Source organism: Hesperophylax consimilis, chromosome 1 (genome assembly GCF_061612785.1).
Source record: "Hesperophylax consimilis isolate HC1 chromosome 1, BYU_Hcon_1.0, whole genome shotgun sequence".
Lineage (NCBI taxonomy): Eukaryota > Metazoa > Arthropoda > Insecta > Trichoptera > Limnephilidae > Hesperophylax > Hesperophylax consimilis.
The window spans coordinates 2,742,100-2,989,501 of record NC_142836.1 but is presented as its reverse complement, the minus strand read 5'-3'; the positions used below and the strand labels follow the sequence as shown (position 1 = coordinate 2,989,501).

The 247,402-nt window shown below is 34.6% G+C and overlaps 10 protein-coding genes and 3 non-coding genes across 15 annotated transcripts in view; 7 read left to right on the top strand and 6 right to left on the bottom strand.

Annotated features, from left to right (window-relative positions):
- Positions 1-40,308: 40,308 nt before the first annotated feature.
- Positions 40,309-49,153, top strand: LOC149426135 (trypsin-1-like). The gene is made up of 6 exons (XM_089635297.1): positions 40,309-40,315; positions 41,166-41,347; positions 43,678-43,829; positions 44,244-44,452; positions 47,484-47,647; positions 48,977-49,153. Exons 1-6 carry the CDS (start codon positions 40,309-40,311, stop codon positions 49,151-49,153), a joined length of 891 nt encoding a protein of 296 aa, XP_089491423.1.
- A 3,673-nt stretch (positions 49,154-52,826) lies between these two features.
- On the top strand, positions 52,827-58,443 carry LOC149426134 (uncharacterized). The gene is made up of 2 exons (XM_089638612.1): positions 52,827-56,773; positions 57,440-58,443. Exons 1-2 carry the CDS (start codon positions 52,929-52,931, stop codon positions 57,492-57,494), a joined length of 3,900 nt encoding a protein of 1,299 aa, XP_089494738.1. The 5' UTR covers positions 52,827-52,928; the 3' UTR covers positions 57,495-58,443.
- A 6,781-nt stretch (positions 58,444-65,224) lies between these two features.
- On the bottom strand, positions 65,225-137,879 carry LOC149426132 (uncharacterized). 2 transcript variants are annotated; one of them, XM_089638408.1, is made up of 6 exons: positions 137,276-137,879; positions 70,113-70,698; positions 68,632-69,144; positions 66,961-67,190; positions 66,156-66,446; positions 65,225-65,877 (listed from the first exon to the last, which is right to left on the bottom strand). In XM_089638408.1, the coding sequence occupies exons 1-6, from the start codon at positions 137,777-137,779 to the stop codon at positions 65,710-65,712; spliced, it is 2,292 nt and encodes a 763-aa protein (XP_089494534.1). In that variant the 5' UTR covers positions 137,780-137,879; the 3' UTR covers positions 65,225-65,709. The 2 variants fall into 2 exon arrangements, with proteins under 2 accessions (XP_089494534.1, XP_089494545.1); XM_089638419.1 differs by lacking the exon at positions 137,276-137,879 and adding an exon at positions 88,216-88,278.
- On the top strand, positions 101,575-135,305 carry LOC149426133 (carboxypeptidase B-like). Its single transcript, XM_089638507.1, has 9 exons — positions 101,575-101,734; positions 113,157-114,194; positions 115,007-115,198; positions 116,456-116,589; positions 119,098-119,258; positions 125,891-126,013; positions 128,583-128,679; positions 133,864-134,010; positions 134,960-135,305. Exons 3-9 carry the CDS (start codon positions 115,069-115,071, stop codon positions 135,200-135,202), a joined length of 1,035 nt encoding a protein of 344 aa, XP_089494633.1. The 5' UTR covers positions 101,575-101,734; positions 113,157-114,194; positions 115,007-115,068; the 3' UTR covers positions 135,203-135,305.
- Positions 137,880-138,217: 338 nt separating the features above from the next.
- LOC149426131 (uncharacterized) lies at positions 138,218-164,104 on the top strand. 2 transcript variants are annotated; one of them, XM_089638203.1, is made up of 16 exons: positions 138,218-138,356; positions 138,517-138,790; positions 140,999-141,233; positions 142,226-143,188; positions 144,276-144,368; positions 144,993-145,526; positions 146,766-147,232; positions 152,415-152,508; positions 153,900-154,112; positions 154,781-154,902; positions 156,703-156,899; positions 156,999-157,174; positions 157,778-157,965; positions 158,480-158,644; positions 160,071-160,206; positions 161,640-164,104. In XM_089638203.1, the coding sequence occupies exons 2-16, from the start codon at positions 138,542-138,544 to the stop codon at positions 161,924-161,926; spliced, it is 4,119 nt and encodes a 1,372-aa protein (XP_089494329.1). In that variant the 5' UTR covers positions 138,218-138,356; positions 138,517-138,541; the 3' UTR covers positions 161,927-164,104. The 2 variants fall into 2 exon arrangements, with proteins under 2 accessions (XP_089494329.1, XP_089494413.1); XM_089638287.1 differs by lacking the exon at positions 144,993-145,526.
- A 5,361-nt stretch (positions 164,105-169,465) lies between these two features.
- On the bottom strand, positions 169,466-172,121 carry mtsh (mitoshell). The gene is made up of 3 exons (XM_089635286.1): positions 171,134-172,121; positions 170,260-170,419; positions 169,466-169,487 (listed from the first exon to the last, which is right to left on the bottom strand). The coding sequence occupies exons 1-3, from the start codon at positions 172,119-172,121 to the stop codon at positions 169,466-169,468; spliced, it is 1,170 nt and encodes a 389-aa protein (XP_089491412.1).
- A 5,025-nt stretch (positions 172,122-177,146) lies between these two features.
- On the bottom strand, positions 177,147-196,775 carry LOC149426129 (uncharacterized). Its single transcript, XM_089639074.1, has 3 exons — positions 196,533-196,775; positions 189,373-189,593; positions 177,147-178,419 (listed from the first exon to the last, which is right to left on the bottom strand). The coding sequence occupies exons 1-3, from the start codon at positions 196,594-196,596 to the stop codon at positions 178,264-178,266; spliced, it is 441 nt and encodes a 146-aa protein (XP_089495200.1). The 5' UTR covers positions 196,597-196,775; the 3' UTR covers positions 177,147-178,263.
- Positions 196,776-220,886: 24,111 nt separating this feature from the next.
- LOC149426128 (uncharacterized) lies at positions 220,887-225,048 on the top strand. The gene is made up of 4 exons (XM_089639156.1): positions 220,887-221,027; positions 222,182-222,298; positions 223,551-223,700; positions 224,831-225,048. The coding sequence occupies exons 2-4, from the start codon at positions 222,229-222,231 to the stop codon at positions 225,046-225,048; spliced, it is 438 nt and encodes a 145-aa protein (XP_089495282.1). The 5' UTR covers positions 220,887-221,027; positions 222,182-222,228.
- Positions 225,049-225,478: 430 nt separating this feature from the next.
- Positions 225,479-225,597, bottom strand: LOC149426127 (5S ribosomal RNA). Its single transcript, XR_016303265.1, has one exon. It is a non-coding gene; the product is annotated as a 5S ribosomal RNA (ribosomal RNA).
- Positions 225,598-225,920: 323 nt separating this feature from the next.
- On the bottom strand, positions 225,921-226,039 carry LOC149426126 (5S ribosomal RNA). Its single transcript, XR_016303263.1, has one exon. It is a non-coding gene; the product is annotated as a 5S ribosomal RNA (ribosomal RNA).
- Positions 226,040-226,362: 323 nt separating this feature from the next.
- LOC149426125 (5S ribosomal RNA) lies at positions 226,363-226,481 on the bottom strand. Its single transcript, XR_016303262.1, has one exon. It is a non-coding gene; the product is annotated as a 5S ribosomal RNA (ribosomal RNA).
- A 12,109-nt stretch (positions 226,482-238,590) lies between these two features.
- On the top strand, positions 238,591-244,897 carry LOC149426124 (uncharacterized). The gene is made up of 3 exons (XM_089638078.1): positions 238,591-238,889; positions 239,834-239,980; positions 244,344-244,897. The coding sequence occupies exons 1-3, from the start codon at positions 238,820-238,822 to the stop codon at positions 244,547-244,549; spliced, it is 423 nt and encodes a 140-aa protein (XP_089494204.1). The 5' UTR covers positions 238,591-238,819; the 3' UTR covers positions 244,550-244,897.
- Positions 244,898-245,290: 393 nt separating this feature from the next.
- LOC149426123 (glutathione S-transferase-like) overlaps positions 245,291-247,402 on the top strand; it is a 10,016-nt gene continuing 7,904 nt past the window's right edge. Inside the window, exon 1 of the mRNA XM_089637959.1 lies at positions 245,291-245,436. The gene's annotated coding sequence lies outside the window, so the exon portion shown is untranslated. The remainder of the gene's footprint in view (positions 245,437-247,402) is intronic.

The window sequence follows — 247,402 nt, the reverse complement described above, 5'->3', positions numbered from 1 at the left end:
TAAACGTATTCCGTTTGGGTAGTTTAGGTTAGATTAGGCAGAAGAACATGGAAAAAAGCTATTAGAATTAAATCACAAACCAGTCTATACAAACCTAGCGCAGCCCACAAACTATTTGAAAACTGGGATATAACTCTAAATGGGACGCGAGTGGGCGTTATTAAATGGGCAATTTTTGTTTTAGAAAATCACAGTTAGATTAGGTTAGGTTATGTTTATAATTTTATTTAGTATTAAGGAGATTTTATTGAATTAGTTCGTAGGTAGGTACTGTACCTACACCCGCCCTCTGGCTAGGAAATTAACTAGTGGGTACGTTTGTTTTTATTTTGATAAGAATTTATTTTGTGTGGTTGGTATTTCCAGCAAATGTCATATTACTTTGTAGTTGCTTTGAAATCTCGCGAACAAATGGAATATGGCGTTATGATTTTGGTTGACGACCGGAGTATTATCGTATATGTGAAATAATTTAAACGAAATAAAAATTTGAAGTGTATATTTTTTTAGGTTTTCCCCAACATTAAGAGTCACTTTTAGTAATAATATAACTAAATTCAAGTATCAATTCAAATAAACATTCCATATTTACCGCGAAGCGGAATTCGTAACGTTTACCAAAGTGTGTTATGTTTTGTTATGAATTAAATTATTAATAAAAATATATTTTAATTATCGTTGAATGTGCCAACCCTTATCATAAAGCAACATTTTTTATGGTTTCGTTACTCGAAGCGCATCAACATCAACACGTGCAATGTTTAGGGATAATAAAACCGTGCTGCTGGTTTTCGTGGCGTGAAGCGTTTGTTCACTTAAAAATCGTTGATTACCCGGTTTCAGGGCAAATATCAATTCATTTCAGAATTGTGTTATTAATTATTAACTTATTAACTGCCAACTTTATTTTCGATTTTAATAGAAGTATTGTCATGTTTTTTTTCTTTTCAATGTAACTATGTACAAAAAGTTTTTTGAAAAGTGTAATCAATTTATTGATAAAATTGATGAGTTCAGATTCTTTTTCGAATAAAAATGGTCCAATTTACAAAAAGTCCATATTGGTTTTATTAATCCATAAGGAATTGTGGTTTGAAAAGCTCGAATTGAAAGCAGATATACGAAGCGTTGTCAATAAACCATGCAATTCGCCCTTTGTTAATTTTACACAGACTCTAGAAGCGGCCGTCAAACGCGTAGCGTAGTCCCGAACAGCACTAGCCCTACCCCTCCCTTTACCCCGCGGGCTCCCTCGTCATCCAAAAATCACGCGAAATGAGCGTGCGTTCGAAATTAATTTAAAAAATAGGTTGCTGTTCAAAATTTTGTTGGATCTTTGCAGAAATCGTTTTTACATAGCTACCCCATCAACTTGGCGTAAAAAAATTGGACGGAGAATTTTTCCGGAGCGATATTTTTGACTGATATCAAAAAAGCATGTTCCAAAAGAAACAAATGTTGGATCTCTTGATTATATAAAGCAAACACCAATATAAAGACACTCCGTGATCAAAAATTGGAGGGAGGAATTTTCCCGGCAACAATAGAATTAAAAAACAAATCTCTTTTAAAAAAAACACTTTCCCTACAAATAAATTGCTGGATTTCTATTTAATCAGGTGGATATTAATTAATACTAACAATATGTGAAGAGTTCTCGAAAGAAATACTTTTCCAGCGAGAGTTATAATTTTCTTTCAGTTTTTGCTAAAAATAACTAACTTCCCGTTAAATATTTTGTTGGATCTCTTGTCATTCGTCATCCCTTAATGATACTCCACGTGACTGCTAAAATTTCATCGACGGGGGAATTATTGCATACCTCAAACTCTTTATTGATTGGCCTATATTGATCAGAAGAGATGGGAAGAGCTAAAAGGGCAGGACTTGCCCACAAGCCACAAGTAGGAAATATTGAAAAGGCAAGATGGGGTCCTTACAAAGTATTGTGTAAACTGTGTACAACAAAGTATTTTTTTATTTAAATTATTGCATGATATTTCTGCAATTTCTTTAATGCAATATTTCTTATTTTAAGATACTTAAAGTGGGTGATAGATGCACGAGCAAGTAAGTGTACTTATAGCCAGACGATCTTTTTGACCCGAAGTATCCGAACTTTAAAACCGCCGAACAAGTTCGTCGACAATTCAACCGATTTGTAAGTTTGCTAGTGGTCCACCTCGGCTCGCACATCTGTCATCGCTGCGAGCCGCCATGTTTTTTTTTTTTTTTTAATACACCATCATCAGAAATACGTCCATTTGTTTCAATATCCACATAAATAAAATCATTGTTTGCATTAGCTATTGCCGTTAAAACATTACTATGATATATATCGTGGCTCCCTTATCAGGCACAAGAGCTCCTCTTTTCTGATAAGGTATACATGAGCAATTATGTACCTAAAATATGATACCCCTTACATTAAAATTAAGACATGTGAGCCAGGTGGCAAGTTAGCTACATGTTTCACCTCAATAGCTGCTAAGGAAATTGAAAATTGCCAGATACGCTCGAACACATTAAGTTTTGTGTGCATATGAGTAGCCTGTCAAGCTGTAAAGGTAATAGGTAGTTTAACTAAGTGCAAGAGTTGTTCATATAGCGGCTAAGGCATTCTCAAATAATTATGAAAATCGTCCTTCTCTTCACGCAATTCACGTGTGATAAACGCTCTCTTTTCGTAAGCCAGTGCTTCACACACACTCGCCGATTTCTTCTTCTTTAGTTGGTTTTTAAAATGTAATATGATATAAATGCTAAATAATACAAAGCTTCCTTTGTTGACATCGCGTCACAGTGTAGTATGAGCTAAGCTGTCGTGTCTATCACCCGATTTATATTTGTGAAGATAGGCACTAAAAACGTTTTACTGTTAATTAAAAAGATTAATTAAATCTATCTACTGTCATGGAAATTTACTTCGATAAGCATGTTCAACCGTACCTATTAAAGACCGTGTGGTCTATTAAAATGGCCATCTAATCAAAATCTGTTCATATTAATTATGCTCTTCGCTAATAACAAAAAACGTGCACTCTAAACTTTTAACGAGCTATCACAAAGTATTTTAATACTTGTTCTAACCAATAACAACTCAATTACACAAATATAATTTTTTCTGGTAATAAAATAAATAAATTCACGGTGAAGTCGTGATCAGTGTGAAGATGTACATCGTGCACGCATTATGTGTATATGATTTACCAATGTTAACCTTTGAAGGTAAAAATTATATGTATATGATTGGAAAGGTAGTCACTAGAGTCCCCCATAAAATTGTCGTATATTTTTTTTTTAAATAGACCTATCAAGTGATCTTTCGGTAGGGGTGGGTTTGGGTAACGCCGCCCTGGGAACCATTTATTGGGCAACCAAAACCTCTGCCATAGGTCACCCCAAGTAGTTCGCTACGTTTTGTGATTTGGTAGGGGTACACGTGTTCATCGGGTGAAGTGTGTTTCTCCTTCCTTTCCTTCAAAAAGACCCTCCACACAGCATCCCAAAAGATGACACAGGCCCTGAGGAAAATAATTCTCCTTTGTGAGGTTCGTGTTAAAAAAATCTTCTTCAACAAAGAGATGAATTTTTATCATTATATAGGTCTTATAAGGGAGAATATCTCACGAAAGAAAACAGGTAACAAAAGTTAAAAGCTCAGAATCAAAAACAATAGAAAACAACCTCGGTGTTCCGCAAGGGTCGGTATAAGGTCCATTTCTATTAATTATTTACATAAATGATATAATTAAACCATACAACATTGCAAAATTAGATTATTTGGAGACGATATACTCGTATTAATCTATCTATCATGTAAAGAGTACATAGATGCAATCAACAAATTAAATGAAGACCTACAAAATATAGCGAAATGGCTGAAATTAAACAAATTAAAACTAAATGTAAACAAAACAAAATATGTGGAAATTGGCAACAAAACGCATAACACAGAGTTAAAATTGACAATCAATGATGAAAAAGTAAATTAAATTAATTACATGGGTGTAATACTTGATTCAAAACTCACTTTCACAGCAAATTTTGAATATGTGCTAAAGAAGGTATCAAAAAAGACAATTTTCTTAGAAGATTAAGAAATAAACAATTTTATAATTAAACAAAATAATAAATTTATAAAACTATAGTTACTCCACATTTAGATTATTGCTCTACTATGTTATATTTGGCCAATGAAGGAAATTTGAACAAACTATGTGGATGTTATACAGAATAGAGCTACGAGTGGTATACTGGGAAAAGGTAAATACGCAAGCATTAATCAAATGAGAGAGCAGCTAAATTGGATTCCAATAAAAAAGAGACTGTTATTTAATGTGTTAATTTTTCTGCAGAAAGTCATCAAAACCAAATGCAAAAATATTTTAAGGATGAAATTGTTTTTAATAGAGATGTTCGCAATTACGAAACCAGAAATATAAATAGAATAAGATTGCCACATATGAAGAAATCAAAATCACAGAACTGCCTAATGTACAAAGGACTTAAGATGTATGATGAAATGCCTGAAAGTCTGAAGAATGAAGGAAGAATGAATGTTTTTAAAAATAAATGTTATGTTTATTGTAAAAATATTTAAAATTACAAAATGAAATATTATCTTGTTTATATTAGTTTGTTATTTTTATTTATTATTTTATTTTATTTAGGAAACAACCAGTCATTTATATATTTAACATAAACTGCAATTATTTACAATATTAAACCAATAATGTTCCAAGATTTCTTAAATATTTGCACCTATACAATATATTTATAAATGACAAAGAAATATAAAGAATAAACATTATAAGGAATTACAAAATGTAATAAAAACAATTAAAGACAGTTATATTCAAATGTTGTATAAACTAACTCAATCAATAATAAATAAATAAAAATTAAGTCTGCAAGCCTGCTTGCATATCACTAACTTCACTAAAACCTCTTACAGTCAGCAATCCATCGATGATAAAAAAATCCTTTGAAAGTATCGGAGGTTGCCTCAAGGAAGTCTTTGAGGACCTGTCTTATTTATCTTGAGAATTCGCCTGGTTTATTGAACTTTCCGCTGAAACTTTAACAGGGTAAACACGTAGATCTATCCAGCATCAACTTTCAAATTACTTTGCCTGCAATATGCAAGTTAGTTATTTATAGGTTACAGTGTTTCATAATGTAATATAATGTTTAGGTGACAAGCGCTCAGACCAGAACCCGTCCCTTATCGGCATGCACACGCTGCTGCTGAAAGAGCACAATCACATCGCGAGGAAGTTGGCTGAGCAGAACCCTCACTGGAACGATGATCGCCTCTTTGATGAGGCCAGAAGGATCCTAATAGCATTGTACCAGCAAATAGCATTCTACGAGTGGCTTCCGATGATTATTGGTAAGAAATAGTGATATTATGAAGAAATTATGATTTCATTGTTTTTTTACATCAGCTCCACACAGAAGAAAATAGTTTTCTTCAGGGGCTATGTCATCTTTGGGGATTCTGTGTGAAGAGACTATTTATGAAAAAGAAGAAGAGGAAGATCTATAAAGGATATTAGAGGTGGGTAATAATCTGGGAGTCAGTGGGCCAAGTAGTTACGGACATATAAATCCATCCCTCCCACTACGGTGCAAGGCGTTAATACGAATAACTCGATAAATATGGATTTTGTCTTATAGATTTAATAATGTGACATTATAACATGTGACCTGTTCATCTGTGACCTGACCTTAGAGGTCAGAAACTAGAGTAGATTTCATTTTATTTACTTAGTATTTTAGTAAAATATTTTTGTAATGTTGGACTATTCACGATTTCATTGAGCAATATTAATATTTAATAATAATATTTGGCTAATTTCTATAGCGCCGTTTTAGTGAGAAATCACCTCAAGGGCGCTAATATATAATAACTAAAATGTTTAACACTGATTAAAATTACTTAAATTATTACATTTGAGTGTTTCAAGTTTCAATTGATCCTGCTATTCTCCCACATCTTCTTTAAGTGGCTATTGTAGCTTATCTGTACGAGTTGTCGTCATATAACACATCTTGGTATTCTTCCACATCTTTAAATGGCTATAGTAGCTGACGTGTACGAGTTGTCATCACATAACAAATCCTGGTATTCTTCCACATCTTCTTTAAATGGCTATTGTAGCTGACGTGTACGAGTTGTCTTCACCTTACAAATTTTATTCATAAAGTAGATATCTTATAATTGAACCAGTATAATAATAATAATAATAATATTTGTACAGCGCCGTTTTTTGTGGAAAATCACCTCAAGGGCGCTGAAATAAACATCATATCTGTAAATACCAAAGATACTCAACTACACAGTTAAAGTAAAATTTTAATGTGATTATCGTTTCAGATGTCGGAGCTCTAATTGCTTTGCAGATTATTAACGACGCACCGGGACATGTGGATGATTTTGATCAAACAGTAATCCCAGGGCCTAGCAATGAATACGCGCACGCGGCCTTCGTCTACCTCCACTCTAACATTCCAGAATATTACGAGTACGACTAGGTCTTTTCGTTGTTGTATTATACAAATTATATTTACCGAAAGCATATACATATATTTTTGTGTTCATATACATACTCGTCGTGGAAGGAGATTTTAGGGAATAAGTTATTTATATTAAATCAGGGATTTATTCAATTCTTCGCGTATTAGAAGAGTGACTTCATTGGTCGACCTAACTGGGAGCTGGCTAAATGAGATCTGCAAACACCATGTTTGTCTGGAAGCAGCCTAACTGGCCCTAGCGACTACCGACTACTAGCTGCCATCTTACGGACTTCCAAGCAAGCTCTTTGCACTGCCCTCTATGAGTGCATCTGTGAAGCTCTTAGCTAACTCACATCCCAACATATATCACTATCACTATGGAACCACTATAATAGTGTACGAAGTTAACAATGGGCCACTTGTATGCATTTTGTAATGACTTCGGAAAAATCGTACGGATAGATTTCCCTACTATTAAGTATTCGAAAATGTTACAAAAAAATTAGAAATGGATAGTTTTTTAATTTAAACAATAAACAAATCGGTTTTTTTAGCTAGTGACGTCGCTGTACAAAAATATCCGGTCCAAAATTTTCTTTATTTCATTATAAAATTCCATACTGATTTTTTTTAAATATAGCAACATTGAAATTTCTGATGACTTCGACGTTTTGCATTTCTGAGGGCTTCATTTTTTGGTAAAACGAAAAATCTTTTTAGTACTGTAGAAGTATTTTTAAAATGTTGTTAATTGTTTTTGTGTTTAATTCGTACAACTCCAATTAATTATTATTTTTTTTTAATTAATTTAAATCAAATTTAATATATTTACAGTTTTTATTTATTATTGTGACATTTATTATTGTTTATTTATTGTTTCGACGTTCAAGGCCATTTTGAGATTGTGCATTGAAAAAACTGTGTAAAAACAGAAGTATTTTTGACCAAAAAAATCTACGTAATATTTTTACTATTTACTACTCTGACCCTACGGTAGGTAATGAATCCATATTTAAAGAATACAACACAACACAGAATCCGCTACGTGTCAGAATTTTCATCGATATTATGACTTTGAAGTTCGTACGTTTCCTTGACTTCTGACTTAAATGCGTACGTTTCCTTGCGGCTTAAATTTGTATTACACTACAAATTTTTGATTGTTTTTATTGCATCCATAAATACGAAAAGTCATAGAATTTTAACCTGAAGCGGAAAAAATGTTATGCAAGTGGCCTAATCCGCTGTAATACTTAAAATATTTCAATATTTAAAAGTCTCCTTAGTTACCCCTGGCACGTATTAGTTCAGCTTCAATTTATTTGTAACACAAATTTGATAAACAAAATAAACTTACTTTAATAAAAAAACAGGTAATATACTTACATACACTGTACCAGTTGTGCGGCTAAGAGAAAAGAAAATAATTGAATAAAAACTGAAATAAAGTTTTTTTTTACAGTGTAAAATACAGAAATTGTTATCGTAAAGATCCTTTCAAAATAATTTCCTAAAAATGCTATTTTGAGGATAACCTCGATTTATTCCAGGCTCAGAAATGAAAATATGGATGTGGTTGGGAAAATCGACTGGAGCAGCACCGTGTTTTGCCAGGAACAACTCCTGCGCAAAGGAAAACTCAAAAACCTCTTTCGCGGAATGGTAAAACAACCCATGGCGGAAACGGACACTCAATTCGCCGTAGCTGTAAGTTAAATACTATTATTTTTTATCGTTGATAGTTAAAATGATAATATAAATCAATACAAATATAAATCAATACAAATATGAATCAATACAAATATGAATCAATACAAATATAAATCAATACAAATTTCTCTATCGAACTCAACGGTTGTATCTAGTAATTACGTCAGTGTTTTTGAAATTTAAAAGCAAAATTACAGCGATTCAAGACAAAAGTACCAGTTATATGTTGAAGTAGTTATTCGCGCACCTTATGAGCATTTTTTCACACTCGTAAGAGATACTCTTATTTATTAGTGTTTTTAAGTTAAGTTGCTACCGCGCACCCCATTATCATACTCTTTTATACTCGTGAAAATCATCGGTGATTGCTTTTTTATAAAATGAAATAACACTTAAAATAACAGTTAACACTCGTAAAATGTTTTTCTTCATCACTGGAAAGACACTGAACTCTAAAGTGATAACCGGTATTCTATCTAAATAAATCCTCCCAGTTAATCATCTTACAAGATAATATAGTGTATTATTCTATACAACAGTGATTATACAATAGTTAGAGCGAACCAAAAACCTTGCTAAAATTCATGTTTTTAACGGTAATTCCATCTCCATAAAAACTTGGAACAGTGTATTGCATGTAGGTAAACAACGAAATAATATCAGATTGCCTACAATTGTGTTGTGGAATTTGCCGACAAACAGGCGTCAGTAGATCAGCATCACTAACTAACTAACCATCACGCCATTTCCCGGGGTAGGCGGATAAGACAGACCGCCAAACAACTCGGTCTTGACACACACTTCTTGCCTCGTTCATATTCACAAATCGTCTCATATATTGTCTTCTATTACCAGCATCAAAAGCTAATAAAGGTGTTGTGAATTTTATTCACCAACAGGCGTAAATGTTAAATCCCCAACACAAACAAAAACGAACAAACAATTGAACAAATAATCAAAAAAGTGGCCTTGCGCTTAAATGTACAATTTGCACAATTAGTTTTCACAAACACTGTCTTAATATATCAAATTTCAAAAACAAACTTATTTGTAAATGTCCAAAATTTAAAATTCGCACGAGCTTCCTCCACCTGAACCTACGACATCTGGTACAGAAGCTGATATCCTATTTAATCTATGTTTTATGATAGCAAAATAGCTGAAATGAAGAAAAAAATATTCTAAGAGGAAATCAGCGAACTAAAGAGAAGCAGCGAGTTTATCTGTAACCAGTATGAAGACAAACTCTCATATAAAAAAATAATAAAAGAATCTCTAGCCTGGAATGCAGACTGGCAGAACTTGAACAAGAGAAGTTCTACGACAGTGTGGAGTTGCGGCCGGGCGAACAACCAACGGACGCTATACTTCGGGTAGCCAGCTTACTGGTACTATCCCTGCCACAAGCGGACATTGAAATGATCATCTGGTGACCAGGACCCAAGATCGCAGACGGAACACCCCGGACAAACCGAACATTTCGTTTCATAGTACAAAAACAAGAGATTCGATTCTCTCACTAAACAATGCGGCTAAAAACTAAATACGAACTCACCGATTTACCTGAGTGAACTGCTCTCACCTTACTACAAGGAACTCTTATGGAAAACCAAAAAACGGCTAAAGAGACCAGTTTTCAATTCGTATGGTTCAAAGCCAGCAAACTACTTGTCTGCAAAGGACCGGAGAGAAAATATTCAAATTTAACATTAAAAAGGGATCTTAAAAAAATGGGAAAACACTCGCAGCACTCAAGCAGTATATATCACAATTTTGATATATGATATCTTTATGATACTATGGCTGATCTACTTAAAATTCACCTGAATAACTCACACCAGCATTACATAGCCACTGAGTCATGGTAAAATAAACACAGCACATAAATAGCATAGTCTTTGAATCCTCCATCACGTCACATCACACATCATACACTCATGTTGGGTCTGACAATTCCAATAGGTACTAAACTTGTCTGTTCAACGCAAATTCACAATTAAGAATATGTATGCCTATGACGATATTAAATCATCATAAAAAAAATCTTGGGAGCACCTAAGGAGTATAACATTAAACGCTTGGAATCACTTATAAATGTAATACCTTAGAATGTGTTGATAGTATAAAATATCTACGAATTATCATAAACAAATTTCTGAGATGAGACGAACATATAGACTCAACATCCATGCAGGGGGGAATCTAGTAGTTCCACCTACTACTAAGACATCCCTTGCTCAAAGACAATACTCTTACTTAAGACCAAAAATGTTTAACCTCAAACCCGATACATGGAAATCGAACGGTTTCATAATCAACAACCCCCAATTTTTCCAAAAAAAGTTTTCTTCGGGTCTCCGGTTTTTGTCGATCCGCACCTTTGCCGAGCCAGTGGGACGACGGGCATATTCGAATAAAAATTGGACATTGCTCCGATCCCTCTCACCTGTTTTTAAAATCACGTGCTGGACTCCCCAGATTGTACTTTCTGTGGTCTAAAAGTGAGAACATTAGATGAAGTTTATTTATGTATTATGGCTATAATAACCAATCACATACGTCCTAAAACTAATATTAGCTTTTATTATTCTTTTGCATGTGTTTAAATAGGACAAGTCTTTAAAAATAGTTACTTCGTTAATAATGTTCCACTAAATGATTGTCAATCATGTTTGTAAAAGCCAATATGGGTGTATGATATTGATAAATAACAAATTGTTTTGGTTGTCCTTCTCTAAGCAAATAGCCTTTCTTCTATCAAGCCTATCTAAAATTGCCTCCAATCACTCCTCTTTCGTCTGAAATTCGATTCCAATCTTCCATATCGGTAATTATGAAATTGGACCATTTAATAATTTATTCAAAATGACTTTAATGAATTGGTCATCATGAAACAGGCCGTTGCCTAGTTTGGTGTTTTAATGTATCATCGCCTTGTAAATGTCAAATAAAAAACCTTTGTATTACCAATGTGCCATCTATTCTTTCTCTACACGAGAGAAGATCTTGACCTTGTGACGACGTTTGTGAATTGAATCTCAAGTAAACAATGTGTTGTCGCTTCCAGTTAAAGCATCGCTATGACCGTAAGAAAGGAAACTTATTCGGGAGCGACCTGCGAGCCATCGATATCCAGCGAGGAAGAGACGTGGGACTTCGGACGTACCACGAGTACAGACAGTTCTGCGGTGCCCCAAAAAGCTATGAGTTCTCAGACTTTGGGGACGTCATCAGCAAAGAGGTATCATTCCAAACATTTATAACTTTTCATCAGCGTTAATATGTTTCTGTTCTGAAAACTCTTTTCAGCTTTATAATTTTTTTCAGACACATTCGTCCGGACGACGATATTTATGAACACATTTTCATACATTGCGGTAGAGACGCCAGCATAAGGATTCCCCGATAATGAATACTGATATTGTATTCCTACGCATAGTAAACGTTACACATATGTGGGCTTATACTGGCTCAAGACCCTTTCCAGCTTTAACTTTCTGACTTTTTCGCAGAATCTCGCAAAGCTGAAGAACCTCTACTCCACGATAGATACAGTCGAGATAATGGGGGCTGGGGCCATTGAGTCCCACATGTCCGGCTCCATGGTTGGCCCGACTTTTGAGTGCTTCTTGACCAACCACTTCCTTCGACTGCGCCAAGGAGACTACCTCTGGTTCGAGCACCCGCAGGCAGGATTTTCTGAAGGTTGTCAATCTGAAATCACACGAGAAATCACTCGGTCACAGCTCTTTGACACTAGTCGTGATTGAATGAATTATTATCTTTAGAAGTCTGCAACTCATAATTACAAAATGCCTAACTACATTAAACAAATAGTGATTATATTAGAAAATGCTTCAGGTCTGGCATTCTCCAGGGTTCTGGACTAGGTAAAAAAAAATTAATGACTTCAAACCCAAAAATTATTATTATGCTTTTGATTTTCAGTGATATCTTTTCTTAACGAATGATTCGAAAAACGGAAATTGGGGACCTTCTTCATTAACTTCATGTTTTTCTTTTCAGTCATGAGCTTTCAAGCGAACTTCAATTGATACCCATTTTTAAAGGTTTTAAAATTCTTACAACTATGTTTACGTACATTACGTATAGTTCTTAGTTAGAAGCCTTTTTTGGAAAAGTGATAAAAGCTGAATAATATCATTTCATATATCGATGGTTAATGTATCAGGACCTAGTCCAGATCCCTGGGGAATGCGCCAGTTCTACCGCATGTCCTAAGTATGAAATAAGTATTAATCATAACAATAAGAATTAGATATGAATGCTGGTATTCTCCTAGTCTTACATTCCTGAAGAATGAGAGCTCTTGGCAGTCTAGCTTGGCTACATGCACAACTCTAGCATATTCTCGACCCCAGTCGCAAGATATTACAAAATTATTGTTCCGCTTGGTAAAATAAAAGTGCTGAGAGTCTTTCTTTAGTTTTGGAACATTTTATTTCTCCCGCTAACAGCTGATTTTATTTTCCAGAACAACTTGCATCCATAAGGAAGATCACCATAGCAAGAGTACTGTGTAATAGCGCCCCCGGGATTTCGAGAATACAACCGAATGGATTTCTCCCACCGCATGCGAAAAAGTTAATTCCTATTCAAATTTATCAGTGCACTACAAATACACATAATTTTTATAACTTTAATACTGGTTTTGAAAGAAGCTAAAAAGTTTTTGCTAGATATCTTTATTTTTTTAACGGAAACACAGATTTGTATCTATTAATTTCTTTTAAGTTAAATTTAATGACATTTTTTAAATCGTCCTTATTTTACATTGGCATGTTGAATGGAGTTTCTTTATTGTTTTACTCTTTTTAGGGTGAATTGCCTAATACAAAAAAAAATATTTTTTTTCAGGAATATCATAATACCGTGTTCGGAGATCGAAGACATTGACTTCTCCCTGTGGAAGGAAAATAGATAAGGCGAAGTAAACAAAAAGACTACAACGAAGATACAGATTAATATTTTTTACGAATATATATAATTTAGTACAATCTAGATCACCTCATCATATTTCACTCATTTCTGGGCGCATATTGAAGTGTTTCAAAATAAATTATCGTTGAGATTAAGGTGAACAAATTTTTTATTTTATTATTATTATTATCTATCGACGTGAAAACGCAATATATGTATAAATGAATGTTTCTTTGTTTGTCCCCTATAGTTTCAAAACTAGACCGGTTTCGCTAAAAATTTCATAGTTTGTTCCCTATAGTTTAGAGAGTAGTTCCAATGGTAGAAGAAGTTGAGGACGTTCGAGGAAATTTATTTAAAAATTTTAAAAATTTTAAATTTAAGGAAATTTATTTAAAAATTTATTTAAAAATTTAAAATTTTTTAAATTTATTTGAAATCTCATTATATCTGCACTGGAATGGGATACAGAGTTGAATACAAGTCGATATAATATATTTTTTTAATAATAACAATGTGGTAGCGAATGGTGGAAGACGGGAACGATCAAGTAAAACAAAAGCTTATAAAAAGTTAACTTTTCAATTTTTTAGCATAATATTATCTCCACCTTAAAAATAGACCCAGTGTTCAGGTACCCTAGAATTCACAAACTCAAAACTTTACTCCGAATCATTCATAACCCCGAGCAACGCCGGGTAGCGTCAGCTAGTGAAAAATAATTTATCAACTGTATAAATATGAGGTACTACCAATTACATCATTTACTCTCAAATATTTTTAACTTGAAAGACCATCTGGAAAGAAAATCTGATTTGTTATATTTCACTACCGTGATAAGTACAAAATAAATTGGAAGAACAAAATCACAGTATTTTGTGTATCTTTAGAGTACCTTTAAGTTCGACTCTACTTTCATAGTCTTGAGACTTGAGTTTTGAGGTTTACAAAATAGTACGATTTGGGTTATTTTTTAGAGTACATTTAAAAAAAATGTATTTTATAGAAACAACACAGGACATAGGTTACAAATGGAAGTGATACAATATTAAACATATTAACCACTCTGGCTATTTTATCCGCTTTTGGGAACAGCTCATATGGTGTCACAGAAATCGTCGTCTCCCTTACTGTATGGTAAGAAATATGATATAAACGGTGTTAGAAAGAGAAAACACCACGCTTTATATTCAAATATAGAAATTAGCCACAGAAGAATTTAAATGTACGAAATGAATTTAATTTAATCATTGAAGACAATATTAGCGATTTCTAAACGAAAATCTGAAACAGAAAAATCAGAAAAGGATACGGTCACATCTAGGACACGAACCCAGGACCCTTGTCTTTCCGGTCTTCAATGATTAAATATTACAATTTGAGATTTTACTCAATAAAGTTATTCCGAAAAATAAAAATGAATTTAATTTGTATGTTCGGCCGCAATTTGGGAAAAAAATTATAAAACTTTTCAATCAAACGTTTCAATTCTTGCCAAACACTACATTTTATTTTGAGTAAATTAGTTGTGAAACATCACAAATTAATTTAATGAAATTGATTGCTCATGCCCGAATTTGAATCATGCCCGAATTAGAAATTGATTGGGTAAGTTTTTAGATTTTCACGGCCAAAAGCATTTTTGTTGTTTGTTTTTGGGGTGTTATGCCGTGAAATAGAAATTGATTGCTCACGCCCGAATTTGAACCTCCGGATTCTTAGTCAAAACCCTAACCTCTCGACCACGGAGGCCGTCATGCAGGATATTTCGACAATATTTGTAATTCACCTATTCAATGTCGACGCGAAGCAAAACCAATGCAGGATATTTTTTAAATAAATTTATAGGTGATGTCAACATCTTATTTCAACATACCAGTGAAAATATAAAAAAAATATTTTTCCCGAGCTACCCCAATTTTCGGAAAAAATTCGGTTTATGGGAGTCACTCGAATAACCGAAATTGAACTTGATTTAGACTAATTTAGGGCTGGGGAATCCGAATCTGTAAGAATTAGGTGGGGGTCGGCACTATTAACTGAGTTATAGGGTTTTGAAATTTCGTACGCGATACATAGAAACCATGTTTTATTTATCAATTATGACATAAGAAAATCAAATTAGTGACGATTTATTAGTCTCACATTTCAGAAGTGCCAACCAAAAAATAAAAAGTGTTGCCATATAATAATAATATTTTTTTACAAAATAGGTTAGGTTTTTAGTTTGGGTTAGAGTAGGCAGAAGAACATGGGAAAAAGGTATTAGAATTAAATCACAAACCAGTCTATACAAACCTAGCGTAGCCCACAATTTTTATTTTTTGGTTGGCACTTCTGAAATGTGAGACTAATAAATCGTCACTAATTTGATTTTCTTATGTCATAATTGATAAATAAAACATGGTTTCTATGTATCGCGTACGAAATTTCAAAACCCTATAACTCAGTTAATAGTGCCGACTCCCACCTAATTCTTACAGATTCGGATTCCCCAGCCCTAAATTAGTCTAAATCAAGTTCAATTTCGGTTATTCGAGTGACTCCCATAAACCGAATTTTACCCCAATTTTCACTCACCCAGCCACCGGTGACTAGGGTGTTCGAGAATGTTTAAAAATGAAAAGCAGGACTGTTGAACATTTGTAGAGACTTGGAAGTGTGGAATCGCGGTCAAGGTGGCAAATTATCAGTCCATGCAAACAGCACAGAACTGCACCAACTGGTTGGACAGTCCACTGCAAGAGGCACCAAGCGGGATCACATCCTCGGGCACGAAGATTATTATATGCTGAAAGTAATATATTGTTGTAAACTGCACAAACCATCATAAAAAATACCACTTTCGGTTGTGGGTCTATCTGTGAGTGATTGTTACTCTAGTTCACTATTTTTTAATCAACTTGATTTTGTTGTTAATTTAAACGTCATTTTCAAAATTGGAACTAATTTTTATGAGAATTCAAACAAGCGACAAAGTAGGTACTTGATACAATTTCAATTGTCATTTTCATAATTGGAACTAATGTGCCAGATTTCAGAGAAGCGATAAAGTACCTATCTATCATATAATACTAGCCGACGAGTACCCGTGTTCGTAGACTTTTCTCTACTTTCTACAAATTTATTTATTTAACGCCCAGAGCGCTTTTACATGTAGGTGGTACAATTTTGATGATAGACAATTTTGAAACACGAGAAAGAAATAATAAAAATAAAATTACATTAAAAAATAAAGCGATTTGACTGGTTTACAAAAATACAACTTCCATTTAGTAATAGTGTTAAAATAAATCTTTTACGTGATCCACAAAATTCGCAAAGTTAATATTAAATATATCGTATTGGTTTCCCATAGTGTATAACCGTTGTATTGGGGAGTTGGCAATGTAATGGCGCTTATGTGTGTTGCAGTGGAATAGTGTATTTTGTTGTGTTGTTATTGTTGTTATTCGTAAGTTTATGAGTTGCAGAAGTTCGCAATAGTCGAATTTAGAGTTTAGAATTTTAAAACCCTAAAAAGACAGAAAAGAAAACCCTATTAAAGTTCGAAGCGTAGTTTAAAGAACTAAGTGAAAAGAAATACGCGGATATCGACTTTGTTTTGTACTATTTAGAGATTTTAATTGCCATTTTCAATATTGGAACTGATGTGTCAAGAATTCAGACAAGCGATAGGTACCTACCTATAGTATAATAATATCAATTTCCTTCTCCTTCCATTCAAATTTGCGTCACCAACACTCCGTTTTTCGTTCTCGTTTCGTTTCGCTCTACGTGCACAAACCATCTATGCTTCCCTTTCTTTCTTACTATTCAAACTTTCACCAGCCTTGTATTCTTTGCGAATCTCCAGATTTTACTACACATACGCCTCTGGGATATCATTTCTAAAGCATTCATATTTAAATTAAGACATATATCTTGACTGAGCTTTTTTTTCAAACAGTTTGAATCTTATAGTTCAATTTCTTCTATTTTTCATTCCATCTTATCATTAGAGTTTACAATTACTCAGTCATTTTAATGTTTGTGAAGTTTTGTATAGAATCCTTTGCAGTGGTTGATGTTTTTGTGCACGTGTGACGAATTTATCAAACCGTTCACGAGGGTTATATTTTTGACAGGCCCCCTTTCACCTATGATGTCCGAACAGCTCGGGAAGTTTTGAAGCAAAAAATTGACCACCACCTCGAGATGGTTCGTGCCTGGGGTAAGGCCAACTTGGTCAGTTTCAACGTCTCAAAAACCCAAGCGTGTCTGATTTCGGCAAAGAGGGAGATCAATGACTGTCGGGTGCAATTTGATGGGAGCACTCTCCCCAATAAAGACTCCATTGAAATGCTTGGAGTTACTATATCAGACCAGCTCAAGTATCGGGGATCCATAGAAGCCCGAGTAAATCAGGCCTCCAAAAAGTTGGGCGTCTTGTACAGGGCTAGGAGATTCTTCAACAGTGACCAGCTGCTGACCCTGTACAAGTCTCAAGTCCGCCCAACTATTGAATTTGGGAGCCACCTTTGGGCTGGTGCCCCAAAATACTTGATAAACCTGCTTGAATCTGTGCAAAGGAGAGCGATCCGTCTGATTGACAATCCGTTGTTAACAGACCGATTGCCTTCTCTAATGCATAGACGCAATGTAGGCATGCTGTGTCTGTTTTACAGGTATTTCAATGGAGCCTGCTCCAAGGAGCTAGCAGCATTGATTCCTGATGCACCGGTGCACGTGCGCGAAACTCGACGGACACGAACTGAACACCCGTTCACGGTTGACGTTGGCTTATTGAGAACGGGCCGTTTTTACGACTCGTTTTTGTGTAAGTCGGCTCGTATGTGGAACGAGCTACCGGCATTTGTTTTTCCTCCCTCCTATAATCCGAGCCTCTTCAAGGCCCGCATTAACAAATCCCTTCCTACAGCTCCTACCTTATTCCGCCTCACAACGCCGCCCAACCGAGTGGTGACATAGTTCCCCTGTCTGTACACTGCACTGCACACTCAAAAAAAAAAAAAAAAAACACTCTGTAAGGAGTCTAGAAGGTAATTTATTAAATTCATTTATCAGCACAATAAAATATAATCGAAGTTTTTGTTAATACTTCAAATGTTTTGATGAATTATATTTAGGATCGGTAACTCGTCCTGGAGTATATGGTTTAACATATTGGTATTTGTGGTGATGATTGGTTCAGGTTTCAGTTTGTCAAGGATTGTTTGTCGAGAAAGATACCATAATAAAAAATATTGAGTAAAAGGTATAAGTAAAGTTTTTTTATACTAATAAATTACCTATTTTCTGAAATGAGCAAACTAAAATTCTCTGAAAAGTATTTTGAATTGTATAAATGCCATAAGCCGCATTTAAAAAATAGTAACTCAAAAACCAACAACAGCAAAAACCGTAAATAATTACGAGTGTTCAAATGTTTTTCAACCGTAGTGTACTTTATGATTGTACAAAATGTAAATAATGCAATTTTTTAGATGATTTATTAAAAAATATGTTTACAATTTGCCCGCATCTGATTTTTTACACTAATAACTTATCATTTTAATTATTACTCTGCAGGATTATTTAACCAAACTATAAGAGATGAGTTTTATTAAAAATATTATTTATTATTGATTTGACGTGACATCGTCAGTGAGTTCTCGGAAATGAATTTCATTTTCATTTTGTGTTTTAGCACGATGATAGTACACAGTATATATGGTAAGAAAATTCATCTAACTAAATATAATAATTAATTGAGACAATTATTGAGACTGAATTATGTGCATAAAGACAAAGATTTTATTGACTGATGATTGATATTTAGTTAAACACCAAATTTAACAAATAAAATAAACCTCACAAGTATTTGAAATTGTGGAAGCAACATATTTTTGAATTAAAAAGTTTTTAATTAAGAAGTTTCTGGCAAAAAACCAGAAACTTTTCTGTGCCTTTGTAGATCTACAAAAAGCATACGACCGAGTCGACGGGAAAAAGCTATGGAAGGTGTTGTCCAAGTATGGAGTGAATTCGAATCTGACTCAGGCAATTGCGTCTCTATATGAGGGAAGCGTTGCATGTGTTAGGATGAACGGTGGTTTTATGGGGTGGTTTGATATCACGAAAGGTGTTAAACAAGGCTGCGTAATGTCACCGTGGTTATTCAATCTATACATGGATAATTGTATGCAAGAATTGAAAGAGGTGGGATTGGGCGCGAATTTGAGTAATCTTAAAGTATGTCGCCTGTTGTATGCTGATGAAGCGGTGCTGATTGCTAATAGTATGGATGATCTGCAGTCTCTCGTGTCTAGGATGAACGAAGTATGCGTGAAGAATGAGTTAATGATGAATGTAAGTAAGTCTAAAGTAATGGTGTTTGAAAGAGAAAGTACGAAAACAGTGTGCAATATAGCTGTGAATGAGGAATACTTGGGAGCAGGTAGATGAATTTGTGTATTTAGGAAGCAAGTTTACGAGAGATGTGAAGGCTGACAGAGATATTGAAAGAAGAGTAAATGCAGGTAACTCCATTAATGGAGGACTGAACGCAGTTGGCGCTAACAAAAAATTGTCCAAAGAAGCGAAGTTAGCAGTCCACAATGGAGTGCTGGTACCTACCCTGATGTATGGAAGTGAGGCATGGAACTGGCAAAGAGAGGATGAAAGTAGATTGAATGCTGTTGAAATGAGATCCCTGAGGCGTATGTGTGGTAAAACCATGTATGATCGTGTGAGGAATGTGGATATCCGCAAAGAGTTCAAGGCTGATGTAAGCGTAATGAGTAAGATCAAGAAAGGGACGCTTAGATGGTTTGGGCATGTAGAGCGAATGAGCGAAGAAAGTAGTGTAAGGAGAATATACGATGCAAATGTGAATGGTAGCAGAAGTCGGGGACGCCCGAGGAAGACATGGCACGACCAAGTGAATCAGATACTTGAGTCGGGCCATGTCAAGAGTCAGAACAATAGAAGAGTATGTATGAGACGATGTATGAATGTGAATGAGGCAAGGAGTGTGTGCCAAGACCGAGTTGTTTGGCGGTCCGTCATCTCTGCCTACCCCTGGGGGGAAACGGCGTGATGGTTAGTTAGTTAGTTAGTTAGTTAAAAACATATATATTCTATTAGTATAAAGACTGTCATTATGCAAAACTGATTCTGAAAAGGATTAAGTCCGCATCTACTGGGAATATCCGACCGACTGCTATCCGAGTCCTACCAACTGGGCTATCGACGGATAGATACACAGTTCTTGAGTTTTAAAAAAATATTCTAACAATTCTTACATTGAAGTCATTCTTTCCAGTTTATTTTCCACAAATTACATTTATTGCATATTATTTTCACGATATTTGCCAAAATAGACTTTTTACTAAATCCACTTTTTCTTCCCGTGGGTTTTCCATCAGTTACTCCAACTTTACATATTATTTCATTTTGAAAATAGAACACATTCATCCCACCCCAGTTTCAAGGGAGTTAAAATTAATATATTGTTTGGAAGAGAGAGGGGTGACAAGCCTGCGAGTGCGCAGACGAAATATATATAATCGTACGCGTAAAGGAAGTTTACCAAATTACTCCAAATTTTATTTTCATTTAACTGATGAAGATAAAGATGATTTGAATTTAGGGGGCGAATACGGGTACCGCCACCGCAGGAACCATTCATTGGATAACTCTGCCATAAGGTCAATCCAAAAGGCAAGGGTTTCGGGATTAATTAATTCATTCCCACCAGCAGCGTAGCGGGCCGGTTGAAGGAGACCATTTGACCTCTCCAGCCGAACTCTCTCAACCCATCGCAGTGGGAGAGATGGATTTATACGTCTGGCACCCCTGGATTGGTCACACTGACCCCCAGTTTCCTACCCATCCCTTATACCCTTTTCCTTCCCACAACTTACTCTCATTCCTTTCCTTAAAGGACCCTCCATACAGCATTGCCTAAGATGACATAGGCTCTGAGGGAAATTATTTTTCCAAGGAGTTTCTTTGGAGTTAATTTAAATGAAAAAGATCTCATAAAATGGGGTGTTTAATCGCGTATTGCAATTAATTAACTACATATTTCATGGCCTAGGGGTGCCCGCCAATTTCCCTTTCCCCGCCATGGTCCCTGACGGCGTGATCCCTCAGGAGTTCTTGCGGCCGACGAAGATCATTGGCGGACACGAGGCCAAACCGCACTCGCATCCCTACCAGGTGTCGCTGCAGAAGAACTACCTCGGCTGGCGCAGGCACAACTGCGGGGGATCTATCCTCACTGAGTACTGGGTAGGTTTATTATTGGATTTGAATTATTTTCATCGACGACCTTCTCTTTCCATTTAATGCCATTTAAATTAGTGTTTACTTCCATTTTAAGGAAGAGATAATAACAGTGTAAGTAAGTAACATCATCAATGTAGATATGATTTGAGATTATTTTATAGGGTTATTATGCCGTGTTGGCTTAGCTTAATAGTTCTTGGTGTCTGGTACTTGACAGCTATTTCAAAATTAAACTCTGAAAACCACATTAATTTAACTTTTTATTATACTTGACGGCCTCCATGGTCGAGGGGTAAGGCTCTCGACCAGCGAGCTGGAAGTCGCGAGTTCAAATCCCGACCATCGCAAGTTAATTATATTTGATTAATTTGTGCCATTTGATCCTGAGTGGAAGTTACTCTCATTATCGCCCTGTTGTAAGACCCCTGATGTAAGACCACCATTGAGAATTAAAACGTTGCTTGAAATGGCTTTGGCCGTGTTTGGTGAACATATCTGAACAGCCAGGTACTTATGTGATTTAAGATTTTCACGGCCAAAAGTATTTTTGTTATTTTTTTTGGGGTGTTATGCCGTTTTGCGCTAACTCCTTCTTTAGCCAACGTTTCGGACAATATTACTGTGTCCATCATAATCCGAAACGTTGACTAAAGAAGGAGTTAGCGCAACACGGCATAGCACCCCAAAAACAAATAACAAAAAAATCCAGGTTATAGGCTATAGGTTATAGGTTATAGGTTATCGGTTATAGGTTATCCATTACTGTTTATAGTTACTTCACCTTCCTCTTCCTAATCCTCTTTCCCATCCACTTCCTTCGCCTCATAACATACCCCAATCGGAAATGCTATAGTCTCACTGGCTCCAGACGGTTGGCAGCAGTTGGAACAGCTCTTGTGCAGTTTCATATTAATAAATGCTAAAATATGGATCCAAAAAGGATATTATAGATTCATAAATGCACACATTACCACAATTTACACATTTGACCTGTTGATAGTTACTGTAACGCAATTCAAAACGTTGGATTAAGAAAGACGATGCGCAAAACGGCATAATAACCCAAAAATTAATCACGATAATCATCAATTTAGTTATTTTAAATAAATAAGTTGACTGCGTAAATATGTATGCATCATACACGGACTGTCCGGATTCCGTGATCAAAGAAAGAAAAATACATAGATACCATAATATACCTTATATATCGATACCCAAATATTGGATTATAAATATGCATATATTTAAAAATAACTTAAATCATTTTTTGGTCTACCGACAGATTTTGACAGCAGCTCACTGCTTGGGCGAATCTGCCTGGAGCTTCCTAACTCCTCTGGACGTGTTGGCTGGAATACACAGTCTGAAGGGTAGGGAAGCCACGACACAGATCTCTAGGGTTGCGGAGAAAGTCATCCATCCCGACTATAAAGGGTAACTTTGATAACACATGTCACTACAAACAAAACTTGTCTTTTGCTCTATTAATTACGTCGTACATCAAGCAATTAGTCCTGTGTCGATCGATCATTTTACACGGGTCGATCGCGACCCATTGGCGAAGTGTTCGGGTCAAAAGTACCCTATTTTTGGTCATTAAAATTGTCATAGATAGATTGATGCCCCATCACCGTCTTGTCGTAGACCATAGATGTGTAAATTGAATGGATCGGGTGTTTTGAGTCTCATTCTCGCAACTAACAATTGAATAACAGCATTTTGAATTGAATAACATCACTTTTTTCATCGTTATTATTGATACCCACTCCACGTTTAAATATAAACCTAGAAAAAATATATGATAAAAGAGTACGTGAGTGGTTGCACTCTATTGTTAAATTTTTTGTCCAAAATTTGCATGTCTTTATGTTATTGGTCAATGAAATAAACCATTCCTAAAACTGTAAAACATGAATGTGTAAAGGCTTGTTTATAACGCAAATAAATAAAAATAGATGGTTAATTTGAAAAAGTCTCTCACATTTCGGTTCCAGGCTGGAACCGAAACGACAGCCTATTTCAGATTTCAGGTATTTTCCATCTCTATGTTACAAAAACTTTAGATCTACGGTTGTTTGCCACGGCCATGATCGAAACTGTTTTGAAAAATTGACCCGATCGATCATTGGTGGTTCGTGATCGGGTCAATATGAAAAAAAAAATAGTATAACTGATTAATTAAAATCCTGTTAAAAACGTGATGGCAGGCAATTTCCTAAACAAATACTAGTATGTTCTGATTATATAGGAACACGTGATCATGCAGCTGTGCGTGTCCTGGTAAATATAATGACGAAATGCGAAAATCTTGGAATTTTTATTAACACGCATTGCGACATACTCATATCAAATTCGTGTTTTACTGATATTTTGCTAAGAAATCTGTCGATTCATTCGTTAAAGGCCTGCAATCCTGTTTTTAACAGGTTTATTTTATATCAGTAAGTTTTCTCCGTGCAGGATCGAACCAATGGACCTGCCGAGAATAACCTATAATACTCACATATCCTTTCAGAGGCGTCAACCCTTACGACATCGGCCTGGTCCGTCTCCGCACCCCTCTGATCTTCAACGACGCGGTGCAGCCCATCCGCCTGCCCGTGGCGCACACCACTCCGCTGGGCGAGTCCACCCTCTCGGGCTGGGGTCACGTCAAGAATGCCCCATTCAGGAGATTACCCGATAAGCTGCAGGAGATCGACCTGCCGATCTTGACGTTCAAGGGTAAGATACAACAATGAGAAGTGGAGTTACAGAACTAATGCTGACGATTGTTGTTCTATTTGTATTGTTCAAAAATCTTCCGGCGCATTTTTAAGGAGAAGGATAGCCAGAAAACCTTTGATTACCGATATAAATAAAACATAGTGAAATAGTTTCTGAGTAAGTTTCCTGTAAAACCAAGATATCTTAAATACCAAATACCAACGTAAATACATACTACGTACATACCAAATACAATATTTTTGTGTTAATTTATAGGTGTGTTCGATTTTAATATGGATTTATAGAAGTTGATAAGCCTCGTTGTAATTTACAAGATCATACAGCGTAACTTTGTGAGGGTGGGGGGGGTGGTCAATTATGAAAAACATACCAAATAAAAAAGAGTTACGATAAAGTTTTTGAAGTGAAACTTCTTTAGGCGCGTAATGGATTCTCGGAGTAAAACCGAGTCAGGATCGACACGAAAATGCGGGTACCCCCACCACCGCTCACCGTTCACTGTCCCTCTCTCACCATATGCGCTTGTTGAGGTGGGGGAGCCGCTCACGAACGTTCTCTCTCTTCTCTTCTTTCCTCTCTCTCAGACACCAGCGAACTGCGCCACGCCAAGCATCAGCTGCTTGGTTAGTATACTGCGTCGTGAGTGTAATACGAGTGAAATACGTAATTGATTGTGGTTCATACGGTTTAACAAAAGAAGTTTCACTTCTGTCTTGCGTAGGCTTGACACACCCACTTTTTTTATTTTTGTGTGGTATATAAAGCGTTGGTATAAACACTTTTTTCTCATTTTTTTCTTAATATACAGGGTGTATCGGCACGTACCCGACAAACTTTAACCAGCTATTCCTTAGCACATTTGGAGTAAAAAATGTTATAGGCACTTTTCTGTCCGGTAACATTTTTTTTTTAATAAAAAATGTATTATTCATATTTTCACCACATGTCACCAATGTTTTATCCTTTGTCAAAGTTTGAAAACCCGTCTGGCAGTATTTTGTTCGAGTTTCGTTGAATAATGTACGTACGTACCTACGTTGGCGCGCTTTTACAATCACAACGAAATTCGACGGCACCATTCGTCTCATTTTTAACTATTATTATTTAGTGTGTACGAAAGAGCGAGGACACTTTTTGACACACTTGCACTTAATAACAGCTGTTGAACACGAGAAACAATGCACATGACAGTGACGGAGTGTGGATTTTTTATTTATTTTTTGTTTTTAATGGAAAAAAAATGTTACCGGACAGCAAAGCGCCCATAACATTTTTTACTCCAAATGTGCTGAGGAATAGCTGGTTAAAGTTTGTCTGGTACTTGCCGATACACCCTGTATAGTATATGATAACTCTCCAATGTTTCACGGTATGAGCGCGAAACACGCTGTAATATCATTGAAGATAATTTCAACAACACTCAGTGAAAATACGAAATAAACAAAGACACAGAAAATAAGAAGGTAACGGTCGCAACTCGGACTCGATCCCAGAACTTGTCGTACACGGACTGGCATGTCTTCCAATTGAGCTAATTTAATTACAATTTTTATAATTTTTTTACAAGGTTTTATGCATAGCACAAGGGATAAGAAATTATTATAAGCAATAAATAGTCGCCTGAAATATCCATACAAATTGAAAATATCTTTCGAGTAAAAATAAATGCCGACGACGAGAATTGAACCCGCACCTTCTGATGTCCGGTCAGGTGTTCTGAACCACTGAACTACGTCGGCTTATTTCCAACACGCAAAATAATTCAATATCTACTAGTACTTCAATCCACAATTACTGCTTATTATATATGTAAATATGGATTTTATTTTTAAATTGTAATATTTTAATTTAAATTTAATTACCATCATTATTCCCTTCAAGTATTTACCATGTTCGTGAAAATGGTGTGAAGACAAACGTTTACGAAATAATTCCAGAAACGCACAATTGAATATTACAGTCACGTTCAGTTTGTTGTTTATAGGATTGGTAGAGAATTATCAAGAAATGTTCAAACACCAGCCTTATGAATTGTAGATTTTATAATAATATACTAGCTAACGCGTACCCAGCGTTGCTTGGGGTTAGCAATGGTTTGGAGTAAAGTTTTGAGGTTTTTATTATTAGTGTACCTGAAAACTGGATGTAGTTTAAGGTGGAAATAATATTATTCTAAAGAATCGAAAAGTTTAGTTTTTATAAGTTTTTTTCATTTGATCTTGTCATGTCTTCCAGGGACTTGCGCCATTCATTACTGTATACCATATTTTTACTATTAAAAAACTACATTATATAAAAATCTCCTAGATCACAAGGCCGGGACATAAATCAGCCTCCTAACTTGTATGAGAACCTCCAAAAAATTATGTTTAATTATTTATTTCAAATTAACTAAAATATGTGAAGATGTTTTAATAAACAAGAATAAATTGAAAAAAAAATTAAAACGAATATTTTTTTGGTGAAGATACTAGAACTTGTTAAATATTAATTATTATTTTTTTAGTAAACTAATGTTTAAGACAAGATTTTTTTTATGCATAGCAGAAAAGGGTAACAATTATTTTACAAGCAATAATTATTAGCCTGAAACACTCATCCACATTGAAAAATCTCCTGATAAAAGATACATGACGCCATACTAAAAACAATCTTTGAAAGTTTCGTCGCAAACGGATGAATGGTATAGAAACGCGTACGGAACCAATAAGGTTTACCTTAATTTGAATGAGACCTCAGGTGGTTTCATTCTATTACTTAATTCGATAAGTTGAAAGCTTTTATACTTCAATGGACACAATGTCAATTATCTTCCGGGAGAGTTGATTGAATAGTGTATGTAGATTAGCCAGGATGGTGCGGAAATGATTTACTAGAACATCGTCTTTACAAAATTCTAGTTTTACAACACGCATTTTCTCGACACTTTAATAATTTTAACATTGTTATTTTTATAATATACTAACTGACGTGTACCCGGTGTTGCTCGGGGACTTATACATGGCTTGGGGTAAAGTTTTGAGGTTGTGAATTCTGGATTAGCCGAAAGCTGGATGAATTTTTATGGTGGAATTAATATTATTATATTGTAATAAGTAATTGTTTAATTTAATCGTGTCATTTTTTCCTCGAACGTCGTCGGCCTCTTCAACCATTCACCTCTGAGCTATACATTTAAGAGAGGTGTAAAGAAAAAGAGGTGTAAAGATTTACATAGGGGTCCAAAAAACATTAATTATATATATATATAGATTTATTTGAATGAAAAATTAACATTTAACCATGCTCTTCAAACCTTCATAACACCAGATTTCAGTAAACACAAAAATAAACTTGCACAACTTCATAGAAAGCAAATTTTAATACGTAATTCTAATCTAATGCACGAAATTTATTTTAATATAAAACGATTATAAAATGCCTTAACTAAAAAAGCTTATAAAAATATTCATTTTCAGAGTGCAACGACTCCATCGAAGCCTTCCGCGATAGCCCCGAGGACCGCAACCCCCTGGACGAGGAGTCCAACGTCTGCACGGGGCCCCTCACTGGGGGCAAGTCCGCCTGCAACGGGGACTCTGGCGGACCTCTCGTGCAGGACGAGAATGGGGAAGTCGTTCAGGTGAGCATAAAGCTAAAATTATTGGTTCTAGTTTTTAACTTGATTAAAAACTACCGCCGATCTGAAAAAACTTAAAATAGTCACAGCAAACGTCGAAACCTAAAATTTTCTCACTCCGTAAAATAACATTGACCTTCTGATGGACTACTGTGACGGTCTACAATGCTCCCGTAAATAAGCGCCTACGCCATAAGTCCACTGTTCCTTCTTCCATATTTATTTATTTGAAGGATTATTTTCAAACGGAGAAAAATTGCTGATTTATCGAAATCCGGATTACCGGCAGTTTCCTGTAAAACTTTTAGTACATTCGTAATATATCGGAACACGTGTTAATGCACCTGCATTTTCCCTGATAATATGTAATGTGGAAATATAATGATTTTTCTAACACGGGTTCTGACATCGCGGTAATACATTCCTCTTCAATGCATTCGTTTAGGACCTGCAGTTTCGTTTTTAATCGGATTACGAATAATTTGAATAGATTCCTAATAAATTAGTAATATCTTATTTCAGTAAGTTTTCTCCGCGTGTCTCTTCTGAACAGGGTATCGACTCTCTAATCCAGGCAGTTCGTTATCGCCGCCAAAAGTACATAGATTAGTCAACATTTTTATTCTTGACTCTCGTCGAAGGTACATACTTTCATACGCCAAACGTCAAAAGTCATTCCACTCGAGTGGGTCGAACCACTCGTTGTTTGAGTGGAATGACTTGGTCGAGAATCGATGCCCTGGTTCCACAAAATTTCAAATATGATCCAGCAAATATGTTCCACAACATATCAAATACGTTCCATAAATTCCCAATAGTTTTTTGTCAATTCATAAATTCCTAATAGTTCTAGTGGTTCCCTCAGTGAGTTTCTATTCCAATTTGAGTAGTTACCTTACTGGCTTTGGGTAGATGGTCGATTTCAGATTGACCGACATTTTGTGAGTCTGCAGCTTCTGCGATCCTAAGAGCTAGCCGCCACTGACTAATTCAATGATCATACGATACTATACGATTGTATCACCCCAGCCAGGAGCACTCCTGTCCCAGTGAGACATGTGCACCAGGGGCACTGAATGGTTAGGACTAGGGGAACGTGCTCTAAGGATAGGAAAGGGGTTGGAGTTTAATCAACCGGTATACATGGTAACCTAATAAGCCAATATTGGAATGTAGGGTTGGCAGGAATTGGAAGGAGTTGAAAGGAATTGATTGAGCTTTGTTTTTCGTTACTCGATTTCCGCTTCTTTTTGAATCCCGTTTCTTCCGCTTTCAGCTTCTTGCTTTCCGCATCCAGCTCTCCGAATCCAGATTCCGGCTTCCAGTTTCCCGCGTAAAGTTTTTCTTTTTAGGTTGTTGCTTCCGACAATCTTATTTTAATAGCTAAAATATTGATTTTTTTGCTGTTTCACAATTATTAACAAGCTTTTTTTCCAGATTGGTATTGTATCCTGGGGCTATAATCCTTGCGGCGCCAAAGGGGCTCCGACAGTATACACCAAGGTATCTTCCTTCATCGACTTCATAGAAGAGCACATTATCATGGATGACACTTGGCTTGAAAATGAGAAAAGCGTGGGCAAAACTCCAACTAATTTCATGGATTAAATTTGTAAAAACCATGATGATACTTGTAACCATAAAATTAAAACTATTAACACATTAAATACATTCTTGATGGATGAAATAATACATTTATTTAATTTCTGATGGTGTTATTTTTTCCACTCTCTAATGGCTTGAGTTATATAAATTTTAAACTTCTAATGCACTTTAAGATTTGTTCATTGACGAAGATAATATCATAAACTCTCAATGAAAATATGAAACAGACAGATAGACATATAAAGCAGAGTGTCTGCGGTGGGTGGTAACGCGGGTGGGCTGCATAGATTTGATTTTTATACAAATCTACGGTTTTATTCCGAGATTTAATGATATTTTACACAACTTAACTTTCAACTCAAGAGAACTTCTAAATTTCAGCTAGTAGAACAAAAAGTAACGGTCGCAACTGTCACACTGTGGGATTAATATTATCTTCGACAATGATTAAATATTACAATCAGGTTTAATCAAGTTTCAATAAATCATCCCAGCCATTATAGATATTTATTTCATAATTCAAAAAATTCTTTTTCTCATTTCAAGATATTACATGCAGAGACAAATAGTATAATGTAACGGTTCCGAGATAACTCAACACACCTTTAAAAAGTGATATAAAGTCATTAGAAACGATGAAAAAAAAATTAAACCTAACCTAACCTAACCTAACCTACTCAACCCAGTTAATAACGTTTTTGTTTCATCACTTTCCATGACTTTATATAACTTTTTAAAGATGTGATGATTTATCATTTTGGTGATTTATCCGGTCACCTAATGTAGCATTATATTGCTTTCACAAATTTACGGAAAAATATTTATTTCGACGTCTGAAACTCACACCTTAACCTAACAGTTCAACGATTTCTTTCCTATTGTATCCCTGTCCTGCTTTCAAAATAAAATAAATCTAATGAGCCAACCTCAATGTGTATTTATTTTGATGAAACAACAACATTTGCCAACAACAATGCCAACAACATTTTTGGGCGAATATGATTTGAGATGTTCACGACCATCGTGATTAAATTTTGGGTTATTATTAATAACAAAAACAATTGATATCGACGGGCCTAGGCTTAATAATTCACTAATTATTATTTAAAAATAGGTGGGGTCTCGGTCGAGGCTGGTTTACCAATTAGGCCCGAGATGTATCGGCCTAAAACTTCGGGGTGGGGGGCCCCTGCAATTAACCGGTTTATTTATTTATTATTCATTAACGCCCTATCGGACTTTTACAAAGGAATTTGACAATGAATGTAAGTGTAACATTATACATGGATAATAGCATAACTATATACAAAAAAAATCAAATGCTAATACTAAGTTCAACATCAAATCCAAATAGTAACACCTGATATTGTAAATAAAGCAAAGTTTCAAATATAAAGTAAGTATGTACATTGTACATTTGTATATGCATACAATTATTCATGTTTGTTGCAAACCAGAAAGACTGAAAACATGAAAATAATTTGCTCGTAAGGTATATAAAAAAATAAATATATATATGACATGTATTATAAAACGTAAGATTAAAAAAAATAAATAAAGTCTGTTGTATATGTAGAAAAAAAACTAATACGTTTTGGCTAAATACCAACGTTGTATTTAATATCGAACTTAAATAATAGTACTTGAAATGGTAATTACATCAAAGAATAATATACATATCTAGTAGGACCGTACATGCATACAGTCATTAATATGAACCAAAAATCAAATAAACTGAGAAGTATGTGATTTAAACGTTGGAAGGTATAGAGACAAGACTTTTTTCATAAAAGCTAATAAATAATACATGTTAATAACTAGCTAATATATGTAAATATATTAAAAAAATTGTTCTTTGACATGGATATAAACCTTTTTCGGAATGACTGGTGTAAATCAAAAAACGCCGAATCTGAATATTTAAGTTATATGAAAAAATATACGTAGTATATACAAATCGTCCATTAAAATCGAATAAAACACCATCTCATTAAAACACCGAAATAAGAAATCCTCATCAAGGTTTCCATTTCTTTGTGAATTCACCAAATTCCGAGGAATTTCTAAGATTTTCGAGAATCAATTTAGAACATTTTCCGGGGAAAATTCGAGGATTCTGGGCGTTACTTGATTATTGAAAAAGAATATTGACAATAATTGTGAGAACGCACTATATTTCATTTTCGTTCGCAGCTAAGTATATTCTTAAAGCCTGAACGAAAGAGAAAATCCGAAAAAACAGTACTAATTTCAATAGAATGTTGTTTTATTTTGGAGGTAAAAGAATTTGAAAATCTTTTGCGGGTATTTTAGAACGTATGCATTGGCAACTCTGGTCCACATTCACTTTTGCGGGTATTTTAGAACGTATGCATTGGCAACTCTGGTCCACATTCACTTTTGCGGATATTTTAGAACGTATGCATTGGCAACTCTGGTCCACATTCACTTTTGCGGGTATTTTAGAACGTATACATTGGCAACTCTGGTCCACATTCACTTTTGCGGGTATTTTAGAACGTATGCATTGGCAACTCTGGTCCACATTCACATTTGAACCGATGAAAATATTTTAATACAAGTTTTTAAACACCGGTGCGGTCATAGATGTATTTTTGCACCTTGATTCAATACGGTAACACTAGTGACGAGATGCTAACATTTTACCTAGTGTTGTTCGATGTTAAAAGCGGGTAATCTAAAGAGTGAAAAACGTCTTGACTCACATCCAAAATATAGTGCCTAAAAATGTAGACTTTTAAGAATAGTCATTGGCGACGTGACGGGTGCAATCCATAGTTCGAAGCATTTTTTTGAGACCCGAAAAAAGTAAAAATTTAAAATTATTTTAACTATTAACACTAACTATAACAATAAAAATACAGGTATTTAAGTCAGAAGGTCATAATTGATAATTAAAAAATCAAATGTACTACATTCCTGATTGTAGAAAGCATAGAAAATATAAAATCACGAAATCTGACTTTACTTTTCAAGATTAACCCTAAGAAATTTACATAAATTAAGAACAAATTTCAAATATAGAATTAAAATAATTTTCCGGTAAAAAACAAAGGTATCTACGAAGGTAAAATAGTATTTTTTAGTAAGGGCTTTTTTCGAATCAGTTCTAATTTTGAAAATGACGCTTAAATTCAAAATAAATCCTCGTTCAATGAACCAGAGTTACAAAAACAGACACACTATGAAATTATTATGTCTGATGAAGCACATAAAAATCATACATCATCGGCCATATATCGTCTACTTCAGAATATTCCACATCCCGAAGGGTTAGACCAAATCGATAATAATGTTATTTTCTTCTAGGAGTCAGCAATTTTTTTGCAACAAGTATATATTAAATAACTTTTCAAGAGATGGTTAGACTACATCTCTGTTTGATTAACTGGTTTAATACCGAGCAATTCGGTATTGCCTCGGGTCATCGGCTAAACGAGATGTTAAGTTGTTGTCCGAACGCTTTCCTCAAATGCTTCCGCAATGGTATCAAATTCAAATTCAATGGTCTCCCAATAATATAGATTTTAATATCTAAGACGAACTCCGTGGTCGAGGGGCAGGGCTATCCACTAGGAGTCTGGAGGTCACGGGTTCGAATCCCGGCGTGGCATTTCTGTTATTTCACAAATAATTCAATGAAAATAATATAAATCATATTTGCGTTATTGTTCCAGATCGGAAGATATCAGTATCGCTCTGGTGAAGGCCTAGTGATCGCCCATTTGGAATTGAAAAGTTGCTTAAAATGGCTTTGGAATGTTGGGTGACCAGATATGAATAGCCAGATACATTCCAACCTTCCTCTTCCCCGACACCTTTGCCTCTCGCATCTACCTTGAACCTCACAACATAAACAAACCCCAATTGGTGCAGACATTGTCTCACTGGCTCCAAACGGTTGGAAGCAGTTGGGACTCTTGTGCTGTATTCATATAATTAAAAAAAAACAAATGTAACATATAATTTGCATAATGTTGAAAGAATCTACCACTCTGAAATGAGGTGGAAATACAACGAAAAAAATAAGTAATGCAAAATTATTATAAACATTTTCAAATTATTGGCTATCCTGTTGAAAACGGGACTGCAAGACGCTTCCTGATAAAGTGATAGTAAATTCATAATAATATCGGAACACGTGTCCATGCACCTGCGTTTGTCTTAATATGTCAATAATCATGACGAAATGCAAAAAAAGATTTTTTTTGAACGTGTTCTGACATTGTGGCAAAACATTGGTATTTTTATCAGTTCGTTCGTTAATGTCCTACAATCCTGTTTTTAACAGGAATACGAATAATTTGAAGAGATTCTTAATAAATTACAGTATTTATCAGGAAGTTTTCTCCGTGCACACAAATAAAGAATTCTGTGAAAACTCACTCCTTTTTTATTTTCTAATACCCTCACTGTGTATTAAACGCTAACTCCGAGCCATTAAGCATACATTTGTTTTTTTTTTTTCAATAACATTTTTTGTGATTTTCTCAACTACCATTCTATCCAAAATGAGGTTTTGAGAAACGAATAATAATGCAGAAGGGAAAAAGACATATTACCAAAATAAAAACAAAATTCATATTATTATTATGCAAACCATAATAGAAATAAAAATAAAGATTAAACCGAATGATTAAAGATATTTCAAAGAAAATAGAAATGAAAATAATATTAAAATACATACAAAATTGTAATTTCATATACCTATCTAGAACAATACATGTATATGGTCACATTGTCATTTTTGAATTTGGTAAGCGAAAGTTTTATACACAATGGTTGTTGTCAGGAAATGTAAATTTAGTACGTATAATAAAACACACAAAATTAAAGCTATACCACATCCGTTGCAAGGAGCTTTTGATACCCATAATACACACGTGATAGATCCGCCTATGGGAGTGATTGGTACTGATCATTATTATCCTCATTACAACAAACATTCCATCAACCTGCAACTAAAACGACCTTTGGACAAAGAAATATGCAACACTTCTCTATAAAAATTTTTAATGTCCTCCCTCTTGAAAATAAAAACCATTAAAAATAACCTACTTCAAAATAAATATTAAGATATGGAATATGGACATTAGAAAGAATATAGGCACAATGTTGCAACCTAACAAAGTTAAATGTTGTGTTATATTTTCTTCTACATACTGCTTTATAATTATCCTCTTGTAATATTTTCACACGCACGAAAATATGTAAAAATAAATTAACATACTTACAAAAAAAATATATACTATGCACACACCAAACCATGTACAATGACATCTGAAATTGGGGTACCCCAGGAAGGTCACATTCTAAAAATAACTTAAGGCAATGCACTACGTAGTGTATATTTTAAATCGAGCCGCTATCAATAACACCCCTTACGTAGATGGCGATAAGGTTTAAATTCCTTCTTTTTATGTATTTAATTAAAACATCTGAAACATTTCTAGGCGACCAAATGTTCAAACCAAAAACACATGATTTTGAATTACTACGTAGTGCATCGCCTGGACCGTACCACTCAGTTCAGATGAAAATAAATTTTATAAGAAAGGATGTTAAATTTTAAGTTTAGCTGTGTTATTTAATTTCATAAATGAATCTGGTTTTTTCTTCATTGAATTATGTAATCAGATTATAATATTTCGAATCCGGTGTTATTTTCGTATAAATTGTACAAAACATGCAAAATGATAAATATATAATTAATTTATATTATATAATATATTTAATTATTATACCAACGACATTCAACTAACTACATAATTAGGGTTGCTGTAAGTGGCAAGGGTTTCATCGAGATGGGAAAACGTGTCGATAACAGAAATAAATCAAAATCTTACTTATACAGATTCACTAATACACCGCTGCAGCGTTAGTATAACTACACGAGGAAGAGAGAAGTATATTTCTCGGGTTAAACTCGTTACTCATAATAATATTCATGCCAGATATTTTTACACTGGCATCACTTTGCTCCAAACCTCAAAACCACTGTTATTTTCGAATTTCGGCTTTTCTGCTCACTTCAAGTCATTGACCTGGTCTGTTTTTATTTGCATCGAAATACGGCCAATTAGATTATGCATCCTGTATTTGCTTAGGTAAATCAATATTTCGTGGAGTGATAGATTCCAATATCACGGGTTTAATCGGCTGATAGCCAAGTCCTCCATCATTGCTCAAGCAACATTTTTCGCTTTTAGGCTGGCCGCATACATACGTTTTCCGTATTCGATTTCCGAATTCGTTTTCCGTAGTCGGAATTCCGTGAGACTAGCGCAAACGTTCGTTTTTCTTCATTCGGAATGTATAAACGTCAGTACCAGTGTTGCCAACAAGGGCGATATATCGCCATTCAGGCTACTCAGAGCGAGAATCTAAGTGAAGTAGCTTAAAAGGCGACTGGTCGCCAATTAAGCTACTTCAAAAACATCAATTTTAAACATGTCCCGAAATTCTCTAGCCACCCCCCCCCCCCATTTTTTCCATTCGGTTTCTCCGAACGCGCCGGCTCGCATTCGGAACGTGCGTAAGGAATTTGTTCCGTTCGGAACTAAAACGAACGTGTGCGGCAGTTAATGTATTTTCTACTGATTCCGTGCATTCGGATGTCCGAATACGGAAAACGAATTCGGAAATCGAATACGAAAAACGTATGTATGCGGCCAGCCTTAATGACTGAAGTAGGAACAATCCAAATAGTGTCATGTTATTTGTATCCGGTTTGTCTTCCTAAAAAAAAAATATTATTCGAACAAGTTTTCTTAAAAAAACTTTTGAAGGTTTTATACCCATCAATGTAATATAATATATTTTTCACGCATAAACGAAAGCCTAGATAAGAGTAAAAAATGTTTAGGCATTTTCATAGACCTAAGAAAAGCATTTGACAGCATATCTCACTCAAAACTTATGAAAAAAATAGACAATCTGAACATGAAGTAGATTGTTTCAAATTGGCTAAAACGCTACTTAAAGAATCGCCCACAGTATGTCAAAATAAACAATATATACAGCGACGAAGAGACGTCTGAATATGGAATCCCACAAGGAATGGTACTGGGTCCATTACTATTTATCTTATATGTAAACGGGATATTCTCACAGTCAATTCTAGGTAGTATAACCTCATACGCGGACGATACAGTACTCATAGAAAGTGATAATACATGGGAAGGAGTAAAACAAAAGCAACAGAAGACATAAATCTACTCAAATACTGGTTTGACATAAACCTACTATCCCTAAATAGCGAAAAAACCCATGTATTCCCATTCGCAATAAAATCAAACAATGTTCCACAAAATTTTGACATAATTATACACGACAACTTTAAAGAACATAATACAAATCACTGTACAATAAATTGCTCCATACTACAAATTACAAATAAAATTAAATACTTAGGAATAATAATGTACAAAAACCTAAACTGGAAAGATCAAATCAACCTTACCATTAACAAAATAAGGAAATTAATTTATATTTTTCTGAAACTGCGTAACTTTCTATCATTGGAAAATTTAACTTAAGTCTACTACGCATTAGTACAATCGAATCTCCAATGCGGTGTAACCAGTTGGGGATCCGCATACAAAACTAATCTCCTACCTATCGAAATTGTACAACGTCTGATTGTTAAAATAATATTGAAAAAACCGAGAGATTATCGAACTCAACTTATATTTGAAGAATTTAAAGTACTAAAATTTAATGATCTTATCCGAAAAAACATAATAATTCAAATAATTCATAATTCAAAGAAAAACAAAATCACAGTTTTTCAACTGAAAGACGTACTCGTCAAAAACATATATTTCCAATACAAAAATGTAACACCTCATTTGCACAACATCATTACACATTTCTAGGCAAAAAATACTTTAATAACCTACCTGATCATATCAGAAAAATCGAAAACGACAAAACCCTACTCAAAGCGATCAAAGAACATTTCAATGTAAAAAAATCAAAATAACGAAATTCGTCAAATAAATAATGTAACGTTATAAATCGTTAAATTGTACATTGTTGACATACATTTATATTTTTAATGTTCTTAACTCCTTAAATTATTAATAAGAATACTTACATAAATAAGGTTCATCTCGATACTCAGCATCTCTTTTAAACACATGCGTCTGCTTCCATAAAAGAGTAACATCAAAAATTCAATTAAAAAAATTGTGAAAACTATTTTTTATATATCATTATTGTTAGCAAATATTATTATACATTGTAAACTGTTTAATTATTAAATGAAAAAAAATAAAAAATATATCATTGAAGACGAAGATTATTTTTTTTTATAGTGAATACCTCACAAGAGTCCCAACTGCTCCCGTCTGGAGCCAGTGAGACTATGGCATCCCCAATTGGGGGATGTTGTGAGGCTGAAGGTAAGTGGGGAAGGGAAAGAGGAAGGTGGGGAAGTACCTGGCTATTCAGATCTAGTCACTTTTTTTTTATTTCTTTTTTTTTAAAAAAGAAAGACAAACATTCCCGGGTTACGAATAACCCAACAATGTTTGAAAATCTCCTACTACCACCACAGAAAGCCGAAAATGTTGCTTGTGTTGTGATGGAGGACTTAGCCAGCCGAGGAATCGAACACGCGACGCTCGGGTGAGACCCAAGCGCTATGCCCACTCAACCACTGACCGGTCGACCGGTCACCGGTCACTAAACACGGCTAAAGCCATTTGGAGCAACGTTTCAATTCTGAATGGTGGTCTTACACCAGGGCGATACTGGTAGTATCTTCCACTCTGGAACGTGCCGCAAATATACTATATATTATTTTAATTAATTAATTGTGAAATAACACAAATTAATCAAATAAAATTTATTTGCGCACGCCGGGTTCGAACCCGCGACCTTTGGAATGGCAGTCCAATGCGTTACCACTGGACTATGCCGGCCGTCAATTATAATAATAAATCTAAACGATAGATGTAACAGAGAAAGACAAAGAAAAATACTAAGATAACGGTCTCAACTGGGAATCGAACCCAGGATCTCTGTCTTGGGATAAAGTCTTCAACCATTGAGACCTAAATATTATGTCATTTTTATTCATATTTTAAATTCAACATTAACAATATTATCTTCCAACTATTTTTTTCCCAAATTTTTGGCATCTTTTAGAATGATTACAAATTTCTAAAGAATTGTTTTGCAAATAATTCCTATTGACCTTTTCTTCACCAAAATTAAAGTCTACAACACTATCAGCGTTGCCTACTGCCTATACATTTGATGATAATATGATTAACCCGCATGCCTTAATCACATAAAGCAGTCGTAGTATTCTAATTATTATTTATTGTGATACTTTTGACTAGTGTCCTTGCTGATAAGCATCGTGCGTAGCAGAATTCAAATGGTTTATAAATAAATTCAGGATTAACTAATAAATTAAATTACAGTGCACTTAATTTGACAAATCTATGAATAAAATGTATGTCACGATACCACAAATTCACTAGAATTATAGAAGTATCAATGAAACCATGTTTGTTATTCGCCCGCATGTATTAATTTAATATACAAATCAATCCTCTGGGTTTATCACCTTAATTGGGTTTTAAGTACAAACAAGTATTTAACAAAACTATAAGAGATGGGCACAAGTAAAGTTTATATTAATCATTGATTTGACGTGACTTCGCAAGTGAGTGCTCTCAAAATGGGTTTAAAAATGGTCATTTTGGGGTTTAGCGCCATTTTAGTGCATAGTGTTGTCTATGGTAAGTTAAGGCTGTTTGAAATTGACTTTAATGAAAAGAAAAGATCAAGTTATCGTTATTATTACAAGGAATACGAGTATAGAGGAATGGAAGCCTTTACTTGGTGATGTTTGTTTATTTTGGAGTCCTGTTAGTTTCTGGAAGATTCCTGTCAGATCACTTCTTATAGTTCATAAATGTACACATTATAAGCATCATTAATGTTAGAGGTTTCACAACACAAACGTTGTTTATTATCACCGCACGACTTTGTAGATACTGGGGGATGATATTTGCACTAATTAATGGACTTTTCGAGAGATTATTGATACGATTAGCGAAATAACATGCACTCTCAACGACGACGAAATATTCTAACTCCTAAAACAAATGACAATGTCGTGAGTCTTTCTTTCAATTCTTGTTTCTTCTAAGACACGACTTTTAAAAAGGGAACAAAAATAATGGAAAAATCAATTTGAATAGAAACTGGGATTTGTAATAATCACAAAACTGTTCTAATATTTAACAGAAGTATAAAATAACACAGTTTTCATTTTGATTTTGATCATAACGAACGGGTACATAGATAAAATAACTAAATAAAAGCTGGTTAGATAAAGGATTCTTTAACTTGTTGGCACCCAGGGTCAACTAGTTTAATATTATAATTATATGAACACCATAATAACATTAAATTCTTGTGAAAAGGGCAACTTGTGCCTGAGAATTCTGAGATTACAAGTTTTTCTACATAAGACTGCTGGGTATTAAGGACCTTACTAATATAAGTGTTTTCAATTTTACACAAGTAAAAAACAATAAAAAAATGGTACATGGTTGTTTAACAGTTGTGTAAATGTTAAAACAAATTTATTAGTAAGGGGCTAATGTGTACTAAAAACTTAAATCTCGACCGAAATATTTCTCTCATTTTAAAAAAAAATTAAGATAAGTGATACGTTTTTTATTGTTCAGTTTATATTTTCAAATGTGAAATCGTCGTGCTTATTTGGACATTTTTCATAGCATTTTTCAATATTAAAGTACCTACCTGACCTTAATAGATTTAAAAAAAGAATTGTCATCGAGATACGTTTTTCTTTGGAAGAATTTTGAAATTCCTTATTTGAAATTTTAAAAAAACGTGACATGGATGGTTAATTATTAAGTAGATTTGTATTAATCTTTAAGTACCTACTTAAAAACATATCTTATTATTTCAGAAGAAATATTGGTTTTGATTTTTAAATGTGATAAAATTAGAAACATAATTTTTTCTATTGGTGCCCTTTTTTACTCATTTAAAGTACGCTCTAGCGTGTTTAAATCGCACTTTATGGAACGCGCGTTTTTTAAAGTTACCATGGCAACATCAACAAATCAACAAAATGTGAAGTCTAAATGCTGCTTTGGTATTTAAATTATGAATGTTAGAACTCATTTTACAACACACAATAACTAGTAAAAACTGTGATGTCAACTATTAATCTTATGTGACAGATTGCAAATTAATGTTTGTGTTTTTCATTTCCATGACAACAAGATATTGTGATGTCACATCACGAATTCATTAATAGTTCTTACTTCCAAATTTTTAATAATAATATCAATATTTATGTTTTCAAAGTGTACCAATAAAAAAAAGCGTAAAGTATTCGTGGATAACTGGTCTTTAAAACACTTGCTTTATTTCGAGCACTCGGCTACGCCGTCGTGCTCAAAAAATCGCGCGTGTTTTAAAGACCTGTTTATCCACTTATACTTTAATATACTATTTTGGACGCGAGGTCTTGGTTCACAAAATTACAAGTAAATAAATAAATAATTCTATCCTTTTTTAAAAGGAACACAATCAAATCTTCTTCTCCTGAGCACAAGCATCAGCTTTATCAAGAGAGTAATATAAAATTTATTATGTTGTAATCATAATTTTGGTTTAAAAAAAAAAACAAGGAAGTGTCTTTCACAATTAAGAATGTGTCCTATTGAAGTATTTTTTTGTCCAGGGGTGCCAGCCAACGGGGTTCCTTTCCCCGCCATGGTGTATGATGAGCTCTTGCGACCGACGAAGATAGTGGGTGGACACGAGGCCAAACCGCACTCACATCCCTACCAGGTGTCGCTGCAGAAGAACTACCTCGGCTGGCGCAGGCACAACTGCGGGGGATCTATCCTCACTGAGTACTGGGTAGGTTTATATGTCATCACTCATCATGTCACATTATCACATCCAAACTAGGTCTAATTCTAGAATATATCCCACATTAAATCAAAGAGTTATAAAAGACCCTGTTGTTATTATTCTATTTTTATTTATTCATCTTTAATATGGGTGATGTACTGTGCCTTTTTCGATAGGAAGTACTGTATTGAGAGCAGGCGTAGTTTACAACACAATATTACAATCAAAATAAAAGTCATCGTAATTTACAACACAATATTATCTTAATAAATAAAAATCACGTGTCACTGTGTTCGTACGCGCTAATCTCCGAAACCGCCCAACCGATTTAAATGAAATTTCGTGAAAGTGTATGGTTGGAGATCAGTAGTTTTAGAATAATCAATATAATTAGAGCAAAATTTATTACTGTATTACATTATCATATATTTACCATATCATTAAATAATATCATTCCTCAAAATATTAATATGGAAACGTATGAACTGCTTACTGCGGTTAAAAGCCAATGAATTTTGACTTCGCCGTTTATCTCATATTTTAGGTTCTATAAATTCTGCTTCCTTTAATAATGTATCATTTTAGAAGTTCCTTTACCAAAAAATCTATCTGCATGTACTGCGGTTTCGTAAACAAAGAAAAGTGTGCAATATAGTTATGGGGCGAATTTCGATGAATGAATTCAAAAGAAAATGTGTGCGAAGTCCTCATCTCTCCTGCTCTTATTAAATTGATTTAAATTTAACAAACCCCTTTAAAAAAGAAACGCTTTACTAAACCCAATGTTAACCAACATCGCAAGGAGATAAAATACGCAAAATTAGAAATAGAATCTCCTTCAATTCAAAAGTTCATGCGATAATATCGATCATAATGTCACGAGGAAAAGACACGTAGCCTGAAAAATATTTAGTTTTGTTTTATTTAATGTTGTATTATACGAGTATAATATATATCATATTCTATTATAAGCTATTTGACATAAAAATAATATCGAGTTACGGCGTAGCCGAAGCTCTGTTTCCCGCAGATAATCTGCCACATTACCCTTTCACAATGATATGAACTTATATGTCGCCACCCCTCTTAAGAAAATACGTAGGAGTCCTAGTAAAATTATTCCCACGCGGATAAAAGTCTTACTATCCCCGGAATATAAGATACTTATTAACAATTTTCTTCTTAAATATAGGTATATCTATAATCGTAATATCTACGCCTTGCGTACAAGCTGCTATAGGAAATAATCAACGTCAGCCTTATCTTTTTGTAAATTGTACTGTTTTATCATATAATGTGTTTATGTATTTATCATAAATTATGTATATTTCATTATTATTAAAAAAATAGTGTATTATAAGCCGCTCATCTCTCTTGTCGAGAAGTGCAGCTTTATTAATTATCGTAAGTAATAAAAAAAACACATGTGAACTTAATATAATATTTAAAATATAAATCTACTAAAATTATTACTAAAATAAATACTACATTTATTGAAACTAAAATCACAGTAGGTACTTTCAAAGTTTTGGTAAATATACAGAAAATAGGGACACGCTTAATACGCTCATTTTATTTTAAATATATGTACTTTGTAGTAGTTAGATAATAATGAGAAATAAGTAATTCAGTTTCCGGATGTGGAAAATAATGTATTTTAATAGTTATTTGGGTTAAAATTAAAACCAAATGTTAGTTACTTGGCGGCCATTGTTGTGAGATAGTTTTAAGGTAACTTATTTAAACCAAAATTTGAACCTTTGACCCTAAAATAGGTTCTCATGTTGTCATTTTGGGTTTCATTAAAACATAAATAAAAAACAGCTAGCCTGAAAAAAACAATTCGAAATTAAGTCAAAACATGGCGGGAAGAAAAAGCTTCAAATCATCCGTTTTTTTACGAAATAGCTTCTAAAATGCATTATCTTTCATTTTCTGAAACAGAAATACTTACTTCTCATTATTATTTAACTAATACAGAATGTTTTTTTTAATTAAAAATGCTAATTAACCGTGTACCTATTATCTTTATATTTTACCAAAGTTAGCAAAAATAACTTTCTTCTGACTAAATGAGTATTACAAAGTACCAGTGTTGGCTTATTATCCACAATCAGAGGGTAACCATACTGACAATAACATGAGGGATAGTTTGAATAATTATTAACAAAAAATAACAAAAAGTAAATAAAAATTGTAAAAGTAGTACCTTAAAAGAGCTACTTTTATTTAGAGAAATGTTTTTTCTCCCTCATTTCAAGCGGTGTCAAATTCAATCAAACTGATCAAATAAGAATGATTTTTTTTAAAATTATTTTTTTAATGTCCACCGACAGATTTTGACAGCAGCTCACTGCCTTGGTGAATCCATGTGGAGTTTCTTAACTCCTCTGGACGTATTGGCCGGAATACACAGTGTGAGAGGGAGAGAAGAGTCCACCCAGATCTCCAGGGTTGTGCAGAAGGTGGTCCATCCCGACTATAAAGGGTAACCTTCATAATACATAGACACGCACACTTGGACTATTACATCACGAACCCATAGAACACAGCACTGTTCGATCCATTCACAGTACTATTTAACGATTTATTCACTTGATAGTTTAAAGTAATCCTGACTTCTTTCATTAACTCTTACATCCTAATGGCAACCCCTTTTATATGCCCGCCCTATGCGGGCGCAATTGGAGCAGTCCGTTCCGGGCGCCGAATTACCAAGGCGCTGATAATACCCAAACCTAACACTCCTAACACATCTTCTTTGAGATTATTTTTCATAAAAACGGCTAAACAAAAATACAAATCCGAATATTATCGATTACACCTAGCTTGACGTCTACGTTGTGTGTTTTACATGACAAAATAGCAGAAAGATAATAATTTTTGACTTTGAACTTTTCAGAGACGTTAATCCCAACGACATTGGCCTCGTGCGCCTACGCACCCCGCTCATCTTCAACGACAAGGTGCAGCCCATCCGACTGCCCGTAGCGCGCAGCACCCAGCAGGGGGAGTCCACGCTGTCGGGCTGGGGGCTGCTCAAGTCCTCCCCCAACAGTCGAGCCCCCGAGAAACTGCAGGAGATAGACCTGCCCATCTTGACTTTCAAGGGTAAGATGCAATACACGTAGAAAACTTACTGATATTGTTAATTTATTGCATGTCAAATTATTCGTATTCCTGTTAAAAACGAGACTGCAGGCATTTAACGAATGAATTGACAGATTTCCTAACAAGAAAACGTGAATGTGTTGTGAGGACTGCGGAAAACGTTTTTATAAAAATACTAATACTAGTATTGTCGTATTTCGTCTTTATGTTTATTGGGAAAAGAATACCTGCATGAACAATTCTGAATGGTCTCGTATTCTATCAGGAAATGGATCGCCATCATGTTTTAACAGGATTTCAATAAAACAGCCATACTCAGTTTTCCTCGTGTAGAACAGGGGTCGCCAACCGATCGATTGCGAAGCAAAATCCCCATAATTTTAATTTAGAACCACGGATGAAAAAAATAACACCCGTAAAACATTTATGGTTTTGCTAGATTCGTGCTTATTTGTTTGAAGGGTTTTAATACTAAAAGTTTTGAATACCTAAACAAAAGCAAATTTCACATAAGATTCTATGGTTAGAACTAGCTCCAAACTTCAAAAATCTTGGAAACCATTGATGTATTTAGTCAATTTTGCGAACCCTTGCAATAGGGTATCTATTGTTCTACAAAAAGCTAAAGAAAATACGATAATAATGGAATTAAGATTATTTAATTTTTATGTTGGCAAATAAATTTATGTTTATGAATAAATTTTCAACAGTTTTAATCGTGCCTTTTATGATTATCAATTATGCTGCGACCACCAACAATTATTTCGAAAAACTTTCGAAAGTATCGGTGTGCACAAATATATTTAAAGGTGTCCTCTTTAAAAAGATTTGTCCTCGGATACTGACAATTATATTTTGTACCCTTTGATACCTCAGTGATTAGAATGACCATTATCTTCTCTGACGAACTGATTGAATCAATACTTGAATTAAATAAAAGTGGTGGTAAATTGAAATGGTAGGATACCTACCTTACTATTTTATTATTCAGATAAAAAAATATTACAACCCACACTAGCATGTGCAAAGGTGAATAAAAGCAAAGGAAAGTATTATTTTATATAAAGGGATAGTCTAATTCTTGTCAAATCAGTTCCAATTTTGGAAATGACAATTAAAGTAATGTTAAATTAATATATTAAATTCCTTTAATACTTCACACTACAATTTCCACAATCCACACAATCTGAGATCCAGAGTTTGTTGAACCAGAGTTACACAGGACAGACACACATCCAATTTTTTATTGTTTTATTTTTATTTTTTATTATTCAACATTAAATAACATTATATTGGTGTACTGTGCCTCTCTCACTAGAAAATCCTGTATTGAGAGCAGGCTTCAGAGTGGAAGATACTACCAGTATCGCCCTGGTGTAAGACCACCATTCAGAATTGAAACGTTGCTCCAAATGGCTTTAGCCGTGTTTAGTGACTAGATCTGAATAGCCAGGTACTTCCCCACCTTCCTCTTTCCCTTCCCCACTTACCTTCAGCCTCACAACATCCCCCAATTGGGGATGCCATAGTCTCACTGGCTCCAGACGGGAGCAGTTGGGACTCTTGTGAGGTATTCACTATTAAAAAAAAGGCTCCGTTAACAATATAAGCAGTTTGCAACAAAGATAACGTATGTGTTGATAATATATGTTTTTATAAACCCTGATGAAGGTTCTGGTTGAACCGAAACCGGTTGGTTAGAAATACAGGGTGTCCGGAAACTCGTAGTACAAGCGGGAAACTGGTGAATCTACATCACATTTGGAGTCGATTATGTAGTATATTTTTTTTTGATTTGAGCTTTCGTTATCGAGTAAATCGAGTTTGAAGTTGATTTTTTTTTTTTTTTTTTAATCAAATTCTTATAAATTATTACTGAAGATCAAAGTACCCAACTAATTAAAACTATTTGAAAGTAAAACAAATGAAGAAACTCGGATTTGAAGCATTATTTTGAAATCACCCTTCATTTAACCCGGTGTAATCATAAAATATTTCTGCTCTGCAGGGTTAAAACATCTGTTGTTCAACCCTAAACACCAGAAAAAACTTTAACCCTAAAATAGCCGAAAAATATTTTTTTTTGGTTTTTTTTTTTTTTTTTTTGTGAAAATGCTCAAATCAAAAAACTTCATGTTTTTTTGGGTTCCCCATGTGGTGTAGATTCTCCAGTTTCCCGCTTGTACTACGAGTTTCCGGACACCGTGTATATAAATAAAGTGGTATTCAAACAAAGTTATTTTTTTATTTTAACTAAATATTACCTACATTTAAAATAAAAGACGATCAACATTGTACCAAGATAGATAACGCAATGTTTGATTAGAGCATTGACACATTGCTAGGCATTCTAAGGGAGCCTGCTATGGATATGGATGCTAAGGATTATCCCATGAAAACCGTGCTTTCAACAATTTCCCCAAATTCCAAAAAATAATTTTCCTCACTTATTCGAATGAGAATTGGACATTATTCCGTTTCTTCAAACCTTTATAAAATTCACGTCCTTGACTGCCCCAATTGTTCATTCTGTGGTCTAGAAGTGGGAACTTTAGATGACATATTTTTTGGTTGTCCCTCTCTAAACAAATATCCTCACTTTTATTCAACACCTCATCTCTCTCTGAAGTCTGAACTCGACTCAAATTTTCCACAATTTTTTTTTAAATTTGTCCATTTAAACAAAATTAATACATAAATTCACCTTCACTCTCTACGTAATTTTAAATGATGGCCTAGAACTCCCTTGAAGGTGAAAAAAAAACATACTATTGGTATTACATACTAATAATTACTTTAGAACCTTTTACAAACTGCTAAAAAGTCATTTATTTTTTTACTTTCTCGTTTGTTATATTATTTATTTTTGAGTGTTACAATATTTTAGGTTTTATGTACTCTGTTTTAAAATATTTTCCAAACAAGAATAAAAAACAATAAAAGAGAATCTAGTAATAATATTATTATTCCGTTGCAACTCTTTCGATTAGTAGCAAGGATTTTTAATAAAATTACAATGATAAAATTCCAGAGTGCAACGACTCCATCGAAGCCTTCCGCGACGACCCTGAGGACCGCAACCCCCTGGACGAGGAGTCCAACATCTGTACCGGCCCCCTTGATGGAGGCAAGTCCGCCTGCAATGGGGACTCCGGGGGCCCCCTGGTGCAAAACGAGAATGGCGAAACCATTCAGGTGAATTAGCGCTGAAACTCCCGGGGTAAAGTGCACTAACTTCGGAAGTTTATTCTACAGTATGGTAGAAGTAAAAAAGACCAAAAACTTTTTCGAAATTCCATTATTTTTCAATACAAAAATATTTTGCGAAAGAATAATAAACTACCTAAAACGTTGAAATTTCTAAAAAAACTTAAATATCTTTAATTTGTAGAAACTTATCATGTAGAATCATCTCCCCAAGTTAGTGCACTTAACCTCCGGACACCTTTTTACAGGGTGTATCGGCACGTACCCGACAAACTTTAACCAGCTATTCCTTAGCACATTTGGAGTAAAAAATGTTATGGGCACTTTGCTGTCCGGTAACATTTTTTTTTAATAAAAAATTTACTATTCATATTTTCACCACATGTCACCAATGTTTTATCCTTTGTCAAAGATTGAAAACCCATCTGGCAATATTTTGTTCGAGTTTCGTTGAATAAAATGTACGTACGTACCTACGTTGGCGCGCTTTTACAATCACAACGAAATGGCACGGCACCATTCGTCTCATTTTTAACTATTATTATTTAGTGTGTACGAAAGAGCGAGGACACTTTTTGACACACTTGCTAATGACAGCTGTTGAACATGAGAAACAATGCAAATGACAGTGACGGAGTGTGGATTTTTTATTTATTTTTTGTTTTTAATGGAAAAAAATGTTACCGGACAGCAAAGCACCCATAACATTTTTTACTACAAATGTGCTGAGGAATAGCTGGTTAAAGTTTGTCGGGTACTTGCCGATACACCCTGTATATTTCTCACACGTTTACAATGACGTGTTCAAGTTATTTTAATCACACATTTAATGAAGTTCGGCTTGGTAATAAAATGATTAATAACTATTAGTTCTACGAAACGTTGAGTCCGAAAATTTTTGATTTTAATGTTCTGTTATTTAATAAATCATATCTAAATATCTTCTGAAATCATAAAATTTGTAAGTACGAACTTAAATGCCTACCTGCCTAACTATTTATAAACACTATACTTTATGTAACACATTTTATTTTAAACAAGGAATTATACAATTTATCCAAAGAAGGACAATTTCTTTTTTCAAACTTTGGTACCATAAATGTTGAAAAAAATGCGAATAAGTACAAATTAGCACGACGATTTCACATAAAAAAGAATCTTTACTGAACCATTAAAACGGCCACCATCTTAAAAAGGAAACGGAACGTACAAACAAATTACAGACAGACTAAATTTCAAAAGGTCGGGTTAAAACAGGACAAGTGAATTTAAAATGAAAACTTAAATTTAAACATTATAATATTTGATACTTTGCAGGTCGGAATTGTCTCCTGGGGCATGAGTCCCTGCGGCACCAAGGGGGCCCCGACAGTTTACACCAAGGTATCTTCCTTCATCGACTTCATAGAAGAACACACCCAAAACTATGCTACCGGGAGATCGGAGAATAGGAACTCTAACAGAGTTCCTACTTTATTTAACAACATGGAATAACTCACGAGACACCAGTGGAAGTCTAATAATTACATTAATTAACTAGTATTGAAATTATATGATTACACTAAACCTAAACCATACTATTTATTGTTGATACCCATGAAAAATCACGGGATATTATAATTATTACCGTAGGATTTGTGAATCTCAAAGTATTTATAAATCATTTGCGTTAGGATCGATACCTTTCAAAAACAACTATTGTCAATTTTTTAAATATTATCTATAATCATAGTTTTTTTTACAAATTAGAGAGACGATCAGAAATTTACCTCTCGAAGGACCATTTAAATCTAGTTATCATTTAGTATAAATAACGATTTCTTTAAAATGGAAACAGCGCAGACCCTTGAAAAATCACAAAATCTATCTTGTAAAGATCCCTAAGAATTTATACAAAATAAATGCACATTTAAAATTAAATAATTAAATTTTCTTGTAAAAAATATTGTTATACATATAGTTAGGTTACATTCCATTTTTGAAAACTATTCATAACAAATTTGAGTTCATTGAACCAGATTTCACACTGAACACACGTTAGTATGTGTGTTGAAGAGAGATACATATTCAAATCCAGTCTCCTGCAGCGAAAGTAATCTCCCCAACAAGCCTTGCATTGTGAATGGGATCCATTGAAAAATACAACCAAAAGCCTCTTTACCGGAAGAGAATGGGTCGTTTTAATGACTAGTTCATAAATGTTCAACAGCTCATGATCTCACAGCTATCGCATTTGAAATGTAAATGTTCATCACAGAAAAATAGTTGAAAACATGATGTAAATACTTTTTTATTAAAATAAACATATTTTGAACAAACGAAGAGCATAATATTTTTTTTTTCTCTTAGTAAATAACTAGCACCGACCCGTGAAAAATCACAGGTCAGTGTGATTATTTTTTTTCATTTTCATGTTCCTACTATGTTCATGCTATGTTAGCTGATGTTTTTAATATATCTCTATTGAAGTATAAAGCTATACTAAGTAAACATTTTAGCAGTGCATATTTTAACGAGGTCACAGCATAACAGTTTTATTGTTGTTTTTGTTTCTTTTAAATTTATTTCGTTAATTTTGTACGAATGTATATTATATTTTCTTTTGTCTCATTTACTTATACAAACTTTTCAAATTTTCAATTTTGTGGTTTATACCTAGTAAATTTTCTTTTCTTTCTTCTTTTTATATTGTATTATGACTGTCAATAACTATCGTGTATATAAATTCTAGTAAATAATTAAATTCTTGACACTTTCCAATAATTTTGAAAATGACAATCGAAATTATTTTCTGTAAAAATATTTATTATATCATATGAAGGTACTTCATCGCTTGACCGATTTTTTGTATAATCAGTTCCAATTTTGAAAATGAAACTTCCGAGTTCATTGAACCGATGTTAAAAAATATCAGTAAATTAATTTATTGTGTTCGCGATACGACTTACAAATTTTACATACTTACCAGTAAATATTTTAAATAAATAATAGTTTGGTGACCAGGTATGAATTGTCAATTCATCTCTACCTTCCTCTTCCTCATCTCCTTCTCCTCCACATTACTTTCGAAACTTTTTGTTACCGACTCTCTAACGAAAATTTGAAAGAAAATATCAGAAAAAATTTCAGTCGCATCCTGGAAAACATCTACATAAAGATAGCAGCCAATAAAAATATGCGCTAAGAAAATGAAGATAATTTTGGTAGTTCTTAGTTGAAGTGTGATACAGTTAAATATGACCTAAGGAGAAAGGGTCGAATTAGCTCAGTGGTAAAGTTAAGCCCGGCAAGGCTGAGGTCCTGGGATTTCCTAGAATTGTTTTCAAAGTTTCGTTTGAAATTCGCTAATATTGTCTTCAATGGCTAAATATATAGCCGTTCGTGCTTATGTTTTCTTGGAAAAAGAAAGTGATTGAGATCTTACAATTTTTTTTCCTGTCACCTGAGCATACACATAAATAAAATATTATCTTTTTTTTCAAATCAAAAAAGTCATGCATTTAAAGGATTTAAGGATGTGCGGTAGGTAAGAAAATGAAATTAGATAAAATTACATACAGGATTTCTTCCCTCTCCTTGGCGCTCGCTCAAGCCACAACACCCCTTCTTACTGTCACCCAGTGGGGTGTGGGGTGTGGGGTGTGGGGTGTTGGGTGCCTGGTGAATGGATTGACGTCAGAGCGGGGTCGCTGGAGTGGAGGAATTACCAACTGGGTCCTAACCGAATTTATCAGCGGCCGGCAGCCAACGGGACATCCACTGTTCTTGCAAGGGTTGCCTACAGCCCATCTCTAATAGTTATCATAATAATTGTATCATTTGTATAACGCCGTTTTTTACATTGAACAAATATTACTTCTAGGAATTCAATTATTTATGTACAGACAAAAAAACACTTAATTTAAATATTCAAACCTGACTTCTACGTATTACTTATTCTTCGCGGTATTTAGTCATTTGGTGCTCGGAATCCGTGGAACTAATATTAGTGAATAATTATTTTGAGGCAGAGGCAAATACGGGGAGACAGGAGAAAGGGGAGAAGGACTTTGGAAATGACTGGATTATTCATATGTAACAGCTAAACATATATTATTGCTGGTTCCAGTGGATGAAGATAAAATCAACCCGTAAAAAATACATCTATTTTTATTGACAGATGTATTTTAAAATAAACACATTTAATAAATGGATTGACTGGATCGAACCCTCCTCCCCAGGGACTGACTAAAATGAGTGAATCGCGCTATAGATTAAGCCAAATCCTAATTAGATGGTAAAGAGATTTATTTCTTATGCTAGCTGCTGTAAATTTTTATAATGTCATCCAATTACATAGAAATGCGTCATTGTCATCGACAACGAGTCTATGTGCCGAGTATCAGCTCGATCGGATGTCGGAAACTGGGTTAATTTCTACATCCAAGATTACATTCCATTCATTCATAAATTTAGTTTTTTTCATTCAATTAAGAAAACAAAAACGAAATTCTAATACTTACATGTATTTACGAAATATTAATAAAGTTATTGTCTAAAATAAAGACATTCATTAATCTTATTCCGGTGAGTTTCCGTATTATTAATATAGGTACTTGTTATATAAAACTTGTTTGTATATATAAGCTTATAGTAAACACAAAGTCGGACACTTATACGGATCGTACCTTCTCGAGTGCTGATATAATATTTTCAATATTTTCACTCTGTGGCTCTGGAGTAAGAAATATAATTTCTATCTGCCCTATTTTGTGTAATTTAAAATGTTAGAAATGGCAGGTGTCCTCTGTCGCCTACGTAACCCTGAAAAGCCACACCATTCTCATTTATTGTCTACAAATTGCATCGACACAGATTTAGATTACCGTGTGCTCCAAACGCCTGTGAACGATAAATTCAATAATGTTGAAGCTTTACGTTAAAAAATCTCATTTTCTCCACACAGCTTAGGTTCCACACAAATGGTTAGCACTATGAATGATGGAACTGCGCAGCGGTGAATGGAGTCAGCCTCCCCCACCGGGCGGGGGCGGATAATGCTCATCAGGGGTGCGTGGGAGGCGCAAATTGAAATAGTTACCTGCCAATGGGGGTGTGAAATTGCGACGGAGCTTTACACTATAAAAGGCCAGGAAAACTCCCAGATAGTCACAGTTCTTCAGTCGCTCTCTTCAGAGAGTGATCTCAAGTAACCAAAGCTTTCCGATATTGGAAAAGTCTCGTATTACATTTACAATCGTACCTGTAGTATTTCGGTAACATTTTCAAAATGTACAGAGATACTTTGATAACAGTCGGGGCGCTCTTCCTACTAGTCGTCCACCCTTCTCAGAGCTTCATCGAAAGCGTGTGTGATGGATTCAGAGAAAATGACCAAGTTTGCCAAAGACCCGAGAAGGGAAATAAATATAATGACATCCTCATCAAGGCTAAGGAGGAAAATATTAGAAACAACGTCGGGATGATGGAAACTCGGGTCGTTCTATCCAGATATCATCTCGGAACTGAAAACAGCAGAATGTACAAGGAAATCACCTCCGAGGATGGCTCGGCCGGTCGGGACTCCAACCGACGACAACGGCTCTCTTCCACGGTGACCCGCAGGACTACCCCTTCTACACTTAACCGCCGAGATTCAACCAACGAACGCGAACAAGCTCGTCGGCAATCCGATTCCACCAGGCGTCTTACTGCCCGCGATATCAGGCAAACTGCTGAATCAGGTTCAAGGATCAATCGCATTCGGGAATTATTGTCTCGCGTTGATTCCAGGCGAGTTATTGCCGAGCACCGAGATGAAAATCGAAACTCATTCTCACGGACACGCGTTGACCAAACCAAGATCTCACCAGCCAACCGCATTATTGAACGGCAAGTGTATACTGATCGTCAAACTATCCGACGCGATATCAGAGGTGCACGTATCGAACGCCAATCAGAACGTAACACGGAACATCGGGTGCAAGTTGATCGGTCATCTAGCCGCCGAGACAAACGTGAAATCCCAACCAGAAGGAATAATGAGATAAATTCCGAAAGAATTGAAACTTCACGTACTGAATCCGTCGATCGTCGTCTAAATTTGGATGAGCGTAAAACTAACCGAGTAGCTGAACGACGACTTTCCGAACGTGAAGATAACGAACGAGTAGCTGAACGACGACTCTCCGAACAAGAGAGCCGCCGAGTAGCTGTGAAACGTGTTGCAGAACGTGAAGATAACCGACGAGTAACTGAGCGACGACTTTCCGAACGTGAAGATAGCCGACGAGTATCCGAACGACGACACTCCGAACAAGATGGCCGTCAACTAGTTGAGCGAAGTGTGTCAGAGCGTGATGATAGCCCCCGAGTAGCTGAACGACATGTTTCAGAACGCGACGATAACCGACGAGTAGCCGAACGACGACTTTCTGAACGTGAAGATAGCCGAAAAGTAGCTGAACGACGCCTATCCCAACGCGAAGATAACCGACAAGTAGCTGATCAAAGACTTTTCGAAAAGGATAGTCGCAAACTAGCTGAGCGACGCCTCTCTGAACGTGAAGATAGCCGAGTGGCCGAAAGACGACTTCCCCAACAAGATAGTCGCCAAGTAGCTGAGCGACGCCTCTCTGACCGCGAAGATAGCAGACGAGTAGCTGATCGACGACTTTCCGAACAAGATAGCCGCCGAGTGGCTGAACGACATGTTTCAGAACGTGAAGATAACCGACGAGTAGCTGAACGACGCCTATCCGAACGTGAAGATAACCGCCGAGTAGCTGATCGACGACTTTCCGAACAAGACAACCGACCAGTAGTTGATAGACGACTTTCCGAACAAAATAATCGCCAAGTAGCTGAGCGACGCCTCTCTGGCCGCGAAGATAACAGACGAGTAGCTGATCGACGACTTTCCGAACAAGATAGCCGCCGAGTGGCTGAACGACGCGTTTCAGAACGTGAAGATAACCGACGAGTAGCTGATCGACGACATTTCGAACAAGACAGCCGCCGAGTGGCAGAACGACGTGTTTCAGAACGTGAAGATAACCGACGAGTAGCTGAACGCCGCCTCTCTGAACGTGAAGATAGTCGACGAGTAGCCGAACGACGAATTTCCGAGCGTGAAGATAACCAAAGAGTAGCTGAACGACGCCTATCCGAACGCGAAGATAACCGACGAGTAGCTGATCGACAACTTTCCGAACAAAACAGCCGCCGAGTGGCTGAAAGGCGTGGTTTAGAACGTGAGGATAACCGACGAGTAGCTGAACGACGTCTATCCGAACGTGAAGATAACCAACGAGTAGTCGAACGCCGCCTCTCTGAACGTGAAGACAGCCGTCAAGTAGCCGAACGACGACTTTCTGAACGTAAAAATAGTCGACGAGTGGCCGAACGACGCCTTTCCAAACGTGAAGATAACCAACGAGTAACCGAACGACGACTTTCCACAGAATCTGTTCGAACTGACCGGGAAACTTCTAATGAACGTCTCAACTTTAATCGCATCACTAAAAGAAGCTCGTCAGAACGCCGCGAGTCCGAAAGACGATTTACAGAACGCCGAGAGTCAGAAAGGCAATTGACTGAACGCCGAGAGTCGGAAAGGCGATTGACTGAACGCCGAGAGTCAGAAAGGCGATTGACTGAACGCCAAGAGTCAGAAAGGCAATTGACTGAACGCCGAGATTTCCAAAAGCTTTCCAGTGAACGAATCAATAGGCAATCTCCAGATGAGCGAGTTCACTCCTCTCAAATTGACACGACATCACGTGTTTCAAGCTTGAGGATCACAAGAAATATTCCCATCCGGGAGGCATCTACAGCACGCCGATTAGGGCAACGAAATACCCGTAATAATGGAGAATCTGAGATGTTCGAACGACGAAGTGAGCGCATGCAACGCGATACAACCAGCGAACGATCAGCCGAGAGAAGAATCTCTCGTGACAGGTTGGCAAGGGAAACCCGTGTCCAAGCATCAAACCATAACGCCGAAAGACGCAACGCACAGCGGGAAGACAGAGAGTTGGTCGAACGCAAAGCTATAAGCGAACTATCTACGATTCGTCAAGAACGGTCAGATGAAAGTCGCCGAGTTTCAGAAAAGAGAGAAGAACGACGCGTTTTACAAGACCGCCTCGATACCAGGAGGGAAGCTAACAGAATCGAAAGGTTCTCCGATGCACGTGTCATGTCGGGCAGTGATAATAGAAATGTGCGTTCGCAATCCGTCAATCGCAATGCACGATTGGCACGATCCATTGGTGAAAGGAGCGATGAAAGGCGCACTTCACAAAACCGTCTGGTTATTGCTAGGAAAGAAGTTAACAGAGTCGAAAGATTCACTGTTGATCGCCTCGACAGTAGAAATATTCGCAATGCTCGCTTGGCACGAGCAAGTGATGAAAGAAGCGGAGAAAGACACGTTTCTGAAAACCGTATCGAAAATTCTAGGAGGGAAGCAAACAGAATCGAACGATTTTCCAATGATCGAGTTATGGCTCGTAGCGATAACAGGAACGTTCTTTCTCGCGCTGTAGAGCGTGATTCTCGATTTGTGCGATCTACCGATGAAAGGAACGACGACGTATCTAGGAGACAAGCAACTCTCGTCAGGAGATCCTCAAGCGATCGTCTCATCTCACGCACCCTTAGCAGGAACGTTCGCGCTCGTTCTGTAGAACGCAACGCTCGTTTAACCCGATCCATTACCGAAAGTACTTCACAAAACCGCGTTGAAAACTCAAGGCGAGAAGCTGCCACGATCGAGAGGTTCTCTGCTGAACGCGTCACGGTACGAAGCGATGACAGAAAGGTTCGTTCTCGATCTGCGGAACGAGATTCTCGAATGGACCAATCGAACGAGAGGAGAATAAGCAATACTGAGAGCAATATCAACATAAGGATGATCACTGACATTCCTTCCAACATTCGTTTCCAGCGCCTCACTAAAAACGCACATGAGCAATATGAAAAACGTAACTCTTTGTTGGATGCTTTGAAGCAGGTTAGCATGCCCGCGGCTTTGGGAGAATTGGCAATCCAACTTCTGAAGGCATTCTGCATCTGTTCTCTCCTTCTTCAAGTGGCAAATAAAAACAAAGATTCCAAGATAAACTCAGGGTAAGTTTTTTCACTATAAAAAATATTAATATTATCTCTAAACGCCTAGCCCTTTATGGTATTTTAGCCCTTTAAAATATTTTTACCTACAAGTGCCAACGACAGTGAAATTTCTCGCGGAATTTCAGAATGCTTCAGAGATATTTTAAATGTGCTATTTCTTATTTTAGAAGTCGTCATAAAAACAAATACCATTTTAGAAACCAAATAAAATTATCTTTAAACTTTGAAACGTCCATAATTTTGAAAGAATTCGATATTTAGAACGTATATTCCTTTTGTATAGGGAAGTAGTAAGAAAACTGTCACTTCACCTCGCTGTGTATACAGCAAAAAATATATACAGTATGTATACAGTGAATGAAAAACTCCCGCCAATTAGAAATCACACACAATTTTTTAGATTTTATTTGGAATGAAGTATAAATATTTGAGACAAACTGAAAAGTTTAAATAGTTATTTCTCTTTCCAAAGGCGAACAAATCACACATCTACTGCATTACAAGAAAAAAAATGATAAAAATGCATTTATAATGTGTGGGCAACCAAGTCAGATCTGTCCTTCAGAGGTTCTAATGGAACATGATGCTCGTGGCTTCGTTCGAAGTGCTATAGCATTTACCAAAAATTTATGTGATGTTTTAAAATGTTGTCTTTGTTCGCAGGTTCTTGGGAACCATCCAGAATTGGGGACAAGCCTTCAAGGTCAAGGCGGAGTAAGCATTAAGAAATTCGCAAGGCATCCGAAGACCACGCAGAAATGGCTTGAACAAAGTTTTACGAGTGATATTAAATTAAGATAATAACTACATAAATAGCGTAGATTTAGGTTCCTTAAACATTTATACATATTATAGAAAAATAGTAAAAAAGATTTACAATATTCAGACAAAAGAGATGGCTACGAGAATAGACACTTTCTCAATCCATTGAATTAAAAGATTTATAAAATATTCAGACAAAAGAGATTGCTACGAGAACAGACACTTTCTCATTCCATTGAATTAAAATATTTAGAATATTCAGACACAAGAGATAGCTACGAGAGACACTTTCTTAATCCATTGAATTAAAATATTTAGAATATTCAGACACAAGAGATAGCTACGAGAATAGACACGTTCTCAATCCATTGAATTAAAATATTTATAAAATATTCAGACAAAAGAGATAGCTACGAGAATAGACACTTTCTCAATCCATTGAATTAAAATATTTAGAATATTCAGACACAAGAGATAGCTACGAGAATAGACACTTTCTTAATCCATTGAATTAAAATATTTATAATATTCAGACACAAGAGATAGCTACGAGAATACACACTTTCTCAATCCATTGAATTAAAAGATTTATAATATTCAGGCACAAGAGATAGCAACGAGAATACACACTTTATTAATCCACTGAATTAAAATATTTCGACTATATCCATAAAGCCGATAATTTGGAAATTATTGAAGAAATTGTGGTTAATTTTCAAGTAGATACTTTGAATTCTATATACAATTTGGATAAAATCTTGTAGCAATTAAATTAGTGAAAATATAATGCTTATTTATATATAATAAATATTATAATCGAAAAGAAATATATTTTATGGAATATAAATACCACTGTTATTATAGTTATGTAAATGTAAGGAAATGTTAAACATTAATAAATATTATCATCATAAAAAAAAACATTCTTTTGAAATTATTTAACCTTTTTCTCAAATAATTATTAATTTTAGCCAAGAAAACAATATTTTGGCCAATGTTAAATACATAACATGCTATCAAAATCATTAAACTTTTTAATATATATTTTTTTCAATGAAACAATTTTCTTAAAAGCAAACACATTTATTGAACATAGGAATCATTATTACAATAATTAAATCTTAACTATGAAACAGACTTGCGATTCAGGTGAAAACAAAAGATGCTTAATATTATGAACTCAGTCTTCAATGAAAGCACTATTATTTGATATAAGCTATCAGTTACCTTTGCAAATAATTGTTCATAAGTAATTAAGAAGTTGAGAACCAACACACAGATGATTGGAAGAGGATGCGATTTAGAAAAATATTTTTCATTATCTTTTCAAAAACTTTCACAATTCATTTCATATTAGTATTTTAGCCCTGCATTTTCAGCACAATATGTTTATTATAAAATTTCAGCATATTATTAGTATTCCAGAAAAGCAGGAAAATAAATTACATTTATCGATCGAAGGCACAATAAACATATCAATAGCAAAAACTTCTTACAAAATTACACATATTTAAAATTTAATATAGAAGAGACACAGGCAAAATAGAGATTAAGATTTCCAATACAGAAGAATTACATTTTGTATAACTATACAACAATATAAAATGTATTACTAGTTGTAGAAATTGATAGGTTTTTCTGCTTTGACATAGAGACAAAGGTTGACTGCTAACACATAAAAATAAAAAAAACAGAAAACAATACCTGTCATCCTCTATGCTCTACGTATACACCTTTATGTATCACATTTTCATTCAGTAGATTACATGAAACATTCAAAAATATTTGTGCAAGTCAAAAAATACCTACACTTTAGTCTTAACAGACCATTAAGGTTGTCGTACTGCCTTCTGGAAATGTTTGTTTGTGAGAAATTTGCTGCACCAAAAAGCCTCAAGGGGCAGGAGGTTCTTTAGCCCTGCTTCAGAGCAATACGAGGACTTTATCATGTTAATGTTTTGTTTTTTTTTGTGAAAAAGTGTTCAGACGTGTGATCCACGAAGAGGGAGCAGGACGCCCGTCAACTTCCACCATGTCAAGATACAGCAAGCTGAAGAGATGGTTCTGGCTAATAGGCGAGTTACCATTGGTGAGGTAGCCTGTTCTTTGAACATCAGATATGGTACTGCCCATCATACCATCGACAAGTTTAACTTTAAGAACTGGAACACACTGGACCGCTCAAGGATGCTTTGCGATGTCGTCGATTTTATACAGACTGAGATGTGCAGGAAAACAGTGGCTTCGCGACCTATTGAAACCCTCTCCTTGGAAGGCATTCGCAAGCTAATGGACTGCTGTACCAAGTGAAATGACAAGGGAAGTGACTACTTAGAAAAATGATGTACATGTTGAACCCCTATATTTGTGTAAATAAATTGTGGAATGTAAAGTGTAGATAGCTTTTGACTTGCCCTCGTACAATGTCTTCATTCATTATATTTTCTTCAGTCGTTTCTTTTAGCTGAGGGTCTTTACCCAATTGCCCTGATGAACCATGCTCCTTCACTCCTCGCTGTCCTGTGCTACATGCACATAAGTAACCATCTTCTGTATCTTCTGGCATCCATTTTGCCAATGAACATAACTTGCTCCAAGATTAAGTTTTTGGATTGATGAACAATCTGTCTAAAATATCTAAAGATACATTGTATGCAGACCCTTTCAGAATTGGTATATTACTTCACCTCCTTGCTGTTCACGGTATCCAGATCATTCTTCGCTAAAACCAGATCTCAAGAAAGCTTATTTTTTTATATTGTCAATGAACAAATTCCGTTTAATTTAATACTTTATAATAACGCCAAGTAATACTATGAGGAATTTTATATATCATGTAAACAATCTGTATTAGTTTAATAGCATCTGGGTGATATTGTTTACTCTTTGACAATACAAATAAATAATGCAATAACCTAAATATAATTTCATACTTTATGATAACAGAAATAAAATAAATTAAAATAAAACAATCACTTACTTAGTTTTACACCAGTATCATTTGGTGTAAGTGATTGATTTATTTTAATTATAAAGTCAAACCACAGAGTGCTTTGCTTAAAATGAAAACATAAATAAAATTATTATCACAGTAGAGCCGATTTAAAAAAAGCATTTTGATATGCAAAATTACCAAGTGGTACTAGTAATGTCATGTTGTAAAATCATTTAACCAGTTAAACAATGGCTAACTATATTTAGATGTCATCGCTCTAGGCCCTAAGCGATGGCTACCTAAATTTGCCTATTAATTTCAGATTTCGAAATTCGCATAAACAGATCAATTATAAAACCTGCAAATATGAGATAAACGATATAAATGAAGAAATATAGGTGGATTTATTGGCTTTAAACCACAGTAAGCGGTTTGTATGTTTAGATATTAATATTCAGAAGTATAATTTTTTTAATGAGCGCGGCTAAATCCAAAACTGGAAATCTACATGGCTGAAGGCATTTACTTTGTAAACCCCATCGCTCGAATAGTTAATCAATCACAAATTTGCACAGAACTGCAAAATGTCTTTCTTAAAATCTTGATAGAAACCTTTATATTTAATTAACATTAGAATCAAGTTAGCAAAATAGTCGATAGAATATCTGTTTAAAATTTTATAATTATGTAATTTTTTAAGAACAGATGTTCACGAAACAGTATGACAAATTTTAAATTCTTTTATAAGATTACAAGACAAAAAGATGACATTTCAAAATAGCATGACAATTTTTAAATTCTTATATAAGATTAAAAGACAAAAAGATGACATTTCAACCACAGTTAATGATATTTTTAAAATACTTATCAAAATCTGTTGCAACTACTTATGGTAGGTATGTTATATGTAATATCAAATTACAATTATATGTTTCAAACACTACAATTATGTAAGTTTTTTCATTTCAAAAATGGTTTAGAGATATGCAGTAATTTGAATATTACATTTCTATTTTATTTAAGCTCATTACAAATTTAAAAACGCAGTGACCAGACCGCATTAATATCAGAGATGTGCAAAATGGGTACCCAAAACCATTTGAAATGCAAAATGGAAATGGGTCAAAACTTTTCCATTTGAAAATGCAAAATGCAAAATGGTTTTTAGAAAAGCATTTCAAATGCAAGATGCAAAATACCTATTTTCAAAATGCAAAATGGTTTCTCAGATCAAACAATTAAAATAATTATAAAATTTTTAAACAATAATGGACATCAATGTAGAACAAACATATGATGGTAAATCCAAAAACACCACGACTACAGATTATGAAACCACAAAAAATTTGTGCGGGACTAATGTTGCCAACGGAAAAACATAGAAACTGCTATCTAACATTTAATATTACAGCGTCATGGCCCCATGTTCAGTATTTGAATCAGTATTTTTTGTAATGGTATCACTCAATTGCCAGGGCTTCTACCAGGGAGCAACTTGACAAATGTAAATTATCTGTCATAGCGAGGTTGAGGACCGACCGATATTTGGGGCTTATGAAAAAAAGATGAATGGAGATACTAGGAAGAATGTTGCAAATAAGCATTTAAAATGGAAAATGCATTGAGAAAAGCATTTAAAATGCAAAATGCAAAATGGTTTTTAGAAAAGCATTTAAAATGCAAAATGGAAAATACCCATTTTGCATTTTGCATTTCCATTTGAAATGGATTTATTTGAAATAAAGCACATCTCTGATTAATATGTAGAAGAATTTACGAGAATCATTTTTTTCTTAATTAGATAACATTAAGCAGACAAAGTCGCAGATTTATACTTTTTAAAATAACCACTAGAATGCCAAAAACATTACTTTAGCGAGCAATCATTTACATATAACGTTTATTTGAATCTACGCTTCGAAGAGAAGTATCTGACAAAGAACTTAGGGATAATACAATTACAAGGGTGCGTACAAATATCCATAACTAGAATAGTAATAATAATTTACAACTAGAATTAGCTGCGTAAGGATTTAATAAATAAACGTATTACAACCTAAATTGTACTTTAGGCAGTCAGGTAGAAGATGATGTTCTGTTTCATAAAATTTACCTATTTTTAAACATATTACGTAAATATCCGTAATAAATAAATAAATGTAATGACAGTATAAATGGTGGAATTTCATGTAAAAACTCAATATTCTCAAGGCCGAATTACACCTACCGAGTCTTTCGCTTTGTTACTCGGCTGAGCAACTAATTGGAGAGTAAGGTGATAACATGTAGAAGAAACAGTGGGCGAGTCAGTTCATTGAGATTAGTTTTAAGTGCCGTTAACATGGTTTTACGATGGAGGAAAAACAGAAAAATTAAGAGAATTTTCAATGACAAACGTCATACACTGATTAAAAATTCTAAATTTTTTTTTTTTTTTTTACTGACTGACTCGGCTGATCGCACTGACCGAGTGGAGAGCGAGTGAAGTTCCGAGTTGAGTATGCAGGTGGAGGGGGTACTTATTCGACCGAGTCATCGGGCCTTGCTTCTATCCACTAACTCCCTTGAATCACACGCCCGCTACTAGGCCGAGTACTGACTGTACTCATCACAGTACTGATCACATCAGACGAGCACTTGACCGAAAGCACTGTCACGACCGAGCACTCGGCAGGTGTAATTCAAGCATAAGGGTTGACTAAATGAGGCATATAATTAACAAATTTCATTTTATAATATTATGTAGGTAGGTACATACCTAATAATCTTGTAGTGATTATATTACGTATGTAATACATAATATTAAAATTCACATATATAATCAATTAAAATAAAGTACAGAGTAGGTACACAAAAGTAGCATTAAGCAGGTTTATGTATTTTCAACACTTGTTTGTACTAAGTGCAAACATAATGAATATACATTATAATATGTATCACATAATGTATTATATGTATACATTACGTATGTGATAGTATTTTCAATACTTGTTTGTACTAAGGACAAACATAATGTAATGCACATTATATGAATGTTATCAGAATTAAAACAAATTAATAACCTTGATTATATTGACTAAAGCACAGATAACTAATGCTTATTGGCACGTCAAATAGGTTTACGAACTTCTTAACAGTTCTAACTTCATAGCAAATCCGCATTTGCCATCACGGGATTGAAAAACAGTCTTTAAACGAGTGAAAACACATGGCAAGAAATATTTACAATGCATAAGTTGAATCCAGCTCCACAAACAATAAAAAAAGACTTAGGGTAAATGTATCGAATAAATGCGTTAAATAAATAAATAAATAAGTATCGTACGTTATAAATCTATTAGCTATTTGTTTGCGCCCGTACATACGCAATATGAATATGAATAAAAAGTTTAGTCCGAACAAAAACTTAATTCTTTTTAGAAAATTTAATATTGTATCAGTGATTCAATCCAATAATGTATGCCTTTCTTGAATGAATTGAGTTTTTATACAGACAAAACTATTTATTCGTATGCATATTGCATATGTACGGGCACATAAAAATAATTCTTCTTGATATTTAAAACAACAACTTGCAGAAATTGTACTTTCAAAAATAATTAAATTAATGCCATCTATGAATGGGTTGATTATAATGTATTTTACGTTTACCCTTAACAGGTATTAACAACACAATCTATAATAAAACATAAATTGAGAATTTCTTTTCATAGTCAACAAAATTAGTATTTTGTCATGGCGAAATCAAACACATCATGAAGATATTCCTCGATAAGTATCCGTGTAACGGTAAACTGTAATTAAAACAACAATGTTGTATGCAGAGGCGGATTAACTGTTGAGAGCGCCCTAGGCAAGCACCTCATCGGCGCCCCTCTAGCGACCACATATTATAAATTTTAACAAGTACCTAAAGTAGCCGAATTTGTAGTTAGGTGGGTTTTACGTGAAAATAAAAATTTCGTGGGAGGGGGGGGGGTGGCTAGAGAATTTCAAGAAAATAAAATTTGCCCCGAAAAAAAAAATTCATGGGGGGGGGGGGGTGGCTAGAGAATTGTTTAAAATTGATGTTTTTAGCGCCGATTCTCGTTCTGAGTAGCCTAAATGGCGATATATCGCCCTCGTTGGCAACACTGCCACTATCTTTTTTTTACATACCAAGTTTCATCACAATCGGTTCAGTAGTTTTTTTGCATGAAGAAGTAACATATACCTATACAAACACACACATATACACTTTCACAGTTATAATATTAATAGGGATAATTAATAAAACATAAAAAATTTAAATGATTAATTATTTATGTAAAGGAATAAGTACTCACTAATAAGTACCTACCTAGAAATGCCTAGGATCCCTTTGTGTTTAAATTACGAATGAAAATGAAAGTGATGAGTGTGACTGTCACCCCGTCATCCGTTCGGAAGTCCGGTGCCGGCCGCTTAGCCCCTGCCCCCGCTGCGCCCTTTGCCCTGCAATCTAGCAACGCCCGCGAACGAATCCACGAGCGAGCGGTCTTCTATTAAAAAATCATGCGATGTATGGTATGGCGAGTATGCTTTGGAAGCTCTGCATCTCTACAGAAGTAAATAATCTTTTATATTGTGTAAGCAGGTGCATACTTACTTACAAAATTAAGTTTATATATATTTTTTTTTTAATTCTAGGGGCGCCCGCCGGCGCCCCTTTGTAACTGGCGCCCCTAGGCACGTGCCTACTTTGCCTTAGGGTTAATCCGCCACTGGTTGTATGTACGAGCATTACATAATAAACTACACAGTTGGAATCAGGAAAACAGTATTATGGAGCACAGTAAAATTATTCATACTAGGTTTTACCCGCAGCTTCGCTCGTGTGGTATTAGGGAGAAATTACGGTACAAAATTTTTTTTACGCAGGAAAGAAATTTTTTTCCTGGATGAAAAGTAGCCTACATCACTTTCCAGACCTCCAAATATTCCTATGAAAAAAATCATGTCGATCAGTCGCTCCGTTGCGACGTGAAAGAAGGACAAACAAACAAACACATTTTCAAATACATATGTAAATTACAAAATGTTGAGGTACAAAACAATCGATCACTCTTGAAGTAAAATTAATTAAGAAAAATATTATCATCATCTGTATATATATAACCTATACCTGTTGATTCTTTGTTCAAAAGTTTAAACAACTCGGAGTAAGTTTCCCGGAAATCCTATATTGAAAAGTCAGGTTGATTTGAAGGAACTGTAGTTAGTAAGGAAGAAAGGTCCTGAGTGGGGTTTGGGTAACCCTCTCGGTGCAGTGGCCAGAATCCAGGCTTGGAGTGCTGAACTGCGAGTCCTTCAGCCGCGCCAAGGACTCCACCAGGGTCTTCAAACGTATCTCACGCCCTTCGTAGCGCTTTTCTAACTCCGCCACCTGTATAAAATAAACAGAAATTAATTAGATTTGATTTGAGATTTTCGCACACATGACCGCAGTTGTACCAAATCTAAGCACGCATGCGCAGAAGACATCATGGCAACCTTGAAGTAAAAATTTATATCATTTTTGTGTCACCCTGATAGATTTAACATGTACGGCAGAAGGATAGATTTTTCGGCAAACAAAAGCAATAGACATAAACCCAGAACAGGCCATAGAAATTTGTATCTAATAATATTTAATTCCAAAAATCCTTTTTAAAAAGCACTGACCTTAATTTTTAACATATCATAATCCTTCTCAGTGCCTTTAACACAAGTCTTCATTGACCTGTCACTATCACACTCAGTGGAAAAATTCAGTTTAGAGTTCAAGATATCAGCCCGGTGCTTGTAGTGGTCCCTCTCCATCAGTATGGCCGTCATCTGCTCATCCATCAACTTGATCTGGTTACGCAGGAGTTCCACTGTTGTATTGAGTGTGGAGACATCGTCTTGTAAAGGGAGCACCTTAGCGTTCAGGGTCATCAGTTCCTTCTCATGGGCCGTTTGTAAAGCGAAAAGCTGCAAAAGAGATAAATCATCATTAATGATGGTACTGTGGAGAAAAAATAAGTACTATAGCTTATTATTAATAATGCTAATTATTGCTGACTATATTATTTGAATTATCACCACATTAAATCTTTCTAACCACTAGACCGACGGCGTATTTACAAAAAAATGCCTTGAACAATAGAGATATCCGGGATTTGCCCGCGCTCATTCAAAAAATCATACCTCCGAATATATGGAAACATATAAACTGCATAATGCAATGTAAAGCCAATTAATCCAACTATGCTTCATAGCTTATCCCATGTTTGTAGGTTTTATCACTACTGCCACAGTGAATGAACATCCTAGCTCTTTAGGCAGCCATCGCTCAAGGCCTATAGCAATGAGACCTAAATATAGGTCTTCATCGTCCGAGTAGCTAAATACGTGTATAACACCTGCCGAACCTACAATCTTGAGAGCAATAATTTTACATTGAAATTGGGTAATAAAATATCAAAAAACAATTATTTTCACTTACATCTTGAATCCTTTTGTTCTTCAAATCATCATAATCCTTCTGAATGGTGGTGAGATCTTTCTTAAGGGAATTGTTAAAAGCGTCTTGTTCTGACTTCTTCATTTCGTTTTCTTTGTTGTTTTTCACATTTGCATTCAAGACTTCTGTTGAAGATCTAACGGACCTTGTTGTGTTCGCCTTTGAAATTGGTTTTTTGTTGCTTACTTTGTCTGCTAAACCTTTAGCACTTGCTGAAAAGAAAAGAACAATTCATTAACATTAAATGAAAACATAACATTGTTCAGTAAATTATTTAATGTGGTTGATGCATTGATGGTATTAGATTGGTGTCACTGGTTGTGGTAGATCTGAGGATTTTTTAATGAATTGTTTTTCTTTTCAATTGTTAAAATCACATAATTAATACACCAGGGTCATAAATCAATTGTTTGTATGCAAAAATACATGATAAAGTTTTGTTACCTACTTCGAATGGGTAAGTAGGACAAAAAATGTGGTGGAAAACCATGACACTTCAGAATGGACAAGTACCACCAAATAATACACCATGTTTTATGTGACACTGATGACATTTTTGTGGTAGTAATTTTGGGTTTTTCAATGCCATCAGATAACGTCAGATATGGATACCTCTTGGGTAATGGATTGAAGTCAAAGAAAGAGTAAAGTTTTGAATTTGTGCGTAGTTGTGAATAGGCCAAGGCTAATTTTTATAACCGACTGTTTGAATTTTCCCCCCTTGAATTTTGCCTAATTTTGAGGCAGGGCACCTATATTTTAGATATTTTTTTTTATTTTTTTTATAGTGAATACCTCACAAGACTCCCAACTGCTCCCGTCTGAAGCCAGTGAGACTATGGCATCCCCAATTGGGGGATGTTGTGAGGCTAAAGGTAAGTGGGGAAGGGAAAGAGGAAGGTGGGGAAGTACCTGGCTATTCAGATCTAGTCACTAAACACGGCTAAAGCCATTTGGAGCAACGTTTCAATTCTGAATGGTGGTCTTACACCAGGGCGATACTGGTAGTATCTTCCACTCTGGAACGTGCCGCAAATATACTATATATTATTTTTAATTAATTAATTGTGAAATAACACAAATTAATCAAATAAAATTTATTTGCGCACGCCGGGTTCGAACCCGCGACCTTCGGAATGGCAGTCCAATGCTTTACCACTGGTCTATGCCGGCCAGATATATACTTTTTCAAAAATAAACTGTTTAAAATTCTGGCGTTTACTTTAGCTGGGTGATCACAAATATATTTTTGAAATGTTTTAGGAAACAGAGGGATTCTCTTATTCTAAATTCTATGTCTTTTATTTTCAAAATCACGGAATGGTCTAAATTCTCGACAAATTAGTTACGATTTTGATAATGAGCTATAAAATAATTTTTTTTTAATTATTAGGTATATTGTAGGATGGTACTTTATCGCTTGTCTATTCTTCACAATATTAGTTCCAATTTTGAAAATGACACTTAAATTTAAAGCAAGTTTGAGTTCATTGAACCTAAGTTACACAGAACACACTGATACTCTCAGTATCGCCCTAGTGTAAGACCACCATGCAGAATTAAAACCTTACTTGAAATGGCTTTAACCGTGTTAATATTTCTGATGTGTACATATTTCACCGACGGTATCTGTGTTTCCTTGATAATATATACCTTCTTTTTGCAACCTAGTCACAAGCTTTTTAGAATCATCCAATTCCCTCATCATCCGCGCAATGACCTTTTCCTTCTGCGACAGTTCAGTGGTGAGTCCCCTCACAGTGGCCACCAGATGACTGTGGCTGTCTTCCTTCAGCTGGGAGTTGGCTGGCTGCACCGAGGCTGGTGGTGTCTTCCCGCTTTTAGCTGTTGAGGGCTTAACAACCAGAGTTGGGGCGCTTATGGCTATTGCTGGCTTATCAGTCTGAATGGCTGTGCTTGTTGTGACTTTTGGCTTGGTGATCTCTTTCAGTTCAGAGTTAATGTGTTGCAGAGTCAGAACTTGGTTCTCCAGATCCGATATGTGAGTCTCGTAGTTGCATTTCATGGCGTTGACTTTGTCATGTACGGCACTTAGCGCATTTTGGTATTTATACTCCTGTTCTTTGAGTTCATTCTCCAGGAATGATATTCTTTTTTCAAGTAATATTTTTGTATTGTGTTCGGAAGCGGGGTGTTTTGATGCAACTGTAAGAATAAGAATGATGAATACATTTTTTTATTAATTTGAAACATTGAAGAGGTACTTTCAAAAAGAGAATGGATACTACATAAAAAGTACTATGAAAAAAAAAAAGATTAAAAAAAGAATGGGGTTTGTTGGGTCTAATCAGGCAAAATATTACGGTGTTCATAAAATATTAATAAATACTAGCCACCATCCCAAATAAATATCGTGACATTAGAAAGTTACAACAATTGTCTCAGATTTTTGTTTCAAATATTGATGGCTTAGAGTTAAATATTGTTCTCCAATTTTTGTTGAAAATGAGTTAAGTGAAATATACTAAAGATAGCATATTAGCATATCCTAAACTTCCATAAACAAATTAAAATATATTGTAAATCCTAAAAGCAATATTTGTATGTGCACAGATATTGCAATATTATTTATCTTTACGTTAAATGAAAGATCATGCCAAAATATAGTATTTATACATATATAAGATAGTATAACATGAAACTAAAAATGTTTTTTGAATTATATCATAAAATATAATTTTCAAATATTTGCAAACTTTCAATTCCAGTTTTTTCAATACTATGATTTATGAAAATAAATTATATTTAGAAACTCGGATGTAAATTCATCGATATGAAAAATTTATGTAACAAAAATTTTAAAAACTATGAAAAATGTGTACGTGTAGGTCTCGTGATTTATTGGCTCTTTCCACCCGGCTACCAAAACTCTGTGCGATATATTGACTTCTATTCTCACTAAAATTTCCATTACTGTATACCACAATGTTACTGTTAAAAAACTACCTTACCTTCAATTTTAATTACTGAATATACATACAACATATGAGACTTTACAAGGAAATATACCATAGGTAGCCTTGTAACCAATGTACTGTTTGTTTCTATAAAATAAATAAATAAGTATTTTCTACCTCATTACATGCTTTCAAGTGATTTAATAAATAAATTACCTATCAATGCAGACACCGAGTCAGGATGCTTCCTCGACAGTATTCCCTCCATCTCCTTGCACTGCCTCTGCAGGTCCTGAATCGTCATCTTATCCTTACTGGACTGCAGCAGAAGATTCCTCTTATCGTCCTTCAAATAGGCCAACTCCTGTTTTATCTTCGCTTCATTCAAATCTACCTGACTTCTATCTAATTTAGAAGACTCCATCTCTTTCCGGAGCTTTGATATGATGCCATCTTTTTCGTACAGTTTAGTTTCAAGGAATTTGTTGTCTCTTGAGAGTTCGTCGTTCATGTTTTTGGTTAATCTGCTGGATTCAGCCAAGTTATCGTGCTGCATCTGGATGCTGCGGTGTCTCTCGTTAGTGTCTTTCAACTCCTCTTGGAGTGCAGATATGATCTTCAAATTCCTGGCGTCGTCTTGAGAGGAAGGCGACCTCCTCGGCGTTTTCTTTGGTGATTTTTCTCCTGACATTTCGTGCAGGGAATTCTTGAGGTCGTAAATCGTCGGGTCTTTGGCATTCTTGGAACTCGCGTGTGAAGTCATTATGGTGCTATCATCCAAATTGGTGCGAGCAGAATTCATCTGAAAAAAAAACTTGATTCGTTTTAAATCGTGATTATTTTTTTAACTATCACACGTCACATGTCGGGGTTTTTCTATTTAGATATTTCCTTATGCGGGTAACAGAGACTAGTTTTATGATTCCGACATTAAATTGTAAAAAAAAAACAAGCAAACCCAATGATAGTGATTAGCAAAAAATGTTATAAAGCAAACATCACCTACATAGTAATATGTTAATTATCGTTTTGTTGTGATGCCACGTAACAGTTTATTTACTTAATTATATTCTCGTACATACAGTTTACAGATGACTACAGTTTACATCTATTATCTATATAAATAAATATGTAAATGTTCATTTGTTCAAAATCTTAAATCTCCGAAAATTCTTCACCGATTGCTTTGAAATTTTGACACAACTTTGCATTCGAATACGCGTTTGTTTTTATATACATGATATGTGGCACGCAAAAATATGTTTTTTTAACAGCGCTAGCTGTTGGATATTAAAGCAACACGCGCTATTTGTCTCTCTATCTGCACAAACATACTGAGCCACAGCAACGCATGGCGGGGTACAGTTAGTAGATAATAAGTTCCAGTAACACGAAAAATGTTAATAATCAGTAATTGTATGTAAATACGTTAGTAGCAGAGATGTGCAAAATGGGTACCCAAAACCATTTGAAATGCAAAATGGAAATGGGTCAAAACTTTTCCATTTGAAAATGCAAAATGGTTTTTAGAAATGCATTTCAAATGCAAAATGCAAAATACCTATTTTCAAAATGCATTGAAAATGCAAAATGGTTTCTCAGGTCAAACAATTAAAATGATTAAAAGAATTTTTAAACAATTTTGTAATTTAATAATGGACATCAATGTAGAACAAACATATTACATGATGGTAAATCCAAAAACACCACGACTACAGATTATGAAACCACAAAAAATTTGCGCGGGACTAATGTTGCCAACGTAAAAACATAGAAACTGCTATCTAACATTTAATATTACAGCGTCATGGCCCCATGTTCAGTTTTTGAATCAGTATGTTTTGTAATGGTATCACTCAATTGCCAGGGCTCCTACCAGGGAGCAACTTGACACATGGAAATTATCTCTCATAGCGAGGTCGAGGACCGACTGATATTTGGGGCTTATGAAAAAAAGATGAGTGAAGATAGTAGGAAGAATGTTGCAAAAAAGCATTTAAAATGGAAAATGCATTGAGAAAAGCATTTAAAATGCAAAATGCAAAATGGTTTTTAGAAAAGCATTTAAAATGCAAAATGGAAAATACCCATTTTGCATTTTGCATTTCCATTTGAAATGGATTTATTTGAAATAAAGCACATCTCTGATTAGTAGTACCTAGTGTTTTGTGAACACCAAACTAAGAGAAGCTGTGCTGAGGTATAAATACTAATATATGAGGTAAAAATATCCGTAACCAATGGACGTCGGAGGGAGGTGGGAGAAGAGGAAGAGGAAGGTTGGTAAATATCTGGATATACGGATCTGGTCACCAAACACAACTAAAGCCATTCTAAGCGAAGCTAAGATTCTGAATGGCAGTATCTCATCAGTGCCATTCAGAGAGTATCTGAAATACGGTGACCGGATAAATCATCACAATGATAATTCATCACATCTATAAAAAGTTACATTAAGTCATGGAAAGTGATGAAACGAAAACTTTATTAACTGGGTTAAGTAGGTTAGGTTAGGGTAGGTTAAAATATTTTTTTTCATCGTGTCTAATGATTTTATATCACTTTTTAAAAGTGTGTTGAATTGTCACTGTGTTGAGTTATCATGGAACCATGAAATACAGATTTAGAAGTGACTTCATTAGAAACTCACTTGGTGGGAATAAACATAAAAATATAAACAATATAACGTTGGCCAGTTAAAAACGGTAATGTCGTTTAGCCGACAAATCGAAAATGGCACATTTTAATCGTTATAGAAAATTTACTCGTCAATATAAAAATAAACTGAATATACCATAATCGTAATTTATTTCCTAAGTTTTTACGAGAATAAAAAAATGAGGAACAATGAATGTACCCTAGTCTGCGTTGGCCATTTGATCTTCTTTTTTAATATGAATACCGCACAAGATTGGGGTATGAAGTGGGGCAGAAGGTAGTGGAGAGGGGAAGGAGATGGAAAAGAGGAAGGGGGAGTACTTGGCTATTCAGATTTAGTCACCAAACACGGCTAGAGCCATGTCCAGCAACGTTTCTGCATGGTGGTCTTACACCAGGGCGATACTGAGAGAATTTTCAATTCTGGAACGTGACGCAAGTAATCTATATATTAATTTAAAATGAAAAAATTGTTGTATACCACAAAATCATCAAAACAAATTTACTTGCGCACGCCGGAATTTGAGGCCGTCAAATCTAGATGGAGGTGGAAATTATCGCAGCCGCGACAATTTATTTGCACAGCGCGTTTAATTGTTAATCATCGTAATTTGTTAACACGACTGTCTCTACTGAACGCCTATTGAGAACTGAAGACTGTGCCAACGTGTGAACGCTGTTAGCTGATTGGCGCCAATATCCTTTGATGTGTGCACGAAAACCGACAATAATCGAGCTGACCGGCCATGCAGGCGGCTAACGCATACAATAACCAAGTCTTCCTATACACGTTGGGCCAGCGCATTGGCCAAATGCGGCCAACTTGGACTGGCAGCATAACATAAATGTTTTTAGTAATATTTTACCATCACCATCGTACTATAAATCGTACTTTATAGCCCCGGTAAAGACTTTCCAATAGCCGTTTCCTTCCATGTGCTTGTTTGTTTACGATCTGCGAGAGGAGGCCAGTTTGGCAGGGCGACTGGCGGCTATGACCGAGCACATGGCAAAAGCTATACAAATTCCTATAGGTATACTATGTAAATAATATGATTGACCTCCAAAATAATTCGTAAACAAACGTGATATTCGCAATATGGTGCAGAATTATAGCGGATCAAATAAAAGTCATAGCACTAAGGAAATTTGTAATAAAATAAACTGATTTACTCTTTCATTCTATATTACTATGTATGTACCTGAATTGTATATGTATCAAAAATTTTGTTAATAAAAAAAAATAAAAAAAATATAATAATAATAATTTTACTAAGCATATTGATGTAAGGTTACACGCGACGCTCGTTATATTCTATGTGTTCGTAGATTGAGGTGATTTTTCACAAAAACGGCGCTCTACAAATTATCCAATTATTATTATTATTATTATTATTATGGCATTAATATGTCGAGAAAGTCATACAAATATTGTACCGATGATATAGTCAGATACAGTCAAACATTGACAAATTACATAATTGGTGCATAGCTAACAACTTATTCCTCAATATCGATAAATGAAAGACATTAACATTTTGTCGAACAAAGACCCCACTATCATTCACATACACAATAGCAAGCGAAATCTTAGAAAAAGTCAACGAAATTCGGGACCTTGGAGTTATGTTTGACACTCAATTAAATTTTGTAAATCACATACAAGAAATTATTAGCAAAGGTATGAAGACACTGGGATTTATCAGAACCATCAAAGACTTCGACTCGTTGGAGGTTATAAAAATCGTGTAGGTATCTGTTAGAATACAATTCAATAGTGTGGTCCCCATACTACCAAATTCATATAAAAAATATTGAACGTGTTCAGCACAATTTTTTACGATTTATTAACTTTAAATTACACATACCTATTCAACACATAAACTATAAATTCTTACTAAATACACTTAAAATACATTCCCTAGAAAATAGAAGAAAAATAAATGACCCAAGCTTTTTTATTTAAGATTATTCACTCCATAGACTGGTGTGAACTCCTGCAACTCATAGATTTCAGAGTACCTACTCGAGCAACTAGGCAAAATATATTATTCTGCAACAATAACTTCTGTACCAACTACCACCTACATGTACATATTTCTCGCTTTCACGCACTCGGAAACAAACAAATAATAATTCACCTCAAATATCGACATATCCAATATAAGTTTGCCCGTGTTAAAGAAATACCTGATGACATTTTTATGAAGTATATTTAAAAAGCGATTGCGTATATTTGTTGATGTTTTAAAAATAAAAACATTCTGTTGTCACTGTATTATGCAGTAAATGATGTAAAATATGTATCATGTAAAAGCCCATCAGGACGTTTAAATTAATAAATAAATAAATTCAACATTGTATTTGCATGCCTTTCTTAAAAGAATTGAGTTTTTTACGGAATAAACTATTTATTCATATTAAGTATGTACGGGCGCAAACAGATAATTTGTCTTAATATTGTGAAGTAGTACTCGTACATTGCAAACAGCGTATTTAATAAAATTTAATTAATTAACGCCATATATAACGAGTGTCGCGTTTAACCTGAAGTCAACGAGCAAACCAAAACCACCAAAATGTTCTATATTTAGTTAGTTTTTTCTTAGAGTTTTGGGTATAAACGCATTTAGAGATTATTTCCTATTTTCGAAATCAGGTAGATACAGTAATTCTCCTCTTATTTTGAACGTGTGAATTTCATCAAGTATCCAAATTCTGCTTTAAGGAGTGTGAAAAGGGGATGGGGTGGTTTTTCGAAATCCACAGAAGACAATCACTTTCATCCTGTGTTTAAGGTCAAGTGTGCAAATTTTCACCAATCTCGGAATAAAACTGTAGATTTGTATAAAATAAAAGTCACTCCAATTTATACAACTATACTCGCTCCCGAAGTCCCCGGCGGTGCCCGGACTTTAAGTAAAAAAATCTATCTAAACAGTGACCTTCCTCTTTCTTTTAATTTATTTTATTTAAACGCCCATAGGGCTGTTACATAAAAAAATATCAGAGTTAACAAAATATGTTACATAAAATATAAAAGTTTAAAAAATATAGACGAAAAATAGAAAATCTGCCAAAATTCTCCAAATCAACCAAAATGATAATAAGAAAGTATAACAATAGTTTACAAATTAGGTAAAAATAGTTCGCACATACTCCGTTTAAAGTTTGCCAAGTTCAAATTATTGTCAAATACATTTATATTGTTTAAGTATTTGTTACCAAGACTGTGTAGTGTGTAAACGTTGTATTGGAGAGTGAAAATTATAGTTAGAATGAGATGTATGTATGTAAAATGTTGATATTTGCCTAGTTGTTCGTGTATACATTTAAATATAAATTGTTTTGCGAACACCAGTTATTTAGCAAAAGGTGAAGTGTACAAAATTTCATGAATCTCAGAATAAAACTGTAGATATATAAAAATCAAATCTACGCCGCGATAGATAGATACATCATAATCTCATAGTCTCACACGTACTCTTCTGCTGTTCCGACTTTTGACATGACCCGACTCAAGAATTTGATTCGCCTAGCGTCCTTGACAACTTATTCCATCTACTTCACTAAATATATCCACCCTTTCATTCTCATAGTACTAGAATTAACTTGCATTTTCACGACATTAACAGTCTCGTAAAACATCCATAATTAATATTCAGTAAGTAGCAATGAAACTTGCCCCATTATAATTCTGTGTCAGAGTGGCCCCAGTTTGCGCTGCTTCCGTATTCAGCTCGCGAAATACAACGGGACATCGGCCCTGCTAACTACTGCCAACTATTTAGGTACTACCATTATACTGTCAACGAGTTCCCGAGTTGGTAGGTTACATTATATTATTGTTGACAACATTATTTACATAAAACAACACGCAAGACCCGAAACTGTATTTGATCAGGATGCTTTTACGAAATATAAATTCTTTACTGAAAATTTATTTGCACATGAATAATGTCAAGCAAACATATTAAAACCTTCCCAACAACAATTCACGAAAATTCTGAGCACGTGAAATAAAAAAGGGCTCATATTGAGATGGCTGTTTAATTTGGGAGGCGGGTATGGGTACCACCGCCCGGAAACCATTTATTGGATAAACAAACCCTTTACAATAGGTCACCCCGAGTGGCTCACTACGTTTGGTGACTTAAAAGGGGTGCAAGGGTTCGTGGGGTGAGGTTTGCCCAGGACTTGGTGGCGAATGCGTATGCCCACCAGCTGCGTGACGGGCCGGATCGGGTGAGGCCGGTTGAGGGAGAACCTTTGACCTCTCCAGCAGGGCTCTCTCGATCCTTGTACCGCAGTGGGAGGGACGGATTCATTCGTCATATGGATGGATTCAAAGATGGTAGAGGCCCTGAGGGAAATTATTTTCCTCAGGGCCTCCTGTGTGGAGTTAATATAAAAAAGTTACAATGGCGTTCTAAAACGAAGAAACAGAAAGATATTTTTTAAAGATTGATTTACTGTTGTGTTCTCTCCATAGAGCTACAATTAGAGGCACTACTGCATACTAATATCTCGTCGAAACTTGTTCCACTATTAGAACGCGATGAGCGGTGCACCTAGACCGGAATCGGTAGTTTTAGTTGAGCGTTGGGAGAGTTGGAAGTCAGTTGGAGGTTAAAACGCAGAATGTATTTTTTCGCTTCATGTCATCTAAATACAGGTTTTTCCAATAGGAGGTGTTATTTTGATATTCAATCGTAAAAGATCAATGGTTTCGTTGCTTGTGTGGCACGTAGCGCCGTCTTGTTGAAAGTAAACGTTGTCCAGATCAATACCATCCAATTCCGGCCATAAAAATCATTAATCATCTCTAGATAGCGCAATCCATTCACCGTAACTGTTGCTCCAGCCTCATTTTCGAAAAAGTAATGACTCCGCCGGACGATAAACCGCACCAAACAGTCACACGTTGAGGATAGAGATGCTTTTCAACAATAACTCTTGGGTGTTCCGAGCCCCAGATGCAATTTTGCTTGTTGACGAAGCAACCGAGGTGGAAATGGGCCTCATCACTCAAGATGATTTGCATCTGATTCACTCAAGTGAATTTTAATAATTTCAATGCGTTGTTGAAGCGTGTATCGTTCCATTTTTATTAATGGCGTAGTTTCTACTTGTCAAATGTCAAAAAATGACAGCTTCAAAAGTAACATCTACCGAAATAGCGGGCTATTCAAAATAACACCTCTTATTGGAAAACTCTGTATAATACATTAATGGTTCTTTCAATTGAGAGGTGAAAGATGAGAAGGCTAGAATGTTTACTTATGTTTTTTTTTTAAATAAGAATGGTTTGTTGTTGCAATGTTTCAATTCATCTGCATGAAATGGAAATTTGGTCTCTATACGAAGCATTCAAACGGAAGATTTCAAATTAGAATCTAAATGCGCGTACTAGATTGCGAAATTGTACCAGACAAATATGAAAATTGCAATCTTGGTCACATCACACCAGGCCGGCTTTACCATACAAACGTTGAACGGGCGTGTAAGAATCTAATTAGTAAGACGGTTATTGATTTATTCTTACATATTGTCGTGCACCGTTATTTTCCCTGTGTTTAATGTGCATATTATAAATAAAATTTAAATAAATAATCCGTTAATTTAAATAAATGAATAACAAGGTTGAGGAAAACGTCGCATCTCATAATTATGAAATCTGCGTGGTTTTGGAGAAGCGCAGTACTTTTGCATTGTTTCAGGCTGTGGTTATTAAAAGTTCTCAATGATAGCCAACCTCCGATATAAGGGATACTAGATAACTGTGTAATCTTTAAAGCTAATCAGAAACTAATTGTAAATATTATTCTAAAACCTCCGATCATTAGCAGTTCGGATAAAATCTTTAGGAGGATCTGTGTTCTGGACATGCAACTTTACTGCCAAAACATACTAACCTATTCAAACATGGAGTCTAGGAGGATCTGTGTTCTGGACATTAGGCAACTTTACTGCCAAAACATGCTGACCTATTCAAACATGGAGTCTAGGAGGATCTGTGTTCTGGACACTAGGCAACTTTACTGCCAAAACATACTAACCTATTCAAACATGGAGTCTAGGAGGATCTGTGTTCTGGACATTATGCAACTTTACTGCCAAAACATGCTGACCTATTCAAACATGGAGTCTAGGAGGATCTGTGTTCTGGACATTAGGCAACTTTACTGCCAAAACATGCTGACCTATTCAAACATGGAGTCTAGGAGGATCTGTGTTCTGGACACTAGGCAACTTTACTGCCAAAACATACTAACCTATTCAAACATGGAGTCTAGGAGGATCTGTGTTCTGGACATTATGCAACTTTACTGCCAAAACATGCTGACCTATTCAAACATGGAGTCTAGGAGGATCTGTGTTCTGGACATTATGCAACTTTACTGCCAAAACATGCTGACCTATTCAAACATGGAGTCTAGGAGGATCTGTGTTCTGGACACTAGGCAACTTTACTGCCAAAACATGCTAACCTATTCAAAAACGGAAATGTTTAGGAGGATCTGTGTTCTGGACATTAGGCAACTTTACTGCCAAAACATGCTAACTTATTCAAACACGGAAATGTTTAGGAGGATCTGTGTTCTGGACACTAGGCAACTTTACTGCCAAAACATATGAACCTATTCAAACACCGAAATGTTTAGGAGGATTTGTGTTCTGGACATTAGGCAACTTTACTGCCAAAACATATGAACCTATTCAAACACAGAAATGTTTAGGAGGATCTATGTTCTGGACATGAGGCAACTTTACTTCAAAAACATAATAACATCTCCAAACACGGAAATGTTTTTGACAGTATCCAAACAGCTCGTGATACTAGAACCATAGGGCATAATCTCTAAAACATCTTTTGGCCAAAGAAATTTTAGATACTATGCAACAAATACATACAATGCACTTCCACGGACCATCAGACAGAAAATAAATTATTTGAAATATAAATCTTGGATCATCAGCTAAGACAGATCAAACATCAACGATTAAATTAAAACCTAATTATAATGATGTATTTACATGGTAGGATGATGATTATCTTTTATTTCAAATGTAAAATTGTGTTGTTTTTTTTCTTTTCTTTTTGTTGTAAACTGCTTACGTTATAAACTGAACCTGCTCTCAACACAGGAGTTCCTAGTGAGATACGCACAGCACATCGATGTAAATGTAACTAATAAAGATGAATAAACAAAATAATAAAATGCAACAAAAGCCTAACCCCAATTCAGTCTAAATTGACTAACATATTTGAAATCAGCTTTTCTTTAACTATAAATGCAACAAAAAACCCAACCCCAATTTTTGAAGATAATGTCTATTCATTTGTTATTAATGTTAATTATTTGAAATTCCCTCGATAGAAAAAAATGGCCCAGTAAGCTCAGAAGATTATTAAAAACACATTTTTTTTCTGTTATTTAATATATTGAATGAAATAATTGACAGTGTATCTTTGAATGCAACTTAAGCATTTGTGGAGAGATTTTTGCTCTTTTTCAAACGAGTCGTGTTTTATTAAATATTTTCACCATTTTCGCTTAATTGTTATCGTTTTTTTTAATATTAGCGTGCTCCCTCTAACATTCGTATTTACATATCTCCCTTTCAAACCATCTTTGAACGCTTACTACGGGGCCTTCAGTATGTTCGTGCCACTGATATTCATATTGACCATTGGGCTATCGTTGTTCACTATAATGCATGACTATTGACCATTGGGCTATTGTTGTTCACTTTAATGCGTCACTATTGACCATTGGGCTATTGTTGTTCGCTATAATGCATGACTATTGGCCATTGGGCTATTTTTGTTCACTATAATGCATGACTATTGACCATTGGGCTATTGTTGTTCACTATAATGCGTCACTATTGACGATTGGGTTATTGTTGTTCACTATAATGTGTCACTATTGACGATTGGGTTATTGTTGTTCACTATAATGTGTCACTATTGACGATTGGGTTATTGTTTTAACTCATTATAGTGACTACGTCACTATTGCAATTTGTTTAACCCTAAAGTGATTATGCTCAATTATAGAATTGTAATTAAGATTTGAAGACAACATTGTTACTATTTCATAAACAACAAAAAATTCGTTTAGTTTGCAATCCTTCATAATTCAGTGGGAAGTTTTAGGAGATGGGCTTTTGTTGCACTAAATAGCTCATATTATACAGAGCGGGTGATTAATGATGGAGATCGCCTTATTACAACTGATAATACTGCACCTAGACAATAGTGTAATTCAACCGGTGTTAGCAGCCATCGGTCGGCGAACCGATTGTTAGAAAATCGTGTTAAATCGAGTTGGCGACATTTCAACTCAAAAACATAAATGCAGACAATTACGCTGTGGGGACTTCACAACCTCTGATTAGAGATCTGAGAGAAAAGACACTCGTCGCATTATATCAAATATCATAAAATGTATACCACCCTGACAACTACGTGCGCTCGTTAGAATTAGTTTAGTTGCACGAACGCATCAAACTATTTCATAAGAATATCCTCAGAGATGCAAACAGAGGTTTGCTTACATTCCCATCCAATATTTGCAGAAAAAATACAAAAATATGATAAGATTAGGTTGGGTTAGGTTAGTAGGTTAGATTAAAAAGGTTACTTCTCTTTATTGTTCTGTTTTGAAACAGTAAATTTAATAATTTGAAAAACCGTATTTAATGTAGCAAATTAACGATAAGAGTGATTATTTTTTGGATTATTATGCCGTGTTACGCTTCCTACTTATTTAGCCAACTTTTCGGACAGAATTACAGTGTCCATCATCAGGACAGATGTGTAAAGAAGGAGAAGTGCAACACGGCATAATACCCCAAAAATAAATCACAATAATAATTTTTTTTTTTTAATGTGACACCTCACAAGAGTGTCCCTGCCTGTGCAGTGTACAGACAGGGGGACTATGTCACCACCCGGTTGGGCGGCGTTGTGAGGCGGAATAAGGTAGGGGCTGTAGGAAGGGATTTGTTAATGCGGGCCTTGAAGAGGCTCGGATTATAGGAGGGAGGAAAAACAAATGCCGGTAGCTCGTTCCACATACGAGCCGACTTACAGAAAAACGAGTCGTAAAAACGGCCCGTTCTCATGAAGCCAACGTCAACCGTGAACGGGTGTTCAGTTCGTGTCCGTCGAGTTTCGCGCACGTGCACCGGTGCATCAGGAATCAATGCTGCTAGCTCCTTGGAGCAGGCTCCATTGAAATATCTGTAGAACAGACACAGCATGCCTACATTGCGTCTATGCATTAGAGAAGGCAATCGGTCTGTTAACAACGGATTGTCAATCAGACGGATCGCTCTCCTTTGCACAGATTCAAGCAGGTGTATCAAGTATTTTGGGGCACCAGCCCAAAGGTGGCTCCCAAATTCAATAGTTGGGCGGACTTGAGACTTGTACAGGGTCAGCATCTGGTCACTGTTGAAGAATATCCTAGCCCTGTACAAGACGCCGAACTTTTTGGAGGCCTGATTTACTCGGGCTTCTATGGATCCCCGATACTTGAGCTGGTCTGATATAGTAACTCCAAGCATTTCAATGGAGTATTTATTGGGGAGAGTGCTCCAATCAAATTGCACCAGACAGTCATTGATCTCCCTCTTTGCCGAAATCAGACACGCTTGGGTTTTTGAGACGTTGAAACTGACCAAGTTGGCCTTACCCCAGGCACGAACCATCTCGAGGTGGTGGTCAATTTTTTGCTTCAAAACTTCCCGAGCTGTTCGGACATCATAGGTGGAAGGGGGCCTGTCAAAAATATAACCCTCGTGAACGGTGCTGTCATCAGCGTAGCAGTGAATTGGTGCACATTCAACGAGATCGTTGATGTGCAATAAAAACAGCGTCGGAGACAGCACAGATCCTTGTGGCACCCCCGCATTGATTTGGCGCGGTGAGGAAGAAGAGCCGTCAACCACGGTTTGAATTGTTCTTCCCCTCAGAAAGTCTGCAATCCAACTATGCAGGGTTGGGTGGATCCCATACGATGGTAACTTCCCGATAAGCGCCCGGTGCCAGACTCTGTCAAAGGCTTTGGAGATATCCAAACCAACGGTTTGAGTTTCACCAAAACGTTCCATGTACCGCCCCCAAATATGCGTCACATATCCGAGTAGATCGCCACACGATCGGTTTCGACGAAATCCATATTGTCGATCGCTTAGGATATTGTTATTCTAGAGATATGTGAGCAATTTGTTGTTAACCACCCTTTCTAATACCTTCGAGAGTATGGAAGTGATGGCTATGGGGCGGTAGTTAGAAGGGTCGGAGCGGTCCCCCTTTTTTGGGATTGGGTGGACGATTGCCCTTTTCGACCGTGAAAAGAAAAAGAGGCCGTGAAAATCTCAAATCATATCTGTCAAATTTACGATTTTTGCAAAATTGAATACCTTACCGGAAAAAATATACATGGTATATTAGATCAAAATGCGTTTTTATGCCATACTGATCAATATAACATTAGGGAGGTACTGGAAATTTTACCATTTTTTATGCGATATTTATAAACATAGCATTAGGGAGTTACTGTAAATTTTACCATTTTTTTTAAAAGAATGCTGAGATTAATATCTGTCGTTTTTTCTACGAGTATATCTATATTATCTGAGATGGTGGACCATCACAAGGACAACTGTCATCTCTGGCTATTATACTCCCAAACAGAGGGAAGAACGGATATCCAATATAAGAAAATGGAAGGATAATGTGCGTAAGGTTATGAGGAACCATAGGGAAGAATATGTTAGCAGGAAAGGAAAATCCCTGGTTAGTGGAACAATGATATATGCTATCATACCTAGTATGTATATCTAGTCTGTCATTTTTTTTTTTAATATTTAGAATTGTTTTGTGTCTTACTTATTTTCAGTATCGTATCTGTGATTTTAAATATTGTGAGAGAAAGAACTGCTCTTACATCAGTGTAAAACTGTTGTTTGCCTCTCCATATAGATAATTCTTACGGGAGGTATTCAATTTAAATTCCGCACGAAAGAAGCTAATAACTAATGCCAATGCCATAGCTAAAGCAATTATCATTAATTTTGGAAAATACAACAACGGAAAAAAATTTAGTTAAATAACATTTAAATATTATTATTTTCCGACACCGTTACAGTGTCTATCATTCGGACAAATAATGAGCTGAAATATGTTGTACTTGTACAGGGTAAGACAATTAGTTCTTCTTGTGACTACAAGTTTAGTGTCTTAAGAAATAAATCCTTTCTTCGGTATGTTTATAAAATAATTTTAAGAATTCACAACTTCTAAAACAATTTCTAAAACTTCGCCATAGACGGTGTAAATAAGAAAAAGTATCTCCTAAATATCGTTAAATTATCGCCGTCTTGTTGTCCGCAATAGAAAAAATGGCATCTGTTTGTATATTCTAATTTAAGCGAAAAGATTCGATTTTTACCTCTAACCAGGTCACTCGAGTCAACGCAGAGAATTCTAATTCATATTTTAACTACAAAGTGAAAGTTTAACGACGCTTGGGCATGCTACACATACGACGAACTTTAAAATAATAATACATTAATTAGGACATACCTTTCGATTATTAAAGGACTTGATTTCACTCGATTGAAATTTGAAATTAGAATAGTCGAATAACTAAAGCGATTAAAGCCTGCAGACGAAAAACAAATTATTGGAAAGGCTAAAAAATGTATTTGACACGTGGGGGTAAAATTATTATATTGACACAGGTAGGTACAAGTTTTTTTTTATTGCCTGTAATTGAGCCTTTAATTTGTAAAAAATTCTAATTTAATTGTCTCTCTTCGCTATTTTTCATTTAAAACATAATAAATGTATGTTTATTGTATTTTAAATATAAAATGTAATGAAACATGGCTGGTTTCTTTTTTTCATTTATTTTAACTAGAATATTGTATTCTGATGATGCGGTGCTGATTGCTAATAGTATGGATGATCTACAGCAGAGGTTCCCAAACTTTTTTGTGTCGTAGACCCCTTGCCATGTTTTTCTGTTTTTGGTAGACCCCCTACTTACCTGATATTGATTTTTTTTAAATTTCTAACTGTAGTGAAGTTTAGTGTTAAAAACTTAAAGTAAAAACACATGTTCAGTTTTATACGTGTATTAATTGAATTTAAATTAAAACTACTCAAAATAAAATTTTGTATCTGTTATATAAAATAAACGTAACGTAAAATAAACTAAGCAATAAGTAAATGTTTTTAGTGGGAAGCATGAACCTGATGCTTTAATAATAAATTATCAACATTTGGCATCAATTTTGTAAGGTTAATCTTAAGTCTCCTCGGCTAATGATGTCCAGTCTGTTTCTTTTTTTCGTTAGGAGATTGGTAACAGCGCTGAACCCTCTTTCCACTAAGTATGACGATGGAAAGGAAATTGAAAATTTCCTCGCTAAATTCCATAATACGGGATAAGTAACGGGTATGTTTTTTGCAGTCAGAAGTGCTGATATCCGTGCTTAAACTGAACCTTAAGTTCTTCGTTTGTACTTATTTCAGTCAGTTCCTCTTGTTTTATGACATTCGTTTCTTCTATGTCACCATATGGGTTAATTATCCACGGTGGTATTACCATAGTCAAAACATCCTCAAACCTAGTTTCAAAATCTGAATAGAGGGCATTTAAATGTTGAACGTAGGTTGAAACGTCGTCTTCCTGGCAGTTTGTCTGTGACAAATTGGGAAACTGGGAAAATTCGCCCCGTCCAATATTTTAACTCTGGCAAGAAACGCTGATAAGATGGACTTTGTTTTAATCAAATTTAGACTGTCGCCTTGTAACTGCAAATTAACCGTATTAAATTTTGTAAACAAATCTGTTAAATAGGCGATCTCTGTTTACCACTTCATTAAATTGTCTTTTAAAATTTTATCTTTAGTATCCAGAAATTCTAAAATAGTCTCAAAAAGTGCAAAAACCTTGTCAAACGTAAGCCTTTCGACAGCCAGCGTACTTCAATGTGAAGGAGTAATTGATGTAAGTGTTCGTCATTTTCTTCACACAACTGCGCAAATAACCGCGTATTCAACGCGTTGCGTCTGATTCGGTTTACTGCATCAATGACTAATTGAAGAGATTCATGTAATCTAACACTCAAATTTTTAGCAACTAAATGTTGTCGATGGATGACACAATGTATTGCTAACACCCCTGGCACATTTTTTTTTAAATAGCTTATAAATCCACGATAACGTCCAACCATGGCAGGTGCTCCATCTGTAGCTACTGACATTATATTTGATAAAGGGATTAGTTTTTCAGTGAAGTAATCCTTCAAAACATGAAATATTGATTCACCTTTAGTGTCGGTTAAGTGTAAGTAAATAGGTACTATCAGTGTATGTTGAGATCCACTATCGTGGACCCCCATTTTCATTTCATGGACCCCAATTTTTTTTTTCGCTGACGTAGACCCCTTGCAGGTTGTCATAGACCCCTGGGGGTCGATATAGACCACTTTGGGAATCACTGATCTACAGTCTCTCGTGTCTAGGATGAACGAAATATGCATGAAGAATGAGTTAATGATGAATGTAAGTAAGTCTAAAGTAATGGTGTTTGAAAGAGAGAGTACGAAAACAGTGTGCAATATAATTGTGAATGAGGAATACTTGGAGCAGGTGGATGAGTTTGTGTATTTAGGAAGTATGTTTTCGAGAGATGGGAAGGCTGACAGAGATATTGAAAGAAGGGTAAATGCAGGTAATTCCGTTAATGGAGGACTGAACGCAGTTGACCTTGATGTATGGAAGTGAGGCATGGAGCTGGCAAAGAAAGGATGAAAGTAGATTGATGCTGTTGAAATGAGATCCCTGAGGCGTATGTGTGGTAAAACCATGTTTGATCGTGTGAGGAATGTGGAGATCCGCAAATAGTGCAAGGCTGATGTAAGCGTAATGAGTAAGATTAAGAAAGCGACGCTTAGATGGTTTGGGCATGTAGAGCGAATGAGCGAAGATAGGAGTGTAAGGAGGATATATGATGCAAATGCGAATGGTAGCAGAAGTCGGGGACGCCCGAGGAAGACATGGCACGATCAAGTGAATCAGATACTCGAGTCGGGCCATGTCAAGAGTCAGAATAATAGAAGAGTATGCATGAGACGATGTATGAATGTGAATGAGGCAAGGAGTGTGTGCCAAGCCCGAGTTGTTTGGCGGTCCGTCCTCTCTGCCTACCCCTGCGGAGAAACGGCGTGATGGTTAGTTAGTTAGAATATTGTTGGATACAACGTTATTCCGTGCAAGGGCGCAATTTCAAAAAGACAACTTCGGGCGGTTAGACACTAAACCCTTTTCTGTACTACCCTAAAATATACACATTACCGTCATACTAGAGTACGTTTTATGTAGTATAAAAATTGTAAAATAACAACAACAAAAAAAAACAAACATTGTTTTAAAGTTTATTTTGGAAATCTCCACATATTTTTTTAACGGTGAATTGAAAAATAAACCAATATTAGTTACCTACGTAATTTCTTTTTTTTTGTGCAGAGAGTTCAGTTCGTAATTAAAATGAAAGTAATGCCGTGGATTGCAATCTTCAGAACACATGCATCAGGCGGGATTTGGCTTTGTTCTGAGGAACTAGCGTCATTGAACCCTTCGGCACCTGTAAACACGCCAAACGCGCGCCCAACATTTATACACGGTTGACATTTGTCACACGAGAACAGGTCGTTTCTACGACTCATTCTTGAGTTCAACAGCTCGCTTATGGGTCGATTTTCCGGCCTCTGTGTTTTCTCTCTCCTCTCCCCTAAATACCCCCTACACAGCATCCCCAAAGATGAAAAAGGACCGGTGATAAATTATTACCGCAGGGAGTTAATGTTAAAAAAAACATGGTCGTACTTTAATAGTATTGATATAAAGGAAATCCAAGGTTTATTTCCCAACGCTTTTAATTAAGTACCACACTCTAAAATGAATACTTTGGAGTGAAATTCATTTATGTTTCTTATGAAATGCGAAATAAATAATAGATTTCTTAAATTTTGGCTCTGAACCGAGGCACCTTCGGTCTCTCCAAGCGTTTATTCCGCACAAGAGTCCCAACTGCTCACAACCGTCTGGAGCCAGTGAGTGGATATCAAAATAATATACCTAAGTTATGTTCCAGAGTGGAAAATACTCCCAGAATCAACCTGGTGTAAGACCACCATTTAGAATTCAAACATTGATTGAAATGGCCTTAGCCGTGTTTGGTGAACAGATCTGAATAGGCAAGTACTTCCCCACCTTCCTCTTATCTATTTTCTTCCCCCCACTACCTTCAGCCTCACAACATACCCCAATTCGTGATGTAATAGTATCACTGACTTCAGGCAGTTGGGATTGTGCGGTATTCGCATAAAAAAATAAAAACACACAGTAAGATAAAAACATGCATTTTATGGAGAAAATCTAAGTAGGATAATGTAAAGATATATAGAGATCACTTTAAAAAGCAATTGCCATAACATTGTATAGAACGAGTCAACTGTTGTTATTGATTATTATTTTTAAGACTTGCCCCACTTTGAGAATCAATATTTGTTGACAAGACAATAGAATATTCGAGTTAATTGAATACTTTAAAAAATATATATCAACACCCACCTGCTACAACATCTGACAAGCACAAGATCAAAACAAAAGGTCATCAACACATGGACTCATTCTCAACACAAACAACACGTCGGAATATTTCACTCATAGCCACTATATTGTAACAATTCGTCACATTTGAAGAAGAAAGATCAAGGTGCGAAAGAGTTAAATGAATATCAAAGTGATTTGTGTAGATCTTGTGTAAGTAACTAAGCTATTTTAGTGATTTGAATAGATGCTGAGTGAATAGATGAAGCTACCACTTTAGTGATTTGTTTAGCCCTTGAGCTGTATGGACTTGCACTAGGCGCTGGGAACTGGAGGTTGCAATTCACCTTGGTGGCGCACAGTGGGGCAAGAAATTATATTTTCATACAAAAAAATTCACTCTTACAATGTCGCTTCGTTTGCTGCGAAGTACCTCTTTAGTTTTAACATAATATTATTTTCAAAATTGTAAATGGTAGTATAGACAGCCATGATTTAATTAATCTAATTGAATTTCATATACCTACGAGAGCTACTCGTTCCAAAATCCTGTTTAAATGTAACAATACCAGGACTGAGCATTTCAATGTACCTAGATTAAATGAAGTTAGTAATAGATATGCAAATGTGTCGGATATATTTAACTGAACGTGAGGTAGGTACAAGAAGACTATAAATTCATACCTTTTCATTCAATATTAATTTCACATCAGTCTACCTATACTTGTATATTGTATTTATCATATGCAAGTATCTCCTACTTTTATATCCTTCTAGAGCTTGTATTTGTCATTTTACGATCGTATGCCACAGTTGATTGTAATTTTTATTATTATTTCTAGTATTTGCTTATGCTTGTACACTGTGACATGCAAATGTTGTTAATAGTATATTTATAAATTGGATATTAAATACATAAATAATGTCATTGTCAGGTAGACGCGATAGACCCCCAGCCCATGAGATCGGTCGCTCGTCGATCATAGAGGCGATACATTGATGTATTATACTAGATTGGCCCTGTCCATATTAAATCCATTTTAAAAATGACCCCACATAGCGCGTACGTCACAAATATGGAGATGAACTTAACAACCCAACTCTGTTTAAACTCTTTGTACAACCGTTCAAACTCGTAAGCGAAACCACGGAGAATTTGTTGTCAGAGGTGTTGTAATATGGACATAAAACCAAAAAGAAACTAACACTTACAGCAAATTTTATGTGCTGAGTAAGGGCTGAATCAGGAAAAGAATTGATAAAAAACACAAAATGATTTTAATTTATTTTATTTGTGTTTTTGAATTTTATACAGGTCCTATAGAACCAAAAACGTTTATATTTTTATTACTGTGCATAGGTTTTTTTTTTAATTTACCATAGTTTTTATATAGAATGGTATATAAATATTGAAGAAAGCAATCACTTTGTGACTTGACATCATTTTATTTTCTTTGGTTTTATTCCCAGTCGGGCTTTTGCATGCATTTTAATACAGAATATATCTAGTAAGCTATCGAAAATTATACAAAATAATTAAAGCTGATGAATATAAAATAATATTAGTAAAACGTTTAACAGTAACATAAAAATTATAGAGACTAGAACAACACTATGTAGCATTAAATAATTATACCACTATCATTCAATTAAAAGTTATTTTGTCTTCAACCACTTTGTTAGAATTGAGACATTGTGTCAAATAGTCTATCAACCTTCTTCAAGATAGCATTATTGAAAACTAACCTAAGTACTAAACGACTTTTCATTAAACATAATGTAAGATTAACATAAAGAGAGAGATAAATCATATAATGTTGCGTGTTCACAAGTGAGCTGAACCACGACTTATTAAGAAATATAAGATTGCTTCGTTCCTTTCCCATAATTCGTAGTTCGGCTCGCGTTCCGGTTCGCAAATGAATAAGCAGCAATGATGAGGACAGAGCTTCAGGGATCGTATGGGAGAGGGGTAAGGGGGGAGGGGGTGGAGGTTACATGATTACAATACATACTTATTTATTTATTTACGCCCGTTAAATAGAATTTTACGTGTTATTTACGGCATTCACGCACATCGGTTGTTGCAATTCTGGTAGAGGAACAACCGGCTTGTCGATTACAGAAGAAGTTTCAGCAGGATCCAGAACCAGTCCTGTTCGAGAAGAAACAATGACGGTATCTCCTTTCGCAGGACCTGTGGCCATGGTGGACAGCAACTGTCCAATAAACAACGACATTATCAATTAAAACCTGTTTAAAAAAAACTTAAAAATTAAAACCAATCAATACATAATAAACTTGCTTAAGTTTTCACACGAAAATCAAACCAAATAATTACCGGAATAACAGGCAAAGCTTTTCAGTCTACACGTCGGAAGCCGCTTGCAGTTGAATAAATATGTTTGGCGTGAAAATTATTAGAGCAAACGCGGTTTCCTGCTGATGGTACCCAGTTATTGTCACATAATTGAATGCGGATTGCTTCTAACCATTTCTCCATTTTTTTCCGGTTTATGTGGAAACCTAAGCGAAAATACACAAAAAATAAATGAAGTTATTAAATGACGCAATTTTATTTCTATCAATTCTTCTGCAAAAAATCGAAAAGGCGAAGCCCGAAAGGCAATGACGATTTAATACAACCCTGATTAGCAAAATGCACGGACCAAATAAATCACACATACACATGAGTTGTCGCGCCTCTCAATGCGTGTCAACGCTAGACGACTAATACATCCATAAGTATCACGCGTTGGTTGCGTGATTTTCGTATTCTCACCATGTGATAATAATTAACTTGAATCACCCTATTGGTCGAATCACTTGGAGGTGTGTTATGCATGTGACGTCACAAATTTGCCGGAAATAAATCTAATCTCGTTGAATTTTTCACATTTGTTAATACGCTGCCCTCAATCGATCTGTAAGGTACTGATATATTTTTGTATTCAGATAGCTGATTACATTTTCTAAAATAAAGTCCGTGATATGTACAATCTAAAATATTTGGAACTGGGTTATTTTTGTGATTGAAAAAATGAACTTGCCCAGCATAGCTGACAAGCAAAATAGCTGAACTCTAGACCAACAAAAGGTAAAACGCAATGCACAGTTGCAATTTCGCATTGCGACACAATGCGTGCGCCTTTTCATAAATGTGCACGTGAACCAAAACAAAATTGAGTTGGTGTTATTTTTCACTGGTTACACCTAGTCTAGTTGTATTTAGTCTATGAGGCGATACGATCGTTACTTGCACCAGTGCAACACTTATTGTCACGTATTTATTTCGAAATATACCCGATATAAACCCCAGAATCAATTATGGAACCATCAAATTCAGGTATTTAAAAATATACAACAATTATAAAGTAAAAGGTGGTTATGACTTTTTAAAAATTCAGAAACATTTAAAGATTTAGTTATATTGCGGAGTTGTTCCGGCTTACACTAGAACATTTTAAGGGACAGTAGATATTGTAATTTACGATTGCATTTTAATTTTTTTTATCAATTTGGCTCCATTTAAAATAATTAATAATGTACACGTGATCGGTAGTAAATATTGATATACTAGCACTCGAGATGATGATGATGATGATAATGGTAGTGATGATGAATAAAAAATTTAAGATAGAGAGGATTGAAAACTAATATTTTTAGTTATATACGTAACTAAGCTTACCACTATATCATAAAAAGTTTACATATGTAAGTAACTTTTTTGTTGTTGTAAAACCAAACCTTACCTACATCGAAATGTTCATATTAAAACATATTCATGTCCCAGCGTGCGGCGAGTCGACCCGCCATTACCATTACGGAGAAATCAGAATAGAAACGTAACAAGTTGAACATCAAGAAAATATACCGGTTATTAGAATCGGTGACTGTTGATTCATCTTCTACTATATCAGTCTTCTGGCGACCATCTTCGAATATTGTACTTCCCCAAAACAGGCAATTTTGACGAATTATTAAGACGCATGGCTGCGCTACCTTTTTCATGCAAAACTTAATTTTGGATTAGAGGCCAAAATACCCAACCACACTGAATTTAAAAGGAAATGTACAACAAATTTCTAGGTACGGGTGTGAACTATTTTATGTATTTGTGTTTTAAATTATTATAAAATAAAATTCTACTTTTCATGACTTTCGATTAACCATTCTCAATCTGCGACCCGCGGGGCGGGTGCGATACCCCAAGCTTATGTGTAACCAGCCAAACGTCTTAAGTATTTTGCTACATAGTGTAGGTCTTCATTTATTTATTTATTGCGTCTATATACTCTTCGCATGAAACATAGATTAACGTATCGCCTGCGAATAGTCTAATTTTGCAATGCTTTATGGTTTTAATTATATCGTTTACAATATAAATAAAATTGGGCCTGATATCGACCCTTGCAGAACACCTTGTTTTCGGTGGTTCTGATATTGAGTTTTCGACTTTTGTTATCTGTTTTCTTTCCTGGAGATATTCTTTGAATAGGTTTTTGGCTACGTCAGAAAGACCAATATCTTGTAATTTTTAATAGTTTTTTTTCCTTTCTATCGCTTCATAGGCTTTTTGAAATCTAATAATGCTGTAATGATGATTTTTTCTTCCGTGTATCTCTACGTTTTTAGCCGCTTTATGTTATGTTTATTTTTTTAAAAGTGGGAAGAATTACACACTCCTACTGGTAATATATTGAACTTATTTTTAAGTAAAGACATCAAACACTAAAATCATAGAATTATCTGAAATAATCACACTAAACCTTTGATAGTTTTCTTGCGATAGTCTTTGTATTGCAAACTTGCTTCAATCTTCTCCTGGGCCCCAAACCAGTTATTAAATGGCTAAGAATTCAAGACCACAAAAATAAAATACAGAACACTTATACCACACGAAACCACTTCTATACATCAATTATCTCACATTGTGCATACAACAGAAGCTCTGCTGTTCCGGCAGACGAGACCGTTTAATTAAATCAGTAATTATTTTTAAATTTGAGTACTTCTTGTAATCGTTAAATCGACACGAGATGCAATGGCTTCACTGATAACATGTATGGAGCACATGAGATGAGTCCTCGCATTTAATAAGGTTAGCCGGCTAATCTCTAAACGGTAGAATTATACAGTAGCTGACAGAGGCGACTTGGCAATCAAATTCGATCGTGAAATTTAAAAAAATACCAATTTTACCAAGGTAAACTTTTTTTATTTAGTAGTATGACATTTTACGTCCGTTTTCTCAATGAAGTTTACAATCTGTTAAAAATGTATTTTTTATGTGAAACAGCACAAAATGAGTGAATTACAAAAAATAAAACACAAATTAATCAAATAAAATGTACTTGCGCACGTCGGGATTTGAACCGGCGACCTCTGGCTTGCTAGGCGAGAGCCTTACCCCTTGATTACGGAGGCCATCAGAATATACAAAAGAGATTTTAAAATATACACTTATTTCTTTCCGTTTTTAACCTTCGAAAACAAAACAAAAATTTATGGACACAAACAAGGAAAAAAATCTAAGTGTTTTCTAGCCATGGACAAAGTAGAGATTAACGATCAGAATTCACACTCGCTCGGCGGACAGATCGGCTCGTGTATTCCTGCGACGGACCGTGTGTAAATGTACGCAACGGATCGGCTCGCCGAGCATGACCGCATTCGCAGTCGGTTGTTCAGAGAAGTTGTGTTTGAAAAAAAATTCCTTAGATTTCAGAATGAGTTTGTATGAGGTACTCAAGTAGAATCGAATACTGCCGGAATATGTATTTATATCCTTGGGGGAGGGGTTAGTTCAGTTTTAAATTTCAGAAATTTCCCAAGATTGGCTTCAGAATTTTGACTACAAAATAAAAATTTTAAAATTACATTTGATTTTGTGCTATTTCCGTTTTCCCTAAAAGTTTTTTCTCTACATATGGGGAAATTTACCTAGACATACCATCACTGTATAATATGCTCGCCGCTCGAATGTGTGTGTGTGTTGCGCACTATGTGTGCATCTGTCCGCCGAGCAAATATGCGTGTGAATTTTGTGCTTAAATGCCATTTTGAAATGATATTTCTCGGGGCATATTATTACGTCCGAAGTCATTCTATTGATGGGTAGTGATGCGTTAGTTTCCGAACTTGTCTGGTCACTTTTGGTACCTCTAAGGTCAACCTTGTGTATTCTATAACAACGATTAATTAACGTTCAGGCGACACGCGATGTGACTTTCTTCGCTATTGTCATCAACGCGTGCGAACAGCAACGGCTTATTTAACCTTGTTTTATTGCAAAAAACTTTCGACGATCCTACATTAAGAGGCAAGGTGTAGCAGTAGGAAAGTGGAGACGCAGTAGACAAGAGGAAATAAATTTCATCCTTGACCAACTTATCAATCTTAATGGATTTCTTCGTATGCGGAGTGCGGGGAAGGACTGAGCTTTTAAAACGGTTTATTTATGTATTTAAGTTTTTATTCCAGAAGGAGTGATTAACTTCCGTGTCCTGCTACTCCTGCCCCAGTTGTCCTGGCTAGTCGGTGGCGAAGTAAAGCGGAGGATGGGTGCACCCTCCCTTCAAAGAACTTCTTAGAGCTATCAGAGCTGCAGAAATTGTAGAAGTTGCCTATATGAATTATTGCAGAACACCTTCAGCTTGTCCCATTTCGCTGTTGGTTATTATGTTAACGGTTCAGACGTGTATAGAGCAGTGCAGTGTGAGAAATGTGCAAGAACAGAATTAAGTAGTCTGGATGGTGCAGTCGAAGCTTGAAAAGAACAATCCAGAGAGCCGTTCATTAAAATAAAGAGTTGAACATGCAAAGGGGATTTCAAAGTGAATATCTGCTACTACATCGCCAAGATGGTAACTTTACCAAGAAAGGAAAAGTGTTACTTTCTCCCCTGTGTCAAAAATAGAGGTTCATAAAATGTGCATATAAATCACAATAAATTAATGCTAGTAGCCTGGACAGAAGTATTTACAAACAAAATTAAGATTAACCCCACACAGGAGGCCATGAGGAGAATAAATTCCCTCAGGGCCTATGTCATCTTCTGTGATGCTGTGTGGAGGGTTTTTTTTAAGGAAATGAACATCTGTGAAGGTTAAAGGTATGAAGGTTGGGTAGGAATCAAGGCATCAGTGTGTCCAGGATTGACGGACATATGAATATATCCCTCCCACGTTGGCGCAAGGCGATGAGTCGAGAAACCAGTTGGAGAGGTCAAAGGGTCTCCCCAAACCAGCCTTACCTGAACTGGCACGCCACGCAGCTGGTGGGCAGGCGTATCCTGAATGGTGACCGGATAAATCATCACAATGATACAATTCATCACATCTTTAAAAAGTTATATAAAGTCATGGAAAGTTATGAAACAAAAACCTTATTAACTGGGTTAATTAGGTTAGGTTAGTTTAGGTTAGGTTAAAAAAATATATTTCATCGTTTCTAATGAGTCTAATTACTATATCACTTTTTTAAAGTGTGTTGAGTTATCATGGAACCATCCTGAATACACCTCGCCCGGTGAACCCGGGCACCCTTACTAAATCACCAAAAGTAGCGAACCAATTGGGGTGACCTATAGCAGAGGTGATGGTTATCCAATAAATGGTTCCCGGGGCGGCGGTAACCAAACCCGTCTCCCAAATTGGTATTACTTTGTACGCAACATGAAACGGAAACTGTTCTCGCAATCTAGAAGATAACATAATAAGAAGTACCAATGTCTTGACCACATCCTAAGAACCATTTCCGTAAAATACCGTCCACTTACGACTATTTAATATGAAAGGCAAAAAGGGAAGGCGTGTAATCAGGAGACCTCAACTGGCTCAATTGGTGACGTTCGTGACAAAGCGGAAAGGTCATTGCCTCTAGACTTACAGATCACAGGTTCAAATCCCGATGAGGGCAAAGAAAAATATATCAAGTGGGTTTATTTTCATGTAAAATGGCAGGTAATCTCGAAGCAGATGGCGCTGGTGTGGGCGGCGGTCATTTGCAAGATATATGATACGGTTTTAGGGGGGGCTAGGGTTAATTCGTACGAAAAAAGGCATTTTTTTGTGAATTTTTGTGACAACACAGTTAAAATTTCTTTATTAAATCTAATAAGACAGTAAAGTATGACATTTTAAGAATGTTGTATTAAATTTTCACGGAGAAATATTAAAAAACACGGCAATGGCAGCAATTATTCGGACGTGTCTCAAAAAAAAGTAGAATGGCGGTGCCCCTCATAACTCGGTGCTGGGTCATCTGAAATCAAAAAATCAAAGTTCATTCGTTAGAGGAGGGTTTTTTGAAATTTTAATTTTTCACTTTTTTGGAACACTTTGAAGGGAAAAACGCTATTTTTAGTGAAAAAATCGGCTAATTTGTTATTGTAAAATAATAATTATTAACAAATTTGAAAAAACTCTCCAGCGTTACCTCGTAAATTATGTACAGAAATAGTTTTCAAAATTTCAAAAGGATCGGTGCAGTAGTTTTGAAGTTATGACGGTCACCGACGTTGAAAACGTGAGTTATGGGAAAAACGCTATAAAGTTTTGAACACTAAAAAATCTGGTATTAAACGTTTATAAGCAAATTTTATCGGCTTACCTCATACTGAATCATCAATGCCAGGTCCATAAAGGATGTTGCTATCATCCATGATGTCTAAAGCACCTTTTTGCTCCTGTCTACGACGAATCCTGCCTTCTTTAGTTTGTTTCTCAGCTTCCTGCTCTGCTCGGCTTATACGTATGGTCGGGTAGGGATTAAAATCCGATATGTATAAAAATACTCGTAACTTCGTCAATTTTCCTCCAATCAACTTGAAATTTGAACACAATATTCTTAACATATTAAGCATTTATTTAAAAAAAAATGCAAAAAAAAATATATTTAAAACCCTAGCCCCCCCTTAAAAGATAAGGATTCAAAGGCATGTTTTAAAAACGGTTCATAAATACAGTAGTCGGAGACATTATTAAAAATGAATTGAGAAATAGAAATTCAAAAGTATTTGGGTAAAAGGAAGACTTAGGACGGGTTGTTTCGGAGAATTTGAACAATTCATCAAATTTCAACGTGCATTTTCAAGTTCTGTGAACGATTTTTTCAAGTTCTGTTTTTATTTCAGTTTTGTCAAGCAACTAGCCTATAATGATATAATACCAGAACTTGAATAGGACTTTCACAGAACCCGAAAATGAACGTTGAAATTTGATGAATTGTTCAAATTCTCCGAAACAACCCGTCCTTAGTTTGTTTACTACTTATTTCATATCGTTTTCCAATAATTGGATGTCATGATTAACACATGCATCAGTAACATATGAGAAATAAGTTTAGCTGTTTAATTTCAGATTGGCGTCTTACGACAAAAATAACAAATTTGGAACGCTTTTCTCGTAGGCAGAATGTTGAAAAGTGAGCTTAACTCAAGTTTTGAAAGTGGTGTTCTCGTGCTTATTTACATTGCTGAAGACAATATTAGCGATTTTTAGACGATAATCTGAAACAGAAAAATCAGAAAAGGATACGGTCACATCTAGGACATAGTATCCTTTTCTGATTTTTCTGTTTCAGATTATCGTTTAAAAATAGCTAATATTGTCTTCAAAAATTAAATATTACAATTTGAGGTATTACTCAATAAAGTTATTCCAAAAATTAAATATTTACATTGCTATTAAAATATAGTTTTGTTCAAATAAGACTGTACTTATGATTACAACATATTCCAAAGGCATCACATTATAGTCTGATAAAACAAAATGTTTATTGCAAATACGAGAATATTTTATCGGTTTATATTTTTGTACTTTTAATAAAAAAAAACTACTTTTTTCTACTGTTGTTAATTTAGAAACCTGTGTCCAGTCGTTCTCGAAGAGCATAAAGACACAATACAACGTTGAGGCTTTTTAATAACTATTTAACTTTTGTATAAAAACTTTCGCGAATAAGCAAAGATTGGCAGTTAGTGTAACCGCCAGATCACTAGCGCCAACAGCTGATTCGAGCGATCCAGATTACCTGCCACAGGCGTCTCTCTTATACACGGTGTCCGGAAACTCGTAGTACAAGCGGGAAACTGGAGAATCTACACCACATGGGGAACCCAAAAAAACATAAAGTTTTTTGATTTGAGCATTTTCAAAAAAAAAAAAAACCAAAAAAATATATTTTTCGGCTATTTTAGGGTTAAAGTTTTTTCTGGTGTTTAGGGTTGAATAACAGATGTTTTAACCCTGCAGAGCAGAAATATTTTATGATTACACCGGGTTAAATGAAGGGTTATTTCAAAATAATGCTTCAAATCCGAGTTTCTTCATTTGTTTTACTTTCAAATAGTTTTAATTAGTTGGGTACTTTGATCTTCAGTAATAATTTATATAAATTTGATTAAAAAAAAAAAAAAAAAAAAAATCAACTTCAAACTCGATTTACTCGATAACGAAAGCTCAAATAAAAAAAAAATATACTACAAAATCGACTCCAAATGTGATGTAGATTCACCAGTTTCCCGCTTGTACTACGAGTTTCCGGACACCCTGTATAGGGACATCTTGACTTATTTTAGCCAGTGATTCCTGACATTATTTGGAGTAAAAACTTTAAATGAAATATTGAAATAGTATTAATTTTATTATTTAATTAAGTATTAATAACATGAAAAATCAGTATGTATTGGACGGTTAGGATCGGGTGAGGGGTTGGTCGGTTACTATGCTGAGTGACCAGTGACGTCATGTCAAATAATATTTATTTGCTTGGTTTTGTTAAAAAAAATTAAAAAGTTACAAATAATGTTAGAAATCACTGGTTAAATAAAGTAAGTCAAATACGTCCCTTAACACCCAGTATATGTAAATATTGCTCAAATATTACAGCAAAACGAATACTGTGGTGCGAAACGATTCAATGCAGAAAAAGCACAAAAGATCTAAAATTCGGAAGTAAATGGAGAAGAATATATTACCATTTGGCTTATGTTAAACTGCTTACAAAATGGACTAAAAAGATACATGCAAAAGATACATTTTCAACCCGAAATGGGTAAATGTATACTAAAACGTTACCAATATGTTAGTCAAATAAAGTACCTGACACCTAAAATAATACTGTTTTCTCACAACTAGTAAATGTTTATCAAAATTTGAACCGCAACTTATTCTGAAAGGTTACCTAAATATGACCCTTTTGTTAATCTGATAAAATATCTGCTTCTAAAAAAAGTTTGGCTTCTTCAAAAAAAGTGTGCTTACATTTCGAAGAACATTTTATGATTTAATTAAATTGCGTAAATCGTGTCTAGTAAATTTGGTTAACTTTTACACAATTTGGCTAAGTTTAAATTTTAAAGTTCTACCATCAATTTATCAGTTATAAATACTTGACTAATTTGCGATGCGGATTTATCATTTTATACATTCGCTTTTTGGTAAATGTTTCTTTTTGGGTGTTTTGTTGTTTTAAGGGTAAAGTGTTTAAAACTTATAGTGTTAAACAATATATTTATTGCCTTACTATTTTGTTAAACAATATATGTTTGTTGCCTTACTATTTTGTTAAACAATACATGTTTGTTGGATGACTATTTTGTTAAACAATATATGTTTGTGGCCTTACTATTTTCGTAAACAATATATTTGTTGGCTTACTATTTTGTTAAACAATATATTTGTTGCCTTACTATTTTGTTAAACAATATATGTTGTTGTCTTACTATTTTCTTAAACAATATATGTTTGTTGTCTTAATATTTTCTTAAACAATATATATGTTGCCTTACTATTTTGTTAAACAATACATGTTTGTTGCATGACTCTTTTGTTAAACAATATATGTTTGTTGCCTTACTATTTTGTTAAACGATATATTTGTTGCCTTACTATTTTGTTAGACAATATATTTACTGCCTTAATATTTTGTTTTAGATTAAAAAAGGGGCCAAATGTCCTAGATGTTCCTGGCAGCATTTAGTTCATGATCGGGGCTGTGGTTATTCCTGAAATATCAAAATTATTTACATAAAAATGGATTTTCACAAAGATAATCCGTAAATAATGAGTCCATAGTCCACACAAATTTCATACGCATTCGTTACCACGAAATCCCAAGATAATAAGTAAATATTCACATCCATAATATTATGTTATAGTCCATCCAATGTCATTTTTTGTGAAGTTTCGAGGAGGTGAGCGTGGGTACTGTTTTAACTTTAAATTCAAATTAATATGAGGCTTAGAAAACATTAAAGTGTTTGCATTCAAAAAGGTGAAACTATAAATTATCAATCTATCGGTCTATTTTCCACACCCACTCACGAATACGTTACAACTTATTTTCAACAATAGATCAGAAATTAGATCTAAGAAATCAAAAATTCTCTAACAGTGAGCTATATCGTAATTTTTTACATACAATCTTTTCTAATTGAAATTATCTAGGTCGACGCAACTGTTTACAGCTTGTAGTGTCATTTCCATCATCGTGATGGAAAACAAAACACGAGGCCATATTTTTTGTTCCACATTCAAGCTTTTCGAAATGTTTCAAAAGCATTTACATTAATATATTTTTAATATGAATACCGCACAATAGTCCCAACTGCTCCCAAGCGTCTGGAGCCAGTGAGACTATGGCATTCCCAATTTGAGTATGTTGTGAGGCTGAAAGTAGTTGGGAGGGGAAGAATATAGAGAAGAGGAAGGTGGGGGAGTACCTGGCTATTCAAATCTGGTCACCAAACACGGCTAAAGCCATTTCAAGCAAAGTTTTAATTCTGAATGGTGGTCTTATACCAGGGCGATACTGAAAATATCTTCCGCTCTGGAACGTTCCGCATGTATACTATATATTATTTTTAATTAATAAATTGTGAAATAACACGAATTCATCAAAAAATTTACTTGCGCACGTCGGGATTTGAACCCACGACCTTCGAATTGTTAGTCGACAGCCTTACACCTCGACCACCAGAGGCCGTCAATGATTGTGCATGATAAGACATAAACTAAGACAAAAAATTGTCTTCGCCGGTTTTTTAATATATTTATAACTTGGCATCTAAATTTTGAAGTCTTGAACATAAAAATATTGACGTTAGATATTCCATAATATTATTGTTTTATTCGATATTTAATCTATTTCATAGATCCATACAACTTTGAATTAACAGTAAACTAATTAAAAACATCATAACATATTTGTTAGAACAGATAAATTAGTAATAAAAATTGATTTCTCGGAAACGCAATAAAGAAAACTTTTTTTTTTCTACTTAATATCTTAACAAGTTGGAAAAACTTCAGTGAATCGAAACAGGCGGAGTATAAAACCAGTCGCACACCGCGGCCCGACTCAGTCAATATGTGGCTCCCGCGATGTGTGTTACTAGTGCTGCTGGCCATAGCGGCCGCCGAGCCACAATTCCAGTACCAGAAGCCATTGCCGCAGCCTTGGAGCGGCCGCAGCCACCAGACCAAGGATGAGAACCCCATCATCTTCGAGGATGCGCTCATCAGAGCCAGAGAACGTAGGAACTTAATTCAAATATCAATAACCATAGATAAATAATTAAGCTGTGCTTCACTAATTAATACTCCTTGTTGTGTCCATCGAGAAAACTAAAATTCAAATCAATTATTTCCATTTATTTTAGTGTGTGTATAATATTATGTGTGCGTGTGGAGTGTATTTCAACATAAAATTTTATTATTATACTCGCGGTCAAATTTTAATCAGACGTTACTCGTAGTATAAAATGTTTTGTTTACGGGTTTGTTTTGAATTCGACTTATGTGGGTACGTTATCACTAATGTGCTAATAATGTCATATTATTATAGTGTGTGTGAAACGCTTTTTACTATTTATATTCGCTTAAGGCGGAATTTCTATAAAATAGTGCAATCAATTGATATTTTTTTAAATCATTACGTATTACATTTATTTTAGCGTGCGAGTATTGTGTGTTTGGAACGGATTTTGGGATTTATAATTTTTTAAAGTACTTAGTGAAATTTCAGTAAAATGTATTAGGAAAAATTTAAGCGCCTTTATCACAAAACATTTTTTTTTACGGCTTTGTTTTTACTTTGACTAATCATTTATTTAAGTGTGTGTGATGATTACTATTATTATAATGGAAACCCAGAATTATTAAGAAAATTAGCGAATTTAGTGCAGTTAGTACAAAAGTGTGTTTTAATTTCATCTTCCCATTTTAGTAATACTTTAAAAACTTCAAATGAATTCTCATTTATTTTTATGTGTGAACGAATACGTGTTCTGAATTTTTAAACATGGATAAATTTGATATTTTGAAATATTGTGCCATTATTGGTAGTACCGATGTACAGGGGTGTTTAATTTGACATTGTTTTGATTTTGACTTAGGTACTCCATCCAGAAAAAGTTCAGAAATTCAAATCAATTGATTTTAATATATTTAAGTGTGCGTATGTATATGTTTGGTACGGAATTTAACATAACGAATGAAAAACTGAAAACTTTGTGAAATTCTTGGAAAAATATGCATTCCAAAATTCCGTTGGTAAAAATATGTTTAATTTGCCGGTTTGTTTTGATTTTGGTTAACCGATACAGGAATTACGAATATAAACCATTGATATTAATTATTTTGTTGCTTTATATCCGCTATGATATCTCGGTAGACCTGTAGACCACAACTTCCGTAAGTTACTCATAAAGTGCTTGTTGTGGTTCAAAATGATGATTGTTGATAAGCTATTAATAATAATCATCATTCAAAACATCAAAATAATTAGCCTCGTTTTGATCATCGACATGTTACAATTATTTCATGGGGGGAACGGTCTAAACTGATAGAGCCTCCATATTTTGCAATCTATTATTTCTCTTAAGCGAATTGTCAAAATACGAATTGCGTGGGAAATATTTTTGCTTTACATTTAATTCCAGATTCGCTGTTTTTGAACGTGTTTAAAAATCAAATACTGTTTTAAGAATTAGATACCCATTGAGATAACCTTAAGTAATATTGAGGAATACATATAGCTAAAACAAGAAAGTGAATAAATTTTCGCTTGTAAACCAAATGATAATAAACATATTATGTTAAGATGAGACAATACCCTAAAATAACGCCAGAATCTTAATGACGCAAGTCAAGCAGCTGTGCAAAAACATATGCGACGCGCGGCCCTGGTGTATTGGACAGACTTGTTGAATTTTCCCTGACAAATCTCTAAAATAAAATGTGAATCTTAACAACTTATGTGATATAGTCATGTAAAAACAATATTAGGTGCGCAACCCGGCGTAATGGACGGACCTATAGTCTACTTTACCCTAGCAGGCCTAGGGTTTTTTTTAAATTATTTCTGATGAACGTATTACTAAAATCTCAAATGTCTAGCTAGAGGGATCACTAGATTTATTAATTCATGATCCATAAAAATGAAATCTGGTGCTTACCGCTTATTTTATAGTTTAATAACAAACTTTAATAAAATTTTCAAACTGTTTACATAAAATATTTTAATGGTAGGTCCTGTTTTTTTAACCGTAAATATAAATAACTTCATCCGCCTGTTTTGTTTAAGTTATTACTAAGTTATTTAAATAACTTAATTTGCCACATTATACAATAAAATCATAACCGAAAATGAGTTCGTAAGTAGGAGATTTTGAACTTTAAAGCAGTTTTCATAGGCCTATACATTATTTTTTTCTGGGCTTATAAAAAGACTTATCTAAAAATACTCGATTATTTCAAAGTCCAACATGTATTCTACTCGCAGTATTTAATTAATGCATCTGAAACATTTCTAGGCGACCAAATTTTCAAACCAAAAACACATGATTTTGCATTACTACGTATGGCATCGCCTTAAAGAAAAAAAGGGTAGGTGGTTCATAAAGTTAATTCCAAACGGAATTAACTTTCCTCTTATTTTGAACGTCAAGTGGGCAAAATTTCATCAAGAAATATCAAAAATCTGCTAAAAGGGGTGGGAAAAGGGGTGGTTTTTCTAAATTTCAAGTAGACAATGACCTTCATCGAAGTGTGCAAAATATCATCAATCTCGGAAGAAAACTAAAGATACTTAAAACTTTATTATAAAACTTAGATATATAGATATATATGTTTAGCTTAACAACCATTTATGTAAATAAATTCATGATTACAGTCGAAAAATAAATTGACAGAGTAATATTCATGATTATTTTAATATAAAAATAATTTTATTAAAAATGTACCACAATGGACGGCGTGTTATTGCAAAAAAAACAGCTATTTTTATGCTGTTTTTTAAAATTGTATAAGATTTACTATGTTTTACTTTAAAAAAAGATATTTCCATTTTACTCGCAAGCGACTCAATTAGAAATAATTATTCAATAACCAAAACTGTTTTTTACCATGTGTTAGAGTGAGATAGATGGTGACGCCATTGGATATGAGTAAGAGTGAGATAAATAGTGTATAGATGAGACAACATTGATTATCCGAATAATCATCATCATAATAAAATAAAAACCGCGACGCGACATTTTAAAACATCTAAAGAAAACAATAATCATTGATAGTGTCAATGAAAAAAATTACAAAAATATCGGACGTTCTTTGACCCGGAATGTTATCGTATTGCATTTACAGAAACCATAATAACACACATCCAACTTCTTGGACGTTTTATTTAATCTTCTTAAATGTTTATCTTTTATTGTCTTTGTATTATTAGGGATTTGGGATTAAATTTAAATAAAATAACATATAATTTCCTTGGCAACAGGACGCGGTGCCGCCATAACACTAACATTCGCTTTAAATAATTATACGTAATTAAAATATATGCATTGGAAAAACCACAACTTAAACGAAGGGGGAACATAGAATGATTTTTGAAAGGTTAAAATACGTTTTTAAAAAAAATATAAATCCTCAAATGGTAATATTTAATTATTAAGGATGGGTTGTTTCGGAGAATTTGAACAATTCATCAAATTTCAACGTTTATTTTCAAGTTCTGTTAATATATCATTAAAGGCTAGTTGTTTGACAGAACTGAAATAAAACAGATCTTGAAAAATCTTTAACAGAACTTGAAAATTAACTTTTGAATTTGAATAATTGTTCAAATTCTCCGAAACAACCCGTCCTAAGACTTAGCGACTCTCAAACGAAATTTTGAAAACAAAAATCAAAAAAAGATTCGGTCGCATCTAGGACTTAAAGCCAGAACTTCAGCCTTGACAGGGCTTTGCTCTACCGCTGAGTTAATTGGACCACATTCCCTTCGGTGATGTATCTTGCCCTTTATTTAAAAAAACTTTTAATCGGTCTTTTTTTAAATAACTCTACGCGAGAAATAGGTATTTTTTTACACTTCAGAAGAGTTATTGAACACCCACAAAACAAGTTTAAAAATGCCAGCGTCAATAAATTGAGTGTCGTTCTGCAGAATGAAGTCATGTAACAAACTGAAAAAACGACTTATTGACATATAGTTTTTAAAATCCGCCTAAATGCGGCAGGAAACCATACATAATAAAACTGATAAGGATTTAAAAATTACAAAAAAACTTTGTAATCATGATAGACCTACAACAAAATAATCTTACTGGGACTGTAACAAAACGTGTTCATGTAAAAGATCCCTTGTAAAATACAGAAATATATTCAATTGGAACAAAAAAAACTTTTATTACATTTTCTTTTAAATTTGTTCTTCACGTTAACATTTTCTTAACATTCGAGCTTGAGAGTTAGTTTTAAACAAACAAGGAATAGCAACATAACTCGATTTTTTAATTTATAATTTTGATCTGCGTATCAGGTTAAATTTTGTTTTTATTTAACATCTTATGCGCGCTCCATACGCTCTTCTGTCCTGTTCAAAGTAGATCAATGCAAAACAAACTATAAACAAAATTCTTGCTTGAGCAGACTATGTAATAATTACAATAACATAATATCAAAAGTGGATATTTTCAATTGCGAGCAACAAATATAAAAAGTGTAATCTATATAATACTTATTGAAAGTAGAGAAAAGATTCCGAGTACTGCCGTGTATACGTCAGCTAGTAATATACAGGGTTTTCCAATAAGAGGTGTTATTTTGAATAGCCCGCTATTTCGGTAGATGTTACTTTCGAAGCTGTCATTTTTTAACATTTGACAAGTAGAAACTACGCCATTAATAAAAATGGAACGATACACGCTTCAACAACGCATTGAAATTATTAAAATTCACTTGAGTGAATCAAATGCAAATCATCTTGAGTGAAGCCCATTTCCACCTTGGTGGCTTCATCAACAAGAAAAATTGTCGCATCTGGGGCTCGGAAAACCCAAGAGTTATTGTTGAAACGCATGTATCCTCAACGTGTGACTGTTTGGTGCGGTTTATGGTCCGGCGGAGTCATTGGACCTTACTTTTTAGAAAATGAGGCTGGAGCAACAGTTACGGTGAATGGATTGCGCTATCGAGAGATGATTAATGATTTTTTATGGCCGGAATTGGATGGTATTGATCTGGACAACGTTTACTTTCAACAAGACGGCGCTACGTGCCACACAAGCAACGAAACCATTGATCTTTTAGGAATGATAATATAATTGCCAGGAGTGTTTAGATAGTGGTTTGAGTGATAGAAGAAGTCGGGGACGCCCGGGGAATACTCTCTCTACCGGAATGAGATACGGAGTCGAATTAATTCGACGTAATGTATCTTTTTAACAGTAACATTGTGGTATACAGTAGTGAATGGTGGAAGAAGTTGGAGACGCCCGAGAAATACATAAAGCATTGCGGAGTCCGCTAGTTCAAATAAATCATCTTAGCGTTGCCATTTAAAACCTTTTCTATTAAATGTCAGACTATAATTACTTATTATTATTTTTTTGATAAATTAATGTTTTAAAGACAAGATTTTATTTATGCATAGCACAAAGGATAACAATTATTTTTATAAGCAATAATTGTTCGCCTGAAACACTCATCCACATTGAAAAAATCTCCTGATAAAAAATACATGACGCCAACGGGACTCGAACCCGTGTCCATTCGATTTCCGGTCGAAAGCTCTGACCACTGAGCTATGGGGGCTTATTTCTTACCCGAGAAAATATTCAATATATGCTAGTGTTTCATTCAACAATTACTGCTTTTTACATTTTTTCACCTGAGAACAACCAACTTTTTATTTTTATATGATAAAAGTTGGTTGTTCTCAGGTGAAAAAATGTAAAAAGCAGTAATTGTTGAATGAAACACTAGCATATATTGAATATTTTCTCGGGTAAGAAATAAGCCCCCATAGCTCAGTGGTCAGAGCTTTCGACCGGAAATCGAATGGACACGGGTTCGAGTCCCGTTGGCGTCATGTATTTTTTATCAGGAGATTTTTTCAATGTGGATGAGTGTTTCAGGCGAACAATTATTGCTTATAAAAATAATTACTTATATTAAAACTTTTAAACCCATAAGGAAAATGGAAACCAAGTGGAAAATACGTATTGCTACTTAAAATGCAGAAGATTCCACGTGAAATCAATCAAGTGTGAAAGATGAGTCAACTATTTGCGCAAAATTATTATTATTAGGTACTGTTGTCGTTAATACGGGTTATAGGCCCATCTTGGTATCTGCCATGGTTCACCTTATTAATCTTGAAAGACTTGTTGTTGGATGTTTGGCGATGTCTCCTGGTTCCACGACATGACTTCCCCTGGTACTAGAGTCTTCTTTCCCATCAATGAGAGATAATGACATCATAGTTGAACGGGAGTTTCTTCAGCCTTATCCTATTTCATAAAGCCATTGGTTATTTCACTGCCAACAGCTGTCTCACCTCAAGGGCGCTTTATATGGCTCTACTGTTATTGTACATCTTTAAATAAACTAGTTTTATTCGTTTCTAAGTTTACAATAACAGTTGCAAACCTTAGATCGCATGGCAATTCGTTGCAAAAATATGGACAAAACGTTCAATTAAATGCTCTGTCGCCAATCATTGCAATATACGAGAGGGTTCAACAAAGTATGATAGACAGTTTTGGCCGAACTGAGGGCAATTTATCTCTGGGTAAGATCATGGTTTCCGTCTTCCAACTTCCAATTAACTCTATCTGTGACTCGATTCAAAATGCTTTTAGTGCATAACTTCGTTCAGCAAAACGACGCTCAATGTATTGATCTTTGATATAAGTAGGTCTTAGCGATATTTGCATATAAATATACATACAAAAAATGGGAATTTCCACGTTTCCTTGCAAACCGGTTTGCATAGGTAAAAAACACGAGTGGTCGTATAAATCAACAAAAATAATATAGCACCTGGTTGCAGAAAAAACTGTCACATGTATCTAGGAATACTTTTTTTCTTTATATCAATATATTCGACCAAGAGACAATTTGGTAAACCATAAACGGTTTTCTATGCAAGCGATGATACCCAGAAATCGACGCGCACGTTATTAAATCTTTTTTTAGTGTCTATAATTTATCATTATTATCAGCGTTAAAATTCTTGCTTTCTCTTATGTCGGTACCCAGCCGTCCCCAGTTTATTATGATTAAGGATGCATTGTTTGCTACCACACTATCTAGTAACCAGTCACCTAAGTGCTTCCAACACTTATTCGTGCCGTAGGGCTATTGTAGGGAGGCCTCCGTGGAGTTCGGCTATCTTCCACCCTGGCTACATATCTTCCTCAGCGGAGCCGCCCTGGTTTTACAAATCGGTTGTGACGGCTCTTCAAACAATTAGTACAGCTCTTGGCTGCACGTCATCCTTCACACAACATGTTCTTGAACAGCTTCAAAGATTCATCCTCTAAAAATATCTAACACCCTTCCGCAGTTTTACGGAGGGCCAAGCACGCTGAACCATAACCTAAGACTGGTCTGGTGTTCTTAGAAATAATAATATTTGGCTTTTCTCGTTTACCTTATCGATGCTCTCGAATCTAATAGAAGCATCTATTTGTGAAATTTTTACTTTATAGAAGCCAACGTTGAAGGTTTCTTGCGGATCATGTTTGATGAAACTACAAAAAACTTCTATTTTATTGAATATTCTAGCAACGGATTATCAGAAAATAACTTTGCGAAGGGCAGGTTGCACCGGCCAAATAATGTAGAGGTCATGAAAATACAAATAAATTGTCAGCGCAAGCAAAAGACGCAAACTAAAGTGGTTTCTGCATAAATACAGAGAGACATAAAAGCACCCAACACTTCAGCTCATAATAGTTGATAGCAGAAGCCGAACGTTAAGATTGAGGAATATGGTAATTTGTCCGCATCACAATTTATTCAGCATTGCAGTGCCAATGGTTCAGATTTTAATGATGTTGTCCAAACCAGATTGGGGTAGGAGTCAACGATATAGAAATAGTTCATCCATGATATGATCGGAACATGAAGAAGAAGGTTATTATAAGAAACATCTTTGAACGACGCAATAATACCCACACTCGAAAGTTTATTGAGCTGATGTACTATATTAATGGGGTCGGATAAACAACATGCAAGATACTCTTTATTTTTTCTCCTTAATATAGTTAAATTCCGTTAGTTCGGGGGTTTCTAACCTACGGTTAGTTTATCTATCAATATAAAAAATATTTTGATAAACTCTTTTTTTGCTTCTCCTATGGGTGCAGGAATCTTCTTATTATTTAGGTAACATCTCCTAGTGTATAGAATTGTAGAAGCAGGGTATTCTAAATCAAAGTCCACGAAGAATAAGATAATAGTAATAAACCTAAACGAACCACAGAAAAATAAAAAGATAACGGTCTCTATTGGCAATCGAACCCAGGATCTCGGGTCTTACTGGGACAATGTCTTTAAGAGGAAGCTACAAGCCAATGTGTATATTCTTGGTATACCTCCCTTATATTGTAGGTAATACGCATTAAAATTGCTTCACAAACGGAGTCTAGAAACGTTCGATTTCAAGCACAAAACTGGTTTTTATTTAGTTTGTAAATAATTTTATAAGAAAGCAAAAAAGTTAAACAAGTGAAACTGTCACAGATAATCTTAGCTATAATACTGTATTTTTTAAAGTTGTTTCTTTTACCTCGAATTCCCTCAATTTTTTCTATCACAATAAATTGTGGGGAATGCTTATCAATGTTCATGCTGTCGTTACGATACGCAGTTTTTCTCGTACTGATTATGAGGAAATCCCTTTAACTTTTCACTAATCTCTTCGTTAGAATATATTTCGCCCAGTAGTATTGTCCTAAGGTTCTTATTTAAAATTCTGCATTCGTCATAGATTTCAGTGTCCAAGCTTAATTATGTACAATAAATAGTACGGAATGAATAATGTGGAATGGACACATCATTTTATTTATTTTTAAAACGTTTCAAAATTTAAATTATTTCTCTCTTGTTTCATATGAAAAAAAACAAATAATATTCATAAAAATTGCGTTGATATTATTTAAGTGTGGAAAAACCCAATACACTCTGCGTTAGGTATTCCCCGAAGGACTGTTTTATCGTTGTTGTTGTTGTTGATAAAATAATTTAAACGTGTTTCTTCTGCGTATTTATACCAATTGATGTATCTATATATTTTGTTAAAAGCAATAATACTTGCATATATTATTATTCATATATGATAGTTTAATACAGCACCGGTTGGTAAATAAATTACCTAAAGGGTGCTTTGTATACCTATAATTGCACACCTTTAAAAAAAACTAGATTTAACTGTTTCTTAGTACACAATACCAGTTGCAAAACTTAGATCTCACGGCAAATTCGTTCCAAGAATATGGACCCAATGCGCAATTAAATGTCAACAATCACTGCAAAATACGAGAGAGCTCAACAAACATCAGCTTAGGCCGACCTGAGCGTAATTTACTTCTGGGTAAGGCCATGGTTTCAGTCTTGTCAGTCCTCGGGCATCATCAGGTAAATTATAAAAATTAACTCCATCTGTGACTCGAGTCAATGCAGGCAATCGTGTAGAGGAGGAATGATTTGTCAATATCGGGTGGTACCGTGTAAGGTTGTTGTTTTTAGTGTGCGTGTGTGTCTGCCACCCTCGCAGCGTAAATGTATAAAAATGAGATGACAAAATAATGATCACACAACTTAAAAAATAAAGTAATCAAAAGTATAGCTGTAACAACTAAGTCCAAGTGAAGAAGTAGATGTTTCAAAATCACAGGTTCACAATATAAATAAAATAGGGCACAACACAGATCTCTGCGGCGCACCATAACTTAAGAGGAAGCTACAAGCCAAAAATGTGTATATTCTTGGTAAACCTTATATTTTAGGTAATAGGCATTAAAATCGCTTGACAAACGGAGTCTAGAAACGTTCGATTTCAAGCACAAAACTGGTTTTTATTTATTTTGTAAATAATTTTATAGGAAAGCAAAAAAGTTACTCAAGTGAAACTGTCACAGATAATCTTAGCTATAATACAGTATTTTTTTAAGTCGTTTCCGTTATGCATTCATACATTTCTACTGAAAAAAAAATTTTTTTAGTAGTTTACATTTATATTTTTTATTGAGTAATATATTTTTTTATTTGTATTCTACTCAAGCGAAACGATGGGAAAACCTTCTATTTATCTAAAGCATATTTTTGGTATTCATAATGTACACCAATTCGTTATAAAGATTAATCAAAATAGTGATTTGGCATTAAGCTTCGCCTTAATGGTAAATCATAATATCTCTCACTCGCGAAATCTCAAATCATATCTCTGCTAGGTATGTTTATTTTTACACGTGACTTTAAGTAAATGCTTTGCTCACTTAAAATGATACAGGATAACAATCAGGAAATAATACAAAATGATTCATTTATTTATCGTAAAACCCTTTATGGTTTACACAGAATCGTATCGTAAACAATTTGTTATTATTAACCGAAAGAATGATGCATTCAAACACGTTTACATTATATACCTATAATGCGCAATGGTAGTTCGCGTCAAAAATACTGGCTAATTATCCACGTGGTATTTTTTTCAACGAATGTGATTGTTCCGGGAACCCAATCAACTGCCGCAGTAGAAACTAAGTGAGCTATAGAGTTTCAGGTCATGATCCGTTCGTGAAATTTGCATTGAGGTCAATTTGAATGATTCACGCACACATTGTTTTCCTTTTCCTTGTGTTGTCTTTGTTAATCAAATAATGCCTCTGAGAAAGTCTGTAATCCATTCATGGAAGTCACATCGGTATCTAACTTGATATTCATGACAATTCAGGTGTTAAACTGATCACTTTCAAAAACCTTGTGATATTTTATAGGGCTGTCAAATATCATTCAGGTTGAAGGTGTTCTACTCCTTAATATCGTTCTTTCCTTTTAAACAATATCTTCCTGGTATTCTGAGAAACCCGTTATTATTTATTGTTATTATTCAAAGGATTACAATTATGCCCATCATTACAATCATTGTCAATTAATAGCATTGAAGAAGATAGTATTAAAAAATCTCAACACGAAACAGAAAAAGACAAATAAAAAGAAAAGATTACGATCGAAACTGGGAATTAAACCAGATTTTACCTATACTAGTCATAATTACTAACGGTATTTTCTGTCTTACAAGGACAACACTATCCCAATAGAGCTATTGATACCTATACTAGTTATAATCGGTATTTTTTTACGATCTCGTGCTTCCATTTAAGAATTACTATCAAAAACTTTAATTAATTGAGATCGTCCAAAATTACCGAATACAGTAGCTAAATTGGGAGTGTTCTCGTTGTCCCGGTAAGACAAAGGATTAAATTGGGAGTGTTCTCGTTGTCCCGGTAAGACAAAGGATCTGGGTTTAATTCTCAAACACTAGAAAATTCACATTCTTATAAGTTACATAAAGTTTAAATGCAGAAAAAATCATCAGTACCAATGATTTGTGTCAACATTTTTTAACGATGTATTAATTTCACTGTGTATATTTTTCAGAGGCACGATCCAGTTCTCCAACGTCACAAGTGGTGTATCCAACAAACCAGCAGACAAATACTCAAGGCCAAGGAGAGACGGATTACCAAGGATCAGATGTCTTTACGAAGAAGCACGAAGAGTATCAACCATCATATACAAAAACGCAGAATAATGGACAAGGGTATCAACCGACAAATCAACAGGCCGATACTTTCCAACAGAATCCCCTCACAGCAAAGAGGCCAACGCTTCCACCGGCCAATACTCAAAACGGACAAGCATATCAACCGACGAATACTCAAAACGGACAAGCATATCAACCAACAAATACCCAAAACGGTCAAGCTTATCAATCACCAAATTCACAGGCCGATCCTTATAACCAACAAAACCCCTTAACAGCAAAGAGGCCAACGCCTCAACCGATAAATACTCAGAATAGTCAAGGGTATCAGCCGTCCAATACACAAAACGGACAAGCATATCAACCGACAAATACCCAAAACGGTCAAGCTTATCAATCACCAAATTCACAGGCCGATCCTTATAACCAACAAAACCCCTTAACAGCAAAGAGGCCAACGCCTCAACCGATAAATACTCAGAATAGCCAAGGGTATCAACCGTCCAATACACAAAACGGACAAGCATATCAACCGACAAATACCCAAAACGGTCATGCTTTTCAATCACCAAATTCACAGGCCGATCCTTATAACCAACAAAACCCCTTAACAGCAAAGAGGCCAACGCCTCAACCGATAAATACTCAAAATAGTCAAGGGTATCAGCCGTCAAATACCCTGGGACAGAACCAAGGACAGGGATATCAACCAACTCAAAACAGTCAATCGTATCCTCAAACAAATACCCAATTCCAGAGACAACCACCGTTCAACCAGCAAATCAATTATACAAAGCAATTCTCAACGGAGGATCAATACGAAGAAGAAAGGGGGGAAGTGAAAAAATATGATCGGTGTCAAGTGTGGAATGTAATAATAGACGACGATAAATCGAAGCTCAACGTTGTCGGTGGACTCACCAGAGTTCAAGGTAAAAACAACAAATCTTCTTGGCTACTGTAGACAGGCAAAGTGCGCTTACGTTTATGAAATCTGTATTAGAACTTTGCAAGCCTGAGCGATAGTGTTAGTTTCTCTTGTAGTACATGATCGGCCGGACGGCCAAATCGAAAGTTCAACCCTAAAACGTGTAATGAATTTCAAATAGCGGAAGAAATTTTCAAATCTACGTCCATAATCGTATGATTTTTTAGTACAAAATGAAAGCGCTTTAAAATGTTAATTCCGAGACAAATTATATCGCAGGCGTATACGCTGACTTAGCCCAATCAATCAAAATTATTAATTTACATTCGTACACTCAAACTACAAAACAAAATAAACTTTTCGTCTTTTTGACTGAATCATTTAAAATTACTTTTCTTTCATATAATTCATTTAAAACATTTATTTCAACAATACTCCTAAACACATCATGTAAACCTACAAATAGCTGTAATTTTATGTTTTTTTTCTTGTGTTTGTATGACTTGTTGCATAGCTTTTATCAAATGTAATTTTATTCTTATTTTTTTATGTTTCAAAGTATCTGTCAAATTAAAATTATGCTACCAACCATGTAAAAGCCCTCTGGGCGTTAAATAAATAAATAAAATAAATAAATATAAGAAAAACCTAACCAACGAATTGATAGTAAAGATAAGTCGTTTCTAGTTTTATTTTACGAAGTTAGTTTGGTTTATACTAAAGTATTAAGTAGCAATAAGAAACTAAGATGTATTGTGAACCAATGCTGTAATTTGTTTTTGCACAGGATAGAATTAATTTTATTAAATCTTACAGAATTGACATCGTGGGGTGGAAACCATACCGCAGTGGACTTTTTGGTGAAACCAGAAAACCAAATGCACGTCGGAGCCATCCTCAGGAGATCCAACATCAAATACTCCGTAGTAATATCTGACTTGCAGAAGAACATCGACAATGAGAACCCCCCACTCAGTGAAGAGGACCAAGAGCTGCAAGACAGAAAAGGTATGAGAGAACTTTGACTTCTTCAGTTTGCTTAACAGCCTTGTTCAGGCTACGATTCAGATCTTTAGCATTGATATGGATAGAAAAACAGTAAAAATAATAGCTGCCGATGGCAATGTTCGCCTAAAATAGATTTATTGACTTGGTAACAATCTAGATATTACTAATAGTAGGCTCATTCTGAATAAGCGCAACCTCAACCCATGGAGCTAAGCCAAGCATTCAGATAACTTCTAAAGGCATTGAAAGATGATGAATGGCATCTGACACTGCAGTTGGTTGACAATTGTACACGAACACGTGTGAGCAGATGGTGTTTTGCTTTGCAGCAAGGGCTTACAGTTTTTGGCACAGTTACAGGACCAAGGGTCACTTAGCCATGCCGGTGGTGAAACCGGCGAACCGCCGGATGGCAACCCTCGGGGCCTACATGGGCTACAATTCCCTCGACGACCACATGGAGTTCTGGCCGACAGCTAACTGGGGTTCGTGTTCCAGACAGTGCATGATCAAACCAACCAACCACCAACCGCATCCCCGGCCTGCAAGCATGATTCTCCGCACGAAATTACCTGTACACTGACCGTCGTCACTCTTCTGACAGCACGCCACTTTATTCTGCTCTCACCATCAACATATTGCATACAAATTGTGTGCCTTACTTTGCCCCATTGTAATATTACCCGTTTAAAAAAGTATTATTGTTTTAAATTGCCGTCTTTTTACCACATTTCACGAAGTAGTACAATAGTGATATGTTTTTTGTCTAACCTAACCTTGTCAGCGATATTGGATACAAAAGAAGACATTATACATATTACGTATGAGAAGTGCCATTGAAAAACATGTCACCGCAAGTACCACTTAATGAAAATTGATAAAAATTTCAACAACAGCAATCTTCAGATATTAGGTAATATTACCAGGGGTATAAGTTAAGCACTTCCAACGGGATTCCAGAACGATACATTTTGAATCAGTCTCAAGCTTGGATTATTCAAATCCGAAAATCAAACTGTACGATTATACGTAAGAAGTAAAAATCGTGAAACTTGAGAGCGTTTTGAGATCACTCAATCGCTTCTGCGAAACAAGTTTCAACTTCATATTCAAATTGGTCGGTTCTCGATACCCAAATAGTTTCCAGGAATTCTCTCCTTGTTATTTCCAACGTGTAAATACATAACTATGCGACCTTGGAACTGTTTTGTAATTAGTTAATTGTTTTATCCTTCAACTAAACGTAATGTTTTGTAGGGCACCGCATGACATGGCAGCAGTACCACCGCCTCGCTGATATCTATGGATACCTGGACTACCTGGCCATCACGTACCCTAGTATTTGCAGCGTCAGAAGCATCGGCAGGTCTCACGAAGGAAGGGAGTTGAAGGTGTGTATAAATCATAATGTTTTGTAGGGCACCGCATGACATGGCAGCAGTACCATCGCCTCGCCGATATCTGTGGATACTTGGACTACCTGGCCATCACGTACCCTAGTATATGCAGCGTCAGAAGCCTCCACAGGTGTCACGAAGGGAGGGAGTTGGAGGTGTTTATAAATCATATCACAAGATTTCACCTATTCAAGTTCTTGGAAATATTCTCTCATCGAGCAAGACTCATTTCCTGGTAAGTGGTTTAATGAGTGTGTGTTCTAGTACGCAGAACACTTAAAGACAATGTGAGTGTACGGGCATGATGTCTCGTATGAAATTCAGGTTAAACCTGTTCCCCTGTTATTTTCGATTGTGATTTTGATCGAGCATAATATACAACGTAAATTGTTAGCAATCACCAAGTAGTCATCTATTTTACTGTTCGACTTATTTCAAAATAATAGGAATTTGCTATTATTTGGTTGAATGTACTATCTACATTACCGGATTTACGCGTAAGCCGAAAAGCCTATTTGATTCGAAAACAAAAGATGACATACAATAAACGGAAACCTAAAATGTATCGCATGTTAACGCATTGTGGAGAAGACCCAAAAGAACATTACGATAAAATGGGGTAACGCATATCAATTTTCAACTTGAAACTAAATAACTTTTTTAGTTTCAAGTTAAAATATTTTTTGTCCGAAAATTTTCGATTGTAAACAAAAAAATCATGGTCATCAAAGTCACCTTTCAGAGTATGCCGACTACATACATGTTTTTGTAAGCTTATTACAACGATACACTAATCCCAGAAAAAAAAAGTTTTAAAAAATGCCAGTTCGAATATTGAAATATATATTTAATCATGTAATAGGCAGTCACTGGTATACTTTACAATATAGATGAAACGAAACTATTATGGTCGTTGAGGAATTTATATATATTATTTTTACATTTTTCTCTGTCTTAAAACATAAAAAACAACTTCACAATTCAACCATAAATGTTTATTTATTTATTTTATTAATTTATAAATTTAGAATTAACGGCACGAGTGACATTTACGTGGTGAAAGTTATTGACAGTCATAGTACAACATATGTATGTTTGAATATAACTAGAAACCAACTAATTTGACACTTATTTTCGAAGCGTTATTTTATGTAAAAAAATCATTAAAAAAAGCGAGTAATTTCTGTGGTAGTAATTATGCAGATATCCGCGATGATCAAAGTCGCCCCATATTACAGTAATCTGAATACGGTAATCTTAAGAATCAAATGGCCAAGCCAACCATTTGAATCTGAAATTTAAGTAACATGTTTGGAGGAAATTATGAATTACTAGCAAAAAATATCAAAGTTATAGGTCAGTTCAATTCATTGGTATTTCAAATACTCAGGGTCTGAATGCTATTTAATTTTTTTTTCAACTGCCTAATTACAATTACAAATTTTCATTTACAGTATTGTTGAAATTCTATCAACGTGGTGTATTTTCTTCCGTAGGTAAAATGATCATTAACAAAATAATCGAATATAAAATGATCTTATATAAAATGTTCGTATATAAAATGATTGTATGTAAAATGACCCTATATAAAATGATCGTATGTAAAATGACCCTATATAAAATGATCGTATGTAAAATGATCGTATATAAAATGATCGTATATAAAATGATCGCATGTAAAATGATCGTATATAAAATGTTCGTATATAAAATGATCGTATGTAAAATGATCGTATATAAAATGATCGTATGTAAAATGATCGTATATAAAATGATCGTATATAAAATGATCGTTTGTAAAATGATCGTATGTAAAATGATCGTACATAAAATGGTTGCATATAAAATGATCGTAATCAAATTATTGTAACTCTCAATGATCGTAAGGAAATTATCGTAGGCAATTAATAAGCAAATGATTGTAACAAAATAATGGTGTGTTAGTTAAGAAAATAAAAAGATTTGATATAATTTTAGTGTAATCATTTATTTTGTGAGATAATTACTCGTACAGCACACTGCGTACTGAGCAACACATTTTAATACTTGCCGTTGCTGGTTTTACAGACTTTATATCACGCAAATCTAAACAACAGTTAACAATAAATATATCTAGGTAATATATGTGAATAAAATAATGCACGTATAGTGTACAGACAGCCTTTTATTTATTCCAATAAAAAATATTGGAGTTGTTTACTTCAGCGTAAGCAATGCTGTGGGCTTTTCAATAATCTAATCGTCTTAATAAAACTACTTGTTTATGCATCTGTCTTCTCCTGAACTTAACAGATTGATTCGAGTGATAAAATTACAATCAAATTGTAATTACGATCATTTTAAGATCGAGTATTTAACATCATTTTCTTATTTAAGATAATACAAGAGGTAATATACGATCAAATGATAATTACGATCGCATGCCATAGATCTTTTTGCTTACGATCATTCGATTACGATCATTTGTCTTACAGTTTGCTGAATGAATGATTAATTTTACAGATGCTGAGGATCTCCAATGGAAGACCAAACAACAAGGCCATCCTGATAGACGGAGGCATTCACGCCAGAGAATGGATCAGCCCAGCCACTGTCACTTACATGATCAATGAGATCGTCGAGAACTTTGACGACGAATCCGATACTGTACGGAATATGGACTGGTTAGTATGATATATCTATCTGTCCTATATTTGTGTAAAGAAGAGATTCCTGGTGTAGGTTTGTTTTTTATACAAAACTACAGTTTTATTCCGAGATTGATGAAATTTCGCTCACTTAACCTTCAAAACAAGAAGAAGGTCACTGTTTACATGAGAATATATTCCCATCCCTTTAAAGCAGAATTTTGATACTTTCTGATAAATTTTGCAACGTTCAAAATAAGATAAAAATTACTGTCTACATCTGATTTCTAAAAACTCTGCAAAAAGCGCGGGCAACGCCGGGGATTTCAGCTAATATAAAGTCGAACCAGAAAAGGACTTTTGTGAATCATCGACAAATAATATTGATCATGTTAAATCCTTCCATAATATTGTCTACCTTCTCACACGTCTTCCAAAGGACTGAAAATTCTTGTTGCTTGTTTCTGGGGTGTTATGCCGTGTTGCGCTAACTCCTTCTTTAGCCGACGTTTCGGACAGCGTTGCAGTGTCCATCATCAGGGCAGATCCGGTAGATCTACATCTTCGGATCTAGCGGATCTGCCCTGATGATGGACACTGCAACGCTGTCCGAAACGTCGGCTAAAGAAGGAGTTAGCGCAACACGGCATAACACCCCAAAAACAAACAACAAAAATGCTTTTGGCCGTGAGAATCTAAAAACTTACCTGACTGAAAATTCCACTATTTCGAACGCTGTGTCCATAGATATTGAAGAAATTATGTTCGTACTAAAATTTGGGGGTTATAGGTAAAATGATCGTATACAAAATGATCGCAATCTAATGATCGTAATCAATTGATCGTAACTCTCAAATGATCGTAACTTTCAAATGAACGTAAGCAAAATGAAATAAGCAAATGATTGTAAGCAAATATTACGATTAAATGGTAAATTACAATCAAATGCGCTTACGATTAACCCTTCAATACTTTCATCACTTTTGTACAGTTTGCAATGTTTTCTGTGTATTTCAAATGCACTATAAACATCTTTGTTCCGTAAAACTAATGCTGTTTTAGAAACTAGATAAAATTATCTTTCCGGTGTATGCATTTTAAATAAACATTACTATTTCTAATAATAAAATTTTAATATCAAACGTTGAGGCAACTGGAAAGAATCATTATTTCTCTTTCTAACGTCAAAATAATTAAGTATTTCAGCATACTTAATAACGATCATTTTACGTACGTACGATCAATTATTGGTTACGATCAATTATTGGTAACGATCAATTATTGGTTACGATCAATTATAGATTACAATCAAAAGGTCGGTTACCAAATTTGAGAATGATCAGTTCTAGGGATTTGTTATACGAGCCAAACTGCGATGCACTCGCGTTGGCTTACGGCGAATCTCTCTTGCGTTCTACTATACCTGGCTTCGCTAAAACCTGTTGTCCGTGTATCTTAATTATGATCGTTTGATCTTTAATAAACCTTATATTCATTAGTCACCGGTTTAACAAGTAGCTTAAGTAGGATTAAATGATGCTGATGGCTCGATCTTATAAAGTAAACCAGGCAATCAAAGTCAATTGAGATCGCAGCAACAGCAACGGGAACATGAACGGGTCGCAGGTCGCAGGTCAACTAACTAACTAACTAACTAACTAACTAACCATCACGCCGTTTCCCTGCAGGGGTAGGCAGAGAGGACGGACCGCCAAACAACTCGGTCTTGGCACACACTCCTTGCCTCATTCACATTCATACATCGTCTCATACATACTCTTCTATTATTCTGACTCTTGACATGGCCCGACTCGAGTATCTGATTCACTTGATCGTGCCATGTCTTCCTCGGGCGTCCCCGACTTCTGCTACCATTCGCATTTGCATCATATATCCTCCTTACACTCCTATCTTCGCTCATTCGCTCTACATGCCCAAACCATCTAAGCGTCCCTTTCTTAATCTTACTCATTACGCTTACATCAGCCTTGCACTCTTTGCGGATCTCCACATTCCTCACACGATCATACATGGTTTTACCACACATACGCCTCAGGGATCTCATTTCAACAGCATTCAATCTACTTTCATCCTTTCTTTGCCAGTTCCATGCCTCACTTCCATACATCAAGGTAGGTACCAGCACTCCGTTGTGGACTGCTAACTTCGCTTCTTTGGACAATTTTTTGTTAGCGCCAACGGCGTTCAGTCCTCCATTAACGGAATTACCTGCATTTACCCTTCTTTCAATATCTCTGTCAGCCTTCCCATCTCTCATAAACATACTTCCTAAATACACAAACTCATCCACCTGCTCCAAGTATTCCTCATTCACAATTATATTGCACACTGTTTTCGTACTCTCTCTTTCAAACACCATTACTTTAGACTTACTTACATTCATCATTAACTCATTCTTCATGCATACTTCGTTCATCCTAGACACGAGAGACTGTAGATCTTCTATACTATTAGCAATCAGCACCGCATCATCAGCATACAACAGGCAGCATACTTTTAAATTATTCAAATTCGCGCCCAATCCCACCTCTTTCAATTCTTGCATACAATTATCCATGTATAGATTGAATAACCACGGTGACATTACGCAGCCTTGTTTAACACCCTTTGTGATATCAAACCACCCCGTAAAACCACCGTTTACCCTAACACATGCAACGCTTCCCTCATACAGAGACGCAATTGCCTGAGTCAGATTTGTATTCACTCCATACTTGGACAACACCTTCCATAGCTTTTTCCTGTCGACTCGGTCGTATGCTTTTTGTAGATCTACAAAGGCACAGAAAAGTTTCTGGTTTTTTGCCAGAAACTTTTCAGTGAGCATACGCAATGAGAAGATCTGGTCCATGCACCCCCTTCCACTCATAAAAGCACCTTGCACATCCCATATTTTATCTTTTGTTTCCTTTCTTACTCTTTCAATCAAAATTCTACCATACAGCTTGCCAACTGAACTTAGCAGGCTAATAGCCCTGTGATTCCCACATTCCATACGTGACCCTTTACCTTTGTATAGTGGCATGATCACAGCCCTTCTCCAATCTAAAGGCGTATAACCTTCCTTTAAACATTGGTTAAAAAGATTGCACAACCATGTGAGAATTATACGGCTACCTTTAAAATATTCAGCAGCAATATTGTCAAACCCGACAGCCTTACCATTCTTCATACATTTAATCGAACTTTCTATCTCATCCATGCTAATTTCGGTAACATTCACTCCATCGTCATTCATATCTGATTCGCCGCTGGAATCACTGTCACTCACTTCGCTTTCGAAGACTTCCTCGAAATAATTCATCCATCTCTCTTTTATTTTGTCCTCATTCGTCAACATTTTTCCATCTTTTGATTTTATCACTTTCATGCTTCCGTTTTCTGGGCCCCTCCGGGACCTTTTGACTTCTTTCCAAAACAACTTAATGTTTTCTTGGAAATGGTTTGTCATTTTCATTCCTTCTTCCTCTTCCAGGCGTTTCTTTCGTTCGTTCACTCTAACTCTTACTTTTTTCTTACATTCCTTATATACTTCTTTCGCTCGATACTTCTCTTCGCTGGAAGCACTGCCAGCCACAATCAGACATAACCATGCTTTCTTCTTCTCTGAGACCAGTGCTTTAATCTCATCACCCCACCATGCATCACCTTTCTTCCTACCTTGCGTACTAGGTCAAAACATACTTTACTCTAAAACTGGTTTCAATTCGAGATTAAAAACTTGATTATTATTTAGTTATTTATCAGCACCCCTTTTAGGGGGTTTTACTTATGAAGAGTAAAAATTATACTAGACGCAATAATTATTAGCCTGAAACACCCATACAAATTGATAAAAATTTCCGAGAAAAAATAAATGCCGCTGAAGGGAATTGAACCCGCAGACTTCTGACTGCCGGTCAGCTGCTCTACCAATGCGCTAAGCCGGCTTATTCTAAACCCATCAATTCATTCATATTATGAATTAGTATTTCTCACTCAACAATTGCTTTATTTTTGTAGGAAAGGCTTATATATTATACATAACTGAACTGCCTCAGTAACAACCTTATTAATTTGTTTAGTGAAAAATTCAAGCAATTCTGGACTATCATATGCATCATTTAGAATTTTATATATAGAAATACCAAGTCAAAAAAAAATTTAAGTAATGAAAGGAAAAAGTCGGGGACGGCCCAGGAAGGTACGGTACGACCAAATGAGTCAAATTTTTGAGTCGGAACGTGTAAGAGTTTAAATTATACAGGAGACAATGTAAGGCATGTTAATGAAGCAAAGAGAAGGTGACAAGAGAGAGTTGTGTGGCGTACAATCCTCTCTGCCTAACTCCGCAGAGAAAACTCGTGACAATTATTAAGGACAGATTTAGAAAGGTACCTACTGAAAGACGGAAATTTTAATAACCCAGGTCTTGGAAAGGCAGGGTTAAATTGTTGAAGTACAAAAGACGAATGGCGAAAACTCGTTCCACATAAATATGTGCAGAAAAACGAACGTAAAAAAATAGTCGTTCTCAAGACAGGGGAACTATATCGCCACCCAGTTGGGCAGCATCGTGAGGCAGGTTAAGGTAGAGGCTGTATAAGGGAATTATTAATGTGAAGAGGCCCGGATTATATGAAGGAGGAAAAACAGATGCGTTAGCTCGTTCCATATGCCGCACATACGTTAAAACCCTAGTAAACGTTTGGTCAACGTTTACACGCTGGCGGGTTGGCGCCAAGATCCTATGACATGTGCACGAAAAACCGACAATAATCAGGTTGGTCGGCCAACGTTGGTAGCGAAAGCGTGCAGCGGCCAATACACGTCAAGTAGTCCTGTATACGTTACAAGGCGTTGGCCCAACGTGTACTGGCAGCATTACACAAAACGAGTAGAAGAAACGACGCGTTCTCATGAAGCCAACATCAACGGGTTTTCCGCTTGTGTCCATTGAATTTCGGATAAGTGCTGACGATGTAAACAACTGGGTCTTCTGCATTATGTATATATATAACAGAAATATGTACCTACATATTTCATTGTGACAAGTAGATATAAATATTCATAAGATACCTTGAAATCTTATTTATCGGTAATATGGAATAATTAAACATAAATTAGCAACACTGGAATCACGAATTATTATCATCGACCTCCATGGCAGAGTCCAAACATCCTTGTCTTTGAACTCAAAGGTCGCGGGTTTAAAAGCCGGAGAAGTGAAAATGAAAATGAATTGAAATAAACTAAAAATTAATGGCTTGACAGCAAAATAAGATTTTAGTAGCGTTCTGGGGGCCTAGAACGGTCGCGTCGACAAAAGGTTTTATCAAAAACTTTTCATCTCTCGCGAGCACGTCAACTAAATACCTATGACAATTATTTTACAAGCAATAATTATTCGCCTGAAACACTCATCCACATTGAAAAATCTCCTGATAAAAGATACATGACGCCAACGGGACTCTAACCCGTGTCCCTTCGATTTCCGGTCGACAGCTCTGACCACTGAGCTATGGCGGCTTATCTCTTACCCGCGAAATAATTCAATATATACTAGTGTTTCATTCAACAATTACTGCTTGTTACATTTTTTCACCTGAAAACAACCAACTTTATTTTATATGAGAAAGGCATTGTTGTTTTTAGGTGAAAAAATGTAACAAGCAGTAATTGTTGAATGAAACACTAGTATATATTGAATTATTTCGCGGGTAAGAGATAAGCCGCCATAGCTCAGTGGTCAGAGCTGTCGACCGGAAATCGAAGGGACACGGGTTCGAGTCCCGTTGGCGTCATGTATCTTTTATCAGGAGATTTTTCAATGTGGATGAGTGTTTCAGGCGAATAATTATTGCTTGTAAAATAATTGTTACCCTTTGTGCTATGCATAAAAAATCTTGTCTTAAAAACATTAGTTTACCAACAAAAATAATAATAAATACCTATGCTCATTGATTTAGTCGACAACTGTTGTATGTTCGTTGGCGATATGCAGTCGTGATTGATAACTATGAAACTATTAGAAACAACTATTTCGGTCACCGGAAATGGAAAATAATGCTTTTTAAAAGCATTGCATTAAAAAGGTTTTCTTGTCTTTTTTAATGAAACCAAAACTAAAAACCTATTGCAGGTTCGTAGGTTCTTAGTTTCGGTAAAATAAAAAAAGGCATTATTTTTCATTTGAGGTAACTGAAATGGTTGTTTTTCATTGTTATTTATTACTGATACAAAGTGTTTTTTAAATAATTTTTGCATAATAACAGTTTCCAACGTCCATTAATTCTGGATATTACGTACACACTTCCAACAGTGATTTCCTTGCGAAATTAAGAAACAGCATTTTGTCTTGCTTACGGCTACTTATTGTTTTTAGCGAAAAAGAGACAAACTTATACGATGATTCAATTGGAATATTCGGAATTTTTAGTGTGTTTTGTCTAGATACCTAACCATATCTAAACAAGTACTGTGATACCTGTAATGTCACTTCAATCTTTAAAATATGCCCAGAGACACTACACTGAATTCCAAATAATTAGGTTCCTACTGAAAGCGAATAAACTGTTACCTATAATTTATTTAAACTGGGGGTATATCGTGTATCCCGAAAGTGACGTTCTTCGTCGAAATTTGAAATTGAAATGATTGATTTTCAGGTACATCGTCCCGGTGATGAACCCTGATGGATACGAATACACCCACACCATCGACAGGCTGTGGAGGAAGAACAGAAGGAGGTTCGGTGTTTGCAGCGGCGTTGACCTCAACAGAAACTTTGGGTAAATTATGCACAATATTGTTTTACGTTAAGCCTCGTAACACATCTCAAGCTTTACTGCACAGAGTCAGAGGAAATTATAGACAATGTCGTTTTACGTGAAGCCTCGTAACACATCCCAAGCTTCACAGCACAGAGTCAGAGGAAATTATGGATAATGTTGTTTTACGTGAAGCCTCGTAACACATCCCAAGCTTTACTGCACAGTCAGAGGAAATTATGGACAATGTCGTTTTACGTGAAGCCTCGTTACACATCCCAAGCTTCACTGCACAGAGTCAGAGGAAATTATGGATAGTGTTGTTTTACGTGAAGCCTCGTAACACATCCAGGTCAGAGTCAGGGAAAATTATGAACAATGTTATTTTAAGTGAAGCCTCGTAACAGTCGTAACACATCCTAAGCTTCACTACACAGAGTCAGGGGAAATTATGGACAATGTTGTTTTACGTGAAGCCTCGTATCATATCCCAAGCTTTATTGCAGAGTCGGAGGAAATGTCAAGAATACCAGAACATATACAAAACATTTTAAATAATAAGTCGTTATGTGCTTCTGAGTAGTCATCTTTTTATTTTGTTTATGAGTACCGCACATGAGTCCCAACTGCTCCCAAACGTCTGGTCAAAATTGGGGTATGTTATGAGGCTGAATTGCTGAGTAGGGAGGGGAAAAGGATGGGAAAGAGGAAGGTAGAGAAGTACCTGACTATTCACATCTGCTCGCCAAACATGGAGAAAGCCATTTCGGCAATGTTTCGATTCTGAATGGTGGACTTCACCAGGGGGATACTGAAAGTATCTACCACTCTCGAATTTGCTGTAAATATACTGTACATTATTTTAAATGAATAAATTGTGAAACAACACAAATCAATCAAATAAAATTTAATTGCATTCGTCTGGATCTGAACCCGCGACTTCCGGAATCATAGTCGAGGATCGTAACCACTCAAGCACGGAGGCTATCAATTGCAGGTACAAAAGTACAGATAGTCTACCTGTCCTAAATTCACATTGAGCACAGTTTTAAAAAATGACATCAATTCTATTTAAAAATAATAATTTTACTGTAAAATGAATGCAAATAAAGAATTATATCCACCAATAATAATATTAGAACACAGATAAATTCACATAATTAGTAATGAAATAAAATTATTGTCATTAGTCATTATAAGCGCATTATTTAAACAGGTCGAATTTAGATAAAATAAACTAGGCCGATGAAGAATAACTATTATTGTGACATTAATATGCAATTTATTGGTATTGCAAAGTTTGTCCCAATTATGCATGGATGCACATACCAATTTTCGATGGCGGCTAAATAATTAGATTTTGTCACTAGAATCCTAGAACGCAAATGAAAAAAACCATTGACCAATGTTACATATTGGGGGCATGCATCCAGACATTATTAAAAAAATTATTTTTAATGATAAACTAATGTTTATAAGACAAGGTTTTATGCACAGCACAAAGGATAACAAATTGTTATAAGCAATAATTAATAACTTGAAACGCCCATAAAAATTGAAAAAAATCTACCGAGAACAAAATAAATAACGCCGACGGGAATTGAGCCCACAGCCTTCTGATTGCTCTACCAATAAAGTTACGTCGGCTTATTCCAAACCTGCCAAATAATTCAATATATACTAGTATTTTTCATTCGACAATTATTGCTTATCACATTTTTTCACCTAAAAACAAGCAACTTTCTTTTTGTAGGAAAGGCTTTGTTAGTGCTAAATCTCCTACTAGTGCGGGTTCAATTCCCTTCAGAGGCAATTTTTTTTCTTCGGAAGATTTTCAATTTGGATGGGTGTTAAAGGGTAATAATTAATCCTTATAATAATTAGAAGAAGTTATCAATGCCATTCGTACACGAAGAAACTTACAAGCGACTTGAGTTGTTTACGCGCCGCTCGTGAGTGTCCGCCATACTATTTTGCTAGTGTTCGAAACGCAACACGTCAACTACGGGCTTGACATCGGTGCTAGTAGCACGCTACGCGAGTTGCATTTGCATCTACTGATTTGACAGAAATGACGTCCGAACATAATGTTAAATTTGTTCTGTATGTGGAAAAAATATCCATGTTTATATAACTATAATTTACCGGAATATGTTAGAAAAGATTTCGTGATGTGTGGTCTCATGGTTGGAAGTAAGATTTCTAACATCTGCATCTATCTCCTGACGAGCAGAATAATCCTAACAGGGAGCAGAGTGGAAGATCCTCTGTTGTAAGACCGCCATTCAGAATTGAAACGGCTTAGGCAGGTACTTCCCCACCTTCCTCTTCTCCATATCCTTCCCCTCCACACTACCTTCAACCTCACAACTTACCCCAATTGGGGATGCCATAGTCTCACTGGCTCCACACAGTTGAGAGCAGTTGGATTAGGTTAGGTTCCTGTGCGGTTTCACAATTAAAAAAAAAAAAAAAATAAGCGTTCATTCTTTCATTATTTATCTAGTTTGCTTGAGATTTGAACTATCTATACTCTATACCAAGACTATACAATAAATTGTATAATACGATGAACGTTGTTAATTTACAGATATAGATGGGGAGGACAAGGAACATCCAAGAATCCATGCAGCGAAGTATACCCTGGCTCACAGGCATTCTCAGAACCAGAGAGCAAAGCATTATCTGTAAGTATATGTTTTTATTATCATTTAACCACTTGGCATCATCTAAAATATATTATATTCATAAATTTACCTAAACCACAAACTCTTACTATATGAAATTGATCTGCTAGATAATGTGTGCAATACAAAGCGTTAAGAGAAAGCTACAAGCCAAAAATGTGTATATTCTTGGTATACCTTATATTGTAGGTAATAGGCTTTAAAGTCGCTTGACAAACGGAGTCTAGAAACGTTCGATTTCAAGCACAAAACTGGTTTTTATTTATTTTGTAAATAATTTTATAAGAAAGCAAAAAATTTAATCAAGTGAAACTTTGATTGCATCCACCACTTCAACGATCAATAATACTAAACTATATAATATTATGAACCATGCATTTGACCAATGTAATCATTTATACTATATATAGGCTGATTAAAAAAAAAAATTATATGTATATATTTAAATTTAATTAGAAAACATACACGTTATACATGTGATTTAATTTTACATTTAAAATGGTGATATTAATTTAAAATAAACCAGTTAAGTTGTATTTACGTTCTTTTATTGTATGGTTACAGATTAGTAAGCAAGTAGATATTAAAAGTTACTAGCAGTTAAAAACCCGCTCCGCGGGTTTTTGCTGCTAGGCCCTGCGGGCGGCACTTGGTTGGGCTGCGCCCAGTTTAAGTGATATTAACAACAGTTACATTTAATAGATAGATATTAGGTCATTCACAGAGAGAGGGTGAGTATATATTGTTAAAACACGGAACAGGAAGGAGTTAATGAATAATAACATGCTCAATTTAGGCATAATAAGAATGACAGTTGTTTGAATAAATGAAATTTTACGTATTTGTGATGGATTATTTCAAATGAAACACTATTATTGACTACATGTCTACAACTGATATTAACTGTTATGGTACCTAATATAATTTGCTCATAGGAGACTTGCAGTGCTTAAATATGTGTTACAACCGTCAATGTCTATAAGTTGAATCAATATCGTATAGTTTGTCACAACAATTAAAGATAGTTACAACAAAGTTGACTGAAATAATACATTATTACATATTGATTAATTGTACCCGTGTTTATGGATAAAAGGAGGGTAATGGTGCAATGTGATTAGCAGTCGGTTTAATTAAAAGGTGTGAATTTTACTCCAACTGGTGGTAATTCTTTTCCTAAAACTGTTACTGTATCTAATAAAGTTTAAAGTTAGATTATATATACACCTTCATCAGGAGAGTAAAAATCTATATATAAAGGTAGATTATTACAATATAGCGCCCCTGAGGTAATATCTCACAAAAGCGGCGCCATGCAAATTGTCCAATTAATAAATAAATATAATGTTTACATTTTATTATGTACGTATGCATTGATATACAATGGAAATAGATAAAATAATGTTATCCGATTAAACTTTATTTTATTAAAAAACAAATAACTTTTTTAACTTCACTTTATTATATACAACCAATACATGTTTCATGAACGAAGTATACACCGAAGTCAAAAATTAAATATAGATTACAATTGGAAAAAAGAAGTGGAAGGAGGGGGGAGGGGTAAGAGTAGGCTGGGTTTATAAGAATTATGAATTACAATATGAAAGACCAGTTAAGTGGGAAAATATTTAAAAGAGAGTTTATAAAAAAAAATTCTTGTTAATTACATCTACTTTTATAAACATGTTCTCTTATTTCTAAAATTTCGAAATTATTTATTTGTGATGCTTTATATCCTGTGTGAAGTATTTTAAGACCTGAAATTTTTTTTTGCATATAACCATAAAACAATATATTCATAAGACAAATAACATTTAATAACGGTTATTCTAATAAATTGATAGTTGAAATACTAAATAAAATAATTAAACATATTATCTTCAAACGGTATTTTTACCCTAGTTCTTAAGATATAAATAAACAATGGCGTAGAATTCTGTTTGTGGATAACGACACTTCTAAAATGATATATATAAACATTCCTGGTACTATTCAACCGGCGTTTTACACTAATAACAGAATGAATAAATATATTCTTAATAATATAGATTGCGAAAATCAAACAAAAAAATCAGGAGTTTATAAACTCAATTGGGCTGGATTTGTAATTTATTTTACAAAGGTAGAACCAATAGAAACTTTGAAGTCAGAACTAAAAAATATCTCAGGGTTCTAAATGGAAATAGTGAATATGAGTTTGCAAATCATCTTTTGAATCACACTTTCGATAAAAATTCAGGTCTTAAAATACTTCACTCAGGATTAAAGCATCGCAAATAAATAATTTAGAAATTTTAGAAATTAGAAAACATGTCAATATAAAATCAGATGTAATTAATAAGCAAAAAAAAAATTATAAATAATAATGAAAAATGCCATTGCAAAGTAGAACTAAACTTCCAGAAGAAATCTTATTATTAAATGCTTGATGTTCAAGTAATTTTGCATATTTAAATATACGCGCCAGTCATTTGATTCGTTTCTTCACCGCCAGAGGGGCGCTCTGTCGGCCACCTAGCCGCGATGCGTATCGGGAATCGGCCATATTGAATTAACGCCTGCTTTTTTCGTCAAACGTCAAACGTAATCACGTAATTGTGGATAATTTTCACTGTAATGTAATTAATCCAATGGATTATGAACTTTCTAAGACATATTTTCTTCGATATTATCCAAAAATTGTATGAGCAGAAACGATATTTTTTAAGAAATATCGTATTACATGTGGCGATTCTATTTCAGTATGAAATGGTGTCTTAATCTTTAAAGTCTTATTTAAACACAATTTGAATTTGACCAATCACAGGGCCTACACCGTCCAGACGCTGGAGTAATAATATTATCAGATAATATTATATATTATAAGTTGAGAATATATAAAGAAAAAAGAAATAATTGTTCTGATTTAAGTACATCGTAAGGGTAATTTAAGTTTTTGTTTGGAAAATATCAATATCTCTTACGATATTGTAAGAATTGCAGATACGTCCGAGTAAAGAGTTTTCGATCTGAAATGTTATATGTAAAATAAGATATTCGTTCTGGTATTGCATTCAAGGCAACGAAATGCAATCCTTTCTAATAGAGCTGGTGAGCCAATAAGGCAAAGTAAAAAAAAATCTGAGTTTATTAAGAGTAATAGGTCTACACTGATCATGTTCAAAACGATACGACAGGTGTTTCAAAAACTTTGTTTAAATATTTTGAATTCGGTGAATATAGGTTTGGTTTTGAGGATTCCAAAAGACAGCTGCGAATTCGAGATGCGATCTTACTTATGCCATATATATAGTAGTTAGATTGTTAAAGGTTTATTAAATGGTTTTGTGATGCGTAGAATGAAGCCCATTTCAGATTTTTTATAAAAGATAGAACTGAATATAAATTAAATAAAGGATAACAATATAGGTATATTAGCATCGCTGCTAGCAACACTGTAATCTTCTCTTTTCTGTTACATGCAGTGTTACCTAAGCTCCCGATTTTTCGGGAGATCTACCGATTTTTCACTTCATCTCCCGATCTACCGAAATGGCACCAAAATCTACCGATTTTTCGGTGTTCTCAGCGATTTATCGTTTCTCGTCGATTCTTTGTTTATGGTCCGCACAACAGGCAAATAATTGTCTATGGTTAAAAAAAAAAAAACTAAAAAATTCCCCGGATTCGGGAATTGACCAGAATATTTACAAAATACTGCAATCTAAGCATATCTCTATTATACGCGGTTCACACGGGGCGACTTTTGTCGGTCAACTTTTGTTGGTTGGACAATTGAAAGCTAATCGCCACGTGTGAACACTCTGTCAACAAAGTTATCAACTTTTTTTGTTGCCTAGCAAAAGTTGAAAGCCCGTCTACTTTTGACGTTCGAGTACGACCATCGCCATTTTGGTTTTACTTGTCGTTCGAGTTTTTCACCGAATCGCCCCGTGTGAACACATGTTTCAACTCGCTTGTCTTTTTTAGTTACTCGCGGGAAAAAGTAAAATTTGAAACGGACCTCCTTCGGCGAGGAGTATTTTTATTGTAATTAAATTTAATCTTACTTTACTTATACTTTCTATGTGGAAGGACCCTATTGATGGGTATTATTTTTATGCTTTCCGGCAGCACATTATTATTTTTTATTCCTTATAGTTATGATATTGTTTTGTAATATGTTTTCATTATCATTATTATTTTGGTAACACATTGTTTATTATTTATTTTTTTTTGTATAAATATTATTGTTTTTGATATCTTTGTTTTACTTTGTACATCGTACAAAAAAAAGGATTGTTGAGCAGTGATAGAAATGCGGATTTGTATACTGCGCTCACAGCTTTTTGGGATAATTTTTGAAGGATTCTTCCCAGATAAGAGATTCTACTGCCCAATTGTCTTTTGTATACACTCAGCATGCTTGTAAAGGTTTAATTTTAATCTAATATAACTCCATTTATAACAATTTCTGTATAATTTCATTAACAATTTTAATTTGGCCCATGCACTTTCTTTTTGTTTTTGATGATTCAACTGAGATATTTGTAGGTATTTCTTAATAAAGGATTAAGGATTACTAAACAGTGTACCTACCGTTATCAAGCATCTGTCGCCAGGTGACAGGTGTTTTGAAAAAGCCCATGAGGTGGTTGATTGGTTCCTAAATAAAATTAAAATTCATAAATTTTTTCGTTTCATTTAATTGTACACATCCCGATGACGAAGGTCGTTACTTGTATGAATGTCGCTCACTTTTAAAAGTAAGTAGGTATTACATGATTTTTGACGTCTCGCAAAGTGACAGGTGACAGTCCAAGGTCGATGTTTCACAAAAATTTGCGCCGAGTTGCCAGACGTAAAATAAGTCCCCGTTAAACGTTAGGGCAAATTGCGTTATTCCACGGGCAACATCTACAATAATCATATTGACGGCGCTGCTTATGGGTTTTTTCGTTAGTTGTTAAGGTTATGCTTCGGAATAATAAAAGGGATTCGTATTATTGACAAAGGAGAAATTTTGTTAAAATAATTCTAGTGATCTCCCGATTTCTAAGAAAATCTCCCGATTTCTCCCGATTTTTAGGCGTAAATTCTCCCGATTTTGAATTTTTGAGTTCGGGAACACTGGTTACATGCATAGTTTCTGTGTAAGTCACTAAAGGAAACAATTAAATGAATCTTTTATTTTCCAAATAGGATTTCGTCAGGCTGTCATCAGCAAAGTTCAAACTGTATGCGACATATCACAGCTACGGAGAGTACATCCTGTATCCTTGGGGATACGACAAGGTGGTGCCAGAAGATTACAAGGAGTTGGACCAAGTTGCAAACGATGCAGCCCAGGTAAAAAAAATTGTTCATAAAGGATCCACAATCTTCTCATGCTCTTTGATAACGAAAATCTGAAGAGATTTTACTAAATTTTGTCTAAATAATAATCTTGACGGTTTCCTAACTAAATGTACAACTTATCAAAAAGTATTGAAACAAAGGTTTATTCAAATATACATATTGAAATAACAATGAAAATAAACGTAGAGCAGAGAGGTAATAATTTTATAATGAAAAGACCAAAAAACAGTTGTAAAAAATTTAAAAAATAGCCATTCGGCTGGGCTGAAGAAGTTTATCCAATTAAAAATTACTATTAAAAATGAATGGAAGTTAAATTTTCTAATTCTGATCACCATTCCAAAAATGCGTAAATATTTTCATTAAAAACTCTTCTAAACTGTTCTAACTTACTAAAACGTCATTACGATGTAGAAATGCTACTGGCTGGTAAAACGGTCTCCGTGGTCGAGGAGTATGGCTCTCACTAGCAAGCCAGAGGTCACGCGTTCAAATCTCAGCATTCGCAAGTAAATTTTATTTGATTCATTTGCAGCACGTTCCAGAGTGGAAGATACTCTCAATAACACATTAGTGTCAGACCACCATTCAGAATTGAGACGTTGCTTGAAACGGCTTTGGCAGATCTGAATAGCGAGCTACTTCTCCACCTTCATCTTCCCCATCTCCTTCCCCTTCCCACTACCTTCAGTCTCACAACATACCCCAATTAGGGAAGTCACAGTCTCACCAGCTCCAGACTGTCCAGTTGGGACTCTTGTGCATTTGAAATTGGCGAGCATGATGTCAACAATGCCATAATCACGAACACGTTATTATGGCGGCAATTCGAAAATGGCACATTTAAAATCATTTTGAAAAATTTATTGATTAACATAAAAATGCCCTAATTATCATATTTTTATCACTTATATTAATTGTTTATTCTCTTTGTTTCCAGGCCATCGTAAACAAGGGAGGATCTAAGTACAAAGTGGGAGCTTCCAGTTTAATCCTGTACCCGGCATCCGGAGGATCAGACGACTGGGCAAAGGCTGTTGGAAAAATAAAGTACACATACACAGTAGAATTAAGTGATTCGGGACGATTTGGATTTGTGCTACCGGCGGCGTACATTACCAAAGTGGCAAAAGAGTCTCTCGCTGCTCTGAGGGTAATGGCCGAAGCGGCAAATCGAGCATAAAATTCCTATAATTTAGTCACTTATTTATATTATTTAATCTATTCATTAGTATAATATTTAATAATTAATATTTAAATTAAAAAATACAAAAGCTTTTGCACGAGTTGTTTTTTTGTTTTGTTTTGATACTATAATTCGTTGTAACATCTGATTTCCATTGAAGATTAAAGAGAGAACACCCATAATTCTCACTTACTAATCACTTTGCATGCACACTATACTACTTCAAGAACGAAACATCTGGAACCTGTTCATAATTGGGGACATCAACATCAACGTACTAGCACAAGCAAAGGATTAACAATTACTCCTCCTCTCCCACGGGATGTCTGCAGCAATAAGTGAACCAACAAGAATAGAACATAAAATGAATAAAACAACTCGCATTAAAACTTGCATTGACCACATAATGGCAAAAATGAACAAAAAATATTCACAATCATACACAAAATAGAAGAATTTCCATTCTACTAGTTTCCCGGAGGCATACTAGCGCACAGAGAGTGGACTCTTCCCTCTCAACATCACTATCACTACGGCAACCTGTCTGCTGGAATATTGCCCCACTACCTACCTAATAATCTACCATGTCTACCCCAGAAGTTTGTCAAATTTTATGTTTAAAAGGTTACTACATTCAGAATGCTCCCACTGTTTGGTGAATATGAGAGAATAGGTTATAGGTAAAAAGATCGTAACCAAATGATTGTAACTCTCAAATGATCGTAAGCAAAATGATCCTGACCAAAATTATTGTAAGCAAATAATAAACAAATTAATACCCAAATGATTGAAAGCAAACAATGTGATCAAATGTGATGATGATCAAATGATAATTACAATATTTTGATTACGATCAAAACGTTGGTTACAGAAAGAATATGCATCTCATTTTACTTAAGATATAGACTGATGCACATCACAAATTGTAGAATGTGTATCAAAAATCTGCAGAGAAACAAATATTTATGAGAAATGAAAGAGATATAATTTGAGATTTTCACGGTCAAAAGTATAACTGTGATTTTTTTTTGTGAGGCTGAATGTAGCGGGGAGGGGAAGGAGATGGGGAAGAGGAAGGTGGAAAAGTATCTGGCTATTTAGATCTGGTCACCAAAAACGGCCAAAGCCATTTCTAGCAACACTTCAATTCTGAATAGTGGTCTTACACCAGGGCAATACTGAGAATATCTTCCACCCTAGAACTTGCCGCAAATGTACTAAATATTATTTTAAATGAGTAATGCAAATAAAAAATTATTTGCGCACATCGGGATTAGAACTCGTCACCCCCCAATCTCCCGCTTGCTAGTCCAGAGCTGCATCCCTCCACTTATACCTCGATGAAGACTAGCAACAGTTGACAGAGAGAGCACAGAAGTTGACCAATTCTGCACATGTACGCCATTCTCTAAATGATGCTTTATATTTGGAATAATAAAAAAAAAACTTTCTTTTGTGACGCCTTACAAGAACGCCCCTGTCTGTATAGTGTAAAGGCGGGGAGCCACCCGGTTCCGCAGCGTTATGAGCCGGATTTACTTTGGGGCTGTAGAAAGGGATTTATTAATGCGGGTCTTGAAGAGGCCCGGATTATACGAAGGAGGAAAAACAGATGCCGGAAGCTCGTTCCACATACGAGCGGTCTTTCACAAATACAAGGTGAAGAAGCAGCCCGTTCTCATGAAGCCAACATTAACTGTGAACGGGTTTTCTGCTTGTGTACGTCGAGTTTCACACATTTGCACCGGTGCACCGGGATCAATGCTGCTAGCTTCTTAAAACAGGCTCCATTAAAATACATGTAGAACGGACTCAGCATGCCCACATTGATTTATACATTAGAGATGGCAATCGGTTTGTTAACAATGGAATGTCAATAAAGTAAAGACGCGGAAGATACTGATAGCAACATAAAAATAAAGTAAAGACAAGGAAGATACTGATAGCAACATAAAGTAAAGACGAGGAAGATATTGATAGCAACATGAAGTTACGACGAGGAAGGTACTGATAGCAACATACAGTAAAGACTAGGAAGATACTGATAGCAACATAAATATTTGTACTCACATTCATTTTGTCTTCATGAATTTTGTCGATACCCGCCATACCTTCCCATTTCTTATTTTGAACGCTTTCTTTAGTCAACACTGTTTTGGAGTTACTAATGAACACGGAATTATTGGATGAAATGTGTTTTTTAACACTCTTTAGTTTTTTTGCAACAAAACTATTCGATGTGGATGCAGATCTCTCAGAATTTAAATCTTCCGAAGACTGTCGAACTAACTTTTCAGCTTGGGAAAGAATATCTTCAATGTTTTCAGTGGAATCAGAATGTTCATTCATATTTGCTGTTCCATGCTGCAGTTTGTTAATTTGTTCGAAAATATTTTCAAAATCGAATTCGTCGGTGTCTTCCCCCGTGCACTGTCGCTCCTGCTCCAAGAACTCGCGAACCGAAGGACTAGAATCGAAATCACTTAAACTAAGCACATTTATATCAAAATTAACACTATTATCACAATCTGATTTATGTTTCGTGTCTCCGTTAAAATATTTCGCTGAAGACATAACCCTTTTCTACTTTGAAGACATATAATTATACCGGCTCTTTGGAGACGTATATTATTTTAAAACGTGTTAAATGTAATTAAAACATCGTTGCTACAAAGTTATCGAGTTGCTACGACAAAAAGTGACGTTTATAACGTAAATGTAAATAAACAATAAACAGAGAAAATGACAGCTACCATAAGTTACCAAGGTCTACGTGTTTATGGTTTATTATTAAAAATTGGCTTTGGTACATTCGTTTTTCCCATTTTTTCCCTCAAATACGTATACAAAAAAAGACCTAAAACTCATTTGTCATAAAAGCTATTATTGTGTATGTATTAAAACTGCAATTGTACCATGGTGTATCTAGCCTTTCGGTGTATCTCATTATCATAGATCTTCGTCTTTCGATGTCCATAGAAACTGGAAACTATCTCACTGTTTTTCAAATGTCAAATCTGGCCACTAAAACGTTTTTTGAGGGATTGTACATGTTGTTCAGTTGTTCACGTCATAAAACTGTGCATGCTCTAAAAATAGTTTGCGCATAAATAAAAAATCTATCGAACACGACTCATTATTGCAGATATTGGTAAATAATTGGCATCCTCTATGTATAGGATAATATATCTAACATTCTTTAAAATATCATAACCTCACTAATGTTTATCCTGATAAATTAATACCATGGCGTTGACAGAGCCACTTGTACGTTTTTAAACATTTTAATAATATAATTTTTTTTCGTCTAGCGCATAAACGGTATACTTCTGAAAAATGGGTAAACTGAAAGCAAAGAAAAGATCGAGCAAAAAACCTAAAAAAGAAATCAAACAAGTTCCAGTCGGCCCTAAAAGTCGTAAAGATAAACGCAAAGATAAAAGAAACCTGAAGAAAATGAATAAAAAGGAATATTTTTCAAAGAGTCTTAATGATGTTGGAAAATTTGTAAAGGCACCGAAAGACGATGATGAAGAAATGCCTGTTGTCAAAATTGATGAAAAAAATAAGAAAAATGCATCTAAGGTGAGCCATTACACTCGGGACATAATATTTTTTTTTCGTAAATATTTGTGTTTTAATATAATTAATAATGTCATCACAAAGTGATAAGCTTTCAGAAGAAATTTTCTTTTAAAAATTAAATTCGTAAATATTTACCTAGTTGCACACTTTTAACCCTTAGGGTCGTAATCTACATATATTGTAAGGTTGGTGATAATATGTTTTCTTTAACCTAAAACCTTAAATTGTGGCGATTATGACTACTTTTTTACAACATTTTGTTTTTCAACCTGTAGCTCACAATACTTTTAGGGTGACCACATTATTATTTTTGTAGAAAAGAAATGCAAAACTTTTTAAAGCATGTATTTTATTATATGAAACGTTTTCTGGGTAAATTTTTACCTACAACTACCGTTTTTAATACGCATTTTAAAAATAAACAAACATTTGATTCAACTTAATGATATTAAACAACAACTTTTAGCATTTGCGGTTATGAAAAATATTGATATTTATGTGAAAATTTGCCAACTTCCACACAATTTGACAGAACACCGATGTGAAGTTTGCGCATAATTCGTGTTTGTTTGTAGGCACTGCCAAACTAACCATTTTGAAAAATGCGTGCACTCTGTCCTTGCGATGTGGAAATGATATTTTCCAGAGGAATTCACATTGATATCCTTCGTAGTGTAGTTCGCTAAATCTAAATATAATTAATAATAATTGATTGTAAAATTAGCCAACAAATCTCTAATTCTCACTCTTGAATCTCAGATAGTATAAATAATTTAAAGTATTATAATGAAAAAAATGATGAATGTAAGTAAGTCTAAAGTAATGGTGTTTGAAAGAGAGAGTACGAAAACAGTGTGCAATATAATTGTGAATGAGGAATACTTGGAGCAGGTGGATGAGTTTGTGTATTTAGGAAGTATGTTTACGAGAGATGGGAAGGCTGACAGAGATATTGAAAGAAGGGTAAATGCAGGTAATTCCGTTAATGGAGGACTGAACACCGTTGGCGCTAACAAAAAAATTGTCCAAAGAAGTGAAGTTAGCAGTCCACAATGGAGTGCTGGTACCTACCCTGATGTATGGAAGTGAGGCATGGAACTGGCAAAGAAAGGATGAAAGTAGATTGAATGCTGTTGAAATGAGATCCCTGAGGCGTATGTGTGGTAAAACCATGTTTGATCGTGTGAGGAATGTGGAGATCCGCAAAGAGTGTAAGGCTGATGTAAGCGTAATGAGTAAGATTAAGAAAGGGACGCTTAGATGGTTTGGGCATGTAGAGCGAATGAGCGAAGATAGGAGTGTAAGGAGGATATATGATGCAAATGTGAATGGTAGCAGAAGTCGGGGACGCCCGAGGAAGACATGGCACGATCAAGTGAATCAGATACTCGAGTCGGGCCATGTCAAGAGTCAGAATAATAGAAGAGTATGTATGAGACGATGTATGAATGTGAATGAGGCAAGAAGTGTGTGCCAAGACTGAGTTGTTTGGCGGTCCGTCGTCTCTGCCTATCCCTGCGGAGAAACGGCGTGATGGTTAGTTACTTAGTTAATGAAAAAATCTGGCTTTTTATTAATTAATATAATACTAATATGTATAATAAAACAATCATTTTACCTGGTAAATTTATTTATTATGTATATATTATTTGTGATAGCTAGCCATGCTTAATACAATTTTTTTTTTAATAAAACATTTTGAATTTAGGTTAAGTTAAGTTAGACTAGGTTAGGTTAGGATAGGATATTAGTATTTTTAGATTATCAATTAGCATTCAAAACAATATACGCCATTTATGATAAAAATTAATTTTAGATTTTTTAGTAGGATTAATGTTTATGAAAGTTTCTTTTCCATCTATAAACGCATAAATTATTTAAATCACCTAAACTAAGAACAAAATAACCTATTTTGCGCGAGTAAATAGTTGTTTCTAGTATTAATTAAGTTGAAACCAAGTGTAATTTCCATAATCTGTACCTAAAAGTGCGACTGTTAGGTAAATATTTACCTTATTTTTCGAAATAGGTGTAAAAATATCTATAATTTAGTACATTTATGTTTTTACCAAGTACTTACTCCCAACTTTGTGTACTGACTTAATATCTCTGTCTCAGATAAGATTCCAGTTAATATAGCACTTCCACTTGAATCTTTCATAATTTCCTCAATTATTTTATTTTAAGTTTTTTCTTTCCTAATAATAGAAATCGACTGAAAAGAAGATAACTAATAATTCAGATCTTATAATGCAAGAAAACAAGGGTGCCAAAAAAAAGGAAGAAAAATTAATGGCTGAAATGAGAGAGAAGAGGAATAGTCAACTTTTGAAGGCCAATGAAGATGAAGATAAAATGATAAAGAAGCTGGAAAAACAGCTTCACCTCAAGAAGAAGAAGTCTGGAACTATTTCTAAAAGTTTCGCCGAAGACGGGCTAGGATGTATCCTTTACAACGTTTTCTTTATTATAGTGCTAACCAGGCTTATGCATAACATACATAATGAATTATCTCCGGCAATGAGGAAGACTCCTAGCTCAATTACAACCTATGAACAAATCTCGCATTCAGTGGAGAACCTTTAATTAGAATACTCACTCTCACTCACCGAGATACATCAAGACAGGCCATGAGCTAGCGAGTACATGGTACTCTCGGCTCGCTACCTCTAGGTCAGGTGAGAGTATTTTGGGCCCTAATTTCGCGATGTAGGCGAAAGCGCGCATGTACAAAGTATTAAGTTACTATTATAATTTATCTCTTTTAGTTGCCCGCCAACTGTGTTTGCGAGTTTGTGTGACGACATTTCTAATATGTACTCTACCAAGCTCGTGTTTTTGGTTTTTTATCCAAGAGAATTGGCATTATGAGACCCAATAAACTTAAAGCACAGAAACAAACAGTATGTCCATGACGCTTGGGTACGTATAAGCCAGCAAATTAATGTACCAGATGTGGAGTTAAAGAAAGCGGGATTCTTTAATGGTTAATAATAATCTTTGTCTTTGCCACAGCTTAGTGTTTTTTTTTAATACGGTGTATGTGCAAAAGGTTATAGTAGGTAGCTAATAACGAGCAACAGTAGCCTCAAAGGCACGTCCATCTTGGCGAGTATCCACACTTGAAATGATTCAGAGAGTTTATACACGGGGAGTCTTGGCGAGGGTGTACATCGAATATTTAAATGCTGTTATGAAGTGGTTTGAGAGACGGAAAGAATATATTTAGACACATATTTTCTTGTCATGAAATTGTATTGTGTAATGTGCATAAATTCTTTATTCTGGATTGATAATATTATCTTCTTTTTTTCTTTTTTTGATTAATTGTAATTTTTAAATACATAATCAAATTTCTTCTGTATTGAATTTTTTACTGTAGTAAATGTAAATTTCCACACATTTACAATGATTTTCCTTAAGTTTGTAATGCAGATATTTTGGAGGTATGTGATGAACACACAATGCAAGCAGCCGTGGCAGCAGAGAAGCACCGAGCGGAAACTGGTTCAGGATCTGACTTCGAGGAAGATATAGCCATTGCAACGGGGAAACCTAGCACCGTATATCAGACTTTCAAACCTAAAAAGGGCCAAAAGGATTCGGACAACCAAAGTTCCGATGATCAGTTTGATGATTTTGGTCCGTCTGATGACGAGGACTTTGGTAGTGAAGGAGATGGTTTCGACAGTGAAGAAGAACAGAGCTTCGATGAAGAAGTTCTAAAAAAAACTAATCCTAAGAAAGTGGCATCTTCTAAAGCTAAAAATAAAGTCAACGGTAAAAAAGTTTTCACCAAAAGTAAAGATTTTGATAGTCATAGTGAAGGAGAGGATTTCGACAGTCAGGAAGAACAGAGCTATGATGAAGAAGTTCTAAAGAAGGATAAGTCTAAAAAATCTAAATCAAAGAAAGTGGAATCCCCTAAATCTAAAACTAAGCTCAATGGAAAAAAACCTTTCGCCAAACGTAAAGATTTTGCTAGCAACAGTGAAGATGAACCAAGTTTTGACGAAGAAGAAGAAGAAATGAAAAAGACAAGCAAAGTGAAAAAATATATTGATTCGCCATTTCCTAAATCTCAAAATAATGTAAAGGGGAAAAAAGCTGCTGTCAATCATGATTTCGCTCAAGACAGTGAGGAACTTAGTGAGGATGAATCCAGTTTTGATGAAGAGGAAGAAATCGATATGAAAAAGAAGAGCAAATTGAAAAAAACTTTAACTAAAAAGCAAGTTGACTCACCATTCCCCAAATCCAAAGTTTCCGTAAATGGAAAAAAAGGTTTGGCTAAGCCCGAGAAGCAAGAAGATATGAAAAAGAATAAAGGAGCTGCAAAGCAGTTGGTAATTTCAGACGATAGTGAAGACAGTGAACAGTTTGAAGATATGGACGCAGGTAAATTCAATTATTATTGTGTATATTTTTTGTTACGAGAGTCAGGAAGACTGATAAGTACTACATAATAAGAAATACGTACGGTAGATGTAGGACAAGAGTATGCATTAAAATAAATCATCAATATTAGTTTTCAACCCAGATTGTTAACCGGTCAGCAACGTAAGCAGATATACACGATAAAATAACGATAGCAGTCAAGTACAATAAGCGTGTTTACACGTCAACGCGTGTCTCTCCATAGAAATCGTTCTTACTCCGTTATTATTTTAGTTACATCCCTCAAACAAAAACTAAAAGGTCGATTATAGATCAAGCTACACATCACTACCAAGTTGTCTATGGAAATACAAAACAGGAATCTGCTGACAGTCGCATAATTGACACAACATTTTTACCCGCGCAAAATGTCTGCCGGTAGCGCCGCGCGCTTCACATATTAAATTTTTATAAAATATTTTTATATGAAATGATAAAAAAATGAGGTGATAAAAGTGTTTATTACACATATATACAATAGAATAAATATTTTTGTTTACATAATCTGTGATTTTAGTACCATTTTCACCTAAAAACATGACGTGAGTCATTTTTAACCTATTTTTAATGTTTGCGTTCTAAATTTTAATATTTAAAAATGCTAATATTTATTTGTAATATAATAATTTGAAAGCTTATTTTGTAACTTTTCTAAAACAGTTTTTACTATTCGGCTACGTTCAGAAATGTTTCATTTATAGAGCTTTAATTGTGAAGCGGTAATAACAAAAAGTTTTCGTAAAATGTCATTTCGTTAAAGACAGTTAAAGTGCTTACATGGCGATTTTCGGAGGGGTTAAATAAAACATATTTTGTGTCCACAATAACCATTTTTCTTTGCCTTTTTTGTTGACATTGCACTGTTACTATATATTTATCTGTTTTTAGAACTATTATACTCACTGTACATTATGCAAACAAATAATAAAATAAAATATTTCTCAGTCAGTAATACACTAAAGAGAAATTTATTTAATCTTAGACTTTGCTCAATTTCGATTGGAAAATGTGTCTTCCCCGGTCATTTAATAATAATAAATCTTTTTAGATTCAGACATGGAAAGTATGGATGAAGAAATGGAAGAAGAAGAAGAAGAAGTGGATCCAGATTTAGACGAACAGTTGAGAATGATTTACACAGGTGAGTTTCATTTATGTAAATCTACTCTTTATAATTAAGACCTGCAATTTTTAAACGTTGCCTTTTTCTGATGTACAAGAAAGAAAACGAATCTTTGTTTTCCAATAATTTAGGTCTAATTTTAGTGTGATGTGAAAAATAATGAAAAAGTTACAGTGAAAGTGCTACTAATATAATGTAATCACTTTTTAAAATTAAAAGTGTTTCTTCGAGTTCATAGTGGAAAAGAGAAGAATCATTATCTGTGTGCCTGAAATGCAGCCACCCAAATCAACCAACAGCAAGAAAACCTATGCATTTTAAATTCCTAATATAATTACCTTTATTTTTAAATCTCATAAAACAATCCAATTTTATCAATCAATAGGCAGCTCAATCTGCTAACAATAAAATCATGAGTCTTGTTAAGTTAACAGGTTATTTATAATTATATGGAATCAATTCTTTTGTAGTTGTTAAGAACGATTAGTTCGTGGAGAGGTCCAAAACGTCGGGTTTCCGCTCCGGCGTCACGGGTTCCATCTCTTCATTTTATAAATGGTTAAACCAGGCTGATAAATACATTATAGTGTTTTTAATCACTAGCCAAACATTTACTAAAGAAGCATATTTTGCCTATTTTAGGTTTATCTGGCTTTCCTGATGAATCCTTTGCGCCCGGGAATCTCACTCCTGTTCGGGAGGAAACAGCTCAAGATCTAGACTTGTATCAGAATAACATCGAAGATGCTGTTAAAACATTGGCCAAAGGTTTAAACAATGCCACCGTCAACGACATGAGCTCCGACAGCGAGGGCGGCAATGAAAACTGTTTTCCGAAGAAATTGCAAAAGAATTGGCAAGAAGAAGATGAATCGGATGATTCCGAAGAAGTTGGGATGGATGTTGACGCAGATTCAGACAATCTGTCTCCTCTCACTTCTGAAAATTCCGAATGCGACAATTCTGATTGCTCGAGTGACGGTTCCGATGCTCTAAGAAATAACAAACAAATCCTTGTGAACGGGAAGATCATCAACACTTATGGAAGAAATTTTGAAAAGGAAGAAGATCCCGATATAGTAAAATGCCCAAAGCTGGACAAAATGCTGGAGAATCTGAGCGGCACCGAATCCGAATGTGATAAAAGTTTTGAAAAAGCAAAGATTGTTAAAAAAGGTATAGCACTTTTATCTTTCTGTAGTGTAGTTTTGTCTGTTTAAATAGTGGAACGTTATGTGCATGCTTTATGGCGGTGGTTTTAATTATATTATTTATGTAAACAAATTGATTTTTCATTTAAGAGGTGTTCAATACGGCAGCCTGACTAATATACAATCATTCCTCTTCTGCGTGGTTACCCACTTTGGCTATGAACACCGTTATAGAATTGTCTTACTGTTTATAAGTCACTGAAAGTTTTGGCATCATCGTACTTGGCTGATCTGTCTGATCTAGTGTTTCAAAGTTCGAAGTAATTTGGTCCAACCAATGACTAAATAATACGCAGAGGATTTGGCATATCGATAAAACCATCTGTCCAAACTAATCAAGCAATTGAGTACAGAAAAGAGTTTTTGATCAGCTTCCAACTCTCAGCTAAAAAAGGCCTCAACCACCATTTTTTTTTTGCGCTGCCAATTGCCAATATGCACTTATTTCACAAATGTATTTTATAATATTGGTTCCATGATTACTCAACACAGTGACAATTCAACACGCTTTTAAAAAGTAATATAAAGTCATTAGAAACGATGAATAAATTTTTTTAAACCTAACCTAACCTAACCTACTTAACCCAGTTAATAAAGTTTTTGTTTCATCACTTTCCATGACTTCATATAACTTTTTAAAGATGTGATGAATTATCATTTTGATGATTTATCCGGTCACCATAATATTATATCAATGATCTATGCAATGGTAAATACTAGACAAAATAAATTGTAGCGAAACTGTGGTAGAAACTTTCAGCAACAGCTGGGACAGTAGTTTCCCTAATAATCTGTTTTACAATATCTTTTTTGATCTCACAGTTTTTAACTTTATACATGGTGTCCGGAAACTAGTGGCACAAGCGGGTAACTGGTGAATCTATAACAAATTTGGAGTCGATTTTGTGGTATAACTTTTTAGATTTTGGGTTTTGTTTTTGAGTAAATCGGTTGCTACAGGTTTTCTATCAGCTGTTTGTTGTCTTTTAAAATCTGCTGAAGCTTAGAACCGGCTCCAATATTTTTTTAACCCTTTAGCTGCCAAAAAACACTTAAATAGAAATACTCAGATCAAAAAAAAAATTCTTTTTTTGGGTTCTTTGTGATGTAAATTCACCAGTTTCTCACTTGTACCGCTAGTTTCCAGTCACAGTGTATAATTTCTTCAGAGTCGTTTAATTTAAAATATTTTTTTCTTTTGCAGACCAATCCAACTCTAAAGCAGATCTCAAAAGGAAGCTGAATGTTGATGCAAATGTGACAAAAAATGTAAAGAAACTTAAATCATCAGACAACATTAAGCCAACAGAAAAGATTTCTCCCAAATCCAAAGGAATTCCTAAGAAAATAGCCAGTGAGAAATCAAAGGATAAATCTACAACTCCGTTATCAGATAGCGAAGACGATGAAAAAATTTCTTCAAAGGTAAAGCCAAATAAAAAGAAAAAATCTAATGAAAAACCAAAGAAAAAATCTAAAGTAGTGCAATCAGACGATGAAGAGAGTGATGATGATATGGGTTCAGATGATGAAGATTTCGGTACTGACTTGGGTGATGAAATGTCATCAGAAAATGATAGTGAGACTTCGGCCGGTGGAAAGCCTAAGAAAGCTGATCTGTGGGAGGATATTTACGGTCGGCAACGTGATCAAGATGGAAACGTCATAACGGTAAGAATTTTTGATTTATTAGGGTTTTAATAAACATGACTATATCGACATTTAATGTTATGGGCATTGCCTCATCCGTCGAGTTACATTCTGATGACGAAATGTTCTTCAAAATGTTTTGAACACACAAGAGTTAGTAATAATATTAACATTGCATTTATTTTGCGCAGTTTAGTGTAATTTCACTTCAAGTGCGCTTTACTATAACAAACTTAAATAAATAATTAATTTAGTATTAGGATTCATGTTCTTAAAATGATTCCTACAGTGCGCCATAACCAATACAGATCTAATAATATAACACTAAATGTACAGTTTATACAAAGCGATGGCAAAACAAAGAGTAACAATAACAGTGCTATTGTAGCACCGGACAAAACAAGAACATTAAAACTAAAACATAATATAAAACAGGAGGCAGTTTGTGCTCAGAAATGAAAATATTCTGAGTAGACATTTAAAAAAGGTACAATAAGGAGGCAACCGAAATCAATTGAGAATATGGCTTATTATAAAACATTGAAAAGAAGTTAAGATTTATGAATGGTAGGATTTTGTTTTTAAAGCCCGTTTAAATGCAGCCAAATTCTGGAGATTAGTAAGAGAGTTCTTGGTTGACTTCCAGCACTCGGGTCACAAAGATTTGTAGTCTCCTTTTTTTCCATTACTTGGAAAGCTGAACCTGGTGTTATATTACAAAATGTCATACATATACATATACATTCCTATACATACACATACCTATGAAAATGGAAGGTACTTTACCAACTTTAACTTTCAACAACAGTTGAACGGAGACAATTGAAATTCACAAAAATCCCGTAAATATTAATAGAGAGGATGGAGCTAAACTCAGTAGTTCTTGGTATCCGGTAATTGTCGGCTACATCAGAACTAAATGCAGAAAACCACTTTAAAATTATATGTTATTGTCAGCTCTTAGAGGGTTGGAGCTGGCAACACGGTATTACATCTTCATACATAAGCACACATTTCACCACAACCTTAAATAACACATCTGTCCTGATGATGGACACTGCAATGCTGTCCGAAACGTTAGCTAAAGAAGGAGGTAGCGCAACACGGCATAATACCCCAAAAACAAATCACTATAAGTGATTTCCTAATACATATTCCATTCTTAAAGAGCAATAAAGAAAAGAACAAAATTTCCTTTATCAAACATAACCTTTTTTTACAACGGTCTTAAATGTAAATTTATATAATAAATCATTGAATGGTGCTTAATTAATATTTTTGGCATAGGTATTATGGCAAATTTGCAAAAATTTTGTCACAATGTGTCAAATTTCTATATCCTAAAAATATGGGAAAAACGCCGAAATCTAGGTGGATTCATTGGCTTTAAACCGCAGTAAGCAGTTCATATGTTTTTAATATTTATAATTTAGTAGGAATGATATTAATTAAATAAAATGGTAAATGTATATTAGGGTGTCCCTTATATTTCAAAGTTTTTATTTTCTAATGCATAGGTCTTAGTTTTGTTCCTTTGCTTCTAAAACACTCGGATTTTTTTTTTAACCTTATTCGGAGAACGATAACCCGTGCCGACTTGCACCGAATCATGTTCATACAAGTTGCGCGGAAGTAGCGGCGCGCACTCGCGGTATCTGTCATTTGTGTTCAGTTATTCTCGTGATTATCACGTATTGTTTTACATTTAAAAGATGGCAGTGGAATTAAGAAGCAATAAAAAAGTATTTTCTTAGTTGGTGACGTAAATTATCAAATAACAGGCGCAAAGTTACCGTCAAACCGGCAAGTTCTTGCAGTACTTTTTTTTAACATTCGCGAAGTTAAATTGACTGTTAGTGAAAGCGCGAATCTCGTCATTCGAGAGTGTATTATATTTTGGGAAAAAGCTAGAATCCCTACCAGAGCTATACCTAACTGTGTAAAAAAACTTGTGGATCTTCACCATGCTTGGAGGGAGTTGCAAAAAAATTCCAAAAAAAAAACACTTGTTTACAAGCGCCGTGAGGAGGACTTTCAAAACAATTTAAACAATATATTCGATATAGCACACGTTGATGCTTTGGAACAGATGAAAATAGAAGAAGACAAAATATTTTTACAAAAACAAAGAGAACCAGGCCGTCCAGGATGCTTAGCGGGTGTAGACAAAAAGTTAGCCGAAAAAGAAGAAAGGACAAGAGAGAGAAAATTAAAAGAGAAGAAAAGACATGAGCAAATGTGTTTCGCGAGTTTATCGTCATCTCTTACTACACAAGATTTTATACAAATACAAGGACATACCGATCAACATACCAGCTCTGAAGAAAGCCTCGAGGAACCCTTGCCAACCACCTCTCAAACGGTTTCTGAAACTACTACAAAAAGAGGACGGAAAAACTTTATCACGCCTAAGTTAGTTGCAGCTTTAGATAGATGTCAATTAAGCATAAGGGATTCTGTCTATATTCTTCATGCTGTAGTAGAAGCGCTAGACCTTAGCTGTGATGATTTTCCGATAAACAAATCGTCCATTCAACGCATTCGCACACAGAGTAGAAAAGATAGAGCGGAATCTATAAAATCAGATTTTCAGGATAATATGCCTGAAATGGTGACCGTTCACTGGGATGGGAAATTATTACCTGGACTGGACGTGAGAAGTTCTAAAGAAGAACGCCTGCCAATTCTAATTTCATTTGGAGAAAGGGAACAACTGCTGGCTGTACCCAAACTGGAGAGCTCTTCCGGCCAGGATCAAGCTAAAGCTGTGTTAAACGCACTTCATGACTGGAACATCGATGACAAAGTTCAAATAATGTGTTGTGACACAACTGCGTCTAATACAGGGCGATTGAAAGGAGCCTGTGTACTTTTGGAACAAAGACTAGACAGGGAATTACTACTGTTTGCTTGCCGCCATCACGTTTACGAACTGGTTTTGAAATGTGTGTTTGAAACAAAAATCCAACAAGTTACTAGTAGCCCTGATATTCCAATGTTCAAAAAGTTTAGAGACAACTGGAAAACTATTAATCCTGCTGCTATTGAAACATACACCGATATCATCACACAACATTTTTGTAATACAACAATAGAAGAACTGTTGACATTTTATAATCAAGAACTGCAAAAAACCATTGTACGTGACGATTATCGTGAGCTGATTGAACTATCTATTATTTTCTTAGGAGGAGATAATGAGAAAAAAATTAATATCAGACCTCCTGGAGCGATGCATCAAGCAAAGTGGATGGCTAGAGCTATTTACTCTTTAAAGATATGTTTGTTGCAATCCCAGTTCAAAATTAGCGCCAAGGATAAACGAGCACTTCAAGACGTTTGTTTATTAATTGCGGTTATATATGTGAAACCATGGCTTGGATGTAGTCTGGCGGTAAAGGCACCAAATCAAGATTTGTGCTTTTTAAAGAGGCTTAAGGAATATGAAACTGTTGACAAATTGATCTCCAAAGCAGCCCTGAGCAAGTTTAGTCAACATCTTTGGTACTTGTCAGAAGAAATTGCCGTTTTGTCACTCTTTGATGATGAAGTTAATACACAAACCAAGGGAAACATTGTAGTGAACTTACAAAGAGAGATTTGTATGATTCTGGGAAGAGATACATTCCATCGAAAGAAGATATGTCTGATTTTTTGTATGGTAAGTAGGATTACATAGTTTTATTTTTTATACTGTTTTCACTAAACTGATAATAAAACTTATTTATTATTGCAGGAAAATTATTAAGTGATTTTGTGTCTGTCAAAAGCACAAATTTATTTTCTCGATTAAAAATTGATGAGAACTTCCTCCAGAGACCCGTTTCTACGTGGGACGAAGATGTTGCCTATATAGAGGCAAAACGAAAAGTTTTTTCTTTAAGGGCAGTTAATGATACAGCTGAAAGAGCTGTAAAACTAATGCAAGATTTCCATGGTTTGATCACTGCAAATGAAGAACAAAAGCAATGCAACTACGCTGGCTGTGTGCAAGAGAATAGAAATCTGTATCCAGATTGTTAAAAAGAGACCCTCAAAGGAAAATATCCTGCCTGATCTGTAATTTTATCTTCTTTTAATAAATATTCTTTTAAATATAAATATTTAAACTGCTTACTTTGTACTGTTCATGATTTATTCCTTCTGTGTACTCCCTGTGTGTAATAAAAGTTTATTATTATTATCATTATTTCAATTGATTTCAATACATAACGGAAAGGGTTAAAAACAGCAATTTTCAAAATCTTCAGAGCTCTGTCGGCACGGGTTAATGTTGAGGTAGGAAGATAAAATTTTGTATTTAAGTAAGTCTGGGTAGTTCAAAAAGAAATAGTGGGTATGCATTTTGATATCAAAAAAATTATTTTTTTCAACCATATAAGGGACGCCCTAATGTATATATTTTTTTTTTTTTTTTTTTTAAAGAAAGACAAACATTCCCGGGTTACGAATAACCCAACAATGTTTGAAAATCTCCTACTACCACCACAGAAAGCCGAAAATGTTGCTTGTGTTGTGATGGAGGACTTAGCCAGCCGAGGAATCGAACACACGACGCTCGGGTGAGACCCAAGCGCTATGCCCACTCAACCACTGACCGGTCCAAATAAAAAAATATAAAACCAATCGCTGGAGTGTATATGAATATAAATGTCAATTTGTTATAATAAATATAATCTTTGATATAATTATATTTGCCCCGGGCCACGCTGCATTTTCGCCAAGCCTTTGTATTTTTACTGTGCAATGCAGATATATGTACGACAACCGGTTTAATTGGCGTAAAGAATAAGCTCCTCGGTGAATACAATTCCATAACAACATACCTAAATGTAGTACGCTACAACATGTCTAAACGATCAAATAAATGTTTGAAAGGAATGCTTTCCTGAACTTTCACTTACCTTTGAAATGAAATTTTATATTCAAAACACTTTTATACTCTTTGGCTGAAAACTTACTCTGCATCTTGAATGTTTAATTAATAAGCTTTGTATTGTTTTTAAGCGAATAATTTATAATTAGTTATCTGCAGTTAGAGGGTTAGAGAAAATTTTATGTTTTCTTCTTAACGGCACTCGAAAAAGGTTTCTCTACTGCAAATCTGAAGGCTAATCATTGCACTATAGGAATATGCCATCTTATGTTAAAATGAAATGTTGAGGTGTTATGTATTTATCAAACTCTTGTTACCTTTTTATAGAGCCAAGCTGGCAAATACATTCCTCCCCACCTGCGGGCTAAGAAGGAGATAGAGGACAGTAAGGAAATCCAACAATTGAAACGACAAATCAAAGGTACTTTTAATTCCCTTTTAGACTTGTTTTCTATGTGTACACATAAAATATAACTGTTTGGAAACAGTTAAATTGGAAAAAAGCAGAAATATTTTTTTAAATCAATCAACTTGTTAAAAAAAACTGTATTTTGCTGAGAAGATGAGAAAAGTCGAAGATTTCTGTGCTATTAAAAGTATTTATGACTTGTTTTTTTTTTTGTTTTCTTATGTCTGTTGTGAGGTAAGAAAGCATTGAAAGAACCAAATTCAATTTGGGAGGCAGAGTACCGCCGCCCCGGGAACCATTCATTGGATAACCAACATCTCTGTCATTGGTCACCATTGCCATGGGGTGAGGTTTGTCCGGGTCCAACTGCACCAAAGTGGGATACATATGACTTTAGGTCCTGGACACACTACCCCCAGATTCCTACCCACCCATACATTTCTCCTTTCCAGAATCTCCTCTCCTTCATTTATTTAAAATACCCTCCACACAGCATCATCAAAGATGAAACAGGCCCTGAAGAAAGTTATTGTACTCAGTGCCACCTGTGTAGAGAAAATGGAAAAAAAATTGAAATCAAATTATCAAGTTATTTGTAACCCAGGAATGAATGTTTGTGTTTCTTTTAACCTTCGACATGCCGAGATCCAAAACGAAACTTTGTTTGCATGAGGGGTCACTAAGATACCACATACATGTTATCATTATAAAGCTATGTTTATAGGTTTTATAGGAATACAACAAATACCAGTACAAAAAAATACACTTTTTAAGCTGCTAAATTATTATTCATTTACTAGCTGTACCCCGCCACGCGTTGCTGGGGCTCAGCCTGTCTGTGCAAATAGAGAAACAATAGCACGTTTTGCTTTTAAAAGCGCTGTTTTAAAAAAAAAACATGTTTTTACCTGTCACAAGTGACATCTCTATAATATAGGTATATAAAAACGCACGCGTATTCGAATGCAACGTTGTGTCAAAATTTCAAAGTAATCGGTAAAGAACTTTTGGAGATTTAAGATTTTGAACAAACGACATTTTTATTTATATAGATAAGGATTAGATTATTATTCATACAAATAGTAATTTCAGAGAATTTGCTTACCCCTGTTGCAAAAGAGAAGGTTAAAGTATTTGACCGGTCAGTGGCTGAGTTGGCATCGCATTTGGGTCCCACCCAGGCGTCATTTCTTCGGCTGGCTAAGTCCTACATCACATTACAAGCAACATTTTCCTCTTACTGTGGTGGAAGTAGGAAATTTTTAAATATCGTCAGGTTACTCCAAACCTGGGAATGTTTGTCTTATTTTAAAGAAAAAAGCTAAACTGAGCTTTTCGAGACTATTGCATGTTTTGTGTGTCAATGATCATCTTTTAATATGGTGTGTATGAATGTATTGCAGGGTTACTGAACAAGGTGACGGCCAGCAACATGCACTGGACGGGGGCACAGCTGGAAGGGCTGTACGCGTCGAGCAGTCGCCACGCCGTGAACAGCGCCTTTTGTTCGCTGTGGCTGTCGGCCCTGGTGCAGGACACCGTCTCCTCGGCCCGGCTAGCTGCAGAGCACACCATGTTGGTGGCCATACTGCACGCCAATGTGGGCTCCGAAGTCGGTAATTATTCCTTCAGTTTTGCAATCCTGAACTAGTGAATACTTGAACATCTTTTTCAACATTTTTTTATGTGAATACCGCACAAGAGTCCTAATTGCTCCCAACCGTCTTGGAGCCAGTAGAACTATGGTATTTTTTCAATTTTTTATTTTAAAAACATTACAAAATTGTTCATTTATGAAGAAGAATTACTTAGTAGCAAATTAATAATTAACAATGTCCGTAATTGAGGTATGCCATGACGCTTAAAGTATAGGGAAGGAGAAGGAGGCGGATAGAGTAGGTTGGGAAGTACCTGGCTATTTAAAACTGGTCACCAAACATGGCTAAAGCCATTTTATCAATGTTTTAATTCTGAATGGTGGTCTTTCACCAGAGCGATACTGAAAGTATCTACCACTATGGAACGTGCTGCAAATACTCTATATTATTATTTTTAATGAATTAATTGTAAAATAAAACAAATTAAATAAATAGAATTTATTTGCGCATGCCGACACTTCTCACCTATCGACCACGGAGTCGTAGAAATCCTATTAAAAAGGTGTAATTATTAATGGACCGCAGTCTGTAGGTTTAAGATTGCCCCGATGATTGCCAACCTCCGATAGAAGAGGTTTATTAACATTTATAAATAATTAATCTGTCTTAATATATATCTTTTCCAGGGGCACATTTCCTACAAACAGTTGTTAAAAAATTCGATGAAATGTTGGCACTTGAACAGAATCTAGAAGACAAACATCTTGATAATTTAATACTGGCCATTTCACACTTGTACAGTTTTAAGGTAACAATATATATTTTTTTATTTTTGAAAACTACTACATACTACCTACTAAGTACCTACTTTACTACAACTTATCGTATATTATATTGAACGTATACGGAATCGCCTCTCGTATAATGAACTACGAATTTGAAAATCAACTTTGAAATTTTTAAATGCGAAACGAAAGAAATGTTATAATTAATTTTTTGAGGTCTTGACTTCACTTGTCACTTCTGTTTTCTTATGTTTATTTCTGTCTTTGCTTAATCCATACACCATCCTTTATTATAATTTACGTTCTGCTTCTATTTCGATTTACTTATTTTGTGAATTGGACATAAGTCCGTTAATAAGTAAGACAGTAATTGTCATTCAAGTAAGAGTCCAAGATTAAAAAAAAAATTTATCATTTCAAAATTGTTTCAAAATGCTATAATGCATTTTAACTGAAAGTGAAAATAATTCTGCCGGTCATTATTTGTGAATCCATTAACCCTTGAGGCTAGTTTGTTTTGCTTTTGGGAACAATTCATATGGTCTCACAGAAATCGTTTGTGACGGGTTTAAATCCACCGTTAGTTTGCAACCATTGTTAATATATAAACGGCTAAAACCACGAGGGTCGCCATTGCAATAATCTGGAGGAAACCAATATCGGGTTGTTACAAATGTAATAATAAAAGAGATAAAAATTACAACATTATATTTATTACTACATTGTAATAGAGCAAGAATAAGAGAACTCTAAATTAACATAATAAAGTTAAATCCCAGGGCGTGTGCGTCAGATCGAAGATCTTGCGCACGGATATTAATTAAATTCGGTAGCAAATTAAAAAAAGGTGTGACAAAGTGTGTAACATAATATTCTAACCTGTTAACAAGAAGAAGGGCGCCAAATAACACGTTCCATGTTATTAAATTTAGATGAAAGCAAACAATGACCAGGCAAAATGTTTATCAAAAACTACTGCGTCATTCCTCGCTGATAAAATGTCGTGACCATGTCTGTAGAATGTCGTTTGGATTGTCGCTCATGTCCTTCCCGGAATGGAGTGTCTTCCCGCAGGCTGCCGAATTGGTACTGACTTCGTAGTCCGGTCCCGGTCGAGTCGCCTTCTCGAACTTTCTTCTAGAAGTCCAGTGTGTACATGCCAGAAAATAATATTGAAAAGGTAGCGGGCAATAAAAAACAGCTACATGTTATATCTGCCTTACTGCTGTTGTGAGAAATATCATCTAACCGGTGTTAGAAAAAGAAAACACCAAGCTTTATATTCAAGTATAGAAGTTAACCACAGTAGAATTAAAATGTGCACTTTTATGATACTACATATAAGGACCGACCGCAACTTGAAAAAACTTAAATTATTTTTATATGAAATGGCAAAAAAGTGAGGTGACATTAACGTTCATAATACATTTAGTATTTTTATATATATATATTTGTCATCATCAAAAAACTTAAAGTGAACCATTTAATTTTTTTATTAATGTTTGCAAATATTAACGTTTCAAAAAACATATGTCTATTTTTGATAATAAAATTTTAAAGCATATTTCATCAAAAACCTTTCAAAAACAGTTTTCAGTTTTCAGATACACTCGGAAGTAATCCATTTATTTGAATTTTATTGCAAAACGGAAATACTCCGACCTTCTGACAGAATAAGCCTGATGATTTAAATCCTATCCGCCACTGGTTCATTTTCCACCAGTTATGCACAACGGGCATGGATTAGCTTCAATTCAAACCTGTTCCTCCATTTGGTTGTGGCTTCAATGATTAATTATCTAATTTCAACAATTCTCCGACAGTTGTTCCAGGCCCCTCTTCTGTACGAAATCCTCAACAAGCTCCTGGAGACACTATCGGAGAAGAGCATAGAGTGCACCCTGGTGGCCCTCAGAAGTGTCGGTGGAGTCCTTCGGAAAGAGGATCCCACAGCCCTGAAGACCTTCATTCAGACCACTCAAGAGAAGGCTTCTAAATTCAACGACGCTTCTACCAAAGGGTACTAATCTTCTTCTTAATTCAAAAATTATTCATATTTTTGGTTTTGTTTTTTTGAATTTTCTGATTTTTTTTATTGGTTTGTTGTTTTGACTTTCAGGTCCCGTGTGAAATTCTTGCTGGACGTTCTGCTTGCCATAAAAAACAACAATATGAACAAAATACCTAACTATGATCCCTCCTACACGGAAGAGCTGAAAAAGGCTATGAAAGGGATTATTAGAAAAGGAAATTATATCGTTCCCCTGAATATCAAACTCGAAGATCTACTCAGAGGTAAAAAAAATAACCACTACATATTATTATCAACAAGATTATACTAGTTTGGGATACTTCCAACTCCAATCCCAATGTTTTGAATATGATAGGAAAAAAATTACAGAGAATTTTGAAAATGAGAAAATGTGTGACACGTCACAAGAGGGCCAGTGCTTAGTGTAAAGACAGTGGAACTACATCGCCACCCGATTGGGCAGCATTGTGTAGTGGCTGTAGAAAGGAATTTATTAATGCGGGTCTTTAAGATAAAAAACACATGCCGGTAGTTCATTCCACATGCGAGCCGACTTACACAAAAACAAGTCAAAGAAATTATCTGCTCTCATTAAGCCAATATCAACTGTGAATGGGTGTTTTGCTCGAGTCCATCTAGTTTTGCATACATGCACCGGTACCGGTGCACAGGGAATCAATGCTGCTAGCTCCTTAGAGCAGGCTCCATTGAAATACCTGTAGTACAGGACCAACATGCCTAAATTGTGTCCGTGCTTTAGAGATATCAATCAGTCTGTTAACAACGAATTGTCAATCAGACAGACATCCTTCGCACAGGATCAAGTTGGTTGATCAAGTATTTAATCTGTTGAATTTGCATTCCAGCCGATGAACGGGGGAAATGGTGGGTGGTAGGATCGGCGTGGGAGGGCTCCGCCAGGGAGGAGAAAGAGCAGTCCGGCACGCCAGTGGCTGAGGACACCAAGCACAGTCAACTCATGGAGCTGGCTCTCAAGCAGCGCATCAACACTGACCTGCGCAGGAACATCTTCTGCATCATCATGGGTGCCGAGGTAGATATCCCATCTGATATCCATCTTTGGACATGAGTTCTCTTGCATAATAATTGAATAATTTGTATGCATTTTACATAGTTTATTTGTATGTTGATGTTTAGATGTCAAAGGATCAATTGTAATCAATTGTAGATACCTTTTTCTTATTGTCGCTCATTATCAATGCTAGCTTTTTTTTATATATTTTCTTCATGTCGTTTGCAAAAATTCCTATTTTTCTTGTAAAATAATGAAAACTTTAAGAGTATTTATTTCATGATTATGTAATCAACCAAATTGAATGATAAAATTTGTCAAAGTGTCAACCGAATGAAAATAAAAATGGCCTTATTTATTCCGCAAATAAGGTTTGTTAGCAGTCTCTTGGAAAACCTTATGAGCTATTGAAGATAATTTTGTAATGAATTGCATCACAAATAAATATTCCACTGCTCATACGTGTGTACATCGTTAAAATGTTATTAAATGTATGTCTTAAACTATAATTTGTTAACACAATCTGTGGTTGCAGGATTACATGGATGCATTTGAAAAACTGCAGCAAATAGGCCTCAAGAATCAGCAGGAGAGAGAAATCATTCACATCCTCATAGCGTGCTGTTTGCAGGAGAAAACATACAATCCTTACTACGCGGTCTTAGCCCAAAAATACTGTGATTATGACAGAAAGTTTCAGGTAAACAAACTACACATAATACAGTTGAACTATAGTTTTAAAATAGCACTCAATCAACAGAGTAAGAAACAGAGCTGCCCATAGGGGCGAGTGGAACAAACCAAGTTGTGCGGAGTGAGGAGAGGGCATGCTCGTGTCCCTTTCAGTGATTTGTCGATAAATGAATCCGAGCCACAGACATAGGAATTAATAGACGAGAAGATAATGGCGAGGGGTAAAATCAACTGTTGAAGAACGAAGGGAGTGAAGCTGACTGTGATTCGTCAATAAATCAATCTGACAGTAAATAGGCATCTCGCATTATAATATCACCATTTACTTCTTAAAAGTAAAATCTGCTTTGGAATGAATAGACATTTTTACATGGGAGCGCAAATTACTCGCCACGTTATGAACAAATTTGCGAAGTCCAAATTCGGCAAAAAATTCGGTTCATTTTCAGAGTCGAATATTTCGTTTAAGTATTTAGTTAAGACACTTTTATAAATGTTCATAATTTACTTCCCAGCAACCAACCAGCTTTGTGTTTCGCGTCCAGACCAGTCCAGACGTTTCTCGATGTGATAGTAACAACTGATTCATATTATACGATGTGAATATGCTTAAAATAAAGTAAAATAATGCTTATATATGGAATGTAATACGACAATTGGGTTTATTCTCTTTTTCACATCTATTTTTACAAGTTTTCATAGTACAAGTCAACATTTTGCCGTGTCATTTCGTAAAATGAACCGATGATGCCTCGACCATAGTTCGCACAAGAATGATGACGTCACGTTTTCAAATTTCACTTGAAGCCATACGCGAGCACAGCCGGCTCCAATGGAACCGGTATGGGGAGTGGGGATAATACGCTTTTAATCACTTAGGGCAGGTCTACTAATATTCATATGTCTATGATCCGAGCCAACAGCCAACTCGCATTGTTGTATAACTATTTTATAGATGAAATCTACTTACTAATAAGTATTGCTTTTTACAAGGGTGCGTGAATTACTCGCTGCGTAAAAACCGTAATTGCGAATCCCAAATCGGGTGAAAATAGTTTGACTCATTTTCAAAATCAAATATTTTGTTACAGTATTTAGTTTTACACTTTTACAAATGATTTATAATTTACTCACCGCAGTAAACGAACGTGAACGATGAGTGAACGCCTGACAGTCCGGTTAGAAACGAACATTCAGAATGTTTTAGCGAACTTTACTTTTATACACAGGATCTGGTTATTTCGATGTACGCTCGCTGACGGTCAATAATTTCGTAGTTTATTCAAGATGTGCTCGAACCCTCCCGGAACGTGGTTTGCCTCCAGTTCGTAGAAATGATACCCAGTTTTTGTATTAGGTCACGTCTATCTTTCGTTTTGTTAAAATCTGTTTTATGATTTCCATAAAATAAACACGGTTTTTCTTTATTACAGATGTCTATTCAATACAGCATATGGGATAAACTGAAGGAAATTGATACGTACCCTCCATTTCAAATTGCAAATTTGGGACAGTTCATTACCCATTTGTTCCTGGAGAAAGGATTGCCAATATCAATACTCAAGGTAGGTTTTATTTTTTATTTATTTAATTATTTTCAGGAAATCGACAGTTTACTTTTAATCAGTTTGTACATAAGTATTATATAGTAAAATAAAACCAATTATGGATTTCCTCCTTGTGACTTTAATTGAGACAGCATAATATGGAATAAGTTATTTAAATTTGTGAGGAAGGAATATGAATTATAAAAATAATACAAAACAAAAGATTATATAAAACGAAAAATTTACAAAACAATACATTTATAGCCATGGAGAGAGGTTGTAGGTATAAATCAAATCATCATAGAGATATAAACAATAGAGACATAAACATTATTCACAAACCATCAGAGAAATATTCTTTTATGGACCTCTTGTATTTGGTAAGTTCGCAACTGAAAATGTCAACTTTGGATAATAAGCTATTGTAATTATTGCAGTCTGTTCAGGCAAGAATTCTGCTTAGAGTTCGTTTTGCTTTGATCAACCCTGAACAGAACACCAGAGCGTGTTGAACGCGCAGGTACATTGAATGGAATCTTGTTTAGCGACTCTGGGCATTGCATATTATTGTTAACTACTTTGTACAGAAATAGTGCATCCTCATGATGCCTCCGTACACTTAGTGAATCAATTTTAAAGTATGAAGCTGCCTCTGTATAATTATTAAATCTTACAAATGACTTGTAACAAAGATATATAATATAAATATGTATATCTGTTTGATTTTCATTTTTGTTTTCGGTAATGAATGAATGCAAATCTTAGATGCGGAAATTAACTCACTTCCCGACATAGATTCGTCGACGACAATGCATTTTATCAACTTTTGGTGTCAAGCGGATATATACAAATTTCTCTGAAATTGGATAAAATTACAGCAGTTAATAAACTAAATAAATGTCAGTCCTACACGATCGGCAACTGGCAAGGTCTGGAAAGGCGGTTAACTCCGGTCCCTGGGAAGGAAGGTTCAATCCTCAGCCGAACCAAAAAAAAATGTTTTTTAAGTTTTAAAAGACGTTTTAAACTTTAACTATGAAGGTCATTTTTTTATCGATTTTTCAAATATTATTTTTGTCATTTGGCAGCATATGTTATTTGTGATGGGCTGATGACTTAAAAGCTTTTTAACTTTTTTCCAATATTCCCCATCTTCCTTACACCTCACAACATTTCCAAATCAAGACTTCTGGTATTGAAAGAGGGAAATTAATATAAATAAGATTGATTGATTATGAAATCGAACAGAAATATGTTTATGTACTTGTTAAACCGATTGTATTTTCCTGCTATTTCCTTTTCCTAATTAGATTTCATTGCTGGACAACCTGGGCGTTTATTATTTTACTGTTTTCCTTGTAAATACATATACGTTACACACCTAACTAGACAATGTCTCTTCTGAAAAAAGATCAGAACCCCGGAATTTGAACATAACTTGTAATTTGTAGGTAGTGCAATTTGCCGACCTGACCAAAGCCACCCTGCGACTGATGCGTCAGATCCTGCTGGCCGTGCTGCTGCACAAGCGCTGGCAGACCTGCCTCGAGGTGTTCCAGCGGGTGGCCGTGTCCCGCAAGCTGCATCTCTTCCGCGAGGGCCTCCGCCTCTTCATCAACCATTTCCTGGTGAAGAACGCCGACAAGAACGCCATCCTCTCCGAGGAACAGAAGACCTTGCTGCTGGAGAGAGCTTCGGCAGTGGACAAGACCCTGCATGGAGACTCCAAACTGCAGTTTTAATTTTCTCATTTATACTGTGGTTAAATTGTGATTGATGTAGTTATGTATAAACTTGTACATATTTTATTTTAAGTGAACTTATCACTAGTGTAGATACTATCTACAATGCTTTTCAGTAATATGGAGCAATTCAGCCAACTGGTTTTACAAGTCAGCTAGTGAGCTACAATCAACAGGAAATATGTACAAGTCCAATCTCACCCTACTCATATGTGAATGCACCGACGATTTCTATTTTTGAATAATTTCTTATTTCTTAATGAACCTTCATAATTGGACTTGTGTTATCAAACTCACCAATTCGCTTCAAACGAACCTACCAAATTGATTTGGTAGGTTCGTTTTATTTGATTTGGATTATTTTATTTTATTTTTTATTATTTGGATTCATTTTATTGAAATTGATTTCAATCAATTTCAATAAAATGAATCCATTATCCTGTTGAATCTATTGAATAATAAATATGTCTAAATGTTAGCAATTGAATAAATGTATAATAGGCCTCATTACTATTAACCGCTTCCTGGGAAAATTATGTTGCAGTAATGATTTTTTTAAATTTATTTATTTTACATTAGTACGCATAAATTTAATTACACGAGGATTCGTGTGATAGCCCAAAATGGTATAATTTTCTTCATGCATATTTACGTGATTGCCCGGGAAGCAGTTAACGTGTTATGTTAATTACACAACTCTATTATCCTAGAATGAATCACTGTAAAAAATTGTGAATTTTTTTGTTTAAATGTGTTTTTATGTACAATTTAGATTTTTATTTTCAAGTCGTGCCAATGGCAATAAAATGTGCTAAAAATGTACTTGTCCTTTTTTTTTGGTTGATATCTTCTCGTTGAATAGAGTATGTATTATATGGATTTATTTGACCATTGAATTGTTTTTTTACAATTGACATATTTTAATTTTGATTTTGGAATATCTTCGACATACAATATAATGTAAGCAATTTTTAAATGTTTATAAATAGAAATATGTAGAATTTACTACGAAGTTGACCAACTTTATCAAAGTTTACTAATCAAAAAATAATTAATATTCATGACTCTGATCTCCAGTTCAATAAGATAATTATCTCAAAAACTAGTTTTACCATTTTTTACTTTGTGACCTATTTTCTTTTGGTAAAGTATTGTGTAATAGAATATTTTTATACCCTCGTACCTCTTCACGGTTAATATAACCAAATATCCTATAATATTAATAATGCCTCCAACTTCTGACATTTCCCATACATTCTGATAACAACATGCTACACTAGCGCCTCCTAGCGGCATGAGTTGTGCGCCTTGCTTTTCTTGTATTTAAATTAATATTATGTGCACGCAATTAATTCTTTATTTTACATTAATAAATATGAGAAATATAATGAAGAGAAATTTTTTAAATATCTTATTTATAGATTTCGCTTTTTATGTAATGAAGAACAATTAAATATAAAAGTAATTTTGATCAAAATACAAATTAATTAGATAGCTTAAATCAACACCACCATGTAATAAATAAATTCAATTTTTTTTTTTTTTTATAGTGAATACCTCACAAGAGTCCCAACTGCTCCCGTCTGGAGTCAGTGAGACTATGGCATCCCCAATTGGGGGATGTTGTGAGGCTGAAGGTAAGTGGGGAAGGGAAAGAGGAAGGTGGGGAAGTACCTGGCTATTCAGATCTAGTCACTAAACACGGCTAAAGCCATTTGGAGCAACGTTTCAATTCTGAATGGTGGTCTTACACCAGGGCGATACTGGTAGTATCTTCCACTCTGGAGATTTGCCGCGCCATTGAAAGGAAAGTTAACATCATTACGCTACACTAGTGCCTCTAACGGCCAACATTGTTGATACTGCCAATATTTTACTGGAGTTGGATGTATTATTAATATTATAGGGTATTTGATATAACCAGTCAATAAAAAACGTATTAGGGAACAACTAATCAATCGTTTAAATATTTTTTTAATTAATTCCGTGACAAATACGTTCCTACTGTTATTTTTCTGTGTTTTTTTTTTTATAAAAAGTAGAACTCTTGGTTTATTGTTATTTTTAAACATTTTGTGCCTTTTGGTCTGTGAAGACTGAAAATGTTTGATAGCTACAAAATGTTGACCCACATTTACATAGGTGAGTGTTATTCTTGTAGCTTCATTAACTTGTATCAAGCTGAATAAAATTAAATGTCACCGAACAAAGTTATTTATTAATTATTTTTTATTTCTTGTTTTCAGCTGACATTCATTTTGATGTGTTCTGTTTTTTCCAAGCGATATGAAGTACTTCTGTAATTTCTCCAAACTACATATATTTACACTTACTTCGGTTTTACACTCACGGTGCAATTTTTTTATTGTTGACCTGATTTACCAATTGATAGAAAATATTGTTTCATTCATTTCAAATGTATCCCTTTGCAACCGGCAAAAAATTTCCTAATTGTGATGGGCTACAGTAGTTATCTCTTAGTTATGATTATTATTATTATATGGGCGACTTACTGGTTGAAACACATGTGCGTGAGGGCACCCTGCATAAGGGGCCGTTCAAGTATTACGTCAGCAGATTTATTACAATTATTTACCCCCTCTTCCCCCTTGTCACCAAAAGTAAGCAAAGCTTTTACCCCCCCCCCCCCATGCTTACGTAAAAATTGGAACCTATATGCATTTTTCTGTTAATGTATTCTGTTTTTTTATTGATTCATAAGCAGCACTTATAAAATAGACTTAGGATAGAGGACTTTAATGCACATAATATTCATTTAAACAAACTTTATTGACACGGTGGGAATCCCCGAATATGTATTCGGTTTTCAAACATAGACAATGTGTGGGTTGTCAATGTGGAAAAAAAAATAACTACTGCTGAGCAGTGCTGACGTAATCACTATCTCGACCCCCCCACCCCCCCATGTCATCAAAAATAAGCAAAGCAAAGACCCCCCTGCCCCCCTATAGTGCTTACATAATACTTGAACGGCCCCTAAGTAGCTCCCGCAATTTTTTCCATCCACACCAGTTCCGATCCCAAAAACAGATTTATTTTTGGTTAGGATTTATTCAATAACAAACTCACCCTTGTGTGAAGTCGGTTGTAAAGGGATACTCACAACTCTTTCTGGGCTACCACCTCAATATAGCCGAGGGTGAAATACAAGCCCTGTGCGCTAAACTCTAAACATGTGAGATAACACCGTGGTAAAAAATTACACCTATGGCATGGTGTATGTATTTTTTTTTTATGTGTGACACCTCACAAGAGCGCCCCAGTCTGTACAGTATAAAGACAGGGGAACTGTCTCCACCGGCAGCATTGTGAGGCGATTTAAGATAGGGGCTGTAGGAAGGGATTAATGCGGGTCTTGAAAAGGCCAGGATTATATAAAACAGCTTGTTCCACATACGAACCGACTTATACAAAAGCGAGTCGAAGAAACGACCCATTCTCATGAAGCCAACATCAACAGTGAACGGGTATTCCATTTGTATCTGTCGAGTTTCACACTGGTACACCGGGAATCAATGCTGCTAGTTTATTAGAGCAGGCTCCATTAAAATACCTGCAGAACAGACTCTGCATGCTCACATTGCATCTGTGCGTTAGAGATGGTAATCGGATTAACAACGGATTCTCAATCAAACAGACCGCCCTTTGCACAGAATCATGTTGGTTTATCAAGTATTATGGGGCTTCAACCCAGAAGTGACTGCCAAATTAATTAATTATACAATAATATAATAATATCTATGTCAAAAGCTGTACTGTGCTTCATACGACCCCACAAGGAGTTTTTTGATTTTGAGGTTGTTTTAATAGTGAAAAAACTAAACAAAACTAATTTTTATTATAAAGCGTTTATTGATTTGAACAAAATAAGTATCGATTTTAATAATCACACTACATAAGGAAAAACAGATCATCTGCTTATTAGTTAAAAATAATATAAGGTTGACAAAATTAAACATTTAACTTTTACAACGAAAATATAAAACTCATGACTAGGTTGTTTTGTCGTCAAATTACTATCACAGATAAAACACAGCTGGCATGATAATGCATAACACATGTGTGACCACCATTCTATTAAACGTGACTAATACTGTCATTGCTATTCATAATATTAAATTAAAAAATGGAAATTCTCACATAAAAAAAGCATTTTATGATATTCTCGTTGAATTCTTATACTATAAATTTTTAAATAAAATTTCCTGTACATACATGATGAAATCAATAACAATTAATATGTACTTAACGCAATAATATTTATAAATATCTTCAGCAACCCAATATTACAAGAACTTTTAAACTTAATAAACATTTTCCTCGGAAAGGATTAAACAAAGCGTATTGACGCGCTGTGTATTGATGGTAGAATAAATATATATACAACACAAAAGAATGCAAAAAATAATTAGTAATGATCGATAATAAAATAACATATAAAAATAAAATAAATTATCTCATGCTTAGGTATCAAGGTTTCAATTATGTTTCAGTTAATTTTCTGCTTGATGGGGGTGATGTAAATAGGAGAAACTTGATAGGGGAAATTTAAATAGGAGAAACTTGATAGGGGTGATGTAAATAGGAGAAACTTGATAGGGGTGATGTAAATAGGAAAAACTTGATAGGGGTGATGTAAATAGGAGAAACTTGATAGAGGTAATGTAAATAGGAGAAACTTAATAGGGGTGATGTAAATAGGAGAAACTTGATAGGGGAAATTTAAATAGGAGAAACTTGATAGGGGTGATGTAAATAGGAAAAACTTGATAGGGGTGATGTAAATAGGAGAAACTTGATAGGGGAAATGTAAATACGAGAAACTTGATAGGGGTAATGTAAATAGGAGAAACTTGATTGGAGAAATGTAAATAGGAGAAACTTGATAGGGGTGATGTAAATAGGAGAAACTTGATAGGGGTGATGTAAATAGGAGAAACTTGATAGGGGAAATGTAAATACGAGAAACTTGATAGGGGTAATGTAAATAGGAGAAACTTGATTGGAGAAATGTAAATAGGAGAAACTTGATAGGGGTGATGTAAATAGGAGAAACTTGATAGGGGTAATGTAAATAGGAGAAACTTGATAGGGGAAATGTAAATAGGAGAAACTTGATAGGGGTGATGTAAATAGGAGAAACTTGATAGGGGTGATGTAAATAGGAGAAACTTGATAGGGGAAATGTAAATACGAGAAACTTGATAGGGGTAATGTAAATAGGAGAAACTTGATTGGAGAAATGTAAATAGGAGAAACTTGATAGGGGTGATGTAAATAGGAGAAACTTGATAGGGGTGATGTAAATAGGAGAAACTTGATAGGGGAAATGTAAATACGAGAAACTTGATAGGGGTAATGTAAATAGGAGAAACTTGATTGGAGAAATGTAAATAGGAGAAACTTGATAGGGGTGATGTAAATAGGAGAAACTTGATAGGGGTAATGTAAATAGGAGAAACTTGATAGGGGTAATGTAAATAGGAGAAACTTGATAGGGAAAATGTAAATAGGAGAAACTTGATAGCTTATGCCATCATGAAAGTACCGATGCACCATTTTTACCAGCATTCAATTTCAAACATATTTTAAATTTTAAAAATATAATATAACCTAAAAATATTCAGGAGAAACTGAAAGTAATGCTTGCCTCATAATGAAAGATATTTTTCTGCAATTCGATTTTGTAAGCTATAAATATATTTTTGAAATGTTTATTTAGTTACACTCCTAACTAAGTAACCATCGCGCCTTTTTTCTGCAGGGGTAGACGGAGAGGAATGACCACCAAACTACACACTCCTTGCCTCATTCACATCGTCTCATACATACTCTTCTATTATTCTGGCTCTTGACATGGCCCGACTCAAGTATTTGATTCTCTTGATAATGCCATGCCTTTCTCAGGCGTCCCCGACTTCTTTTACCATTCACATTTGTGTCTCCTTACATTCCTCTCTTCGTTCATTCGTTCTAAATGCCCAAACCATCCGACGGTCCCTTTCTTAATCTTACTCATTACGCTTACATCGGCCTTGCACTCTTTGCAGGTCTCCACATTTTTCATACATTGTTTTACAACACATACGCCTCAGGGATCTCATTTCTACAGCATTCAGTCTCTCACTCCTCCTTTTGAGTTATACTCACTGCAAAATATTACTACTCCGAATATATTATGTATTTACAAAAATAATAAAAATTAAATGAATTACATACTCGTTTTGCATAACCTGGAAAAGACATGAGCCGTTTATTATAATACAAATAAATAATCACTGTAATATAATTTATACAAAATTCATCTTGGCCGCATGGTCACATTCATCATGGCCACATGGTCACATTCATCATGGCCACATGGTCACATTCATCATGGCCGCATGGTCACATTCATCATGGCCACATGGTCACATTCATCATGGCCACATGGCCACATTCATCATGGCCCCATGGTCACATTTGGTGAAAATTCTCATTACTTTTAAACTTAACTCATAATGGCATAATATACAGTTCATAATATTCTTCTAGTAATGCCTGTAGGTATTGATCACATGAATAATTCTTATTACTTGTAAAATTTTAAAGAAATCTGAACATTAAATAATATTATTACTGTACATTGACACATTTACATTACATACATATAGTGAATTAAAAGCCATACAAAGTTAACCGACGTTACTTCACAATCTCCATACATAAATAGGACTATGTACTATGTCGGGCACGTGGCATGGGGCACAGCTAAAAACTAATTAATTAATTGTCTTCGGTACAACAGATGAGCTGATGACTTAAAAATAAAATTTCGGTGTTATATGAGAGAAATTCATCAAGAATCTGCAAAACCGTAGACAATTGAAGGAGGCTCAGGTCCAAAGTTGGATGCTAAAAGGCTAGAAGAAGATGAAGAGGAAAAGAAACAAGATATTTTGGAAACCCTTTTTCCAAAGAAATTACATAAACACTTATGTATGACATTTTTCCTTTTCTATTTTCTTAGTATCACAAAGAAACGTATTCATTCTTTTCTCGTCCACAAACTCGGCCCTTTTCTTTTGTTTTCGATTCTTATCTCGAGGGGTGTTCACATTTAAGAAGCCTTCGGAAAAAAGTTTCTCAAAATATGCACACATTTCAGATACTTGGGTTCTTAGTTTGTCATCTGGGTAAACCTAAAAAATTCCAACTTTTATTATAAAAAGTATAATGCAAAGTCGTAAACCTACTATTTACATTAATGGAGATGTACGAGTTGTGTTTTTAGACATTCGAATCTAAATATCTAATTCTGAACAGAATTTTTTATAAATATAATGTTTAGGAATTGGATACATATTTCCATCATGAAAATGTAAGGGAATGATTCATGATATTTTATATTTTGTACCTTCAAATATTCATATGCATTATAAAAGATAGACCGAATGTCGTGAGCCACTTGGTGGACATTGGTGTAAAAGGAATTTTGAATCCGATCAGAAATATTGGAGAACATTAAAGGATTTTTTACTACCTCAAAATAGTGTGGGACCTGAAAAGAGACAGAAAATTATATTAATACGTCACTCAATGAAATTACACTAAAATTGTTAGTATTATTGATACAAATCTATTATTGCATTCTTGATTTGATTCCACCAACGTAAGATGGAATGGAAAATCAGGTTGAGTTAGGCGTTGATGGATTTGCAGCGACTAGTGTATTGTTAACTATTACATAAATACATTATTTAAAAGAACTCACCTCGCTTATATCCAATCCAAACTTACTGTCATTCTTCTTATCCATATCCCACAATGCAAACAAAATGCTTTCCATCCTTTTTAATCCGACTGATAAAGGAATATCATTCTTCTTACGGGCGGTACTCTTACTTGTTAAGTTGTTGATTTTCTTCTTCAGTTTCTTGACTGTATCACACAATGCGTACTCTCTCTCCAAATAAGAAGACTCCCCAGATAAAGATACTTTAAAATTATGTCCATTTTCACTCGAAGTTAAGAGGTGTTCACCGATCCCCACATCTACCATCAACTCTTGGCCAAATGTTTCTGTGCTGGAATGTATTTCAACATTTTGATTGATGTCAGAATTGGGTTTGCTCAATTCGGAACTGATAATCAAGTTATTTATATGAATTTCGTTTGCATTATCAACTGAGTTTTTAATTGGTTGAGCACTTTCTCCAAAAAATTCTTGAGAGACCTTGTTCCAACTCACACTGTCCACATACAGGGTGTTTTGTGTTTCCTCAGTCTGCGGGTCTCTTGACCTGTTTTCGGTTAGTCGATTTGTAGCTAACGCTTGGTACAATCTCTGGGCATTAGTTTTGGAATCGTTGGGACCGCTGTACATGGTTGTGTGTATTTTAGGAGCCATTTGTTTAGCAGCTTCCCATTCCTTGTCGGAGCATTTGAGGTAGCCTTGATTGAGTCTCGGTATTATTTTATTGAGCCCTAAGTCTGGTGTATAAATGTTTACATTTGGAATGTTTTCAAGTGGTTGAATGTGCTTGCTTAAATTATAAGAGTTGCAGTCAAACAATGGCTGAGGAAAAGCATTTTCTGGGGCTTTAGTGAAAGGTAAATTCAATACTTTTGGTACTGTCCCCTTGCTCATGAGAGAGTTATGGACCGTCATAGTTTCCACAGTCCCAAAATCGGGTTCGGGTAAAATGTCAGATTGCTTTATGGGAACATTGTAACTGCCCGGTTTCATGTATACCTTTGATGTCTCATTAATTTCACCATCTGATTCAAAACTGCAAGTAGATATAACATTGCTCGCAAATGCAGTGTTAGGTACCAAAGAAAAAGTATTTCTGTTTGAAAATTCTTCTAATTCGTTGAATTGTGGACCACATTTTAAAGAGTCAACTGGGTTCCGGTTAATAGTGTTAGTATTTTCATGTGACCAGTAATTTGTATTTTGTATTGGAAAGGATTCCCTCGTTTCATTTATATTAAATAACTGCTCGGGAGTTGAAGATGGTGATTCAACATTACTGAGTTTCTGAAATTCATTGCTTTCTTGTGCCATTTTCGGAAGCTCTTCGAGTTTTGAAATATTTCCTGATGTTTGTTGATATTTTGACAAAAAATCTTTGCCACGCGGCTGCAACCAAACTACTGAATTCTTTTGTGCGCCATAGATATTATTAGTATATTTAATTTCACCTCTGGCTTCTAGACCCTCAATAGCACTGACTGAACTGACGGGTCTCTTGTTAAGGTCGCAATCATTCCTGGGAAGAGAGCAGGGGTAAACCGCCTGCATTAGAGGGACATTGGGAACTGCCGTTGCGTGAGTCCAAAGCGGAAATACATGAGGAAATATGTTAGTTCCCCACTGGTTGAGGGGGGCATTATAGCTGGGAGGGTTGGCAGGTAGAGGAGATACTAATGGTTTTGACGACTGCTTCTGCACTGTAGAGAAATTAATCCCATTAGCATTTTGCTTGTATCTTTGTTGTTCAGCCTGAAATCCACTATCTAATGCTTTAAATGTTTTGTAAATGTGGTTCAACATGTTACTAGTTGCATTCTGCCATTCTACAAAACTCTCTCGTATTTGAGGATTATAGTACTTATTTTCGATTCTTTTGAAACTTTCATGTTTTTCGCAAAGCAGTTCCTTAATACCTTTCCAGCCGTCCAAAATTCGAACAAAAGAAAAAATAAAGTTCTTTATTACCCACGGAACTCCCTGAGAGTGTAGATTCGCCACGGCAGAGTCGGGCTTTTGAACATTGGACCTGGTCTTTTCACAAATGGTTTGTATATTTTTAAAGCAGGGCCTATTCTTGTTAGCGATGGCGATGTTCTCAGCTGCAGTGCACGCCTCCACCGCCAACTTTATGATTTGTATTGAAACGGACTCATCGTATATGACTGGTCGTTCTCTGGAAGTGGATTGAGCCGAATAGGATTCGGTATTCAATTTGGAAGTGCACAAACATTTTGAACACAAATATTCATGTTTGTTTTTGGTTTCCCTTGGCGTGGATTCTGTTAGATATGATTCATTAGAAATATTACACAAATCTGACACCATCCTTTCTCCTTCGGCCAAAAAATCTAAACTTGTCGAGGACTTTGAATGTGGCAAGCCATACTGTGGGCTCTCTTCAGTTATGTTATTGAAGGTGTTAGGTTTCGTAAGCATTTTTCCGAAGGTGTCGACTCTTGGTGGCTTCAGATAACTTGCATTGTACTGATTGTTTGATTTTACAATTTTCCTCTGCAGAACTGAAGAATTTGGCATGGAATCGGGCGTATTGGCTTCCAAAATACTTATGTTATGCGGATAATTGAACGCATTTTCTTTCAGAGATGAATTTGCAGATACGTACATTGTCAGATTTGTTGGAATTTGCCTAAAAAATAAATTATTAATTACCAGTGTTTTTTTTGCTTCATTCAGTTTGACTATATTTCAATCAGCAAAAAAATCTGAAATAATTTATAAATTGTTAATTTTATGTATTTCACTTTATTGTAAAATGAACAAAGTGTTTTAGTTGCAAGGTAATATTGAGTTTTTCAAATTCCAAAGTGTGGTTGGTCTTTGAACAAAATATAAATAAAAATATTTTACTTGTTTAGTGCGTCAAGCTCACTGGCGGTGTAGGAGGTTGCTCCCATTATTTGCAGTGTTTCAATTTCATTGCTGTTTTGAATAGGAATATATCCTGGAAAAATAAATTTGGTGGTCTTCTAGGGGGTCTTTTAATAAAATAAGATCTACAAAATATATGAATTTTATTTGTGCTAACCTGACTCCATCTGTACGCCGAGTAAACCCCCCGCAGAAATGTCAGGAGATTCCCTTACGTTTGTATTGACATTTTCAGCGGACATCTAGTAATGAAATAAATAAATTACCATTGTTATCCGCATTGTCATTACTAAATTATTAACAGACTAGCCTCGGTCCCCGGCGTTAAAAAAGTTAAGCCGGGTTTACGCTCGACGCATTTTTCAAAGACATTGAAAACACCTGTGATGTAGATTCGTCAGTTTCCCACTTATACAACCTTTGTTACCATTAACCCTACAGGCTAATTTGTTCGCCTTTGGGAACGACTCACGTGGTCTCACAGAAATCGTTGTAACTTCTTTACTGTTGTGGTGAGAAATATGATCTAAATGGTCTTAGAAAGAGAAAACACCATGTTAACCAGAGAAGAATTAAAATGTGCAACTTTATGAAGCCAAAGGTACCGATCGCAATTTGAAAAAAATTGATAATTTTGTATTAAATATTTTTATGTGAAACGAGAAAAAAGTGAGATGACTTACATTTGTCTAATAAAATAAGTGTGTTTTTTTTTTTAAATATTATCAGTAATTTTTGTTACAAAAAACGTAAAGTAAGCCATTTCACTTTTTTATTTGCTGTCGAAATTTTAATACTTGTAAAATGTATTTTTATTTCTAATAACAAAATATGAGAGCGTACTTCATTACATTTCTAAAACTGATTTTAGTTTTCGGACACGTTCGGAAATATTCCATTTATTTGGATTTTATTGCAGAGCGGAAATAATCCGACCGTCTGAGGAGTTAAAACTACATAGTGATTGATCCGCCTATGGGAGTGATTAGCACTGAATCGGTTACACCGCTAGTTTCCGGACACCATGTATAATATTGTATAACTTTTAACCGGACACCATGTTTAACATAGACTGCACCTCAGTAAATAAGTTAGTGAAACCCACCACAGTAGTTTAGTTGTTAAACTTATATTCTTTATTCAACATGTTCCTCTAAGTTCTTCATTATTTTAGAGGAAGATCACCGCCATCTTTTATTAAAATAGACCGTGTATGGAAAATGAGCTGACAGTTAGAGACCTGTTTTCGTACTTTTGCACTGGCTTAGTATATACGAGTATAGTAGTAGATATAGTTAGTATATGCTAGTAAAACTCAGTGCAAAAGTCCTAAAATAGGTCTCTACTGTCATTTTCAATAGCACGGTCTGTATTAAGAAAGATGGCGGTGGAAAGATAAATATAAAATATTTAAATGAATATTCAAATTCAACAGAATTCCATTCATATCAGTCAAAATCAGCTGTTTTCCGATGACATTTTGATTTATCTGTCATTCCGAAATATGAATTAAATTGCTGTTCGAATTTTTTTTACATCTACCTATTGAAATTTACCGAATAAATATGACAATGTGCCTGCAACGGACAGAGGCCACCGAAGTAGAATAAGATAGGGACGCCTGGATGCGCATTTGTTGGAGTGATGAGTAGGTTTCACTGAGATAAAACTAATTATGACGACGATTCAATGAAAACTATTTGTAATTAAGGTGCTCACAATAATAATTATTAATGCACATCTAACGAATAACTTGAAAATATTAAAATTTCTCCTACTGTTATCGTAAATATTGTTTGTGTGACGATGAAGTAGCTGGCAAAGGGTGAACCCGCGACGCCAGCGTGGAAATCTGATACTTTTGGCCACTCCTGCCTGATCATTGTTTTTGATGAATTGATACAAAATTAAATAAAGTAGGTTATCATTAAAAAATAATCATTGTAATTATATTTTAGTATAAATTTTATTCAAGTTATTGATTGAACGTAGCCGCCGACAAACCGTGTGACCTAATTTGAAAGCGAAATCACCTTGGGACATCGAAATCGGGTCAATTCGGGGCAACTTGTATCGGGAGCGCAGAAAGCAGAATAGGTGTATGAGAACTGTAACTGGGCGAGGGGTGGTGGGGAAGGGAAAAGAGGAAAGTCTAGGGGAATACGCCCCCAAAACGTAGGGGGTCGCGCGGCGCGGGTTGGGCCGACCCACTAAAAAGGCGTGGTGTGAGATTTTGCCAGGAGCACAGAATATAATCAAGTAAACCACTAACATATCATTTCAATGAAAAAATATTCATATATATGTTATCCTGGTAGCAATTTTATTCATTTCACACATTTTAATGGTGAGAAAAGGCGTTCACGAAAAATTTGAGAATAATTTTCTACCGTAGTATTTTCAATTACCAACAATAATGTGGTATTTCAATTGTATTATTTTTGATACTTCTTGCTTTTTTATAAGAAATCAACACAGAGAGCTTAGCAATCTACCCATAACAATTCTCGGTTTGCAACTGAAACAAAAGAAGACCCCTACGTGCATTTCTCAAAAACTTTTACCTGATTTTACCTATGTTTTTTTGCTGAAAGGAAAATTTATATAGGAAATCGAACATAATACATAAAAATTTAGCTTATCACTATGTATTAGGTTAAGTATATTTTTGATATAATGAAAAATAAGCAGATATGCATTTAAATATAGTTATTAAAAAAAAAATTTTAGGGAAAAATTTTATTGAAAAACTTTTTCGAAACACTCGTCAAAAAGAAATTATTGCATGAATAAGATCTGGGTTCCTCTCAAAGTTGTATTAATTGATTAAAACCATTTAAACGAGAGTTAAAACTGGAAATTATATACGACTACTTTAAATTTACTTTATTGAAAATTACGTAAAATATGTAACATCTATAATCTACAATAAATCAAATAGTTTTAAACCTCTCACCTCGAAATCATGTTGCATCCAAAGAAATCGTTTGACTTATTAGTTATATTCTCAATTTCTTTTTATCAAAATATTTATCACGTATTTTTAGAATAGATTAAATTTTCTGCGGAATATTCGAGCCTTTTTAATTTTTAATTTGTTTATGCGATATAGTTTTCTATCGAAAATATCACCGTGCCAGATTATTTTTCCGTTCCTGCCAACGAATGGCAGTGAAATAATCGAATTTCGTTGTTCTGTTGCTATTTTGTTTTTATTTTTGCTGGTTTTCAAGCGGGAGTTTCATAATGTGGTTCTTTATATTTATTTGACAAATATTTAAGAACTATTTTATTTCGGAAAGTTTTATTGCCGATAAAATAATAGTTAGTGTTTACAAGCCAGCTATATATAAAAAAATATAGCTATTGAATGGTGGTTTATAGACAAAATACTTTTTGGTTCGTAGAATATTTTTTGTGTCGGCTCATCTCCTTTTGGGCGACCTCTGTTTGTCTTCTCGAACCAAGTACCATATAGGACATAGATTTATTTCCATGCGTGTGAAGATTGTGACGCACGACGAAGGAGACACTTATCCATTACCGGTGTATCATTTTTAGGAAGTGGACGATTAAAACTATTAAATGCATCTCCTTTCTTGTGGTGACAAATGTGATGACCTTTTCAAAGTTTGTATGTGTTCGGAGAACAATGAGTACGACTTTTTTTATCAGGAAACTGTTAAATATGTCACTGCATGATCATTTCGAACATTTGTTCAATGCAGGTGGCCTTGTCTGATCAAATTCAATGAACGAGATGCAAAACTATAGATATTTTTAAGAACACGTGTTCCGACTTCCTCGTAACGGAACGTAACGTTATGGAATTTGTCAACTAATTCGTTATAGGCCTCTAGTCCCGTTTTTAACAGAAAAACGAATAATTTGACCAGATTTTTTATAAATGAACACAATTTTATATCAGTAAATTTTCTAGTGCACTAACTTCGGGGGGTGATTCTACGTGATTTTAGAAGTAGATTCCAACGTTTCAAGATAGTTTTTAGGTAAAAAAAGTTCAGTAAAGAATTGTTCGTATAGGAAAATAAATTTTTAATGTGGAAAAATATTTTAGTATCGGAAAAAAGTTGGAATTTTGAAAAAAGTTATTTATCTTTTTTTTCTTCTACCATCGCGTAGAATTACCTCCCGAAGTTATTGCACTTTACCCCCGGACACGCTGTATGTAATCTCCCTTTAACATGTATGTTCCTCCATTCCTTCTACCAATTACTTGTCCCTGTCTGACAGTGTGGTGTACCCACATCAGTGACTTTGCAAAAATTTATCTTGTTTTAAGAAAACCGGTGCAAACCACAGCGATGTTAACCACAGCTACCCCAATAATTGTGTCAAAAATATTGATTACAGACCACAATAAAAGACCAATACTTAATTGGCTTAATTAACTGTCCTAAGTGATTTTGTTGTAAAGTAAAATACAAAATGTGTTTAGGAAATGGGATGTTTTACCAAAAATAAAATATAGTACCAGTTCACAAAATAAAATTTATTCTTTTCGATTTAAATTAACTCAAAAAACATTAATACATTGCGTAAAAATAAAATTATATTAAGCAACTATAAAGGAGATATGTGCTTTCCTGACGTGATTTCAAATTAGTTATGGTACAAAAGAAATGTAAAAACTAACGAATTAAAGAAAGAAGACTCGCGATGAAAATGTAAATAGACTTTTACACTTACACAAACATAATAGGTACTACATTTTTTATGAAAATATTTGTAAATAAAATGAATGTTGAATTAATAATAAATATAAATAAATAGATATCAAATTTATTGAATGTATTTTTTCGTATGAAATAAATTCACGATGATCTTAAAGCTTAATCGGAACACATATTATTTATTTACAGACTTCAATACATTTGCTCGACATTCTCCAGTAAATCGAATTCATTGTTTTAACTATTTATTTATAACTTATTTAAATTATTCTAACTTGATCTTCGACATTGATCACTTGAAAAAAAAATAATAATATGACAAACTTAACAATGGGAAACATTTTTAAATTCGTTCACATTTTGTGTGCTGTCGGAAAAGATCTTTTGAAAAAATCTTTCGACGGCCACAAAACACGTAGAGGCTCTGAAAAATATAAATAAAAATTTTAAAAAATAACATCGATATTGCTACGACAAACTGGTATATTTATCTTGTCGCTTAGAAATATTTGATAGCAAATACGTAACGAAGAATAAGAGATTTGATTAGAAGTATTCATAGTCATGTAATGTAGTTTTCTGCACACGATGGAATGTTGCATGACATTAAAGCATTTCTTAATTCGGAATCCAGAAAACCAAAACTACCTGTTTTTTTATGAGATGTGATATATGAGACAGATGGTGTTCACAAGTCGACAATGTTTGACAAGCCGGTATTTGGTTTGATGTCGGTTTGTAAAGCCGACAATGAACATCATCACGTCTGGGTCAGTTTATAAAACAGACAATGAACATCATCAGGTTTGGTGTCAGTTTATAAAGCCGACAATGAACACCATTATGTTTGGGGTTAGTTCATTAAACCGACAATGAACATCATCAGGTTCGGTGCCAGTTCGTAAATACGACGTTTAACACTAGATTTGGTAACAGCGTGGTGTGTGGTGTGTGATGTGTTATGATGAGTGACTAGTATCAGACGGAGGGCGGCCCTAACACCTGAGCGAGTATGCTGCGTGCACCAGGGCGAGCAGGGCGGCGAAGCCGGCCAGGGCGGGGGCGGTGCGAGGGGCGGAGTTGCAATAGTCATCCGTGCACGAGCACACCTCCTGTCGCCCTCCGAAGCCTGAGCGCTGGTAGCACTTGCCCTGGAAACAAAAATAAATTAAATACTTAAACCAAGACAACTTCTATCGTGAGGTGGGATTCAACGATGGACATCAAGATCCCCTAAGGCAGTGAAGCCTCAGGCCTCATCGGTAAACAGGTAAATCAGAACAGTGAAAAAACATAACATGATAAAATAATTGGATAGGTAGGTAGCTTGTATATTATTTCTTCGCGTTTATTTAATATTCTGTTTTGTCTCGGAAGGGTCAAAAAATTCGGTTATTCCACACGTATCCTGTTTGCGATAAATAAAAAAAGGTTCTCAGACGTACACGACCTAAATTTTGGAGTTACGACGATGGTTTACAGTTAAAACGTCAAATAGAATAGTAAATAGAAAAATAGGTATCAATTCGACAACGAGTAAAATTAAATGTGAGGAATTCGTACATTGATTCGAACCGCATAATAATAACTTACCATCAAATTAAATAACACGTGTAGAAGGTGCACCAGTATGTAGGGGGTGACAGATTACGCTATAAGTTCGAAGCGTTTTATATATCTCCATATTGCCCGCCATACAGACCTGTCACACCTCAAAAGTGTGGGCGTGGCGACAATGTATGCCGTGATCTGCTAGCCAGGCTATATTTGAAAATTATGCGACCCCCTCTTCTGCCATAGGCAAAACTGTCATAGGCTGTCATCTGTCAAAGTGACAGATCCCATACAAAGGTGATATTCCGCGGCAGTTCCCCAATTGATCTGACTCCCTCTCCTAAGGAAAATTATAGCGTAGTGTGTCACCCCAACATAAAATGCGTATATGCCAGGCCCAAATTATGCACGCATAATACAGCGTAATGTGTCTAAGACATTGATTAGTCAATGGTCTAAGGCTAAATACCTATTATATTAGGCATTGGCGTATATGCTCATGGGGGGGTTCGACTCTAAGGGGGGGTGTTCGTCCCTAGTGGGGGGTAAGTTAGAAGGGGGGATTGGAATTTGATATTTTTATAATAACAGTTTTTTTACCTCCACTTACACTGCTAATTATCTAATCATTGAAGAAAATATTAGCGTCCCTCAAACGAAAATTTGAAACAGAAATATTAGAGAAAGATTCGGTCGCATCTACCAATTGAGCCCAATACCTCTGCCTTGTCGGGGCTTTGCTCTACCACTGAGCTAATTCGATCCTATCCCTTTCTGTCATATTTAACTGTATCGTACTTCGACTAAAAACTACCAATATTATCTTCATTTTCTTAACGCTTATATTTATTGGTAGCTTTCTTTATGAATATGATCGCAAGATTCTTCCGAACTAATTGCATTCTAGATAGAATCTTGGATAAATATTTCCATTTTTATTTTACATTTATTGAATCTTTTTGTAATTTTTCTGTTTTCATGTTTTCTTCTGAGAGTCGCTAATATCGTCTTCGGTGATTGAATATTACAATTTGAGGTTTTACTCACTAGTTTATTCCAAAAACTAAATTTAAACCTCATTATTTTCATCACGGTGATAAAAAAATGGTTCAACAATAATATTTTTGTTTAGTAATGTAATCTACCATTACTCTTCCCTTTTTTCCTATACCATACTGAGGCCGCGCACTCTCTACCTCCCTTATATATGCGCTCTTGACATTAGCGATCGAATCGATTGACGGAAATTAATACTTCAGTTGTTAGAGGTTATCAAATTAGCAAAGTTGTTTTTGAAAACATTTTTTACGTGCCACATTATTGACACTTCAATATTACTTTTAACGGAAACATAATATTTAACAGGGAAGCATTTGTTTATTGAAGATACACCATACTTTTTACATTAGTTCATAAAATGAACGGAAAATCAATTAAAACAGAAAGTACATGCAAAACTTATAACTTACAATATACTGTCAAATTACCCATCTGGTAACTTACATAAAATAATTATTTTTATAAGCAATAATTGTTCGCCTGAAACACTCATCCACATTGAAAAAATCTCCTGATAAAAAATACATGACGCCAACGGGACTCGAACCCGTGTCCATTCGATTTCCGGTCGAAAGCTCTGACCACTGAGCTATGGGGGCTTATTTCTTACCCGAGAAAATATTCAATATATGCTAGTGTTTCATTCAACAATTACTGCTTTTTACATTTTTTCACCTGAGAACAACCAACTTTATTTTTATATGAGAAAGGCATTGTAAGTGCTAAATCTCTCACTAGATGGCGTTGATACAAATTGTATACATTTTTTAGGTGAAATACTTGGACTTGTCAAATATTAATTTTTTTTTTTTTTTTTGATAAATTAATGTTTTAAAGACAAGATTTTATTTATGCATAGCACAAAGGATAACAATTATTTTTATAAGCAATAATTGTTCGCCTGAAACACTCATCCACATTGAAAAAATCTCCTGATAAAAAATACATGACGCCAACGGGACTCGAACCCGTGTCCATTCGATTTCCGGTCGAAAGCTCTGACCACTGAGCTATGGGGGCTTATTTCTTACCCGAGAAAATATTCAATATATGCTAGTGTTTCATTCAACAATTACTGCTTTTTACATTTTTTCACCTGAGAACAACCAACTTTATTTTTATATGAGAAAGGCATTGTAAGTGCTAAATCTCTCACTAGATGGCGTTGATACAAATTGTATACATTTTTTAGGTGAAATACTTGGACTTGTCAAATAAATGCCTTTCTCATATAAAAATAAAGTTGGTTGTTCTCAGGTGAAAAAATGTAAAAAGCAGTAATTGTTGAATGAAACACTAGCATATATTGAATATTTTCTCGGGTAAGAAATAAGCCCCCATAGCTCAGTGGTCAGAGCTTTCGACCGGAAATCGAATGGACACGGGTTCGAGTCCCGTTGGCGTCATGTATTTTTTATCAGGAGATTTTTTCAATGTGGATGAGTGTTTCAGGCGAACAATTATTGCTTATAAAAATAATTGTTATCCTTTGTGCTATGCATAAATAAAATCTTGTCTTTAAAACATTAATTTATCAAAAAAAAATTAATAATAATTACATAAAATACATATTTTTTTCTTTGTTTTTTAAATATTTTGTGTTTCTACATAGTATTACTTTATGTTTGTGATTACGATACAGGCTTATTCCTAGTGAGGTTGATTTTTATGAGAAACAACGTAATTTATGTACTACAGTGAGATGCAATAAATAAATAAACAGACTTAGGTTATTTTTGTTATTTGTTTTTGGGATGTTATGCCGTGTTGCGCTAACTCCTTCTTTAGCCAACGTTTCGGACAGCATTGCAGTGTCTATCACCAGGGCAGATGTGTCAAATCAAATAACAAAAATACTTTTGGCCGTGAAAATCTTAAATCATATTAGACTTAGGTTAAATTAATATTGATTGAAAAGATTTACATTTCTATACCGTTAAATATATCCGCCACAGTAGTTGCTGAATTCACGGATATTTCGCACATTTTGAATTACATGAGCGATATTATGTATTTCTATATACGAGACAACTCGAAAGATAAATTTAAGAAATCATCAACGTGTATTTATAAATTTATTTGTCTATCGCCAAAGGAAAGGAACCTCCCATTATTGTAAAAGCCCCAAACCTAACTAGTCATTCACATGTAGTTATAGCATAACTTTTAAGTTATAGTTTTGTTTTTAATATCTATATAGTTATGTTAAAGCCAGCTCTGCGAACAATGTGTATTTGGGGAAATTACCAAATTAAAATGAACCTTTTTGGTAATTCTGCGGCAATAGCAATGATACTATAATACATTGGGCATGTATGTATGAATGTGAATGAGGCAAGCAGCGTTTGCCAAATGAGCGAATGAGCGAAGATAGGAGTGTAAGGAGGATATATGATGCAAATGTGAATGGTAGCAGAAGTCGGGGACGCCCGAGGAAGACATGGCACGATCAAGTGAATCAGATACTCGAGTCGGGCCATGTCAAGAGTCAGAATAATAGAAGAGTATGTATGAGACGATGTATGAATGTGAATGAGGCAAGGAGTGTGTGCCAAGACCGAGTTGTTTGTCGATCCGTCCTCTCTGCCTACCCCCCGGGAACGGCGTGATAGTTAGTCAGTTAATTAAGGAATACCAAATCCTAACTTAGTCGCATATTTAGACAGAGTTTTGACAAGTTTAGTTTTGTTTGGCGGATGAGTGGAGACAAAAGTGGTAACCAGGTGATCAATTGCATTATAATTGCACAGAAATCGTTTACAATTTAATTTATTCCTACTTCACAAGGTATTCGTAATATTTTCTTAAACCGATTTAATCATTAGTGTTTCAGCAATTAGTTCATAAGAGACAATGGTGGTATTTTTACCAGCGCGATACTGTAAGTAACTTCCACTCTGAAACGTGCAGCAAATATACGGTATAAATATAATAAATTAAAGCAAATTTCAGATACCCATAAATGATACTTACATACAGATACCCATAAATGATACTTACAGGTACACCGATAATCTGCGATTTAAAAAGATAAACGATATTATTGGTTTTCGATTTACGATTACGATTCGAGTTATTTCTGACTATAAATAATGTATTAATTTCTTTTTTTAAGAATTAACAGCATAAGTGCCGTTTACTTAAAAAGTATTTTATTAAAAAGCAAAGTTAATGCAAGAAATGAAGAAGAAACAAAAACAATGCTGTGATCTCGTTAAAATATGCACTGCTAAAATATTGAATATATAAATATATTTTTTATATACAAATTATCACATATAATACTGTTTTAATTTATACTACACTTTCATTAAAAGCATTTGGTTGTGGATGGAAGAGGAGTGTACATTTGCGAAGAAATAATATAACTTGTTAATTGTTGTATTTGGAAAGAAGAAAAAAAAATCAATTATATTATGGAGGATAAATAAAGTATTGTAGAATAATTTGTGAAATTTTCAAGTGAAACTAGGGGAATCAGTTTTTTTGTTAAAGATTTCCTTAAAATATTTTTTTTATATAGTTCAATGTTTGTTTTTTATCATTAATGCGTCTGATTCCTTCTGGTAATTTATTAAAGAAAATTTTTCCTTGGTGGGTATAATGGTGCTGGGCAAAAGAAGTGTGTACTTTAGGGCGTGCAAATATATATTTAAGTCTGGTTCGATTTTCAGTTATGAATGAGTATTTATCTTTTTCTTTTATAATTTGAATAATTGAATTTTTAATAAATAATTTTTTAAATGTAGGAACTTTGAATTCTTCGAATACGCGTTCAGTGGGGAAGCCTGGAGGTTTTTTTAGTATTATTTTTATTATGAGTTTTTGAACATTTTCCATGGGGGTCAGGCTAGTTTATACTTCATTATACTTCGATAGAGGCATGTTAAAAACATCAGCTAACATAGCATAAGAGTTCTCAATGGTGTGTAATCTATTATATACTCACAATAATACATTCTAGGTAACCTCGATATAATGGTAATAAATTGGAAGTGAATCAACATTAACATATCAGGTTAATCCAACTGATAATTTACAATTTTATTATAATATGAAAACATTAGATCAAAAAATTTCCTTTTGTCACAATGGAAGTTCCGTGAATTCACGAATAGATTTGAAAAGCATTGAATTATTTTCTACAACGTCCATTAATTATTTTTATCCTGATGACCAATATAGGTCGCTAACGTTTAGCACAACAACTAGCCCATTCAAGTGGTCAACTAGATGGTGATATTAGAATCGAACATACATTAATTCAATCCATTGTATCGACTGTCCATTGAATTGCCTTTAAAGGTTAAATAATTGCAAATCAGGCGACACGCTCCACTGGTCAGAACAAAAAACCTAATCTGCCATATTCCGGTGCCGCCCTTTTGGCTTTTGGTTATCTGTATTTTATAATGGCGGACTCTTTCGTTAATCATTCCCTGGACAGATCACACGGCACACGGCAAACGGTTCACGTGTCGCGAATATAATATTATCTAAGCAGTGTATACCTATTACATATTAGCGATTGCATAATCATGTAAGTACCTACCTTCAGAATAGATAATTAGATGTTTAAGAATGCACGTTGATTGATTGCACTCTGTCACTTAAACCAACAGCCTTTCAACTCGTTTATCAGCCAATGATGGGACAATGTGACCAAAACAGGCTTTGCTACCGACTGTCTGCTTTACTACCAACGTTCGGAAGGCTAATTTCTATAAAAGTTATAAATGATTACTCGTACTATCATTAAATTAATATTCTAAATTTGCGTATATTCTCTAGTTCATTTTTTTAATGTGTTTGTTTGCGTTAAGGCCCCGTAGCAAGCGTTCAAAGATGGGTTGAAAGGGAGATATATAAATACGAATGTTAGAGGGAGCGCCGTAATATTAAAAAAAAACGATAATAAATAAGCGAAAATAGTAAAAATATTTAATAAAACACGACTCGTTTGAAATTGATAAAAAATCTCTCGACAAATGCTTTAGTTGCATTTAAAGATACACTGTGAATTTTTTCATGCCTATAACATATTAAATAACAGAAAAACGTGTTTTTTAATAATTTTCGGAGCTTACTTTGTGATTTTTTCAGAGATGTGCAAAATGGGTACCCAAAACCATTTGAAATGCAAAATGGAAATGGGTCAAAACTTTTCCATTTGAAAATGCAAAATGCAAAATGGTTTTTAGAAAAGCATTTCAAATGCAAAATGCAAAATACCTATTTTCAAAATGCATTGAAAATGCAAAATGGTTTCTGAGGTCAAACAATTAAAATAATTATAGAATTTTTAAACAATTTTGTCATTTAATAATGGATATCAATGTAGAACAAACATATTACATGATTGTAAATCCAAAAACACCACGACTACAGATTATGAGACAACAATAAATTTGCGCGGGACTAATGTTGCCAACGTACAAACATATAAACTTAGTAGTTAATATTACAGCGTCATGGCCATGTTCAGTATTTTTTGTAATGGTTTTTTTTTATTTTTTTTTTTATTTGTAAAAAAAGATACACGATTTACATTACACAATATAGTACAGTTATTAATTACATAATATAATATAATATACCTAAGTATTTGATGTACCCCCATAAATAAGCAGGGCTTGTGTGTATGGGGGGTGTTGTTATTTTGGTTTATATTTGATATGATTCAGTTCAAGTGTTCGGAATACTTTTTAAGTTGGCTTTTGAATTCGTTTATATTTGCATTCATGTTTCTAATTTTTTCTGGTAATGAGTTAAAAATTTTACTCCGAGATATTCATGGTTGAACTGTCCTATTGTTTTTTTACATTTAGGAGTAGGAAGTATTGAGGTTTGTATAAGATTTCTGTTATTTTTAAAGGGTGCAATTTTATTTAGAATATAGTTTTTATAAATTTGTAATGTTGCATGGTAGAAATATAGTGCACTTAATTTTCTGAATAGGGTTTTTTTAATATGGTTTTTATTATTAGTTTTTGTGATATGTAAATTGTTTGTGTTTGATTTTTATATGTACCGCCCCAGCCTATAATGCCGTATTGTATAATTGATTGACAGAAAGCGAAGTATGTAGCGAAGTAATTTTTCGTTTAAAATATCTCTTAAACATCTAAATATATATGTTAGTTTCCTTATTCTGTCGTTCAGAATATTTATATGTGGGGACCATTTAAAACGCTGGTCTATTGTTATGCCTAGGTACTTAATATCGGTCTTGCTTTCTATGTTTGTACATAACATATTATTGGTATCACTCAATTGCCAGGGCTCCTACCAGGGAGCAACTTGACAAATGTAAATTATCTCTCATAGCGAGGTTGAGGACCGACTGATATTTGGGGCTTATGAAAAAAAGATGAGTGGAGATAGTACGAAGAATGTTGCAAAAAAGCATTTAAAATGGAAAATGAATTGAGAAAAGCACTTAAAATGCAAAATGTAAAATGGTTTTTAGAAAAGCATTTAAAATGCAAAATGGAAAATACCCATTTTGCATTTCCATTTGAAATGGATTTATTTGAAATAAAGCACATCTCTGGATTTTTTCTATCTAGGGAATTTCTAATGTAAGGATATTATCTTCAAAAATAACATATCTTTTTTTAGAACTTAAAAACTTAAAGAATTAAAGAGAAACTTGTTATAGATCAGTTGAAATTGGGAATGCGGGGGCTTAAAAACGAAACTTCTCGTGACACGTTATTTTTAAAAATATTTCAAAGATTCTCAAAATAATACAATTTATTTATAGTGCAACATAATAATACCAAAATAAACCAAATTTTAACAGAGATAATAACAAGAGATTAATAATGTCAAGCAAGTATAAATTTTGGGCCCGCGTTTCGCTTATTTCCTGACTATGCACTGTTACCGAAGGAATAAGTTACTCTAATCCCTCTGAGCATATTCTATTGATATACCGGTAGAATAAGGACAGTATTCCCACCAGACGTCCGTGCTCTAAAGATTTGTTAATATTTATTGAAAATTAGTTTGTTAAGACATGAAGATCTATCAAATAGACCGCCCGTTTCTGCTCTGAGTCAAGGGTTTTTTCAAGTATTTGGGGCTTCAGACCAGAGGTGGCTGCTAAATACAACAGTGGTTAAAAGTATGTAATAGTGTTGTATTCAAAGTATGTAGTGGTATCTACAAACCTTCATAAGTGGAAGGAAAAAATTAAATTAATTTTAGTTTGGATTAAAGTTGTGAATTCTAGTGTACTTGAAAAGTATATGTTTCACTTGGTCGTGCCATGTCTTCCTCGGGCGCCCCCGACTTTTCTACCATTCACTACTACTGCTGTATTATATTGTCACTGTTAAAAAAACAAATTTTATTGACTTGCATGTGCAAACAAGTGCGAGGAAATTAACATTGATTTACCAAAATATAATATTATTTAACGAAATCATTTATAAGTAGGTACTTAAATACCTGCCTACTTAATTTATAACACGACTATTTGACGATCGATCACATTTGAAAAAAGAATATTTACTGATCTATTAAAACGGCCACCATCTTTAATCGGAAACGGAACGTAACAAACAAATTTACATATAAACGAAATCCGAAACTTCTCGGGTCTTCACTACGCTCATTCAAAATTAATTAATTTTTAAACGTAATGTGTTTCATCGTACAACTCCAATATTGATGACCTATTTTACAAGTATTATAGATTGAGTAAAATAAAATGTAATTTAGATTATATATGAAATAATTGACCCACTTTATAACTAGGTACATTATTATATATTTACATTTTAACGATTGAATAATTTTAGCTCTCCGAATAAGACGCAAATAATACTAAATTAATATAATTAATTTTAACATTTTTCAAACTTGCTTTAATTACTCAATTTATTTTCCTTTCACCAACATGTCTGAACATTTTCTTTCAATGGATATTTAATGTTTTTTTTTTTAGATTTGACTGTAACCATTTATTTCCTCTTGTTATATTATTATGGATAGCTTAAGAAAATGATTTTTCTCAGCGAAGATAACTTTTGTAACAACTTGATAACATTTTGTCTAGCTATAATCAATACCTATTTATGTAATATCATGAAGTTAAAGCACAGCCAAAGATACAGACATTTGTATATTAATAATCCTATTAAAAGATGTGCTCAATGGCGAAATAGAAAAAAATGTTTGCCGAACTTTTTTACATAATTTTCGTCATTCTAATTGGAAACTTCCCAAATTCCTGTTACATTTTCCGTAACGTTCAACTAACCCAAATGCGTCAACGATATAATATCTTAGTATACGTCAAATCTACATCGATAGTTTTCTATTTTTCGGCTGATGTTAATTAAAGCCCAATTGGGCTTTTACATAACGTTATAAATTATATTCTACCCGACTTCAACCAGAGATGTGTATAATAATTTTATGGTTTTTAGGTTAGCGATTCTGAGATGATAAATCCTGTATTGGTCGATTAAATATGTAGTAACATTTATTTTTTATAAAAAAAACTATTCATATTTACCTCGAAATTAAAACTGGAACGCTAAAAATAAAATACGTTAACTGCGCTACAGTAGCCGCATCACGAAATTAAATTCGGCATCTTTAAAAAAAAGATGCACTTGTCGAATTCCGTTGCAATATCTAAGGGACAATTATTTAAGTCAGGGGTTTAAATAAACACAAAATAGGTTTTTAGGGTCTTATTTTAGGGTTATTTTAATAATTTATGCGTATTTCCTAAACTTCAAACTTAACTTTGATTGAAAAAAATGTAACTTTAATGCATCTTTTACCATCTACCACGATATAAATATTTATTTCTTATAGTAATTAAGTTGAAACCAAGTACAGGGTTTTCCAATAAGATGTGTTATTTTGATATTCAATCGTAAAAGATCAATGGTTTCGTTGCTTGTGTGGCACGTAGCGCCGTCTTGTTGAAAGTAAACGTTGTCTAGATCAATACCATCCAATTCCGGCCATAAAAAATCATTAATCATCTCTCGATAGCGCAATCCATTCACCGTAACTGTTGCTCAAAAAGTAAGGTCCAATGACTCCGCCGGACCACAAACCGCAACAAACAGTCACACGTCGAGGATAGAGAGGCTTTTCAACAATAACTCTTGGGTTTTTCGAGCCCCAGATGCGACAATTTTGCTTGTTGACGAAGCCACCGAGGTGGAAATGGGCCTCATCACTCAAGATGATTTGCATTTGATTCACTCATGTGAATTTTAATAATTTCAATGCGTTGTTGAAGTGTGTATCGGTCCATTTTTATTAATGGCGTAGTTTCTACTTGTCAAATGTCAAAAAATGACAGCTTCTAAAGAAACATCTACCGAAATAGCGGGCTATTTAAAATAACACCTCTTATTGGAAAACCCTGTACTATTTATATTTTTTTGCGTATTAATCGTGTAGCGGAATTCGATAAGTTTATCATAAAATTGACCGTTGTTGAGGTAATATTTTTATACCTTGTAATTTGACTCGTCCCAGCCGCAGCCTCTGATGACTCGGCTATCTGGCGGCATGCCGTTGACCTCGAACTCGATGATTTGCGTGATCTTCCTGCACATGGTGTAGGCCGTGCCCTTGTCCAGAGAGGAGCAGTCCTTCTTCAACGCGTCCGGCAGCAGTTTGCCGGCGCAGCGAGAGTCGTTGTGGCTGTTGCACTCGTAGCACTGCAGGCCGTCGGCTGTAAACAAACAAACAAACAATTATTTATTTATTGTATTTCTTTATCATCTGCCATACCGTGAAAAAAGCAAGTCTTCCGCACCGAAAGTAGCCGAGAGATTCGTATCCTAATATGTGACATTTATTCACAAAAACATGACACGCAGCTCCTATCCACAGAATATATACAACTGTATAATCCATCTGTCAAAACAAACGTAGGCATACAAGAGAAATAGAAATCTTTCAAATACATGTTGTGGAAAATCTATAAAAAAGGGGACCTACCTGCTTTTTGATGTTATATTGACAAATATATCTAATATTATGTGAATACTTAACTATAAACTAGTGGTACAAGCAGAAAACTGCAGAATTTACATCACACAGAGAACAAGACTTTGCTAATCAAATCTATCAAATTGTGAACAAAGATATGAAAACACTAGGCTTCATATTAAGAACGACCAAAAACTTTAATTCCATACAAGCCATAAAACTGTAATACGCGTCTCTAATCAGAAGCCTAATTGAATACAACTCAAAAGTTTGGTATCTCTTTTACAAATTTCATAAATAAAATTGAGTGAATATTTTTTTTTAAGTTTTACAAATTTAAAATTAAATATCTTTGGAGAAAACATCAATTATCCTTTCTTATTAAATATTCTAAAAATTCATAAATTAGAAGACAGATAAAATAAAATATTTAACTTCTTCAAATTTTGCAATTTCACTTTGTGGCACCATTTCATTAATAAAATAATTAAAACACTTTGTTTTTACCACGATAATCTTTATTTTTTATATAAAGTCAACATGTTTCGAGAACGATGTTCTCTTCATCAGGACAATTAATGTACTAAAAACTAAATTGTCAAGTATATAAATTAAATAAATAAAGGTAAATTTTACACACTAACATTAGTGTGTAAAATTTTAAAACCAGTAACACTAATGTTAGTGGTTTTTAGTTAAACCTTTTAGAAATATTAGAAATTAGGAAAAATGTCAATAGAAATTTAAATATTATTAATAATCAAACTAATTTTGTGAATAACCCTGTCTTAAACATATTTCCATTGTAATTTTTTGTCTTTGATCTTCTAAGCACCTCCCCTTTCCACCTCTCACCCCTCCCCTCACCCCCCCCCCACACTACTTCCTTTTCTACCCACACCTGTCTCTATATACTTGACAATTTAGTTTTTAGTACATTAATTGTCCTGATGAAGAGAACATCGTTCTCGAAACATGTTGACTTTATATAAAAAATAAAGATTATCGTGGTAAAAACAAAGTGTTTTAATTATTTTATTAATAAAATATTTAACTTTCTTATTCAAAACACAAAACTGTAAATTAGACTGTTCCGAACTCCTGCAACTTATAAACTTACACATACCCACAAGAACAACACTACACAATACTCTATTCTACCTAACCTCACCTTATGCATAACCACAACTATATTGCTCATCCTCTGATATAGCGGTTTCACACTACGGGAAACCAATTCATAGGTGATATTGACATGTTTAATGTTAACTTTTTTGTTTAATGTGAATGTATAACATGTTTAATGTGAATTTTGTGGATCATATTATAAACCTATTCCAACAGATACATCAATGATTCCAACCCTATTCTTGAACCTTTGGGTGTCTCTTTGTAAACCTATCAGGAATTTTTACTAAATTTTGTTTTTGAAATTTTTTATTTAATGTAGTAGAGATCCTTATTGAATGGGACAGTTTTGGTAAAATGTTCTTTACAAGTAGATAAATTATAAATTTAAAAAAAAATTTGATCACCTACGACTGATGCACTATGACATAGTAAAATAAAACATTTGATTTAAGGTAAGTAAAATAAGTTTAAAAAAAAAAATTTGCACCATAATGTTTCTCCCATTCAATAAGAATTACCTATTGAATGGGACAGAAAAGGTTATGAATAGGACACATCTAGAAGCTAAGACATTTTTAATACATTAGTTTGAAAAACTATACATCAATTGTGAAAAAGAAGTACATAAAGAAAACCACACCAAATTATTTCAAGCCTTCTATCAAAACATACCTACATGTAAACTGATTTTTATTTGATTAACAAAACGAGGAGTATAAACGTGTGTATACAATTTCTAAATAGTAAATTTCTCATTTACTTATAATAATAAATAATAACTAATATAATAGATTTGAAAAATTATATATATCGTATGTTTTTCAAAACTAACACCAATCGCCAATGCTGCTTCTCGAATAGACATACCCAAAAAAACCTTTAGGTGCAACTTCAATATGTAGAGCACTTTTCCTCAGTAATTTTGTTTTGGTTTGATTTAGAATAAAATACTTCGACTTCGAATATGTCATATCACAAAAACATTACACACTGTCTATTCACGAGAGTAAAAATCTTGTAGGCTTTACGTATTTTAAAAAACCTTCAGTTACTGAGTACTCGATACCTACTCTTTCATTGGTGATACAGAAGAAATATTTCCCACCGGTCAACATTATATTCGTAATTATAAGTTGCACACCACATTATCCAATAATGATTGGTGACATCTAAAACACTACTACTTAAGCATGAATTATGTACGCATTGTAATATTAAAGACTACTGTCGATCGAAACATAGAAATACATTTTGCTTGCCTATTAAAATTGCTGCAAAATCAGAAGAAACAAAATAATTTTCAAACCCCTTCAACCCTCCAAAGCACAATAAAGTCCGATGCCAGCATATGCTTAGAGCAGTACGGCGGATCAGTTGGTCTATATGCTTGCGTCTAATGCTCCTAGCTGTAGGAATTTTAAAATCCTGGCATCGTCGCTTCTATGAGAACCTGACTTTGTCCCATTCAATATGTATCCCGTTCATTAAGAATCTCCCCTACTTATGTATTTGTTGTCTATTGTAATTTTATTTTTTATCATTTCTTTCTTATGTTCTAAATTATTCATCATCTCAAAATTATACCCCATATATTTATAAAAATAAATTTGCTATAAAATTGACCGGAAAAGTGATTTAGATTCACCATTTTTCACTAGTTTTCTTTCACCAGATTATGAAATGGAAAGGGTTTTATATATGTATATATAAATGTATATTTATTTTTTTAAACCATTTTATTTAACAACATTTGTACAAGGTTAACATTTATCACATGAAAACGGTCACGTGTCACATTTCTATGACTCGTTCTTGAGTTTAACAACTAGGCCATCGAATAATTTGCAGGCATCCGTGTTTCCTCCCTCCTACAACATGAGTCTGTTCAATACCCATGTTCATTCCTTCCCTTCCACAAAAAGACGATATCCCCAAAAATGATACAGGTCAAGTGTTAAAGTAAAAAAAGTATGATTTGATGATTTTTTAACGACAGCGGCAAAGCACAGCGACAGCATAAATCATATGACAGTATCTGTCATATGATTTATGGTTATGTTTAAGGTGTTGCCATTTTTTGACGATTTAGTACCGTCCCAAAATATTATTTCTTCTCCGTCGGCAACAATCTGTATGAAATCTTAAGTATGAAAATAGTGCAAAGTAATGAAATTAATGAAAATAATGAAATTTGTGGAAATTAATGAAACTAGTATGAAAGTAATGAAAATAGTATGAACATAATGAAAATAGTACGAACGTAATGAAAAATACTACGAAAGTAATTAAAATAGTATGAAAGTAATCAACATAGTGGGAAAGTAATGAATATGGTATGAACGTTATGAAAATAGTATGAACGTAATGAAAAATAGAAAGAAAGTAAAGAAAATATATGAACGTAATGCACATAGTACGAAAGTAATGAAAAATAGTACGAAAATAATGAAAATAGTATGAAAGTAATGAAAATGGTGTGAAAGCAATGAAAATAGTATGAACTCAATGAAAAATAGTACAAAAGTAATGAAATAGTATGTAAAACAGATAGTATGTAAAACAATAGAGATGTAATTTCCGTACGGGGATCGGTATGAAAAAAAAGCATCGTGTAAAACGCCCATTAGGATTAATAAACTCCTTGTTTATATACGTATATAATATATCAAAACTATTTTCGGATTAACGATAAACAACATACTCTAACATAAGAAGCTTTTCCGTGTAGGTACTATCTGGTAATGTTCCACCTCCCACGTCGCGTCCGTTGCCTGCAGCTATGTTAGTTAGTTATGTTTGCAGCTCTCCAGTTATTCCGTCCAATACAATAATGTACCAGATAAGATGTTTGTGGGTTACGTTGATTATCATTCAGTGGCAAAGTGGCTCCCAGCTCCTCGCACTGAGATGTTATCGTTCGCAATATCGTGTTAGATGATTGCTTTTGCTTCGCCGGAGTATGCGATGATGAAGCTTTAACTAATGTATGTATAGGTAGGTTACCTAGGATCTTGAATTTACAATCTAGGATTCTACTACTAGGACACATTCGTCACTGTTATTAGCCGTCGCTACTGGACATTGGATTTTGTATATGTGTGTATTATCTGATACGCTTAATGCGTATTGAGTTCTTTTTGCTCGTTAGTACATATTTGAACCTTTTTAAGTTTTTTTCCATTAACTCAACAGATAACATTTTTTCAATAACTTTCCCCGGGGAAATTACTTTCCCTTAAGGGCTGTCACATTTGGGGACGCTGTGTGGAGGGTCTTTTCGAGGAGAGGAAGGAGTGAACACGGGGGTTCATGTGTGACAAATAATGCCAAACGGGTTTTTTTAACAAGACACGGTTTTAAATGTGAGTGCATTTCCTAGGAAAATATTAGTCATTCAGAATATATTTGAACACGTGTTCACGCAGGTGGCCTTGTTCGAATAAGTATAATGGATGAGATGCGACAATATTATTATTTTTAAGAACACGAGTTCGGACTTCCTCATAACGTATTCGTGCTTTACTGATAGTTTGTTATGAAACTTGTCAAATCATTCGTTATAGGCCTGCAGTCCCGTTTTTAACAGGAAAACGAATAATTAGACCAGCTTTTTAATAAATTAACAATATTTCTTATCAGCAAGTTTATTGTGTTTCCCGACATGCACCGGCGCCGAGAGGGTCAATGAGGCTATAGTTCTTTGGAGCATTTTTCATTGAAATACCAGTAAAACAAGAACAGCGTTCCCCCATGACGTCTGTACTCAAAGATTGCAATCTGGGAATCTATCAAACGAACCACCCGTTTCTACGAAGAGTCATGGGTTTGTTTTCCAGTACGTATTTCGGAACTCCAGAGCAGAGGTGCTCCCAAATTCATCAGTGGGCATACTTGGAATTTTTACAGAGTCAGCAATTGTACACTATTCACATTTTGTCAAAAAAATTCTTTAAAATATGATCTGATCAGATTATAATTGGTCGATATTCTTGTGGAGGGTGCTCTGAACAGCATCCCTAAACATAGTACTCTGAAACCTCAGAATCCACTGTGTGTCAATCCTTTGTGAAATCAACAAAAGGAGAAAAATTGTAATAAACTCGAAAGCATTGTTAAGTAAATAATTAATTATTGGCAATCTTTTCAATATAATGAGAAAATCGTTTTATGGAACGCTTCTGTATTATTGTAACTTATCAGCTTCCCACATGATCCGTTCTAGACAACTTTTAACCTGACCTATCAGAAGAGGGAAACTTTATGCGATGATTAAAAAAACTCTTCAATAAAGAAATACTGTTAATTATTCGAAGTTATTATAAAAATGTTACACATGTAATTAATCAAATCACTACAGAAAACTTATTAAAAAATACCACAACAAAAACAAATTTGAATAACGTAAAACTTTAAACGCTGTATTTTTTGCAGAATTTCTTTGCAGAATTTTTTGCAGAGTTTCCAAGGATTATGATCTTTGATTGTGTGTTTGGTGATCAGTTCTGAATAGCCAGGTAATTCCCACCTTCCTCTTCCCCATCTCCTTTCCCTCACACTACATTCAGCCTCACTACATACCCCAATTGGGGATACCATAGTCTCACTGGCTCCAGATGGTTGGGAACAGATGGAACTCTTGTGCAGTATTCACATAAAATCTATCCTAATGCATTTCATAAAACAATTTGCAGTTCCTCTCAAAACTATGATTTGATATTAATACTTATTACCACATCCCTGTAATGCTTTGATAGATACGTATAACTGGAACAATAGTTTTTTAATTTCGCAAAAAATAGTCACATCACTATCGAAAATATTATACGTGAATCTTCTTATGTTATTTTTACTCGTATTCGTTCCAACTCTCAATGTCTAGTGAGTTTAAAAGGAAACTATATATTTGTATAACAGAACACATTGCGATAACGTTGACCTCTTCAGAGATTAATGTCCATATAAATCGGAAATGTCTGTGGATAAATCATTTCACTGTTTTGAATATTAAGAAGCACATAACAATATTGCAACACATTAATAATTTATCTATCTGATGTACGTATTATTTTACTCAGACAGTATGTTATAAACACTTCTTTGTGAGGATAATATAATTGTCTCTAGTGAGATATTGACTTAGAGGGCATATCAATTTATTCAATAGCATAATCCTAATCGACACAAACTTCTGAGCGAAATAAACAACAAAAGTACTGAAGCATATTGTGTCTTAAATGAAAGCGTTTAAGTTCGTACGGGTATTTTATCTGCCCCTTACAAGAAATTCTAAACCACCTGTTTCTACTTTCGTCCTAGTACACAATACAAGAAATATTACATTGAATGACGTCTTGGTCCAATTTACCTAAATCGTTTTATTAAGCAGTTTGTAATTGAATCGAAGTAATTGTTGGGTCACGCACTTTTAAGATATTAAGGATGGATCTATATTTTGGTAGTGTTTTTTAGTTTAGAAAGCTCCGTTTTACTGGATTACAGACACTTTGAAGAAAACCTCGATTAGGGTGGATAAGAAAGATGGGATTACCTTGTCTCTGCACGAGGCACACGACGAGCGCCAGCGCGTAGGCGAACAACCTGGAGGACCTCATGGTTCTCGCGGGTGGTAGAATCGGGAGTGGTGAGTCGAGAGTAGTGGTAAGTTAGGTTGGTTGGATGGTTGGATGTGGCGTGTGCGAGGAATAGCGCGGCCGGGAAGATACTACTGGCAGGAGCACGCTGGTGGCTAGCCGCGCAGCGCTATGAACGTACTGTGACGCTGTGGTTAGGACGAAATTACCTCGGCGAGCATGTAGCACGTTTGGCTTGTCCGAGCGGTCACTTAATTCGCTATGTATATCGTATCGACGGCAAGTGATTGGTGATTGCTCTGTCAGTGGTCTCGCTGCGAGAGATTACGTCACGACAAGCGGAAATTCACCCTTTCTAGAGTGCGACTGAAATATATCCAATATTCTCCATCAACTTATTAAAAAAAATATATTAACACACCACAGAGCGCCTAGTTTGATAGTCGTAATATCTGAAGATGGTAATAATAATAATAATGGGGTAATTTGCATAGCGCCGTTTTTATGGAAAAGCCCCTCAAGGGCGCTATAGTATTTAACCCCTCAGGCATATTGACAGTTATATTTCTTAAAGACCTTGTCAGAAGGGGTGAGGATTTGGGCATATTTCCGCTTTGCAATTATATCCAAATAAATGGAATATTTCTGAATGTATCCGAAAACCAACACTGTTCTTAAAAGGAGGTAAAATACGCTTTAAAAATTTATCTAAAAAAAATAAAAATATAAATTTTTAATATTTTTTTTAGAATACAAACATAAAAAGACAAACATTAGACAAATTTATTATAAACATTAATGTCAACTCACTTTTTTTAAGTTTCATATAAATTAATTTATAAAAAATTCACAGATTCATAATTTTTTCTCAAATTGCGGTCGGAACCTTTGGTTTCATACCTATACGTTTTAATTTTTTTTGTTTTTAACTTCTTGATTTTAATATCAAGCGTATTGTTTTCTGTTTCTAACGCCGTTTAGAAAATATTCCTCATTATGATTTTAAGGGATATATAACGATTTTTACGCGACCATATGAGCGGTTCCCAAAAGCGAACAAATTGGGTCTGCGGGTAATAGCTGTTAACCAAAACCGAAGAAGTTAACGCCTGAGGGCTTAAATCAAAACATGTTTTTAACCTATATTTTTTTTTTAATGAGTGAAACATTACTCGATTAAATCTTACTACTTCCCAGTTCCATTTCGGGTCCAATTTCAATTTCCTATATTTAAAAAGTACCATTTTTGATTTGTTTTTGTTCGTGAATATGGCGTTGTTGACGTCACGTCGGCCGACGTCGCTAACAATGCCCGTTGAGTTTTCACGATGTCATAATGGTGTTCGAAACGCTTAGAAATGTGAGCTTTGAGGGCGAAAAAAATATCATTAATTTTGAATGAAAAATAACATTTTTAGAATGTTGATTCGAATTATACAAATTAACTTTAAATCTTCCATCCATTTTGAACGGTATCCTTAGATTGTGAAAAGAAGTTTCTCGACAAAAGCATTCTCGCATATTATAATTCATTTCAAAAATATGAATTCATATCTCATTTTAAAATATGTCTCTTTATATAACTTTAAAATAATTAGTTCCGCAATCGTGCAAACAATAATGAACGGTTATAATATAGTCGTTTCGTTCTATTTACAACTGCGTCTAAGAACATAACATAAACATATGTATTATTAATGTAAATATAATTATTAACTATTACGATTCCAATTCGACTTCTCCGTATTGTCAGATAATTTCGTCATAGATTGTAAAAACATGACCCCAAAACCTGATTCGTCTGTTTTCTTTAAAACTTATCTTTTTGTAAATAAATTTCGTATTCTTTGATTGTGTTGAACATTTTTTTTAACTGTCGATAAACGAAATCTAGAAAAAATGAATATATTATTATATTAATCTTTTTTAACAAATAGTTTGACTGGGGATTGAAATTTCCTCCCCCGGAGACTTGCTCTTGAGTGCTGCAAACTTTTAAAATGTCGTTTAAAGCGTTAAAAAAATATTGGTTTGAATGAGGATTGAACCTTGCTCTCTCGCTATTGACTAAAATGAGTGAACCGTGTAATCACTTAAGCCAAATCCTAATTGCATGGTACCGAGATTTATTTCGTATATTAACTGGTGTACATTTTTATAATGTCATCCAATTTCATAGAAATGCGCGTCACTGATAGTGCGTCTAACTTTATAAATTATTTTACAAAGGGCATGATCTAATAAGTGCGTACGAAGATTTATCGAGGTTACACTTATACTTTAGTACAGTGTGTTCTGCAATTACACGACCTATGTTATCGTGTTTTATGCTATGTCACCACCGTTGGGTGACGTTGGTACGCGGGTTAAGGAAGGAGCTATAAGTGGCAAGCTAGAACTAACAAGCCGGGAAAATTGTGGGATAACAAAGACACTTGTAACAAATAATAATACATAAAAGTATATCAAATACTTAATAATATAGTATAGCAGCGATTAGAAAATTGCAACCCGTCAACAAAACCATGGACTACGCTGTAAACCGTTACCCTACTTTCGGACTTTACTTTTCTGCGCGGCGGCCTGGAGTGGCGCGTGATACCGCCGCTCCATTTTAGTCGCAGTTCTGAAGCAGTCTTCAATGTCAATGTGTGACAACGAATTTACTGCAAGTGATGATGATTACTAATCAATACTAGTTACTTGTTAAAGAAATAGAAAAGATAACAAATTATTACAAGCAATAATTAGTCACTTGAAATATCCATACAAATTGAAAATATCTCCCGAGTAAAACTAAATGCCGCCGACTGAAATTGAACCCGCACCTTCTGATGTCCGGTCAGGTGCTCTAGACCACTGAGCTACGTCCGGAGATATTTTCATAATTTTCATTATAATAAGTTGTTATCCTTTGTACTATGCATAAAAAACCTTGTCTTATAAACATTAAAAAAAAATAAAAATAGAAAAGAGACTACACGGAGAAAAAAAGTACAGCTTTTTTATCGAAATACTGTTAAAAATTTGACTGTATGACTATTTCCTAATAAAATATTTTTCAGATTATTTTCCGTTCCTGCCAACGAATGGAAGTGAAATAATCGAATTTCGTTGTTCTGTTGCTATTTTGTCTATTTTTCACTGGTTTTCTTATATTTAGATTTCTTTATATTTATTTGACAAATATTTAAGGACTGTTTTTATTTCGGAAAGTTCTACTGCCGATAAATCAAGGTTATTGTTTACAAGCCATTTAAAAAAATATAGCTATTGAATGGTGGTTTATAGACAAAATACATTTTGGTTCATTGAATATTTTTTTGTGGTCAGCTCATCTCCTTTTGGGCGCCCACTGTTTGTCTTCTCGAACCAAGTACCAAATAGGACATCGATTTTTCTCCATACATGTGAAGATTGTGACGCACGATGAATAATTGCATGTACCTTATAAGGACCTATCCATTACCGGTGTATCATTTTTAGGAAGTGGACGATTAAAATTATTAAATGCATCTCTTTTTTGTGGTGACAAATGTGATGATCTTTTCAAAGATTTTAGCTTTTTTATCAGGAAACTGTTAGATATGTCACTGCATGATCATTTCGAACAAGTGTTCAATGCAGGTGGCCTTGTCTGATCAAATTCAATGAACGAGATGCAAAACTGTTGATATTTTTAAGAACACGTGTTCCAATTTCGTTTTTACTGTTAGTTTGTTATAAAATTTGTAAAATCATTCATTATAGGCCTCCAGTCCCGTGTTTAACACGAAAACGAATAATCTGACCAGATTTTTAGTAAATTATCAGTATTAGATATCATTAAATTTTCTCTGTGTAGATCTTTATAGTAAAAATTATACAAACTGCCCTTTTAATAATCTTTGACTTTTTATGGAATGTTTACTTCTCGCCCGAAGTAAAAAGCGATCACCCACGTAGTTACAATGAAATCCATTGGAAAACTGTCAAAATTCAACGATTCATTTATCGCATTGTGGACACCTTGTAGATTTTCTGTGGTGAGTATTTTTTGGTCGCCGCTACTAGAAATCGCAAGTAGTCACGAAACACACTCATTTCTTGTGTTCTTCTTTATTCTATGACTATGGAGCATATGTTTCCAACACAAATCTGGCTTTATTGTAGCCCCGGTAATTAGGTACCTGGTCACTTAAATTGGCCATGATGACTAAATCTTTATATTCTACATGGCCATAGGAAGTAAGAACCAATTTGAAATATACATCCTTTTGATTTGTGTTACAAACACGAGTAAGATTGTGCGTTTCAAGAAGTATTAATCGGTGCATGGTATATAGTAGTTGTGAATGTGGTCTAGGCGAGGGGATGGGAAAGAAGGACGATGGGGGAACGGTCTTGCCAGTAGCCACTATGAATGATAGACGAGAGTTTAAAAGGATAATCTGTCGCATCCTGCGCCGGCAGGACGCGACCCACACTCCCTTTGCGCGGCCGTAATCACACCAGCTAATAGCGCTATGGCAATTGAAGGACTCAGGCTCCTAGGGAGTCTAGTCCACAAGTTTAGTCATAACTAGACATCGGATTATATCCATCAGAATGGCTAATAATCAATGTCAACATATTTATTTATTTATTTATTAATCTTAAGTTAGCTCACATCTTCGTGTGTGCTAATAGTTTTATAAACATATAAACATGTACATTGTTTGGCAAACATAATCTTTCTTTAAATATTTCAATAAAGTCACAAAAAAAGAAACATTAATAATTGAGATAGACATATTTTCTTAATTCATTTTTAAACTTATTAATATTTTCTATCACAGCAATTTCCTTCGGGATTTTGTTATAGAGTTGAACGGCCTGGTACATCAGAGATTTTTGGGTGCTTGTTTTTTTTCTTGTTGGCAATCTAATTTGCTTAGAATTTCTCGTCCCGTGTCCGTGTATCTCGTTATTGTAATTTATTTTTCTTTTCAGTTCCTTAGACATCATCCCTAAGTTAATTTTATGTATAAAAATAAGTACATTCAAATACACAGTTTGCTTCACCGTCAAAATATTCAGCTCCTTTAACATGTCTCTTATCCGTGTGTATATGTTGCGCTTAAGTATTATTCGCATTGCTTTATTTTGCAGTATTTGCATTTTTTTCATTTTCTCTTTATTGCAGAGAAAAAGAATACTTGAACAGTAATTAAAGTGTGATGATATAATTGTATTGTATATTATCTGGCATGTTTCTTTATTTACTTTGTTTCTGATTCTACCAAGAAATGATATTTTTTTTGCAATTTTTTTAATTGTATAGTCTGCATTTTTTGAGAAGTTCAATTTTGAGTCTATAATAACACCTAGATATTTAATTTCTTCCACTTTTTTTATGATTTCTCCATTTATAGAAACCTTTGGTTCCACATGCGTATTTGTTCTGCCTATATGCATGTATTTTGTCTTATTTACATTTAGTTTTAATTTATTTAGTTTGAGCCATTTTGACAATGTTTCTAAGTCACTATTTATCTTTTTGATTGCTTTCTCATAATTATCTTCTGCAATATAAATTAGTGCGTCGTCTACAAACAGTCTTATTTTGCAATGTTTTAATATTTTTACCATATCATTTATGTAGAGTATAAACAATATCGGACCCAATACAGATCCTTGCTGTACACCCAGCTTATTTTCAATCGGATTTGATATATTGTTTCTTATCTTTGTTGTTTGTTGTCTGTTGCTTAAGTAGTTTTTAAACAATATTTTATGCACTAACAATGCGACATAAGCAATAACACTACCAAAATATGCACTATAAATGTCAGTATTTTATGCACTAGCAATGCCAAAATATGCACAATCTATGTCAACACGTGCTCTAACAATGTCATAATATACACTAACAATGTCAATATGTAAGCAATGCCGACATAAGCACTAAGAATGCCAAAATATGCACTATAAATGTTAACATATGCACGAGCAATGCCGACATAAGTACTAACAATACCAAAATATGCACTAACAATGCCAAAATATGCATTATCGGTATATTATGCACTAAAAATGACATATATGCACTAACAATGCCATAATATGCACTAACAATTCCCATATATGCACAATCAATGTCAACACATTCACTGTAACAGTGCCGAAGTATGCACTAGCAACGCCGACATATGCACTATCATTGTCAATATATGCACTAAAAATTCAAAAATGTGCACAATCAATGTCGACATATGCACTAACGGTGCCAAAATATACCACACCAATGTCGACATATTATTCACTAACAATTCTAAAACATCCACTATAAATGCCAAAATTAGCACCATCACTGCCAAAATATGAGTTATCAATTCAAAAATATGCACTAACAATGCCAAAGTATCCACTATCTATTATTTACACAAAAATAATCACTACTAATGCCAAAATATAAGCCTAAAAGTACGCGATCAAAACCGGAAAATGTCTTTTGTACCTGACCCAATAGCCAGCAAAATTGTGTAGGAAAAAAAAAATTTCTTCACAACAACAACAACAGTAGACTCAAAAATAAATTATGCGTATGAAAAAAGGCTAATGTATATAATACAATGTCTTGTCCTTGTCATACCTGTCGTAAGTCATAAAACGCGACGAGTTTGTTAATGAATTCCGATTTTTTTTTCCGACCACATATAAATTCTATCTCTGATATGGATAGATACATCTAGGATTTAATGTTGCAGCTCTGTACGAGTCTGCAGATTGCCACGATAGCTCAGTGATTTTGAGTATAGAATGGTCGCCTAGATGTCGGACGTCCCTGCATTCAAATCCCGCTCGCCGGAACACCCATTCTTACTGTGTAATTTTTTAAATAGTATTGTTTCATTTTACTATTCAACTTATATTACAAAGATATTTGTCAATTCAAAGCCATGTTGTATTTCATTTTCATTAAAAATTTTCCCACGAAGCTGAGGTTTCTTGGAAAGAATTAAATAAAACTATCTACACGGAGAAAAATGGGTATTGCTAATTTATTAAGAATTTTTCAAATTATTCTTAATCCGGTTAAAAACGGGATTGCAGGCCCTTAACGAATGAATTGATAGGTTTCCTGATAAACTTTTGGTAAAATACGAATGTATTATCACGATGTCGTAAGACGTGTTTATAAAAATCCCAATATTTTCGTGTTTCATCATTATATATTGTCAAGAAAGGTTCATGAAACCGTGTTCCGATATATTAGTAATTTACTAAAAGTGTATCTGGAGACGGCCTGCCATTCCGTTTTTAAATGGATTAAAATGATTTGAAGAGATTCTGAATAAATTAGCAATACTTATTCTACGCGTATTATAAGATCAGAAAAAATATTATTTAACTAGTTGCTGTGGCTCAGTCTATCTGTGCAGATAGAGATTCAATAGTGCGTGTTGCTTTTACATCCAACGGATGACGCTGTTTTGAAAAAAAAATCTGTCAAAAGGTGGCATCTATTATAGGTATATAAAAACACAAGCCTATTCGAATCCAATGTTATGTTAAAATCTAGAAGCAATCGGTGAAGAATTTTCGGAGATTTAAGATTTTGAACAAACGAACATTAGAAGACAGATTTATTGTTTTGACTATTCACTCATTTATCAATTTCGTTTTTAGATTTTTTTTTTGGAAAAATACAAATAACATTGTAGAAAACCTTTGGAAATTGTGTAGCTGGCTAAATGGGTCAAATTATGTGAATAATATTATAGTTATTCAACGTTGTAAAATTTATTTTACTAAAGCGACTTACGTCCCTTTTATTGTAAACCCATCAATTATTACCGTAGCTCTACTGCCGATTGCGTACATCATTCTAATATCCTATAACACAGTCTTCTTCTAATAAAACATGAGTCAGTAAGAAAGTGCTCTGGACTTATTCATCTCCATTTTATATGTGATAAAATAAGGCCTCACTTTTGACTAAATTCCTCTTACTCTCTGTGATCCTTGAACAGGAGGACACGGATTATTCTGGTTCAAAGAAATTATTTGCCATAACCTGATTTCACAGATTGGTGACGTCATATGTGATTTTTCTTGATGTCAAAGACCTCCGGAAGTTATGTCTTAGAAATTAACCCCCGAATAAATGTTTACCAATAATCCAAAAAATATTTTATGATCAGATACTGATTTTTTAAAATTTCTTAGCGGTAATAATATTTTTTTCTTTTTAAGATAAACACTCCACTCTACGAACAATTTTCTACCTTCATAATAAGCGCAAGATGTTGCCTGTGATATGATGGATGATTATTTATAATAATAATAATGATTGGATCATTTTTATAGCGCCGTATTCGTGAGAAAATCACCTAAATCCTCATTGGAGTAAGCCAGCAGAGGAAATGAACATGGTTTTCGCGACAACATCTGAATTTCGTTTCTTGCTTTTCGCTATATATTTGCTAGAACGAACCGTGAAAAATGCATTATTTTCATAATAGTAGAGGCAAATATTGAAACCTTGAGAAAAATATGAAAATCTGAAATTAGCAAAAAATCTCGATTTTTTTCAGAATTTTCGTAAAATTTCAGGAATTTTCAGGAATTTTCAGGAGTTTTCAGTTTTTTTTGTCAAATAATAGGAAAGTGATCTAGGAAATGCCCAAACGCCATTCAGATAGTCATGCTTAACTGAACAGTCGCTAGTGTAGATTTTAAAAATGTTAAAATCGTAATATAAATAAGTTTGTTTGTTCGTTGATCCTCATTTGTGAGCTTTCAAAGAAAATTACGTTTAGTTGTACAAGTATTTGAAACAGATAGCAATTATTCAATTGGACAGGCAATCCATTCGATATTTTGTATACTTAATCATAATCTAAAGTTTCACCATTAATGGCACTAATCTTTATGGGACTACAAACTTGAAAGCATGGTCTGGAACAGCTTATCCGATCATAGGATATCCAGGAAAATTTTCCAGTTCTAGGGAAAATATAATTTTTACTCCGTACATATATTCAGGCATCCTTCGTCGATGTATCAAGATGAAAGCTTTTGTTTAGAATAACGATGTACTGAAGATGATATTTCTAAAATTTTCCTTCAGTATAGTCATTTTTTTAAATCAAAAATCAATTCGGAACGGAACCTAATATTTAAAAAAAAATTATGGTCTTAAAAACCAATACCGTTTTAGTGGGTGTCCAGGGCCATACCTAACATCTAGCAGACCTCAAACATCGCCCTTGAGATTATGTTTTCACAAAAACGGCTCTACACAAAAATAGAAATCATATGAATTTAAAGATTATAGCGATGACCTACCTAGGAGCTTACTGGTTTTGACAAGGAGGCCAAAACTTTAGTCGCGCATTTTGGCTCAGGGCTGGCCCAAGCTCTATTGACCGAACGGACTGAAATTTTGGAATCGTACTAATAATTATGATCAGAAGTGGAATCAATGACGAAATCCGCATAAAGTAAAATTTGTGGAAAATCATGTTTCTCAATGGCGTAAATGCAAGACTTAAATTATGTTCTGAAGTAGTATTCGCGAAATCTTCATAAAGATGCTTTGCAGAAAAATCATCGGTCTTACGAAAGATGGTCCGAAGCGGATATAATGAAAAAATTAGCACAATGATTGGTGAAAAAATTATTGGCTTGGATTCAAACTTTGGAAGCCTTTTGCTCAGGCTCTGAGAAAATAGCTTTCAAAATATCAAGGCGCCATGGCGCTGATAATACCTAACACCTAATAGACCTAACACATCACATTTGAGATTATTTTAGACGTAAACGGCGCTACACAAAAATACAAATCATCCGAGTATTATTGATTACTGTGATCACCTACCTAGGCGTCTACTAGATGCCAGGCCGGCCCTGTGTGTCATGTTAGACAGGCGATTGCGTAATGTAGTAAGATGATCCAGTTCCTAGCCACCACACTTGAGGTGACAAGTGTCCACTATCCAATTGGAGCTCTCAGATCAGGCAGTGGGCACTTAACGCCTTCTGGCACAGTTATTGCCCAAGGACACTGACTATTACGAGTGCAGGGTTATCAGTAACCATAATCTTTGAAAACATCTTCGAAGAGATTTTTTTTTATCCACAAGATGTGAAAAAAATCAGAAAAGGATTCGGTCGTATCTAGGAATTGAACCTTTTTTTTTATTTTTATAGTGAATACCTCACAAGAGTCCCAACTGCTCCCGTCTGGAGCCAGTGAGACTATGGCATCCCCAATTGGGGGATGTTGTGAGGCTGAAGGTAAGTGGGGAAGGGAAAGAGGAAGGTGGGGAAGTACCTGGCTATTCAGATCTAGTCACTAAACACGGCTAAAGCCATTTGGAGCAACGTTTCAATTCTGAATGGTGGTCTTACACCAGGGCGATACTGGTAGTGTATCAGACGTAATCGTGACACATAAGACTGTAAATGGGGCCGGTGATCCCAATCTGTGGAGGCGTGAGATGTCGTCCTTCAGTGGCGTGGAGGGGTAGAACGGGGCCGTCTCTGAAGCCGCTGTAGAGCTGGTCCGATAGCTTGTCGCTTGTTCTTGAGCTGATTCCGAGTCTGGTCCGAAGGGGTAGGCAAGTCCGTGGTCCAGGGTGAGGCGGGGGTCAGAGTGAAAGAAGGCGAGTAGAAGCAGAAGTCGGAGCGAGGTAGAGGGCAGAGCAGAGAGAGAGGTGTAGAGCTGGTGGTGGTTGCTGGCTAACTGACGTTTTGAGGGCATGTTGCACGTTTTATAGGCCACCGGCGGGCGCGCGGACGCTCACACGGGCCCACTTTCTCTTTGATTCCTGGAATCCGTGAGCCGTGTAGCGACGCTATCGCGGCGCCCCCCGGGCCGTCTACCGCCGCTCGGCCGGTAGTTTCGGTTTCGGTAGTTTCTTTGTTTGGGCACGATCCTCAGAACCGTGCCCGTGGGACGTAATGACGGCGTACCACCGGTCATTTGTGACGCTATGACGGCGCATGGCGCACGGCACGGCTTCCCACTACGTTTTGGCACGGTTCTAACAATCGTGCCCGAATTAAATTATGATTTTACCAGCTCTCACAATACTTCTCTGCCCGTATACCTCCAGAGCTCCGACGTTCATTTATTGTAACAATTTTACATTTACATAACAATTTTACAAATTTCTACATTATTTAGGGTTTACAGGTTAATTTTACATACATTTACAGGCAGTTTATTCAATTTAAAGACAGGCAAAGTTAAGGCAAATGGCAGATTTTAATATGGGGCGACCGCGTCCGATACCGGAGCAGTACGTCCGTTACAGGTAGTATCTTCCACTCTGGAACGTGCCGCAAATATACTATATATTATTTTAATTAATTAATTGTGAAATAACACAAATTAATCAAATAAAATTTATTTGCGCACGCCGGGTTCGAACCCGCGACCTTCGGAATGGCAGTCCAATGCGTTACCACTGGACTATGCCGGTCTTAACCTTGCCAGTTCTTTGCTCTATCCAATTCGGTCATAAATAACTGTATATTTAAATGTAATGCACTTCGACTAAGAACTACCAACATTTTCTTCATTTTCTTAACGCATATTTTTATTGACTCCTATCTATGCATCATTGCTAGATTCTATCCCAACTAAATGTAATTTAGATATTGCTGGTCTCGGCTCCTTTTAAATACATCCATTTTTTATTTTAATGTGCGACGTCTATTTACTTTTCGTCAAGTCTAGCATGTACGGATTTTCCAATAAGAGGTGTTATTTTGAATAGCCCGCTATTTCGGTAGATGTTACTTATGAAACTGTCATTTTTTGACACTTGACAAGTAAAAACTACGCTATTAATAAAAATGGAACGATACACGCTTCAACAACGCATTGAAATTATTAAAATTCACTTGAGTGAATCAAATGCAAATCATGTTTAGTGATGAGGCTCATTTCCACCTCGGTGGCTTCGTCAACAAGCAAAATTGTCATTGTTGAAAAGCCTCTCTATCCTCAACGTGTTACTGTTTGGTGCGGTTTATGGTCCGGCGGAGTCGTTTGACCTTACTTTTTCGAAAATGAGGCTGGAGCAACAGTTAAGGTGAATGATAATGATTTATTATGGCTGGAATTGGATGGTATTGATCTAGACAACGTTTATTATCAACAAGACGGCGCTACGTGCCACACAAGCAACGAAACCATTGATCTTTTACGATTGAATATCAAAATAACACCTCTTATTGGAAAACCCTCTATATTTTTATTTTGTAATAATTTAAGGAGTAATACCTCAAATTTTAATATTAAATCATTGAAAACAATATTAACGACTCTTAAACGAAAAACAGAAAAAGATTCCGGAATTCATCTAGGAATTGAATCCAGCACCACATCCTTACCGGGGCTTTGCTCTACCACTGAGCTAATTCAACCCTATCCACTTAGGTCATATTTATTTTCTTTCATTCATATTTTCTTAGCGCATATTTTTATTGGCAGATATGGTTTCAAGATTCTACCCGAAATAAAGAACAATCTAGATAGTGTCTTGGATAAATATATCAAACGCGACGACCTCTTCCTATATTATTATTATTTGTTATTTTAATTGATTCAACGGCGCGGGTATTGATTACCTTACCTATTGCATTACCTAGTAACCTAAAACTTCCGGAAACGAACAAAAAAACATTGGCAAAAGCTCTTTCCTCAGCAGTTTTATTAATGAGAGACGCATTCTTTCTTTGAAACTTTCTAACTTCTACGTTTATTTATTTTAATGTATTCATGAAATATTTTTCATTTAGCTGTGAAGTCTGTCGAGTCTGTTTTAAAATCTATGTACACTGTTCATCGAAATCTCTTTTCAATTCGTTTCCTTATGTAAAAATAAGTTTATTTTATTTTATTAATGTTAAGAGGAAGCTACAAGCCAAAAATGTGTATATTCTTGGTGTCTCTTATAACGTAGGTAATAGGCATTAAAATCGCTTTACAAACGGAGTCTAGAAACGTTCGATTTCAAGCAAAAAACTGGTTTTTATTTATTTTGTAAATAATTTTATAAGAAAGCAAAAAAGTTAATCAAGTGAAACTGTCACAGATAATCTTAGCTATAATACTGTATCTGTTTAAGTTGTTTCCTTTATGGGTTCATACATTTCTATTGAAAAAAAAATCTTTTAGTAGTTTGCATTTATATTTTTTTGAGTAATTTATTTTTTATTTGCATTCTACTCAATCAAAGCGATAGGAAAACATTCAATTTATCTAAAGCATATTTTTGGTATTCATGATGTACACCAATTCGTTGTAAAGATTAATCAAAATTGGGATTTGGCATTAAGCTTCGCCTTAATTAATGCTGCCTTTCCCGAAATTAATTGTTTTTAAACTCTCTGGGAATAATATATTATTTTTTTAATGCTTCCGATTTTGTTGTCCGGGTTAAATCTTCCCCATAGGAAAAACTAAACCCTTCCACTCACTTTTCCACAAATGATCAGCTAGTCAATCAACACTATGCAAGTGCATTATATAAGTAAAATAAATACGAAACAATACAAGAACAACAACACGTCAACTCACCAGAGATCAAATGGAAAAAAAAAATTCACCGACTCCAGATATTTTCATATCAGAGGGTTCGGCTCGGTAGAACCTCTAACAGGGCCTATAAATCCTACTGATCCCTCAACATAAATATTTAAAAAATCTTTCGTTATCCTACATGTATTCAAAATGACCGACTTTTGCATCTTTATATATAAATTTTTTGATAGATCTAATAAGCCTAAATTTTTAATGAGAGAGGCTAGGTATAATGCCAGTAGCCGAAATAACGAACGGTAATATTTTTATAGTCTGAGAATGCCAAATTCTTTTAATCTCATTTCCTAAATCTGTGTATTTTCTTATTTTTTCATTAACAGATTTTTGAATATTACAGGAATTTGGAATAGCGACAATGATATAAGTTATTTTTTTAATTTTGTCATGTAAAACTATATCGGGTCTATTATGTTATTATATGTCTATTATTTATTTTTTTTTATTTTTAACTTCCGATTTAGTTGTCCGGGTTAAGTCTTCCCCAAAGGAAAAACTTAACCCTTCCACTCACTTTTCCACAAATGATCAGCTAGTCAATCAACACTATGTAAGTGCATTATATAAGTAAAATAAATACAAAACAATACAAGAACAACAACACGTCAAATCACCAGATATCAAATGGGAAAAAAAATTCACCGTCTCCAGATATTTTCATATCAGAGGGTTCGGCTCGGTAGAACTTCTAACAGGGCCTATAAATCCTACTGATCCCTCAGCATAAATATTTAAAAAATCTTTTGTTATCCTACATGTATTCAAAATGACCGACTTTTGCATCTTTATATATAAATTTTTTGATAGATCTAATACGCCTAAATTTTTAATTAGAGAGCTAGGTATAATGCCAGTAGCCGAAATAACGAATGGTAATATTTTTATAGTCTGAGAATGCCAAATTCTTTTTATTTCATTTCCTAAATCTGTGTATTTTCTTATTTTTTCACTAACAGATTTTTGAATATTACAGGAATTTGGAATAGCAACATCAATGATATAAGTTATTTTTTTAATTTTGTCATGTAAAACTATATCGGGTCTATTATGACTAATCGCTCGGTCTGTTAGTATAGTTTTATCATAATATATTTTATAAAATTCGTTTTCTAAAAATGAATTTGGTTCGTATTCATAATATGGTACTACATTACGGCAGTCAATCAAGTTATGTTTAATTACCAAATTTTGGTGAATTATTTTTAAAACTTGATTGTGCCTAAATGTATACTCGGACGGTGCTAATATAGAACATCCCGATATAATATGTTCTATAGTTTCCGGAAAAGCCAAACATTTTCTACACAAATCATCAATTTGATTTGTATCTTTGATTATATACTTTCTATAATATTATTGTTATTATTTTGTAATTTATTATCACAAAATAAATAAATATTAAAAAAAAATTGTTCGGAAAATTGGTGGGGAAATTTTTATAAAAACATTATTTTTTATATTATGTGAAGTTTGTAAATTAACAATGTTTCTGAAATAAATTCTTCCGGAAAATTTGTGTAAAAGTTTTTGAATTTATTATTGACGTTTTCTCATCGGGTCTCCTATTTGAAAACTTTAACGCTTCTTTTTGAAAATAACAGATGGCGCCACTTGTTCAGGCATTGAGGTACTAATACTCGGATATCAGATAATTAAGTCTATGCACAGCGTGTAAACGTGTGACATCCAATGCCTCAATTAGCTCTCTTAATAAACGCTTGTCGGCGATGATCTTCTTTTCAGTGTTGCCAACTCAACAACTTCAAAATATGCTAGAGTGATGGGAAAAATATGCCAGAAATATGCTAAATTCCTTTAAAAAATGCCAAAAAAAGCCAACATAAATTTAAATTAGTATTTGTTGAGAAATAGATTGATGGGAAAAATATGCCAGAAAAATGCTAAATTACTTTAAAAAGGTCCCACATAAATTTAACTTAGAAATAAAATCAGTGAAATAAAATATCAATATCTTCATCTTCATCTTCTTCTTCTTCATTAACTGATGTGGAAGGCTGAGAGACGGAGTCGTAACTTTATTTGGTCCCAATGCAGCGTAGTACTTCGTCAGGAACAGTGTAAGAATAACAGCACTTTCCTGCTCTCTTTAGGCCAAATCTCACGTACAAAATGGCATTCAGGGTTCTCACCGCCAAACGATTTCGGAGTTTTGTTTTGATCAGACTCATTTGGATAAATACACGTTCAATGTCCGCATTTGAATGCGGCAATGTTAAAATAGACATTACAAACTGACATAAATCACCGAAGGGGTTATTATTAGCTGCATCTTTATATTGCACGACTTCATTCCAAAACTCTACAGTGGAAGAGACATCATTTTTGTTAGTTAAAAAATTGTTTTTTATTATTTTCATGTTTCTGTAAAAATAAGCCAAATAAATATGCTATATGCTAAAAGCATAATAGTTATGCTAAACATGGAGTAATTATGCCAAATCTGATAGTATTATTGTCCCAGCGTCTGGACGATGTAGGCCCTCTGATTGGTCAAATTCATATTATGTCATTCGGATAAATTCTGCATTGGGGGTCTGCAGGCAAAAAATACCAATCTGCCCCTCAATTTTAAGCAACCGTAAGGTTCATTTCGGTTTGCAGGCGACTGGATACAAAAAAAATAAGACATTAAAAATTAAGACACGATTTAATACTGAAAAAGAATCGCCACATGTAATACGATATTTCTTCAAAAATATCGTTTCTCCACATATAATTTTTGGATAATATCGAAGAAAATATGTTTTAGAAAGTTTTTAATCCATTGGATTAATTAAATTACAGTGAAAAATATCCACAATTACGTGATTACGTTTGACGTTTGACGAAAAAAGCACGCGTTCATTCAATATGGCCGGCAATAGCTGGCCGACACAGAGCGCACCTCTGGCGGTGTAAAAACTAACCAAATAACTGGCGCGAATATTTAAATATGCAAAATTACTTGACCATTAAGCGTTTCATAAGAAGATTTCTTCTGGAAGTTTATTTAAACTTTGCAATGGCATTTTTCATTATTATTTATAATTTTTTTTTGCTTATTAATTATATCTGATTTTCTATTGACATGTTTTATAATTTCTAAAATTTAAAAATTATTTATTTGCGATGCTTTAATCCTGATTGTTTATTTATATCTTAAGAAATAGGGTAAAAATACCGTTTGAAGAGAATATGTTTAATTTTTTTATTTAGTATTTCAACTTTCAATTTATTAGAATAACCTTTATTAAATGTTTTTTTTTTTTTTTTTTTCTTAGGTTTGTCAACAGTGATTCATATCAAAGCTCTCGAAATTCAATTACACTAATTAAACTTAATTGATACTATCACTAATTACAGACAAACACAACATTGATGAACACAAAACTATAAGTAAAGAATAATGTACATGTATGCATGTACATATATACACATGCATGTACATATATACACAAATACATACACTTACACTTATATAATGTTATTTGTCTTATGAATATATTGTTTTATGGTTTTATGCATTTTTTTTTAGGTCTTAAAATACTTCACACAGGATATAAAGCATCACAAATAAATAATTTCGAAATTTTAGAAATAAGAGAACATGTTTATAAAAGTAGATATAATTAACAAGATTTTTTTTTATAAACTCTCTGTAAAATTTACACCTTTTAATTAAACCGACTGTTAATCTCATCGCACAATTACCCTCCTTCTATCCATAAACACGGGTACAATTAATCAATATGTAATAATCTATTATTTCAGTCAACTTTGTTATAACTATCTTTAATTGTTGTGACAAACTATACGATATTGATTCAACTTATAGACATTGACGGTTGTAACACATATTTAAGCACTGCAAGTCTCCTATGAGCAAATTATATTAGGTACCATAACAGTTAATATCAGTGTCGTGGAAGAAGTGCCGCCCGCAGGGCCTAGCAGCAAAAACCCGCGGAGTGGGTTTTTAACTGCTAGTTTAGCATATAATATGCTAACTTGGCAACACTGCTTCTTTTCATTATCTTATGCGCCATAAGCCAGTTGTTTGGTCTCGGTCTATAGCACAGCTAAAGTCGTGTTTATAAATATAAGGAATTGTGGTAAAGTTACCAAAAAGCGTGTGTCAGAATTCAGAATTATAAAAACACCTGATTGAAGGGTTTATGTTACGATGTAATTATTAGCCGAATCAACCGGCGCACGGAAAATAAAATTGCAGATTTGTATAAAAAACAAATCCACAGACATCCTTCTTTACATATAAATACAGATAGATAGTAAGACTAACTGAAGTCCCCGGCGTTGCCCGGGCATTATTCTGCTTAAGGGATGGGAAAATGTTGTGACAGTGAACTCTTGTTCTACTGAAATTACTATTAGACCCGGCCAACTTCAGCTAGTTATATAGTTATGCGAATACCGCACAAGAGTACTACTTTTATCCATCTGGAGCCAATGAGGCCATGGCATTTCCAATTGGAATGGGAAAGAGGAAGGTGGGGAAGTGCCTGGCTGTTTGACTAAAATCGCAGACCTAAAATACGCAGACCTTGAAAAATCGAAAAATCTGACTATACTTGCCGAAAGGAACCCTAAGAAATTAAAACATTAGAAATGCACATATCAAATTCAGAATTGAAATAAGTTTCTAGTAAAAACATATTATACTGTAGTTAGGTCTCCGTGGTTGAGGGGTAAGGCTCTCGACAAGCAATCCGAATGCCGCGGGGTCGAATCCCGGCGAGCGCAACTAAATTTTACTTGATGCATTTGTGTTATTTCACAATATATTCAATTAAAATAAAATATAGTACAATACTCGCGGCACGTTCCAGGGTGGAAGATACTTTTAGTATCGCCCTGGTGTTGGAATGGCTTTACCCCATGTTTGGTAACCAGATCTGAATAGCCAGGTACTGCTCCACCTTCCTTTTCCCATTTTCTTCCCACTACCTTTAGTGCTTTAGCCTCTCAACATACCAAATTAGGGTTGCAATAGTCTCACTGGCTACATACGGTTGGGAGCAGTTGGGACTCTAGTGCGGTATTCACATTAAAAAGGTACTTGATCGCTTGACACAATCAGTTCCAATTTCGTTGAACAAAAGTATCACATAAACAGATCCACAACCGAAACTACTTTTTTTGATGATTATTATTATCAATTTGATTTTCGTCCTAAACTTTGCACCAGTCACCAGACACCGGTAATTGTGGTAAACATTACATCTAATTCATCAGGTTTAATTCAGTAAGAGCAGGTTGATTCTGAATTAAATGAAGCAAAGGAATACAGATCAAACCAGTTCGAAGATAATCGCTAGGTTACGTGTTCAGCGCGTTCGCAGTACTTTATCGACAGCTTACCTATATGGAGAACACGCGTTCTTTTCCTAATAACGTCGTAACGGAATGCGACATATCACCGTCCTCATAAAAATTCGCTCTTAATTGATACTTTGTTATGAACTCTGTTAATTCATTCGTCAAAGGCCTGCAGTTCTGTTTTTAACAGGAAAACGAATAATTTGACCATATTTTTAATAAATTAACAGTATTTCATATCAGTAATGCTTCTTCGTGTACCATCAGTCTCACATATAACATACCCCGTAGGGAATGCCTTGGTCTCACTGGCTCCAAACATTTGGTGGCAGTTGGGACTCCTGTGCGGTACTCTTGTGGAGTGTCACATAAAACTACATAAAATTAGACTTCCCTCGTTGATCTACGGCGCACTATAAAGATATTTGGGGAAATACAACAGGAAAAAAATTACAACAAAATATTACAAAAAACAAAAACTCAGCTTTTTAACTGAAAATCGTACTCGTGAAAAACATATATTTCCAACACAAAAATGTAACACCACTTTTTCTCAACATTATTATATCTATCTAGGGAAAAAATACTTCAACAGTCTACATGAAAACATCAGATCAATCGAAAACGATAAACACCTACTAAAAGCGATTAAAGAGAAGTTCAGTGTAAAAATACCACAATGATAATCTTCTTAGTTAGTTATTAAATTTAATTTTTGTTCATTTATATACATTATTTAATATTCAAATTTCCTTGAATTATAATTATAAACATTAAGGACGGGTTGTTTCGGAGAATTTGAACAATTCATCAAATTTCAACGTTCATTTTCAAGATCTGTGAAAGATTTTTTCAAGTTCTTTTTTTATTTCAGTTTTGTCAAGCAACTAGCCTACAATGATAAAATAACAGAACTTGAATAGGACTTTCACAGAACCCGAAAATGAACGTTGAAATTTGATGAATTGTTTAAATTCTCCGAAACAACCCGTCCTAAATATTCTTCATCCTGATGCTTAACACTCTTTTAAACACAAGCGCCAGCTTCTATAGAAGAGAAACATTAAAAAAAACAAAAGCAGTTAAAAATGGTTTTATGGATTACCTTAATTAACGTACATTATTATACTCTGTAAATTGATTAATAAAGTTATTTTAAAGAAAAAAAAATATTTTAAATAAAGAAAAAAATATTATTATTTTTAAATGATAAACTAACGCGTATAAGACAAGGTTTTATGCATAGCATAAAGGATAACAAATAATTATAAGCAATAATTAGTCATCCGAAATACTTTTGTTAGTTTATCATTTAAAAATAATAATATTTGACAAGTCAAAACAAATATTTCACCAATAAATGAAGATATCATATGTCTCGACGCCATCTAGTGAGAAATTTAGCACTAACAAAGCCTTTCCTACAAAAGTAATTTGGTTGTTTACAGGTGAAAAAAAATATAATAAGCAGTAATTGTTGATTGAGGTACTAGTACATATTGAATCATTTGACGGGTTGGAAATAAGCCGACATAGCTCAGTGGATACAGAGCACCTGACCGGACATCAGAAGGTACAGGTTCAATTCCCGTTGGCGGCATTTATTTTTACTCGGGAGATATTTTCAATTTGTATTAGTATTTCGGATGACTAATTATTGCTTATAATTATATAAAAAAATATTAAGTTAGAAAATGTGTGATTAAAAACATGCACTAAAATGTATCATGTATTTATGGATTGCATTAGGACATAGGTACTATTTTAAAACATTTATCAAAAACGAGTAACCCTTTCATATTAATAATCTTCATAGGTAGATGTCAACTGTGAGTTTACGCACATATGGCTAAGTATCTGATGCTGATTGTATATACTTGACGATACAATATTTTTTTTAATGTTTTCATAATCTGGGGAGATAAACACTAAGACATGCGGATTCTTATAATTCATTGGTTTTATCTTATCTTAGTCTGCTAAGCCAACAAATCCCTGCTGACGCACAACGAACGACAATTTACAAATAAATGACAGGAAAGCTTCAAACCTCATTCAGAAGAAGAGTTTTTTTAATGGGATCTGGCCGAGGAGCGTAAAAGAACAGACAGAAGTTACATCTCGGTGATTTTTCCAGGCGTTTTGCCTAGGCAGATATTATAAGGCTGAAGTTAGCTGCAGACCGAGTATGCAACTATCGACTCAAATATCAAATTTCATCTCTGTTCAAAAATAAATTGTACTATTCACTCGTGAAGATTATATACTATTCATTAATGAAAAAAAAATACAAAACTTGAGTAAAATTTTAAGTCCTTAAATATATTGTGGACTGTTACAGCATTATTGCTTTATATATTGTGGACGGTTACAGAATCGTTGATTTATATATTGTTGACTGTTACAGCATTATAGCTTTATATACTGTGGACTGTTACAGCATTATAGCTTTACATATTGTGGACTGTTACAGCATTATTGCTTTGTACACTGTGGACTTTTACTGAATTATTGCTCTATATATTGAGGACTTTTACAGCATTATTGCTCTATATATTGTGGACTGTTACAGCATTATTACTTTATATAATGTGGACTCTTAAAGCATTATTGCTTTTTGGTGAAGACATTATTTATAGTTCCGTGAACAGTAGACCTCGCGTCCAAAAAAGCGTATTTGTATTTTTCTCGTATTTAATGAATCAAAACCAAAATTTCCTCTGAAATCATAATATTTTTAAGTATCTTCAAAAATGTATATTTTAAACTTTTTTAAATTTTAAATAAGTTTTTATACAATTTTTCAAAAGAAAAGTCACTACCTTAATGACAATTACATTTTGTAATCGTTTTTCGGACAGGTAGGTACCATAATATTGGAAAAATCCTCAAAACAACACGATTTCACAATTGAAAAATGAATCCTTAGTGAACAATTAAAGCGGTAAGTAGCAAAAAATTTACAGACAGACAAACTGCAATACTATAATATTAAAACCAGTTTTCGCTACGATTTGTCAAAAAAAGTTTTTTTAGAAAACATATTTTCCCCCAATATTTCCAATATTAACCTATAATGAATTTCTAAGAACATTTTTGAAGTGAAACTTCTTTAGGCGCGTAATGGATTTTCGGGGACGGAGTAAAACCGAGTCAGGATCGACACGAAAATGCGGGTACCCCCACCACCGCTCACCGTTCACTGTCCCTCTCTCACCATATGCGCTTGTTGAGGTGGGGGAGCCGCTCACGAACGTTCTCTCTCTTCTCTTCTTTCCTCTCTCTCAGACACCAGCGAACTGCGCCACGCCAAGCATCAGCTGCTTGGTTAGTATACTGCGTCGTGAGTGTAATACGAGTGAAATACATTGATTGTGGTTCATACGGTTTGGTACAGAATTTCAGTGTTAAAAATGAGTAGTGACGAGATAGAGGATAATTAATTATATTTTTAACAATCGATGCAGTTTTTGCACGATTCATTAAGGATTTAAGTGCTCATGTATATATCTCGCACTTTAGTTACCATAACCCAATTATCACGACATTAGGAAATGATATTCATGAAATTGACAATGAAAATGGCACATGATTGGTAAATTGTCATTGTAATTTCTTTGTAATTTTTAATTGTAATATTGTTATTTATGTAATATTGTATACTTGTGAATAAATTGAAAATTTTTGGAACTATACATTAATCGAACGTCATTCATCTATAAGAAAATATTAGAAAAAGCAAATCCATGCTTCGTCGTTGAATTATTTAACCTCTAATTTTCAAACTAACCTAAGAGAGAAAATAGAGATGATGAAATGAAAATAGAGAGAGAGGAATACTAGAAGTTTCACTTCTGTCTTGCGTAGGCTTGACACACCCACTTTTTTTTTACTTTAAATTTTACGATAGTAAGAAAATTGTCGAATAAATTCAAAATTTCAAAAGTGAAAACGTAAAACTGACAACGTTTTACAAAAACGCCTTGCGGTTGTCAAAGCGTCAAGTCGCGGCACATAAATTTTTAGTCTCATCGGAATGAGGCTAAACGAGTGGAAGAATACCCGACTTATGTAGATAAACTCACTAAGTTCATGATTAACAAAGACAGTTATGATAATGAATACTGTATATTTTATCGAGGGCATAATGTAGGTACATTCAAATTTTATTTATTTATTGTAGTGCGAAGTCCCAACACATGGACTTGAAAAGGTGAAAATTTGAAAAGACATAATTTTATCAAAACATCACAAAATAAACATTTAAGAAAATCCTTAATTTACGTTTGAGTGTCAATTGTGGTAAGTATTTTTACCATTATCTCAAGGGATTCACTTATTGAATAACCAATAGTAAAATACAAATGTGAGGATATCGAAACACGTGTACATAATTTCGTCATTACTTTTATTTTTTATTAAAGAAATAAAGTAATTACATACAAAATCGTACTTACATTGGGTTTTTACATATTAAGAGATTTGAATACTACTCTTCCGTAGAATTTCTGTTAGCTTGTGTTTGTAACTATTTATAAGTAATTAATAATATGATAGGTATTACGTGTTACATTATATGTTTGGTAGATGTGACATAAGTGTAAGTAGTTAAAGTGGATACGTAATATACTTTATATAGAAAATGGGGTTATTTTTAGTATTTAGGGATATGGTAATTCATGTGGAAAGAGTTTTTTTGTTGATAAGTTTGTCTTTAAAATATTTTTTCGCGGGTTTCATATTTATCAGGATGACCGCAGCTGCACGAACACGTGTTCTGAAATATTCTGAAAGTACTAAAATTTTACTAGGAAATGGCATGCCATCGCGTTTTTAACTGGATTTTAACAAATCACCTATACTTACGATTCTCCGTGTGGGTTAAGGTTTTTTTGCAGATTTTTGTGGCGGAGGCGTTTGTCCACCAGCTCTCTCCTGGACACACTGACAACCAGATCCCTACCAACCTCTCATATATATTATCCTTCCCAGAACTTCCTCTGCTTAAAAACACCTTCCACAATTATTTTCCTTAGAGGCTCCTGTGTGGTGCTAACATTAAAAAAATGCGAAATAAAAAAAACTTTAAATTTGATTAGATAGACGATTTTTTAAAGAAAACAGTAGGGAAAACATAAGCTTGTGTAAAGTTTTCTAAGTTGAATCAATAATATATCTTATTACGTTAATTATGCAATTAATATTTGTGTTCAACGTCCACAATTCAATGATAAAAAATAGTGTGACTACGAAATTGAACAATATCTGAAACACGGTTGGAACCTGTAATAATTCCATAAATCTAGTGTTTGATGAATTTTATCGCTTGTTTTTCTCGGTCACGTATATAAAGTAATCTCAAAAGACGACAAACTCAGTAGTTTTAGATGGAGATGTTCTTGGTTTACGTCCCTCGTTAGTGTTTATGCTAATTGAAAGATGCATTTTTAAGTAATTGTGCTGTAGTGAAATATTGAAAAAATGTATTAAGATATTACACATAAACAAAAATTGTGTCAGTGAATTTAGAAAATGAGTAAGCAGTCTTGCATTATGGTGATGGACATATTCTAAAAATGTATCCATGTGATTTAATTTAGTAATTTTCTGAACGCGCCGATTTACGCCACAGAACTTTAAATCAATAGAAACGCGATCTATACAAACTTTTAGGCTTCTGCTATGTATGCCAATGAATTTAATAATTGGTTCATGAAAGAAAATTGATATTTGAGAATGCTCGACCAAATTTCACCCGCAGTGAGGTAAAGGTGACCTTTATCTTTTAGGTGCTGCGATTTTTAATTGACATGCAATTTCAGTCCTACTATTATAATATCCCATGATTTTTTACGTCTCTGCTCTATAATAATATGTTTTTTCAATACAATAAGGCTTCATTTACAGGCCGAGTTTTTTTTGCTCGATGTTATTTTCATAATCCAGAAATTGTATGCACACCGGCAGATTTATCAAAATATCACGACACACATGTTCGACCGCAGGTTTCTTACCAATTTTTATTTTTATTTATTGTTTTTATTTTAGTAATTTGTACATTTAAGTTTACAAATGACTAATTAATTATTACATACAAATATACTATGTTTTTTTTTCTTGCTTGATGTGGCTCCTACACAACATCTTGAACTTTTCAATTGGGGCAGACTTAAGGTTTTCCGGCAGCGCGTTATAGTATTTCATCCCTTTATATAATATACTATTCTGGGTATTCGCTTTGTCCTTCTTTGGTAGTCTAATTTGATTGTACGTCCTAGTTTTATGTTTGTGTATGTCCTTGTTGTATACAATTTTATTCGAAAAATAATTGGGTAGCAGGTTGTTTACAATTTTGTGTAAAAATATCATCGTGTTCAAGGTCAACATCTGTTTCACTGTTAGCCAATTTAGTTCGTTTAACATTTTATTTACTTTTGAATACCTATTTCGTCTGAGTATTATTCTCATTGCCCTATTTTGGAGAAGTGAATGGACCAAGTTAACGTTAAACTATTATTATTTTCCTTGGTAATAACTTAGTAAATAGCGTTTTAAAAAGGTTTTCATTGCCAGTAACAAGCAATCGAAGACAAACAAGCAGAAGTGATGTTTTCCGCGTCAAAATCGCTCAACACGGCACAACCATTCCCTTTTAAAAAAGCTGAAAAAAATAGTATATTTTCCTTTCAGATCAAAGCTGATTGAGTATCAACTTCCAACAAGAATTTTTACTAAAAATGAAGATCTCCCAGGGCTCCTGCAGACTACTTCAAATCTCGGTATTTTTGTTACTGAGTATTTCTGATGGTAAGATTATAATTTCATTAGTTATTTAATTATATTTTTAAATAGTTTTCGTGTTAATACTGCACTGCATAATTAATTTATTTATTTAGGGTCAATTTAAATTTACAAAAAATATGGTAATTTATTAAGAATCTCTTAAAATTATCGGTAATACAGTTAAACACGCAATTGCAGGCCCTTACGAATGAATCCTAATATTTTCGAAGAGTCAACGAGAAACTTGTTATAAATCTGTTGAAATTGGGTATGGGGGGGCTTAATGGCGTAGGCATTCTCCCCAGAGACTTGATCATCGGTAGGTTGGTCTTGCCTCTTGGAAAAATAAAAAGCCTGTACTGCTTCGCTGTGATGAAATTATCGGGGACATAAAACGTAATTCATTTCAGAACATCAGGATTGCAAATGTATCCATTGAGCAGCTTATGTGCTACTAGCAGAGGTCCCCAAACTTTTGTTGTCAGGCAGACCACGAGCCGATTTTTTCTGTTTTATGTGGACCCACTGCTTTTCTAACATAGATTTTTTACAAATTCATCAACTTCAATGTGTTTTTGAAGCTGACGCTTTGATCGGGTTTAGTTTAGAGTGAAAAAATTTTAAATAAAAAAATATGTTTTGTTTTACAGTTCAACATTTATTAATTAAATACAAATCTATTAACATTATATTTAATTAAATAAAACAAATTCAATGAGATGGACAATCCTGATGCTTCTGATCAAAATTTTAATGTTTGGTTTCAATTTACGCAGGTTTATCCTTAAATTTCCTCGGCGAGTGATATCCAATTTGTTTTTTTTGTAAGGAGGTTGGCAACTTCGCTGAAACCCCTTTTCACGAGGTATGGAGATGAAAAAGGTGTCAGAAACTTTCTCGCGATAGTCTATAATGCAGGATATGTAACAGATTTGTCTCTCTGAAGCCAGCATTGCGAATATCTCTTTCTAAACTGCACCTCAGTTTTTCGTTGCTAATTAATCTGAACAGTTCTTTTTGTAACATGACACCAGTTTCTTCAATGTCCCCGTATGTATTGATAATCCACTATGGTATTTCCACAAACAATACATCATCAAACCTAGTTACAAAGTCTGTGTGAAGGACATTTATACGTAGCTTGAAATGTCATCATCCTGGCAATTTGTCTATGTGTATAGGCGCAACGCGTTGCTACTGGTATCAAATATTCACAAGTAGTGCGACCACAAAGCGTTTACAAATTTTTATGAAAGTGGCTTAATTGTTTTTTTAGTGTACGGAATCAACTGTTTCCAATGCAACAGTAACAACAACTCCGCCTGCGCCAAGTTGGAGCTGATCGGGAAGAACCCGCTCTACCCGCAGCCCTGCTTGGGGGACTATGGGGGGAAGGAGCCGTTCTGCCGGAAAACTGTCATTAAAAGTCAGTTCATTTACGTATTACTGTATTGTATTTTACTTGACTTATATTAGGAAAAAAATTCACTTGGTCCATTCTGTTATACTCCAGAGGGTGATTATTTTTTTTACTTTTACTTCGAGGTACATCATGCGTGTGCCACCTACTAGACTTTCAGTGAAACGATAAAATAAAATAATTTTTTTTAAATTATAAAGTAATGTTTTCAAGACAAGGTTTTTTACGCAAAGCACAAAGGATAACATATTATTTTTAAAAAAACATCTATCTAAATTGAAAAAATCTAAATTTGAAGGAAAAAAAATCCAATGAGATTGTTGAATGATAAATACCAGTAAATATTGAATAATTTGGCGGGTTTTGAATAAGCTGACTTAGAGCAATTTATAGAGCACCTGACCGGCAATCGGAAGGTTGCGGGTTCAATTCCCGTCGGCGGCTTGTATTTTTATCGGAAGATTTTTTCAATTTATATAGGTTTTTCAGGCTAATAATTATTGCTTGAAAATAATATGGTAAAATAAGAGTTTGGTGATTAGTGATTATTGATTATTGACGATTATTGATACGAAGACGGTTTGCATAGCTCCCGTTAGCGGTCATTCTATGGGACTCTTGGAATTCTTGTGATTGTGCTCTCTTTCTCATGTCAGTTTTTAACAGAGACAAATATTCCCAAGTTACAAATAACCTGACAATATTTGAATTCCTTCTACTTTCATAAATATAAGCGTTAAATGTTGCTTGTGCAATGATAAGGGACTTGATGGCAGAGCATTGAACCGGTTACGCCGGTAATTTGATCCTGCGTTTCAGTTGTTTTTTCTTACATTAACCCACACAGAACGCCCTGAGGAAAATAATTTCCCTCAGAGCCTATGTCATCTTTAGGGATGCTATGTGGAGGGTCGTTTTAAGAAAAGAGCGGAGAGGGTGTTCTGGGAAGTAAAAATGTATGAGGGGTGGGTCAGTGGTGTCCATGAGTGACAGACAGACAGATGGGTCAAGAGACCAGTTGGAGAGGTCAAAGGGCCTGCCCAAACCCGACTCTCTTGATCAAGCACATCCTGAACACACCTCACCCAATGAACCTGGGAACATCCAAAAAATATCCTTTTATATCGTTTTTTCAGTTCAGGACCCTAACATAAAATACGAACCCCGCACTGTGCGAGGGTGCGGATGGATCGCCCACAAGTACCCGTGCTACACAGCCAACAACGATGACCACGATGAGAGAGTGTGTCAGTGCTTCGAGGACGGTTGTAACAGCGCTCACTCCAGCCTTGTCAACACCCTCGCCCTGCTTCTGTTGCCCGCGGTCTTAGCTGTTAAAACATTCCTCTTTTAATTGAATAATATTGTTTATATATTTATTGAAGTGAAACTTCTTTACCCGCGTCATGCAATTTCGAGTACCGGAGTAAAACCAACTCATGACCGAAACGAAAATGCGGGACCGATTAAAGTTCATTTGATCTAGTCAAAGTTTTGAAGTAAAATATAAATGCTTCTTAGCTCATCTCGACAACTGGCGTTGGTGGTGTAATGGTCAGCGTAGTTGCTTTCCAAGCAGTTGATCCGAGTTCGATTCTCGGCCATCGCACATAATTTTTTTGTTTTTAACGCCTTTTTTTTTTTCAATGGTTGACCATAATATCAATCCACTAAGTAATATTTTAGGCCTGTAGCATACTTGAAAAGTTAAAGAATGATATAAAATTTTTTATGATGTTAACGATAAAAAAATAAAAAAAAACATAAAATTACCATAAAAAATGGGCCAACGGCACGCGGTGTTCCCAAGCGGTCACCCATCCAAGTACTGACCGCGCCCAATGTTGCTTAACTTCGGTGATCGGACGAGAACCGGTGTGTTCAACATGGTATGGTCGTTGGCAAACGCTAAACAATATTAATTTCTATTCTACCTGCCAATAAATATATGAAAATTAGTATAAAAAAGCCCTAATAATACTGAAAACATTAGCAAGGTGTGTGCGACGTTGATAAAAATAATCATTACATACGCGCTTGAAAAAGATCGTAATTACATCCATAACTTTGCAGGAATTTTTTTTTTCAATGGTTGACCATAATATCAATCCACTAAGTAATATTTTAGGCCTGTAGCATACTTGAAAAGTTAAAGAATTTTATGATATTATTAATGATAGTAACGATAAAAAAATAAAAAAAAACATGAAATTACCATAAAAAATGGGCCAACGGCACGCGGTGTTCCCAAGCGGTCACCCATCCAAGTACTGACCGCGCCCAATGTTGCTTAACTTCGGTGATCGGACGAGAACCGGTGTGTTCAACATGGTATGGTCGTTGGCAAACGCTAAACAATATTAATTTCTACTCTACCTGCCAATAAATATATGAAAATTAGTATAAAAAAGCCCTAATAATACTGAAAACATTAGCAAGGTGTGTGCGACGTTGATAAAAATAATCATTACATACGCGCTTGAAAAAGATCGTAATTACATCCATAACTTTGCAGGAATTTTTTTTTTCAATGGTTGACCATAATATCAATCCACTAAGTAATATTTTAGGCCTGTAGCATACTTGAAAAGTTAAAGAATTTTATGATATTATTAATGATAGTAACGATAAAAAAATAAAAAAAAACATGAAATTACCATAAAAAATGGGCCAACGGCACGCGGTGTTCCCAAGCGGTCACCCATCCAAGTACTGACCGCGCCCAATGTTGCTTAACTTCGGTGATCGGACGAGAACCGGTGTGTTCAACATGGTATGGTCGTTGGCAAACGCTAAACAATATTAATTTCTACTCTACCTGCCAATAAATATATGAAAATTAGTATAAAAAAGCCCTAATAATAAGAGAGAAGAATACTAGAAGTTTCACTTCTGTCTTGCGTAGGCTTGACACACCCACTTTTTTTTTATTTTAATAGTGTGTTATAATTCAAGATTAAAACATTAGTTGCTTAAATATTTTTTACTTCATTGTTTTGGTAAATAATGTAGATATTAACTAACTACACGAGACCCCAACTCATTTGAAGAGTTTTATGAAATATATGATTCAATCAAAGTTCTCAACCATAAATCGCAAAAAATGATTGCAGCTCCACTACCCTGACATAAATACTTTTTGTCATTGTTTGTTTTTTTTTAGTACTGATAAAAAATTTACATCAAATCATCAATATAGGTTCGCCTAGTCAGGAAGGTTATGTCCAACTTTTAATACACCATAATAATGCTAAATATCTAATTTCCTAATTATTCCTGTTCTCGTGTATTTCTTTCTATACTGTTCTTAATTAAACTAAATTGTAAAATTTCAATTAGATTTAAAGAAAACCTAAGCCCATAAATTTAATATTGTAATATCTGTACATTAATAGTGTAAAAAAAATAACGTAAAATGATGTACTTTGAAATAGTAAGTACCTATACATTCCTGTTCTAATAAATATTAAAAAGTTTAAAAGAATTTTTTTTTAATTTCAGAAAATTTATTGAAATGCATTAAATTGAATCTAATATAATATTTGTATTTTTTTAGTGAAAAATTTAATTTAACATTTTTTTTAAATATAGTTATTGTAAAAACATAAACATGTATACGTAGCATTATATCATCGCTTCAGATATCTCATAGAGACATGTCATTTTCACACTAGTAAATATTGTACACTCATTTAATTTACATACTTTTTTAATATTATTTATATATATTTAAGTAGATTTAATGCAGTATTCACCGATAAAAGCTGTCCAAAAGAAAAAGCTACCAGTAAACAGCGGAGTCCTGATGCCAACCCTGATACAAGATAGAAGAAAGAAAATATTATTGTTACGAATCTTTTTTTTAAATATAACTGTATTTATAAATACAAAAATGTACGTAGGTACATCTTCACCAGAGAGTAAATAAATGACAAAAAATGATTATTTAATTCCTACCTTAAAAAATAGAACATTGCAAAAATTAATAAGAACGATTATGAATTTAAAGTGACGTGTGTTTGACATTAATTTTTAGTTTATTTTTCTGATGGCATTTCTCTTGTGAAAATCATAAGATTGGGAATATTTTTTAGCACTCTATAAAGTTGTTCTTATGTTTCATAAAAGCTGGATGCTTTTGGCGACTATTCTCTTCACTTTCTGGCCTCATGGTACAAATTTCTATTTAATGAAATTAATTTAAAAAGAGATGGAATGTACGATGGCCGGGAGGATATAATAGAATTATTCTAGATAAGGTTTGATAGAAGAAAAGATATTTGTTAGAGAGCAACAAACAAAACAAAATTAAAAGATCCAAAATTGAGGACAGCACATTTCATAGCACATTCCACTTTGACTACGTAGGTATAGTAGTTTTGGAGAGCGAACAAAGATTTATAATACTATTTTTAAAAGTGGCATAATTGTGCTTTATTTGATCAGTGCAGGCTATAAAGTGTTACCAGTGCAACAGCTTCAACGACGACCAGTGCATGGACCTGCAGAATAAAGACGATGTGAGTCCCCAGCCTCAGGATTGTCCCGATGAACCTGACTTCATCCCCCCGGATAAGAGGCTCGCGAAAATAGAGGAACCTTTCTGCAGGAAGACGCACATAGAGCGTAAGGCAACAATATTCATATAACATGTTCTACCTTATACACGAAATTGTTAAATACACAATAATTGTGAAATTTCAGAAAACACTAAGAAGGGAGTTTCTTAAAAGTAGCTGCTCGTTGAAGGCCTCCTCAAGTTGCTTCCATTTTCATAGGCTCTTTGATTTGCGCTGCCACGAATTTCCATTACAACTAATTTTTCAAGGATGGTTCTTCTAAAAGTGGATTTTTACGTTGTTATGACAACATCCTGAATGAATTAAAGTCAAATTACTGTGTTTGCACCACTTTAGTACCTAAATACAAAATCTACATGTTTCTAGAACAACGTTCTCAGGATGATACTTAAACTAAAATTAAATACAGATTAACATTGGGAGTGGGATTAGAGGGCGGGGAGAAGAGCAATCCCAAATCAGAAGAAGAATAAGTGATATAGAAGTGGAAGTGGTAGGAGGGTGGGCGGTATTTGGGCACATGCTAGTTAGTAGGGGGAAATGGTTAAGTGGTATTAATGGTTATCACCCGTTAGGAGCTCTCGCCTGGTGTGTTGCTAACGAATCAAGTCACCAGACCAAACAGGAGCTCTTTCCTGGTGTGTTGCTAACGAATCAAGTCGCAAGACGAAACAGGAGCTCTCACCTGGTGTGTTGCTAACGAATCAAGTCACCAGACCAAACAGGAGCTCTCGCCTGGTGTGTTGCTAACGAATCAAGTCACCAGACGAAACAGGAGCTCTCGCCTGGTGTGTTGCTAACGAATCAAGTCACCAGACGAAACAGAAGCTCTCGCCTGGTGTGTTGCTAACGAATCAAGATCAATCGACATGTAATTTTTTTTAAAGTGGAACCATGCTAATCCGAAGGAAACGGGATATCTTTTAGCCCGGCGAGGCAACTTTAAACCCAAAATGATTGGATAATTCATTATAATAACCAACCAGACAATGTCGTATTTTTATATCCTTTCTAACATTTTGGTGAAATCGGGATTTTGTCAATGTTCATGCTGCCATGGACATGCAGCATTCATGTGAAGATGTTTTGGCCTGAACCAAGGCAACTCACTGCCTTTAATCTTGGATCAAGGATCGCAAAGATCATTCGACAAACCCTGGAGTAATGGACTGTTTCACCACTACATCTGCCATTCAAGAAGGAGCCAGAAGATGTTTAAATTAATTCTTTCCATTAAGCCAAGTCTTCAGTAAGTTCACCAATTGTTTGTTTTGGGCACAATTTTTAATTTCAGCAGGTAACATATTAAAAAAACTGGGAATCATATAGTAAATTCAGAATATATCGGAATACGGTGTGATGGACTCGCCCTGGGATAAATTTTTTTTATTGTTGATTTATTATGGTTAGAAAGAATTTTTCAGTTGATTTCACGAAGTAGGAGTTTACCAGATGTTGGCCTTAAAGCTGCTTTAGAAACAAGTGTTTAGATTTATTAGGGTAGAGAAAAAAAAATAGGAACATGCGCTGTATCGTCACAGACCTCCGTGATGGTCGTTTGAATTCTTAGATTTTATTCAGTGGGGTAGCAATGGATTTGCCAGAGTAGGGGGGGGATAGGAAAAAAAACCTAACGAGGTCGATAAGAAACAATTCAACTAGGTTGAGCAATGCTACTAAGTGGCTTTCTAAGTATGAAATACGCCGTTAAATATAGTTACGTAATTTTCTAAGGATTCAGACGAATTATAATTATGAATAGCGAGGTAAATAACATTTTAACAGGACGAGTTTCGAATTTGCCTAATTAAATTAAAATCTCGCAAGAAGATTAAAAAAATTAAAACTATCACATCATAATTATTTACTACATTCTAGAATTAGGTTGGTAATTTGAAAAATGCTGGTGGGCCAACACGCCACTGGACTGGGGGTAGTCAAGTTTCATCCTTTGAACGAAGAATTAGACATTTTACTGGAGAAGTAACAATTTATTGGTTTTGAAACGATTTAAAATTAATGTGACAGGTTCTAGGGCCAAAATTGATGTGTTCCTTTAGTGCATTTCTGTCTTTTGAAAACAAAAAGCATTCAGAATTCAAAAGAACATAAATTAGAAATCGCATATGGTGATTTGGGGGGTTGGTTTGAGAAGGGGGAGTCTGGATTTGAAAGCGCGGGGAGACGGTCAAGACAGTGAGCGTTGAAGATCGGAAGGAGGAAGTCGATAGTCGTGGTTAGAAAAAGCGGTTCAAGACAGTCAGCGTTGAAGAACGGGGGAAGAAAGTCGATAGTCGTGGTTAGAAAAAGCGGTTCAAGATAGTCAGTTTGAAAACGTTGGGAGGCGGGAAATAAAGTCAAGGGGGTCAGAGTTTCAAGGTCTGGGAGACGGTCAGGAATAATCAGGATCGGTCAGCGTTTTAAGATAGTCGAGTTAGTAAAAAACTAGGAAGCGCGTCAACAAGAATTAATCGTCGGGACGCGAACACGGCTAAAATCATTTATTGTAGAAGGTGCGGTTTTCTAACAGCATGAGTTTTCTGCATGTGACTGTGTTTGTTTTTTTATAATTATTTGGATTGTTGACACTAAGATGTATCGGTAAGTCTATTATAATCTAATTATTAACACTTATTTCCTTAATGTAAACCAAATAATCCAATTGTATTTTGAAGTAAGGGTATTCAACTTGAGCACTATAGGTACCCGTTAGCGAAGGAGGTCATAAATTACGAGACCTGGCCATTAAAAAAGGGACGAAGAACGGTTACCCTGAAACCGCTTTAGATCATCCAACAATAGACATTGTTTATGAGTTTAAAATGATTTAATAATTCTCTAGTAGTTATATTTAGCGCCAAAATTTATAGAACACAAACCATTGTATTTATGCAGTGTTTTTATAGTAACGGATAGAACGGTAAATTAAATCTTCAATGCCTGTTATTTGAAAATGAGTTGTCGTATCCTCCTTGGGAATTCAACTTATTCTATACGGAATTCATAAAATATATTTAATTAAATATAATTTATTCAAACATCACTCTTTTAATTCATTTTTGAATCGGAATAACGCAGCGGATCGAGGCTAGTCGCCGAAAGAGTGCATCTGTCTGGCATTCCTATTCTATCAAGCGAGATTTTAATTTTTCATGGGTTTGACGGGGACGAAGTATACGAATTTTCCGTAGGCTGTCCTATCTTACCAAAGCGACAAAAGCGAAGGGAACGAAATTTGTAATTTGGCTTGCCTAATAGGGACTCTTGTGTTAGCAAAGTCGATAACCCTGGATACCGATATAACGTCTATTTTAGTATAGCAGCGCCGGCTTTTTCCCCTGCTATTGGTGTGGTTGAGTTATTCCCGTAAAAGCACCGGTTTCTGTCGAAGGTGTTGGCGGACCAGCCTTAGATAGTCACCCGGAATAGACCCCTGTTTCGAGTATTTTCAGCTGGTGAGAGGACGCTTTCACTGAGTTCAGATCGAAGGGAACGAAAATTGCTAATGGGCTTTCCTACTTGAGTTAGCTGGTAGACGAAGGAACAAAGCGGATAAGGGCTATGCTATTCTTGTCTGGCGTATGGAGAGGATTTTCTCGCTGACAGAACGAAGGGATCGTGACGAATATGAAGTTGTTTCGGCGATTTCTGACGTCCTTCCTGTTAAATTCAATAAGTACTTACCCCACTATAGGAGGAGAAGTCATCCAGAATTAGGTTGGAAATTGACTCCGACTGAAACCGTTTGAGCTGACGGAGATCGGATGATTTCAGATTCACGACCTGATGATTCCAGTACCCCTGATCCTTAGCGCCGGAAGTCGAGGATATCAATTTCTACCATTCTTTGATATTTGAAGCGAACGGAGGGTAACAAACGATAGAGCGAATGACCATGACTTTGAAGTGGGGTAAAATCTCCCGTCTAGGAAACATTCGTTATGTCGGATGGACGCCCTCATCCAAATTAAATATTGACATGACTATTTTGAGTGTGGACGAAAGACTTGAAGTATGTTCTGTATTGTACATATGATAAATATGTGTCATTACCTCTACTGGAACGAGAAGCTGTATAGACTGGAGCCAGGAGCTATTTGGAGTAGCGTGACTGCAGAGGCGAAGTCGAACAAACTGAAGCTGAATTCATCATTATTTTTACGAGCGTAAACCAGAGGGGTGTTCACGGGACTCCCGAACTCCTGACGTTGCTGATGCAAACCACTTCAGTATATGTTTATGTTTGAGGTTAGTAGAGTGGACTCCTAATTTTCGGCATGCTGGCGAAGCTCAACTCATCATCGATTTGGGGGAGGTTGACGCGACCTAAACCTCGCGCTACCCACGTGGCCCAAATGGTTCCTGACACCAGGCTATCATGCCACCGGACCGGAGCAGCCCCTTGTACCTAACGGTATAAGATGAATCTTCATCATTCATCATCAACATCAACATCAACAGTTACCACCAAGGACCCACATTCCACCTTCATCACCCTCCGGCAGGAGGCAAAACATGTCATTATCTCATCTGTCGCTGAGCGATATTCAATTCATTTCTGGAGGTGTTGGGATTGGACCATCAACTTGGCTGCTCTCGAGCTGGTCACGTTGATGGATGGGATTTGGACGGAGACCAATCGAAAGCAACACATGTTTTGTCTCTAGCTATTCCCGAAAATACCTACTCATAGAAATAACTCACAAAACTAACAATCCATAGTCAAATCATTAACTTAGAATCTTGTGCATCTTGAATTGAATTGTCTATAGTGAATTTCATGTACTTAATTTGTAATTAATTGTCTCATTGCATTAGCACATTATCAACTGCAGCAACCGGAAACGTTTGGGCGAGCAAACAAGGTAGGAAAAGGTAGTTAAAATCAGGGTAGTCGGTCATTGTCTTATTTTCAAACCATACAGAGTGTAACACGCCTCATCTAAAAAGAACCAAAGTTACCACAACCAATTAAAAGGATCCTTCAATGAATTAATCCCTGTCGAAACAAAAAATTGACACAACGTGACATATTAATTCGTTAAGATTGAAGGGTTGATAAACCGCGAGAAGAGCCAAATCAAACGAGCAAAATATTAATCCGTTAATGAGAATAAGGGGAGACGGGAAAACATTACAGTAAGATCTATCTGGCTTCTGTCCTTTGTTTTGACCATAGGACGTTAAAAACATTACAACGGGTTCCGATACATTAAAGTTCCGAGTTGTTTTTAATTCGTTACAGGCCTGTGGTCACGTTTTTAACGGGAATACGAATAATTTGAACAGATTTTCAATAAATTAGCAATGTTTTTTACCGTTATTTTTTTCCGTATACCAATTATTATCATCTTTATTGTTTATTATCGTCTTGTCAATCCAACAGAACAGATTATAGAACAGCGTTGGATTCTTCTGCAAGTCATTAATGGCGAAATATACATTTACTGTTCATTTTCTGAATAATGTGTTCTGCTTAATTTTGACCTTTTCGGCGTATTTAGTTATTTCAGATCTTTTCAGGTGGTATTATTCATCGTTCCATGCCACATTGTGAACCTTTCAACTTTTTAACACAATGGTAGATGGTTTTTTAAATAATCTTAAGTATCCAAGAGCACTCCATCCCAGATGTGCTCTCAAACATACTTCATAAATTTATATATTATGCGCAAGATAAATGTAATCGCTGACTTACTCTTTCAGGGTATTGAAGGTTTTACCATCTGGGTTCATAAAGCAGTGAGCAGTACATCATCATGTGTGACTAACATCGCCTAAAAAATACAAACATATTTTGTATTTTTTTTTCAGTTATCGAGAACAGAGCGACCGTGCTGACTAGGGTTTATCGGAGTTGTGGTTATATCAAGTACTATAAGGAGTGCCGCAAGGAAGATGGACCAGCGAAGATGGAAACGGTGTGTCAGTGCTTTACAGATGGCTGCAACTTGGCCAATATCGGCCAATCATCATACCCTTTGCTGACTGTCGTCACTTTAAGCCTCCTCATGTTTCTTAGACACCTGTTTCCATTTTATTTCATATTGTTTTTAGTAGATAGTTAAATGAATATTCTTATTTTACATAATACTTTTAATAGATTATCAGCATTTTAAAATAAAAAAAGTATTATTTAAAGAATACTTGTATTTATTATTTTTTACTTTATATTGTACGCTCGGAGCTAGGTATGGACTGCCTGGGGTCTAGCATAATAAAATCGATAACTTTACAATGTTGGATCGATAGGCCTAACTACCGATGATGTTATACTGATTTCCCGAGCACGGTCGTGCTGTTGATACCCAGACAGATTTTGATAATGCAAATTATGAATCGACATTCCTAAACGCCAGACGACTGCATAAAAGTTAAAAATACAAACCGACAATGACGAATTGAAATAATAACTTTAATATACCTTCATTCTCAGTCCGCATATACTTTTTGACACTAAAAAGGGAATTAATTAGTTCATGAAATCTTTATTTATTACTAACAACTCCCAACTTTTGTTTCTCCAAGTTGGAACGGAATCAATTGCAATAAATTAGTTAATTAATTGAGTGTATGGATCACGCATACGATTTTTTTAAATTCTAAGAGCTTAGTTAGTTCACTCTCATTAATTAATAAGCCAGATATGTTGCATAACGAACGACATTATCCAAACAGTTGTGCATATTGACAGCTTATCCGACATCTTGGAGGCCGTACTGACCATAGACGACGGATTTCATCAATATCGTATTGTCCCTCCTGTTGGACTCTGGTGGAGTGGTTACGATCCTTGGCTACTAATCCGAAGATCGCGAGTTCAAACCTGGGGTGCGCAAGTAAATTTTAATTTGTGTTACATCATAATTTTTTCTTAAAAATAAAAATGTATATTAAATAAGCGGCACATTCAGGAGTGGTAGACACTTTCAGTATCACCCCGGTAATCGAGCATCATTCAGAATTAAAAGTTGCTTGAAATGGCTTCAGCCTTGTTTGGTGACCAGATCTGAATAATAAGGTATCTTCCCCATCTCCTTCCCCTCCCCACTACCTTCAGCCTCACAACTTACACCAATATAATATAAGCCTCCCTTTTTAATCCTGCGTGAATGAGGGCATTATCGTATTAATAATGGTAATGGAATATTATACAACCAATTTTATGCAATATTACGTAACGAAATTTATGTGTTTAATCGCTGTCGGTTTATTATGATATTTATATGAATATAAACATGTTATTCTTTAAAATTTCCACTATCTTTCAAATGTAACGCAATAGTGTGTCAAAAGTTTATCACTAAAATATTAAGATCCGTTATATCAATACAATATTCAGGAATTCTAAACCATTCAATAATATTATTATTTATAGTTAATCCAAAGTACCATTTGATTATGGACATAATTTAATTTTTATTTTCTATCTAGCTGAAGTCCTGGCGTTGCCCGGACTTTACACAGATTTTTTTCTAAATCGACTTTCCTCTTGTTTTGAAGGTCAAGCTTGCAAAATTTCGTCTGTCTCGAATTAAAACTTTTGACTTGTATAAAAATCAAATTCACGCCGCCCGCCACCGCTACTCTTCTTCATATAAATAGATGGCTTTATTGTAGATTTTTCCTCTTTTTCCTTCTCAATTTTTAAGACCCGTCGAAATACCATTTAAAAACTTCAAACGATTAAAATAATTAATCTTTTCCTAAATAATGTACATAAACATTAAGGGCCTTGTTTAGTTTTGAAATTAGAATATGCTTAGCTCCTACCGGGACGTCATTTATCCAGTTCCTACCTCTCCCTAACGATCACTTTGCTGGAAATGAATTTGAAATTTAGAATAATGGCAAGAAAATGGTGCTAATTCGAGTGCATTTGTTTTGAAAACAGAAGAAGGTTTGGGAGTGTTGGGACGTGAATGGTGTATTTATGGTTGGGACTACCTTAGAAGCAAGTTGTTGGTGTTTTTCGTGTACATTATCTCGATGAAAAGTAAAAAGAAGGAAGTTGACTATATTGGAAGTGCATAATATCGTTGTAAGTAATCGAATTCGATTTGTTGTGGCGTTAATTACCTCTAGGTATCGCGGTTGAAATCACTATATTGTGATTGTGTTGTGTGCTCCTTCGCAAGTAGTTAGTGATTTGTCATCCTCTTTCTTTCCTTCCAAATCTTGTTCACCCAAAATCACCCAATTCCAGCAAACACCAATTAATTTCGATTCGTTTAAATATATTTATAGTCCGTTTATGTTCATCTGAAATTATAATTCGTAAGCAGTTTCGAATGTAATAGGACTATTTAAAATTAATATAGAAATAAAATAAAATATATCTATCTCTTTTTGCAGACAAATTTGATGAACGAGAATTCTAAAATCTGAACGGACTCGTCGATAGGCGTTGCGGTACTAGCAGAACCCAGATAATATGTAAACTCGAAGGACTAATTCTGATTTATATCTAATCTACGAACAATTAAACAGAATCTGCTAACCTCAGAAGGATTCGTATGCACAAAAAAAAAGGCACTGACTCCCCAAACTGAAAATAAAAACAAAAATATTTTTTACCAGTTACCATATTTTCAGCTACAACAGCCAGGGACGGCACCATGATCTGCTATGTATCCCACGTGCGTTGTATGGACACAGTCTGTAATACACAAATTAAAAAAAAAAAAAAAACAACAACAACAATAACATTACTAATGCCGTGCTTTACAATTTAATAACCACTCAAGCTCACTGGCTTGACTGACTTAAAGTCTAGAACCGCCACTGGAAACTAGGTCCTTTGGAAATAACACAGGTCCAAGTTGGAATCTTGGTTAAACCCGTAGACCACGGTTTAACACATTGCTTTTCGTGGATTATGAAATTCAATAGTCGCGGTAACAACACTCGTACATTTTCGTAGCGGTGGCCAAAGATTCTATTTATTTGCGAAAAATACCATATAATTGCAACAATACATTTTACTAAAAAATTGTGTCATTTGTGTGATAGTAGGTATATTTAAGAGGAAGTGAAAGGTAAGAAATAATAACAATTAAAACAAGTAAAATTGATATCTACCTGATATGATTTGAGAATTTCGCGGCCAAAAGTATTATCGTGATTATTTTTTGGGTTATTATGCATGTCTTGCTGCGCTTCCTAATTTAGCCAACGTTTCGGACAGGGTTAAATTTTCCGTCATTACTAATGATCATATCTGCAATCTGCCCTAATGTCAGAAATTATAACGCTGCCAGAAACGTTAGCTACAGAAGGGGGAAGCATGATACGACGTAAAAACCCAAAAATTAATCACGTTAAAAGGTATCCAGAGATGGGAAGGCTGACACAGATATTAAAAGAAGGATAAATGCAGGTAAATTTATTAATGGAGGACTGGACGCAGTTGGCGCTAACAAAAAAAATCTCCAAAGAAGCGAAGCTAGCAGTCAACAATGGAGTGCTGGTACCTACCCTGATGTATGGCAGTGAGGCATGGAACTGGCAGAGAAAGGAGGAAAATAGACTGAATGCTGTAGAAATGAGATCCCTGAGGCGTATGTGAGATAAAACCATGGGTGATCGTGTTAGAAATGTGGAGATCCGCAAAAAGGCTGATCTAAGCGTAATTAGTAATATTAAGAAAGGGATGCTTAGATGGTTTGGTAATGTAGAGCGAATGAGCGAAGAAAGGAGTGTAAGGAGAATATATGGCCCAAATGTGAATAGTAGCAGAAGTCGGGGATGCCCGAGGAAGACATGGCACGATCAAGAGAATCTGTCAATTTGTTTGTGTGTTCAGTTTCGAAAATCTACTGCATTCACTTTATTATTAAAGCAAGCCTTACTTTGACTAAATGGCAAACTTTGACTATGGTTCAGTGAAGATTCGTTTTTCAAATGTGAAATCGTCGTGTTTATTTCGGCTTTCTTATTTGCATTTTATCAATATTATGGTACCTACCGTGCGCGTTCGTGTTCTACGCGTTCGCGTACGATACAAACAAATAAATATTCATATTTATATATATACAAGCGGAGAAAATTTGAAACATATGTTTTTGGACGCGAGGTTCACTAATACACTAATTTTTCAACCTAATTTGTTATTATTTATTTTAATATTAATAGCGCAAAGTTTTCCACTCATGATTCCAGATACAGATAAATATTCAGTAATATATGCAGTTTTATCAGTTGCAAAGAACAGATGTCTATTCAGAAATTAGACCAATTTAAGTGACAGAACTTTAAAATAATGTTTTACAAGTACCGTTTAGTGCAAAGTTCAAGTGTAAGAAAGCCAATTGATTAATTAAAGTTTTTAATTTTTTGATTCGTCTATATTTATCGAATCTCTAACATGTGCGGTTTCACATTTAAATTATTTCGTCGTTGAATAATTAATAAAAATTAAATTTAATATTTTAATATCCCTTTTACACGAGTTTACGTCATAAACATTCAGCATTCAGTTGGTCACTACACGCTTTTGATGTAATTGAACGAAATTCATTCAGAAAAGTAAATAAAATATTCAAAATGAAATCGATCTATAAGAGTATTATAGTGCTGACTTTTGTGGTGATCTTTCAGTTACAACTTATGAAGGGTAAGTTTTTTTTATATAATATATTTTATTTATTTTTATGCGTCATTTTGACACGTAATGGCAGGAATGAGTGAATCAAGTAAATCGGAATAAATTAAGAATATGAATGAATGTGATTGAAGCAAGGATTGTGACGGCCTCCGTGCGGCGTGCGCAAGTAAATTTTATTGAAGTTTTGTTATTTCACAATTTTATATTTGCGGGACGTTCCAGCATTCAGATTCCAAACGTTGCTTGAAATGGCTTTAATCATGTTTGGTGACCAGATCTGAATAGCCAGGTACTTCAACCTCCAGCTTCCCCATTTCCTTTCCTTCCTCTTTAACTTCAGCATCACAACATATTCCGACTGGGGAGGCCATAGTCTCACTGGCTCCAGATGATTGGTGTTGGGACTTTTGTGCAGTACTTTATTTTTTCAAGTGTGATTCTTATCTGAAATTCTCTTCCTACCCCTACAATAAAGTGACATTATATTGTTTTATTATCCTTCTCCTGATAAAAAAGTCAGATGTTTTCTTTGGGCACAAAGATAAAAATAAAAAATTGTGTTTTTGGTGTTTAATCAGTTTAACTCTCCAAATGTTCAGTTACCTTTAGTAGGTACCTCTGATTGTGTTTTTTTCATAAAAAAAAAAACAAATATAAACAAGTAAAAAAACACTATATAGTGTGATTTGCAAGTAACGGTGTGTTGTAACGCCAAAACTTATTTTAAAAAGCAATAACTTTTGTTTAACTCCAAATATATTTTCATTTATGTGTACAGTTTACATAAGTGGTAATAAAGACGCATATAATAACTGATAATAATAAATTAAAATTCTGTTTCTAGAAAATGCACCCGTTTATTGTCCATTGTATCTACATATTATGTTGGTCCTACTTGCATAAAATATCATAACGAATTTAAAGGAAACGAATTTCCCTGTGATATTTTTCAGTTGACGCAATAAGATGCTTCCAATGCAACAGTAACAACAACTCTGGGTGCACCAACCTGGAGAACTACAAGAGGAATCTTTTCTACCCCAAGCCCTGCGAGGACTACGAGGGTAGGGCGGCTTTCTGCAGAAAAACTGTCATTCAAGGTAATTACCAAATACATTATTGTAGTTCAACGGTAACTACAACTGTAACTACAACTGTAACTACAACTGTAGACGTACCAAAGAGAACTGCTAGAGGCTACTCCAAGCCCTGTGAGGACTACGAAGAAAGTCGTCTTTCTGAAGAAAAACTGTCATTCAAGTTAACCATTAAATACATTAGTGTAGTTCAGCGGTAACTACAACTGTGGATGTACCGAAGAGAACTGCTAGAGGTACCTTTACTGTCCCAAGCCCTGCGAGGACCACAAGGAGAAGACGACTTTCAAGTCATTAAAGGTAATTATTAAATACTTAATGTAGTTCAACGGTAACTACAACTATGGATGTACCATGTACCAACATCGAGAACCACAAGAGGAACCTATTATAACCCCAGCCCTGCGAGGGCTTCGACGAAAGAGATGTTTTCTGCAGGAATAATGTCATTTAAGCTAGGTACCTAACTATTAACTACAGGATTGTAGAGTTACAGTTAAAACTCTAGGTGTACCAATATACAAAAGGAACCCATTTTACCCCGAGCTCTGTGAATACTTGACCACAAAGACAGGAGTTTCAATAGGGAAACGTTACTGTCATTCAAGGTACGTAACTATCAATTATATGTAGGGTGAAACTAACTACGGATGCGAACCTAGACACCTGCAAGAAGAACCTCTTTTGCACAAAGCCCTGTGAGAGGGTACTTGACTACGAGGAAAGAAGGACTTATTATATTAGATCATTATATTACTATTATCGTTGAGTTCAAGTACCTACTTATTGTCTAAGGAACTATTTTTTTAATTATATTTGGGTAATAATAAAATGTTAACGGTGTAATGTTATTATTCGTACTTAGAATCAAACTCTTGTAGTTGTATAGTTAGAATATCCATAATTTGGGTACCATTTATTGGATGACCGACACCTCTGCCATAGGTTTGCTACGTTTGGTGAGTTGGCAGGGGTGCCCAAGTTTATCGGGTGAAGTGTGTTCAAGATGCGCCTACCCACGAGCTGCGTGGCGTGAATTGAAATCATCAAAAATATTTTTTTCGGTTGTGGGTCTGTCTGTCTGTCTTTTTGTGTAACTCGGGTTCAATAAACTCGGATTTGCTTTGAATTTAAGTGTTCTTTTTAAAATTGGAACTGATTGTGTAAAGAATTCAGACAAGCGATAAAGCACCTACCTTTTAAGATAATATTTTAACAGAAATTTATTATAATTGTCATTTTCAAAATTGGTGTCTAGAATTCAGACGATAAAGTATTAAAGAATAATATATACATTGTTTTTACCAGAAAATTGTTTTTATTCTATATTTGAAATGTGTACCTGCAACTATCAATCCTATGATTTTAATGTGTTCTAATGGTTAGTGGTAACACGCCCAGTCTACCTACTTATTATAGTGCATTTCAATTACGAGTCGAACATAATTCTTCCATCTGGTCCCCTCACTTTAAAATCCACTACGATTCCATTAAAAAAAATCAGCAAGAATTTCTAAGATTTATTTACTATAAACTCGGTCGTACTATAGAAACTATAAATTACGACCACTTGATGATAGAATTAAAATTATTAAAACTTTCCGAGGGAAGACTTATTTCCGACTTGACTTTTATTTTTAAATTTGTTACTGGAATTATAGACAGCCCTTATTTATTGATCCTAATCACATTCAACATACCAACTAGAAATGCTCAGTCAAAAATTAAATTGCAACAACAATATCAGGATTAACTCATTTAGATATTCGCTTGTACCTAGATTACATGCAGTTGGCAATACTTTCGCAGAAATAGTAGATAATAGTGTTCAACTGCATGGAATATAGTTACAAAAAGGCTGTAATAACATACCTCAATAATATTTTCTTCATGGGTTATATATAATTGTAATAACAAATTTTACTAAACTTCATGATTACTATTTCACTAATTTATAATATTTAGTATCACATTTATTTATTTATTTTATTTTAAATGCACATTTACAATTATACATAACCTATAATAAATATAAATTTTATTTTATTTTATTAATTAATAATCGCGTTTATTTATTAATTAATAGTCAGGGGACAGGTAATTTAGTAACAGAATCATTTTTCCGAGTGGCATTACTAATGGTAAGTTAGTTCTGCATTTTGGAACGACAAAGGTTCTGTGTCTGCGCGCTCTTGTGTAATTGTCGGGGACATAAAACTCAAATTTTTCTATTATATCGGGAATACAGATGTTACCGTTTAGAAGTTTATATGCTGTTGTCAGCAAAGCAGTTTTCCTTCTATCGGTGAGGCTATTAATACCCAGCATGCCGGGCAAAAAGACTGATGGATATAACCAAGGATAATATCCGAAATCTCTAAGATATAAATATCTCAGAAACTTATTTTGTACGTACTTTCTCTATCATTTGAGAGTAAGTTAAATCCATTGGGCACCAAATTACGGAACCACTTTCCAAAATGCTACGTACCAAACTATAGTATAGCACACGAATCGCGGCCGAGCTGCAAAAATGTCTGGAGTTGCTTAGCACAAATCCTAGCATTCTTAAAGCTTTGTTGCATATCGTTTCTATGAGGACGTGAAATGTTAGGTGCGTATCAAATGCGATTCCCAAATCTCTCGAAATAACAATGTGCTGAAGAGATGAATTAGACATTTTGTAGTTATAGTAAATCGTTTTGTTTGCCTTGGTGTAGCACATAATGGAGCATTTCTTAATATTAAATCCTAATTTATTGGTATGACTCCATTCGACGATAGAATTTATATCACTTTGTAGCTGCAAGCGATTTTCCGAAGATTTTATTAAAAGGAATAGTTTCATGTCATCCGCGAATAAGAGAAACTTAGAGAATTTTATGCAATGTCGTTGATAAATAGCGAGAAAAGTAAGGGTTCAAGATTCGACCCCTGTGGAACTCCAGAGTTTGTGATGAAATTGGAAGAGTGAAAAATACCATAAGTTACGTATTGTTGTCTATTTGAGAAATAACTTACAAATAGACATAGAAGTTTTGCTGAAAATCCAAATTGGTCGAGTTTATTTAGGAGAATAAGAGGATCTACTGAATCAAAGGCTTTGGCGAAGACGTTGTATGATACATCTACTTGATTGTTACTATCAAGAGCTTGAGATATGTACTCCGTAAAAACCATTATATTAGACACAGTAGATCTGCCAGACCTAAAACCATGTTGCTGGTCAATTATGAAGGGTTCAACTTGGGTATAAATGCATTTATGAATTATTAGTTCAAAAAACTTCGCTGGAGAGGATAAGATCGCCACTGGTCTGTAATTAGAGACTGAAGCCTTATCCTCAGTTTTATGTAACGGTGTAACTTTAGAGATTTTCCACAGGTCTGGGATATTCCGGAGTTAAGTGAGAGATTATAAATATACGCGAGAGGTGTTAATAAGGGCTCAAAGCATCCCTTTAACACGAATGACGGAATAAGATCCGGTCCAAAAGAAGTTTTGGATTTTATTTTTTTAACAGCAGCGGTGATGTCAGTGCTTCCTTTGTTTAAGTTCGAACGAACGTATAATATATATTATATAAATAAATTACGATCAGCGACATTCATGAATAGCGAGTAGGAAGGTACAAGGTAGGTACCTAAGATATTATTTAGGTACTGCCTGACAGTAGGGGATCGAAGGAAGCTTTCAGTTTTTCATTGGTGTATAGTCTAATAAGTAGGCACCGAATGAGAATTTTACTGTCTTTATGTTGGCATATCTATGTTTTTTAGGACCAATTTGTTTCATACAAAAAGCCCGAAGTTATCGATCTAGTGAGTGGTTTATTTATGGTGTCACCATGGGACACACTGGGTGAAACAACCCAACGCCAATCAATAACACAAAGATTCTCTCGGTTATTGATTGGAAATAATATTATACATCACATTGTAATACACAGAGACCTCCTAAATTCAAGGTTCTTACAATGGAATATTTTCACAAACTATGAACACCGTTAAAACGTTTATTTCTACGATTCTGAACATCATACTAAAATTTGTAATACTTTCATTCATAATTACTGATTTTAAAAACAATCTAAAACAGCACATTCCTAAACTGTAGGTAAATGTACTGTCTCCGACATTGGCCGGTGTTACGTCAACAATGCCATATCACGAACAAAAACGAACACGTTTTAGCGGCAAATCTAAAATAGCACATTGTAAATCGTTATAGAAAATTAATTTGTCCACATAAAAATAATATAAAAATGTCCTTATTATAGTATTTTTTCTGTGTCGGTACTCACTTGCCTGCACACAATTTTAATAAGTACCTAACTCATTAATATTTTCTTTGTTTTTTTTTTTAGTTCTCGACAAAGTGAAACAAAACGAGAAGCGAGTGATCCGAAGCTGTGGCTACATACCATACAAGAACCCTTGCTATAAAACTGACAATGAGGGCCACACGGAGCAAGTCTGCCAGTGCTTTGAAGATGGTTGCAACTCCGCCAATACGATTGCAATGTCTGCATTCCTAGTTTTAAGCACTTTCCTTCTGACGAAAGCTATGTAGAAAGATATTCTAATGAAGATGATTTATAACTATGATTTATGACTAGATTTAAGTGTTTTTTTATTGAAATGTTGTTGCGTGTGCAATATTCAACATTAATTTCACTATTTTTAGGCAGTTTCAGTGCCGTATTTTTCCTATTTATTATCCTCAAATTAAAAATTTAAAATCACTTTCACAACACATTAGTAATAGTTATCAGATTTTTTCACGTGACCAGTCCCAATCAAGGAAATTTTAATTATTGTTACAGTTCAAACGTAAAGATGACTGCGAATTTTGTCACCTTCGAATGTAACATCATTGTCAATTTCCTTGAGAATGACAGTAAAGGAAGAATAATTTTGAATGACGACACTCTTTATTGAAGTTCTGTTTTATCCAACTCCAAGTAATTACTATTAAGCGAACCGAGCTTTACGTCTAATCATTTATAAGGCATTTTTGAAATATTACTAATTAAATTGTTATGTAGAAGACAGAACCTACTTGTAAAATAAAGTCATATCATGGGCCCGTTATATCAGTAATTTTTAGTAATGGTATCACTATGGCTAATCTTGTCAGGGTTTCTAGCATATAGAAACTTAACGGGCATAAATATCTCCTTAGAGAGCATGCAGAGCAACTGATATACCTTGTCCATAGTAAAGAACAGAAAACCCGTACCTCTACTGCTCGAAAATTACCGTTTTTTTAATTTTACCGCCTATTTTTGTACTGTAGTCGATACAGCGCTCGGCGGCAAAAATGTGAACTACTTTTCAAGACCCCGCAACGCACCGCAACGTCACTTCTTCAGCTAGTCTCGCCGGCCGGCAATTTTCAATTTCAATTCCTGCTTTCGTTTTGTGCCCGCTGGTGCTTTGTTTGACCGACTGAATTCGGTAAGTCCTGCTTGATCGATAACTCTGTCACCAATCTAGAATAATCGATTATGAAAATAATTTCAATGGTTGTAACTGAAATTGATAACTGTTAACTTTGATAAACAAAACTAAAGTTTTAGATAGTATTTAAATGGAAATTTCTCTGCCTAGTGCCCATCACTCGATTGATTTTTTTGTAATTTGGCTTATACTCCAACATTGCGCAGACGTTTATTTGAAAACGTCATCAATCACCCATTTCTAGAAAATGCTCACGGATGCTGATAATCAATTCATCTGATTTATGATTTATGCTTGGCATTACGGCCTTGACCAGCGGACAGTAAATTTTATACCTAACCTTGAAATTAACTAGCAGCTCATTCCAAGGTGGGGAATCTGTAGCAATTTTCGCGCTTCGAAAAAAACCGTATAGGTACTTTTATAATAATAATCCGCAAAACGATAAGATCGTTTTTTTCCGTAAACTTTTGATAACAAATCCAAGTAAAACCTGGAGTTATAGAATATGCCAGATTCCGGGTAGTAATATCTTCGTGGTAGGTATGTAGTAGAATCTAACTGTATTTGTATTTTATGTACGGTTACTAAAAGACAAAAAGAGAAATATACAGAGAAGATAATATCTTTACAATAAGAAAATAATCAGTAAATGCGCGCAAATTAGTCGCACTTAGATACTATTAAGTTATTTTGTTTTCGTCCGAAAACAGTATTCTATTTTTTTAACTTCAAAGTGGGGGAAGCGCAAACAACACGTTTGGTACATTCATAAGGAACTCCAGTGAAAAATATTATGGTTTTAAAAATATTTATTCATACAGTTTAACACTGATTCTGAAATTATAAGTTATTTTATATATTTTTATACATAGAATTTATAAATCCTTATTTAAAAAGGAATAAAACACCATTACTAAATTACAATCCCTAGTTGGTTGGATTTGCTACATTAATCAATAAATCAAATGAAAAAAAAAAAAACAAATTAATCACACCAATAAATTATTTTGAACTTTGGTCAGTATAAAAGGTATTTGTCAAAGTAATTAATCTATATTTTCACTGTGACAGACTTGTACATCAAACATAGGTACTAATTTCGTTTATCTGTGATGTGCGTTAGTTATTCCTGCGTGAAATCTGGTTCAATGAACTCAAATTTACTTTGATTTAAGTGTTGTTTTCAAAATTGAAATCGATTGTTTGAAAAATTTAGATAAGCAATAAAGTGCCTACTTATATTACGTATAATATTTTGAACAGAAAACTATTTTAATGTCGTAATTTGTTGAGAATTCAAAATATCCTGTGATTTCTCGTTGGTCACAAAACTCAAACGCCTTAATTTGATCTACGGTTGAAAATTTGATTCAAACATAATATGCACTTAAAGCCAATTTCAATTTAATTCAACCTGATTGAATTTGACAAAAGCAGCATATAGCCATTATGGCCATCAGGTGGGTGGGGCCTATTGAAGGTGAGCTCTCTCAACCAATCTGAATGCTATGCGACTTGCAAAGGAAGTTAAATTATGCATCTAACCGTCTCGTCCTGCGCACATTCCTCTTACATATATTTTTTAAATTGACTAACTGGAAACAAAGACACCTTCTGTTTTTTTATTCAGAACATAACATTCTCTAAAAGAGATATTATGTAAATAAACCCAATTCGGCTGTCAAATTTCAAAACATAGTAATGCCTGAATTACACCTGCCGTGTGCTCGGCTGATGTGATCAGTACTCAGCCAGTGATTCAGGTGAGACGGTAGATAGAGAAGCAAGGCCCAATGACTCGGTCGAGTAAGTACCCCCTCCACCTGCTTACTCAATTCGGCGCTTTACTCGCTCTCCACTCGGTGAGTGCAATCAGCTGAGTCAGTCAGTAAAAGAAAAAAAATTCAAAATTTTAGAATTTTTTATTAGTGTGTGACGTTTGTTGTTGTAAAACTCTTAG

Excerpts from the sequence above, each read along its gene's own strand:
- LOC149426124 (XM_089638078.1), top strand. The coding sequence starts at position 238,820 with ATGAAATCGATCTATAAGAGTATTATAGTGCTGACTTTTGTGGTGATC. Across the intron at positions 238,890-239,833 it reads TCAGTTACAACTTATGAAGG|TTGACGCAATAAGATGCTTC; the intron begins GTAAGTTTTTTT and ends GATATTTTTCAG. Across the intron at positions 239,981-244,343 it reads CAGAAAAACTGTCATTCAAG|TTCTCGACAAAGTGAAACAA; the intron begins GTAATTACCAAA and ends TTTTTTTTTTAG.
- LOC149426129 (XM_089639074.1), bottom strand. The coding sequence starts at position 196,596 with ATGAGGTCCTCCAGGTTGTTCGCCTACGCGCTGGCGCTCGTCGTGTGC. Across the intron at positions 189,594-196,532 it reads GTGCCTCGTGCAGAGACAAG|CCGACGGCCTGCAGTGCTAC; the intron begins GTAATCCCATCT and ends GTTTGTTTACAG. Across the intron at positions 178,420-189,372 it reads GGGACGAGTCAAATTACAAG|GGCAAGTGCTACCAGCGCTC; the intron begins GTATAAAAATAT and ends TTTTGTTTCCAG.
- LOC149426132 (XM_089638408.1), bottom strand. The coding sequence starts at position 137,779 with ATGTCTTCAGCGAAATATTTTAACGGAGACACGAAACATAAATCAGAT. Across the intron at positions 67,191-68,631 it reads GACTAGGTTGCAAAAAGAAG|CAAGTGCTAAAGGTTTAGCA; the intron begins GTATATATTATC and ends TTTTCTTTTCAG. Across the intron at positions 65,878-66,155 it reads ATGATATGTTAAAAATTAAG|GTGGCGGAGTTAGAAAAGCG; the intron begins GTCAGTGCTTTT and ends TATTTTATACAG.
- LOC149426128 (XM_089639156.1), top strand. The coding sequence starts at position 222,229 with ATGAAGATCTCCCAGGGCTCCTGCAGACTACTTCAAATCTCGGTATTT. Across the intron at positions 222,299-223,550 it reads GTTACTGAGTATTTCTGATG|TGTACGGAATCAACTGTTTC; the intron begins GTAAGATTATAA and ends TTGTTTTTTTAG. Across the intron at positions 223,701-224,830 it reads CCGGAAAACTGTCATTAAAA|TTCAGGACCCTAACATAAAA; the intron begins GTCAGTTCATTT and ends TCGTTTTTTCAG.
- LOC149426131 (XM_089638203.1), top strand. The coding sequence starts at position 138,542 with ATGGGTAAACTGAAAGCAAAGAAAAGATCGAGCAAAAAACCTAAAAAA. Across the intron at positions 145,527-146,765 it reads AGCAAAGATTGTTAAAAAAG|ACCAATCCAACTCTAAAGCA; the intron begins GTATAGCACTTT and ends TTTCTTTTGCAG. Across the intron at positions 152,509-153,899 it reads ATTGAAACGACAAATCAAAG|GGTTACTGAACAAGGTGACG; the intron begins GTACTTTTAATT and ends AATGTATTGCAG.
- LOC149426133 (XM_089638507.1), top strand. The coding sequence starts at position 115,069 with ATGCACGTCGGAGCCATCCTCAGGAGATCCAACATCAAATACTCCGTA. Across the intron at positions 116,590-119,097 it reads ACGAAGGAAGGGAGTTGAAG|ATGCTGAGGATCTCCAATGG; the intron begins GTGTGTATAAAT and ends TTAATTTTACAG. Across the intron at positions 126,014-128,582 it reads GACCTCAACAGAAACTTTGG|ATATAGATGGGGAGGACAAG; the intron begins GTAAATTATGCA and ends GTTAATTTACAG.
- LOC149426134 (XM_089638612.1), top strand. The coding sequence starts at position 52,929 with ATGTACAGAGATACTTTGATAACAGTCGGGGCGCTCTTCCTACTAGTC. Across the intron at positions 56,774-57,439 it reads GATTCCAAGATAAACTCAGG|GTTCTTGGGAACCATCCAGA; the intron begins GTAAGTTTTTTC and ends CTTTGTTCGCAG.
- mtsh (XM_089635286.1), bottom strand. The coding sequence starts at position 172,121 with ATGCTTACGAAACCTAACACCTTCAATAACATAACTGAAGAGAGCCCA. Across the intron at positions 170,420-171,133 it reads TGAGGGTCTAGAAGCCAGAG|ACTTAGGGCTCAATAAAATA; the intron begins GTGAAATTAAAT and ends TTTATACACCAG. Across the intron at positions 169,488-170,259 it reads GCCCAGAGATTGTACCAAGC|GTCCCACACTATTTTGAGGT; the intron begins GTTAGCTACAAA and ends GTCTCTTTTCAG.
- LOC149426135 (XM_089635297.1), top strand. Across the intron at positions 44,453-47,483 it reads GCCCATCTTGACTTTCAAGG|AGTGCAACGACTCCATCGAA; the intron begins GTAAGATGCAAT and ends ATAAAATTCCAG. Across the intron at positions 47,648-48,976 it reads AGAATGGCGAAACCATTCAG|GTCGGAATTGTCTCCTGGGG; the intron begins GTGAATTAGCGC and ends GATACTTTGCAG.